The following is a 288,358-nucleotide window of genomic DNA, read 5'->3' as shown; positions in this document are numbered from 1 at the left end:
TTGGTTCCGTGGAAGCGAAGTTATTGCATCTAAAGTATCAGTATGTTTGGGCCATTGGTACAAAAATGAGTTTCGAACAAAGACCTAATATCAAATTTTGTTTTAAAATCGGTAAAACGCTTACCGAAACATTTGAATTGATGAAAAAAAGTGTATCACCTGCCAGAGTTCATGAGTGATTTACACGTTTCAGAGATGACTGTGAGGACATAAGTGACACCAAGCACACAAGCCAGCCCAAAATCAGTAGTTATTGAAAACTCCATCGAAATTGTTCGTAAATTTATCAAAAAAGAAACGAAATCATCGCTGAAATTCATGGAATCGGAGTTAAATATCTCCAAAACATCGATTTATTACATTGGAACTGATCATTTGGACTTACGAAAGGCCTGTGCACGTTTCTTTCCGCACAAATTGAGGACCAAAAATTGCTCAGAATTCAACATTCGAAAAACCTCATTAAAGAGGCGAGGAAAGACGAGACGTAGTAATTGGTGATGAACCGTGGGTTTTCCAACATGCAATAAGCGCCAGCATCTCGCATCTTCGTCCCTCTAAAAAAAATCTTTAATTGTACTTTGCTTGCTGCTTCTTTCATTGTAAATTTCTCGGCATGGAGCTAGACAGATTTGCAGCTCCCTTTTAATTTTTTTAGTGTTAAGTTATTAACTGCACAATCTTCATCAGTGCTAGTATCTTCAGAATCGATTGGATTTACAGCTTCGGATTCCATTTCCATCAGATCCGCTACGTCAACTTCTCCTTCCACCAATAAATCTTGAACGTCCTCAATAGCCATGTCCACAAAATCTTCGCCTCCGTTTGATAGTGCCACTTTTAACAGTATGGCAGCTCTGCTAGTAGACACGGCGTAGACCGGGTGCTAGTGAATTGGATTCGTTCGATGCTGGCCCGAAGAATCGTCTCGCGGCGAGCAGAGGAAGATCTGCTGGTGTCGGAGGTTGCCCCCAAGGCGGTGTGCTGTCTCCTCATGGTGATCGATCCTTTGCTCACCAGAAGGGAGTGGACTGATGACGGGTCACTTTCTCTGGGCGAAACGCATGGAAAAGGTAGGCATCTGAGACAGTGTACTCTGCCCAGCTTGTGAAGAGGAGGACGTGACGGCGGACCACTTTCTGTGTGTCTGCCCCGCCTTCGCTCGAATCAGGCTTGAGGTCTTTGGCACTGATGTGTTAAGAAGCGACCACCTTGGCTCCTTGGCACCAGAAGATCTACTCAGATTTCTTCGGAGGTCATGTAGATTTAAAGAATATTAAAAAGGTAATCCGGGTACAGTGCAATGGATTTAATTGTGTTGAATGCTGTACTTGCTAGTCTGTGCCGACAAAAAAAAAAACCTAAAAATCCGCTGTAAAGCTCTTCTTATGCAATACGTTTTAAAGTTATAAATAATACCTTGATTCCAATGGTTCGTCCAACGAAGTAGTGTTAGATGGTAGGAACAGTATTTTGACGTTGGCATAATTCAATACCTGTGGGTGACATTATGGAGCATTATCTAATAGTAATAGCACCTTAAAGCTCAAATTTTTCTGCCTTAAATAAGGTTCTACGTCTGGCACAAAACAATTTAAAAACCAATCTTTAAATAAATTTCCAGTTAGAGCGTTAGTCGATCTTTTGTGACCTTAAATCCGGGCGCTGTTTTTTTTCTTTTTTCGATATGAAGCTTCTACTGGTCATTTTTTTCACCAAGACCCAGTTTCGTCGGCATTGAAAACTTGAGCTCCTGTATATCCTTGCTCTTCTATAAGATCGGCCGGCCCATTCTTGGATTCCTATGTTATGAATACTTATTTATTTTTGGTTTTCCTTGTTCACTCCTCTCGGGCGCATAGGGCCGCGAGAAGACTAAGTCTTGCGTTAGTTTCGTTAATCTATTTTGCTTTCTGAGAGGGTAGGTGATTAGCCTGCCGCTACCAGACCTAAATAGTGGGAATGCCCACCTGTCGTTGCTTAGGAATAACGCTTTCTTGCTGCTTGGAGCGCCATCTGTGTTTCACATTTTTCTGCCAGAAGGATCACACATATGATTGAGAACTTCGCTAAATTTGGTTTGTCTGCGATATTATCGCGATTGGCCACTTCCTCTTGCTGGTGCCACTGATGCAATGTGTACTGTGTGCTGTGTGCTTTTCTTTGTTTTTGTTATGAATAGCAAAACGCTTTTTGAATTATTCGAACCAACCTTTACTTGCCACAAAATCTGGGTTGACAGAGGATTCTCTTTGTTCTTTAAGATGTTTCTAAAATTTTAGTGCTTTTTGTTTGATGATATTCTCATCTAATGGATATCTTTTTTTTTTTGACAGCAATCATCAATCCAAATGCAGTCAGCCTTTCCTATTTTATCAATTATTGACACCCAGGGGCGAGCTACACGTTTTGCGGATGTCAATGATCCTGCAGTAACTGCAGCAACTGCACTTCTTACTTCTTTTTCATTTTTCTTGAGAATCCGGACTGTTGTTGCATTCAAATTAAGGATTTTTCAAATGTGAGATAATTTTTCTTCTTTCAAAAGACGATCGAAGATTTGTATCTTTACTTCCAACGAAATGAATTTCCTCTTGAACGTTGTTTTCTTATCTTTCTCGGGCATGGCTTGGGTCTGAAACTTTGTGTTCAAAAGTTATTCTTTAACACACCGCGGCTCGACGCAGATAGCTGAGCAGTAGCGTGAGACACTTTAGTTTTCAGGGCACGGAGATGAAAAGAAATCATTTCCCCAACACTCACTGAGAAAAAACTGTATACCATACATCTCAGTGGCAACATTGCATCTTTAAGACGGCAAGCCTCGCGACGGCTGTAGATGTAAAGTGCTTTACAAAGGTTTTTGCAATTTTCTTAACGTGTTCAAGCGAAGTCGTGTTATAAGATGCCGTGTTGAAGGAGGGCTACCTGTATTACATATAAGTTCTAGTATAGTAATTAAGAAACTCTACCTAACTAAGGCAGTGCACCAACGCATAAATTTACTTACGCAGTGAATCCCATATCCAACCATCAATAAAAAAGGTTAGAAAAATTAGATTTAACAAGTTGGCAAGCTTCGTAAACTGAGCTGGCAGTAAAAGCAACAAGTACGCGCACTAATAAACAACAAAAAAATTAACCTTGCAAGGCAACACATACTCATGCATGCATACATACAAACATATTTAGGTACAAATAAATGCATATCAAATTTCTTTTCTTACCATAAGCCATAACCAATTTAAGTAACCGGAAACTAGATATGAGCAAAAAGCTACAGCAGCGTAGTCCCTTTTGGCTCGTACGACTAGACGTATGAGTAATTTTAATGAGTCTGGACAGCATCTGCTGGTGCAGCATACAGTAGCCGCAAGTGCCGCTTTTCCAGTCCGTACGAACATAGCTGACCAACGTTGACTTGTACAGGACTCAGCATTACAGTGTAAGCCATACAAATGTGTGCGTGTGCGCGTGTGTAAGCTCACAGGTGCTGCTTTCGAATTTCACCTTTATTATTTTTCCAATTTTTGACTTCGGCTTAAAGTCAGTGCATATAACGTATGCTTGTACGAGTAGTAGAAGAGTGCATGTAGCAAAATGCGAAACGGGACTCCTTTTATGACGTTTGAATGTCTGTAAAACTTGTGATGGGATTACTGGCCAGACGAGGAATCCAAATAAATTCAAGTATTTGGTATTTATATGCAGGATACCTTGGCAAATTATCAAGGCAAGCATTTACATATACACGAATGACATTAAGGGGTTACATATGTCTAGAATTTTCAAAAAATCGATTTTTTTTACAAATTATTATTCTTTAGTTTTAGACGTATTTGTATGAAAGTCAATTGTAAAAATTCCCTATAAAGGGTGGTTAAATTTCAAGGGCCGATATTGAATGTGAACCACACCTAAACGTGAAGTTTTTTTCCGCATTTCATTTGACATTTTTCAATTTCAGCGTCTAACATTTCAAGCGTCGTCAATGGTCAGAATGGGGGCGGCAGGTTTATGACAACAGTGAATGACCAATTTTCGAAGAAAATCATCTTCAGTGATGAGGCACATTTTCACCTCAGTGGATTCGTCAATAAGCAGAATTACCGCATTTCGGCGAATGATACTCCAAGAGTGATTGCCGAAAAACCAATGCACCAACAAAGAGTGGCTATTTGGTGCGGTTTATGAGCCAGCGGCATCATTGGCCCGTATTTTTTCCAAAATGAGGCCCGTCAGGCATTTACTGTGAATCGTGATCGCTATCGTGAGATGATAACGAACTTTTTATGGCCCGAATTGGAAGATGTGAATGTGGACGATATGTGGTTTCAACAGGACGGTACCACTTATCACACAGCTAACGAAACAATGGTTCTTATGCGCGAAAAATTTGATGGCCGAATAATCTCACGTCGCGGCGATGTCAATTCGCCGCCAAAATCATGTGATTTGACACCGTTGGACTTCTTTCTTTGCGATTATTTGAAAGAAAAGGTGTGCATCGTTAAGCCAGCAACAATTCAAGAGCTAAAGGATGAGATAATTCAGCACATTAACGGCATAAAACTTCAATTATGCCTCAGCGTCATCGAAAATTTGGACCATCGGCTGGAGGTGTGCCACCAAGGCCACGGCGACGATTTGGCTAATGTTTTGTTGCATACGTAATTGATAATACGTAGTATTATCATAATAAAGAGAAATGACAATAATTTCTTAAAGAGTTGTATTTTATTCAAAATCAACTACGGCCCTTGAAACTTAACCACCCTTTAGATACAAAATTATGGTCACTGCCCGGCGAGAGTTTGATGCGCAAGGTAGCTGGTCATTCGTTTGAGGCAGCTGGCCGTTAAAACTAGTTTTTCTCGAAACTATTTTTTTCGGCACGGTCTACGTGATAACTCATACAGTTTTTTTATATTTTTTAAGCGGTTTTTTTGTTAATATTAGAAAGTATTTTCTCTATAGTTTGTCGAGCCGGATTTTTGATATTTTTATTGAAAAATTTTATAAACATAATTAAAGTGTGACATTTATGACGTAAAACGCATAATTTTTTAAAATTCCATAAATTGCAAAATTTTTTTTGATTTATTATATACTAATTTTTGTAAAGAAAAATTAAAATAATTTTTTTTTATAAAGTTTAGATACCAATAAACAATGTATGAAATGTTTGTATATTAATTTCTATTGTTGTCCCTTCTAAAAACAGTTTTTCTTTTAGCTCATTTTTGGCCCTCCTGGGCGTATGTAACCCCTTAACAAATTTTTTTACAGATATTTCATTTATAAAATTAGTAGGGACCAAAATTGGTTCAAATGGTGTAATTGGGTTTATTTCTGCTTCTTCTTCTTCTTGATTGGCACGATAACTGCCATTCTTTCACCTTCTCCGCATGGTCTTGCCAACGAAGAGGAGGTCTTCCTCTTCCTCTGCTACCACTAGCTGGTACCGCATCGAATCTTTGCAGAGCCGGAGCGTTCGTATCCATTTGGATGGCATGACCCAGTCAATGCAGCCGCTGGATCGTTACTTGCTGCTCTATGTCTATGGCGTCGTAAAGCTCATACAGCTCATTCTTTCATCGCCTGCGATACTCAGAGTCACCAACGTGCAAAGGTCCAAAAATCGTCCGCAAAATCTTTCTCTCAGGCACTCCAAGGGCCGCCTGATCGGATTTTTTGTGTTCGTCCAAGCTTCTCCGCCATACGATAAGCATGATGAGAGCATTATAGAGTGTTAGTTTCGTGCGTCGAGAGAGGACTTTACTAGTCAGTTGCCTACTTAGTCCAAAGTAGCACTTTCTGGCAAGAGAGATTCTTCGTTGGATTTCAAGGCTGACAGGTTGGTCAAGCAGCAGTTGGTCAAGGCTGATCCAAGCAACTCACAACTTCCAGACTTCGTCGAAGTATCCTCTGTGTAGCTTCCGAACACTCGTTCAAGAGCGAACAAATGTGAGAAGACAAAGCAACCAATGATAGCTGAGTCCAAATCCCGTCCAATAAAAACGAAAGCGAAGCTTCGGATGAGAACTTCTAAAACCGGTTCCCCAAAAAATGGTAAAACATTGTATACAATCGAGGGAACATAGGGCCTCGACAAGACTTGTATTGCGTTGCTTTCGTTAATCTGATTGATTTCTGACAGGGTAATTAGCTAGCAATCTTTAGTAGAGCGAATGCGCACCTGTCGTTGCTCAGGAACAACGCCTTCTTACTGCTTGGAGCGCCATCTGTGTGTCAAATTTTTCTAGCAGAAAGATCGCACAGATGGTTGAGGGCTTCGCTAAATTTCGTGTATCTGCGCTATTACCACGGTTGCCCGCTTCCTCTTGCTGGTGCCACTGATGCATTGTGTAACTGTGTGCTTTTCTTTGTTTTTGCTTGTTTTTAGCAGCCACAATGCAAATAATACGCTGACTTTTTGTGCGGGAGTAAGGATGGAAAGGATAAGTTTTTGGGTTTGAGGAATGAGTATTTTTTTGTTTATGTTGTTTTTAGAAAGAAGAAGAGTAGGTACATTTGGAATAGAGCGAGAACCGTTCTCTACGTGCGATTCGAACCCACAACCTCTGGGATAGCAGGCTAGTGCGTTTACGCTAGACTACCGAGGCCCGCAATCGAGGTTACTAGCTACTAATCTACTAACTTAATGAATCAATTTCGTTTTCGGACAACTGTTTTACTAAATACAAAAACTTATTTTGAGCGATGGAAAACTTTATTCGGCTTGCCTGTTTATATGGTAATGTAATGCCTTTATGCCCTGTGACCAGAATGATCTGTTGTGTGCACCTAATTACTTAATTATAATTATTTAGTATACCGAGGAATCGAACCAGCTCCTTAGGAGGGAGCAATGGTAGGTCTTCCTCCTCTAGTAGGTACGAGCCCCGGATTCACAGTTGGTGATTAAGTGTTCCATGGACTCCTCTTCATCCCAGCAGAATCTACATAAACTAGAGCCAGATGGACCTATTGTGTTAAGGTGTTTATTACAGGCAAAGCAACCTGTAAGTGCTCCACAGTGTAATCTGAGACCCTTTTTACCTAGAGTTAGAGCAGATTTTGCGCTGTTGGCATTGAAGTTCCAAAATTTTTGGACGCTTGTGCCGTTCCAGTATTCACTGATCTTAGTTTGGATCCATTGTTTGGTTTCCTGTTTTACATTATTCTTGTTAAAGCAGAAAAATGGAGTTGGTCCAATAAATAGCCCTTCTATCCCTGTTTATATACTGCAGCTGTCTAGAGCACAAGATTCAAATATGATTGACGTACGACGCCATATGCAAAAATTAAAAAACTTCCGATATGGTTATTAATTTTGCGTCCCTTTGTATTTTCCCGCGTTGCGAATTTCCCACACTCATACTGATTTTTTGCCCAACTGAAAGGAAACATTTTGTAATTTAATTAATGTTAAATTTCCTTCAATAAAATTGTATTCCAAATCTTTCCACTGCTTCAATTTGAATAGACATTTAATTATCAATACTAAAAAACAAAAACAAAGTATCCCGGATTTTTTGTAAGTTAAACCATAAAATTGTGGTAGTTTAAACGCACTGATTTTTCGGGACTGCGGGCTTAGGATCCCTAGCTAACAAACTAAATTTTATGTTTATTGTACTGTTCAACTTACTTATGTATGTATGTATGTCTGCTCCTAGCTTCATTTATTGATTTTGTGCTGGGTTTTTGTAAGTTTCTAATAACAAGCACAAAAAAACACTAACAATTGGAAGGAAAAAGCAGCCAGAGAAAACTTTTAGCAACTGGTGTCGATTACATAGTGAGGAATTACAAGTTCACATATTTCTAATTACACTGCTGCATCTCCAATAGGTAGCAAGAGGATTTGCTCGAACAAATGAATTGAATTTTACATTAATTGCAGAAAATCCATCTTATGGCACATTATCATAAATAAAGGGTTTTCCAATAACAGCTGTTATGAATGAATGGATTGCGCTATCGAGAGATGATTAACGATTTTTTATGGCTGGAATTTGATGGTATTGATCTGGACAACATTTATTTTGAAAAAGTTGACGCTACGTGCCACACAAGCAACGAAACGATTGATCTTTTACGGGGAAAGTTTCCGGACCGTGTTATCTCTCGAAGAGATGATCACGATTGGCCACCGAGATCTTGTGATTTAACACCTTGTGACTTTTTTCTTTGGGGCTACGGGGAAGAGAAGGTCTACGCGTCGATTCAAGACCTCAAATATGGAATTCGTGAGGCTATCGAGGGCATAAATGATTGGCAACACTGAACAACTCAGCTAATATGATGTCACGCACTCTATTTTTATTATTCTTGACGTACACGGACCTAGCCAGTTTCAATATATCAAATTCAACACAAGCGCCGAATTATCGCAAAAGAGTTGCTGTACATACAGCTGTTGTCAGCTAATTAGAAACGCTCTCTTTTGATAAACGCTTGATGAGCATAATATTAAACTGTTTAAATTTACCGTTATTTTTTCTCTTAAAATCATTTGCATTGCTTTTGTTACTCTATTTACTACCCAACGCGCCTAGTTTTGTAGTTGTGTAATTGAAGTACCGTTAATATTATCCGACGCAGTGTATGGGTTACTTAGTTCAAGGTAAATAAACTGAAACAGTTGTTCAATGGAAGCATATTCGGCAAGTTGTGATATTTTAATAGTAATATAATCGACTTTTTGGTATGTATATATTTTAAATTGGTTGTTTAAAAGCAACTAGAATATTCGTCTTCAAGATGTGTAATGGGAAAAAGCAGCACCTGTACACCTGCCCTGCGCAGCTCCTTTTTTGACCTTCGTAAAGCTGGAAAGTCGTACAGTGAAATTTCTAAGCAAGTCAAATGCTCAAAAAAATGGTTTTTAACGCCTTAAAGCATATCCAACTTTTTAAGGCTGTTGACAACGTTCCACGTAAGAAAAGGCCACGGAAAACTTCAGCAGAAATTGACCGCAAGATAGCAATCATCTCCAAAAGAGACCCAAAAAAGACTTGCACTGACATCCAACGGGAAATTCAGGATCAATATAATTTCGAAATATCCAAGAGGACAATTGCTCGGCGTCTGGTCGAATCTGGACTGCATGGCAGAGCAGCAAGCAAAAAGCCCCTTCTAACCAAGATACAAAGGAGACAGCGAGTAGTCTTTGCGAGATCCCATTGGTCATGGACTCCAAATCAATGGAAATATATCGTTTGGAGCGATGAAACCAAGATAAATCGCATAGGCCCAGATGGTAAAAGGTATGTTCGACGGCCAATCAACCAAGAATTCAATCCTCGCTACGTTTCACGGGTAGTGAAGCATTGTGGAGGATCAATCATGGTGTGGCGATGTTTCTGGTGGAATGGTGTTGGCTCAATCCATAGGATTTATGAAATTTTAAATAAGGAGAAATACGTCGTTATACTAAAATATGTAATGTTGCCGTGGGCTGAGGAGAATTTGCCTGTTATATGGAAGTTTCAACAGGATAATGATCCAAAGCACACGGCAAAGTTGACGTAACAGTTTTTCGGCGAAAATTCCATCAATGTTTTGGAATGGCCATCATCCAGTCCGGACTTAAACCCAATAGAGCAGCTCTGGGGTGACGTTAAAAAAGCCGTGAGTGCCAAAAATATCCCAAATATGGATGTCCTTTTTGCCGAAGTAAAAACGGCATGGCAAGCAATACCTGTGGCGCGCTGTCAGAATCTCATTACATCAATGCGCAATCGATGTGAGCAGTGTTGAAGCAAAAGGGTTATGGAACCAAATACTAACATAATCTCTATGTTGATCTGATTACATTACTGTTTCTAATTAGTTGCCCTATCCAAATCGTGCATTTCACATGCTTTAAAAATATATACATATATATATTTAATAACGAATTGCGATTAAATTGTTTTCCACTAGTTTTTAAGTTTATCATATGTTTAAATAAAATTGGCAAAAAGTTATGAAAATACGTGTTTTAAAGGAAAATGGAAAATTTATTTTGAAATAAGTGTCGTTTCTAATTAGCTGTCAACAGCTGTATCAGCTCTTATTTGCGGGATTTAGAACTAGTCTCGAATTATGACTTAGATTTATCACTGTGAAAGTGAATGCTGCAGTATACGGACGTGTTTTGGTTCGCTCCTCAGTCTATGTTTATTTCCCAGTGAATTCGCCAATTATAATTAAATTTTGTTTCACGCTCTATAAGACAGTGACTCTGTTTTGGAAATTAATCCTAGCAAACTTATCACACTGAAAAAACAAAAACTGAGTACATAAAATCATATTCAGAATGACTTGTGCTTACGGTCAAAAAGTTGATCATAACTAAAGTTGACCACACCAAAGGTGTTGCCGGCAAAGTGCAATGGCCAGTTTCATTTGGAATGTGTTAATACGAGTCATCCGCCGTATAGTTCTGACTTGGCACCGAATGACTTCTTTTTATTCCCGTACGTAAAAAACAAACTGAGAGGTCAACGTTTTTCGACACCTGAAGAAGCGGTTGCGGCATTCAGAATGCATGTTTTGGAGGTACCTCATTCAGAGTGGCAAAAGTGCTTCAACAATTGGTTCAAACGCATGGAAAAGTGTATTGATCTTCATGGAGAATATTTTGAAAAACAATAAAGTGATTTTCGATGATTTGTTTTGGTTCTCTAATCTCGACATATAAAAGGTACCCCTCGTATGTCATCGGCTGGTCTTGATTTTCTGCTCACATCAAATAAACAATATTATTGTAAATCGTGTTCACTTGAGCATCGGGCATCTATTTGTTTTCCGCCCCCTATTACTGTCTCTATTCCTAATTCAAGTGAAAAATCCAATAGTTAACATATAACGCAGCTCGATATTGCTAAAACTTTGAATGCTCTGCGCTCCGAAAAAGCGCAAATATGTACTTTCTGTGGTAAATGCTCTGAGTAGTGTTAATTCTCAGTTCTCCCAAAAGTGTGATAGCTCGTTTGCTGAAGTTCGTGCTTCATACGCAATAAACAATGATCTCTTCGTTAACTTCGGAAATTACAAGTTTACGCAATGTTGTTGCTAACTATGCAAATACAACCAATCCCGGTGTAACGACCGAAATTTCCACGTTTTTTCATGAATCTTTTTTAAAAAGAAAATAAAATGCGATCATTTTAAAGTTCTTACATGTTTTTGTTGGTGTTTTGAAGTATATAAAAAAAATTTTTTTAAGTTAATTTTATATTAATTTGTTTAAAATTTTTGACGTCAAAGTGTAGTCCTTAAAAAAAAGATAAGTTGGTTCGGGGAAACACACAGCCTTCCAAAGTCATCTTAAATAAAAAATTCAAAGAGGACTAATGTTACAAAAACGTTGAAAACAGGAGAAAAAATTCTAGTGCAATGTCCAAGTCAAATAAAATGTTATAGGTAGATCATGGGAGGAGTCGACTTGGCTGATCAGATGTCTGGGCTTTATGAATACGATAGGAAATCGGATAAGTGGTGGAAGAAAATGTTTTACCATCTGATAATGATGACAGCAGTGAATGCTTTGGTTATTTATAACGACCTCAACCGAAAAAAGATACAATTCAAATCGTTTTTAGTTACTTTAGCTGAGGCATTGATCCAGGACGGCTTACAAACTACAGGCGTGGTACAATGGTTTACCCACAGAGACCCACCGCGCCACTCTGTTATTGCATCTCAGATTTTTAATATTTTTTAAATTATTCATCACCTAATTAACCAACTTGGATAAACAATTTTATACCTGGATTGCTGCGCGAATGTCGGGTCGAAAGGGTTAAGAGATAAGGCGTAATTTTTTTCATTGCTCGCCCGCATGAGACATGCACTGTAAAAGATACAACACGCAGAAGTATACACAGCAATACGGGGAGCAACCATTTACTCGCTGGGCGAATATACGAACGATGATCCCTAGTCCTTGTCAGTATGTGCGCGCCGCCACAATTATTATTATAATTAATTTTACTCACTATTTGATATGACTGATTGCGGTGGCTTCATAAATTCCACAAATAATTCACAATTCAATAATAAAGATTTAAAGATAATGTCCGGCTATGCATCCGTTGTTGGCCATGATTTATTGAAGCCTACATTTTTAATATGACACATTTTTTTCTTGTATATTTTCAAGCATTAAATTACCACTTTTTGGTTTAATTCCGCCACCTTTGGTTTTTTTATTTCTCTTGTTTTTTGTTATTTATTTTTGATTTTCTTTTTGCAGTTGCCGCATTATTATTACTTAACATTTATTAACAATTGGCATGGAAATGCAATCCCAGCCTTGAATGGTATTAATGAATATTTATGCGTTTATTTGTTATGCGGCTATTCGACGTGCGGTCATAAATAACTGCCGGTCCTTAACGCCCGAAGGCGGGTGAGACAAGGCGCCGTGACCGCATTCGTTGCGAGCATAAAGGAAGCTGTGAATTGTGTGTGTGAAAAGTGCTGAACAGCAGCGGATTGCGTAGAATGCAAATTTACATAAAAAATATTTACGCGGCGTACACAGCAATTAAACCAGCTGAAGGCGATTTATAGGTCGCATTGGTGTGAATCTTTAAAAAATTTAAATGCAATGCATTTTTAAAAATGCAGTCATCCTTGAATTTTGGTTTACTTTTTGTTTTTGCAATTCATTTCGCTTGCACTAATTTCGCAATTCGCCCAATTGTCGACTGTAGTAGGTAATTGGAGCAGAGTTGCAGCCGGCTGCTTTAAAAATAAAATAAAAAATTAGAATTTGTGACAAAAGCACACAAAAAGTTGTACTTCTAGCTGAATGTAGCAGAACCTGCAAAAAATCTGCAGCTTTTGTCAAGCATACAATTCAATGGCAGCGAGCGCACAACAATTTCCGAATATGCGCAAATATAAAGGGTGGTTAAATTTTTAGGGCCGACCGATGCTGAATGTGAATCACACCTAAACGTTAAAGTTTTTTCTGCATTTCATTTGACATTTTTCAATTTCAGACAAACTCAATTTCAACTATGGAAAGATACACAATCGAGCAACGCGTTAAAGTTATTCAGGCTTATTATGAAAACGGGCGTTCAAATCAAAACGGACCTTCGAAGAAAATCATCTTCAGTGATGAGGCACATTTTCACCTGATAATCCAAGAGTGATTGCCGAAAAACCAATGCACCTACAAAGAGTGACTGTTTGGTGCAGTTTATGGGCCGGCGGCATCATTGGGCCGTATTTTTTCCAAAATGAGACCGGTCAGGCAGTTACTGTAAATAGTGTTCGCTATCGTGAGATGATAACGAACTTAAATTGGAAGATATGGATGTGGACGATATGTGGTTTCAACAGGACGGTACCACTTGTCACACGGCTAACGAAACAATGGCTCTTTTGCGCGAAAAATTTCTTGCCCGAATAATCTCACGTCGCGGCGATGTCAATTAGCCGCCAAGATCATGTGATTTGACACCGTTGGACTTCTTTCTTTGGGGTTATTTGAAAGAAAAGGTGTACGTCAAAAAGCCAGCAGCAATTCAAGAGCTAAAGGATGAGATAATTCGGCACATTAACGGCATAGAACCTCAATTATACCTCAACGTCATCGAAAGTTTGGACCATCGGATGGAGGTGTGCCGCCGAGGCCGCGGCAGCCATTTGGCCGATATTTTATTCCATACGTAATTGAGCCATACCAATATTATCATAATAAAGAGAAATGATAATAATAATCTAAAAAAATTGTATTTTATTGAAAATCAATACCGGCCCTTGAAACTTAACCACCCTATAGTAAATGGAAAAAAATTGAATAGAGCTACATGAAAAAACAAAAACAAAAATCACTGAAAAAAGAACTTAAGTAGAATTTGACTATGCGCTACAAAAATACGCTTTCAATCGGCCATAGCAGCTTTTTTTTTTGTTGCTGCATTTACAGCCTAAATTGGGTCACCAATAGCAACAACTTGGCCAAGTTGCCAGCAAACGGCGACCATTGCCAAATCAAATGAAACCAATCGAAATGCAAAAATTGCAGAACAAGCGCCGCGCGTTCAACTTGCACATAAATATTTTTATAAGCTTTACCACATCACACATACATACACACACACACACTTATATACAGAAATCCTTTCACATTCATTCAGACTCAAGGCTCTTTACAATCCACTTCCACGAATTCGATTTAACGACTTGCCAGAGGGGGCGGTGGCTAGTCGCTTTGCCAGTTAGTTGCTGCGCTGATGCAATGAGTTGCATTTAAATTGTACTGAGCGCTGTGCTTCTACGTATGCTTCGCATCATGACCCCCGCAATCACACCCTTTACTCTTGTACACTTGCGGAAAGATTGCTGACCCGCTTTGAAATTGAATTTAAATAAAAATCGTTAGAAAATCGTATTATTTAGTGACTTTTGGACATTTACGGATTTTAGATTTTTGGCTTGTGGAGCGTTTTTCAACAGAGTATTCGAATAAAAGTGCACAATTGGGGCAGTGGATGTTCTCAAATTTTGAGGTTATAATATTATTCAGTGAAAAATTTAATTTCACTCGTGTGTCCTGACAAAGGGCAGCAAAGGGTTCGCATCATTCTTTTTCATTTTATATATTTTTTATTCATTTGTTTAATAATTCAATCCTAACACAACGAGGGGAAGTTCTCATCCGAGGCTTTGTACATCTTTTCAACCCACCGCACAACTAACTATCCTGGGATGCTTCGCCTTTTGACGTTGGATCGCTTGCGAACGGGTGTTCGGAAGCGACCCAGAGGATACTTGGGCTAATCCCGGAAGTTGTGAACTGCTTGAGCCAGTAGAAGAATCGTCCTGGCCACTCTCAAGTGAATAACGATCAGTAACTTTCCCCACTTGCGTGGGCTTCTACGTATGGAATTATCCTCCAAAGCTAAGTAGGCAAATGAGTAGTAAAGTCTCTCTCGACGAACAAAACTAACACTCTACAAGGCGCTCATCATGCCCGTCCTAACATATGGCGGAGAAGCGTGGACGATGACAACATCCGATGAAGCGACGCTTGAGCTTGCAGGCCAGCGGCGAATATCGCAGGCGATGGGGCAATGAGCTGTATGAGCTTTACGATGACATAGACATAGCGCAGGTAATAAAAATCCAGAGGCTACGTTGGCTGGGTCATGTCGTCCGAATGGATGCAAACGCTCCGGCTTTGGTAGTAGAGAAAGAGGAAGGTCTCCTCTACTTTGGAAAGGACAGACGGGGAAGGACTTGGCTTCACTAGGTGTGTCCACCTGGCGACGGTTAGCACGAGAAAGAAACGACTGGCGGGCTTTGTTAATCTCGGCCAAAATCGAGTAAGCGGTTATCGCGCCAATTAAGAAGAAGAACTAAATCTGTTGTTTCACGGGCTTTATGGTAAGTAGTGCCGTCCACCGTCTTGTTGGAACCAAATCTTGTGAAGTTCACGGGTTTCAATTTCCGGCATCGACATAACAAACTTGTTTATCATGGCGCGACAGCGTTCGCCATTCACTGCTACATAGGCGCCAGTCTTTTTTTTTTTGAAGAAATATGGGTCGATGATTCCCCCAGCCTATAGGCGTCCATTGAAAACGGATGTAATAGCTGTTCTTGAATAGCTTCGAGTTGGTCTTCAGCTCAAATGCGGCAATTTTCGGGTGCCAAAATACGGATCTTCGCCGAGTTTTTCAAAAGCCCATCGACGGAAATTTTGACGCTTTGGAAGATCAGCCAGCTTCAAATCTTGGACTAAGCTTCAAATTTGTCAAACGAAGATTTTTGCGTTAAGTCGCCCAAGTAGTGCCATAAGATAGAAAAAGTTGTTGAGATCGGCGCCGAATCGATTTGTCCGGATTTCTCTTCGGGCTGTACGTGGTCTAATCGGTCAAGTATCATTCAAAAATGTTAAATTAATCTCAATTTTTCCGATGGTTTGCCGAATAGTACGTAGTCACGTTTAATCTGTTAAAAACCCCCTCTTGGAAAAAGTACCTCTAATCTGATCACCCTTTAGTTCCGACGTGCTTAGATTAAGTACCTTCCATTTAGCATCCCAACACCCTAGCTAATTGAAAGAAATAGAGTCGGAGTCCGAAGTCGGAACAACATCAATACACGCGCTCCAAATGGGAGGAGGAGCTCGGCAAACACCTAACAGAAGTGCACGCGCTAATTATTTATTTTTCATTTATTTTTTTCAGATCGATAGCTCTGGGAGAGAGTAACCTATGCATTCCATGTACCATGCGGTAGCACAGTGCGAGTGCCTTCGGATCCAACTTTAAAATATCGATATCCAAGAGGAGATTATCGCTATCCGTGAGGAAATAGCCGCTAGTCCAGCCGAAATGTTAGCTAAAACTATGGAAAATGGGGCACAATACGCCGTACAGGCTCAAGGCGGCCATTTGAGAGATATCATATTCAAAAAGTGATGTCAACAAATCTACTTGAACCAAATAAAATGATTATTATCGTCAAAAATTGTGTTTTTCTTTAATTTAAAAAAAAAAACACATGGGTCCGTCGAATATGGGCAACCCAGTACTAAAATTTAATGAGCTATAATAGGCGGCCGTTGTAGCTGAATGGATTGATGCGCGACTACCAGTCGAAATTCAGAGAGAACGTGGGTGAAACACCAAAATGAAGAAAAAGTTTTTTCCTAATAGCGGTCGCCCCTCGGCAGGCAATGAGGGGAGTCGAAATGGTGGCACAAATCGGAGGTGGCACAAATTTTCGGCTCGAGTTAGAAGAACCTTGATTGAATTTTCTCAGAAATGCCTTTCCACACAAATAAGTATTAGATTATATTAAGTTACATACATAAATATTCACATATTGGGAAATTTAAATTACTTACGTCGCATGAACTCACTAATATACATACAATCTTAATACATATACACTATATATAATATGAGCATACATGTACCTATGTATGTATATATTTATGCGCGTGAATGTTTTCACACAAGCTCATTTAAAGTCACTTAAACGCCAACACAGACTAATACTCAAAGGACCTTCACAACTCCCCAGCAACAACAACATTACTGGGTATGTAGACAGCAGGCAGCAAACCAATAAAGTCAACATACAAGCACCAACCAACCTACCAGCCACACGCAATTTTACACCAATTAAAAACTCATTTAACTTTTCACTAAGAATACCGACAGCAGCAGCTACAGCAATACTCCAATAAAAAAGAAAATAAGTAAAACATCTCATCAACTAATACTACTTTAAATGCGCAATACAATTGCATTTGGTGCTAATGAGAGCGGAGGGGAAATGCAAGTGAACGAATGTGTGTTGTTGGAGTGAAAATGTGCACATGAATGGATGAAGCGTTAGGTGAGAGACACAAGCTAAACCGTGAGACACAAGTTAAACAAAAACTATACAAGATTAAAAGTGTGGTGTGGAGGCGATGTATGTATATGTATGTGGCACAACAAGCAAGTGGGGAATTCAGTGTGAGAGTGGTGTTGGTTTTCAGTCAGCTTAAATTGTATTAATGTCTCAATATTTACTTCCCTACTAAAGAATTTTACTCGCACTCATTAGAAAAAGTGTCGATGGAAAAAACAACAACTGAACATTGAAAGTAAGTGAGGAGTAAGAAAGAAAGAGAAAGGCAAAAAGCAAAGCGATGAAAAACAAATGTTAATGTAGGGGAAGGGACACTAAAATATCTTCCGGAAGCCATGCTTGAGGGAAACATGGAAAGGGGGAAGTAAAAATGCTAATGTTAATTGTAGTTAGTCACAGTTTGAAGAGTGTCAAAAAATTGCTGTAAAAAAGCGTAAATTACATTAAAGATACACACTTATATACATAAATACAGACTGCTGTTGATGTTGCAAAATTTTGTAATTAAAAAGATGTCACAGTATCCACAAAGAAGAGTTTTACAGTAAATTTAGCTTTGGTCATATCCTTGGTATAGAGTAGCAGGCGTACACCCTCGTTTTCCCAAGTTTAATATTTTTTTCAATGCTGAGAAACTAACCCTGTGCAGCTGGGTATTGTATGTGATATTAGATGGTATTAGAAATACGATATTATTATTTTTGTACGTAAAATATATTAAAGTGCGGCAAGAGGAGGCCGCCGTAGCCGAATGGAGTGGAACGTGACTACCATTCTGGAGTGCGTAGGTTCGAGTCTCGGTACATGAAAGAGCAAATCATAGAAAACGTTTTTTCTAATAGCGGTCTCACCTCGGCAGGCAAAGGCAAACCTCCAAGTGTATTTCTGCCATGAAAAAGCTCCTCATAAAAAATATCTGCCGTTCGGAGTCGGTTTAAAATTGTAGGTGCCTCCATTTGTAGACTAACATCAAGACGCACGCCACAAATAGGAGAAGGAGCTCGGCCAAACACCTAACAGAAGTGTACGCGCCAAGTATTTATTTTTATTTTTATATCCTCGAACCTACTAAAACAAAAACGAAACGCTTCAAATTGAAATTATTTTTATAATGCCACTAAGATGTGCTGAAAGTCATTACGCCAGCGCAATATACACACATAAGAAAACTCAGTTATTAGATCCAATCTAGACAAACAAATCAAAGATCATACATGCTCGTATTAGAAAAGTGGGGGGATATTCAACAAGATATGCGTTGCGAACAAGAATGATAGAAACAAGATTGCACCCATCAAGAGTGCATGACGTCACGTTTGCCGAGTTGTGCAGTGTTGCCACCAGTCGTGAATTGGTGAAAAAAATGAGCCGCGATTATAAAACGCATCTCAATCACCTTCACTGTGCCTCATAAGCTCAACGAAAAATACAAAGAAAGTCGCCTTCAAATTGCTTCTCAGCATCTCGACCGCCATCGAGCAATACGCGGTCATAAACAACCCTTTTTGTACCGAATCAGGAGAGATGAAAAATGGTGCCTATACATCAACAAGAAGCAAATAAGGGAGTCGGTGACTCCAGGAGATACGCCAAATCCGAGAGTCAAGCCGGATCTTCATCTCAAGGAGATCATTATATGTGTTTGTTGGGACTGGGAGGACATGTTGCACTGGGAAATGCTCCAAAAGAATGCCACGGTCAACAAGGAGCTCTACATTGCCCTGCTACACCGCGTGAATGAGGCTATTCGACTGAAAAAACCTGATCGAGATGATCAAACCATACTCCTTCACAACAATGCTCGGACTCATGTTGCACAAGTCGTCAAAGCCGCATTCCAAGAGGTCTTTCAGCATCCGCCGTATTCTCCGGACCTTACACCGACCGATTACCATCTTTTTCGCTTCCCGTCAAACCATATGAAGGGCGTTACCTTCGATAACAAAGAGGCCCTTAAAAAATGGCTCAATAACTTCTTTGACACCAGACCAGGCGATTTCTGACGGAACGGCATCAACACTTGGTCGAGAGGTGGGCGGAGGTTGTAAACAGCAACGGCGAACAAATAGTTTATTAACTTATCGATATAATAATTTTGTTTCAATAATAGTCTTCGGTAAAAACGCTACGAACTTAACCTAATAGACCGCCAGCCAAATATGGCAAAAATAAAAAGGAAATTTAATTACTTTGCAGTTTTACTTATTACTTAACTGAAACCAATAAGCATCCTCTTAGCGCCATTTCTTCTCTGAAGGCTGCAATTAATACCGTTATGGTCAATATGACTAACGGATATTTGTTGGCGGTATGCAATCGTTTCGTGACCCAGATCGAGGAGGCTAATCGAAATTCTATTGAATGATTTTATAGATATTAAAATAGGTTAATGTTGTGTAAAAAAATCATGAAGTTTCATTAAATTTTGTTCAAAATAAAAGCTAATCAGTTTTATTCTTAAGTTGTCCACAAATAACGCACGCGTGCGTAGTGTTAGTTAAAGATATTAAACCAGTCGAGGTTTTGAAAAATATGATTTATTGATGTCTCGAACTGTAATAATTACTTTTTTCGAGGTAACATAAAGAAATGGAGGGTGCACAGCCTTTCTTCGATGGTCGGGGAACACTTATACAATTGCACTTTCTGATATACGGTGCTCCCTGTTAATTTTTTTATATAAAGCGTATTTTAAAGATAAAAATAGTTCATGTTTGATAACAAAAATATGTAATATATAAACAACACCATCCGTGTTATTACAAAAAATAACAACATGTCATAATATAACACTGAAGGTTTTGGAGAAAACAGTTAAAGTTTTCGATACGGAAAACTCAGCCATAAAGCCCAATCCTGAAGGTCAAAAGATGTTGCAAAGTTCACAATATAATTTATAGACATTTTTCTCACCATTTAAGTAAATATTTTAACATAAATATTGGCAAATTTTTCTGTGTAGGAAGATCGTATTTTTCTCAGTACAACTGTGCAACCGCATCACAATTGTTTAAATATGGGTTTTTCTACTAACATCTTTTGTCATAAGGTAATTAGCGTTATTGTTGATAAATTGAATAGACTTTCGATATCCATTTGGTTTATATAGTGGCTTGAGCAGCTCCATTGGCATTCAGTTCTACATTAAATCTTCAAGCAAAAGGAAATAGCAACTTACTTTGTCGACAATGAAACTCCTGGGTTCTTTCCTGATTGTTGCAGCTATGTATGGATTTTTTATTTCTCAATCAAGCATCAGCAGAAGAGATAGAGTTCCTTTGAATTCTGATATCATGTTTAAGTAATAAATACGTGTCCGCGTGCACCGATAAAAATGAAATGAGCGATATAAAAGAGTAAAGCTTAGTTATAATGACAAGTGATAATTTCGCGCAGAGTTGCTCTATTTCGTAAATTTTTACGGGTTGCTTAAATGGGCAACAACGCCGCGGCCTCGGCGGCACACCTGCAACTGATGGTCCAAATTTTCGATGACGCTGAAGCTTAATTGAGGTTCGCGCAAAAGAGCCATTGTTTCGTTAGCTGTGTGACAAGTGGCACCGTCCTGTTGAAACCACATATCGTCCACGTCCATATCTTCCAATTTGGGCCATAAAAAGTTCGTTATCATCTCACGATACCGAACACTATTCACAGTAACTGCCTAACCGGCCTAATTTTGGAAAAAATACGGCCCAATGATGCCGCCGGCCCATAAACTGCACCAAACAGTCACTCTTTGTGGGTGCATTGGTTTTTCGGCAATCACTCTTGGATTATCATTCGCCCAAATGCGGCAAGTGGCAATTCTGCTTATTGACGAATCCAGTGAGGCGAAAATGTGCCTTATCACTGAAGATGATTTTCTTCACGAAGAGCGCGATATGCATTTTGATTTGAACGCCCGTTTTCATAATAAGCCTGAATAACTTTAACGCGTTGCTCGATTATATATTTTCCCATGGTTTAAATTGAGTTTGTCTGAAATTGAAAAATGTCAAATGAAATGCAGAAAAAAACTTGACGTTTAGGTGTGGTTCACACTCAACATCGGCCCTTGAAATTTAACCACCCTTTATATATATTTATATTCATTAACACAAGCCCGCTCAATATTGCATACCAAAGCTGATGAGCTCAAAGTTGCAAGCAAGCAAAGCAAAAAGCTATTGAAATTAACTGCCATAATAGCCTTCTGAACGTGAAAGAATAAAACTCCTACATGTGCACATATGTATATGCATAAACCTGCATACATATGCATACGCACAAGCCCCATTAAAGCGCTTATTTGGGTTTGTAGGTGCTTTTCGCCACCGGATATGTACCACTTTTCGCATCTCACAACGTTAAACTGAAACTCTCGTGCGCTTTGGGGCGGCAAGGTGCACAAAAATACAGATGCACTTATACATATATACATAATACCTTATATGTATGTACGCATGTGCACGCTACAACTTAGCTCAGCTTACACATGTATGTACATGCATCCTATATTTAAGTATAGCAACTGCTAGAGTAGCAAGCGTATTAATTATAAAATAACAACAAACGCAACTTTGCAACTCTATTAACTAGGAAAGGCAGGCACACATATCCGTTTTAACTTTTTAGCTTCGCATTCAGTAAGTTTGCCTCGTCTAACTTTTTGCTACCCAAATGCCCCCCGCATCTCTCATTCCTTCTCGTCTTCTCTTCCGGTTCGCTTACCTATCTGTTGACGTAACCAGCTTTGCCGTAGTTATCTTGTCATCAGAAAGCGCAACAACTAGCGCAATAGCAGCTAAAGCAACAACAACAAGAGCGCCTTTGTAAAGCTGTTGGGTAAAATAAAAATACATATACTTATGTACATACAAGCAGCAATAAAAATAAGTGAAAAAATATCTCTGCGAGGGTAATAATTGTGGAACTAACAACATTTAAAAGTTTCGATGTGGAAAAGCAGTAAAAAAAAAAAATAAAAATTTATGAAATTAAAAAATAAATGGAAAGCATTGAAAGGATAAAAGCAAAACGTAAAATTTAAAATTCAATTTCATATAAAAATTATAATTGAATAAACTAATAATTTTTCATTCCGGACTAACAGCAAAAAGGGGGCTGCTCAGTGGCTCAGTAGATTCCCAACTGCGCTTAGTGTTATCACTTTACATATACTTTGGCAGCCAAGCTGTGATGTGGGAATTTCTTTAACCACATGCAAACTTCGACTTAGATCAATTTTACCGATCTAGCTGATGGGCTAGGAAAGCTACATCTAGCCAAGGGTCAATGGAATAACATATGGATCCCTAATCTCACTCTCTGACTCTTTAGCCAGAATGGGCTCTGAGGACAACTTTCTTAGCCCGGAGCTCGTTCTGCCACTCCCTTCTGCTACCATCAAAGCCACGGTGAGCAAACGGGTTACTCTAACCCACAAGCGAGCTTGGCAGGCTGAGAGAGGCTGCAGATGGACAAAACTGATGTTACCTGTCGTGTCCGACCGACTGTCGCAGTTCCTCCTATCACTAAGCAGAGGGGACTGTAAAGGCTGGTTGGACTGATGACGGGTCACTTTCTATGAGCAAAGCACATGGAAAAGGTGGGAATCTCAGACAGTGCACTCTGCCCAGCAAGTGGAGAGGAGGATGGGACGGCGTACCCGCCTTCGCTCGAATCAGGCTTGAGGTCTTTGGCACTAATGTGTTAAGAAGCGACGACCTTGGCTCCTTGGCACCACAAGATCTACTTTCTCAGATTTCTTCGGAAGTCGAGTAGATTTAAAGAAAATTAAAAAGGTAATCCGAATGCAGTACAATGGATTTAATTTTGTTTGAGTGCTGTACTTGCTAGTATGTCCCGACAAAAAAAAAACAAAAACAAAAAAAAGAATCTCACTGGACCGCTCCTGATTAGTTCCGTGGTGGGTATCATTACAGACCACTGCCAAATAGCGACGAATGGTAAAAGAGTTGAGTTTCCTTCGAACGACCATCTAGAGATGAGCAGAAGCTAATACATACTTGGTGCCACCCTAAGGGAGGGGTAAGGTTAACAACAGTACTTGTGATGAGCTATAATTCGACACTTTTATCGAAAAGTTTGGTATTTTTTAGCATTTACATAATAAATAAATAAATAAATAATTTGCGCGTAAACTTCTGTTATGTGTTTGGCCTCCTCCTACTATTTGTGGCATGCGTCTTGAGGTTGTTCCACAAATGGAGCGATCTACAGTGTTTGCCTGCCGCTACTAGAACAAAAATTCTATCATTTTGCACTTTCATGTACGGAGATTCGAAATTGGAAAAATTCACCTCTGCCAAAAGATGGAATCAACTCCTGAAAATTTTGTTGAGATGATATACAGGGTGGGCCATATAGTGTTTGCTTTTTGAACCACCTATTTTTTTGAGAATGGTAACACAAATGACATGTCAAATGTGTTCATAATTTATTTAAAGGTTTGACTTTTACGAAATGGGACGCTATACGCTTGAACAAAATTGGGAAATATTGAAAACCTATTTCCAAAGTGGTAAGTCTTTTTCTTCTTTTCTGATTTTCACATCGGTGGCTACGTCAATAAGCAAAATTGTCGGATTTGGGGCTCAGAAAATCCACACGTTACTGTAGAGAAGCAAATGCATCCACAACGAGTCACTGTTTGGTGCAGATTTTGGTCTGCTGGCATCATCGGGCCATTTTTTTTCCGAAAATGAGCGAGGAGCCGCGGTTACAGCAAATGGCGAGCGTTACCGTGACATGCTGAACGAGTTTTTGTTTCCAAAAATTGAAGAGGATGACATGGACGACGTTTCGTTTCAAGAGGATGGTGCAACTTGTCACACTGCCAAAGTTACACTCGAACTTTTGGCTACCGTTTTTGAAAACCGATATCAATTGGCCGCCTCGGAGCTGTGATTTAAACCCGTTGGACTATTTTTTGTGGGGAGCCGTTAAGGACAAATGCTATGCGAACCATCCAGAGACGATTGATGCTTTAAAACACGAAATCGAAGTTGCCATTCATGAAATTGGAGCCCAAACAATCGAAAATGTGCTTAAAAATTGGGTTGATCGAATGGCCTACTGTAAAGCCAGTCGTGGCAGTCATTTGAACGATATTATTTTTCATTCATAAATGACAATGTTCAATCTTTAAAATAAAAAAAAAAAGTTTAAAAAAATATTGATTAATTTTTTTTTTTTTTATAGCCCATTCAAAAAGCAAATTTTACATGGGCCACCCTATATTATGATTTTCGACGTGGGTTATCGAGACAGGAGTGCATTGATCAACTTACTGGGACTTGTAGCTTTCAGTGCCCTTAGGCACTCTGAAACATTGGTACAACGAATTCCAACTTGCCCGTCGATCCTTACAGGATAAATTTCGTGAAGGCCGTCCAAAAACTGTTGCTATTCAGGCATCCTTAGACATTAATGAGATCAGCAAACATTCAATATTGTATGAACATTTGGTCGGCAAGAAGATTTTTTCGTGTTGGATATCGCACAATTTGGTAATTGACCGGTTGGTGTAAAGAAATGTAGAAGGAATTCAGGCACGGTAGCTCAAAGCACAACTTTGACATCAGAGGTGGTTTAACAGGTGGCGAATCTTGGATCTATGCATATGAGCCAGAAACAAATCAGCAATCGACAGTATGTGCATTCCAAAATAAATTTAATCTGACAAGAGTTGTTCGAGGAAGAAGTACCCCAAAGCAAATGGCCGCCTATTTCGTCAGGAAATCTGGTCAGGTCGCAACTGTACCGCTAAAGAAACTAAAACAGTCCATTCTGAGTGGTACACAACCAGAAATTTTCAAAGATTTACTCATTTATGCACGGAGATTCGGAAAACCAACCACCGGAGATGAACCATCTATCATCCAATGCGAGCTCTAACGTATCAGCTCACACAAGAGGGTTTTAAACACTCAAAAGATGAAATTAATGAGACATCCGCTTACGGCCCTACATAATTTGACACCGCAGATTTTTTTTTTTTTTATTGCCGAACATCAAAAATAAATTGAGAGGTCAACGTTTTTCAACGCCAGAGGAAGCTGTCGAAGCCTTTAAGCAGCTTCTTTTGGAGGTATCCCCTTCTGAGTGACAAAAATGCCTTGGAAATTGGAATACAGAAGTGTAGTATGTTTTGAAAAACAATGCCATTTTCATTATTATTTTACTGTGTTTTCATTATGGCGTGCAAAATATAAAAGGTAATCCCCGTATTCAGTCAAATCATATTATATAATCCAACATTTGAAAAACATTTTCCCAAATTTACATGGCAAAATATTGAAAATGGAGCGAAAGGCCTTGAATCTCCGGAGGTGCGTGGAAACAAACTTGTTTTGCGGTATACATCATAACTCGCAACAGAATCATCACAAAAGATTAAAGAATATTTTTTAAAAGAAATGCTTCTCGAAGAATCTGAGGTAAATTTCACGATGTTTAAAATTTTCTAGCACTTGGAAGCCAAAACACAGATTTTCACAGGTAAAATCAATTCTAAATTCTGCTTTTATGTTACTAGGTTCTAACTGCATTGCAATTTTGTTGTCAACGACCCGTAGCACAGTGCGGCCGATTCCCGAAAAGCTGGCCAAAACTCAAAAAGTTAAGTAATTGATTCAAAATTTCTTACTCGGGGGTTGTCGGGGTCGCTGATTACCAATTAGATCTTAAAATTTTGAAAATCCACCCCCTTCCACCCCTATTGGCCACCCCCTCACGTGAAATAGCGTAAATTCAAGAACATAATCAAGATGCACTTGTGCACAAAAAATAGCATAAAGTGGTAAGCAAGTGGTAGCAGCTGAATCTTGTTTTATTCAGTAACCATTACTTTTTTGAGTAACCTTTAATAGGTTTCAAAGCAGCATATGACGGCGTTGTATTACTATACAGTTTGAAAACTCAAATTTTATAAAAAAAATTGCAAAAAATGTATCTACGTATTGCTGCAGCTAAAAATTTTGTGTCGAGGTATTGATATGTACTAAAGATTTCTCGTATTTTACTAACCTTCCGAAGATGATTCCATTTGGTTTTGTTCAATTTACTCCATTACAAAATCTTTCAAATGTGTACAACTTTCACTATTCATCGACAGTAATACGATGCTCAAACGAAGGCCACGTTGCGACTGAAAATACAGAGGATACTTAGGGTACAGGACGTTGCTATGAACGGTTTTCACTACTCAAGGCATTACCAACCCAAAGACAAAAAAACTCTATCTAGAAACTTTTTTTTTCGACTTTTGGCCAGCTTTTTGGGAATCGGCCGCACTGTGCGTAGGTGAGCAATCGGTAATATTCATAAGCCAGTCGTCTGTTAGCCATAGCATCGTGTAACAATGCAATAAACTGTTCCATGTTTTGCGCAAAAGTGAGGTTTCCCATGGCCTAAGTGGAGCGGCAAGCTCCAAAATTATTTTTTTAATGAGTTGCTCGGTTGTAGCGCGGCTTCTTTTAGGAGTTGTCGAAAGCTATATATGCACAAAACGTATTAAGTGAACATTAATTTGAAATAAATTTCAAATAATTTCAAATGATTTTGATATTTAATTTGACAGAGATGCCTTGAAATTGAAATTGAAATTTGAAAAGATCGAGCCAAGGAGCACCAGGAGATTTGGTGGCTCCTAAAACACTCAGGGTAAAACGCCCATTGAATTTAAAGCTCTGGAAAGGGGGCAGATAGTCGAGGAAATGAGAAAAGTATCAGAGAAAGAGATAGGAAAGAATAGAGACAGAGACAGTGACAGAGGTAGTTGGTCCTGTGAGAATTTTCCTGGTTCTTTGGCAAATCTGAAAATACCCTGCAGCTTGAGAGGACAAATTTTACTCCGTCTCATGACATCGGAACCCAAAACTCGTAGTCTTGCCCTAGCAAAGGCAGGACACTCACAGAGAAAGTGTTCAGTGTTATCCGCCTCCTCCAAGCACGACAGGTACATCGAGTCCTCAATGATTCCAATGGTGGTCATATGCAGACCCCATGGGTTGTGTTCTGTAATAATACCGACCATCAACCGAACGTCTTTTCTTCCAAGTTTTAGTAGAAACTTTGACAGTTTTCTGTTCGGACTTGTCACAACACACTTTGCAGTTCTGCAGCGTTCTAGACCGGACTATCGCTCTTTATGTAAATTGCATACATAATCGCTGATCCAATTCATGATTCCTGCGGAACTGATTCCGATTATCGGCTCTGGCCCTTGTGGGGCAACCGCTGATCCACGGTTGGTCAATTCATCGGCAATTTCGTTTACTTGAACACCGGAGTGTCCCGGAACCCATATAAGTACAAGCCTGTTTTGTCTTGCGGCAGCATTAAGCTTCTCTTTACATTCTTGAATAATCTTTGAGGTTTAATTCGCTTTCTCCAGGGCCTTCACTGTAGCCTGACTGACACTGAAAACTCCAATCTGTTTCCTACTCCATCGCCTGTCGATTATCCATTCGGCTACTTTCAGGATGGCAAAAATTTCGGTTTGGAAAACAGTTGCCATTTCCCCCATAGCATAATGATACTTATTACTATCGTTTAAATACCCTCCGGCTCCAGGCCCTATTTCATTCTTGGACCCATTGGTAAAGAAAATATCCATCAAACCTCCCTGAATGCATTCTGGATTTCTCCAGGGAGGTTCTGGAAATCTGACAACAAATTTCCTTCCAAATGAAACTATGATAGCCAGGTCGTCTTTAGGTGCCAAAAACCGTGGATACTACTCAGATAGCAACTTAAAGATTTCTCTGTGTCCCGAAGTTCCGTCTTCGTATCAGAAACCATATTTATGGAGTCTACACATAGCTTTTATTACTTCCTGTTGTATCGTAAGATCCAAGGGGAGCAAATCAAGCATAGCATTTAGGGCATCACCAGAGGTTGTACTCATGGCACTCGTGATGCATAAACATACACTTCTTTACAGCCTGTATAGTTCCCGGAGTGTGGACTTAACCATGCTCCGTCGCCACCAGACCACAGAGGCGTTATTGATGATTGGTCTGATAAGTGCTGTGTATATCCATAGGACCACGGCAGGTTTCAGACCCGAGGTTTAACCAAAGATTCTGCGGCATTGCTGAAAAATCGTTAATGCGCAATTCACCTTCATTGAAACGTGTGTCTACCAAGTCAGCTTCTTATCCAAGATTACTCCTAGATATGCCATACTCAATCAATTTGAATAAATATAAGAAGGCAGCTTTTTAGTGTTGGCTCACATAAATGAATAGCACAATCGTTAATGCAGACGCCAAATCCTGTAGACAAAAAACAAAAAAAAACAATTTTCGAATGGTATAAAATAAAATAATTGCGCCACAGACAAAGAAACCAGACCCAGAGCAGCGGGCGTTGAAAAACTCATAACTTCGTTAATTTTAATCCTATCAATCTTAAACTTTGGCACAACATAGAATGAAAAAAAAATGTAAACATAGAATGAAAAAAAAAATGTAAACATAGGTAGAATGAAAAAAAATGTAAATACCTAAAAACATATTTTTAAGGAAGCGGGTGGGTGTCACTACATAGGGGAGTTAAATTTTCTCTTTCAAGTGGCAGCACAATGACCCATATAGAAATAAATGTCAAAAAAAAAAATAATTAACGAAAAAAAAAAATAATAAAGAATATCAGATTTTGTATTTTAATTCTGCTTCAAAAATAGAAATAAATGTCAAAAAAAACCTATCTAACGAATATCAGATATTTTCAAGACGCATTTATTAAAGGTAGTGGCACTAGACCAAAAACAATGTTTTGTACATTTGATGGTCACGGCAAAGTATTGGAAAAGTTGAAAACAAAAAATTCGCCTTGCTTTATTCTGTGCTGACAGCCACTTGGACACAGCGAAAGACAAAAACAAATCAGCTGATTTACCAACACCACCTTTAATAGATTCGCCATGTATTTTGTATTTTAATTTTTCTTCAAAAATAGAAATAAATTAAAAAAAAAAACAAAGAACATCAGATTTTGTATTTTAATTATTTTTCAAAAATAGAAATAAATGTCAAAAAAATTAACAAATATTTTAGGTTTCTGTATTTTAATTCATCTTCAAAAATATACTAATATAAAAAACGGCGCAAATTCAGTATTATACCTACGCGATAAGAAAGGGATCACTTTACTTTTCAACATATTGGCAGCTTTGTTTATTGAAAAGTAGTTCCGAACGAGTTACACTTTCATCTCTGAAAGAACTGTCAACAGAAAAAGTTATCACATCTGGGAATTCTCGAGAAGCCAATACATTCACCGATCACAACCTGTCGTCAACATTTTAAAGTAATGACTTCATTGGCAAATTTTTTTTTTTTTTGAAAATGCTACGGGAACTGCCATCTCAATTACAGATCCATAATTTTCGGCTTTTTTGGATTGAAATTGAAATATGAGAGTTCCATTCAACGAATAATTTATTTTGTTAGTACCTATAATAAACATACATATATCATTTTGAGAGAGATTAGCTTGCTCATTGCAATCGTTAATCCCGTTAATAATATTGTAGACGAAAATTAACGAGAAGTAAATTCTCTCATCATGCAATTACTGCAAGCCTAGCAATTTGCGCCGACTCATATAATGGAATGCACCGCTTAGCCATTTCAACGGATTTGCTAATGACTATTTTTATTCTGTCAGTTTTCTTGGAATAAGCCTTATAGTATGGGTTCCATATTAATAAACAGTATTCGAGGCGGCCGCCATAGCCGCATGGATTGCATAAGTTCGAATTTCCGTGCATGAGACACTAAAATGAAATAGCAGTCACCCCTCGGCAGGCAACGGCAACCCTCTGAGTGTATTTCTACCATGAAAAAGCTCCTCATAAAAAATATATGTATGACATTCTGAGTCGGCTTAACACTGTAGATCTCTCCGTTTGTGGAGCAATATCAGGACGAACCCCACAATTAGGAGGAGGAGCTCGCCCAAACACCCAAAAAAGGGAACAAGCGCCAATATACTCATATAATATATTCGAGGCGTCTTCTTAGCAAAGCAATATAAAGAGCCTTTAGAGTTTGATTATCTTTAATGCCACTACGAATGAAGTGAATATTTTTCGCATTATCGCTAAAATTGTGACTGAAGCCATCAGAAATAAGCAAACTTGAATTGATAAGATTAAGAGGTCTAGAGCTCGAAAATTTAGGGTATTTTCAGAATTTTTTTTTTACAATAAAAAAAATGAATAATGATATTTAAATTTTTTAGGCTTTTCATTTAAGGTAGTAGTCTGATAACTTACACGTTTTTTGAGGCCATATTTGGGATATTTTTTGTAAGGAAAATAAAATTCAATCGGTTTGATTTTCTGATATGTTATTAAAGGTATCAGAAGGTGTACAAAAAATTTTTTTTTTTTTTTTAATGTTTTGGTACTATTTTTGTACACTGCAGCAAGCGGCAAAAAAAAGAGGTACAGTGGCTGGCCGGCGTGATTTCGTCACTTGTGGTCATCTGAAACAGAAAAAACAAATTGCTTATTAATCAGTGTGCTTGTCGTTCTGGCGGGTAGTAAGATCAAATGGTTTTGACAAAAAATAACAAAATGGCGGACTTCGTAAGAAAATTGTCTTTTTTTAAAGTGGAAATCGGACTAAAAAATGGAAAGTTAGGGACGAAATAAATTAAATCTACTACCCGCCAGAACCATTGATGTGGAGAAAAACATATCTAAATTTCAGCTCAATCCGTTAGATAGAAAATTTGTTTTCACGACGGCTATCCGGAAAAACGTTGTTTTGAGAACAACGCGTTTAAAGTTTTAGCAATTGAGCCGCGCTAGTACGAGCCGCTCTCATGTATGTGCTATAATTTCGTCAATATTTCGAACTTTTAAAATATGTAAAAAACCGAAATTCGAAATATAGTTACCAGACTACTACCTTAAATGCCGCTGAATATGACCCTCTCGAAAAATTAGACCTGGTCGATGTTGTCCATTTTGACGTTTCTATTTATCTGAAACACAAAAACCAAAAAATTATTAATCAGTATGACTGCAGCTGGCCATGGACTGAAACCCGCAAGGGAGCAGAGGTCGCGGTCGACCAAAAAACACTTGGAGAAGGTCGATGCTGCGCGAATTAGCAGTTGCCGACATCTCATGAGACGGTGCAAAAACAACAGCACAGAATCGTGTACGCTGGAAGAGTCTTGATGAGGCCCTATGCTCCCGAGAGAAGTGAACATAGAAAAAAAAATGACTGCAGCTATGTCCCGCACTAGAATACAAAAAAAATTCACAAAATGGTGCGGTTTTGAATTTGGCACTCTAAAAATTGGGTTTTTTTTCTGTTTTTTAATCAAAAAAATACAAAATAATTGAAATAATAATATGATTCTAGTACGGGCGATAGCCAATGACGTTGTGAACAACATATTAAAATTTGAATAGTTTTTTTTTTTACAACACCAGGTCGAAAAAAGTCGTTTAGCGATAAATGAGTTTAAAGTTTGAGGTACAAGAGCGCGAATTATGTGTAAGCCTCTGTTAATAACAGAGCTAATGTTATGAACATGACAATAACACCATAGTGATGTTAAGTATATATATATATATATATATATATATGTTAAGCAATATAAACGATGTTAAAAGAAGTTACATGTTAAGAACTGTTTAGTTTAGGTTCCCCAGCATTGATTTTCCATTAACAGTTCTTAACATTTAACATCGTTTATATTGCTTCACATTTTTTTACCATCACTATGGTGGGTGTTATTGTCATGTTCATAACATTAGCTCTGTTATTAACAGAGGCTTATACATAACTCGCGAGGACCGCTCTCTACCTAGTTGATGGGCTGTAGAAGCTATAATATTGGGTATTTTCGCGTGCAAATTTCACAGTATATTCTTAAGATACTTAAGTTATACTTTCGAAATATCGAAAAAACAAAAAATCAATTTTTTTTTAATTTCTAGACCACCGGGTCCCCTTAAGTACTGCACGCACGACCACGAGACAATCGTTTGAATGAAATTATATTTCATAATTAATCGAAAGTTTTACTTTTTCTGTCAAAGCTAATATCATTAGAAAATGTTGAGCAGTAACCAGGCGATGCTCCACCCTGTAGAAGTGGATATACAGAGCGTCTTACAATGTAGTATTTCTCTCACAACGACAGATGAATATGGGATACGAATTACGAAAAACCAATTGAGAAAATACGAAAATGAAGAGGCCCTTACGAATAGAATGTAAAGCTTGAGGAAACAAAAACAAACCACGAAGTCGCACGTCTTGATATAGGAGTACTTAGCTGGCGAAAGCGTTTGCCAAACCGCTAACTCGACATGTATATGTGCATATACATACATACACACATACCCATCTTCGTATATATATATTCTTATGAAATGCATATTCATTCAAAATATCCACCTTAATATTTGTCTCAGAGGATATGCACACACATGCATACATATACGTGCATGCATATTTACACACCATATAAGTGTGTGTTTGCTGATGTGTTGTAAGCGTTAACTTTAAATTAACTCACTCGCGCACGCCACACTGGCTCAAGGATCAACTTTGTGGCGGTGACGTCGTCGCGGCATAGCCACTTATTTAACCAACAGCAGACGATGTCGCAGCTCAGCCAAGTTGCGGTAAAGTTAACTGCGACGGTCTGCATGCTGACTTCCCCATACACATAATGCATACGTATATCGAGACTGAGTTACTTAGACATATTTATGTATGTATGCAATCATAAATTAATGGCAGCTTAGAGTTTTGATAGGAGTAAAGTACCAAGCGCATGCTTTGCGAACTTTACGTACATTTGTATGTGCGTAAGTGACTATTTTTGCCACACCGCATGGCTAAGATGAAGAAGGAAACTTCTACCGTCGCAAAGCGTGAAAGGCTTGTTAGGCGCCTAACTGTATGCAATTGTATGCTACTTTTCTTGCATTTTGGGTAAGCTGAAAATGAAAAAAAAAAACACTAAAACGTTCGCGCGTATTAACAGCATAATAAATCACTTTAAATCAAGTGACAGCTTCAAAACCAACTACCCAGCCACATGCACACATTTACATACCATATGTATGTATATGTATACGTGTCGCGAATACACTTATAACTAAGCGCATCCGGCGGATATCAGTAGTCGATGGCACTGGGAAATTGCTGCAATTTCCGTTCACTGACGATTCAGTGGCATCGCATCGACGAAGATGGAAAAAAGTTAAAACAACAAACGTACACGAATTTGCTCGTTTGCAATTCAAATTGGCAGCTTTGCAATACCATTTACAACGACAGGTGCAGGCGCATCACACGCTTACTTCAAATTGAAATGAGCCAACCACGAATGGTAAATAAAAAAATTCTATTGGATTTAGTATTGAAACGTCGAAGCGCGAAATGAAATCGCATGCGCATGAAAATACATACTAAGACAATAAAAGGCAAAAATAAAAATGAGAGAAAAAGAAAAAAGAAAAAATGAGAGAAAAAAGAAAAAGCACAAAAATGTGTGCGAAATATATATGGCCAGTAGCATTCAATAGGGCTGGAGGGGTTAAAAAAATCGTGTGCTACAAAAAGCGCACAACACTTCGTTTTTCATAGATATGAACACAAATATACATAAAGGGTGGTCCGAATACAGATATCAGCTGTAGATATGAAAATTGAGTAATTAATTTTTGGCGGCCGCCTTAGCCGAATGTATTGGTGCGTGACTACCATTCGGGAGTGCATGGGTGCGAATCCCCGTACATGAAACAGTAAAATGAAAAAGTTTTTTCTAGTTGCGATCGCCCCTCGGCAGGCAATGGCAAATCTCCGAGTGTATTTCTGCCATGAAAAAGCTCCTCATAAAAATATCTGCCGTTCGGAGTCGGATTGAAACTGTAGGTCCCTCCATTTGTGAAACAACATCAAGACGCACGCCACAAAATAGGAGGAGAGACTCAGCCAAACACCTAACAGAATTGTACGCGCAAATTATTTATTTATTTCATAATATTTCGTTTGACTTCGATTGACGCAGCAAATATTCTCATTGTGGCGGTGTTATCGGTAAACCAGCTGATTTGTTTTTTTTTTCGCCGTGTCCATGTGGCAGATACATGTAAACTTCCATATTTTCCCTGATTTTCATTAAAATTATTTAAAATGAAGAAGTAAATATATTTTTTTGAAAATTGGCGTTCAGTTTATTTATGCATTAAAATGATATAAATATATTTTTTTTTTAATCATTTAAAATGGCGGATGTACACTCAATTCTTCCAGAAGGTCGCAGCGGGGCTTCTCAATCGGCGGGCATTGTAGCATCGGCGTCAGTGGCTTGAATACAAAAAACCAAAAATTTTTTTGTTTATTAATATCATAATTTCTATATGAATTAACAATAAATGAAAAAAATTCGCGGCATAAAATGCTTAAAACAAAATGAATTTTGGGGCGAATTTTCCTACTATTTTTGCTTGGAAAAAATTATTTTTTTGAAAAATTTTCGGTAACTTGTATTCACATAGAAAGAAATATCATAAAAAAGATATGTGCAAAAGGGAGATCGGTCAATAACTTTTCGAGTTATCGTGTACGCCAATTCGAAAAATATAGTTTTGAGAAAAACGCGTCTAAAGTTTGAATACAACGTAACTATACCTCTCCCAGCGCTAGAACGCAAAGAATAGAGTCGTCACGGTTGACGATCTATAATATCGTCCCTTAGTATAACAATAGCCTATGTGCTCATAGGGTATTATTTTTTATTGAATTTTTGGATTCTCCATCGTCGATTTTATATGTGGTCAAAATTTTGTCAAATTCTAGTTCCACAAAGTGGGTCAAAACGTCAGTCAAAAAATAATAAATATTTACAGACATAACGAGATTTGAGTGAGAGCTACTTTCGACAAAAAGTTTGAAATTCGTTTTCTCAAAACATCAAAAAATTTATAGGCTATTTTAATACTAAGGGGACGATATAAGAAATACTTAAATTTACGTTCTAAAAATTTTTAGACATATTCCTAAAGGATTATATTAACATTTTATAAAAAAACCTAATTTTTTTTTCGAAATTTTACAGGTATCTGTCCCCTTAATACATCCGAGTCTTGCTAACGGTGCTGATATCTAGGCATTGAAAGTTAATGATATAAACCAGCTATGACGATTTGAAAGAAGCATAACGAGAAAAATCTACGGTACTACTCGGCTTGAAGACGCCACGTATCGTATCCGTTAAAACAACGAAACTGAAAACCGAATTGGTGGTGCGAATGTAATACAGGTACCTTTTATTAAAGCGCAGCGGTTTAGATGGATTCGCCACATCATAAGAATGCCCAACGAAAGAAGGGTGTTTACTTTGCGTGCAATTGGAGGAAGAAAGAGAGGCCGACCAAGAAAGACATGGCTTGATGACGTCGAAGCAGACTTGAAAGTGATGAACGTTCGTAATTGGAAAAATGTAGCAAGACAGCGAGTAAATTGAAGAAAGATTGTTATGATGAAATTATGGTCCACCACAGACTGTGAAGTTAAAAAGAACTATACCGCTGCAGTATACAAGCAGACAAACAATGGAACGCGTAAGAGTCAAAATAAAGATTTCCATCACTGAAAACCATTTTTTTATTTAGTAAAAAGTACCTAAGTAATTCAAAGTCAAAATTGTATACATATGTATGTAGATAAAACAATTTTGTTTCTTAACCTAGTCACAGCGATAAAAGTGCGCCTCGTTTAAAAAAATTTTTAAAACCCGCACAGCTTGAGCTAGACTGTATTTTGGAAAAAAGGTGACAATACACAATTTACAATGTTTTTCAGATGTAAGGCAACTTATTTCATAGGCAGTCAAGAAAATAAGCAGGAGTAAATTATCAGCGTCAAAGTATCAGGTCAGTCCATAAGTTCGTGCGTTTTTTAAAGGTGGTTTTAAATTAATAAAAAAAAGATTTTTAAAGTATTTATTAATCAATAATATATTTTTCCTTCATTATTTACAATGTCTTCCCAACGTTTAGGCTAATTTTTAATTCCCTGCTCAAAAAAATGTTTGTCCTTGGAGCCAAAATACGCTTCGATATCCCGTTTTAAAGTTTCTTGCGAGGAGTAGTTCTTGTTACTCATATGGGATTGTAGTCCACGGAAAAGGTGATAATCACAAGGTGCAATATCGGGAGAGTATGGTGGATGCGGCATTAGCTCCCATCCGAGCTCGTTCAGCTTGACTAATGTTTGCCTTGCGGTATGAGCTCTTGCGTTGTCGTGGTGAAACAAAACTTTGCATCTATTCCTTAGAGAGGGTCGATTTTATTTAAGTGCCTCATTCAGGTTTGATAGCTGATAGGAATAATAATCAGCAGTTATCCTCTGGTTTGGTTCCAGAAGTTCATAATAAACAATAACGGCCATATCCCACCAAATAGACAGGAGAATCTTCTTGATGTGAAGGCCATTTCTAGGGGTCGGTTCTGGTGTTTCGTCTTTATCTAACCATTGGCGTTTGCGAACAGAATTATTGTACAGGACCCATTTTTTATCACCAGTAACGATACGGTTCAAAAAACTTTCATTTTCAAGCCGTTGTAGCAGCTGAGAACACACATTCACTCTCTGCTGAAGGTTGGCGACGGAAAGTCTATGCGGAACCCATTTTCCCAGCTTTGAAACCTTTCCCAACTGAACCAGGAGCCTCTGAACTATTCCATAAGATGAATTTAACCTCTGAGCTATCATATCGACTGTCAAATTTGGCTCAGCTTCCACGAATTCGAGCAAGGCGTCGGAGTTAAAGGCTTCAGGACGACCGGCGCGCGGGGCATTCTCCACGTCGCAGTTACCACTTCGGAATTTTGAGAACCACTTTTGCGCAGTCCTTCCACTCACGGTATCTTCTCCGTGAACAGTGATTATTTCTTCAGCAGCAGTTGTTGCATTTTTACCACTTTTATAAAAAAATACAAAATATGCCTCTTATAAGCGTTCGAAGATTCTATTTTATGTTTTAACAACACGTGGTTCTATCCGCGATTAAATTCACTTGCTGAATGCACAATATATCAAAGAAAATATAAATAGTTCCGTTATATTCCGCGCATAATTTTTTGTATGCAAAAATCGTACAAAAGTGAAATTATGGGTAAAATACGCACGAATTTATGTACTGACCTGATAATACAATATATGATTCGAGAAGATACCTGTATATTAACCACCCTGTGTTAACATTTACTAGGTGAAACAAAATTATCAACCAAAGTATAAAACACCATTTGCCACTAGTTCAATTTTAAAGAAGAGTGTTTTTGAAATGAATATTCATGAAATTATGAAAATGCACAGCAGATGTGTAGACAAGTGCCCCATACGTGCGTATGTATGCGTTTCATGTGCGTACGCGTGCTTTTCCGTTACCAAGTCAGTCTAATGTCTATACCCATGTAAATATGTGCATTTGGATATGTATATGGTCTCTCAAAAGCGAGCGAATAGAGATATGCTATATTTAAATTTTGGAAAGTTCTCTGAAAAACTTTGGCTCAGATGAAACACTGCGCAGAAAGGAGCACGCAAAAAAATGCTTTTGGAAGCACTTCATCTGTCAGAAACCTCGTTTACTATCAAACGGCTCGGGTGGTGTTTCCCAATTCTGACCGACTGGTGTTATCGAGCAACGTCATTTTACATAGCCGTATTAGTTTTGCGGAGATACCAAATTAGCATCTTAGGTTCCGAAAATTAATTCACTCTCTTTTGCTTCTTATGAAACTAAAATAGATCAGGACAGAACAAAATTACAGAAGGTTGTAGCACCAATAAATAGGTTAGATAGAACAAGTCCGAATAGTCATTTTGTAATTTCTCTGACTATTTTAGTCTACGATTATGGAAGCTCCTTTTAAGATCAATAATATATCTAACAAAACTCGTTTTACAAATTTATATACATAAGTTCTTTGAAATTATTTCGCAAATTTTCACGATTCAGTCACACGACAAACCAAAGCGGGGAGTTCCTTATAGCGGTTTCAAACAAATAACACAGGTCGACAATGTTTTGTCCTATAAAAGTGTAGGGTCATTTCCGAAGTAATTTTTTGCGTAGAATCCGAATCCGGGGCTTAAATTGCTCTATCAAGTGAGGATTTTGAGATATCCTAACCTAAAAGTGCAAAAAACGCTGTTTTTGCCCATTTTTGAGGTTATGTAGCTACGCAGATTTTTCACTGAGATATCGCATTTTGAAGTTTCCATGCTTGTAAATTTTTCGATATTCGAAAATCCATTGAGATAACACGAGACGTGATACGGTCAATTACATAGTCGCACAAAAAAAATAAAAAAAAACTTCAAAATGCGATATCTCAGTGAAAAATAAAGATATTTGAGCAAACTCAACGGCATTTAAAAGAGGAGGACTTATACTTTAAAATACTATGTTTACTTTTTGACGTGATAACGTCTTATAATTCGATTTAACAGGCTGCACGCACGAAAAAATGTGTTGTTACCTTGCTCATTAGTGTTACCTTGCTCATTGCCGTTACCTTGCTCATGTGTCGTTACCTTGCTCATTGCCGTTACCTTGAATGAACTGCAAGCGAAAGCGCGGAACGAACGACAAAGCAAATAAAGCAAACGAAAGGCAACGTTCGACATCTTGCTCTCTCCTACTTAAGTGAGCTATATGTATATGCGCATATGTACATATATAAATTCACGTATTTGTATTTGCATATGCCTTCTTATTGATTTTTATTAATTTGATTTACTTGAAGAATTTAAAATAAAACCAAGTTTGTTAATAATACCTGTTGTTTTAATGTTATTATTATTTTTTGACGTGATAACGTCTTATAATTCTATGTAGCCGGCTGCACGCACCAAAAAATGCGTCGTTATCTTGCTCATGCGTCGTTACCTTGCTTGAACAGCATGTTATGTTATGTTATATGTTATGTTATGTTATGTTATGTTATGTTATGTTATGTTATGTTATGTTATGTTATGTTATGTTATGTCATGTTATGTTATGTTATGTTATGTTATGTTATGTTATGTTATGTTATGTTATGTTATGTTATGTTATGTTATGTTATGTTATGTTATGTTATGTTATGTTATGTTATGTTATGTTATGTTATGTTATGTTATGTTATGTTATGTTATGTTATGTTATGTTATGTTATGTTATGTTATGTTATGTTATGTTATGTTATGTTATGTTATGTTATGTTATGTTATGTTATGTTATGTTATGTTTTGTTATGTTTTGTTATGTTATGTTATGTTATGTTATGTTATGTTATGTTATGTTATGTTATGTTATGTTATGTTATGTTATGTTATGTTATGTTATGTTATGTTAAGTTATGTTATGTTATGTTATGTTATGTTATGTTATGTTATGTTATGTTATGTTATGTTATGTTTTGTTATGTTTTGTTATGTTATGTTATGTTAAAGTATATTATGTTATGTTAATGTTAACTCATTCTCTATATCCATACAAAATATCTATCAAACAAATTAAATTAAAATTTTCTTTTGAAAAATGCAACCATTCAATCAGTATTTTCTTATGACGTTATCACGTTAAACTATCGTCAGTAAACCGACTTTACAGACAACCTCTTTTTATGAAGAGCAAAATCTGCGTAGCTACATAACCTCAAAAATGGGCAAAAACAGCGTTTTTTGCACTTTTAAGTTAGGATATCTCAAAATCCTGACGTGATAGAGCAATTTAAACCCCGGATTCGGATTTTACGCAAAAAATTACTTTGGAAATGACACTACACTTTTATAGGACATTCCGAACTCATTTTTTGCAGACCTGTGTAATCTAACAGAAAAAATTATTATAATACATATGTATGTATGTTGCAGCTGATTTGCTGCAAGAGTGGCATAATCCAAAAAAAAAATATTTGTTTCAGATAAGCATGCAGAAATGACCAAAAGCGCTTCTTTTATGCTGTGTCAAAAAACTTTATTTACTTGTGCAGATAAAGAGCTTTGTTGAATAAATTAAACCCTCTCAAATTCATTATTTCTTTTGCAATTTCATTTTTAAATAAAACTCGTATATCGTAATGTAGTTGATATTCAAAAATTAGTTGGCAACGCTGCGATAAGGCAAATCTTTGTGTTTTCCGTTATGTTTTTAAGCAAACATGTAAAAATTTGCATGAAATTGTGAAGTAAACGATATTTATTACTTTTTAATGTCACAAAATTTTATAGCAAAACTAAAAATAAATATGTTGTAAAGGTATTTGAAATATATTTGTGCAAAAGTTTACTGCCAAAAAATAGTAATACTTATGTACCATATATGTATAAATGACATACACTTAGTGACTTAAGTCTACGCCCCTTTGCGGTTAATTTAAACACTAACTCGAAAAAAAAGTAGTTAGGTTTTTCAATTTAATTAAAATAACTATATAACGACATTAAACTTTTAAATAAAATGGGTAATTCATTTTAGATCACACCATTCAAGAAATAAGTAATAAATTTTATTTGAAACGCAAAAAGTACAAACTCCAAAGTTTACGCTCGTTTATAAAAGGTTTAAAATTTTCAAAAAATTCTCAAAAATATGCACGTTTTAGAAGCTTGTTGGACGCCCACGACGTTTCAACACTTTCTTAAATTTATTGCGTATAGAGTTTACCAATTTGGTAATCGCTTCGACGTTACATAAAATCATTACAAAACCTTTTTGGTTTTAATAAATAATAAATAGAATATCGCAATTAGAATTTTATATCCTTTAAGGGACAGATATCTGTAAAGAGCCATATTTTACCTGATTTTCATTAAAATTATTTAAAATGAAGTAGTCAATGTATTTATTTGACAATTGGCATCCAGTTTATTTATACATAAAAATAATATACAAATTTTTTTTCATTATTTTAATCATTTAAAATGGCGGATGTACACGCAATTCTTCCAGGAAGGTCGCAATGAGGCTTCTCAATCGGCGGGCATTGTAGCATCGGCGTCAGTGACCTGAATACAAAAAACCAAATTTTTTTTTTGTTTATTAATGTCATAATTTCTATATCAATTAAAAAAAAATGGAAAAAAAATCGCGGAATAAAATGCTTCAAAAAATTTTCCTTCTACTTTTGCTTCGAAAAAATTATTTTTTCGAAAAATTTTCGAATTGTAGATTCACATGGAAAGTAATATCATAAAAATGATGTGTGCAAAATTTTAGGGAGATCGGTCAATAACTATTCGAGTTATCGTGTACGCCAACTCGAAAAATATCTCAAAACTATATTTTTCGCGCGTCTTAAGTTTGAATACAACGTAACTATACCTCTCTCAGCGCTCGAACGCAAAGAATAGAGTCGTCACGGTTGACGATCTATAATATATATACAATATATAACACTTAAATTTACGTTCTAAAAATTTTTTGACATATTCTTAAAGGATTATATTGACATTTTATGAAAAAAAAAAATGTTTTTTTTTTAGAAATTTTACAGGGGGCTATACACAGTTAGAACTTTCAAAAAATCAATATTTTTTATTTTTATATTTATAATGTACATATATTTAAGAATACACACAGAAAATTTAATGTCGTTCCGGTGAATATTTTCGAAGTTACACGCAAATTTGAAAAAGCGTTTCAGAGAGCTTGTAAAGTGCATTTCAAACTTTAACCGCGTGTGTGTGTTTTCAAAGTTGGTGCCCAACATTACTCGAAAACAATTACAGTCCAATCGTGATAGTCCGACACATACGGGACCGACTCGTTGTCGGATTATCAAATATTCCAGACTACCGAAGGTTCCATTTAATAACACGAAAAGACAGAAAAAATCACATCAACCCCCTCAGAAATCGCGAGAGAACTGGCGTCGTTCAAATTTAATGACAAATACGTTGTAACCGGGAAACAAAACACAATCCCCCTCTGCTGCTCTGCTACGACTGATCAAAATAAAATAATGCCAATTACATCCATAGACGTTATGAGGTTGTCGGATTACCGAACGTGTCGGATTAAGAAATGTCGGACTATCACGATTGTACTGTAGTCTCAAATTTAACCAAGAGCTTCTTAAATATATTTTTTAGTAATTAATTAATTATTGTCAAAAAATTATTTTGCATATTCCCTCGATGAATTACTAGATTCAACACTACTTTAACGAAATCTGTTTGGTTTTTTTAATTTCAGAGGGTCCAGTTCAGAGATATAGTGGTCGCCGCAAGACGTCTTTTTTGAGAGCAGCTCCCGGAGATCAGCTGTAGCTCCTTTCCTAATAAATAGTTTTACTAATACCAAGTCTTAAAATACAATTAAAATAGATCAATAAATTAAAAAGTTTTCTACAAAAAAATCGCTTTTTTTCAGCCTTCTAACTGTATATGACCCCTAAATTTACGCATAATGTATAATATCTGATTCCATTATTAAATCTAAGCATAAGGTATTGTACATTTAAGAATTAAGGTAGCACACTCCATATTCTGTAAATTGAACTCGACAAAATTGTATATTGTAACGTTTTTATTACATAATAAATGTATAAAAAACAAATGTTGGTATCTCCTTATATTTCTTTCTAAAGGCGCCCATCAAAGTCCAATAGCGTTTAAATCTGACCATAACTCGAAAGCCGTAACAGAATAATTTGCGACGTGACTCTCCTGCGGGAGTGCGTAAATTCGAGTATCCATGCGTGAACATCAAATAATAAAAGTTATTTCTAATAGCAGTCGCCCCTCGGCAGGCAATGGCAAAGCTCCGAGTGTATTTGTACCATAAAAAAAGTTCCCCATAAGAACAATTCGCCGTTCAAAGTCGTCCCTCTCCAAAACACACATAACAAATAGGAAAAGGAGCGCTCGCCCAAATACCTAACAGAAGTGTACCCGCCAATTATATTTTTTTTATTTTTTTACTACACATGCATTCGATAGCAACTCTTCTATTTGTCGAGAATTAATTTAGATTTAGTCTTTTTGGAGGTTTGTACTTCAAGCCTTAAGGTCTTTTGTACCCATTTTTTAATTTAAAATTAATTTATATATATTCCGTTTTTTAACTCAGACCATCCAAATCTCGTAATTTACTGAAATATCGTTTGTAAATCAAAAGTCAATTGGCAACGCTGAATTTGACAGCTTGTATTTTTCAATGAATTTTCAGTAGCATTCAGTTTCCAGCGGTGGCAGCAAATTCATAGCAAAGCAAAACTTGGATTTGTTGTGTCATAAAGTGCATAAATTAGTTAATTGGCATGTCTATACCGCAACAAAAGCAAATTTAAGTTATCTGGAATTGGAAAATCACTTATTTTATTGATTATTTACAAACAGTAATCAATATTCGCGGAGAACACGAAAACTAAGCAATGGGAAGTAAAACAACACCCACAACACTTTCGACGTCGCAGCAGTAATCAAAGTTTTGCGATCTGACGCAAAAGTCATAGCTTTTCAATGACGTTTCTGAACAAACAAAACGGAGTGTAAAAATTGCTAAAAATAGCAACAAGAGAAACCACACAACTTGGCTGAAATCGGTATAGTCGTAGTTAGAATTGGGTATTCGTAGTTTTAGGGAAGATGAACAGTGATCCGACGATGAGTTCAACGTCTACAACGCTTTCGTCGTTAAATAGTATCCCCACTATATCGGCGGCAGTGTCCAGCACAGGGTTAATACGAAGTGGAGTCTCAGAAAACGATGTGAGAGATGGAGAGAAGCCTGTGAATACAATTGAGGTGGTACAACGAAAATTCAAGGACAATGAAAAAGTACTATCGGTAAGTCACTAATTAGTTTATTCACACAAAAAAAAAAATGTTTGTTAATTTTGTTTAATTTTTGAAGATTTTCGAGGCCTACCAAATCATTGGGCAAGAGCATCGCAGTCGCTTGTTGGCATTAGTGGTGTCGGTGGCAGGCGGGACTTATGCAGTTTTTTCATTGTCAACTGCGCGTTTACCACCACGCAACGTCAACGACTTGACTATTGATAAGGTTTTTGCGTTAAATGAAACCTTTCAGATGGGAAGTGGTAAGTGTTTATTGATTATTACGTTATGCTTCCCTACTGTAACTTCATTAATCATGTATGAATCTAAAATTACCAGACAGAAAGGGTTCAATATCGCAATTGCAATTCGATATCAGTACAGCCGATGAGCCGGCCGTGAAATATTTCTACTACCCGATCATATCTGCGGAGGGCGCATCAGATTTCGAAACGTTCCATGCTCAAATCATATCAGCTAAATTCTCAATGAGTCACTCAAGCGTGGCCACAGATTCGGTATTAAGTTATAGCTGGCTCAATGATTATCGACAGATTGGTGAAGTGAAGCAAGAGTTGAAACGGCGCGAAAATGAGTACATCGTCTTTAAAGATTTTATGTATGTATTCACACAACAATATCATTTGACAATTAGCAATCAAAATTGGTTTCATTAGAGTTTATTGTGGAACGTGGAATGTGAATAACAAACCGTATAGCGACTGTCCATTACACTTATGGCTATCGAATGGCGATGTACCAGCAGATATATATGCAATTGGCTTGCAAGAGCTGGATACATCAGCAAAAGCCACGGCGTTTAGTGAAAATCGTCCCGATCCGCTATGGATGTAAGTGTTGGATGATAAGTTTACTTAATATTATATTCACTTTAAACTAAATTTTGATTGACTTACAGAAATAAAATGCTATCGAGTCTACATAAAGAAGGTGAGTATGAAGAGTTGACCAGTGTGCGCCTCGTCGGCATGATGCTAACCATCATCATACGGAAGCAATTGCGGCCATACATAGCGCGTTGTCGTGTCAAAACTGTTGCTCGCGGCGTTTTCAATACTCTGGGCAACAAAGGCGGCGTTGCCGTCAGTATTCAACTGAACGAGGGCAATATCTGTTTTGTAAACTCCCATCTAGCTGCACATATGGCTTTCGTTGAAGCACGCAATGAAGATTATGGCGGCATCGTGCGAGGATTAATATTTGATGATGATCAGAAGCGCACCATTAACGACCATGAGTGAGTAAAAGATTCATGCAATACAATTTAATTGTAATACAAGTGCGTTCGATCTTCTTCAGCCACATATTTTGGATTGGAGACTTAAATTATCGCATTGAAGAGCCACCTGGTTTGCAATTACCATGTAATCGTGCTTCTCCAAACGCTTATGATATACTTATGAGATACGATCAGTTGCGCATTGAGATGGGCAAAGGTAACTGCTTCGAAGGTTATTTTGAAGGTCCAATTAAATTTCGCCCCTCCTACAAATATGATATAGGCACAGACAACTTTGACAGCAGGTACATTAGTTTCCTCCTAGTAAGGTTATCTTATTGCTAACATATATTTATATGTCCACACAATAGCGAGAAACAACGCGCACCAGCTTTCTGTGATCGCGTACTCTGGAAAGGCGCACGCATTGAGCAATTGTCGTACAATAGCATAATGGAAATACGAAAGAGTGATCACAAGCCCGTCTATGCTATATTTCGTGTCAAGGTAAAAACCAAGGATGAGAAACGTTACAAGCGCGTACACGAGGAGGTGCTGAAGCTAGTCGATAAGCGTGAAAATGAAAATCAACCGCAAATAAATGTTGATAAAACCGTTATTGACTTTGGCACGGTTCGTTTCAATGAGTTGGCAGTGCGTGATTTTACTGTCTCGAATAACTGTCCAATGCCAGTGGAATTTATGTTCAAGGTTAAGGACCCTCCCTTAAATGACATTTGCGAAAAGTGGTTGCAGGTAGAGCCGCGTGCTGATATGCTAATGACGGACAGCACCAAGAGCATACGCGTAAAATTGTTTGCCGATGTCCGCTCCATCACTGGGTTATTGAAAAAAATACGCACAACCAACTGGAAATTCGATTTTGACATTTTGATTTTGCATGTAAAAAATGGTCCCGATATATTTCTTACGGTCACTGGTGAATACAAGCCGAGTTGTTTTGGACTTTCAGTAGAGACGCTTTGCCGAACCGAACGACCGCTAAGCGATTATACGCAAACCCAAATCAAAGAATTGGTGATTAGCCATAATAGGTGCCTAAAATTTTGCTTACTTCATTGGATTCTGTAATTTTAGATGAACGATGAATCACCAGAATTTCGTGTAACAATGCCGCGCGAATTTTTCTTTCTGATCGACTATTTACACAAGCAGGGCAACAAAGTGGAGGGAGCATTCGCAACGCTGGAGTATAAACATGCACGTAGCTCGCAATTTAATGCTATACGTGATTGGTTGGACGCGTGGTCAAATACTGAGTTTCGTAAGTAGCCGATTAAAAATTGCACAGTTTGCTTATATAGGGTGGGCCATGTAAAATTTGCTTTTTGAATCGGCTATAAAAAAAAAATAATCAATATTTTTTCAAATTTTTATTTTATTTTAAAGATTGAACATTGTCATTTATGAATGAAAAATAATATCGTTCAAATGACTGCCACGACTGGCTTTACAGTAGGCCATTCGATCAACCCAATTTTTCAGCACATTTTCGATTGTTTGGGCTCCAATTTCATGAATGGCAACTTCGATTTCGTGATTTAAAGCATCAATTGTCTCTGGATGGTTCGCATAGCATTTGTCCTTAACGGCTTCCCACAAAAAATAATCCAACGGGCTTAAATCACAGCTCCGAGGCGGCCAATTGATATCGGAATTTCGGCTGATTATTCGGTTTTCAAAAACGGTAGCCAAAAGTTCGAGTGTAACTTTGGCAGTGTGACAAGTTGCACCGTCCTGTTGAAACCAAATGTAGTCCATGTCATCCTCTTCAATTTTTGGAAACACCTCATTGAGCATGTCACGGTAACGCTCGCCATTTGCTGTAACCGCGGCTCCTCGCTCATTGTCGAAAAAAAATGGCCCGATGATGCCGCCAGACAAAAAATCGCACCAAACAGTGACTCGTTGTGGATGCATTTACTTCTCTACAGTAACGTGTGGATTTTCTGAGCCCCAAATCCGACAATTTTGCTTATTGACGTAGCCACCGATGTGAAAATCAGAAAAGAAGAAAAAGACTCACCACTTTGGAAATAGGTTTTCAATATTTCCCAATTTTGTTCAAGCGTATAGCGTCCCATTTCGTAAAAGTCAAACCTTTAAGTAAATTATGAACACATTTGACATGTCATTTGTGTTACCATTCTCAAAAAAATAGGTGGTTCAAAAAGCAAACGCTATATGGCCCACCCTGTAGATTAATTTCAAAAGACGTACTTTCATAAACCGAAATTTTTCGTAAATAACTGTCATAGCCGGTACGCCACAAGCCGCTGCTGAGGCTCTGCTCATGCTCTTGGACTTGCCAGAGAAGCCATTGCTGGATCCGTTCGTTGAAGATTTATTGCAAACAAATACGGCCGCTGAGGCAATGGAGTTGATATCATTGCTTAGCTCACCACGACGTAATGTATTCGTGCATTTGTGCATGTTTCTGCGTCAAGGTATAGAGCGGCAATACTATAATTTGCAACAAGTTGGTATGTACAAAAATTCCAAAAAACTAAAAACAAAAAAAAAAAAATTGTATTTTCCCACAGCTAATGTATTCGGGCGTGTATTGTTGCGCAGCACAGCACACGATGGACGCGATATTTATCGTGAAACGCGCTGCCGCGACTTCATGCATCGCTTTATCAGCAGCGATATGGGTGGCACCCTGTCAACTGGTGTTATCGGTAGCAGCGCGCTGAGTAGCGCTGGCAGAGCTGGCGGCACTGATGGTGGTGGCGGCGGCGGCGGCGATGGAAGTGATCATGTCAATGCAATCGATTCGACTTAAATACTTGTACTTGTATGTGCTTTTGCGTTTAGTTTTAGTTTTTTTTTTTGTTTGTTTTTGTGCATTTTTCCATTAGTTCACCGTGAGCAATAATTTGCCTTAGCGTTATAATACATTTTTTAGTTCTTATTTGCAATTTAGCATTTAATATTAAGCTTGTATTATGTGTTTGAATATGTGTTTGTGTTTACGAGCATGCAAATATACGTCAAGCCGCGTCATTTGTTTGCTATCTACTTGTGTACACATCAGCATTTCTCATGAAATTTTATTTGAGATTTTATATTTTCTTTGCTAACAACGATTAGCGTGCATTAACGACTTAATATACATACATATGCGTACTGATGTCGTGGAGTATACTTAATATTTTGCATTTTAAGCACTTAAAACGAACTAAAGCTCTGAACGAATTTCCACACAAGAAAAAAACTAGTATAATATCAGAAATGTAATGTCGTAGGCGCTTCATGCAAAGCATTTAAAATAATATGCCGGAATCCAGAAGCTATTGCGCTTATAAAATCAAAAATTCGTAGAATTAACCTTCTTTATATGTACTATAGTGCATAGAGTGGACCATATATTGTACATTGGTGTTAAATAGTTCGCCAGCAAATTACCAATTACATTTACAAACAAATTACGTGCATTAATCACATTTGATTACTTTTGGTCTGTTAGTATCTACTACAAATATAAATAAAATACACGAAAATGTTTCGCTTTTACTGCAGCCAATTGCAAAATTTTGCCTTGTGTACATGTTTTTGCTGTAACGAATGTTAATTAAATATAAATAAAATAAAATAGAGTAATCGAGAATCACATCGTAGCAATGCGTTTATAAATAAACTTATTTTATATTATAGTTTCCAATTTAGTCATAAGTCGATAATAGTTAATTGTCAGTTTGTTAATATTGTCGTAATGTTGTGTAAGTGAAATGATTACAAAGTGCAAAATCTCTGAATAAACGTTTATTACTGGAAGCAATTTTCGTTTTTTCCTGCAGAGTCATAACAAAATTGTAAGTCTGGGGCGTTTCTAGACTACACTCTCCTATTAGAGGGGGGCCTGCTTTAGACGCTTCAAAAAATCGATTTTTTCGTGTTTTTTTTTGGAAGGTAAGAAATATTCGATTGAAACAAAACTTTCAGGTTTTATTGTTATATTTTCAACAGTCTTCTCAATTTTTTTCATTAAAATATTTGTCATGTTATGCCTGGTACAAGCAATTTGCCGTGGCGCCTCGAGTATGCATGTGTCGTGGGGCGGGAAAGATGCAGGTCGCAATTTTCATTTCAAACCAAAAACCCAAAAAAAATTATTTTAGTATAGTATAGCTTCTAGTTAAACCAAGAAAATTAAACAAAAAGTGAGAAATTCTACAATTTTTCGCTAATTAAAAAAAAAAAATAATTTTTTTGGAAAAATAAATTCACTTTAGATTGTTTAAAAAGTGGGTTAATCATAACTTTCTTAAGATTTTTTAGGTTCAACTAGAAGAGAATTTAATTCCGAACACAATCAATGTAATCTCGTTTCGATAGGACGTTTAACTTTTTCCCTATCTTTCCCGCCAATTAGGAAAAATCGTAAAAATAAAAAAACCGAGAAATCGCACTTCGAGCGATCCAGCCGCTCGCATACCTTCTCGACGCTTGCTCACAATTTCTTCTGCAACTCCGAAAATATTTTGAATTTGCTTCTGAAATTTTGAGGACACATTTTTGGATAGTTTATGCCAAAAAAAACAATTTTTTGAAGTCTCTAAAGCAGGCTCCCCCCTTAAAAAATAAAATAAATACTTGGCGCGTGCACTTCTGCTACGGATTTGAACGAGCTCCCGCTCCTATGCCTGGTGTGCATGCCGATGGTGTTTCAGACCTCTATGCGTTACAGTTAGATTTTATGAGTAGCTTTTTCATGGCAGAAAAACTCGCGAAGATTTGCCTTTGCCTACCGAGGAGCGACTGCTATTATAAACAACTTTTGCACTGGGTTCATTGGGTTCATTCCCGACAAGTGGAAAGTGGGAGAGTGGTCCCACTACTGAAATCTGGGAAAACCCGCCAACCAAAGCGAATCTTATCGTCCGATAACTCTCCTTTCCCCAGTAGTGAAGACTCTTGAAGCTCTTCTATTCCAACTCTACCCGAAACACCTGCGCCCAGTCACACATCAGCATGGTTTCCAACGAGGACTCACCGTCATAAACGCTCAGATAAACCGTGGGCTCAACCAAAACCGTCCCTGCGAGAGGACTGTCCTAGTAGCGTTGGGCCAAAAAAAAGGTTTTTGACACTGTCAGTCACGCCACGCTACTAGACGATATTTTACAGTCGTCACTACCGCCAGGGCTGAAGAGGTGGACCGAAAACTACCTGAGTGGTCGTCATTCGTCCGCGCTATTTCGAGACCAAATCTCTAAACAGAGAAAAATAAAGCAAGGAGTTCCACAGGGTGATGTCCTTTCACCCTTGCCTTTCAATTTCTATATCTCGAAACTTCCCCAGCGACCAGAAGGAGTCTCCCCAGTCTCCTACGCCGGCACGATAATGGCGTTGTGCAAAGACATTGACGGCCTGTGCACCAATGTAAAAGCCTACTGCCTTTCTCGCTTCTTCACTGCGAGGAACCTACAACTTTCCCCCACGAAGCCCCACCTGAACAAAGGAGGTTGAACTGCAACTTAAGGTAAAAGTCTACGACACACCAATTCCGACGGTTAACAACCCCAAAATCTTGGGAATTCACTTCGACACTTTGCTCTCCTTCTCTGCGCACACAACCGCTTTTGCCACTAAAGTACAGCATCGCAACAAGGTCCTCAAGTCGCTTCCCGGCAGCACTTGGGGCAACGACAAAGAATTGTTGCTATCGACATTTAAGGCAATAGGTCGGCCGATTTTAAACTATGCTACGCCTGTATGGTCGCCTGGAACCAGTGATTCGCAGTGGACGGAGCTACAGACTTGTCAAAATACTGCCATTAGAACTGCGACAGGATGTCTTTTGATGTCCCCACTTCAACATCTACACGACGAGGCCCTTATGCTCCCTGTAAAGAAGCACAATAAACAGCACAGCAAGCAGTTCCTGTTAGGGTATTACCGCAGATCCCACCCATGCAGCCCACCCACCTACTTGAGCCTGAGCCGCCTCCTAGGCACATGAGGAGGCCCTCCTCAATTACGCGGACAAGATCCAAGACAAAACAGACCGACAATTACTGGATCGGACAGTATACAGACGGACTATAAGCAACATTTATCGGGAGACACTTACTGCCTTCTGAAGCTCCCGACCCCCGAATGCCGTTATCGGAGTCCAACCACCACCCAGAGAGCAGACGAAGAGCTCCAACTTCCTCGAGAGTCCCGTGTAACCTTGGCACAATTACGTTCTGGATACTGTGGCAGATTAAACTTTTACCTATCCAGAATGTCCGGCATGTGAAGGCACAACACTAACCACCTTTTCACATGCCGCATCAAATCCACCCATCTCCCTCTGGACCCAGCCCGTCGAAACAGCAAGTTTCCTGGATCTATTTCGCATTTACCTTGACGCCAGGCTCGACGAAAACAATTGGAGAGCGGCCATCTGCAGTTACAGCGGCCCAAGCCATTACCTGTGGCGGGTGCTGCCTCCTGGTGGCCAATCAATGACTCAAATTCTTGTATGAACGGTCAGAAAAATAAACCCTATCGTTTGACGAGTTTACGAATTGCTCAATTTGAAAAATTTTCTCGTCAGAAAATATAATATTCGGAAATTAACCACTTTCGGTCAAGCGAAGCAACTCCTGCGCTCTCTTAAGTTGTTGTTGTTGTAGCAGCATAAACATTCCCATAAATACAAGTATATATGGGGAATGCCGCTTAAGTGACAGTCCTTGACCGAATAGAAATCCGGGTCGTTCCGGTAACGTAGAACCGACTGTCTTGGAAACGCTCTCTTAAGCCTAACTTGTTGCTGCTTTGGTGTGAGATCATGCGCCTTTTTTCCTTCGCCAATTGATTGACACTTCGTCGGGGATTTCGCTCAAATCGCTTCTTCACTTTTAGAACCATTCACGTGGCGTTGCAGTCAATCTCTGTCCAGTGCCCAGGTAAAATGGTGGCACAAGTCGGTCAAGGAAGACCGGGAGGACGTCGAAGACGAACAGCGATCTAGAAGGCCTTCGACGACGCAAACAGACGAAGATGTGAACCTGGTTCGTGAATTTTTGAACATTGACCGTCGTGCTAGTCTGCGTGAGATCAGTAAAGAGTTAAATTTAACTTATTACAATGTGCGGGAAATCGTCGTGAAGTATTGGAAAGTGACGAACAGGATAATACTTTAGACAATTCTATCACAGGAGATGAAGCCTGGTGCTTTGAGTACGATCCTGAGGGCAAGAGAGAGAGTGCGGAGTGGTACACGACTCCATCGAGGCGATCCAAAAAACTGTGACAGCCGAATTGAACGCGATTCCGGCGGATGAGTTTAAAAAATGTTTCCTGCAGTGGAAGGACCGCTACCGGGGGGTAAGGGATAAACGCTAAAAAAACACTTTTTTCATGAATTTATTGTAGCGAAACGGTTCAAGTCAGTTTATTAAAAGTTGTTGCATATTATAAAGTAATATTTCAAGAATATTTGATACAATTTTCATGTAAAAATATTGCAAAATGAGCGAATGAGAGCACATTTACGTAGACGTCTTTTCAAAAATACATTTTGCAGTAGTCAGCATATCTCAGCGTAGAATCATCTGAAATCAAAAAAATCGAATAATTTAGTTAAAGTATGAGTTAAACTTCCCCCCAACGTTTATTTTGACGATTTATTTTCATTTTCAGCCATTTGGTAGTCGTTTGAAGTAAAAAGTGATTTTTGACGAAAAAATGCCGCCATTTTGTAGGTGTAAAACCACCTTAATATAAAAAAAAATGGCGAAAAAAAACGTTGGGAGGAGGTTTTTTATATGTAAAATATGTGTGCAAAATTTCAAAAGGATCGGTTGAGTAGTTTTCAAATGCCAATGACTACGCACTTTAAAAAAAAGGTTCGAGAAAACCGCGTTTAAAGTTTGTAACGGACTACGCGCGCAACTGCTGCGTCTCGGCAGATGTTTGAGGCGGCTCGGCTTTATGCTCTATAACTTAAAAAGTTTTGCTCGGATTGACTTAAAATTTTAACACGGTATTTTTGAAATGTTTTTATTACAATAACATGCAAAAAAAAAATCGATTTTTATCCCTTACCCCCCCCCTTAAAAAAAATAAGGCTCATTACTTTTCAATCACACCCTGTATATCATTGGCCGACTCCTGTTTAATAAATGGCTTCAAATAAACTTTATAAATTTTATCGTAATTATATTCACTTACATTCCCCACTTTAATCACCATTTTTATTTAAATTGGGAACTTTGGCCCTTATTATGAGCAACATTCGATCTTCGACTGTAGTCGAAAGTGCTGATCGAACGAATTTTCATTTGGTATTATGGTGCTCATTCGTTGAAGAATAGGACTATTGTGAATTTCGATCGCTCGACGCATTTACAATAGATAATTTTTTCTCAGCTGATACAGCAAATCAAAATAAAAGAAAAACCGATTGTGTTGAAATTCTTTGCTAACAACATTTTTAAAAGTTAAAAAAGTATTTTTTGTGAAAATGACTACAACGGAGTTGTGGTTCGACGATTTATTGGACGATGAAAGATTAGCGGAACTAGCTACAAGTAGAAAACAGTTGAGGGGCGCATCCAACCCCCTAGAAATGGCTTCCACTGAGTACGTTTAGAATTTTCAAAATGTGTTGACGTACTTAATATTATATTACAGAAATTTCCTTACAGATTTTTAAAGAACTTTAGATCATCTAAAGAGGCGTTTATGAACCTACTGTCCAGTACAGAAAACCAGTTGCAGCAGTGCACCCGAGCCAAGAGCTCGTCACTCTTCTCCAAAAAAAGCAACACAAATTATTAATGTGTGTGCAGCTTTGCACAACATTTGCTGGTTTTATAATGTTCAACTTCCGGATGAAGAGTTATCCGATGAGACCCTCAACGATGAGGCTGAAGATATTGAAGTGGAGCCAAATAATGGAGAAGCAGAAAACATAAGAAATGAAATTCTTAGAATATTATAGAAAAATCTAAAAAGTATTAAATAGAAACCTTTACGCCACAGTTTCTTTTTTATTTTTGTTATAAATTTTCTTTATTCAATTATTCGTCATTCGAAAAAAAAATGTATTTCAGTTCCTCTACGTATTTAAGCCCATACCTGCCAAGGGAAAATAAAAATGTATTTCTATAAACATCACAAAAAAAACCATTATTAACCTTAATCCATTTTGCTGCCGTTCTAACTGGTGGTCCCAAGCAATTCAGCTCCGTAGTAAACTCTTCCCATTTTTTTGCTGCTTGAACTTTGGTGCAAATCCCTTTTGCGAATTGTGGATTCTCTTCCATTAATGAAACTAGCCTTTCTAATTGCTGTTTGGTACTCACGACTTTCGACCTGCATAAAATTAACAAAATTAGTATATATTTATTATTTGGTTACTATAAAACCATAAATAATCGCAAACAACTTACATTTTAACAAGTTTACCCCATATACGCAACACAATCGAAAGCAAAATTGCATTCGACTCTAAATTCGGTATTCAACGAAAATTTCGACAGGGCTGCACCGCTCATAATACCAAATTGACATTCGATTTTCGATCTTCGACAACCAACGAATATCGAAGATCGAATCTAACTCATAATAGGGGCCTTTGACTCAATTCGCAAATTTTAATTCGTGTTGATTTTTATTTGCGATCAGCTGTTTTTCTCGCTTGCAAATTCTTACAAGTAACAATTTAACCAGTAAAAACTTCAACTTCCCCTCCAAATGAGATGTCATTTCGCGCTCTCACTTTCCTCTGCTTTGCAAATTTTTTGGCTACATGAACACCAAAACTTGATCATTTGTAAACAATTTTTATAAAAAAAATCAAAATCAAAATTATTATTTTTTGGATTTTTATGTTTTATTTTTCTTCGAAATACAATACATACATACAGGAGTGTGTGTATGTCTAACTGAATATGTTTTACGAATTAATTACCCACGGCGTTTTGTACGCATAACTCAATTCGTCCTGCTACAACTTACATAACTACATATACATATGTAAATACTTTTGAAGTTTCATCCTTAATCTATGCTTTCTTTGCTGCATTGATTATGTCCTATTTATTTAATTAGTTTTTATTTAAATTTAAATTTTCGATTAGATATTGAGTTGACATACACGACCAAGCAGGCATACGTACGAATATTTCTATGAATGAGTGCGTACGTGTGTGTGTACGTTGGAATATTATGCCAATTCGTGCAAGGTTGGTCACTTGATAGAACTGTTTGCTAGTTTCTATAGGGTGACCGTGGTTATTACTATTTAAATTTGTTATGATTTTTGTTTTTGGTGTATTATACAATACAATACCCTAACTTTAGTGAGTTGAAATTGTGTTGTCATAAAAATTAGCCAAAGTTATGTTTATTTTTTTCTACATATAATTACGCGCATATTCTATACTTACAGCTAAAGTAAAATCATAAGTTATATAAAATCAATATTGTTAATTTATTTAACTTTCTTAATTATTTATAATTTTTTAAGCTTTGCGGGGTAGTACAAAATTTGTTTACTTTTTTCACATACTGATATTTCGTCTTACTTTTCACTGCCACCTGCCTGCTAATTGCACATCGCGTAATCACAGAAAGTAATTACTTGAATATTTTATTTTGAACCGATTTGTTAGAACGACACTATGGCTGCTTCGACATATAGTTTTCATATAATTTATAGGCGGGGACTTTCCATACCTGCCCAAATTATATCATTTTTGCTGTTAATATTAAGGTGTTGTTATATCGCGCCTTAAGCCCCACAAAATGAACAGTTTCGCTCGATTGGGACAAAATTGTTTCCGTTAATAAATTAGAAAAATTGTGTCTATTCTGCAGCCATAGTTATTAGCCTACGACCCCATTCCATGAAAATTCTTGCTAAAATACGATTCATACATACGAATATGTATGTGTGTCCATTCATACATATTTTACTTTAAAATCCATAGAAATCCAATTCCAGGAAAACATGTCGCGCCACAGGCAAATTTTGCAAAATTTTTATTGAGTGGCGCCAGGCAAACCTGTGTCTTGCTACAGCGCGTGTTGTTGGAGAAAAGTGCCTAGATGCTGCCTAATACTTCTAAAAGCTGTTAGCAAGGACTCACCGTAAATATACTTGCCAACTGCCAGTCTCACAGTTCTCATCTTTATGTTGTTAATACGACGACCACACACAAAGTAAATGCTTTTTTCTATGATTTTACAGTAGAATATTGTTGATATATTTCTGTTTTGTAACTTAAATTATACAAAAACAATTGGATATACATATGTATGTACGTAGTGTTGTGGTATGTGATATTGGAAAGTGGGGTACAAAAGTTATTTAACTGTTGCTTGTTGAAAATATGTATTCATATATATAAATATATGTATATACATACATATGTATATGTATATAGTTTGTAGTAATTACATATAAACTTTTTCAAATTATCTTTAAAATACGAAATTATAAATCATAAACTAAATTGCATAAGTGTTCTTGATATTTGCTTTTTTCTCTAGAATTAAATGTCTATAGGCTTTCAATGCATACGCCGAATGTTTGCATATTTGCATCTAGATCGAATCTAAATTATTACACGTAAATGGGGGAATCTCTTAATTAATTACCCCGCTACAAAGACAATTTGTGTGTATGTATTTTATACCCAAATGTAGCGAAGCGTTTCCTCCCTGTTGCTGTTGGCGACTTATAAATTATTGTTATTATATAATGTGTTTTCTTACATATAGATAAGATAAAATTTTTATGAATTATGCTAAAAATTGTTTTAACTCAAATAATGTTTGTTTGCAAATCTGTGTGTATGTGCATGGATGTGTCCTTCCTTGAGGAAAAATCAAAAAAGTAAACACAATTGTATTTTTTCTTTATAAAATTTTCACTAAAACCTAGTTAATTTTCACCATTGTTGCAGTAAAACATGTTTTAGCGCTACATTTTTTTTTCTTTTTTCTGCGTTGCCCTTTTGTGGGTTTTAAGTATTTTCATCTATTATTTATAATTTTGTTCCGTTTCATAAATAGAACCAAATTTCAAAAATGTCTAACGTTAAACGCTCATGCGTTTAATTCAAAGTGTGTGCATATATGTGTGTGCATGATAATAAAGAGAACGTTCTAATGCCATCATTCACGCATTAAATGGCAACCCATTCCTATTTACTTACATATGTAGTATCAAGGTAAACATATGTAATTATGTATGCAAATGTATTGCAAGAATTGTTACGTGTGTATCATATGAAATAACACATGAAATAACTTCATTACTTCTTAAATGTTATACTATAAATAATATGTATATATAGTGGTTCGTACACATACTACGCGTTAGTTTGATGCATATCTAAGTGCCACGAACTACTTCTTCCGACTATACTATCTCATTATGCCGCCGATTTTGATATTATTTTCGCTTCAATTCTTCAATTCGTTCATGCGTTCATCTACGGTGTTAAGTGGTGGGTGGTGGTAGTAGTTCTGCAGCATACTAACTCGGAGCACGCTGCATTTAAACTTCAACTCTCCTCATAGGTTTAAGTCATTCTGGACTTTGAAATAAGTGCTCTTCGACGCTATTTACGTACAATGCATGGGTGTTCACTTAAAAGCGATAGTTTTCGTCAGCCATGTGTATAGCCCACATGAATTTATTCCTTTGAGTTTTATTGAATATCTTCTCGATTGGGACGCCATGCTTTTTGCACCTACAAATAAATAAATACATAAATACATTCAGTTAAAAGAATCCAATATGGATGTAAGCATTTTTTTCTTTGTATGGTATCGTAACGTTACGCTACACTCTACTCACCATGCGACAGTTATACGCGGATCTAGATAGTTAAGCTTTGAAGTGCCCAGTGCGATCGTTTTGTTCTCATCCCTATCAGTCTCTTGAAGCTCTAATTTCTTTAGCTGCTCCTTTAATCTTTCCAATTGCTTAGCTTTTTTGTCAGCCATAACCCGTTCTTTTACCGAACCGCGTTTAGCGGCTTTCTTAAGATCCTGTAAGGGTGGGGAAAAAAAGCCTTCATTTCTTTTCATTCACAATATTCAATTCAATTTAATATAATTGTCTCGTAATGAAATCTGTGGAAAATAACATATCCATACTTACATGAAATTCAGACTCAGCGTCTTCAATCAACTCACGCTTCTGGCGTATCTTCTCCTTCAAGTTTTCCATTGATTTTTCGTGTCCCTTCGGTACCGAACGTTGATGGTTACATAATATGGCGACTGCACGATTAGCGCGATTATAGGCAAGCAACTTCTCTGCAGGAGACATACTATCTTCAGTAAGTAAATCCAATTGTTTTTGTAACGTAATTGATGCGTTGTAGGTACGGAACACTTTGGCAGTGAGTCCTAAGCAAAACAAAAATAAAATATGTTTAAGAAAAAATTCTCAAAAATTATTTGTTATATTTCGACGAACCTTCCATAAGCTCCTTCAAATGTTCATTGAGAACTTGAGTGTTTAGACGATCGAAAAGGTCATCGCCATCCTTTTTGTTCTCCAAGAAAAGTTCTAGATTTTTGAATACGCGTTTCTCGACTTCAACTTCGTTGTAATAACGAATTGAATCTTTGCCAAGGAAGTCGAACACAACGACATTCTCTTTTCCATTCAAATGCTTTTCCAATTTAACGTGTTCAACGCGAAGTGAACAACAGCCGACGGTATCGGCTTGGTCTTCGTCCTTTTCATTACCCGCTCTTAGTGCCAATTTGTCAATGAAATACAATGCAACAGCACGCTGACGCACACGCATCTCCTTTGATTTCCATTCCTCGCGATATGTGGCACGTATTTTATCTATGGATTTTGCTAAACGGCGTGCAGTTTCATATTTTACGTGATCCTTTTCGCCTTTCAATTTGGATGATGGATTCAACATAATGTATTTCACCTGGCCTTGCACATTTTCAGTCCATGAAGCCAACCAAGTTACAGTGTTGTCGTGGCGTACCTCCCTCCACCGGTGGCCCTCTGGCGGTGGGGGAATTTTCGATTCCTTTCCACAGTTAATGGAGACATCTTCGGCCTGAATACGTCGTTTAATCATGCCCATTTTTGGATGCTCGCCACGACCACGAAACAGACCTGGTGGTTCCAATTTAAAATTGCCAATCTTTTCCTTGTGGCCATCAATAATACATGTGCCATACTCTTTCACTAATGCTTCATTTTCCAATTTTTTGGCCAGTTTCTCCTCTTTAGTTGCATTCTTACGTTTTTCAGATTCTGCCGTGAAGAATTTAAACATTTCTTCGAAATTACACTTGTTGAAGTCTTTTATAATTTCGCGTTCTTTCGATGTCATCGTCTTGCGGAAGTCCTTGAAGAAATTATCGTTGAAAATCTGTTTTGTGCAATAGTCATGGTTTAACATTTTGGCATAGAAAGTGGCTGCCTCTTCAGTTTCAGAAGACAGATCCAACGGTTTGCCATCATAGAAGAAACGAACATTCTTCGGCACACGTTCATATGGTGGTGCAAAAACTGGTCCCTTGTGCTCTAATGTATTCCACTTAACACCGTCTTCGCGCTTCTCTTCCTCCCACCTGAAAATTTTGTTTTGAATAGTAACTTTAGATTTTAAATTCTTCAATGAAAATTTTCGCACAGTTGTCAAATGGAATGGAGATCTAGTGAATAGGGTTGCTTTCATGCACAACTTCGCTGCACAAACATTCGAATGGTTAATTAATGAGAGGCGAATCCAGGTGCTTGGCATCTCATTGCTTATGGCGAAAACAACGCGTTGCCCTATCAAAATAAATGCACTCGTTGTCTTCACCATCTGAACGCAGCGATGCTTTCAGCCGCATTACGCAAACCCAACACTGAACAAGGAAAATTTATACTAAGGTAAATGACAGAAATACATAACCTCAAATATGAATTGACAATGTGGCACTCACTGAGGTTGCTAAACTAATGTACTTCAAAACATTGCATTGGCTCTAAAACTGTTAGCATTATAAAATTTAACAGCTGTTAGCCTTATTTATTATTGTAATTTGTAGTTGCATTCTCGCCTCGATAAAATGTCAAAAAAGCGATTTGCTTCATTTTTAATTTGCATCTTTGAAACATTAGCAGTGACATATGACTTTTAGTGCTTTAAATAAAATATACACTCCCTTCTTTTTAAAAACACTTACCATCTCCAGACTTCTTCCTCTTCTTCTTTCTTCTTGCGTTTGGTGGGCGAAGCAGCCTCTTGCTTAACTTGCGTTTGTTCGACCTGTATAAAATTACATTATTTATTAATATTAATTTGCTGTAAATATTTTTTGTTATACCTTTTTGGTCTTTTTCTTTTTGGGTTTGGTCTCCCCGTACTCTTCCTCCTCCTCTTCTTTGACGCGTTTCTTTTTATTTTTAGTCTTGCTAGCCGATTCTTTCTTGATCTTCTTCCGCGCCAATAATGGCACATCCTCATCGTCATCTTCCACTTCGGCCTTCATTTTACGCTTCGCCAATGGTATATCCTCTTCATCATCATCATCGTCCTGAACAACTGGTGCCGTTGTTTTAGTATTTGCTATACGCATAGCCAGCGGGACATCTTCGTCATCGTCTTCACAGTCTGCGTTTCCCTCCTGTTTGTACAAACTATCTTCATCACCACTTGCCTCCTCCTTAACGACAAACGCCGGCTCATCCTCTTTAAATTGCGACATTGAATAGTCACATGAGCTGGCCTGCGAAATATTTACATTTTGTTCTTCCATTTTTATATAGGGTTTCTCCTCATAACCATCTTTAGCGTGACTATTTTCAAATCCACTATTGGATTCATCCATATAATCATTTCCGACTGGTTCCGGTCGGAGTGCAACAAAATCAGTATTATAACCATTCGATTGCGAATCAGTTAATGGTTGTGAGATGGGTTCTGGTTTAATAAATTCCCCATCGACTAATTTTGGTTTGTCACCGGATGACGATTTCAAAGAACTAGAACTGGAATGTTTGCTTTTCGAAGAAGATGAACTGCGATGACGATCCTTGTCTTTGTCACGCGAGCTTGATGAGGATGATGATGATGATTTGTGGTTTCGGTCACGTTCCTTATCTTTATCTTTGCTCGATGAGGAGCTACTACTCTCTTTGCGCTCGCGATCTTTATCTTTTCTATCTTTATCCCTTGAAGAGCTCTTATGATGGCTAGAGCTCGAGGACGATGATGATGATTTGTGTTTATCCTTGTCTTTGTCACGTTCTTTATCTCGATGACTCGAACTTGAACTGGAACTGTGCTTGCCATCGCGTTCTTTATCGCGATGCTTATCCTTGCTGCTGGACGATGAACTGCTATGGTGTTTATCTTTGTCGCTAATGTTCAAAGTTGGAAAATATTAATAATAATAATAAGGAAATAGTAAGACTTGTCGAAACAAAATTTTAAAAGAGCTAGGAGTCAACTTACCGACTGCTACTCTTGTGATCCTTTGAACTTGAACTCGAACTTTTATGGTCACGCTCTTTGTCGCGATGTTTGTCCTTGCTCGAAGATTTATGTTTACTACTGCCACTACTACTGCTGTGATGGCCGTTACTAACTCCATTCACCTGCACCACCTCAGAGAGCCCATTCTGAGTCTTGATGTCCTAAAAATTAAATATTAGATGTTATGATTATTGGGAGCTATGACAGTATTGTTTATTCATATTAATTAGGATAGAGACGGGTATTATTTTCTTAATTAACTTTTCCTAAATTATCTCACAAGTGAAATAATTTACAGTGCCAGTGGGTATTTATTGTATATGGGCATTATTATATCTTCTCAAAAGCATACTTTAGAGTCCAAGTCTGAAGAAGATATTCTATACAGTCGGATTTGCGTAACCGGAACGATTCGAATTTATATCCGGCCAAGGACCGTCGCATTAGCCGCATACCCCGTATATGTATGGAGAATGTTTCTGCTGCTATAACAGCAACAACAAGATATTCTATATTTAACTAAACCATTTTGAAAACAAATTTTTTCTAACATTTGTTTTGATAAGAAACAACAAATTATTACACATGGAGACCGATTCCTATAAATCCTTGTTGTCGTAGGTAGGTAGAAGTGGCAGTCGGTCTCTAAACCAACGCACTTAGACCATTGCCGATCCATTGTGATACCACAAAGCAGTTTACCTGCTACTTCTCGTTAAATTATTTTGTTTTTAAGTGCCAACCCATTCAGCTGCCTGATGCCGACATAGCTAAGGTTATCAATATCATTTAATAACAAAGAGCCAAAGTATCTAAATCCTTGATGTTGCTGTTCGCCAAAACAAATTGTACCAGCAGTGAAGCTATTTATAAAAAAAAAACGAAAATGCTTCGACTATTTGAACGTATGCTCTTTAAGAAGAAACAGAATTAACTAATACATACATCAAAACAATCATGTACATAGCTATGCATACTTCTATATATATTACATATATTACAAATGAATTATTGGCACATCAGACAGCGCGCACGTTTTCCACACGTCCGTTCAATAGTTTATTCTCTCGCTGCACATTAATGTGACCATTTTTATACTCATTTCAATATCATGCATAAATCAAGCAATGGCAGACAAAAAAAAACAATTAAACAAAAATTCTGGACGACAATTTAACTATCTTTAATATTCAATTCTATAACAACTTTAATCTCATATTTGAGCCAACGGTTATAATTTGTCAAAACTTTGGTATACCTAACTTTGATATAACCTAACCTAACTATTGTATTTGTCAACAACAACTATAAGAAATACAAAAGCCTATGCGGCTTGTCGGCAGCTTATGGCGTATCAATGCAATATGGAATATACTCTTATCTATAAGCCGAAATACATATAGACATAAATACATTAGCTAAAAGATTTTTAACAGCTGGTAGTCCGTCCTTTGTTTTCTTCTATTGCTTATCGCTTGCTAACGAAAGTTGTAAGCTACCTACCTGATTGCCCTTTAGAAATATTCATTGCAATCTCTTTGTAGGCAACACAATCAACACCAGAGTTTTAGCGATTAGTCGATGCTATTTTATGGGAAATGCCGAGGTGTTGATCTATTGCTAACTTTAAGGAATGTAATCTGACGTAGAAATTTCGTACATATTTTTCACTGGACCGTTCGCTTTATTAAGTGTACGTCACATAGTTCTGAGGTAAATATACGTATGTAAGTGCATAGGTATTACGTATGTACATACATACATATATACATACACATATGATCATTAACCCGGCGTTCGTCGCTAATGGGTAAAAAATGCCACAGAAGTAATAAAACCACTTCTAACTTTTTTTCTACAAAATATCGTGACCTGCCGCTTCAAGTACCTTTCTGCATAGAATCAAAAGGCGCGCTCCCTACGTAAAATAAATATTTCATTAATTATACACCTATATATTATGTGGTAATTTTTACCCGGTTACGACCGTGTGTGTTTGTATTTGCCTAGCGACAAACCCCGGATTAAATAGGTAAACTGGCTTCATCTATCAATTTCCCTTGTGCAGCTCGGAAAAATTTTAAACTATTATTGAAATTTTGTTTTTTTTCTTATACAAATGTCATCACTGCTTCGTAGTGAACTTAAAAGACCCGGTATATTAATTTGCGTTATTGGTGGCACCGATTTGGTTATTTTCTTAAAGTATGATTTTACGTGGCCACCTAAAAAGGTACTTTGCGAATAACTCTTGCATTTTAACTAATTAAGTGAAAAATATTGAATGTAACGTAAGTAGCGAATTGATAGTTGATTTAAAAACTAATAAATAATACGCATTTCTTTCAAAGATGGGTCGTGCGCACCATTACGCAACTAAGGAGCTGAGACTTTTTCTAAATTTTTGAAAACAAAAAAATTTTACGAAATTAATCGCTGAGTCAATTGGACGTTCCAAAAATTTTGTTGTGAATGCCCTTAAACCCATATAATCCACAGAACGACGTGCTGTCAAAAATAAATCGGCTTGCACTGCTGATAATTTAATTGTGACTCTCGCGAAGTGGGATTATGCGAGATGGTTTTACGTCCTCAAAGGCCATTGCAGCTGAAATCAGCAACGTAGTATCAGCGAGAACTGTATCGCGTCGATTGTACAACATAAACCGAATAGCTCATAAAGTTCCTTTGTTGAAATAAACAAATTTAAGGAAGAGGAAACGTTTTGCTCAAGAGCACAAGTCATGGTGTGGACCAGAGGATATGAAAAATGGTATAACATACTTTGGAGCGGTGAAACAAAATTTTTTTGTTTTGGAAATGATGCTGGTCGAATTGTCACACGTAGTAAAGAAAAAAATAGTTCTCATTGTTTTGATGTGGAGTAGGTCCTCTTCACCTCATAGCCAATAAAATGGGCATACTTCAAGAAGTGATTCAACTATTTGCTGAGGTAATTCAACCACTTTGGTGACTTTTTATGCAAGATAATGCCTCAGAACACTCCTCAATGTTAGTACGTCAATTTGCAAAATTAGATTAGTTATGGCTTGGCAAATTTAGATTAGTTATAGCTTGGCCAAAGCAGACACCCGACCCAAACCCCAGGATTTATAGCAAAAAATCAAAGAACTATGGTATTTCATTCCCACAGAAAACTGCCGTAGGATTATCAATCCTATACCAAATCGAATACAAAAAGTCATTAACAACCATGGTGGGCACAGTGGTTATTGATTAAACTTCGATAATTGAAACAGCATTTTTAATAAAATCACTAAGCTATTTTTGTATCGTATCTATTTCTATTTCGGACCTATTTTAATGACCACTTGAATATTTACTGTTTGTTCATATTGTCACTAGTTTAAGTTTTAATAGATCCTTGAATTATTATTTATATTTGTTATATTAATCTATGAAACAAAAACCACACACAATTGAATATCTGTATTAATTTAAAAAACTTGCATTTTCCGTATGAACGTGGGTGGTACTTATTTTAATGACCATATATGTATGTACATATGTGGTATTTTGAATTAAAAATAGTCAAATACCTTTTTATTTAAAATGTTGAGGTTAGGTATATCTGGGTGATCTGAATAGACCTCACATAGATCACAAGGGTCCGCAGTGTTTAAATGTTGAGGTTAAACTACACTTTTTTCCTAAAATATCTTCTGTTTCCTTTCTGTTTCTATACCTTTAATAAAGCTAGATTAGATAAGATGCAATGCAGAAACTCCAACGAACTGTCTCCTGGAATGCAGCACTATAGCGCGGAGAAAGTTGAGACATCTTGGCCAACAGCAACTTAAAGAAAGGCACATACGCTCAATCCAGCCCACCTCCATCCTGAGGGTCTGGATGAGGTACTGTGATGAGTAGGGGGCACAAAGGACCATGAGGTCTCCCACGACAGTCGATTCTACGTTACCGGAACGGTAAAGGCCAAGGACCGTCACTTCAGCAGTATTCCCAATATATATGTATGGGGAATGTTTACCCTGCTACAACAACAACAACCATGAGGTCGAAGTTTCCACGACAGTCGGGTCTACGTTACCGAAACGACCCGGATTTATATCCGGCCAAGGACTGTCACTCCAGCAGCATTCCCCGTATGTAAGTATGGGGAAATGTTTATGCTACTACAACAACATGAGGTCGAAGTGCAAACCTCATAAAGAATCTAATCTTTAATAAAACTAAAAGTCTTATTGTTCGCGCGAAGCATTTTACTTGATTTTTTTTTTTTGCAGGAACACATATCGGAGCAACAATTTACGTTACAAATAAAATTTTATGAAATTTTGCACGAAAAAAAGCTTAATAAACAAAAAAAAACGATTTCCCGAATTGTAAAGAAAATTAATGCCATATTTTAAGAGTTATGAAAATAATTGGAAACAAATTTAAGCCGGATATGAATTTTCTCTAAACGTAAATCAATTTAGCGCGTTCTGTGTTCTGATTTTATACTTTTAAAACTAATTAATGCTTTAGCATGAAATGAAAAATATGCAGCGACTAACACTGAACAATGGTACAGCTACATATTTTATGAAAACTTATTTTTGATTTAAACCACATAACATTTTTTAAAAACCTTAAAAATTATAAAAGTTTTGCTTTCCATGGAAAAAGCTCTTCCATGTCAAACTTGCAGTTACAATAAAATAAAATGGATCAAAACTAAATACCCAACAATTTCAATCAAAAACAATCCAAAAAATATATGTAGGTACGATTTTCAGTGACAGTGTGTATGCTACATTTTGAAGAGTCATTGTCTAACCAAGTAGTTTTAGTTGCTTTAGTTTGCCACCAGTGTACTTTATTGGCGATTGACTGAACTCATAGTGAGAGAAGCTTAGAGTTATGAATCAACAATTTCGAAAGAAACATGCTTGAAGAGATGCCTTTTGAGTCACTGTTTCCTGCTCAAACATTGCATTAATGTTACTGGCCGATATTAAATCTGTTACAAATAAGTCCGACGATCAGTTCCGAAAAGTGTAATGACAGGTGGAACAGAACAACAGACCGTCAATAATAATACTTAGAAGCGATAGTAGCAATTCAGGTAGCAATGACAACAACAACACAGATAACCAGTCAACCTTAAAAACAACGATTGCTCACAAAAAAAGGAAGAATGGGGCGAATAACCTGCAAGTATTTTTGATTGAAATCCAAAAAACGATGTATGTACATATGTACATGTGTGTTTATACACTCAACTTTTCAGCGAAGCAATTTTTTAGCCACATTTGCTTGACCTTAAAATAAAACAGTCCAACACATACACATGTTTTCTTTATGTAAGTGTGTGCATGTCAACAAAAACCCGAGGGTATGCACTTTTAACAAAACCTGGAAGAAGATGAAATGAATCGAAAAGCAGTCGAAGAAGATGAAAGCAACTAAAGAACAAGCGTGAATGCAGACTTGAAGAATATAAGAAGCGTAAACATGTTTAGTGTTTATTGGCCATATACTTGTAGATACATATTGTACCTATACGCCAAATAAGTTCTTGAAAACAATTGTGAAGCTACTGTTCGGCAAAAGATTTATTTTGCTTATACGTATGCATGTTTGATATGTTAGATATGTAGATATGTTCTAAAGCATATACAACAAATGTTATAATGTAAACAAATCACCATTAACTACGAACACGACAATAAAGCAACGAATAAAGATGTGAGTGAAACGAAATAAACATGATGAAAATTAAGATGAAAATATGTACTGGCGATACTAAGAAAAAGAAATTGGGTACTCGGTACTCATTGAATAAGACGTATAATAAAGGGGTGGATTGATATCGAATGTCTACCTTGGTTAATTCTGCCCCAGTAATTGTGTGTTCTCGGTATACTGCCATTGATGCAAAACAGAAAATTTCCAAAGGATTTCCAACTCCTGTCCTTTTTAGCTACCTAGCCTATAACTGCAATGGGGCACAAAGCTTTAAAGTTGTATCCCAAAATTTATGGTAGTAAATAATAAGCCAGTGCGTCGTAGGAAGTTTATCGTATTATATACCAGCATTATTTTATTAAAAATTTAATTACAGTAGCACCCACCCTAAAGCACAAATAAATACAAGTCATACGTAGTATGAAGATACATGTATGATGGTAAATTTCTTAAGCAATTACCTTTCTGTTTCTATATATAATATTATACATATAAAGATTTCGCAAACATTACTAAATTTCCGAAAATCTCATCAACCACCAACAAATTACCATTACACCCTTTGAAAGTATTCGCTATCCAGTCACAGTCAGTCAGCCAGTCAGTCAGTTGATTGATCCGCTACTCACGGCCAATACATTGATGTTCCAGAAAAGACTTAGAAAATTTTTACGCCACCACCGAGCAACGACGACAACGTCTACGAAGACCGTACATGTACGTACGGCTCACTCGCTCGCTCTATCAGCCGACTTACATTCGCCATTACTTGTACTTACTGCCTGTGGTTGTTGCTCTGCCTCTGTCTTTGACTTTCCCTGCAATTACAGGCCAGAAAGCTACACCAGCGCAACATACTAGTAAAACGGTCAGCATAAGGCAACTTTTATAGTGGAACTTACTACGAGCTATCCCAATGCAAAAGCTGAAAATTTTGCATCAAGCAGATGAGCTCGAATCCTAGGGAGCATACACTGGAAAAATAGTCAATTAAAGTTAAAAAGGCTGCATAAGCGATTATGAGACTTTTTCATTGCGCTTTTGCCTTGTTGTTGCATTCGCATACAGCTAGACAAGCATGTACATATATTTTATTGGTGTTTTGCTGATTTTACCCGTTGAATTGCTTCTACCAAGTGTATGCTGTTGGAACTTGTCGCCATTTTCATGAAAAGCTTAACGTTTTCATTTCAAGGCGATCGCGTAGGGGCCGACAAGTCAATCAGGCAGGCAATTATTGCTTATGCCTGCAATTGAAGCACACAAAGGAAATATGCACGAAATTTATAGCCGACACATTTATTGCATTATAAAGTTCTAGATAACTCTTGTTCTGATCTTCACATAACTATTAAGTGTATTTCTTATAAAAAAAATGCTTATTTCGTGTAGCCAGTAAATTATTGAAATACCTGAAAATTACATAAAGTTTCACCGTTACCACAATTACTACTACTTACATTCTCGGGTGCCACATCCACGCTCATTTTTTCAGTCTCGACGATAAAAAATTCGGAAGATTCCACGCACACACTACTCTGCTTCGATTAGCAGCTAAAGATTTCTTCTTTCGGCCACTTAACACGAAACAAAAATGTAAAAGCAACGAGGTGCACGGCTAAGGCAAAAGTGCTATGAAAATTTTTCAAAGTCTCGCCTCGCCACATAAAATGGAACTTAGAAAAATTCTGTGTGTGTCGAATGAAGAGTATGTAGTAGAGTAGGTTGTGCGAGTGCATGTCGACTGCGACAGGGTTCCCAATGCAACTTATACCAAAGTGTACCTGCGTTGTAAGTACAGCTTCTTATTAAAAATATAAATCGAAGAACACAAAAAGATAGGGGAGGAAAATCTTTAATAAATATTTGGGTATTTTTGTTTCTGAAAAGTTACCGAATGTGATTTTTGAATAAACGTGCATATGTGCGTTTTAGCATTAACAGCGCATGCAACCTTGCGGGAAAAATTGTAAAAGATCTAAACACTTTTTCCATTTCATTCACTCAATTCAGTGTAAATGCTTTTATCTTTGTTTCACCCATCTTGCTGAGGTGCCGGCCAGAAAGTTAATTAAAATGAAATGAATAGGTGAAGTATAGACACAAGAGTACTGTTTACTCTCTTTCCCATTATTAACCAAATGAAGTAGGGTGGTCATGCAACAATAATTTAACTGCATTTACGAAATATCTATATAGACATAATTATTTTTAAAAATATGACACTTCAAGAAAATTATTCTCAATAGTTAAAAGAGTTAGGATATTATACTATCCCATGCCTATCTAAGCAATCGTTTCTATTTATACGCACTAGAATATGTTACCACACATTCCAATAACATCCTGATTATCACAACCCTATTAATTTTATGTTCTATTAAAATACATGTACATGTTGCTGTTGTTGATGTTGCTGAAGAGAAATCATATTCTATGAATTTGCCCTTATTGCCCTTAATGCGGGACCCCAAAGTTACTGCGAGTAGCTTATGTCGTAGCAGCCAAAGTTGCTCTCGCAATTTTGCTTTGTATGGCCTTATCTTGTAATTTACATGAACAGTGGCCGCATTGACTTTTTTCGTATATCACCGATACAATATCTGTATATGCCGGTCTCTTTTGTAGACAAACCGCTGTCGTATCTCTTGTTACGTCAGCAAATCAGCTGATTTCTTCAAATTCGCTCAGAAATGATTAACAGTTTTTATGTTAGCCACATTTTTGCATTCGGTACATTTTATAAGAAAAAAACTAAAAGGGAGTAAAAATTGGACCATATTAGATCGTAAGGATCTTCTTCTTATTGTCCCGAAACGGCCCACACTTTCTCCAGATAAAAATTTGTAAGGTGTCAAGCGGCATATTAACTGTTGTAGATTTACATACGAGACGAAACAGAATTTGATGAAAATTAAAAAAATGGAAAATAACGATACAATTTCTGAAAATATGAGTTTATTTTCATATTTAATATGCAAATATCGATTTGTTTTCTTAATTCACTCTACAAATTTAAACATATCCACTGCAGATGATGGTGCCGAAATTTTGTCTCAATTTTGCTTAGTTTTTATTATCAATTGCTAAATAAACACAACAAAAAAAGTGAATCAGGTGTTTCTTAAATTCCTGGTAAAAAATTTTTTTGAATTTCCTTACATCTGGGCATTTTGCTCCATACAAAATAAGTTGTTTCTCTTACTCTCTAATTACCAAGCCACGTCCGGGCTGATAGGGAGACAATCTATTGATACATAGCTTCACATGTAACTAGATTATCCACTTTTTCGAACTTAACTATTAATACGTAATTATATAAAAATTTTATACCGAAATCCGAGATTATAAAATACTTTAATTTTATACTTTTCTCCGTACACCGCTGTGTTTTCTGTATTATTAATGTATTTTGTTGTGATGTAAAGAGAGACGTTAAAGTAAAAACCGAATAAAATGGACGCCGGCAAAGAACAAAGGTTTGCAAACATAATTCTAATAAAATGTTTATTAATTACGCATTTATATTACATAAAAAGGCAAAGGATTTCCGGCTCATCTATTAAAGAGTAACAATATATCGTGTACATACGGATGCCAACACGAAATGAAATAACGAAAAGTCTTTCCATTCGCACCTTCGTCGCATGCTTCTAGCTTCAAATTAATGTTAGCTGCTCAACGCAATTAGTCATTTTGTTTTTCTTTTCTATTTTCTTCTGTCGTGACATTCCAATATATAACACATTGTTATTGGTCTAGTGCCATCAGCTTTAATGAATACACCTTGGGGTAGATTTATTGCTAACCACTGCATATGTGAACGTGCTTTATAACGCTATTGAATTTTATAAATTAATTGTCTCGTGAAAGCAACTCTAATCAAATGTCAAAATTTTGTTTACTTCGGGAAATGTTATCAGTGAATCGAGCAGCTGATTGCAATTTGTTTAGTAATCATTCACAGTTAAACAAATGAGTTTTATTTATTTTTCAAACAAAAAATGCGAATATGGTAATGAGAGAATTCTTGATGTTTTAAGTTAAACTTTAAAGCTATGTCTTTTGCAGTATGGTTACGGATTTCTTTTATCCAAGCATAGGCGGTGTAGAGGAACATGTTTTCAATTTATCTCAAATCCTATTAGGTCACGGACATAAAGTGAGTCATTATTAAGCATGCAATTAATATTCACATACACAACTCGACCTTCACCTTTCTACATCCATATCCAGGTCATTGTGCTGACACACTCCTATGGCAATTGCAAAGGTATTCGTTACTTAACCAATGGATTAAAAGTGTATTACCTGCCAATTAAGCCGTTCTACAATCAATGTATACTGCCCACTATATTATGCCAAATTCCTTTAATACGTTGCGTGTTGTTGCGGGAGTGCATCGAGGTGGTGCACGGCCATTCGGCATTTAGCACACTGGCACATGAAGCGATGATTATTGGAAATATGATGGGTTTGAGGGTGATTTGGAAAATCGACCAAAATCAAAAATATGCAATTAAATTTTTGGTATTGTTGGTTTCAGACTGTTTTTACAGATCATAGCCTTTTTGGTTTTGCCGATTTATCAGCCGTTTTCACCAATAAAATGTTGGAGATCAATTTGGCCAACGTAAATCACTGTATCTGTGTCTCTCATATTGGTGAGTGCTTTTATTATTAACTTTGAATTTATTGAAGAGTGCAATAATTTCTTTCGAATAGGGAAAGAAAACACTGTATTGCGAGCGCGTATACCAAAGGAAAACGTTTCTGTAATTCCAAATGCTGTCGACACTGCCTTATTTACACCCGAACCAAGTAAACGACCTATGGATGGCACAAGTAATAGTGTATTATATAATATTAAATAAACATAACTAAATTCGTATGGTTTTTTACTGCAGTTAATATTGTCGTCGCTTCACGCCTTGTTTATCGTAAAGGTATTGATTTGCTGGCTGGCGTTATTCCACGATTTAGGCATGCGCCTAATATAAATTTCATTATAGTTGGTGATGGACCAAAACGTGATCTACTTGAAGAAGTACGTGAGAGGACCAATATGCAAGATAGGGTTGAGTTAATAGGAGCGGTTGAACATTCACAAGTTCGCGACATTCTTGTACGTGGCCACATTTTCGTCAACACCTCACTCACGGAAGCTTACTGCATGGCTATAGTAGAAGCGGCTTCATGTGGCCTGCAAGTTGTATCTACTCGTGTGGGAGGTATACCTGAAGTATTACCATTGAGTTTAATAATACTAACGGAACCCGAAATTGATTCCGTTTACCAAGGCATTCTCAAAGCCCTTAACCGTTACACACACTTTTGTAATAAGCAACAACACAATTTAGTTGAGTCTAGTGCCTGTGGTAATGGCTATGCAATGGGAAATGGTGCTGTTTCAACAACTAGTTCACACAAACGTACGTCCCTGGCAAAAACACGACATACAAACTCAGTTGTGCATAAATTAAAGGATCCAAAAAATACCGAAAACTTGGAAAATAATGATGATAGTGAAGCTGTGCTTTGCCCATATAAATGCAATGAAATTGTTTCGTCACTCTACAATTGGGAGAACGTTACACAACGTACGGAGAAAGTATATGCGCGCATTTTGGCCGAGCCTGAAAAGTCACTTGGCGCTCTGCTTTATGGTTACATGCGCAGTAAAGTATGGCCATTCCTGCTGGTGATATCTATGGCACATGTACTGCTGTTATTTTTAGAGTATTTACGTCCACGTCGTTATATGGAGAAAGCCAAAGAACTGACGCGTTTGCGTAACAACTAAACGGTTTTGTAGTTTTGGGTTTTATACAAATGTTTTAATTTTTTAATATACTTTATAACCTAATTGAGTTCTAAATCATTGTACGTTGTATGTATGAATAAGTACATTTGTATGTAAAATTGTCAAGCGTCTGATTTGTGCATTTAAGATTTTTCAATTATGTCATTTTTGAAATTATATTTTTACTAGCGTACCCTCGCCCGCTTCGCTAGACGATAAATTCAATGATTTGCTGAAAGAGAATAAAATTAATACGAAACAAAGCCAATTCTTTGATACAATTTCATTCGAACTTTATTGTAACACTTTTTGGTAGACAACGTTTTTGGTTTTTTTATCTTTCGCGTGAATAATGACGATGGTTTGCCAACTCGTGAGCAAGCTACATACAATTGTCCATGAGAAAAAATTGGGTATTCTAAATAAATACCGCACATTTGTAGAGACTGTCCTTGCGCCTTATTAATTCTCATAGCGAAGGCAAGGCTAATAGGGAACTGCAAACGTTTGAAATCGAATGGTAAATCCGCCGGAATCAGTGGAATTCAGGGTATCAAAATGTCTTCTCCTTTGTACTTCCCTTTCAAAATTGTTGCTTCGATAACGTTACCCATTAGCTTCTTCACAGCGAGTCTGGTACCGTTGCAAAGTCGGGGCACATTACTATTGCGCAGCATAATAATCGGTGCTCCAATTTTTAATCGTAAATTATGAGGTGGTAAGCCTGGCAAATCGAGTGAGTTTAAGAATTCAGTTGGATAATTTACGACCTCATCTTGATCAGTAATAGTGTCCATTGACTTATATGCAACTATGTCACCAGGTATTTGATCTAAAATAGCTGAATTTATATCATTGACGTCCTTATTTTTCCCAGCTAAAATTGCTCTTTCGCTGAGTCAATCATGGTTTTTGTAATGTTGAACTATGTTTGGAAATACACTCTGTATCAATGCCTCTTTAGACTGTGCAAAAGTGCAGAAATTGTTAGGCAATGTTATCATTCCTGTTGTTTTTGAAAAAAGGTTTATTTTTTTTGGTTAAAAAGTGTTTTTTGAAGTTTTGAAAAACACTTCGCTCTAACAAATTTCTTCTCAGTTAATTGCTGAAAATTAAATATTTTGAAAAAACAATTTTTTTTTAATTTAACGTTTTTGAGAAAATTTTGTTCTTGAAAAAATTTCATACTTTTGTAAAAGTTTAAATTGATTTGTTAAAAAAGATTTTTTCCGCTTTGAAAAACACCCCCTCGAAAAAATGTATTCTCTATTAATAGTGGAATATGAAATGCTTTGAAAACACCATTTTTTTTTTAAATTTTGTTTGGTTTTCAGAAAATTTTGTTTTGAAAAAATTTCATACCCTTGAAAAAGTTTTATTTTATTTTATTTGTTTAAAATTTTTGAAATTTTTTTTTTTTGTAATTTTAGAAAAACACCTCTTCGAAGAAATTTCTTTTATCTTTTTGAGGAAAATTTGGTTTTGAAAAAATTTCATGCTTTCGAAATTTTTTTATTTTACTTTATTTCTTCAAAATTTTTGAAAACAATTTTTTTTATAATTTTCGAAAAACACCCCTTTGAAAAAATGTTTTCTATGTGTCATAGTGGTATTCCATTAACTTTTAGGATTATAGTCAAATACTTACAAATATCTACGCTTTCAAAAATAGCAACAATAAACAAATTTCCTCAAAACCAAAAAATTTACTTTTTTTTCTAAAAAAATTCTAAACAAACAACGTAATAAATTTAGAATTTTGTGTTCACGAAAAAACAGTATTGTTTTTATTGTATTAACTGAAAACCAAAATGTTGCAAAAAATCAAAACAAAACTAAATTATTTTTTTGTGTTCATTTGGTCCATATGTTCCACAAAAAGTTGATATGGTAAATAATATGCAGGGTCTGATACACGCAAATTTCCATTGACCATTATAGTGACAAAATTATCGATCACCAATTCCAACAGGATTTCAAAATCAGAGTTGGAATGAGTTGTTGTGTGGTGTACTTCTGAAAAAATGAGAAATAAACAAAATAAATCTAAAAATTCGAATTCTAACTTTATCTTGTGTATGTTCTTATTACCTTTGAATTTTTCCAATGAAGCACCATTCATTTTAAATTTTCCAAAAATTTTTTTTATCATTTCGCGTTTCTTTCCTTTTTCATTCGATTCCAACATTTGTTCATAGCCGAAAACATCGTTTGCAAACGCATTCATTTCCATATAGAATTGGTCAAAGAAAGCATTGCTCAATTGAATTGAAACATTATTTTCATAAATACTTAGGACCTTAACTAATGCACCTTGGTACATACCTAACGCAGATATTCATCGCGACCTTGACATCGATACTATTGATGAAACAATACAAAGCGCTAGCAGAAGACACATAAATAGACTATTAACGCATACAAATCCTATGATGAGAAGACTACCAAATAAAGAAAAATCTACCCAAAGTCGGCTTAACCGTCAAACACCAACAGATCTTGCAAAATCCTTGTAATCAATTGTCAACTAATCGTATATGTCATTGTTTGTTAACCACTTGTTTTTAAATAATATGTATATATTTCTTCTAAATGAGCTTGGGGGCATTGGCCCTTCAATATCACTCTCATTCCATCTTTTTGTAAATCAAATTACTTATTGTCTAACGACAGGTGTAATATTTTATGGAAGAAATAAAAAAAAAAAAAAAAATTTTCATTCGAATCATTTGAAATTTCTGTATACAATAACGAAAAATTCAAAAAAAGTTGTACACATAAAATGAATGTCGATTCGAAACTTACTTTAGTCTAAGAATCGAGCAAGTTTTGTTTTGTACAATATTTTGATTTTTTCTTTTTTTTATGTGAAGAAAATATTTAAAAGAAATTTTTTTTTGCTAAAAACCTTCCCCTAGTGGATTCCTATAATATGAAAAAAGAACGAATAAAATTGGCCTCGTATCGGCCCAAAAAAATGCGTACAAACGAACATCATTTCATTTTTATATATATAGATTAAAATAAATACCTTAGTGCATATAATTAAAATCTTAGAGATGGTTGTAACCAAGCGGAATACATACATAGTAAGTAGTATTTTATAGACATATTTCTGGCTCTGCCCGGAAAGTGCCATGAGCCAACCGGAGCTAACGAGTTTCGTGTCTACGTTTCCACGACAGTCGGTTCTACGTTACCGAAACGACCCGGATTTATATCCGGCCAAGGATTGTCACTCCAGCAGCATTCCCCGTTGTAAGTATGGGGAATGTTTATGCTGCTACAACAACAACAACAACAACAGTTTCGTGTCTAATTTAAATTTTCTTTATATCGGCAAACAACATGAATTTAATCCTTCTCTAGGTCTATGTGGTATTCGTCTGTGTCGTTATTACGGCAGCTTCTTGTTTTTTATGATTTCTATCGCCTTATTTTTTAAATTGTGTAGAATCATTTTTGTTTTGAATCGATTTATATTCCTTTTAGATTATTTCGTATTCTTTAGTTAATTAAAAATCGTTTGATTTTGCGTATGTTTTTATGTTGTCTTGGAATTTCAGGGGAATTTCTTTTTATTTTATTTTCTTAATTCGTCGCAGTTTCTTTAGATATGTAGATTGCCTTGTATGTAATTATATGTAGTTATTTATTTTCATTGCTGATAGGTCTACGCGACCTTGTATTACGTTCTGGATACTGTAGCAGGTTAAACTCCTACCTATCCAGAATTGACCCCGACATACTAAACATATGTCCAGCATGTGAAGGTACCCCGCACGACACTAACCACCTCTTCACATGCCCCATCAAAACCACTCATCTAACACCCCTCTGCCTCTGGTCCCAACCTGTCGAAACAGCGCGTTTCCTGGGCCTATCGTTAGATGAGCTAGACGGTGATCTACATAACACTGACAGGGTTAAGTACACCACCTCAACAGCAACAATGCAACCTTCTAATCAAGGAACCATTTTGTGACTGGTTAAATTATTTTCAAACACATTTTGTTAGATTATTAACATGAAGCTATATTAAAAGGTGATTACTTGAGAAATCGGCTGTCTTAGCAAAATCGATGTTGCTTCCTTGGAAATAAAGGTTTATGTCTCGTTAAAAACAAAAAGAAAAAATAATAGAAATTTAACTCTTCAATCAAATAATTTGGCTGATTCCTCTTCTTATTTTCTAATTGAGTGGATTTGTGCAAGTATTGTAATTAAATTGATTTATTTTGCAATTAAATTGTCTTTTTTAAAACTAATTGGTGTTTTATATCTGGTATTAAACTCAAAAATAACCATTTAAGCGGCATTTTACTGCGCGGTGCGACCTGTGCGAAGTGCTCGTATCAATTAAGGTTTTTCGAAATATCATACAAATAATTTTATGCGACTACCGTGACTAGCATGCGGAGGGGCGCAAGTTGGAATATCTCTGCATAAAGCACCAAATTATAATTTTTTTTCTAATAGCGGTCGCCCCTCGGCAGGCAATGGCAAACCTTCAAGTGTATTTTTACCATGTAAAAGGCCCTTATAAAGAAATCATCTGCCGTTCGGGGTCGGCTTAAAACTGTAGGTCCCTCCATTTGTAGAGCAACAACAAGACGCACTCCACAAATAGGAGCAGGAGCTCAGCCAAACACCCAAAAAGGGTGAGCATATATATATATACAGTAGAAGCCCGATAAGTACAATTGGAAAATTTCAGCAATGATTGCACTTAGCGAAAAATTGCACTTTTGCGAATTTCTCCTGTGGATCGAGGAATACCTAGGGAAAAATATTTTAACTCTATTCAATGCAATTAATAAGCTCAAAAGGTCGATATTCAAGAAAAAGGAACACATATTTATTGAAATTAATACAAAGAGATCAATGCGGAAGGACATATGAGTGTGTGCTCCAAAATTCAATTATTTTTTTTGGAAAAACTTTGTTATTTTCGATTGCGTTTTCTCGTAACACTTTTCAAGTGCTTTTGATCGGATATCATGCAAACAAGCGATCTGATTGAATGACAGTACATCGTTCTGTTCACCCCATTTCAAAATTGTATTGACACAGCCAAAAATCGATTCATGCTGGACTTTTTCGGTTGTTTCTTCTTGAGTAGTATCTTCGGGTTCATTGGCTTCACTATCACCTTCATCTATTCCTAATTCCAAAACCCAATTGCGGATTTCATCTGTGTCTGCTTCACCCACATAGTTTTCGACCATCTCATTTAACCGTTGTAATCCTCCAACAAGAAGGGGGTCGTCAATTTCGATATCCAATGGCATATCGTCTGGATTAGATTCAATAATCGCCTCAACTGTTGGGCTCGTACCCAATACGCTTTTCCAGCATTTAGCGATCGTTTCAGGGAGCAATTTCCCCCACGCTTAGCTCAACATGATCACGGCGGTTTTCAAATCAATTTTCTTCAATAGTTCATGTAATGAAGAATCTTTTTCACTAATTATGGTTTCCATTAGCAATGTTTTGTATTGAATTTTTGTCAAGTTAATAACATATTGATCCATTGGCTGTAAAATCGCTGTGCAATTGGCCGGAAAATACATCACTTCGATCTCACCACAAACTAATTCTTCTTCGGGCGGATGAGATGGGGCTTGCTCCAGCAAGAGTAATGCTTTGGGTGGAACATCATTTTCTTTGGCGAATTTTTTCACTTCTTCGACAAAATTATCAAAGAACCACTTTTTGAAAATATCCCGCGTCATCCAAGCAGTCTTGTTGCTAGCATAATTCACCGGTAGACGAAAATTTTTAAAACAACGCGGATTCATAGATTTGCCGATCGTTAATGGTTTTATTTTGTGGCTGCCATCACCATTTGCACACAAAAGAACACTGATTCGATCTTTTGAAACTTTGTTGCCTGGAGCACTCTTTTCATCTTTCGAAACGTAGGTTTTATTTGGCAAAAGTTTCCAAAAGAGCCCCGTTTCATCAGCAATATATATTTGTGATGTGACATATCCTTTTTCAGCGATTTTCGCCGTCAATTTTTCCTTAAATGGCTCAATGGCTTCTGGATCACAAGATAATCATTCACCAGTCACAGCCAAATAGCGAAGTCCGAAGCGTTTCTTGAATCGCGAAAACCATCCATTACTTGCATTGAATTGTTCTCCATCCTTTTTTATTTTATCAAATATTTTTAATGCTTTGGTTTTCAATATCAAGCTAGAAATAGGAGCATTTCGTCGCCGCTGATTCTTGAAAAACTGGTACAAACGCTTCTCGAGCTCTGGATGATTGCCAAACCGCAAAGTTTTCCGTTTATTTCCAAGTGAAAATGATTTGTATGCATTTTCTTTTAATGAACGGGATTGTTTTTTTATTCGGCAAATCGTTGCGCAATCAACTTTGTATTCGAATGCAAGATCTCGTTGTTTAACGCCTTTTTCAATTTTTTGGAGAATCTCATCTCTTTCTTTCAATGTAAGAAAATGTAGATTCTTTTTCACTTTTCCCATGATTATATTTGATGAAAGCAAAAAAAAAAAAAATGATTCAAACTCCGAACGATTGTTTTACTCTCAAGAACCAGCATGAAACTAACGCGTGTTGAATGTCACAAACGATTCGATGCCATATTTTATGATATCAGCGCTACAATTTTACAGTTATTTGTAAAAATCAAAAATCACAAAGCGTGAGAACAGTGCTTTTGGTCGCAATAATTCCGAGAACCATAACTGTGCATAGCTATAAAGCTGTGTCTTCGCGCGTGATGAACGCAAATACATTGCCGTATTAAGTAAAAAATTTCTTCGAACAAGAATTCTTTTGCGCCCGAAAATTGCAATTTTTTATTGCTCTTTTCGAGTTTTCTATGGACTCAAAATCAAATTTCTCCCGCCTACGAATTGGTCATACGACAGCAACGCATAACCATCTCCTTAAGGGTCTTCCACCTCCACAGTGTCCATTTTGCAACAGCGGTTCAATCTCGGTCATCCACTTGCTCGATAATTGTCAACATTTTTCAACAATAAGATTCAACGTCTTCGGTTACAACACCCCTTCCGATGCCCTGAAAAGCTATGACTCCGAATCCATCAAGAACATCAACAAGTACCTTACGTTAGCTGAGCTTAGGAAGTTAATTTAGAGTTAATTGTCTAATAGCGTATAATGTAAGATATTAATACTATTTATTGTTACTCTGGTAAATTCATTAACAAGCGAGCCGAAGGTGTTTACACTAGTGCTCCATTTAAATGTAAAGTAGTGGATCTCCTCTGCTTTTCTTATATATAATAATAATAATAATAATAATAATAATAATAATAATTTTTCCCTAGGTATTCCTCGATCCACAGGAGAAATTCGCAAAAGTGCAATTTTTCGCTAAGTGCAATCATTGCTGAAATTTTCCAATTGTACTTATCGGACTTCTACTGTATATTAAAATAACCGTTGAAGATGTTCTAGTGATGTAAAAGAAATAGATAAAAACAATTTGCATATAACTATTTTACAATCATTGTCACTCGTACCATCGCTATCGAACAGCTGTCAGAACGAAACAACGTGATAGAAAGAATAGGAAAAAAGCAATTCGAACAATTCGAAGCAGCAGCTGGACAATAGGAAAAACAAAATAGCATCTAATTCGGGGAAAAATTTATAAAGTTCATGCTGCTGCTTAAATTGCATTCAGCTGTGTGCAAAAAAGTTTAAATTGTTGATTACTAATAGACGTCGTAACCCGCCATGGATTTGCTGAATTCAATACTCAATTCAATGGATAAACCTCCCGCAGCCACAGAGCAACAGAAAAAACTGATCAAAAAACAAAAAGAACTTGCTGAACGAATAAAAAACAAACACAAAGAGGAACTAAATCGATTTCGTAAATATGTGGAGGATCGCATTGAACGTTTTGCAAAGGACGATCGCCCGCACATTGAGTTTCAACCGCTGGACAAGGTGCATCGTGCCATTATACATGAAGTAGCCGAATTCGGTGGTTTTATTGCAATGAGTTTTGGCCGCGAGGATATCGATCGCCATTCAGTAGTTTATAAAAAAGAAAACGCACCATCGGAGGATGAAATAGCTGCACGACGCAATGGTGACGGGTGGAATGAAGAAGTCGCCAAAGAGTATGCTGAAAAGCGAAAGCAGCAACGTGAACTGGAAAGTGAACAAAAAAGACTGGCACGTGCTTCCACCCAACCAACACCCACCACTGAGTCTGACATTAAACCAACGAGCAACTATAAAGACAAATATGCTCATCTCATTGGGCAAGAAGCAGCACTGGAAGCTGCGCGCAAAACAGAGACTAACCTGAGTTATGGTTTTGTTCCCAGCAAAAATAAAAAGGATATGCGATCAATCGAACAAACCTTAGCCGATATTCAGGCAAAGAAAAAACGCAAACTAGAACAGCAACAACAGATTGACAAACCTGATCTGCAACATCATCATCCACAAGACGTTGTCAATCAACAACAAAATTCCTCAAGCACGTATCAAAGACCAGAAGAACCTAAAATTGCAGGAAGCAGCGTTAATTTTGAGGTTCAGTGATAATCCAAGTGAAAAAATACAATGTAATTGAACTAATAAGATACGCTTGAAATAACGACTGCTTTGTGTCTTTGCATCAATTTGCAATAAATTGCAATATTTTTACTATTTACGTGATCACAACTGAATTGTTAACTATTTGAAATGATGTTGAGTAAAACCATATAAATACATTATATTGAAAACTTAATAACGAATTATAATTACATCTATGTAGGCATAAGTAAGAAAGTAGTGTATATGTTACATATGTATATGTATATGTAAGTGGCAACTATTGTTATTGTTGTTAAAACAGTATAAAATATTTCTCATTGTTGTCTGGTGCTGATGTTATAGTCCTTCGCAGTTTATAAATCTAAGTTGTTCCGATAGCGTAGAACACACTATAGGGCCCGGCGAAACGGATTCAGAGGAGTTGCACCAATGAAGAATTGTTGGAAAAGTCGATTTGAGTTGGTTTATGAAGAGGTGGTTGGATCGCGTCCGATTCCACGCTGTGGACTATGCGACAAAAACAAATTGGTTTTATAGAAATATTTTCTCAATTGTTCATGTTTTTTTTATAGCAGTTTTCATAGATTTCTTTATTTGTTCAGATGTATCCAAAAACTACTTTTTATTTCTTGCCCGTAAGAGATGATAATTAATGCTTAAAACGAGATTGATGCTTTACAATTAGAGCTGGATAAAGGCAATTACACTACAATCACACTTGCATTCCTCAGTTCACAACAAAGGAATTGATTACATTTTTAATTCCATAGAAATAATTTCAAAAGCATTTTTTTTTCAATAAGGAATGTAATAATTTCGACAGTCTTTTTTTTCAATTTCATTAAAAGGAATTAGTTATATATCTGCTAGTAATATATATTTTTTTTCAAGTAGATAATACTTTGAAAGAAATTGAAATAATAATATTTTTATTGGCATTCCAACGTCAGTCAAAAATTTATTTTATAATTATTTATAGAGTTAAATTATTATATAAAATTAATTGTTCATAATATATTAATAATTATTTATTTATTAATAATGTATTTATTATTTATTAGTTTTAACACTTTTCGATTACTTTTTAAATTACTTGAAGAAGCGTAAATGAAATTGGAAGCAAAAAATATATTTTTCAGTTCCATTCCAGCGGAGTTAAAAAAAATTATTACATTCTCGATTCCTTTCAAAGTACTTGGAATAAAAATACATTACCAGCACATAACTAATTCCTATTACAAAATGCAGTTCCTTGTAATGGAATTGATAAAAAACTTTTGAAATTACTCTAAGAAGTATCAGCAGGCAGAATATTTTAAAACAATGCTGCTTGAGTGGCAGTACTTTCTACACGACTGGCGAGCGAAACAGTCAAATTGTTGATATGTCATGTCAAGAGTATACATATGTATGTAGAATAATATTAAAAAATAAATAAAAACTAAAAGTAAGTAATATAACGTTATTGGTTTATATGTATTTGTATATACTTGTTCGGGCACAAAAGGCCATGAGGTCGAAGTGCGAACCTCATAAAAAATCTAATATACTTGTTCGGAAACTAGAACACAAACATTTATGTATATCTAATTAACATTTAATGTTACTTTTTAAAATCATTAAAATTGTTTACGTGACTATAAATATTAAATATGAAATCGATATAAATGACAAGAGTCATTTTAAAATATCATTTGAGACTATGTTTCAAAACATATTTGAATACATACATAAGTATTATATATATATATATATATATCTACATATGATAATACTAAAAATCATTTGGTAAATTCTGCTTACAAAATTCATTTGAAATATTTAGGTTTATGTTCTTTCTTGCTTTCACATTTGGATGGAAATACATATAGTAAATGCACATACAGCAAATGCCTACGATATAAAAGCCAATAGCTAGAGTACAAAGTGTGTAGAAAAGTGCGGTCGATTTGGAGAGACTCTCCGGTGCATAATATATAAACAGCACAACGCATATAATGTTCTCCACTAAACAAATTGCATAGTACAGGGCATATTTGTTCCTTGTTGGCGTATCCTTGACTGGAATGTAAATGAATAGATAAATGAGCCCCAATGCTAGGCAAAAGAGGAAATTATTAAAACCAATGATGCCGGAGAATTGAGGACGTTCTATGATGTATGTGACAAATCCCATTATGATGGCATGCAGAAGACAGGCAACTATCGTCCAGATTGGAAAGAGAATAGTGACGAATGTGATGCAAAGTATGCGCGAAACTACGAAGAAAAAGGGAAATCATTTAGGCTTATTTATGAAATTAAGAATCTTAATTGTAGTTTTTTTTCATTTTCTAACCTGATATACAAAAGTGCCAGCACAGATGAGGCACCATATACCAATACCTTAGTTTGTTTTTCATTGGTTGTACGGCACGTATGCAGCGATTGTAAGAGCCCAATGTCCAAGGCACATTCACTAGATAGACTAGCACACTCCATATTTGAGTATCTAATAAGGGAACATTTTGACTTTTTATAATAGAACACAGCTATGCATAGATTAATCATACAAAACGTTAGTGAACACAAGAAGTTCGAGTTTTCTAGATAAAATTATTTTCAAAAACGAAATATCAATCAAACGAACAAAAATAATTACAGACCTCTAAGTGATTTAAAGAATTTCTAGAGTCAACATCAAATATTGCTGTAATTGACCAATATCAGAGGGTTTGCTGTTGTTGTAGCAGTATACTTAACCCTGTCAGTGTAGTATAGATTAGCGATCGTCTTCTCGATCTAGCTCATCTAACGTTGGGCCCAGGACACTTGCTGTTTCGACAGGTTGGGTCCAGAGGAAGAGGCGTGTTAGATGAGTGGGTTTGATGGGGCATGTGGAAAGATGGTTAGTGTCGTGCGGGGTGCCTTCACATGCTGGATATACATATGTTTAGTATGTCGGGGTCAGTTCTGGATAGGTAAGAGTTTAACCTGCTTCAATATCCAGAACGTAATTGCGCTAAGGTTACGCGGGTCTCTCGTGGTAGCTGGACGTCTTCATCTGCTATGGGCGGTGGTCGGACCAAAATCAGGGTTGTTGTTGTGGTAGGTAAGTGTTGTTGTTGTTGTAGCAGCATAAACATTCCGCACACATATATGGGGAATGCTGCTGAAGTGACAGTCTTTGGCCGGATATAAATCCGGGTCATTTCGGTAACGTAGAACCGACTGTCGTGGGAACGTGGAATGTAGGTAAGGGTTTCTATGGACGCTTTGTCCTCTTTACCTAATAATTAATATTCGAAGTTCTGTTTTCTATCATATTTAGTTTAATGTTTGGGGAATTTTTCAAGAAACCAGTGATTACTTATTAATCAAGATTTGGACTATAAAATAAATTTAAGCTTTACGTCTCACCGCGCGTAGTGAATTTGGGAATATATTTCTGATATTAAAAGGTTTGTATAAAACTATTGGCGGCCGGGTACAATTTAAAATTTCACAGCGCCTCATTTATAGCTCAAAATTACAACAAAATGAAGAAGTTGTTTTACACCACTCGTACATAATATTAGCATGGGTAAAAAAATTTGCCCTCAAAGCAACAATGATTTAGTTCAGAAACATTTTTAGAAAAATGTGTGGCTATATGTATAGCATTACATATACACCTATTTTTGGAGACCCCACTTGAAATAATAAAATGAAATAATAGTTACTAACGTGAAATGGTATTATTTTACTTGATTTAAGAAAATAGGATCTAAACACTTTTTTTACGTCTAAAAGTGTTTCATACATATTTAACACTTCCTCCATTGGATATCTAACTTTAAATTGGATAAATCGGTAGTATTAGTCAATTAAGCAGCAACGTGATTTAAATATTTTATACGTGAATTTTTGAAGGGAATTATTTATTTACCAAACAGCAATATATATCTATGTATATCTTTGTGCCGATTAGTTCACAAAATTATTTGTTTTTTAATTGTTCGTTTTGTATATACAATAGTTTAGGGGTATATGTAGGAGTATTACTTGAGAACGCTACTAATATTCTGAAAGAACAATTTGTAACACAGCCTATTGCTAAGTTAAACCTGTGTACGCCTATATTATATGTATGTATGTATATACTATATTCGCCAGTATTGGCAAATGACCAAAAAGTCACAAAAATATTATAATTTTTAATATACAGATGTGTATATAAACGTATAAATACCTGTGATTTGATTTTCCTGTGTTAACATTATTGAGATTAAAAGTATCTTCAGCGGTGCCGTGTTCATGAAACATTCAAACAAACGAATTAACGCAACATCGCTCTCCTCTTTGACAGTTAATTTATAATACCTGTATGTAAGTATGTATGCATGTTGGTATATACGAATATAAATATGTTTACTTAGGGGGTTAGGGGTAGTCAAAATTTTCAAAAAATTGTTGTTTGTTTGCATTTTCTTAAAGTATAATATCTTAAAAATATTGTGTTTGAAGTTTGAAGGGAATCCGACAAATATTTTTCGAGTTATTCAACAATTAACAAAGGGCATTCGGGCCGTTATTTTGGGAGCTGCTATGACGGCTGAAGAACTAAAGGGTTTTTAATAAGAGGTGTTACTTTGTTATTTTTTAATATTAAATTTCGGATGTTTGTTTCATTTTAAAGTGGAAGGTATGCCAGTTAATAGTGGAAAATAACATCAGACAAATGACTACCACGACCACGCTTACAGGACAATATCCTTTTCATGAAATTTTCCATAACCGAATTGCAAAGTGGCTGCCCTAGGTCCTCGATAGCTTCACGAATTCCATCTTTGAAGTCTTGAATCGACCCTGGGCTGTTGGCGTAGACCTTCTCTTTCACGTGGCCCCAAAAAAAAAAAAATGCATAAGGTGTTAAATTACAAGATCTCGGTGGCAAATTGTGATCATCTCCTCGAGAGATAACACGATCCGGAAACTTTTCCCGTAAAAGATCAATGGTTTCGTTGCTTGTGAGGCGCGTAGCGCCGTCTTGTTGAAAATAAACCATCCAATTCCGGCTTTAAAAAATCGTCTCTTAATCATCTCTCGATATCGCAATCCATTCATTCATTCATAACACCTGTTATTGGAAAACCCTTTATTATATGGCCCAGGAATAGATGGCACATATGTGTGTATATGCGCAAATGTATATAAATTCACATATTTGAATTTGCATATGCCTTCTTCCTGTGTGCATGGTAATGAACCATTTCTCTGTTGAGTATAGGTCGATGATAGGAAAAGTAGGAAATGAAAGGGAGTGTTTCGAGTGTAATGTGTCTTGAAAAAGTCAAATCGATGATGGTGCCTCTTAGTGTTGTTGACTTATTAACGTCTGATACACAACCGAAATTTAACATATCTTTCATGAATTTGATAAATGTTTCGTAATTTTTCACCTTTGGGTAAATGTAACTTGACCTATTCTATTGCGATTTCATTTACCTCCTTCTCTATATCCATACAAAATATCTATCAAACAAATAAAATAAAAAATTTTCTTTTGAAAAATGCAACCATTCCATCAGTATTTTCTTATGACGTTGTCACGTTAACCTATCGTCAGTAAACCGACTTTACAGACAACCTCTTTTTTTCAAAATTTCGATTTTTTTTAACCATTAATTTTTTTCTCGAAAATCTGAAAAATATTTCCTGAAGCCACCATATTGTTAATTTCGAAAAAAAGCCTGTAATTTATCTATTAATAAAGATTATCTATTAATAAAACTAATGTCTCTTGCCCGATTGATTTTAGATGAATCTCCATGGGCTTGTGATGATCACAGCAAGGGACTACTATAGAAACGGGTTCCACATAAATAGCGATAACTTTTACAATTATTATTATATATATTTTTTTTTTAATTTTGCTAAAGTCAAGTCGAAACATGACGTATTAATGCTACATTTTTATTTTTGTAAAATAAAACAATTGAATAGCAAAAAAAAATTATTGAAAATCATCATTTTTCGGACCCCTGACTACCCCTCCCCTCAATTATGTAACCAACTCACTCTAATTGTTCGTCTCGATTTCCTTGCAATTCAGAACGTTTGCATTTTACTGAATAAATGAGCGAGTTCCAGTATCTAAAGATAAAATCATCATAAATTAAATTAATGAAATTATATAAATATTTGTTTTTGTGAATTTATATATAGAACCTTAGAAAAAATGAGGAAAATATAACCAGCAATATTGTTTGAGATATCTCCCAGAATCCGCCTTCAAATTTGTTATCCTGATGGCACCTAAAACAGAATTAGCAATAAAGCAAAAAATCATATTTTTAATTCTATATTTAAACTGAAACGATATGTTAAATTCATATGAGTGGACTTTTGGCAAAAGAAGCTGAAATAAAATTACTTCTTATTTTTTTACGTGACCAGCACTCATTGACCGAGTTTTATTGCATTTTTTTAAACTATGGTTCAGAATCCATCTGAATAAAAATGCATTTATAAAATGATTTTTTTTTTTTGCGAAAGATCGGCGTTTATTGGCTTAAAAGCAAAAACTATTAAAATTCAAATAACTTAAACAACAAACAATAACTAACAAAAGCCCACAGAAATGCACGATTTGAATTTCACCACCTCAATAAATGCATACATTTCTCCATAATATGCACATGTACGTTTGTAGATAAGAATATCACAAATTTTAGAACGCAACTTTAACTCAATCAGTGTAATTTGCTATATTCTCAATATTATAACTTATTTGATATCAGAGAGTATGTATTTTTATATACATATTGATTTGTTGAATTATTTAATATGCAACTTACATCTGCGCATATATGAACGCCGTCACAAGCGTCGGCACTACTATGCAAACCACTGTCCACACGAAATAATTGTGCTGCCCTTGTTGATAATAATCCACAGCTAATTTGATATTGAACAGCACTGTGATCACACGCATTAATATAGATATCACGGTTTGGGCTATATTTTTGTAGGATACAGTTTTTTCCTTCCACATATGTGTCCTGGCATCGACGTCATCTGCGTCTGCGTCTGCGCCATTTGCCTCAGTTTCAATGCAATCCGGTAAAGTACTTTTCTGTATGAACTGCATGCGCGCCAATCGCATCAAATCCAAAAGAGCAGAAATACTCTCCATCACTCCTTAGCCAATTTCACCAAGGGAATACACGAAAATTAATGGAGCTGACGGTTAAACCTTTTCATTTAAGAGTCTGCGCAGTAAGTTGAGCATTTAATTTTCTGTGCGTGAATAAGTCTCCTTCCATGCGAATAAATTATTAAGCTATATCTTGGTTTTTTCGCCCATGAAAGTGTAACAAGCATTTCATTGTTTGGGCGTATATATTTCACTAAGCTTTGTTTATTTGTTTATGGTAGTCAATACCATAAAAGCAATTTGAAAACAAAAAAAAAAACAAAACATTGCGCAAAAATCAACAGCAAAAATTAGTAAACGTCAGAATTAGAAGTGAATATATGAATTAAAACAAAAAACACGAAAGAACGTATGATCAGCTGATCGTATGATCGATCATCAAAAGTCGATTAATGAAAACAAACTAGCGAAAATGACTTTTGCCTTCTACGATAACAATTGCAATTTAAATATATCTGCCAAGGCGAGTACGTACGAGCAGAGAAATACGAGGTGATAACGGCAGAACAGCTGACTTGTTTTCTTTTAATTTGGTCGTTTGAATATCAAAGTGATCTGTTTTCTGATTTTGATTCATGATTCAATAATAAAAGGTTTACTCAGTAAGCAGCTTTGTCATTCCCTCTTGACAATTCGGCTCCCTTAGCAAGACACTGGGTTGCTAACTCTGGAAATTTTTAGCAAAAGTGGAAGAAAAGTAAAATTTGTAGGAAAAACATTTCGTTTTCAAAAAGGTGTATAATTGAATCATGATTCTGATTGAAGTTTTGACATTCGAACTACCAAATACATGTAAATTTTGTTTTTGTACTACTGCTTTTCAATTCGATTCGCACGGCCCGGAAAGGTATCCAAGGTAAGTCAATAAAAGTAAGTACAGTCAAAATTGCTTTTGAGCGGTAGATAGGGACATTACAAGACAAATTTCTTCAAAAACTTCAAAAGTAGCTGCAAACGATAATTTTTTACAAAATTCTGAAGAAACATTTTGTTATGTGATGGAGAGGAACCGCATAAAAAAGTCTCCTTTCGTAAATATGTCAATGCGTTATGGAAAAAAATTGAAACTTACCAAAAAAGTAAATTTTCTTATTTCTTTGATTTTCTGCCATAAATCCTTTTTAGTTTTGAATTACTTCTTCCCGATTCTCTTCTTTAAATTATTTCGAAGGTTTTCAGTGGGGTTTAGGTCGGGTGACTGCTTCGGCTAAGCCATAACTTTAACATTATTTTGTAAAAACCATTCACGACTATTACATTAGGTAGTGTTTCGGGTCATCATCTTGCATAAAACGCCACTAAAGTGGTTGAATTACCTCAGCAAATAGTTGAATCACTTCCTGAAGTATGTCCTTGTAAATAAATTTGTTCATTTTATTGGTTACTAGCATCACCCAGTGGGCTTCGCACCACCATACATAAAATGTTTGTTTTATATCGCAAGAAATTTTTCATATTAAGTTTTCTTTATAGAACTCGTAAAATGTTTAAACAGTTGAATTAGTTGATTTTTTTCATTCAACATACTTTCTAAAGATGTCACAATAGCCTTTTCTGTACTTTTTTAAAATTTGATTGTGGTGGTCACCTATATACAGGTAAGGTACTGGTTCAAACACATCCTAGGGTTACCCGGGTCCACGTTTTGGATTATATCTCGAGACCCTAGTCACGGAACGGTATGAAAAATACTCTATACTATAGAAATCATCAACAGCTTCCATTTGCTACCCATATTGTACAAACACATCCTAGGGTTACCCGGGTCCACATTTTGGGCGATATCTCGAGACCCTAGTCACGGAACGGTATGAAAAATACTCTATACTATAGAAATCATCAACAGCTCCCATTTGCTACCCATATTGTACGAACACATCCTTAAGTTATCGGGGTCCACATTTTGGGCGATATCTCGAGACCCTAGTTACGGAGCGGCATCAAAAATACTCTATACTATAGAAATCATCAACAGCTCCCATTTGCTACCCATATTGTACGAACACATCCTTAAGTTATCGGGGTCCACATTTTGGGCGATATCTCGAGACCCTAGCCACGGAGCGGCATCAAAAATACTCTATACTATAGAATCATCAGCAGCTCCCATTTGCTACCCATATTGTACAAACACATCCTAGGGTTACCCGGGTCCACATTTTGGGCGATATCTCGAGACCCTAGTCACGGAACGGTATGAAAAATACTCTATACTATAGAAATCATCAACAGCTCCCATTTGCTACCCATATTGTACGAACACATCCTTAAGTTATCGGGGTCCACATTTTGGGCGATATCTCGAGACCCTAGTTACGGAGCGGCATCAAAAATACTCTATACTATAGAATCATCAACAGCTTCCATTTGCTACCCATATTGTACAAACACATCCTAGGGTTACCCGGGTTCACGTTTTGGCCTATTTCTCGAGACCCTGGTATCCGATTCTTAAAATTTTAAAACACAAACCATCTACTGAATAGTCCAAACAAAGCCTAAAAATTTGGTTTGGATAGGTGAGCCCGTTCGCGAGTTTTAAGCGAATATAGGGACAGATTTTCACATTTATATATATATATATATATATATATATATATATAGATGAGGTGAATAGGACCTACTCCATATCAGGCGAAACATCGCTAAATCATTATGTTGCCGGCACTATGCTTGATTTTTTTTTTTTTTTTTTTGGTTTGGGAAAACTTGAAGAACTATTCTGCTGGTGGGTTTATGTTGCTCAATCGACGCCGCACAGTTCCCGCTCGCGTAATCCCTCTTCGCAAGAGTCACAATTAAATTATCAGTAATGCAAGTCGATTTATTTTTGTCACCACGTCGTTCTGTGGATTTTATGGGCTTAAGGCCATTTATAACAAAATTTTAAACTGTCAGTGGTCAGCGATAAATTTGTACAATTTTTTTGTTTTCAAAAATTGGCATATTCTAAAAGTACATCATCTTAAAAATGTTAATTCAAAAAATCATAAAGATCGGAGCACTAGAACGAAAGTTACAGACCGTGGGAGCGCGCGACCTTATCCATAAATGAAGTGCACGCAAAACTTTAGACGCGATTATCTCGAAGTCGTGTTTTTTTTAAATTACCGTAGCGGTGATCATTATTTATCAAAAACTATTTGACCGATTTGCATAAACTTTTTTGTAATTATTCGAAGTTACAACCTCGTGAATCTGAACGGTTCACTTTTTATAAATATTTGCATAGTTCGCTGGAATTAATTTTTCCACACCTAAAAATCGTTTTTTTTTTTGGTGCAAAGCGGTTATCAACAAATGGCGATATCAACAATAAATAATAACATTTTTTAAAATAAAAACACCAAAATGTATTCTTCGAGAGTTACCCTTCAGTATGATATATGCCTCATTTGAATAAAAATTCTAAAACATATCTAAAAAAAATTATGACAATCGTCCTTTTTTCGGGCTCACAAGGTATATTTATATATATATACATATAATTGGCGCGTACACCCTTTTTGGGTGTTTGGCCGAGGAGGAGCTCCTATTTGTGGTATGCGTCCTGATGTTGTCCACAAATGGAGGGACCTGCGGCAGATATTTTTTATGAGGAGCTTTTTCATGGCAGAAATACACTCGGAGGTTTGCCATTGCCTGCCGAGGGGCGACCGCTATTAGAAACAACTTTTTCTTAATTTTTGATCTTTCACCGAGATTCGAACCGACGTTCGCTCTCTGAATTCCGAATGGTAGTCGCACACCAACCCATTTGGCCACGGCGGCCGCCGTTCACAAGGTATATAACCCCTTAAATTGTTGGCAGGAAAAATCACAAAAATTAAAAAAAATTTTACTACCTCGTATTAAACAAAAAAAAAAAAAATAAAGCAAATAAAATGCAAATTAACGAGCTTCGGAATCACATATCATTTTGTCCACAATAATTTGTTCCATTTCATCATCGCTGTCAGCTGAAGAACATTCCGTTAGCATTGCAATTTCCAAATTTTAATTCGTGTTTATTTTTACTTTACTGCTTTTCTCACTTGCAAATTCTTACAAGTAAAAGTGTATGCAGTAAAAATTGGCAACTTCCCCTCCCAATGAAATGTCATTTTGCTCTCTCATCACCTTCTCCTACTTTGCAAGTTTTTTGGGTACATGAACACCAAAACGTGATAATTTGTAACAACTGTTACAAACTCTATTTGCTTCATGAACATGAATATAATATAACTATTATGAATACTTTATTTTACAAATGCTACTTTATAGAAATATCACATTTTAGAATGTGTGACGTGTGAAGCGCTGCAATAATTACAGTACTGAACTTGCTGCTTCTACTGCAAAAACAGTTTGGTTTGTGCATCCTGATGCATTTCCGAACAGACACTCCTCTCTACTTCCATGAAATAGAATTAAAAATGCACTTCTCTGTTGTTTTTTATGATTTTTATTTTATTATTTGTATTATTATCATTATTATTATTGTAATTTATAATTATTACGCAATTACTTTCATTATTACATTTTACGGTGTAAGAATTAAACTAATGTTTTACACATATGCCTAAATTGTGTGTTTTGTGTATGTGTGTGGGTGTGTGTATGTTGTATGGAGTTAGGTGTATACGTAAATTAGCTTACAAGGGGACAATAATCATTGCTGCCGTCGCTAACCTCGGACGCTTGCCAGGCTTTAAGCGCACTGTTTTTCTCTATATCCTTCTTTATAAGTAGTTTTAACTTAGTTTTACTATTAACTTGTAATATTTTTCACTTCATAAAATGTTACGTTATTTGTTTTGTAATTTTCTTTTCTATACGCTATTTTTCAAAGTAAATACTAGGGTGTATGCGTGTAAAAGCGTGTTTTACGCTATATTTATTGTTTTTTTTTTTATACTATTCATCTGGAAATTTAATGTATGTATATGCGTGTGTGTATGTCGGGTTAAATGAATTATCTGTATGCAGGGGAAGTTTAGATTAACTTCTTACAATATTATTGTATTTATTATGTATGTAATTATTAACTTTTACTTTAACTGCACTTAACTTAATCATTTAATTAATAATTTCTTTTTGTATATGCTTGCAGTATGTTTTTTTAATTTTCTTTTCTTTTTTTCGTAATTATTTAATTTTGAAGTTAAATAAATGGTATTCTCTAATGTTTCAAAAAAATAAAATAAAATAAAAACTGAGAGCCTTAACACAATAACTGATTTTCATTTGTTTATAACTCATACTCCTACGAATTACATGCCATAAAGTGTTAAGCAATTATAAATGTAAGTTGTAATTATTTATACTGGTAAATTACACATTATGAAAAATCAACGAACAATTTAATTTTAAATATGTATATACTTTTTTGTTTTGTTTGAAACTTATTTTCACTTACTTTTGAAGTAATTTCAAACGTTTTCATACGCCGCATTTATTTATTATATACGCAAACGATTAACCTATAAATAGTCATAAAGAGCAATTATAATAAAAATATAATCCTAAAAAAATATAAATACCAAAAGTTTGTATTTTTTTTACTTTTAATCTAGCACATATGCACACCTACGCATTTTGAATTAACAAGTTTTTTTCAGATTTTTTATTTTTCAATTTTTATTTAAAGTTCAACTCATGGTGGTAAAAGCATATTTTTATTTTTCCTTTTTGCTAAAAATCTACTCATTGTCTGGAAGTGAAAAAGCAAAAAATACACCATTTTCTTTTCCCTATGCTAAAGAATTTAAATTTTTTTGTCTTTGTGTACAAATGTGGTTGTCACTGCCTTTAAATTGTTTATTGTTTTGCTTTTAGATTAAATTAATTTCTTTGTTTTGGTGTTACTCAAATATGTATGTATGTATATATAGGCATTAGTGTCGGCTAAACTGCCGCAAACGACGTTCCCACTGCTCTTCTACTGCGCCATACGCCCGCGTCTCATTCAGTCTGTCTTTTTCCGTCCTTTTCCCCTATTGTTAGTTAGAGGTTCTGCGAATAAAAGGGACCCATAAAACTTTGCTATAGGCATTAATTATATTGCTTACTATTGTAGTAAATTTTGGTGTTCATTATTTGTAAAGATTTAGAGAGCGCAAAAAATTTAGAGGCATCAAAAATATTTGTATATCAATATTTTACTGCTTACATCTTTTTCTGGCAATTTATTAAAAATTAATAGAAAAAAAAAACAAATCTCATTTAGTAGTCTTTAGCGAAAGTTAGTTAAAGTTAAAGCAGCAATGTACTGACTTCTAAAAAAAAAAACAAATCAGTAGATTGCCTGCACTTAAAAATCCGAGTAATCAATAAATATAATGTACGACAAAAATTAAAAAAAAAAAAAAAAAAAATACTTCCAAATCGTACATAAATACTCTCCCAACTATGAGGTCACATAATCCCTAGTTGATCGATCAATCGATTAATCAACCGATTTCTGCTCTTGTTTCTCATTGTTTGTTTTTCCATTTATATATTTTTATGTTGATATAACCTAACATTACGTAGTAAATTTACGTTGAGTGTATATGTACGTATGTCTCTCCTACCGCAATTTTTTGACATTTTTGTTTTATCTATAATTGCTAAATTTAATAGGAATCTGTCGAGCCTGAAGTGGTTTGCATTTCATATTAACTTTTTTTTACATATTTTTATGTTTATGCTTTTTTTTTTTTAATATAAGTGTTGTATTCATCTGAGTGAAAAAAATATGCATACATACAGTATAATGCATTGTACAACTACATACATATATACAAAAAGTTCTGTATACGAGAAATATGCATATGCTCGTCCTCTCCCAAGCTCTATGCGGTGACATTGCGCTAAGAAAAACTGAAATTTCAGTGGTATCCAGGGTGAAGGGTGAAAAATAGAATGAACAAAATTAAGATACTATGAAAAGCAAACTAAAATACATATAATGTATGTATGTAGCTACAGCACTTTGCTGAAAAGCTAACTTAAAAACTATAACGCAGTCGAAAACAATTTAAATATTCTACTTTGCAAAATTTAATTTGAAATTCATATGACACAGTCATAAATCAATGCAAGGTTTTTTTGTGAATATTTAACAAATTAAAGACATGAAAATGCCTCAAAATTATATATTTCATCAATAACTCAAATTTTGTAAAGCATTGGCTAACGAATTAAATGATATATAGATAGAAAATATTTTTCTGATCTGTATCCAGTTTTATTTTGGTCAGCTAACCGGCCAAAATCGCGTAAGCGGTTATCGCGCCAATTAAGAAGAAGAAGAACCGAAGAAAAAGCAGTAATTATGCAAAATGAATTTTTTAATATATCCGTTTCAGTAATTCCTTAAAAAAAATTAAAGTTATTGGCAAGAACGTTCAATTTTCTTATAAATGAATTAATAAAAAAGATATTTTCAAATATATGAAAATCACTTTCGAAAGATTATAATTGGTTTTTTTCTTGTGAACATCCAAGTGAATTACGCACAAACACTAAAAACAAACGCGATACTTAAAAACATGTGAACGCCCAACGCACTCGATTTGAAGGTGCTGGTGCTCCTCAACTAATAGTAACGCTAATATATATCCCCATTACAAAAACTTCAGCGGTTTTATATATATTTTTAAGCATTGCGTGTTTTGTGAAATTCAAAAAAAATAAAGTTAAGAAAAAAATTATGGCTTAAAATTTCAAAAAAAAAAAAAAAAAAAAAAAAACGAATAATAATAAAGCTTCCATGTGCTTCGCTGTATTAAAACTTTCGCAATTTTGTAAGTTCTATCTCTCGTCTCCACATTTGCCACATAAACATTTGAAATTCCGCCATTCAGCACAAGTCACCACATTTACACTTGTCTTTCACTCAACATTCCATCATACTGCATACATATTTACACAGTAGCTTTTATGTTAATTTTAACGTGAGGTTTGTCTATTTACAATTAATTAATATCTATTGATGCTATAATATAAAATTTTGTTGAAGACTTTCAGATAAAAGCTTAATGAAAAATACGCGCAACAATTAGAAGATGTCATTAGCATTCACTCAAACAAGATTTCTGAATGAATAGATAGAATTTTTTGGGAAACAGTTTTCAAAATGAATGCTTTATGCGGCGAATTCTCGCTGAAGACTAACCAAGAGGAATGGTGGTATTGGAAGTAGTTTGAATATGTACCTACATCGCTTTGCTTTGAATATGTGATTAAAAAACTATCGACATGTGATAAAAAATCACCTAAAACAGCATTCAAGTCGATTTAAAGTGTTCCCACGACAGTTAGGTCTACGTTACGGAAACGTTATGAATATATAATCGGACAATGTTGTCACTGTAACATTTGCTAAAAGCTTAAGGATAATGTTTTAGGTTGATGCAACGAAAATAACTACAGAAGTAACCGGGCGGGCTACAACTTTATCGGCGCATAGTCATAGATAATTTTAAGTCACCTCACCTCTAAGTAAGTTAAAGTAGACTTTAATTAAAAATAAAGTACACTTTAATTAAAAGTAAAGTACACTTTAATTTAAAAAAAAGTGTACTTTAATTAAAAGTGTATTTTATCTTAGAACTGAGTCGAGTTAGATAGATCCGGCTTCAAATTTAAAGTTGCCAAAGTTGATATTAAACCAAACTTAAAATCCAACACCATTTTAAAATCAAATAAAACGTTTATTTCTATGCACTTTTTGAAACATTAAGTTGTAAAAAATCCTTCATTAAAATATATTCAGTAGTTTAATTCCGATACTCCTAATTACGATATTTTCTAATTAACAAAGTCGTACTTAACTAACTACAGCAATAATAGAAAATTGTCAGCTTTTTCTTTTTAGTATTTTGTTATAAAAGTCGGCTTTTGTGTTGAACTATGTATGACTATGCACCACTGTTATTTTCAAAAGCGATTTGAAACGAATGACCCACTTTTTATTAGCGACGTGGTGGTTTTGTCTGAATCAAAAAATTAAAAATCAAAAATAAAAAAAAAAATAAATAAAAAAATTCAAAGAAAAAAAAAATAAAAAAATCAAAGAAAAAAAATAAAAGAATCAAAGAAAAAATAAATAAATCAAATAAAACAAATAAAGAAATCAAATTACAAAAAAAAAAAAAATTAATAAAATCAAAGAAAAAAATAAAAAAATTAATAAAAAAAAATCAAAGAAAAAATAATAATAAAAAAGAAATTCAAGAAAATACTACAAACAAAAAACTAATAAAAAAAAATTAAAAAAATACAAAAAAATGCAAAAAAAAAATTTATTAAAAAATATACACTTTAAATAAATTATTTAAAAAATATACAATTTACATAAATTATTTAAAAAATATACAATTTAAACAAATTATTTAAAAAATATACAATTTAAATAAATTATTTAAAAAATATACAATTTAAATAAATTATTTAAAAAATATAAAATTTAAATAAATTACTTAAAAATATACAATTTAAATAAATTATTTAAAAAATTTAGAATTTAAATAAATTATTTAAAAAATATACAATTTAAATAAATTATTAAAAAAATAATAATTTAAATAAGTTATTTAAAAAATTTAGAATTTAAATAAATTATTTAAATTAAAAAAAATTTTAATAAATTATTTAAATAATTTTTTTAATAAATTACTTAAATAAAAATATCTTTTTATTTTTAAAATAATTTTTTAAATAAAAAAAACCTATAACAAAAATTTTTTGTAACCAAAAAAACAAAAATAAAAAAGCGTCATTACAGAGTTCCAGCAGAAATTCTGCTTAAGTCCAACCGATTGCCAAGATTTAAATCATGAAAAAAATTTCAACTTTTTTTTGGGGGGTTTTTCACCATACGTATATTCTAAATCTTATCGTACATCATATAAATTTATATTGTTTGCATATTTGTATTCTTGTTATTGTATTGTATTTTTGCTGCTTATGAATGTGGTATACAATTATGTTACTGTTCTTCATGCACATTGTGGCTAGCAGTTAATACAAGGTATGTAATAATTGCCTCAAAATATTCTTATTCGAGATTCACGTACATACATAGTTTTCATGCTGAAGTTCAACTGCAATGTTTGTAAAAAGATTTGAAAATATTGTTTTCGTTTTTTTTTCACTTTGTCCTTGCTTCTTTGTCTTAACATTTATTTTCTCCTTTTTTTGTGATTTTCGAATGGTAAAAATGGAAATTAAATATATTTTTTACAAAATATACGAAAAATTTAATATTACAATTTCTTTATTTCTTTTATTGATTGTTTTGTCTGTGTAAATATATTAACTGCTAATTGTTGAAAAATAAAATAATCTGCCAATAATCGCAACTCTATCAGCGAATCAAAAAATAATAATAATTTCTAATGCGTTCATGTTTTGAGTCAGACGTGCACTAACTTGTATCGCTCCAGAAGAAAAGGAATGAAAAATTGGCCTCATCATATTTTCTCTTCGCTTCTTATTTGCCCCTAAACTATGAGTGTCTCTCTTTAATCGTAACGTTTATTGCTAATGGTATAATAAAAATAAAAATACGTGAAACAAAATAATATAAAATAATCGTATCTGAGTTGTTTGCCGTTATTATTCAAAGATGCCTTTATTATTACTCTACTCTGCTGCAGAAATTATAATTTTACTCTTTTTCTATTTTCCTTTTTGCTGCTATGGTAACTGCGAGTGTGTGTGTGTGTGTGCATGTCGCCACTTAGAATGAGCATCACATGGAAGGTTAGTTCGTGGAGTAAATTTTAAGTTTTATTTAAGCAAACTCGGTTCGGTTGTTTGTTGATTTTATGAAAATTTAATAACATGCATATAAATATACGCACGCATAGGTTTTAAAAGCTGTGTTGTTTGTTTTTAAGTATTGTTGTTTGTAGTACTGCATCGTATATATTGATTTCCTTGATAGTTGTTGGTTGGAGCTACATCTACTTTTTAGCTTTGAGTTTGTATTTGCAGCATAGCATACATAGCATTCATATACATATACTGCGCGTTTTTTATTAAGTCGAGTTTTGCATGTACATTCTCCCTGTTAAATTTCATATTTTGCTTTTAATTTTCGTCGGTTCATTGTATTTATGATTTGTTTCTTTCTGGTTGCTTCTTATCTCCTTGAATATTTTTCTTGTTTTTCTCACTTAAAAATTACGTTATATAAGTTCCATTTCTTGTGTGGAAAATTGTTAATTCTTTCATTTTTTTTTTTTTTTGTTTCTTTTTTGTTTTTATCTTATGCTCCTTTTCTTTTTTCAATTTTTTGTTTGCTTAAATCTATTGATTTTCATCATCATCGCCATCGCCATCATCATCGCCATGCTCCTCATGCTGCTGCGAACTGGCGGCGAGTAACGCGGCTTTCTGCGCTGCAGCCGCTTGTGCTTGCATTGAGGGCGCGGACATCGGTATTTTCCCGCTGGTTTTGTACTCGGTCATTTCCTGCAATAAAGTAATGCAAAATATTTATTAAGAATTTGTTTTCACATACTAACGACTTTTATGTAAGCTTTCAATTCTGTGGTCCCATGCAATAAACGCATAAGTCGAAAATCGTGCATAGATACATCTGCATATTATACGATGATAGACCACAAAAATAACTTTAATTAAGAAAAAAAAGTTGTAATATTTCGCGCTTACACACTTTTTAAGTGCTTGGCCGAAATTCTCATTTTATTTGTGGCATGCGCTTCGATGTCTTCCACAAATGGAGGGACCACCTACAGTTTTCTGCCGCCACCGAACGGCAGCTGAATTTTTTATGCGGAGCATTTTCATGGCAGAAATACACTCGGAGGTTTACCGTCATTGCCTTCCGAGGAGTCACCGCCAATTAAAAAAATCGTTTTTATCAAGCGGTGTTTCGTGCACGGCGTTTCGAACCTGTGCACGCACTTCCGAATGGTAGTGACGCACCAACCCATTCGGCTACGGCGGCCACAAACATATGTACATATGTACATTTATATAACTCAATTCTTTGTTATAACTGAATTCCTAAGAGACTTCGACGGTGACTGCTTGTGACCACATAATATCCAAGAATTTTTACTTACCCGTTCATAGCGCGCCTTATCCTTCTCAGCCATTAGTTCGTACTTTTGTTTAACCTCTGGATCCACATCGGACCATTTGCGGCCAAGCTCCTTGGCAATATCACCTACACCATATTCAGGATTCGCAGCTTTAACTTTGTTGCGTTCATCATTGCAAAACCAGAAGAATGCAGATCTAAAATATGAAAAGAGAGCATTCCATTAGATTTTATATTCCATAGCGAAAGTTTGACTAATTGCAAAGTTTAATGAATGCATTGTTAGCTACGAACTCACAATGATCTTTTCGGCGCATTCGGGTCCTTAATCATTTTCCTCTTCTTGCCACGTCCGACCACGGTGCCTTTGGGTGGCACATAATTTTGCATTTCCATTTCATATCGCGCCTTATCTTTTTCGGCCATCTCGTGGAAGCGCTTCTTCTCCTTGTCCACCATTGTCTACAAAAAACAACAAACAAAAAAAATTATAAATATGGAAATATTTTTGGACTGGTAATTTTATGAAATATTAAATTTAAGACTTTTCATATACAGTGGCATGCGTCACTGCAATCTGTGACCAAAACCAAGACACATTCATTAAAGGAGGTGGCACTAGACCAACAACAATGTTTTGTACGTTTGATTGCCATAGCAAAATATTGGCAAAGTAGAAAGCAAAGAACGAATTCGCCTTGTTTCATTCTGGGCTGACAGCCACATTGACACGGCGAAAAAAAAACATATCAGCTGATTTACCGATACAACCTTTAATAAATTCGCCTTGTCCAAAACCATACATGTAAATCGATCTCTCAAACTTTACACAAAATTTAGAAAAATTCAACCGATTTTATTATTTTTATTATTATTTGTGGAAAATCGTCGGGGGCGCAGTAACATGGCTCAAGGCTAAAGGCTACCAAAATTTAGTGGTCTACAAAACTGCATACTCGAAATTTTTCAAAGTAAAAGTTCCAACTAGTTGAAAATGCGTTGAATTCTTCCAAACTTTGTATATAATTTTAAAGTGTGATTAATTTGGTTTTTTCGGTCGAAGTGCAAACCTCCGATCCCCCTTAATTAATTATTATCCCACGTCATACTGGCCATGGATATACCTGAGCGAGCTGTTGCTCATAAGCTCAGCATTTCGAAATCCAAATATTTTTCTATAAATTTTCCTCTTCCTCCACTTTAAGTAAATTTTTCTAGAGTTAGCATTACTAAGGGAGCCCAGTGCCTTGCCGATTTGTCATGAGGGTACGAAAGTTGGTTACTGAGCAAATATAATAAAAGGTTGTTTAAAATTTGACAACTGATTTCGGATGCTACTTAATCCATTGAGGCAATTTTGAAGTAAGAAAACAAGGGGCATAAGTTTACCCCTTTTCTGAGAAGGTAGTAAACAAATTAAAAAATAGGTCAATGTAAACTACAGAATAATTTTATGTTATTTTATGAAAGGTACTTAATTATTTATATTTTTAACTTAACCATTACCAAGTTGTCAATGCATGTGACTGACCTCTATTTTAAAAATTTGTGCAACTTTCGGTACGTTTCACAAAACCGTTGACAACCTAACCTATAAGTTTATGCAGTTTCAAAATTCGTTCCTTAAGATGGGCCATTATTTTTCCAGGTGAAACACACGGCACACATCAGTATATGATTTTAATCAAAATTCATTTAAATAAAATCACACCTTTTAGCTAAAAAAAAAAGTTTCACTTTGCTTGCGTAGAAGCAACAACCGAGGGATGTTCCGTCTCGGACTCATACGAGCAGTGCAAAACTTCGAGTAGCATCAGAAAGATCATCACTAGACAACTTCACCGCTCTTCTGATTTGACCCAATCTCAAAATCCGTTGCCGAAAAGTGATATGATGGACATGAATAAATATAACGCCCCTTTTCCCCTACTAAATTTGTTTAACAAATGTTTTAATTTATATAGGTTGAAATACCAGACTGGCACTCCCCAATTAACACTAAAGCGACGTGTTGATACCATTATGAGACCGACCTCCAACAGACTGATATCTACAGCCAACCAGAGCTGTTGATGTAATGGAGAAAATTGATGGGATTTAAGTTGGCACACTGTCACAGGCTGTCGAAGACAGAACCATCCAGTGACCTTAGTTGTCTGGATGCCAAACCAGGCTCAATAGTCGCCTGCTCTGAAATGCCTCCACAGGTTCTGCAAGGAGTTTAATGGTAAACCCGGCTTTTCTGGGTCTGAGTATGCAGCAAACCATCGAACCATCATTATTGCCAAACAAAAATATGAATTTCACCTGACTTTTCTTAAAGTGCAAAACAAAAAAAAAACAGGATTCTCATAATCAACGAATTGGGAATAAAAGTATAGTTTAAACCTGTTAAAATTTTGTGTGCACGCAATTAATTTGCGCTATTCATTTATCAAACGTAAATTTTAGATTTTGAAGCAACGCCTTTTCTATTAAAAGTATTTATAGTTGCTGTAAAAGTTGTTATTAGTGGCGTTTCGCATTAAGTTTTGCTTCATGGCACACACTTTTCCCCTCGATATTCCCTTTTACTAGCCAACAACTACTATGTATTCAACCAACAGTATTCCATCACTCAAGTTTTAATTTGCTTGGCAAACTCCATGGGTACCTACACCATCATTCCAACTTTTTACTATCGTATCCTTTTCTCTTATCGTCTGCGCCATCATCGAAAGGTCGGTTGGCAAACTTAAATCTTATAGCTTTAGCAATCAGCGCACGTCTTCCGTAACGTCCGTTCTCCCGCAGCCTTTTGAAGAGAAAATGTTTTCCGCAGTAAAATGAATAAATTGCCCCCTTTTTGTTCTCTTCCTTTTGTGCTACTTGGCCATGTGGCATAGGGAAGGTAATACTAATGGTCAGGCGGCGGCGTAGGTTGTTAAAATAAATTGTGCGGAGTCCTATGCAGCAGGGAGGTGACTGCTTTACAGCTGCTTCTAGCTATTTGCAGTAGACTTTTTTTAAATTTAAATTACATATGTATGTATGTATGTATGTATATTTGTATAAAACATACATACCCAGAGAAATGCAATAAATTCAGTTCATAATACTCTCTTATACCCATAATTTTATTTCGTGAGAATTATTGTTTAAAATGTGTTATTTTTCATTTCATGGAAGTCTCATCCATACAAATTTTTGCTGTAGAAAAATTGATTTATTAAAATTACTACATTCAATTAAAAAGTTACGCTTTAATTTGAAAATTTGCTGCAAAACTGAGTTTGCTTATTTTAAAGCTAAAAACCAGAGGTTTCGTATTACACTATTTGCCATTAAATGCCCTCTTTCGTCCCGACGCCAATAAAATAAATAACGAACGCACAAACGAACCAACAGACAGACCCAGCCAAAACCCAACCCTTAATTTTCACTACTACCACGCAGGCAAGTCCCAGCTGACACTACTCAACGGCGACCCCTGAAAATGTGTAAGCGCGTGTATGTATGTTTGTATGTATGTATGTATGTATGTATGTATGTATGTATGTATGTATGTATGTATGTATGTTTTATGTATGTATGTATGTTTTATGTATGTATGTATGTTTTATGTATGTATGTATGTATGTTTTATGTATGTATGTATGTATGTTTTATGTATGTATGTAAGTATGTATGTTTTATGTATGTATGTATGTACAAATGTAAGCACTTAAGCAATCTACCCAACAACCAACCAATCCACCCACTTTCTACCTTAGACGTTTTGAAGTTGAGCGAACTGTGAAGGAAAGTGTCGAAGTGAAATAAAAGTTAGCACACAAACAAACATATTTACATATACATATGTGTGTATGCATGCATATCCTTTGGTATACGATGTTTTCACAAAATTAACCTTCAAATGCATCAATCAATACTTTTTTGTTTTTGCTAAATTGGCTTTCAAAAGCACACAATGCGCATATTTCGCTCGTTACTGTTCCTCTTAAAATTTTGATAACTCATTGGATTTAATTGTAAAAGTAAAAATGTTGTCCTTGAACAGTCAGGTCTACGTTCTCGAATCAAATTAAATGGATTATAGCCATTTTTTAAAGTCACCCACTAAACAAACAGAATGAATTTACTACTACTAGGACGACAATTTTTGATTGTTAAAAATCCGAGCCATTCCTGAACACGTAGAACCGGCTGCCATGGGAATTCAAACTTACAAATCTTACATCTCTCTCTCTCTCTCTCTCTTTCGCAACCTCTCGAAACAGCCAATTTCCTAGATCTATCGTTAGATGACATTGACGACGACAACTGAAAGTTTCACCGCACTAAGCAGAGATCTGTGTAAGCTAAGCTGCTACAAGAATACCAACAACATGAACTAAAATGAGGGGACCATAATCTTTTGTGCCTTCTACTCAGTACACAGTACCTTATCGAAACCCAGTTTCCTTAATAAACCTAAGATAGAGCTGGGTTGGGCTGAGCGTATGTGCCCTTCTTCCGGCCGAGACGACTAAATCTTCTTCGCGCTATAGGTGTGCTAGAATGCCTGGGGACTGGTTCGCAGAAACGACAGGAATCGGTGCAATCGCAAGCTACAGTGACCTGTGAGAATGCCCGTGAGCATTAATAGTTTACCCTTGAGCAGGATTATAAGTCGAACCTCTTGTGATTAGTAATGTTTTCCTTGGATTAATCGGCGAGGTGCCATGCCGCATAAACCCACTTGGGTGGGGTGGCCGTCCTTCTCCTTGTATATTTGAACTGTATATGGCGGATCTGGTCTCTTTTTAAGGGGGGATTCTACTGTAAAAATCAAATTTTCATGGATTTTGTTTTCATACTTGTATTAATTTAATTAGTAAAAAAAAGTTTAGGGTTACATAAACACAGGTCTTGAGTGTACAAAAAAAATTTTTAAATTTATTTTCATTTCAAAATGGCAGCTGTACAGCCGCTCCCCCGAAACGCCTTTTGAAATCTGCCCACACTGTCGCGCATTTAAAAAAAATCTGAAATCAAAAAACCCAAATTTTTTTTATTATATATCATTATTTTTAGTTGTTAAGCCTATTACTTGCAAAAAAAAAATTTTTTTGTAAAATTTTTGAAGTTTTTTAAAAAATCGACTTTTTTTTGTTGTCATTTTGTTATTAAAAAAGGGGTTATAAATAATAAATTTTTCCCCACCATAGCTTTAAAAACTAGTAAATATTGTTAAAAATATACTATCAAAGTTTGAGCTTGATATGTTAATTTTTCACGGAGCTGTGATGTGGACAATTTTGAAAACGTGGTTTCGAGAAAAACACGCATATGACCGTAAACCTCTCGAGCGCTCAGTTTATACCTGCTTTGCTAAAACTTTTATAACTTGAAAACTATTCAAGATTTCTTTTTAAGATTTTCATGGAACATTCTGGAGTTGTTTCTGAGTATGTTTCAACAAAAAGTAAAAAATCGATTTTTTTTAAGTTTTACAGTAGAGTCCCCCCTTAAGCCGAACGATGTAACGTCGAATAATAAAAATTTCGAACCCAAACGGCGACTCAACGTAAAAGTGTATTATTTTGTAAAAAACGGATTGAACTCGCATATAAAGAAAGGAACTGTAAGGGTTAAAAGGTATGCAGCATTGAGAATTGAGTCAACGGACGTCGTGCCATCTAGAAACGACGCAATTCCTCCGCCATGTACTTTAAAGCAGCAAGTCGGGTTATACATATGCGGGGACAAGGACAAAACTTGGTAACTCCTTGGACGTTGAAGAAGTGTTGGACTTGAAAACTCCCTACCGATGGCAGGCAGGTTGTTGATGGGAGTGGTAGTGGTGGTGTGGTTGGTTAGAGCACGCCACTGCGCAGCATTTTAAAAATTATTTGAGCGCAGTTAGTCAGTAAAAAGAGAGAAGCGCAAAACTAAGAGAAATATAAAATGTGGTGGAATGGATGTAAAAGCTACTGCCATTGATTTTTGTGCAAGGCACATTACGATGACGACAGCGATATCTGGTGATAATGGATTCCCTGCAGGAAAATTCTTCTTCCATTCTTCCATCAAGTTGGTGGTGCGCTTCTAATGATTTTATAACCACCACGCATTTTCCCCCCTGTTCCGAATTTCCCGCCAAAAAGTATCAATTCTCACCCGCTGCATTCTGTCTTCGATAGCTGGGAACTAGCGATATGCGAGTATACGTCGGCGGGATCTGGTTTTCTGCATTTTGCTACCTTTTGTCAATAGATTCAAGGCCAGTGTGAAATTCAACGAATTGCATTGACGTTTTGAGCCGTCTTTTATCGGTTTTCCTTTTTTTGTTGATGATAATGCTTTTTATTTTAGTCTAACAAAAAATTTAAATCAAAATTTCGAGCTTAACAATTTTTTTAGCTTTTTGTTGAGAATTTTTAAAATACAATTTGGGTACGCACTTTTATAGGCCATTAAATTTTAGTATAAAAATTGGAAGCTTGAAGTGGCTTAAAATCCCCTTAATTACTTTTTGCTGACGGAATTGCGCATTTCCTCCATACGAGGGTTGCCTTTCCTATTTTGTGCCTTTGCAATACTACGTGTGATAAGGTATAATTCGAAAAGTTTGTTATTTTTTAGCTTAAATTTACATAAAACATTTTCACTTATCGAGCTTTATTTGTGCTTTAAAAAAAAAAATAATAATTGGCGCGTACACTTCTGTTAGGTGTTTGGCCGAGCTCCTCCTCCTATTTGTGGTGTGCGTATTGATGTTGTTCCACAAATGGAGGGACCTACAGTTTCAAGCCGACTCCGAACGGCAGATATTTTTATGAGGAGCTTTTTCATGGCAGAAATACACTCGGAGGTTTGCCATTGCCTGCCAAGGGGCGACCGCTATTAGAAAAATGTTTTTATTAATTTTGCTTTCACCGAGATTCGAACCAACGACCTCTCTGTGAATTCCGAATGGTAATCACGCACCAACCCATTCGGCTACGGCGTGCTTTTTTAGTGAGTGGAAAAATCTATTTCTCCAAAAGATGGTAATAACTCGTAAAAAATTTCCGTGCGATGATTTATTACGATTTTCGACGTGCATTATGGAGACAGGAGTGTATTGAGCAACTCACTTTGACTTTTGGCGTTGAAGCACCACACTTAGGCAGTGTGAAACGAGTTCCAACGTGGCCGTCGATCCTTGCAGGATGAATTTCGTGAAAACCCTCTAAAAGCGGCTGTTGTTGAGGCATCCTTAGCCATTAATCGAGCCAATATACATTCAATGTTAGAAGATTTGTTCTCGTTGGATACCGCATAATTTGGAAAATTACTAAAAAACGAACTCGTGTCGACTTTGAAATTTTCATATTATGAAGAAAGATTTCACTGCTCGTGACATAAATGAAGCTGTGGTTGGCAATTGGCGAAATCAAACTAGTTCTAAACCAGAAATTATATCCACTAATTCAGGTTTCCCCACTGGGGTTTTTAAGCCCACCCTTAAAGCATATACAAACTTATGTATATATCTACACACACAAATGCAAAACCATGTAGAAAGTCCGATTGGCAATGTGACACAAAAAATAATTTACATGGGTGGGGAATGGGCTTCAGAATACTGATTGGCGTTACAAGCACTCTCCGATTTCATATGTGTGTGTGTAGGTATGTACATACAAATATACATATATTCCCACCCAAATAGCGAGAACCGAACCTTGTTCTTTGCAGCCACTTTCCCTCCGACCATTGTGCGCGCTGTGGAAAATCTATAATCAACCGCATAGATATAATGTTTTTGGTATTTTATTTGAGTCACATCTGCTTTGTAAAACTCCAAGTGCTCCCTAATTCTATAAGATTGTTCTTTCAATACGCCTATTTATCTGTGTAGGGAACGTAGGTTGTACAACATTTACGAACTACTTTATGTACGCTTTCCAGCCAAACTAAATTTGCTGACTTAAACTTTAATTAAGAATTCACCACAGTTAAAGTAGTACTGTTATAAGATTGATTCCGAAAGTAGTAAGTACTGAAGCTCCATATGCAGGCAGGAATAAGCAATGGCTAAAAGTTTGACAGCCACTGTGAAACATCGATCGGTACGAATAATCGTCATTTGCGGGAAGCGTTGATTTTTCCTCTTTCATTTGGAAAAAATGGCGGCTGAAGCGCACCGACAGCTACAAAAAGTTTATGGAGATGCTGCTTTAAGTGAAACAACGTCCCGAGGTTGGTTCCGTCGCTTCAAAGACGGTGATTTTAATATTGACGACCGTCCGCATGAAGGAAGGCCAAAAACCTTCGAAGACGTTGAATTGGAGGCATTGCTCAATGAGGATCCGTGTCAAATGCAAGAAGAGCTTGCTTCAGTATTAGAAGTTAGCCGCCAATCCATATCCAAGCGATTGCGTGCTTTGGGAATGATTCAAAAACAGGGGACTTGAGTTCCTTATAAGTTAAAACCAAGGGATGTTGAATGCCGTTTTTTCGCCTGTGAACAACTGCTCCAGCGACAAAAAAGGAAGGGTTTTATTCATCGCATCGTGACGGGTGATGAAAAATGGATTCATTACAGCAATCCAAAGAAAAGAAAGTCATGGGGACTGCCCGGGCATGCTTCTACGTCGTCGCCTTGGCCGAATATTCACGCTGCGAAGGTTATGCTATGTATTTGGTGGGACCAAGTTGGTGTTATTTATTATGAACTGTTAAAACCAAGCGAAACCATCACTGGGGATCGGTATCGACTTCAATTGAAGCGATTGAGTCGAGCACTGCGCGAGAAGCGGCCGCAATACGCAGAGAGGCATGAAAAAGTGATTCTACAGCATGACAACGCTCGGCCTCACGTTGTCAAACCCGTTAAAACCTACCTGGAAACACTGAAATGGGAAATCCTACCCCACCCGCCATATTCTCCAGATATTGCGCCGCCCGATTATCACCTGTTCCGATCGATGGTACATGGTCTAGCTGACCAGCAGTTCCATTCATATGAAGGTATCAAAAAATGGCTTGATCCGTGGATAGCCTCAAAAAATGAACAGTTTTACTGCGGGGGTATACGAGATCTACCAAAAATATGAGAAAAGGTAGTAGCCAGCGATGGGCAATACTTGCAATGATTCACTGGTAACCATTTTTTCAGAATAAAGTTGTATTTTCATAAAAAACAGCGAGAATTTAGTTGCGCACCTAATAATTAGGCAGTATTTCGCAGCAGTAAAACTTCAGCAGTTGTAATATTGTGCTTGATTTCTTGGTTCACTTGAATTCCGGCACTAACTAAATAAGAAAATATAATAAATTTAGAATTTTTTTTCTTCACATATACAATATTATTTAAAGCTTAATATTTTGTGGTGTCACCTTGTTTATAAATTACTTGGTAAATACGTTGATGAATGGATTTGTACAAATTCACCAGATTTTTTTTCCTAGTTCACTCCACTCGGGAGCATAGGGCCTCGATAAGACTGAGTCTTGCGTTGGTTTTGCTAATCTATTTTGCTTTCTGAGAGGATAAGTGATTTGCCTGCCGCTACCAGTCTTAAATAGTGGGAATCCCCACCTGTCGTTGCTTAGGAACAACGCCTTCTTACTGCTTGACCAGATAGCCTTAATGAAATTTCAGACCAGGCCGTTTTAATGATTTCAATTAAAGCATTTTTGTCTGCAAATTGTTACCCATTCTCATAAACCTTCCAAGTAGGCCAGCCATCCCCAGAGATTTTCAATAATGTTCGGATTTGGGGAATACGGTGGTCATGCTAAAGTTTCAACGTTTCTGATTGTTGTTGTTGTTGTAGCAGCACAAACATTCCCCGTGCATATACGAGGAATGCTGCTGAAGTGACTGTCCTTGGCCGGATATAAATCCGGGTCGTTCCGGTTACGTAGAACCGACTGTCGTGGTTTCCCAAACGTTTCTTATGTTTTTCCTCGCTCAAAGTCTTCTCTACAGCTTTAAGTTGAAATTTCCTAGCGTAAATTAAATTTGTGTCGTTTGTGAGCTCTAAAATCTTCCAAAAATAATCTTTGCCCTGTCGAGATTAACTACCAACTGAACACGAAACGTCAAATCGTTTTTCGTATGCCTTACATGACGGCGGTGGTGGCAAGTTTAGGGGCGCTTAATTTTTCAAATAACTTCTAACATTACAGTTAATTTTTCTTGCTCATTAATAAAGGTTAGCTCTTTCAAAGCCATGTTAAGCTCAGTATTTAAAACTTAGTTGAAGTGTTTTAAATTTTTACTCAGGAGAGAAGCAAAGTGAAGTGGAATGATTTAAGACGATGTAAATATATAAAACACAGCTGATTTTGCACATCGCCAGTAATAGCCTTGAAAGCTATGAAGATCATAATAGTCAATATTTACTCTAGCCTCACCGTAGTTTCGGCACCAGCACGTTTATCAGGCAGTTTGAGAAACATAAAACAGTTAAAGTGCACTTAAACATACAAATTCTTAAACTGCTCGACTAGTAAGACTCTCTTTATCAACCCTCATTCTTTACAAAGACATCATTATTTTCCATTAAAGGAATACACACTTCAAGTATATATAAATATACTATATATATAATTGGCGCGTACACCCTTTTTTGGGTGTTTGGCCGAGCTCCTCCTACTATTTGTGTGCGTCTTGGTGTTGTTCCACAAATGGAGGGACCTACAGTTTTAAGCCGACTCCGAACGGCAGATATTTTTATGAGGAACTTTTTCAGGGCAGAAATACACTCGGAGGTTTGCCATTGCCTGCCGAGGGGCGACCGCTATTAGAAAAATATTCTTCTTAATTTTGGTGTTTCACCGAGATTCGAACTGACGTTCTCTCTGTGAATTGCGAGTGGTAGTCACGCACCAACCCATTCGGCTACGGCGGACGCCACTTCAAATGCATGCCTTCAAATCATAATGTTTTTAGCGTTTGTCCTGGTCGTGCGTATATGAGTCGAATTCATTGCACACTACTGCATGAACAGCGTAGAAAACAAACAGCTACAGACTTCCATTCCAACTAAATACGCGTAAATAATATGACGTTGATTACGACTTCCTTTTTGGCCGGTAATTGTAGCGCTATTGATGAATGTTTCTGTGCATGATAATTTTCCATTTCATTAACGAAAATTGAATTCAATGCAATTGTATATCAGGTATCAGGTTTTCATACATATGTGGTACGCATTTTTAAACGAAATCTTGAAAATTTGTCCGGGGAAATTCACTGCCTTGGCCGAAAGGGTTGGTAGTGCTCGGGTTGGAAAACCCGGTCACGAAACACGGAATGGTAGAAAAATATTTTTTCTAATAGCGGTCTCCCCTCGGCAGGCAATGACAAACCTCCGAGTGCATTTCTGCGATGAAAAACTCCTCATAAAAAAACATCTGCCCTTCGGAGGAGCCATAAAATTGTAGGTCTCGCATACCACAAAGAGGAGGCGAAGAAGCTCGGCCAACCACAAGTGTATAAACGCCAATTATTATTATTATTATTAACTCTTCCACATCTGTTATACGAGGAGCTTTACTAAATAACGAAGTTAAGAAAATAAAATAAGAGTTTTTCGCAGCGTCAATTGCATTATTCAATAGTCACACCTGGAAAATTAAGCACCATCAAGGAATACACTGGCCATACTCGCTGCTAAAGGTCATCAAGTTGTAGTATCACAGAAAACTTCTATGTTGAGAAAATACTTATAATTCAAGATCTTGTTTTGTAACTGATTTTGAGGTCAAGCAATCCTTAGGGATTAGTAGAAATGATATCAATTATGAGCATATTTCTCAAACAAAATTCAAAATTCAACAAAATTCTCAAAAAAAAAAGGATACCGCAGAAGTTGAATATCTTTTTAATAGTTGGAGTTGATTGGTCGAAGAAATAATGAAGAAGTAATATCTTAAAACTTAGCGAATCTCAAGTTAAATGTTTCCGCATCCGAACCCAATCAGTATTATCAATTGTTGTTGTTGTCGTAGCGCATAAACATTCGCCATACATATTCGGAGAATGCTGCTGAAGTGACAGTCTTTGGCCGGATATAAGTCCGGGTCATTCCGGTTACGCAGAACCAACTGTCGTGGGAACTTGGTATTATTAGTCTCCTCCAAAAGCCTACCCGATATGCGTGTTCGAGGTGTAAATGGCCACTTTTCTTTGCTTATTGTTAAAAATATTAAGCTGATGAGTTATAGCGAAACAAAATATTCACTTGGCAAACAATTGCTTATAGCCCGAGAATATATTTGGAAGTCTTTATGTGGCAAAAAATGCTCAAAATCGTACGCAAACAAAAAAAGAACAATTAGAAAATCAAAGTGTTTTTGAGCGACTTCAAAACTTAGATTTTATTGTAATATCTACAAGGTGGCGCAAAATTAATCACCCTACTGGAAGATTTATGATTTGTACAAATAACGTCTTACGGTAATCATATTTGACACAGCGCGTAAAGGTCAAAATAAAGATTTTTTAATTTAGTAAACATTTTTTTTTTTCTTTTTTATTTTTTATTTTTTTTTATTTTTTTTAATTTTTTTATATTTTTTTATTTTTATTTTTTTATATTTTTTTATTTTTATTTTTTTATTTTTATTTTTTTATTTATTTTCTTTATTTATTTTCTTTTTTTATTTTTTTTTTTTATTTATTTAATTATTTATTTTCTTTTTTTATTTTTTTTTATTTATTTTCTTTTTTTATTTATTTTTTATTTATTTATTTATTTTCTTTTTTTTTTTTATTTATTTATTTATTTTATTTTTTATTTTTTTTTATTTATTTATTTTTTTTTTTTTTTTTTTTTTTTTTTTTTTCAAAAACAAAATTAGATGATAAAATTTGCGCCACTTTGTACTAGAATTTGATGGGTTACAAACAGCGCGTAAAGGTCAAAATAAAGATTTCCATTACTGAAAATAATTTAATTTTTTTATGTAGTAATTTTTTTTTTTTTTTCAAAAACAAAACTAGATGATCAATTTTGCGCCACCTTGTACTAATATTGGATAGTTTGTAATACGGGGGGCTGTAAAGCTCCAGGCATAGCACATAGATGGCACTGGTTTTATTGCATTCACCCATTTTCCAGTTGGTGCTAACCTTAAAAAGACAGCTGTTAAGAATTCATGATATTCTAGTCATTAATATAGATCGTGAGTTTTTGTGCTAAGAGGATCAAAAATACATGGATCAAAAATACTTTCGTATTTTACTTTTACACTCCTTCTTGATGGGGGAAAAATACCATTCAAGCGAAGTAATGGCAACACTGGCTTGAAAAAAGTATTATGGGGACTCCGTTCCATCAGAAACAACAATAAAACGATGACTTCAAGCGTGATCTTAAAGACACCGATGATGCACAACGCAGTGGACGTCCAAAAGACGCGGTAACACCAGAAAACATAAAAAAAGGCACAAAATCGTTTTGAACGATCGAAAAGTGAAGTTGCGTGAGTTAGCTGACATCGTACAGATATTAAAAGAACGTGTTGGCTTGCTTCATATTGCATGAGCATTTGACTATGATACCATAAAGCTCTGTTCAAAGTGGATGGCGCGTTTGCTCACTGTTGACTTAAAACTAGACAATGCACCGTACCACAAGTCAATTAAAACAATGACAAAACTACATGAATTGAACTTCAAGTTGCTTCCACATCCACCGTATTTGCCAGATTTGGTACTCGGCGACTGCTGGGGCTGTTCGCAGACCTAAAATTGCTCGCGGGTAAGACATTTCGCTCGAATGAAGAGGTTATTGCTGAAACTGAGACCTATTTAGAGGCGAAAAAGATACATCGTTCTACAAAAGTGGTTTTGAAATGTTAGAGCGGCGGGGGAATGATTGCGTTGTTCTCGATGGAAATTACGTTTATTCATCATTTTGCACGAAAAAAAAGGTGTTAATTCGTTAGGCCTGGGACTTTTCAACCCATATGATGTTACGACAAAAATGTAGCCTGAAAAATATTGCGAATATTGTGAATAGATGAAGCGACTTAATTATGTGCAGATTGAATAACGGTATATAAAAATGTTCAAACTCTTTTGCGGCTTTTATTTAAGATTGTTTTTGAAATGTTCTCTGGCTTCTTTTCAAGCTTTACCATTGATAAAAGCTACTTCTCTCCTTTAGCCGGTAATTAAGTAGACCGCCAGCCAATACAAATAACGGAGGATGAATGGAGAATATGACGATTGCATACAAAATAATTTAGAACATAAAAAATATAACCAAATTTGTTTTGCTAATTGTGGGTAAACACTCTATAAATTGCATTACAATTTGGGGTCAGAAACAACTCAATATTCCGCAACATGAAATCTGTGAAATTTATTGCAACACATCAACACAAATTCGTACATATCCATGTATGTATGTAACTTAAAAAACAAAAATTCCAACCAGTTACTCAGACATGTGACCTCCAACCTTACCACACATTTAATTGCAATACTTGTACGTACCACTCCCACAAAAATATGTAAACGGACGGACAGTAGCAGTGTGCCAGCTAAAGTCGAACTCAACACCTATGGTTTCCCACTGCTACCACCAGCCGTATGTGTCCTCCCCACCCTCCATCCATACATCATCTTCTTCTTTCAGGCTACATAAAATCTTTTTATTGTTGTTCTTGTTGTTCTTATTGCATACCGACAGCAGTTGCAAATGCAGCATGACGTGGATGGCGAATGGCAAATGGCGAATGGTTCTTATAGCAGACGGTAAACAACGTAGTTAGCTCCGAGTGTTGGTGGGTAGAGATATGCTCTAACAGAGAGGGGGTCGGATTTACAGAATTGCATTTCCGTCATTAAATGAATTCATGTTTCCCAAGCGTATGGGAGTATACCCTCCGCACTTTCGCGCTTCACCCTGAACCCGAATGTATAATATTTGCTTGCATGTAGCTCGTCAACATTTACAAAAGTACGTCTACCTCGGCTCGTTGTCGTCATCATTACCCCTTACGGCACTTTCTACCCTCCCGCGCGGTCGTGCTTCTTTAAAGTTTTTAACTTTTGGTCCTGTCAGTATTTTTTTCATCGCCATTCATTCAGCCATTCCTCTTACGGTTCTTGTTTTTGTTATTTTATGTAGGCAACTGAAGTACCAATTCATTCTTTCTTTTAAGTTTTTTGTTTTATTGCCGTCACCAGCCACTTAAATGCATTTTTTGAAATCCTTTCATACTGCCTTCTTATCAACAGTCTGCGTGGTGAACGCACTTTAATCGTTTTTTGTTGGCAAAAAAAAAAACAAAAAATACAATTCTCTCTCCTTTCTTTTTTGTACACCTTTTGTATCCTTTTTTCTCTGACTTTTCATACGTTCGAAGAAATGCAAACAATTTAAATAAAGCATAAAATAGAGTGAGTGTATAATGAAGGGTAAAAATAACGCAAAACAAAAATAAAGAATATAAAAAAGAGCTCCAACAACACCGAAACGTCAAAAAGTGTTGGCAAGGACATCTTATAAAGCAAAGTGGGTGCCGCCGCTTTCGCTTTCAGGCATTGTTTGACTTTTTATACCACTTTTTTTTTGATTGATGAAAGCGTAAGTACTTAAATAATAGAGTTGAATGACGACAGGCGCCAGTATCTGGGATTGGCATAAGGAAATAAGAATGGACGCTGAGGGGATTCGTAATTGAATTAAGGAGTTAAGAGCAACGCACGCCGCTCAACATTTACAGTTGTTTCAGCTTCAATAAAAATAAAATGTGAAGATAAAGAACATAAATGACCATAAACACCTACAAATAACTATGAATTATCAAACAAATTCTGAGTTCGTTGTTGTTGTAGCAGTAATATAAGCCCTGTCAGTGTAGTGTACCGGACCGTCTTCGCCCAGCTCATCTAAAGGTAGGCCCAGGACAGGTTTGGTCCAGAGGGAGAGGGCATTCGGTGGTCGGGAGTTTAGGAAGGTGGTAACGATCTCCCGATGAATGTCGTTTATTGGATGTCTAAACACTGTCTGGTCCAGTAAATGTATCTTAATTTGTCCTGGATCTCGTCGGCGTAATTGAGCAGGTGTCTCCTGACGTGCCTGGGAGGCGGCTCAAGCAGGTGAAGCCTAACAAGAACGGCTTGCTGAGCACTTTATTGTGCTCCATTACAAGGAGCATATGTGCCTCGTTGTGAAGAGAGGTTATCAGGAGGCAACCCGTCGCTGTCCGAATAGCAGTGTTTTGGAAATCTGGAGCTTTATTCCCTGCGTGTTACTAGCTCCAGGCAACCAGACAGGTGCAGCATAGTTTAGAACCGGCCGTCGTACACAATTCTGCGAAGTTCGTAGTTTTCCTCACTCAGGACATACATTTATGTTTTTGCAAGTCTTGAGTATTGAGCTCGCACATAAATCCAATTCATTTCAACGAATCATTATTAAAATGACATGATTCCTGAGAGTTCGACCCTTGTCAGTAACAGCTTAGACAGACGGTGAAGTTTATCGGGATTAACGACTTAATTCGGAATTATCCCAGAAATTAAAAGCAAGTAATGCGACCTGACAACTTTAAATAAATTCTTAATTTAAGCCGATTCGGGGAATTTTCGATGGCAACATTGTCGAAAAATGACAGTTCATATCTGTTATGAATGAAAAATAATGAAACTTTTTAAGAGAAGAACGAGAAAGACTGGAGGATGCAATGCTAGTTTGCACCGGCACGTTCGGAATTACATTAACTATTATATTTTGATATGAACAGTTTAGCAATTTCAATTTAAGATTTTTTTTAATAAATAGTGTTCTTTAGTTTATCGTATTTGTTGCCTGTGGAACATGTTTTAATGGCAAAACTTTCCAATAAACAAATCAATTTTAATCACAATTAACTTCGCCGGTAATCCCAACTAACGCCGCCGCCTATTAGAACGCTTCTCACAGAAACTGTCTGAGAGCTGTGGTGCTTGCAACAAATTTTCTATGAAAGTAGCTCGGCATAGATAGGTAGGTAGGTGGGCTGCTGACTGTCGCAATGACACACTTAGACCTTCATAGGTCCATTGCGATACCACTGAAACTTATCCATACCCCATGGCTTCCTTTTCAACCCATCCGGTATCTTTAATAAAAGAGCAAAGCTTCATTAGTTTTAGATGCGCTATGTCCGCTACATCAATTAAAAATACCATGTCAAGAGTGCGGAGCCTCCTTGTCGCTAAGCTTACACGCTCACATAAAAGGTGTCCGAGCGTTTCCTCTTCTTCTGTATTTAGACAGCTTCTACAGAAATCGATGGACGGGAGTCCTAACCTTCTAGTGTGGCTACCTATCAGACAATGACCAGTTAATACCCCTATCATTTTTCTTAGAGTTTCTCTGCTAAATCCTAACAAGTTTTTTGATCGACCGCTGTTCCATTTCGGCAATGTCTGTTTGCTTAGTTCGCATGTTGAGAGGTTTTGCCAACTTGTATTAACCTTTTTGATGGTTATCAGTAATTTACAAGTGGCTATAGGCATGGGTATCAGCATCTTATCCGGTTGGAGGTCGGCCGGTTCGAGCAAGTTCATCTGCCTTGCGGTTCCCTGCTATATTCCTGTGGCCTGGCACCCAAATAAGGTGTACTTTGTAGTATTTTGATACGTCATTTAGAAGTTTATAACATTCTATGACTGTTTTTGACGAGTGTGTTCTAGATGCTAGCGCTTTTATTGCTGCTTGGCTGTCCGAGTATATGAAGACTTCATTTGTGGATAATACTCTCGTTTTTATTACCGTAAATCCCTCTTTTATAGCAGTGACATTCGCCTGAAATACACTGCAATGATCAGGTAGGCGAAAAGATTGGCTAACTACAAGTTTATTGGAGTAAAGCCCTCCTCCACCTACTCTGTTGTGTAGTTTTGAGCCATCTTTATAGATGTTTATATCATTTTCCTTAACAATAATCCCATTCTCCCATTCCTCTTTAGAAGGAAATACTGTGACGAAGGAGTTATCTAAGTTGATATCCTTGGTCTTACAGAAATTATTTGTAACAGGAATGCAGGGGATTTTTTTCTAAAATTGAAGAGTGTCCTCTCTGGTTTGTTCTGAGAAGACCGTTTTCTCTTAATCTGAGAACTGCCTTGGCAACTGTGTGCTTGCCGAAATGCTCTATTGGTAACAAGTTAAGCATAATGTTTAGTGCCTCTATGGGTTTGGTCTTCAGGGCCCCGCAGATGCAAAGATTGGCCATTCTTTGTATACATATGTACCCTGGTTTTTTTTTATTTATAACTTATCTAAAGCCGGCCACCATACTAGTATACCGACAGTCGGTTCTACGGTTGCATATCCGGCCAAGGACTGTCACTTCAGCATCATTCCCCGTATATACTTATATGGGGAATGTTTATGCTGCTACAACAACAACAACCGTATGTTAGGTTTGATCTTACAAATGCTATGTAAAGCCAATATACGATAGATGGGAAAGACCTCAACTTAGCGTCCTATTAGTTGTTTACAAGAGTAGAGTGCTATTGTTGCTCTTTTTACTCTATCTTCGACATTTGACCTCCATCTTAGTTTTTTGTCGAAATAAAACTTTCTAATTTGTAAGAGCCTCAATAGTTCATTCACTCGAATCAGACCAGAATCTGGCATATTTTACTTTTTAAAGTCAAATAAATAAACCTCCCCAAAAGAAAAATTTGCAAACTTCTTTGTCGTGCTAACCGGCGCCAATTGCACGCACCAAGTGATGCGTCTGAGTAAATTATAGATATGTGTTTTTGTTCTCCCCTGTTCTTCTCGCCCTCCCTCTAACTAAGACGAAAGACAAAGACTTCTTTAGTGCTCTAGAATTTAGGTGAATGAAAATCTAACATGTTCGAAACATTGGTTGAGAATTAAACTTTTCTGCACCTTTGGGTTTTCATATCAATCATTTTCGATTGATTATGTTTTTATGAATTTGAATTAATTTAAAAAGAATCACTTTTATATGGCAAAACTCACCTTCCATCGCTCAGCGCACTTTCGGGAGAATTCAGCAAAGATCACTGTCTCATCGGGGTGCTTCTTCTTGTGCTCCTCTCGGCATGTTTGTACAAAGAATGCGTACGCGGTCATACGGCCTCGGGGTTTCGCATCAGCTTTAGCGCCACGAATCATCGTGCTCTGTTTTAAGAAAAGAAAGAAAAAATAAAGAATTTATTAGTAAGGTTGTTTCCAAGCTACGGGACGCACTACTATAAGTAAAAATATGTAAATTCATACAAAATATTTGTCTAATTGGTTGACTTAATACATTTTTCAATATAATGGAGTTCGTATTTGAAAATCTGATATCGACTAAAAATTTAAGTAGGTATTAAATATAATTCATAGATAATTCCTCATAATTGTCGACATGGTTTATCCGTACAAGAGCGCTTGCATGATTCGTTGAGACTGAGACATCCATGCGATTTACTTGTGTTTGGGATTCCCCGTTTTCATTATGACATTTTTTAACGACATAATTTGACGGGAAAAGCTTTTGCCATGGCTTCGCATCGAAATCACCTAAAATGGCAGGAGTTTTCGCTGGAATGGCACTCCGTCATAATACAAACAAAGCATAAGAATATCGCTTTAAAAAATTTACTAGGAACCTAAACGATTTGCTTTCTTTGGGTACTGCAGAATTTGACATTCTTAAAGTCCCTGCTACAGACAAGGATAGCCGAAACCGCAACAGCGGACAAGGAGGAGTCTTATCACCCTTCCTGTGGAGCCTAGCAGTAAACGACCTGCTTCACTTGCTGACAGGATACGCGGATGATGTTGTAATTATAGCGAGAGGCAGGTTCGAAACACTCTTTGCGATATAATGCAGAGCTTTAAAGCTGACAAAAAGATGGTGCGCTGGGGTTGGTCTGAACATAAACCCGTCCAAAACAGCATCATCCTTTTCACCACGAAAAAGAGCCTTACCAGGAATGAAAGAGATCAGCATAAACGGGGTTGCTATTGGTTTGATCAGTGAAGTTAAGTATCTTGGACTTGTCCTGGATGCCAAGCTTAATTGGAAAAGGCTTGCTGACGCAACCCTGTGATGGATGTGCATCATGGTAATAAGACCAATGTTGACATATGGAGCAGTCGCTAGCTGGGGCATCGAGAGTCACTCTCTCGACAGTGCGGACTGCGCAAACTAAGCTTCAGCGCTTAGCATGCGTGTGCATCACGGAAGCGATGCGTACCTATCCTACAGCTGCGATGGAGATGATATGCTCGAGCTGACACCGCTCCATATAGTCATTCAGCAATTAGTCAAGTGTACCCTGCTAAATATTACCTGGGAAGGCTTTGGGAGAGGAAAAGTGATGTCATCTAAAAACATGGAAGTGCTAAACTTGCAGCTCCCACTCGCCCAGCTACCCAGAAATGATATCACTAAGGTGACCAAATTGGAAAAGAAGTTCAGAAGTGAACTAAACTATAAGTTGAGCTGCAGTAGACCTGTATTTGAAAAGAAACTCTAGAAGTGTACCCTGCACTGGTACACAGATGGCTCGAAGAAGACCCCAGAAGGCATTAGCGCTGGAATTTATGGCCCCAGATCCAAACAATCTGTGCCGATGAGTAGTTTTCCAAGCATCTTTCAAGTGGAGATGTATGCCAGCTGTCTATGTGCAGAGATAAGACCGAAATGTCCGAAATGAGCGAATTGCTATTCTGAGTGGCAGTCAGGCGGCACTCATGGCCCTATCGTCCTGTGAGATCAGATCATCACTGGTACTTGAGTGTATCGAGAAACTTGACCCACTAGGAATGCACAATTGAATCCAGCTAATTTGGGTCCCAGGATGCAGGAGTATAACTGGGACCGAAGTAGCCGACGCATTGACGAGGGAGGTTGCGCCCTCGCTTTTAATATGACCCGAGCCATTCCTTGCCATGGAACAACACACCGTCAAAGAGAAGCTCAGGACTGAAGAGCTAGGGCTAAGGGAGGTTTGCTGGCACCAAACTATTAGGTTACGCCAGGCGAAATCTTTACTGGGAGGGAACAACCAAAAGAGGTTTAAACAACTCATAACTCTCCCTAAGGGTAACCTGCGAATGCTCACGTGCATCATCCTCACAGGCCACTGCAAACTGCGAAGTCATCTGCACATGATCGGTATTTGATCTACGGACTCTTGCCGTTTCTGCGACCAATTCCAGGAGACTCCAAAGCACCTTCTCATGGAATGCAGCGCTATAGCCCGGAGAAGGTTGAGACATCTTGACCAACTGCAGCCAGAGGAAAGGCACATACGCTCAATACAACCCAGCTCTATCCTGAGCTTAATAAGGGAACTGGGCTTGGATGAGGTACTGTGATGAGTGGAGGGCACAAAAGACCATGAGGTCGAAGTGCAAACCTCATTCATATATCTATTTATCTATATTTTTCACTTTTATGCGCTCCATTGCTTTTATTTTTGTTGACGTGCGACGCCATTTCCAAAAATTATAAATCTTTCAATAGGGTGATTAATATTGCTCCACCTTGTATGGTTTTTAATGTGTAATGTAGTTCGTACCCTTTTTATAAAAAAATAGTGATTTATCTTTAATTTTTCAATGCGGTGTATATGAGAAGAAATCGTAGAAGTAGGTACAAATTATTAGTAGTTAGGGCAAGTATGTAATTAACCCTTTACCGCATATGAGCCCATATATGGTATTGCAATTTTGATTCAATTTTGTTTTTTTTTTTACAAATTAATTAATTATAAAATAATTCAAACTATTTTAATCTATCAAATGTATATTTAGCAATAACAAAATACAAAAAACATATTGTCAACGATTTTAAGGTATTTCGAATTAACCTCGGTTTTGTGCAAGTGGGTGAACGGCAGAATTGAAGAGCGAGTAATTCAGTTTTTTTTTTAACTACTCCCTATCCAGAATCGACTCCGACATACTAAACATATCGCACCCTAAATACAAAAGGGTCACAACTCAAAATGTTCATTCTGCTCAAATATGAACGAGACGTTATCAATAAAACGGTCCGCGGATGACATATGGCAAAAATAAATTTTTTGTTTTTTGGTAGGACTGTTATAAGCTTACATGGCAAATTTCAGCGTGATATGTCACATAGTTTGTTTTCTGTGCTACTGTAAACAAGTCAAGCTCGAGTGTGGAAAATTTTGAGTTGTGACCCTTTTGTATTTAGGGTGCGATATGCCCGGCATGTGAAGGCACCCCGCACGACACTAACCACCTTTTCATATGCCCATGAAACCCACTCATCTAACACCCCTCTCCCTCTGGCCCCAACCTGTCGAAACAGCTAGTTTCCTGAGCCTAACGTTCGATGAGCTAGACGAAGACGACCACTGACAGGGCAAAGTTACTGCTACAACAACAACAAGCAAATGATTCATTTTCAAAAAACGATAAACCGAGTAAAACCGTAAGTACTTTTTGCCAAAAAAAATTAATTAAATAAAATAAATAATAATAAAATAAAATAAATAATAATAAAATAAATAATAATAAAATAAAATAAATTAATTATTTAATAATAAATAAATAAAAATTATTAAATAAAGCTATTTCCACCGCGATCCTTTTTCTCAACGCTTTATTAATTCATGCAGTAAAGGGTTAAGATATTTTGAAAGGATACTTCTCAAGTTTTTTGCGATTTTCCCATGTAATATTTTCTTAAATTCCTGAAAACTTTGATTTGAGTCGCAAAGAAATGAATTTTCTGAATCAGAAACATTTAATTTACCATCTACACTTTGCGGAGAAACTCGGTATATATGGCAACGTCGCGAGGTTTGCGTACAGGCATGAAAATACAAGGCAAACCAACCGCATGCAAAGGGCACACAGATGAGCCAGTATAATGAAAAATGGCTTGGCAATAGCATCTAAACAGTAGCAATAACAAGATGTTGTTGTTGCTTATGCACACAAGCAAGAGCAAATTTATGCACAGTAAGTACAATAAAACAATAAATCTACATTTTACCTAAAGATATATGCAAGTACATGCATATGTATGTGTGGAGGTATGTGCACCTAAATCTATGTAGATGCGGATAACTATAAGTAAATATATAAAAGCAAAATTTAAATATATACAATTGTAAGCTGAGACACATGCACCAGTCCAGATTTGCATATACATACATACACATCTATAATTAAAGTATTGGTGTTGGTGTTGAAGCTGACAGTGATGAAGTGTCCAGCAGACGATAGGCAAACAACCAACCAAACAACAGGTTTTGTTTAAGCGGAGTGCAGTATTGCAGTAAAGTTCAGATGCACATATACACACATACATACATATATCTATGTAATGTGTGGGAGTTGTGCGAATAAAGTGCAGCGTGGAGAGGTGAAGCCACATAGAGAAGTTGAAAGATAGCAAAAATAGATATTTGTACATATGTACATTTACGTGTATGTAAATCTGTATATATTTGCATAATTATACACATACACTAGTGGCGGAAAATAAAGGAAACGGTTTATATTACAACTGATTTGCGTTAGTAAATTATTAAAATAACTAAATATATAAATTATCTCTTAAATTTCTCTTTTATATGCATTTTACCAAGAACCAAACTTCAATGGGTTTTTGTTTTTATTTTGTTATTTAAAAAAAAAAAACCTATTTTTTAACCTGCGACTGAATAGACCAAGTCTTTCTAACCAAATAGTAACAAAAGTAATTTGAGAACAAGTTTAATAGCACCACTACAGCATCGGGCATTGCTTATAAAATCGCAGCATATAAAATCATTTCAAGTTTCTTTATTGTTTGCAAGTATCAAACTGTTTTGTAAACTCATTGTTATAAAAAATAATTAGAAAACAAATTGCATATGCCGCTCAAAGTATAGACTCTATTTCCACCGCCAGGTTAACTGCAGTTAACTTACTTTCGCTCGCCGCACGCTATAAATTTGAAAAACAACTTGAAAGGCGGAGCAATTAAAATAAAAACAAAAAAAAAACATAATCAAATAAATATTGAAATAAAATTAAAACAAAACAAAATTTACAAAAAAAAAAACGTATTACAATAAACAAAATATTCCAAAAAAAAATTTCAAAAACAAAAACAAAAGAAATACAAAAAAAATAAACAATTACAAAAAAAAAACACAATTAGAAAAAAAAATACAAAAAAAATCATATTGCAAATAATAACAATTCTAGATTAAATTTTAAGAAATAATAAAACAAAGTTTTAAAAATCGTTGTAATAAAATTTAAATAAATATTGAAATAAAATTTAAAAATAATTTTAAATAAAATTTAAAAAAATTTTGAAATAAATTTAAAAAAAAATATTGAAATAAATTAAAAAAAAAATATTGAAATAAATTAAAAAAATAATATGTATTGAAATAAAATTAAAAAACAATATTGAAATAAACAAAATAAATACAAAAAAATATAAAAAATATACAACAAAAAATACAATAACAACACAAAAAAAATATTACAAAAAACAATTTTAGATTAAATTTTAAGAAATAATGAAATAAAATTTTAAACACCATTGTAATAAATATTGAAATAAAATTTAAAAAACAAAATATTGAAATAAAATTAAAAAAAAAAAAAAATATTGAAATAAAATTAAAAAAAAAAATATTGAAATAAATAAAAAACAAAAAATTATTGAAATAAATTATAAAAAAAAAATAAAAAAAAATAGTATATCTGTAACATACAAATTTTAGGAATCGCTTCGTTTCGTTAGAGTTAAATTTTGTAATAATTATAAATATATAATTTTTTTACTCAAAAAGGTCAGTATATAACTTAGCAAGAAGAAGGGGAGCGGAATATTGCAAAATGAGTTAATGCTTCTTCCGAAACTTTGGCCGAAAGCGTGCCATACATTTAAGAAAAGCCAGTGCCACAAAGCGTGCCAGTCGTTTCTTAAATGTTTACAGGTAGAAAAAAATGTGCAATCTATGAGCGTTCGCCAATAAGTCCTTGAAAATGAGAATAGGTGATGTGAAATGCAACACTTCTTCGTTTGTCTAGAAGCCTCGTTAATATAAAGGTATGTTCTCGGCCGCCATAGCCGAATAGGTGGTTGGTGCGTAACTACCATCCGGAATCCGAAAAGAAAAGAGAACGTAGGTGAAAGACTAAAAATTGAGAAAAATTTTTTTCTAATAGTGGACGCCCATCGGTAGGCAATGGCAAGCCTCCGAGTATATTTCTGCCATGAAAAAGCTCCTCATAAAAAATATCTGCCGTTTGGAGTCGGCTTGAAAATGTAAAACTGTAGGTCCCTCTACTTGTGGAACAACATCACGACGCACGCCACAAATTGGAGGAGAAGCTCGGCCAAGGGTGTACGCACCAATTATATATATATAAGTGGCTTACGCTTTCGTAAACCGGAGGTGAATCGTTCGTATTATTTTTTTTGTTTTTATAAAATTATTTTTTAAATATAAAAATAATTTTTTTATTTATAAAATTATAAATTTCTTTTTCTAATTTCTGAATAATATATATTATTACGTTGCGAATTATATGTACTATAATTTTGTATTTCTTTCGTTGAGCTGTTCAAAACCTATACAATAAATAAATTTAAAACATGAACTTTAGTTTCCTCCACTAGTGTAGTCACCTTTGTACATAATGAATAGCAGCTGCTTATATTATATGTACATACATACATCTATGTACATAAATAAATATATAAGTATGTATATATAGAAATTCATAAAAACAAATGCAGATGCAAAAAGCAGACTGCAGGATACAAAGAGTTGTCAGTTCATGGAATGTTCTTGTGTTGCTACGTAAAATCCTCGGCTGCACTACTTCAGAAGTGATGGAGAGGGGTGAGAGTGCAGCATGCAACTGCATTTTGCACAATATGAGTAATATGGTAGATTGAAGGTAGAGTCGGGTAATTATTTATAATATCGCATTTAATTCCCTCTGGTGAACAATGTGATTCTGATGAGGCTAACGCTGTTGATGATGATTATAAGGCTGACATGGCCGGTTGAAGATGACGAAAATTTTGATAGTAATCAAGCTGCAGTTACCGTTGAAAACACAAATTTTGTTGGCATGTATATATATACATATGTATGCGTGTATGTACATAAATACGTTGTCAAACCGATCGAAAAGCTTTTGGTGTAGGAAAATCGATTAATGTACAAAAGCACACAACGCAGCAGGAGCGCAAGGATTTTGGAAAGTTAAAGGTGCCAAAGAATGTAATAATAAAATATTTCTCTAGTGTAAGAAATTAACTGTTAAAGAATGTAATAATAAAATATTTCTAAACTAAGTACAACTCTATTTTTTATATACAGTGCACTCGCGGTAACTCGAATAGCCGCTAAGTCGAACGACGTGCTAACTCGAACACATTTTTTCCCCTATTGACTTCTTTGTAACTCGAACAATAAAAAAGCGCTATAACTCGAACAAAAAAAACAAATTTATTTGTACACACACTCTTTTCAAACATGTACATTTTGTACATAGATACATATGTAATAGTATATGTATATAAATTATATGTATACTAGTGTATTGTCCATATGAATATTTCGGCGTTAATATCCCGTTAGTTTTCTGGGAACAACATCTTGCATTGACCAAATTGCTTTAAATTTGTCATTTGTGGTGTATCAGTGCACGTGAGTAATGGATCGTAAAAGGTTGAAGTGTTTAACATTAAAAGAGAGGGCTGAAGTCCTTAACAAAATTAAACGTGGACGTAGTGTTACTTCTCTAGCGAAGGAATATGGGGTAGCCAAGTCCACCATAAGTCTTATAAAAAAGAAAGATAAGGCAATTTATGGCTTGCACTAACGCTACCGGCAACCATAAGCTTAAACTTCTCGTTATTGACAAAGCAAGAAATCCTCGTGTTTTCAAAAATTTTAACTGTCCGGTGGAGTACAAAAATTCCAAATCCGCCTGGAAGACTTCGGCGATTTTCAAAGACTGGTTTCATAATTCGTTCGTGCCGCAGGTAAAATCCAGATTCATTAAAACAATTTTTTTAACCAAGTTAAATGACTTTAATATTTAGGTAAGAAAATATTTGAAAGATGGGGGACTACCTGAGAAGGCTCTTCTTCTAATTGATAATGCCCAATCACATCCCAACGAAATCGAATTAAAGTCCGAGGATGGTTTAATTTTAACTATGTTTATGCCGCCGAATGCGACACCATTGATCCAGCCAATGGACCAAAATGTAATTCGTATAACGAAACTATACTACAGAAATTTTCTACTGGCTTCCATTTTCAACAATCGATCGAAAAATCGATATCGATGACTGTTTTTTTAACATAGCACACTCAATTGATAAGTCGAACAAATTCGATAAATCGAACAGCGCCTGTTTTAATTAGTTCGAGTTATCGCGAGTGCACTGTATTATCTTTTTTATATACTACATACATTTTCTTTATGAATTTTTTTTTGTTATATACATTTTTTTATATAGGTATATAAATTTGTTTATACAAGTATATTCATTTTTGTATATATCATTTTTTATATAAATATTTTTTTTAATACAATTGTTTTTATATAAAATCTTTTTCACATCTATTTTTTTTTGTACATACATATATATAATTTTTTTATAAATTTTTTTTTATAAATTGTTTTATAATTTTTTTTATAATTGTTTTACAATTATTTTTTTTTATAATTGTTTTACAATTATTATTTTTTTATTAATTGTTTTATAATTTTTTTTTTATAAATTGTTTTATAATTTTTTTTATAAATTATTTTATAATTTTTTTTTTATAAATTATTTTATAATTTTTTTTTATAAATTATTTTATAATTTTTTTTTTATAAATTATTTTATAATTTTTTTTATAAATTGTTTTATAATTTTTTTTTATAAACTGTTTAATAATTTTTTTTTTTTAGTTTTTTCTACACAAATTTTTGTATATATTATACATATATACATTTATATATATATACAATATAAATTTTTTTTGTATATATAAATGTTTTTATATATATTACATATATACTTTTTTTTGTATATATAATATTATTATATTTTTTATATATGACAATTTTTTTTATATATAATTTTATTTAAATATATACTTTTTTGTATATATTAATTTTTATATTTATGTATGTATACATATATAAATTTTTATATACTTTTTTTTACTTCTGGCCACTCCATTAGATGCTTTTTTGTGTTCTGTAGAAATGCAATGAAATTTTGCTTGCATCATGATTAATTTCCTTCAAACGCAACAACCTACATTGGCGTCGATGTGCACAACACCAACAACGAGAGTAATAAAAGTGATTTACACAACTAAAAGCACAAATGAATATAAATCTGAGTGTACATGTGTTTGTTTTATCAGACGGTTGTTAAACATAAATTCACTTGACACACCACTTACTCATCGGCAACTGATATATGATGCAACAATCGAGCGCAAATGTAAATAAAATGTTACCCTTAAGCGAAATGTTAATGCAAAAAGTTTTAAGTGAATTAAATAAACGAATTCCTCAAGGATTCAAAATTAGTATTATTAAATACAGACTTTAATTAAAATGCATCATAGGAATTTCCATTAATAGTAATTTTCTACCTTAAACATCCAGTTGGACGAGTAAGTCCCTAAAAATATAAATAAGGAACATTCTATTCGGCAAAAGAAAACCTATTTTTCAACAAATGTATAGTCAACGGTCAAGGGGGCACCGACGTCTAAGATGGAGGCAACAGAACCCGCTTCTGTCGAACCCCATTCCTAGCAAACTCATGCCTCCAGGGGCCAACCCCTCCTTCAATCTAATAGTGCTCTGAGCCCACCAAAATAGGCAGAACCACCAAGTTGTATATCCAGAGTACGACATGTAGCTTGAGACTCCATTTCTAGCCGAACATAGTTTTACAGGAGTAGAAAACTATTCTGGCTTTCTTAACTCGGCTTGCAGCTTCTAATGGTGCTTAGGGTCAGTTACAACACAAACAAAAATTGCAGAAATAATGAGTTGTTCATATAAAGTGGTAGCAATGCAATTTCTTTTTTTTTTTTTTTTTTTTTTTTTTTTTTTTTTTTTTTTGAGGAAAATAAATAATTTTGGTAATCCTGTAACGATCTCTTTCATTAGAATAAACAGTAAAAGTCTTGCCGACGCATAGATATTATGGACGCAAGGTATTTTGAGTACCTCGCGCAATTCGAGTGGTGATGCAAAAGGGTCAAAGAAAAAATTCCAGTTTTGGATTGGCCAGTACAAAACCCCGTTGAAATCCTGTGGAACGATATTAAGGTTAAGATTAGAGGAAAAAAATAGAAAATGCCAATGAATTATGGCAAGGCGTACAGGAAGCGTGGAACTCTATTCCTTTGAAGAGATGCCAAAAGTTAATAGAAAGTTTTTCTCGCAGGTGTGAAGCAGTTTTAAAAAATAATGGATACTCTAGAAAATCCCAATAAGTTTGGTAAGTAAGTAATTAAATAAAACAATTTAATCAATTTGAAATAATTATATTTTGTTTTTGTTGAAGATCGGCAAAAGTACGCTATTTCCAGTGTCCAGTTTAAAATGTGATAAATTCCAACTTTTCGAATTGCAGGGCTGAGAAAAGAGATTTAATAGTTAACCTAAGAGCAAAAGGCAAAACATACAAGGAAATTGAAAATATTGTTGGTTGCACACCTACAATGATATTTAAGGCGATTTATAAAAAAAAAACAGAAAATCAGGGTAGAAAACGCCAAACAATCGCTCTCGAAAATAGACGCATTGTGCGCTTTAACAAGATAAGGACGTCAGCATCACCTAAAGTTATTAAAAATGAATTGAATCTCTCGGTCAGTGACGTTTAAAGTCCGTCATCGTCTAATTGAGCAAAATCTAAATGCCAGAAATTCTAGAAAAGTACCCCTTTTGACTAGGAAGCATGTGGAAGGAAGACTCAGATTTGCAAATGCTCATCTGGTCTGGCCCGCAGAAAAGTGGCGAATCATATTGTGGACAGACGAAAACAAAATTGTTTTATTTGGTGGAACCGACTCTAGGCAGTATGTACGACATCCACCAAACACCAAATATTATATAATACTAGGTACACAAAGAAGACAGTTAAGCATGGTGACCTAAGTATTGGGAGGTTGAGTTAGTTTTAAAGGTGACACACAGATGGCGCTATTTATCACTTTATCGCCTTGGCAATACTGAATATATATTCATGACAAAGCCTCATCCCTAGGCTTTGTTTATCAGTATCTGTCATTTCGCTGAAGTATAAACAACGCAGTGTTTTCGTGCTCCGAGTATGTCAACTTTCGTGCCGTCGAAACGCAATTTGCGGGAAGCTTTGCTTTTCTGCTTCAATTTGAAAAAAAAAATACAGCCCAAGCCCGTGAATTGCTGCAGAAGGCCTACCCAGACCATACTCCGTCGATTTCAACATGTGAGTACTGGTTTCGACGATTCAAAAGTGGTGATTTTCACACCGAAGACAAGGAGAGTCTTGGCCAGCCCAAAAAGTTCGAGGACGCGGAATTGGGGGAATTGGTAAACGAGGACTCGTGCCAAACCCAAGAAGAGCTTGCTGAATCATTGGGCGTTGATAAATCAACCGTTTGCAAGCGTCTAAAAGCGATGGGAATGATCCAAAAGCAAGGACATTGGGTCCCGTACGAGTTGAAGCTGCGCGACGTCGAACGGCGATTTTTTACGTGCGAATTGCTGATCGAGCGACAAAATCGGAAGGGTTTTTTGCATCGGGTGGTGACTGGCGACGAAAAATGGATCCACTACGATAACCCAAAACGCAAAAAATCATGGGGTTTGCCCAGCCACGCATCAACGTCGAAGGCCAAGCAGAATATTCATGGCAAGAAAATTATGCTGTGCATTTGGTGGGATCAGGTCGGCGTCGTATATTTTGAGCTGCTCCAACCGGGCGAAACAATCACGGGGGATCGTTACCGATTGCAATTGATGCGTTTAAGCCGGGCATTGAAAGAAAAACGGCCGGAAACGGTAAAAAGGCACGACAAGGTTATTTTGCAACATGACAACGCTCGGCCGCATGTTGCTCAACCTGTCAAAAAATACCTTGGAACGCTTGGCTGGCAAGTGTTACCCCACCCGCCGTATAGTCCAGACATAGCTCCCTCCGATTATCATTTGTTCCGGCATATGAGTCTCGATTTGGCGGACCAGCGGTTCTCCTCGTACGAGGCTACCAAAATATGGGTTGAGTCATGGATAGCCAAGCAGCGGCCAGAATTTTGGAGAAACGGCATCCGGAAATTGCCCGAAATATGGGCGAAAGTTGTAGCTAGCGATGGCCCAGACTTCGAATAAAATATTTTGTACCGTTTTTTCACAATAAAGCCCCAAATCTTCGAAAAAAACCTTTAAAACTAATTCAACCTCCCAATATAATGATATGGGCTTGCAATGGCGTTGGCTCTATTCATATGATAAATGTCATTATGGATGGACATGTTTATGTAGACATATTACAAAATATGCCAGTTGTGAAATGCCTATAAAATGAACATTGAATGATACGAAACATACGAGCAACCTTGCGAAAGATTGGTTTGCATCGGAAAAGTTCGATCTTATGTTATGGCCACCTCAATCCCCAGGTTCTAATCCGATCGAAAACTTAAGGGGAGATGTTAAGCGGGTTGTGGCAACAAATGCTTCAAAAAAAAGCTGAGCTTTGGCAAGTGGTTCAGGAAGCATGGTCCTATTTTTATTTGACCGAAAAATTGAAAGTCCGAAAAATTGAAAGTCCGAAAAATTTATTGAAAAATACAGTTTTATTTGAAACACTTTTCCTATCAACTATCAACTAAAACCCCATTCCTTAGCATAAAATAACAAAGTTATGAGGGGAAAATTCAAAAACAGCGTTGACACAAGCCGACATACAATACAAAATTAACTTACTTAGGTGTCACTGGCACTAAACTAAAAAAACGGTAAATTTTTGTACAAAACAACATATCAATATAATCGTTCGCTGCAATACCAAGTCACATGTGTTGTAATGGACGAAGTACAAAAACTAATGGTATAGTCAAATCACCACAGAAAAATTCCAGCTATGCACAAAACTTGTAAAAAAAAAACAGTAATTGAAATTATTTACCGCCCCATTTTATAGAGTTGGAAAAAATAAAATTTGTTTACGTCCCTACTAATTGCAACATGATAATTTCCATGAAAAGCACTTGCCAAATGAGTCATATATTTGTACGTATGTACATATGTACATACATCCATATGTATGTAATAATTTCATGTTACTCATACGCCAAGTATGGCATTTAGTAGCTTGCTGAAAAACGCTCAATTGCGCCGTGCATGGGTACCGACTAGAGCGCCAGTCAGATTGTTATCACGCCTAATCGGCAAACAAAGCAGATCGCTGTTGCAAAGCAAATAAAAGATAAAAACAAAACCAATAATTGACGTAGGTCAGTTAGCCCGTAAATATGTACATGCATGATGCATATTCAAATAAACAGAAAAATCGACATACATACACAGGTACTAAATATATGTACATATAGTATATATGTATGTATGTGTGTATTTCATTCACTTATTAGTTGTCGAAAAAAAATGCCACTACAAACAGCTACAAATATGTAAGTGTGGACCGCTACTAGAAAACCATAACGTAAATACAAAAAAAAACAAATAAACAAAAACAAATCATACAAATGAGTTGCAGGTGTGACGTAGGGCGGGACATACATAGATATTACGTTCGTACATACATAGACATATACATATATATGTAGTTAGTAGTGCTCTGTTGAAATGACAACAACAAAACAAAAACATTTTAGCGGCGCCTGCGACTGTAACTTAAATGAAGTGACTAAAACGGTTGGCAATGACGGCACACAACAAACAACAAAAGCCGACAATGGCAACGCGAGCAATAAGGTGTATAAAAATAAAAACAACAAATGCAAACAAAGCAAATCAAACAACCTAACACTCGAAAAGTCAGGGAAAACAAAAAAATCAAACTTAACACAACCAACTGTTGCGCATGTGAACAAAGGAAAAAATTATACTTTTTTGGGTTCGTTTATTTTCATTTGAGAGATTCGTTTAATTTTTCCCCTCACAATCGTATAATACCTAAAAGCAACAAAAAATTACAAAAACGATGAGAATGAATGTCGATTCCAAATACAAGAGGAGCAAATACAAAAACAGTGACATCGAACACACAACAAGGCAAACTCATGTGCATATTCGTACACAATCATGTGCATATTTATACAAACGTACATACATACATATGAATGTAAGCACATATAAATTAAATACAGATAAAAAAGCGGCAAGTTAAAAGCTACTAAGCAGTTGCCACCTCGATGAACAGTTGTTGGGCAAACAGACAGACTGTGTGACGCCGGCGCTACATACATAAATACATACATATATGTACACAAGTATGTATGTATATATGCACATTCACGTGATAATAATAAAAGCTAGAGCAACTGCACAAAAAATTTCACAGCAATAAAATCTAGGACTGAGAAAAAGCCAGCTACAGCAGCAAAAACAATTACAAGAACAACATTCTAGGCGGCATAATACTATAGAAGCAATCACAAAGTAATAACAAATACACACCAAACAACCAAATCAAACGAAACCAAAACCAAAGTGGCTGAGTAACTGACTGGTTGCTTCGTTGGTTGTCTAGCTAAGTGGCTGGTTGTTTGGCTGCTTGGCTGCCCTGGACGACTCACTTACTTTATGGCTGATGCTATTATTATTGTTGCTTTCACTGTCTGGCGTTGCTGGTCGGCCGGTCGGCAGTGAATGAACAGCCTAGTCAACACCAATGAATGAATATATGAATGAATGTGAGGAAAACCAAAAAAAAATAAAACATCCAAGCACATCACATCCATAATAGAATTTAAATATGAGCATTTAATACGGTGACAAACATACGAACTAGTACAAATGCATACAAACGAGTGCGAGTGCGAGTGCGAGTACGAGCAAGAAAGAGTAATGCACGCATATATCGGTGGGGAAATAAAGAAATTTTAATGCATACAATAAGCACGCGTCAGCAAACAGGCTGACAGACCAAATGACTGGATGAAAGACAGACAGACAGACAGACTTACAAAAACAAGGGACTCGTACGAATATGCAAAAAGAGTATTTGTTGTAGTGCCTGTACGTACTACATACATTCGGTATTAAATGGAAATATTGGCGGGGATACTCGTTTACTGCATATATACATATAAACGGGCATATATACATACATGTATAAATATGTACATTCACCACACCACAGTGTGCCGATTATTACTGCTGGCTACTGTTGCGTTTATTTGTTTAGGTGTTATCGTAGTTGTTGAGATTTTTGCTCTACTCACATTCTTTTTTTTTTTCTTTTGTTTTGTTGTGGTTATTGTTATTGCTTAAACTGTGTGAATGCAAATATGTAGTATGTTTGCTGAAGGTTGCACTTCATCCACAAAAAACTTTTGTTTGACTTTCATTTGGTGGCGTACATGCACACACATACATTTGTACGCGTATGAACTCGTATACAACAACAATTATGGGAACGGTAACAGGAAAATAAAAATCAGTCGGAGTGAAAAAATGGAAATAGATGGTTGAACTTCTCATAACAAAAGCAAATTATACGTATACATTCATATATACATATGTACATACATTCAGACATAATTTAATTTAATTATGTATAATAAGAGAAATAAAGAATGAAAGAAACAGTTAACGAAATAAAATATCGAAGAATCTTTTAGCAATAACAAAAGTAAAAAGGCAGAGCACAAAAAAAGGAAGCGATTATCCTCTAATTTATTGTATGAGACTTGGAAGTGCATAGCATGCAGGCATAACTGGGTGGATTTGTAACTTTTTTCAATATTTACAATGTTTTCCCCCTAGTTCGAATTTCTTCACTTTTTTTAATATGGGTTATTCGTTAACCAACCCCATATAAATTAGACTTTCAAACATTATTGAAAAAAAAAATTTAATTAAACAGTTTCATATAAATGTTCAACTTTTTAATCAGAATCTTTAGAAAAATTTCGTAAAATAACTGCATTTTTTTTAAGCGGCTAAAAATTGCTTGCATTTTTTACTTTGCACTTTATTTCAGGTTTTTCCACTTTATTCCATACAAACATGATTATCTTGAATATATAAAGGTCGTTTGAACAGTCGATGCAAAAATAAAAACTACTTAACCCTTCGTTGGACACCCGGGTTTGGCCAGACATTTTCGACTTGGGACGTGAATTTAACATATTTCTATTATAGCTTGCGGATTTGAGCTTCCTTCCATTCCAGGTAACTTCTTAAAATTTCATTTTCTATCGATTTATGGATTAAAAAGGATCCCCAAACAGGACGAATAAAGGCCAGACCTGGGTACCTAATCGAAGGTTTTGAAAAAGGTGTCTAACGCCTCCGAATACAAATTCAATTTTATAACAGTTACAGTACAGTGGACTAGTCATAATTCGAAATTCATTACATCCACACCAGTTCGAAGCCTGTGGATTTCCCTGCAGGGTTTATATGTACATGCATACATCCGCATACGTACATACAACAGACATACCACCTCGCCAGCTCAACTTATTTTCATTCATAAACATTTGTTGCGCCTTCTTCATTTCTCTTTTATTTTAGTTTTTATTTTTTCACATTTTTTTTTTTGCTATAAAATCTACAAACGATTAGCACTTATTATTGCTTAATGGTAATGATGCTGCGGCCATGGCTGCTGCCGTTTGCCGATTGCCGTTGTTATGTTTGTCGTAAAAATTGTTATTATTGTATTGAACGGCTCCTTTTCTTATTGGGTTTTTGTGCTTGTTTGCTGCCACATCAGCTGTTAGACTACATTGGGTTATGCGAATCAATGAATGAATGAATGAAAAACGAATGCATGAAATAAATAAATGAGAATCCAAATATTAAATTTACTTAGATGAACACGGAAGGCGACGACACAAAGGAAACAACGAAGAGGTGCAGAGAGTATTTATGAGGGGCACGAGTGATTTGAAGTTGTCAGCTATAAAAATGTAAATACGGTTATGGTAAGAATAAAGGCCGACCGAGCTGACAAATGGAAACTGACTACTATTGTGGGTATGTGTCGACTGTGACTCATGGCAAATATTTAGACTAGATTATTAACAAGCTAAACAAGTTTGCAATTAAAGAGAAAGACAACGCAAACATTAATACGAGTTGAGATAAAAAGGAGAATCGGAGCTGTACAACAGAAATTAGTATACGTACGGAGGTGCTTTGACAAGTCGTATATAAAAAAACAGTTTCGAGCATTCGTTATATGACAGAAGATGCATAACAGCGTCAACTAAATAAAATTATCAAAAATCAATGCGAATTTTTAGGCTCTTCACACTTGCACTTTATATTATATCAGAATTCAATGGCCTATGAATAAAGTTACATCTCCAAAAATTTTATAAAAATTCTGATATAAAAGTTAGAATTTTTGAAGAAAGTTTTAAATTAAGTTTGAAACTTTGAGTCAAATGGATTTTGTTGTTAAAAGCAAAAAAAAAACCATTTAAAAAAATATCAAATATAAAAAAAATCACAAAATGTAAAAAACAAATTGTAAAAAATTAAAAAAAAAAATAATAGATAAAAAATAAAAAATAATAGTAATAATAAATAAAAAATAATAGTAAAAAATAGAAAAAAACACACAAATAAAAAAATAAAAATCAAAAAAATAAAATAAAATAAAAAAAGTAACTAACTGAGAAATGTAATACAAAATACAATAAAAATTAAATAACGAAAAATAAAATAAAAAACTAACTAATAAAACATACAAAAAATTAATTAATAAAATATACAATATAAAAATAAAATAAAAACATATAAAAAAACTATTTCATAAAATTTAAATAAATTCGTTAAAAAATTAAAATAAAATATTTAATAAAAAAACCAAATGAAAATAAAATATTTAATAAAAAAGCCAAATAATATTGTATTTTCATTTGGTTTTTTTATATTAAATATTTTATTTTCATTTTTTAACGAATTTATTTTAATTTTATGAAGTAGTTTTTTAATATAATAAAAAAAAAACCAAATGAAAATAAAATTAAAACAAATAAAAAATAAAAAAATAAAATAAAAATAAAAAAATAAAATAAAAATAAAAAATCTTAAAAATATAAAAATATAAAGGGAGCGTGTCATTATTCTGTATTACAAAATTCTGGGTGACAAAATTCTGTAAATTGCAAAAAAATTCTGCTTTTTAAAATTCTGCTTTTTTTAAATTCTGCTTTTTCAAAATTCTGCATGTTTAGCGAAAAATTCTGCTTTATTCAAGTTTTGTGATTTTCGTCATACAAGAAGTAACAAAATAAACATTTGTTCCATAAATATACATATGTATATGTTTAAGCGATAACAATATTTTAGTTTAGCCAATTACTTTTAGTGTGGTGGATTGCGTAGCCGAAGTTGAACTGAAACTTATTTTTTTTAAGCGCGGCCGAAGGCCGCCCACGCGAAAAAAAGTTCTACGCAAAAATACTGTGGATTCTATCGAAACTGAAGAAAAAATTATTATTATTATTATTTTTTATTTAATATCTCGAATAATAATAAAAAAAATTACCTCTTTAACATTGTTAACAATATATTTTAATACAGAATTTTGTAATACAGAATTTTGAAAGCAGAATTTTAAAAAAGCAGAATTTTAAAAAAGCAGAATTTTAAAAAGCAGGATTTTGTTTTTAGAATTTTGTACATACGGAATTTCGACACCAACCCAAATATAAAAACATTAATTAAAAAAATATATAAAAAAAAATTAAAAAAGTAATTAATAAAAGACAAATCTGGCCATCCTACAATCTGAAACAGACAAAAACCCTTATAAGTCTTTCGAAAGACGAACTAAGGCATATAACATCTCTTATCACCGGCCACTGCCTTTTGGGCACTCACGCACGTCGGCTCGGGGTTCCTCAACACGACCTGTGCAGATACTGCGAGGACGAAGATGAGGAAGTATCGAGCAGACATTTGCTGTGCAGTTGTCCGGGTCTAGCCAGAAGTCGACTCGCTCTTCTAGGCTCTCCAACAATTGACAATCTTTCAGTACTCTCGGACCTGAAAATCTCATCAAATTTTCGAAACGAATTAATATCTTTGACCAAAATCTACAATAAAAATCTCGGTTAGGTGGGGAAATCATTTAAAATAATGAGCTCTAGGGCAACACAACGGACCCAACTTGCGGTCTATGTGGCACTCCGATGCGGGGTCACCCTTAAATCAACCAACCAACCAATTAATAAAATTAAATAAAAACCAATTAATAAAAATAAATAAAAACTAATTAATAAAATTAAAAATAAAAATAAAAACTAGTTAATAAAATTAAAATAAGATAATTAAAATATAAAAAAATAAAATATTTTATAAAACAACAATTAAAATAAAAATAAAAAGTTTAATAAAACAACAAAATTAAAATAAAATTGAAATAAATAAAAAAAATGAAAAAAAAAACATAAAAGCATTAAATAATAATAAATATTTAAACAATAATGAAAAATATTAAAAAATATTTATAAAAAATAAAAATTAATTAATTAAAGAAATAATATTGTTAAATAAAAATTAAAAAAAAAATAATTAATTAATAAAACAATAAAATTAAATTAATTTTTGTAATATACATAAATATATTAAAAACTGAACGATTTCAAATATGTCGAAGCCAAACACAAAACAATTTTAAAAATTCAATAAAAAGCCATCACGGCAAACAACAGAAATCTTTTGAGAAATTCAATTTGGAAGTAGCAAAACAATGCCATTGTTATTCTAAATTCTATTAAAACAAAACAAAGAATTGCAATCTCGTACTGAGCAAAAACTACGCATGAAGCCAGCACGTAGAAAATGAATTCAGAATAATCTACTAGTAATGTGAGAATAGCTTAAGGGGGGACCCTCATTTATCGGGTCAAAAAAATCGATTTTTTGGAAATAATTTTAATCTATTCTACAACTATTTAAGAATATACTTTCAAAATTTCAAGTCGATATCTGTATTTTTGAATGAGTGACAAAATTTTTAACAGGACGCGACGGGTGGCCTGATCGCCTGTATCCAAAACTTTAAACGCGTTTTTCTCGAAACATCATTTTTCGATTTTGTGTACACAATTGAGAACGCTGTATTGAACCAATCAGGCTTTACAATAGCTCATTTTAAAGATAATTAAATTGTTTTCAATGTGACATTAAGTGTTTTTTTAAAAAAAAAGATTTTCATATTTTTTTGTAATTTTAAAGTCAATTTGTATGCATGAAAAATCACTTTTAACATAAAACTGGGTAAAAAATATCAATTTCGACATTTTTTTTTTAAATCAAAATGTCACATCGAAGGTATTATCCTAAAGTTTTAAAAAAAATTTGGTTTTTTTATTTCAGAAAAAAATTCAGAGCGCTAGAATGTACACAGATAGAATGAGGTGCCATGGACGAGGTGTATATTTCCATACTTAAAATGTTTTTTTTCTTCTCCGAAAATTTTTGTAGACAGTCAAGACATTTATTAAAGTACTTTATGAATTACAAAACGTTTGAAGTTATTTTACCTGAGAAAAAAATTCCCAAAAATGATGCATTTTTCGACCGTCTAAATGAGGGTCCCCCCTTAATAAAGCCACACCGAGCTAAGCGTAAAGAAGAAGTGCGCAAATGGAAAACTAGGCATACAAACATACACCTGTGATCACAATAATAGCAGCGCAGCATATTGCAAAGTTTTGAAGAATTATTAATTTTTTTTAATTTTTTCATTAAAAACAAAATCGTTCATACAACAACAAAATAAGTCAACCATATAAGTCACAGTTTCAAACTTTGTATAAAATTAAAACAAAAAAAAAAAAAACATCATATAAAAATTAAAAAAAAAGTTTTTTAAAATTAAAAAAAAATGTAAAAAAAACTTGAAAAAAAGTTACCAAAAAATTTTTTTTTTTTAATTAGAAAAAAAAATTCAAAAAAAAAATTTTAAATAAAAATTAAAAAATAATAATATAAATTAAAAATAAATTACAAAATAATAAAAAAAATTGCAAAAACAAATTTTTAATTAAAAAAAAAAACATAATATAAAAAATTTTTTTTTTTTTTTTAATTAGAAAACAAAAATTAAAAAAAAAAAATACATAACAAATTAAAAAAAAACACTTAAAAAAAATCAACAAAAATTTTGCAGTTTTGCAGCCCATATAATTTTGATGTAATATTTGTTGCTATGGATTCACCACTTCTTTGCTCGGTAGAGAATTCCGCTGAGCTGCAAGTAAAAAATGTCTATATGAAAGCAACAACAGTTTAGCGATAATTAAGCGACTTTCGTTAATAGCCGGTTAGGCCACAAACGACGTGCTTAGGCGAGTGCTTCCATATGTAAGTAGGTATAGTTTTTTATCATAGTTTGACATACTGAAAGACAACGGAATTACACTACAGTTTAGTGACTTGTGGTGAAGAGCAAGACGCTTGTTTTTTGACTGCCCTACGATAGGATTAAACTATGGTATCTTGCATACTTTCAGGCGGGATGCCTTGTGCTACCAAATCATATGCACTGTTGGGTTCAAGTGAAATATTTTTGTTTTATTCGCAACTCGCTAGGTGGTTATCGAATAGAAAGCAGCTAATGCTCCAGTTAAGAGTAGCTCAAAATTCGCGTTGATTTTTCATAATTTGTTTTATTGACGGTGTTATTCATTTTCTTCTATAAAATGCTCATTTTTTTAGCAAAAAAAACTGAAGGCGATTTTTAAGCCACTTCAAACTTGCACTTTATTATACCAAAATTCTAAGAGCTATAAAACTGCATACTCGAAATTTTTCCAAGAGCTCTTACTAAATTTAAAAAAATTGAAATTTTTACAAAGTTTGAAACTTCAATTTATGTGGTTTTTGTTGCAGTATGAACAATAGTTTTATAAAAAAAATATATAAAATTAATAATTAGTCAAGACTTTGCAAAATGTCGCACTGATATTATTGTGAGCGCCATGTGTCATAACACATCAATTTGCCAAAAAATTTGGACATCCTCGTGGTCTTGTGTTCCGAAAGTGTCCTGAATTTCTTATTTAAATCAAATGGGCTTGAGATATTGCCAAAAACTTTTTTTAGGTTAGTACAAATGTCACTGGTTTACGTGTTACGTTTGAACGCATAATGAGTTAGTGTGCGTAAATATCTTTGTGAACAAGTAATTTATTCGTATATTCTGCGAATTCCGGTATTTAGAATTTAGAGCATTTTGCGTTTGTATTAAACACCATCCATCCGCAGAATTGTCGAAAATGTTAACGGTAGCCTACGGAAACTCGAAAGCGTAACAAAAAGGGTGTTTCCATGCGATCCGATCTGTAAATATGAAACCGGAATAAACTAACAACTATCGACGCAAGGTCACTTTGTTGACCCTTTTCTTTAATTGGCGTGTCAAATTCTCTTCTTCATGATGCCAATGCAACATGGCTCACACAACTCCTCACCTTGTACGTGTGACTAATTCATTGTTTAGTAATGTTACCTAAAACTTTTTGCTCCCGAGACCGACCGAAAAGCATTTTGAACACGATTGAAGTGGCAAAGAACTGAAGGCGTTTCCAAAAACCGACTTGCGGAAAATATTTAAAATTTGAAAAAAGGGTTGGAGAATATGCAAATAGGTTGCCATGGAAATTAGCTTGAATGGAATAAAAAACATCCTTGAATGGAAATAAAAACGTCATCGTCCAAGCTTCTACGCCACCATACGTTAGGACGGGCATGATGACGTTCCCACGACAGTCGGTTCTACGTAACCGGAACGACCCGGTTGATTTTATATCCGGCCAAGGACTGTTACTTCAGCAGTTTTCTCCGTACATATCGCACTTGTTACGTTAAAGCGTAACAACTCAAAATCTGAACATTTTCAGTAGAGACGAAAAACTGTTGCCGTAAATATTAATAATATAGGTATTACAAGGGGAAAAATATGTAATTGCACGAAAATATCATTAAAAACAATATAACGGGTATTTCATTCTTATTTGTTTAGTAGTTGCGCTAAAATAACAAATTTTTGAGTGGTTACTCTTTTCCTTTTCTTTTTGAGTTGTTACGCTTTAACGTAACAAGTGCGATATGTATGGAGAATGCTTATGCTGCTGCTACAACAACAACAACGGGCATGATGAGAGCTTTACAAAGCGTTAGCTTTGTTCGTGAAGAGAGGAATTTACTACTACTTTACCTAAAAAGACATTAGGCTACTCATAAACATTTGGTTCAATTTCGACTTGCGGTTGCCCTTTTATTTTGCTTTTATTATTCCACAAAAGGTAAGGTCATTCGTACTTTTGCAGATAAATTTTTGGCATGAAAAATGAAATAATTTAGTCAGTGCAAAAAGATGGTGGCAAGAAAAAAGCAAAAAAAAACAATAAAACAACAAAAAATAACAGCACACTTTGTCACTTGTTCGCACAATATTCTAAATTATTAATGTGCATGTATGTACATTTAAATTCCTAAAAACAAACCAAAGGAAGATACCCAAAAAGATTTTCATGGGTTGATTTTGTTATTGCTTTATGTTGCTCGCTCACGCCTGTTGCATCTCAAAGGAGTTAATAACAAAGGCACCCAGAAAAAAAGGTCCACTGAGGATGTTGGTAATAATGTTGACATACATACGTACATACATAGAGACATAGCGTATCGAGTGCAGTTGTTTCTGAATTTGCGAGCAAAGTGAAGATTCCACAAAGGTGAAGTGTTTCGAATTCATTTAAGGCAACAATTGAAATCAACTTTGTGATGATTTCAATGAATTTGACATTTCATACAAAGTATTTATTTAGAAAGGTTAACTTATAGGTATATTTCAGCTTGTAAATAGGTCAAAGTGTTGTGCGTGATTTACAACTGAGAGTAGTAGGCTTAGGGTGCTTACACACTCACCAACGTATCGTAGTCCCTCCCTTTTCCGTTGCCGGTAAAATACACAAAATTGAGAAAATCTTTAGCCCATAGAAAACAACTGCGTTCTTTTAGTTACATATTTACACAATACATCGGTTTGTGTGTGTTTGTGGTTGGTTGTATCGACACAATGTTGCAATTGATATTTTTGCATAAACAGTTTTTATCAGTTACAATTTTTCATTGCATAATATGCCAAAGTCTAAACCACCAAGTACAAACAGTTCATTTTACTATGACTAACATTACTCAACATTGCTTTTAAGCTATTTTGATAAAAATTAAAATTTTTCTAAGTTTATTTTGTAAATGATTTCGAAATGTATTGTTTGGCAACACTGTATGGTGAGAGAGAAATCAGCTGACACGATTCTACAGAAGCAATCCAAAATCCCACGTCAACGATCTACGATAGTACGGTATGGAACGGTTGTGAGAAATTACATAGGGCTCTCATTAGTTTCATCGTGTCGGCTGCCACGGACGCGTTCGTTTACGTTGGTGGGAGTGGGCCCCATTAGGTGCTATTCGCAAACCGACTGTTTATAATGAAAAAGGTGACTAACAATAAAAACTTTGCTGGTTATCAACTGAGAAAAATTTATAGATTTTTTTTATCTCATTATCCCCATTAATTTCACACTTACGCTTGTGGTTTCGGAATGACTAAACGTAGCGAGATTTAGCGGTGCTCTTTTGAATTTTGTTTGCAAAATTAAATTTTTGCTGCGAAAAGGTTAACGAGGTTGTAGTAGACTTTTGATGGCAAAGCTTTGCCGAAAAACAAATTTAGCAAGTACATAAGACAAAAAATTCCATGAAGACAAGGAAAGTTTTGAAGAAATTAGTCTTTCAAACTGTAAAGAAACATTAGCTGACGATCAAAAGATATCAAAGAAATCAAACAATTGGTATAGAAAAATGATCACTTGATCACAGGAGATCTTTCAGTTTAAGAGACAATAAAATCACTTTGTTTACGGCTGCTTAGCTCACAAGCGACAAGTACAGGGTGGGCCAAATAAGACCTACTAATGTTAAGCACAAATAACTTTTTTATTTTATGACATATTTATTTTTCTCATTTTGTAGGTTATAATTGAATTGTTGCAAATTTATTATAGAACCCTACAGTACAACACAACGCGTTAAAATTATCAAGTTTTTCTATTCTTACACAATTAGCCACACAAATTGATTTTTTAAATGTTTTGATGTCGGATGAAGTGCATTTACATTTAAAGGGTTATGTCAACAAACAAAACAGTAGATTGTGGGGCTCTGAAAATCCAAGGGCAACACACCAACATCAGTTGCACCCAACTAAATGTACTGTTTGGTGCGGTGTTATGGCCACTAGAGTTATCGGTCCATATTTCTTCGAAAATGAGCATGAAACGCCGGAATCGATTTCAGGAGCTTCTTACAGAACATTGATTGAAAACTTTTTGCGGCCAATGGCGGAGCAGTATCGTAATTTGTGGTTTCAACAAGATGGAGCAACTGCGCATACGGCTAGGCAGTAGTCTTTAGTCATTAGTAGATCTTATTTGGCCTACCCTGTATAAATGGGAATTTTTTTTTTTAATATATTATGCTTTTGGTATGCTTTGAAAAGCAACAGTTTGATTGAGTCGTGGTAAAGAGGATGCAGGACGCTTTTCTTTCGACCGTCATACAATGGGATCAAACCATTTTGCACACTTTCAGGCGCGATGCTTTAAAAAGCAATTGAATTACAGAACAGCTTCTCAAAACGAAAAAAATACATCATATGCAACGTTGGATTCAATGGCCTTTTAAGTTTTATTCACTTTATTCGTAGCTGTGGCTGATGTATTGAAAGCAGCTACTACTTGAGCTCCGGATGCGACTTATCTGGTTTAATGGTTTTATGTCAAAAACACTCACTTTTATCGAAAGCAAGTGTCGCGTTAACAACTGCAAATAGATGAATTTTGATAAGCGGGCGGTCAAAGGGGCGGTCAAACGGGTATCAGAACTGTGATCACCCGAAGTATCGATCGAGTGTCCCGTCAATGATCAGGAAAGACCAAAAACAAGCGCTGAAAAATCAAAGTGATTCTACACTATACACTATATGTTGTTGTTGTTATAGCAGCATAAATATTCCCCGTGTATATACGAGGAATGCTGCTGAAGGGACAGTCCTTGGCCGGATATAAATCCGGGTCGTTCCGGTTACGTAGAACCGACTGTCGTGGGAACCTACACTATAGGTTCCTTCCACCTGCTCAAACTATTGTGCATATTATTCCCCGTTAGCGGGAACCTAGAGAATTGAAACACAATGTGGTATAGGTGTTTTTTGTCCTACAGGAATAACAAATTTCAAAATTTCAAATAAAGCCCGCATTCAATTATTATTATAATTGAGAGAGATAAACAAATACATAAATGAGCGGGAGCGACAAAAAAAAGAGTTCATAATGAATAAACGGAAGCCCAAGTGTGTATATAAAAAATATAAAAAAAATATAGAGGAATGCATGAATAGTTATATAGCAAGTGAATTAATGGCGATTCCGGTACTGGCGTTGGTCGTTGATAAAAAGGGGTGATTTGATTCAAAGTAATGGCGTTAGCAACGGTAAATGCCACATTAAATAGTAAAAAAAACAATACTACAACCAACCACATACCAATGCAACCAGAAAGTAAACAAAAATGTAAAGTGCCCACCATCACATCAACCATCATCAACGAATAGCAAGTGAACCACCATTCCAACTAACCACCAAGCGAGCCGCACAGCGATATTAGTTGGGGGCGCACAAACGATTATCGCATTGCCGTTGCTGGTGCTGCTGCAGCTGCCCATCTACAGATTCTCACACTTACGCTTAATTGTGAACGCAACAATTGCGTTCAATAAAAGTCAATGAGTAAATAAGTGAGTATATGTATTATATGATAATAACCCCATGCTTTGTATCGGGTGTTTCTTTTTTAGCTGCATGAAAACTATCTATATCGATAAGTAGGGTCGTTTGACAGCTGAGAATAACACAGTTTGTGTTGACATTTCTGTTTATTAAGGTTTGGCAGTCAACATGAATCATTGAACGCCAGAACAATGCTTCCAAAGTGTGGAAATTTACTCTGGAAAAAAAAACCTGTTCGCGAAGTTAATAGAGCACTGGTGGCAGCATTATCACCCGTTATTTCGTTCGAAATTAGGAAGGAGCCGTGGTTACGGTGACTGGCGAGCGCTTTCGAGCCATGCTGACTAAATTTTTGATTACAAAAATTAATCATCTAAACATACACGCCATTTGGTTCCAACATGACGGCGCAGCAACTTGTCGTAGAGCAGCGCTTAACAACCGATTTTTTGCAATATGCAAGCTGCTATTGACGCCATGTGGCCAGTAGTCAAGAATTGGACTGATCGGTTCGAATGGGCTGTGTAACTCGAAGCCGCAGCGGACATATTCCGAATATCAGATTCAAAAACTAAATGCCATGAATCTATCTACCAGATTATAATAAAACAAATGCATTCCAACAATATTTCTGTTTTATATAATCATTTTAAATTCTTAAGCTCCTAAAAAACCCCCCGATACATTCTTCGAAACAGGAAAAGCAACGGAAGGGATTAAATGTGTTGGAAGTGATGGCAGTAAAAATGCCAGGCGCGCAACGGGCGGTTAGGTTAGGAAATCAACACTTATAAAGTGTTGCAAATTTAATACCTGGTTTTGTCTAACACTATTCGAAAGTTGCAAAAATCCACCAGCAGTGTGAGCAATGGATTAACCTCTCTTTCATTAACCATACATATTTACACATACAGTTGCGCTTAGAATCTTAGTAGTGCTTATGGCTCATTATGTTTAAGTGGCCTCGTTTCTTTTATCAGAACAATTTTTCGCCATCCACTGTAAAATCCGTTAGATTAAGAAGTCGGCTTCAAGTTATGCAATCACTCGTTAAACTTAACCTGTTGGTTGCGTTAATTTTGCATGAAATTTTAGTTGCAACGGCTTTTTAGTCAGTCAAAATCTTAGTAGTGCGTGAAAAATTAATATTATCGCGACTATCTTTGCGAAAATTAAAAAAAAAAACGATGATGATAAGTTTATTTAATTGATATTCTGTAGCTAATGGCCAAATTTTTATTATTCCTCATTCAGTAATGTCCAGAAGGAAAAATTGCACTCCCGAGAAACGCGACCTCGTAAAACAATTGATTGCTGATGGAAAAATTTATGTGGAAGTGCAAAATATCATTGGTTGCTCACCAACAATGGTACGTAATGCCATCAAGTACAAACCAAGTGGCAAAAAGCGTGGAAGAAAGCTAGCAATATTGGCAAGAGTTAAGTCTAAAAGATGCCTTAAAAGTGTCTTCGACTGCGCGTTGAGACTGTTCGTCGGCGTTTACGTGATGACCTGGGTGCCCACAGTCTAAGAAAAGTACCGTTGTTGACAGAAACGCATGTAGAAAAGAGACTTCGATTCGCCAAAGAACATATAAATTGGCCTTCGACCAAATGGCGCAACATTTTACGGGTCGGACGAGTCGAAGATTGTCTTGTATGGTAGAAAGGGATCGCGCCAATATGTAAGACGACCACCTAACACCGAATACCAGCCAAAGTATACAACAAAAACAATAAAGCATGGTGGTTCTAGCGTTATGGTCTGGACATGCTTTTCTTGGCTAGGCGTGGGACCCATTCATTGGGTTAAGGAAATGATGACTGGCGCTTCATATGTTGATATAGTCAAGGACAATATGCTACCATATGCCAGAGAAATGCCGCTTGTTTAGACGTTTCAGCAAGACAACGACCCCAAACACACGTGCAAAGTTGCTAAGAGATGGTTTGAGGAGAGTAATGGAATGGCCGCCACAGTCACCAGACATAAGCCCCATTGAAAATTTGTGCGTTGATGTCAAAAGGAGGCAGTAGCCCAACGCAAGCCAACATCTATAATACGCAACTATGGGAAGCTGTAAAAAGCGCATGGGAGTCGATTTCGATTGAAAGATGCCAAAAACTTGTTGACTCAATGCAACGCCGTTGTGCTGCAATTCTATGTAAAGAATAAGGGTCATGCAACAAAATACTAATTTAAATACTAAACAAAACCCCATGTAAAAATACAAATAATAATAATAAAAATAAAATCACCATCATATAAAAGTTTTGTCGAAAATTTTCTCACAATTTGTTACACTACTAAGTTTTTGACCGTTTAATATTCGCTGCTGTTTTTCTAAATGTAATTTTACCTTACTGAAGTAAAATAAACGTTGGATTTTTTTGGGATCTGTTTTGTTTGACATTTGGGCTATAAGAGGGAAAAAATGCAATTTTTTATAAAAGCGTTTACACGCACTTTTTTAACCCATTCCATTTTACGTATGTGCACTACTAAGATTTTGAACGCAGCTGTACATACATATATGCATGCACAATTAATTACTTAATTGTTATAATCAAGCCACCTACAGTCAGATAAAATGCAACCTCGATAATGAGATGCTTAGATAGTTTTCAAGTCAATTGGTTTTTAGTTTGGTTAAATATTATTAATCATAAACAGAGAAATGCACTAATTAATTTTGTTGCATTATTAGCAGCCCGTAGTATCAAATACTTTGCTAGTAATATGTCAACCAACCTCATCTAATCACCGCCATTCATTTTTGCCAGTCTGTTCTATTTCCAAAAAGAAATCATCAATTAAAAAAGAGTTGTGAAAATTATCATTATAATCTAAGATAATTTGAGGTAGCAATTTCGCAAGAAAATTTTTAATAGAGAGTGTCATTTGTCCCCCGATGCAACCATTTTTCTATAGATACGGAGGACTAAATTCACCAATTTAAACGATAACCCTAACGCATAATATTCAAGATTTTTAGATGAGCTTGGAATAAGAGGAATATTACATATCCTTAACGCGCTCGCCCTGTGACGGGTGGCAAACTGAGTTGTTAGTCAAGAGACGCCTTCTAGACAACCTTTTTTGCATTTAGCTACCCAAAATAATTCTCATCAACAATTATTTTACAATATTTAGCAAAAAAAATTTAATAGTTTTTCATTTCTCTAAACTATTTTCGTGTCAAAAATGCAAATACTCAATCAAACATGAGTCTAACTAATAAACATAATGTGGCTTGCCAGTTTAATTTTTATGAGTTCGTTGTATTTCGTGATTAAGTTGGCAAGGCGATCATAGGCGATTGGTAATACTACTCAATATATTGCATTAACACCAAAAATAAAATGCTTATCACTACTGCTAGTATAATTATATTAGAAAATATTTAGATACAAACAAAAATGTATAATTTTACGCATAAAGCTTGTTTTGGTGCACCACAACCTTCTGGTTGCAATTGTAAGTCATGAGACCAGTGCATTTTCCGCGTTGCCAACACTATATAGATGATAAATAGACATCAGATTCTTATGCAAGTGCATATTTTGTTTAACATCACATGAAGTTCGCACCTAGGTAGAAACTCGTCATAATAAAATATTCAATTTGCCAAAAATCCGATCTCTAATGATAAATTTGCTATAAAACAGAAAAGCTGAGAGTTCTTTTCGAAAAGAAAAATTAATATTAGTACAGCTTCTGATAATAATTTTATATTTTTTATAATATAAATTGCTGCATTTTATAGCGATATTTAACTTATTGAGGGGGGAGCCTGCTTTAGAGGCTTGAAAAAATCGATTTTTTTGCATAAATCTCTTCCCAAACTATCCAAAAATGTGTCCTCAAAATTTCAGAAGCAAATTCAAAATATTTTCGGAGTTACAGAAGAAATTGTTAGCAAGCGTCGAGCAGGTATACGAGCGGCCGGATCGCTCGAAGTGCGATTTCTCGGTTTTTTATTTTTACGTATTTTCCTAATTGTGGGGAAAGATAGGGAAAAAGTTAAACGTCCTATCGAAACGAGATAACATTGATTGTATTCGGAATTAAATTCTCTTCTAGTTGAACCTAAAAACTGTAAGAAAGTTATGATTAACCCACTTTTTAAACAATTGTTTTTTGTTTTTCCAAAAAAGTTATTATTTTTTTAATTAGCGCAAAATTGTTGAATTTCTCACTTTTTGTTTACTTTTCTTGGTTTAACTAGAAGCTGTACTATACTAAAATAAAAAATTTTTTGGTTTCAGATGAAAATTGCGACCTGCATCTTTCCCGCCGCACGACACAGGCACACTCGAAGCGCCTCGGCAAAATGCTTGTACCAGGCATAATATGACATATATTTTAATGAAAAAATTTGAGAAGACTGTTGAACAATAAAACCTGAAAGTTTCGTTTCAATCGAAAAATTCTTTTCTTCCCAAAAAAATCCACTAAAAAATCGATTTTTTGAAACCTCTAAAGCACGCTCCCCCCTTAATCTCGACAATCTATCTCAACAAAAGGAAAAGATCAGAATTAAAAAATTATTTGAAAGAAAATTGTTTTTTTTTTTTATTGAAAGTTTATCAGAAGTATTTAACTAAAGATTAAAAACAAATTGAGTTTAAGCCAATATATCGGTAATATGTATGCTATTGATGTAAAATACTTTAATTCAAACTGATTAATGTGTACCTCTTACTCTTATTTCCACATAAGTTAAAGGCTAAAAAAAATTGATATTTTACTATAAATACTTTCCCTTCTCTCAATTATTAGCTGTAGTACATATTTAGGTGTTTTTTTTTTGTTTGTGTGTTTCTTCGGCATAAATTCATTTTCTGCCATTATCGCAAAGAACAAAAGAAATCGTAACCTACAATCAACGATTTAAGTAAGCCCCATAAACCAAAAGCTGCAAACGGACGAACGATTTATGACATTTATATCAAATTTATATCAGTACTTTAATTATAAAGCCATTATTTCCACGTACACGAAGAAACTTGCAACATTTTCTCAGCCATCCATGGTTAAAAAAATTAAACGGCAGCAGCAATCAAATCCACTAATCAAACCAGTCTTGAGGCAGCTGCACAGAATTTTATTTCATGCACGACTCTCTTCTTCAGCTGCCGCGGTCGCCGCCGCCACTCGATTCGTGTTGTAAAAAAAAAGATTAAGAAACAAACAACAAAAAAGAAAACAAAACAAAAAAAAAACGATTCATGGCTATTTATTTTTACCACAATTCTACTACTACAAGCAGCGAGTTGTTAGTATTTCTTCATCTGAGATTTCTTATTAAGACAAGCTGCGAGCCAGCCAGACCAGTTCTTAGTTCTCCTTGGCTGGTTATTGGCTCTTTTTTATTGTTTGTGTAATTCTTACATTTGGTTAGCTTTTACCATTTTTTCCTTTGTGTTTTGAAATTTATTTCTCTTGCGTTTGCCTGTACATTGGATTCGCTTCGTTTTGAAATTGTATTATGACGACGACGATGACTACGGCCAAGGCGCTTGCAACCAACCGACCAACCACCAGTTTGGTTACCCGTCAGCCTCCTCACGTTTCATCGTGTGTATGTACATACATACATGCATACATACATATGAGCTTGTTAATGTGTGTAGGTATGTGTATATATTTTTACATCAATTTTTCTTCTCCTAAAATTCTTTGAAACACCACTTTAACCAGAATTCGTGACGATTTACTTGTTCTGCCAGTTTCTAGCCGCAATCCTCACCGCGAACTATACTTTATCCATGCTTTACGCCAGCACATCATTCAGCGCGTTCTCCACTTTTATTACAATTTCCTTCAGTTTTATCAGAATTGGCGGCTTGTGTTGGCCAATTCTCTGGGGTCTTATGCGAGCAAAACCTTTGACTGTTGCCTGCCTGACAGCGCCTGACTTGGTTGACTTTTTCTTGATATTTTGCCTGCCCTTGCAGCCGCATTCCCCTGGCATACCCTTATTTTCTATCACCTGGCTGGCTGCATGTTGTTTGGCGGCTTTTTGAGGTTATGTGTGAATACCCGTTTTTATAGTGGTACATATTTGTTGCTTACTCTTAATGCGCTTATGTTATATATATATATTTCTTTTTTCTTTTTTTTTTGCTTTGTTTAAAAACGAGTTTCCTTTTCTTTCGTTTATCTATTCACCCAGCCATCCCGTGGTGTTCCTCCTCCTTCAAATGGTTACTTATCTTTTACTCAGGTAGCAACCAAAAACCTAAGCTGGTCGAGGAAATGTCAATTCATCAACATTTCGTTTGTTCGTTGCTCTTTTATTTCCATTTACACTCAGCATTTTTCTCACGTCTGTTAGTGCGAGTGTCCAGCATGGGTAATCGTGTTAGTTTCGTCCTTTACGCAAATTAAATTTAATTACTGGGTAAGCTTTAAAAACTCATTTCACTTCCGAAGGTCTATAACGTTGTACACCAGGCCAGTTTTCTGTTGTGATGCGTCTTAGTTGCAATGTCAGTGGAAAATAATTAAAGGGAAATATAGGAAATGAAAGCAACGTGAGACAAGTCGAGACATTAAAGAGCATTAAGGGATAATTTCAGAGAAACGAAAAGGCAATTAAAAACATTGAACTATTTTTAAAAACTATGCGCATAAAATGAAATTATATGAAAAAATTTGAATATTTCTGTGAGCGTGAAAATGAGAATTATTTTTCGTATGGCCTACAAATATACTGGATAATCTAATCTGAATGCTAAATCTAACATTTACGACCGAGCAGTAAAGGGGTACACCAGGACTTGAATGACAACCAAGAATCATAAACTTCTGAAAAAATAGATAAACGACTAAAAAAATAAATAAAACAAATAAAAAAAGTAAATTGAAAATAATTAAGAGCATAAATATATTAAAAAAATAAATAAATAAAAACAAAAATAAATAAAAAAATTAGAAATTTAAGACAAAATAAATAAAAAAATTAGAAATTTAAGACAAAATAAAAAAAATAATAAAAGAAATTATACAACAAACTTAAAAAAAAAATAATAAAAAAATAAAAAGAAATTTAAAAAAATAATAATAATAAAATAATAAAAAGACTAATAAAAAATAATAATAAAAACAAAATAATAAAAAAAAATAATAAAAAAAAATAAATAAAAAAAAAATAAATAAAAAAAAAAAATAAAAAAAAATAAAAATAATAATAAAAATAATAATAAATAACAATAAAAACAAAATAATAAAAAAATTAAAAAAAAAACAATTAAAAAAAAATTAAAAACAAATTAAAAAAAATAAAAAAATTATAATAAAAAAATTAGAAATTTAAGACAATAAAAAATAATAATAATATAATAAAACTAAATAAAAAAAGTAAAAAAAAAAATTTTTAATTTAAAACAAAATAAAAAAAATTTAAAACAAAAATTAAAAAAAAATTTAAAAAAACATTAAAAAAAATTAAAAAAACATTAAAAAAATTTATAATTTTAATTTAATTTAAAAATTAAAAAAGAAAGATTTATAATTTATAATTTAAATTTTTTTATTTAAAAAAATAAATACAAAATAAAAAAAACAATGTCAGATTTGTCGATTTTTCGAAATATTTTAACTACTAGTAAAAAACATCTACTATATAACATGCTCTTAAAAGTCGTCTGTCCTTTTTTCAACTTTTTTTTATTTTTATTTATTTATTTATTAATATTAAATAAAAAAGGCATTAGAAAAAGTGTTCCTCAAAAATTTTAAAAATTAATAAAAAAAAATTTCAAACAAAAATATAAATAAAAAAATTAACACATTAAAAAATTAAATAGAAATAAATAAAAATTAATAAATAAATAATAACACACTAAAAAGATATAAAAAAAGTTAAATAAAAAACAGAAATTATAAATAAATAAAATTAAGTTAAAAACCAAATGTTAAAAACAAAGATAACAATAACGTTCTCGCGGCAGTCGGTTCTACGTGACCGGAACGACCTGGATGTATGTATATTCGGCCAAGGACTGCCTACTGCAACAGCAAAAAATTGTAACTCATAGAAGTTGTTTAAATTAGAATATACGCTTAGTCCGCAACCTTCGCAATTGTTTTTAATTTTTCTCTGGCCCTATTCGTCCCAGCTAATGCCCGACGAACAGCCACAGCTTTAAATTAGACTTTTACTGTAGGGTAAAAGACTTTTAAGAGAATGTTATAGCTTTTTTTACTAGTCATTCGAAAATTCGACAAATCTGGCATCGGGAAATTTTGCAACCTTATCTTTTAAATCAACTGAACACCTTGATAAGGACAAAAACGATCCACTGAACTTAAGAAACGAGAAAATACCTGTACTCTTGCTAGATGATTTACTGATGCCAAAAAAATGTTTTTCTTCCGATCATAGAGGAATTTGTTACTCGTGACTCTAATAGACATAAAGAAAACAAAACCCTGAATCAAACATTTTTGTTCACAAGTTGATGAATTTTTGCCCACTTTACTTCCACCATTGATTATCTGATCACTTTCGTTTACAAATCTAGGACTTAACATATGACTTGCAATAAATTTTAAACTAAAAATTCAAATTTAATTTAATGACGAAGCAGCAATAAGGAACACCTGTTCCTTCAAAAGCAATAGAATTTGTTTATTCATTTATTAATATATTTGTGCCACAGTAACGAGTTACTTATATTTGTATACCTTTTGATACGCAGTTGGCAATGCGGTAAAGCCAGGCTCATAATACTGAGGCAGCTGATCTTGCTCAGCGAGTGTTTAGTTTGTCATAGATTAGCAACGCATCGGGAACAAGAGCTTTGAAACATATACCGGACGGGCGACAGATAAAAAAAAGAACATTTACATGCAATCATAACAGCAAAAAAGACACACAAAAGCAAATTGAAGACTTTTTTATGGCTTAGCTGTTAGGCTCAACAAACACGGTTAGCAGGTGAAACTGCGAATGCATTCACAATTCTTTGGCGATTTTTTTTCCTTTTTTTTATTAGTTGCCGCCAATGGTAAGCAGAAAACAACTGCTGTCGTTAGGATCGCAAATGCTTTGGAGAAGAGGAAGCAAGAGTTGCAGAAAGGTAGGAACAGGTGAAAGCTTAGAATCTGGTAAAAACATTAATAACTTCACAGCGAATACGATGCTGCATAACACTGAGTCATAGAAAGAGGATGCATGTATAATATATAAATATCTAAGTATGTAGCATATGTGTGCAGATTCGTTTGCCACTGAACAGTTTTTATTACCACTTCAGTTAAGGCTCAGTAGTTCAGCGCTTTACCACAGCCAGCGAGCTAATGGCCACACTTGCCGCCTATCGATTTTTTCGTTGTTTTGTCTTTTACTCATTGTGGTGGTTATTTTTGTTGTTGTTGTTGTTGTGTAAAATAGTTAACTTGGTCTCTAAGTCAGTTGGACAAATAGCCAGCAAGTGGTTAACTGTTTGACTGACCAACAAACAAAAACTCAGCCGGTCAGCCAGCTAGCAGTGGCTCAACGCAAAGCGCAACAAAAGCAGCAATTCGCTAAACATATGGGTGCGCGCGCATGCGCTTTACTTAGAATACAAGACACCACTATATTCGCAGCTGCTGCTGGTTGTAAATTTTTTATTTATGCTGCCATTGCAACGCAATGTTACTACTATTGCTGTTAAGGCAAAAACAAAAAGTGAATGTGATTTTTTAGCGCCTTTTAGTTTCAGTTTCAATTTCTATGCTCAGTTTCGCTTTTATTTTCAGTTACACATTCGTTTAGGCACTTAGCCATTCAGCCAGCCACCAGTTAGTCATTCACTTCATACGCCACAAGTTTTTCTTTACTTGCAGCACTTATCCACCTAACCGGACACTCACTCAATAAGTAATCAGCGAAACAAGTTGTCTCACACCAACAACACAACAAATAGTTAGCTGAATTTGACTAGAGTTTGGGTGGCCATTATTGAGAAATTGTTTTGTATGCACTCACAGTAAGTATATGACCGTTTTATTCGATTTTATGTTTTTCTTTTCTATTTTATTATGGATTTCGAAACATTTGTTTTGTATTTGGCTTTGATATGCTTGTATGAGGGTTGGCTTTACAATTTGACCTTCATAACATTTAAAACTTAATTGAAGTTATGAGGTTAGAGACCAGTATTGCAGTAATACGAACTCTCTCACAACCTCTGAGCGGACACAATGCGCTGCCGAGTTGCCAATAGATGAGAAGAAAATAAAAATCATATAAATAGCAAAGTAGGAGAATGTAAAACAAAATTAATGACATTGGAAGTAGTTGGCCTTTATTAAAAAAAAAATTAATTAAAAGTGAAAGGAAAATGCAATAGAAATATCAGTTGGCTCTGACTGAATGCAAGAATAATGATAGATGCAAGCAACTAAATAAGTATGAAATCCTGAAATGCTTCCAAAGCAATTTATAGAAATTTTAATGAAAAAACGAATAGTCAGTAAAAAATATGATATCATTACTTATGAAATTTAACATTCTTGCAATACGGTACTTACAATATGTATGAACAAATAATGGAAAGTCATACACTCGTGGCCACGCAAACCTTACCAGTAATTTTTTTCCTATAAATATGCGATTCAACTGTAGTTATAGCGGTTCTAGTCGAAATGATTTAAATTTTTATTTTGATCTACGCAAATGCTTTATTTGAAATCGAAATGCAAAATATTGACAGATGCATTTTATGAGTTTATGAGAAATCGGGCGTTGAACATAACGACTAAAAAATGTACGCCAAATGCAAGCAATTCACTCGTGATCAAAAATTGATTATTTTTACTTTAGAAAAAAGGACGAGTGCCTATTCGAAAGCTAGCGAGAAAAGTTGCACGTAGCCATTCAACAGTAATAAATTCACCCAAACCAGGATGATCTTTTGGAGCGTCAGAGTAGTTGAAACTAGGAGAAAGACATTTCCCCGAACAGATGGTGTTAATCGTAGGATTTGTTTAAATGATCGCTTTAAAAACTTCATAGAAATTAGAAAGGACCTGAAGGAACAACATGATGTAGCCATAAGTTCAAGAACTGTACGCAGGAGGCTGTAGGAGTACGGCTTGAGTACAAGAAAACCCGCGTAAAAACTGTCTAAAGAAAAAAAAATTAGTCTTGCTCGGTAGGAAAGGGCAAAATTGCGCCGTAACTGGGCCTTGAAGCAGTGGAAAACGGTAATATGGTCAGATGAGAGCAGTAGAACAACAATGGGCATACCCCTGAAGCCATATTTCAGGACGACTCCGCACCACATCATCGGGCGAAATCGGTAAGGTTTTATACGGTATTTACGATATATTCCCATGTTTATGGTTAAGAAAAATGTCATCAGTCGCCATTTTGTTTCTTACAGGTGCAGAAAATGTTTGCAGATTTCAGAATATTGCGTCCAGGAAATTATGTCGACTTCAACCCGAATGAGCACCTATAGCACAGGATGGAAAATAAAGTGGCTCAACAACACAGACCAAATTCTAAGGCAGAACTGAAAAAAGAAACAAGGTGTGGGAACAGGAATTTCTAAAAGACTTTCGTGAAAATCTCAATGCTTCAATGCCTGCCCGTGTCCAAGCAGTTATTGCCGCCAAAAATTTGTAAAACAAAATTAAAAAAAAGTATTTTAATAAAAAAAATTTTATAAAAAATAAAAAAATATTTTAATAAAGCAATTTTAATAAAAAAAATTTAAGAAAAAAGAATTAAAGGAAAAAGAATTAAAGAAAAATTTTTTTATAAAAAAAAATTAATAAAAAAAAATTAATAAAAAAAAATTAATAAAAAAAAAATTTAAGAAAAAATGAATTAAAGAAAAAAAATTTATTAAAAAAACCATATTAAAAAAAATAAGAATTCAAAGAAAAAAAATTTAATTAATATAAAAGGAACAATTTATTACTAAATAAAAAAGAAATTTAATTAAAAACAAAAATTTCATGTAAAAAAGATTAATTTAAAATATCTAATAAAAAATTTTAAATGAAAAAAGTACGTTAAGTTAAAAAAATTAAATAAACTAAAAACCAAAAAAATAAACTAAAAAATTAAATTAACCAACAAAACAAATAATATAGCAATATAAAATAAATTAAAATAAAACAAAATTAAATTAAAAAAAATTATATATTATTTAATTAAATGAAGTGAAATAAATGAAATAAAATAAAATAAATTAAATTAAATTAAATTAAACTATTATATTTTTATCTTTATTTCAATAATTAATTAATATGTGCAGTATGTATATATTATATGACGGAATAAAAAGATGTAATTATAAGAATAACCCCGATTTTCACTTTTAAGTCCAACAACGAATAAAAGTAATAGCACTTTGGGTTCTTTGTTTTCTCATAGCAGAAATAACATCGGAGATTAGCCATTTTCATTAACAGATAAGTCCAAAACAACGCCTAGAATTTTTCAGCCCAAAAGAAGTTTAATGAAGTGCTGCTGAAAAAAAAATATAATCACCATGAACACGTGTAAAAAGAACGAAAATATTCATGTTGATGTTCCATAAATGGAGGACCATATAATTTTATGCCCCATCCGAACGGAAAGATAAGTTTTTGTGAGCAACTTTTCGATGGCTAAAATACACCCGGAGACAAGGCGAATTCGTAAGGTGGTACCAGCAGTACAAAAACATAATTGACATGCATGTATTTTGATTTTGCAATTTGATGGTTGATAACTGATAATTTGCCCCGGATTACATGGATTCGACGTATTTTCCATGAATTTTAATCAGAATGTAAACAAAAAGCTAACTGTGACATTCAAACCGCCAAAACAAAAGAAAGAAAAAAAAAACAAATCAGCTGCTCTAATAACATAACCTCATGTGTCTTGCTCAGAAGTTTTCTATTGCATGTCGTGGACTGATCGCTATTAGAAAAACAGGATCTGCTACCTACCTGTACGTACAAACACACACGCAATTAATAAAGAAGTATATAAAGAATTTCGGTTATAAAATAAAAAGGGAGTGGAGCGCGCGCAAAGCAAGCAAATGTTACAAAAGTCATTAAGAAAAAATGTAAAGTCTAAATTCAAAAATGCGTTAACTGATTAAGAATCCATTAAAAATTCAGCACGCATAGTTTTAAGGCAAAAAGCCACCTACGCAAGTGTACACTAACACGAAAATGTATAAGTAAAAAATTAAAAAAATTTATAAAAAATCGTCACGCATAAATGTCGATATAAATTCCAGAAGTGATTTCTATTTTATTTTATTTTATTTTTATTTTATTTTTTTTTTTTTTGTTGGTTACTGCCAGCGAGCAATCAACCTACAAATGTATGTAATACCATTTCCTCACGTTTTAAACAGAAATATGTATGTATTACCTCAAGTTGAAGAGGCTGATTTGATTGTTTGTTGTGAAATGTACATACGAGTACTTTAGGGGGCTTATATAGTAGCTGGGTGGTTGGGTTGAGTTGCCGCCGCCACTGGTCAACGAACTGCTCGCAAACGCTTCGTGTGGCACAAAAACAAAAAATATTACCCATGGCAAAAAAAAGAGAGTGCCTCTACTTCGGCACCATCATAATCAACAAAAAATGTTTGCGTAGATTTGCTGATATATACCACATATATACATCTTTTTTTTATTGTTTAATCTATAGCGGTAATGAAGGTGTTGGTTGCCGTTGTTGATCGAAGCAGCGCATGTGAAGAGCCCAGACGAACAGCGAGGATAAGGTTGACGGCTTGCTTTACGCTCGACTGGGTTCGGCGTATTCAGTCAGCCAAGCACCTATCCAACCAACTACTGAAACAGGGAAAAGAGTTAGTCAAGCACCCAAACAGCCAACCATAGCCAACCAGCCATCAGCCAAGCAAATGAGACCCAAGCGCGGCTTAATTTAAGCGTTTCATGCGGCATTACCATTTATTGTATCCCTTATTATTTTTCGTTTTTGTATCCACATACTTTCGGTGGTGTTCTTCTTTTCGTTAATGGTCTTCTGTAGTCAAGCGTTTGGGAAATCAACAACGTGAAACAACAAATGAGCCGAAGCGCCATAGAAAGTGGGTAGCTGTGGGTGCCAATGAAAGGATCAGCATTGTGCAGTTTCTTAGTCACTGTATACATGTATGTATGTATGTATATATACACTTACGGAAAAAATAATAGAACCGCAAATGAACGATATTTTCTTTCTCAACACTGTCACGGAAAAATGATCAAAAATCAAGAAAAAACTTTAACTTTATTTACTAAAATGTAATGGACTATAAAACTAAGTACCCATTTTTTTTAAACTGATTAAAAAGTTTGATGTGATGAAATTTTAATGCCAATTTTATGAACTTTTATAAATCTTGTACAAATCTTATAAAATATATTTGTAGAATGAATTTTATTTTTACAAAAAAAAATTAAAAATGTAAATAAAAAAAAAAAAAAAAAAAAAAACGTAGCAGAAAAACATTTCCCCATGCATATACGGGGAGTACTACAGGAGTGGCAGTGCTTGGCCGAATATATAGTAACGTCGTTCCGGTAACGTAGAACCAACTGTCGGGACATCAAAATAAAAGTAGTAAAAGCTGTTTAAAAAAAATATCGTGATTCTATTATTTTGCCCATAAGTGTATGTAGTATTAATAATTTTGCTTTTGATAAACTTTTTTACTTAATGAAAAAAATTAGTTTAAGTCGTGAAAATCTTTATATTGGTCTTCACGCGCTCCATTGCTTGGCTCCTTTTAGACTGCAGCCGTCTAGTTCCCAAGTGTCAAATATGATTGACGTACGACGCCATTTGCAAAAATTATAGAACTTTCGATATGGTGATTAATTTTGTGCCTTTTGTATGTACATAAATTCTGATATAAAATTAAAAAAAAAAAAACAAGAAACTTAACTATTTTACAAATTTTAATTAAATATTCAGGGGCATGTGTGAGTTTTTAAATTTGACAGATCTGTCATAGATCAAAGTTGGGATTATCATTTGAACCCAATAAAACAGACAAATTATGAAATACTTTGAAGTAATCGAACGGATTTATTAAAGAAATAAATCTACTTTTCTTACTAATTCATTGGTTGTTTACCTAAAAAGGCTAGATAACGGTAAACATTTATTTCCACGTAGTCATAGTTTTTCTCATGAATTTAGCAATATTTTTTAGAGCGATTCAGTCAGTCAAAAGGAATTCAATTGAAGAAAATTAAAATAAATAAAAAACGCATTTCAAATTTAAAAATAAGAAAAGTAATATTAGCAACATTCTTTAACCACTTTCTCTTTGAAATGATCGAATTTCGCATGATATGTAGACATACTATTAGCAACAGCTTGACTTTTTTATTTTCATCATATTTGCCCTTTTTATTGTCATTCACTAATTTGGCCTCCTTTTTATGGCTACTAATACATTCAACAATATGTATGTACGCATGTTTGCGGTTAATGCCCGTTTCGCAAATGGCTTTACCGAAGCCAGTAAATACGACGCTACTATATACGGCACATTAACACATTAGGGCGGGTTAATATTTCTCTGCTCAATTGCATTATTCCGCTAAGTAAAAATGTTCGAGTGCGAGCAACACAAGCCAGAATTCAAAGAGAATACAGTATCAATACTAATGACATTGTGATGAATCCAGTGAAACGTTGGTACCGCAATCGCTCAAAAAAAAACGAGCATTAAAAAGCCTTCATATGCTTCAGCCTTCGATGAGCCCAAAACCACTTTTGACTACAAAAAAGCCTGAAATCGATTGAGGTAGACAAAGTAACGCCAAGTCAAACCAGTCAAATTAAAAAATTTTCTGTAGCAGTTCAGCGCTTCAGCGCTTCGAAAACCCGAGAAGAGAGAAAAATTCTAACAAAATATGGATAATATAACATATTTTTTTAAAAAATTAAAACTATGCCAATTGATATTTTATGAAAAAATTTGAGAAACAGAAATAGTTCAATCGTTAGAACTCATAACTGATATTTCGGAGATCAGGTGTCCTCCTCAGACACTTTATATATGGACTGCGCCACACTGTGCTGCTGTAACTGAGTTGACTGACTGAGTGATAGATTACAAAATATGACACCTACAATTCAGCAGATTCTGTCATATTCATGAGAGCGCCGTGATTCGATTGGCCCTGGGTTCGACGACGCCCACAAAATGATGACACATTAAATAACACAAAAACAAACCAATCGACACTCGGCAGACAATTGCAAAACTCCATCCAGGTGCATTTCTGGCTTCAAATCATTTGGCTAATAAAAAACATCTGTCTTTCGGAGGCGTCATAAAACTGAAGATCACAACGTTGGAAAATATTGTAAAATGGTGAATCACCTTCCGAAACTGCGAACAAATTACGTTATTAGCCGTTTTCGTGATGTGCATTGACCATCATCACGCAGCTGAGATTTGACTCCGTTGAATAATCAAGATAAATGTCATGCTAATCATTCGTCAGCAATGATTGACGTTCTGAAGAACGAAATCGCCAGACATCGATCAAATACAGAGCTCCATTACAAGGTTCATATTGTTGTTGTTGTAGTAGCATAAACATTCCCGATACTTACATACGGGGAATGCTGTTGGAGCGACAGTCCTTGGCCGGATATAAATCCGCGTCGTTTCGGTAACGTATGTTAGAACCAACTGTCGTGGAAACGTGGGTTTATCGTATCGGCTACTGTAAGGCGGGGAAGATGAAATTTCGGAATGCAATGAAATAGTGTTCCATAATTGGCCGCAAGGATTGTACTTTCAAATAAAAACAACTCAAATTCAAAAAGTCATTCGCTTCTTACTTTACCAAGTTTCGAACGTTAGATGGCCCGCTCCGTACATTTATTCAAGAGTCTTCTAATATTTTTCCTTAGCGCTGAATTAAAAATATTTTTTTTTAATAAATAAATAAATAAAATAAATTTTTTTTAATAAATAAAAATATTTTTTTTTAATAATAAAAATATTTTTTTTTTAATAATAAATAAAAATATTTTTTTTTAATAATAAATAAAAATATTTTTTTTTAATAATAAATAAAAATAATTTTTTAACACGAAATAAAAATAATTTTTTTTAATAAATAAATATAATTTTTTTTTTTTTAATAAATAACAATAATTTTTTTTTTATAAATAAAAATAATTTTTTTTTATAAATAAAAATAATTTTTTTTTAATAAATAAAAATATTTTTTTAATAAATAAAAATAATTTTTTTTAATAAATAAAAATAATTTTTTTTTTAATAAATAAAAATATTTTTTTTTTAATTCCTTATGTTCAATATTGAAATCAATTTTATTATTTTGTGGTGAAAAGCAGCAAAACCTTTTTGCGTGATCATATACATATGTATGTATGTATATATGTTCTTCATACTCTCACCTCTTCAATAACGCTACGAGTAAAATACGTATGTTAACATGATTGTTATATACGGCTCTCATTTCTCCCATAACATTTGAGACCCTTCCTAATCTACAATACATATTCAAATTTATGTACATCGTATTTACACGTGCACGATATCCAGGGGTAGGGCAACAGCCAGTAAATCTGGTATTTAATTAGCACACCGAAACCGGAACGCTATTAAATGCAAACAATAAATAACAAAAGTAGGAATTTTATATAAATGAGCGCCGAGTAGCAGAAACGCATGGAGAGCGGCGGCGTAAATAAATATTTATATTAAAGCGTAAATAAAATGCAGTAGAAAGGAAGTTAGTAAAATATGAGTTGATAAAAAAGAAACAGTGAGAATTTATTTATATGCGGTTGATTAAAATTTAGAAGTGCTACAAGAACAATGAATGTGACCTACATTTAAGAGGATATTACATTTTAAATAATAGAGGGGCGAAGAAATCGACCTTTCTTATAATTTTTCATTAGACGCAACCACGAAAATTTGATATCGGACTTATAAAAATCGCTGAAGTGGGGCGTGACAAAGTTTTCTTTCATACAAAGTTTTTAAAACAGCTATTACTCTTTGCAGCATTACAGCAAAATGCAATCAAAAGATGTTGTGGATGCTGGTAAATGAAATCAAAATAAGTTTTAATTATTATAGAATTGCCCTGCTTTGTTTTTTCTCTGTTTGATGTGTTTCTTTTTTTTTTGACATTTCATTTTCTTAATTTGACAGACGCTTCACTCATTAAACAGACTTCATAGGGTTGCATTAAGAAACTGTTTCAAATTTAATGAGAATTAAGTATTAATTAATTAATATTGAAGTGTTAATTGGAAATAAATAATTTTTGTACCGTAAATTGGTTTACAATATAGGCTTCATGTCAATTAATTGCCTGTTTGAACCGTTTCAAATGCATAAGAATATATTTCGGGTCATCTCTCGCCAACAGCACGTGGTTTTTTATCGTGATAGTATTGGAATTCATAGCTTTAAATCCACTGCAAAACACCTACCATCCCTCTCTGAACGCACATACGAGAATATATTACTGTTACTGATTAGGAAAATACTCATGAGAGCGTACTATATCCGTATGCAGTAATGTAATTAACAGAACCGTCATAATACAATAATAAATACCACAATAAATGTAGCAATAATATAAATACACTCACACTGGAACATATAAAGCAGAAAAGTCGGAACCTCACTAAATACAGATAATGATTTAACAGCGATAAGAGTCTATAGTATACTCTGGACAATGTGAATTTGAGTCATGCATAGAGTTAGCAATAGTCGAAAAAAATGTTAAACTAACAATGTAATACGATGCGATTGATTGATCATGTGGTGGTGGGTAAAACGAATAATGTGCCACATGGTATATAATCGTCAACAGGTATAGTAATGAAGCGTAAGCGAATATTAGACGTACGGGAAAAAGGTTAAATTTAAGTTGAGAAAAAAAAAAGTTAAATAAAATAATATAAAACACAATGGAACTAAAATGAAATATGTATGTATGTACATACTACATATGTACATATGTAACAACAAAATATAAAAACGCTTTTCTCAACAACATCCTATTTACAGGCAAATGAACCTAAAAAATAAGAAAAACATATATTCCACACAAAGCAACAAAAAAAAATGCTAAAAAGATATCAAAAGTAAATAACTCTTAAGAAAACAAAAACGTAGTACTGTAAAAATGTAGTATTGTATGGGTATGTGCATACTTGCACTTACACAACAGAGTAAAAAAAATTCGGTCAAGTGCTCTTTATTTTTACATTTATTTAGCGAGTTTTGAAACTGTGGGCTGTGTGCTTTTATTATTGTTGGCCTGACTGAAATTATTTCCTTTTTTCAATGCTTACTTTTGTTTGTATTATCGTCTACGAAATGTCTGGCCCAAACGACAAAACTGTTTAACTTTGTTGGTACGTAGACTTGCAGAGTAAAATGGCTGTTTTTAGTAACCAACAAGGAAATGTTATGGCGTAACAAGAGGCGACAGAAAATCTTCACACAATAGCAGGCACAAGCTTTATTAAAGCCTTTCCACATACAGTGAATATCTTTACCAAGCTCAAAAACCTCAAGAAAAATATGTAAGTGTAAGTGTTGGAAAATTAAAGATGAGAAATTAAATAAGTAAATGTAGGAAAATTAAAGATGAGAAATTAAATAAGTAAATGTATGGAAATTAAAGATGAGAAATTAAATCAAAACATATTGTAAATTGGTCATAAAAAGTGCAAAAATAATTCATTTATAGATATAATATCTATATATACCTTAAATATTAATGAAGTTATGTTGCACGTGGCTACAGTCGCCCAATGTCACGAACTCAATCTAGCTGGATCTCGCCGCTTTCATCTTTCTGTTTCATTAATATTTCTGAATATGATTTTTTTTCTACTTTTTAATGTTAAAATATTGCAACTCCCCGATTTGTGTTGAGGATATTATGTCATAAATAACTCACATTATGTACATACAAATGTGTGTTTGCCAACATTTCGGTACATTCGGTTGAACACGCGCATGTCTTTTGCCAGCTTTTTTATTTGCGCGGGTATTACATATGTACGTACATATGAACATAGCTATATTTTTTTTGTTTGCACAAAAATTTGCATGTGACTTTTTGGTCCCTGTTTAGTACGAATGTGGTGACAAAAACCGATGTAACTGCACGCGCGAAAAAACAAAAGCGCCGAACGGTAGAAAAAATCAACACACAAAAAAGAACTGGCACAAAAATGCAAACTAGGTCGTTCATTGCCTTTGCGTTACTAGGCAGTTACTGGGAAAGTTACATGGGCACAGTAACTTTATCAATTTAAATGTTTTAATTTTAATTAGATATCTAGTTTTGAAAAGCAAATTGCCGTCAATTACCTTTGAAATATTTCGACAGAAATTACTTTTTAACTACATATGTATGATATGTACAGACAGTGGTGTTCACGAGTTTGGCACTTTATGCTAAGGCAGCATTAATTTTTCGTCTTAGCATACTAAATAATTACTAACATTTTTCTTGGATAGCTGCTTAGTAAGCAGGAAACAAGCACCGCTGTAATCAGTGTTTGATATTTTCCTTCCTTCCTCATAAAACTCATTCACGTGCAAGTTGTATCAGTTAGAGCTGGACTCGAATTTAGCAGAGATAAGAAAACTTTATTTTCACGTTACTCATTTTAGCTGATTCACATTCTTTGGTACGTTTCTACGTTAGATTACCTCTATAAACTAAGATAAAAAAAAAAAAACTTTGGTTATAAATCAAAGTGAAAGGACCCTGGTGCCGCTGTTCAGCTTACTTAGAACTTGAAATCACCTGGCGGCACAATTATGAAAATATCGAAGCATTTGCGATGTTCTAAAGAGATGATTTATAATCCGCTTAAACATATTCAGAAATATGGTAGCGCAAAAATGAGGCAAGACCCAGAGCCCGAAAAATTTCCACGACACTCGGTTCTACGTTACCGAAACGATCCGGCCAAGGACTGTCACTCCAGCAGCATTCCACGTATGTAAGTATGGGGAATGTTTATGTTGCTACAACAACTACAATAACAGCCCGAAAAATCACTTGTAGAGAAAATAAGTTGATATGCATAGCCTCATTGGTAGACGATTGAATGAAAAATGTACGTGGGTGCATAGTGCAATGTAATCCGCTTGTTACAGAAAAGAACTAGAAATCCAGAATTCACTCCGCCAAAGAGCACATACATATCAACAAAACCGTTAGGTTTTGAGAAAGCATTTTGTGGGATGATACATCGCAGTGCTGACGTTTCGGATCCGTTGGGAAAATGAATATTTGGCGTCCACCGAACAAGTGGAGAGATTCCCTTTACATACAAAACTCTATTAAGCATGGCGGTTGTACATGGCTCGCCGTAGATGCGATTCATAAAACAAACCCAACACCTTTATAAATGCGTCATAACAGACGTAGTGGTATCAAGCAGAAGAAAATTTGGATTTGCATAGTAAATTGAAAACTTTGAAGACGTTTTTTGCGACATTTAGATTTTTTGAGTTCAGATACTATTTAAGTAAAGGAGCGAAATGTACATACATATGCCTATAAAATTATTAAGTGTAATATATGTAGTAAAATATGTGTAAAAATAGTTTTTTTTTCACTCACCGCTGTGGCATTCTGTTGCTGTTGCTGCAATTGTTGTTGCTGTTGCTGCTGGTGCTGTTGTTGCTGCTGCTGTGCCTGTTGAGCCTGCTGCTGTTGCTGTTGTGCCGCTTGCTGTTGTTGCTGCTGCTGCTGTTGCTGTTGCTGCTGTTGCTGTGCCTGTTGTTGCTGCTGTTGTTGTTGCTGTTGCAACTGTGCGGCGGTATTAGCATCTATCTGTCCAGAATTCGCAGCCGAATACCACCACTGTGAACCGGGTACCGCTGCCGCTGCAGCTGCTTGTGCCATATTAAGACGATAGTCGTAGCCGGTAGAACCGGCCGCATTTGAGGTAGCGACCACCTGTGCCATGGTCGTGGCTGGATTTGGGAAGCTACTGGCCATTTTATAGGTAAATAACTGTTGAGTGCCTACACCAGAAGTGGTGTTGGCATTATTTTGATGTGCTTGCTGTTGATTTTGTTGCACGACCACTTGATGGGCCTGCTGTTGCTGTAATTGTTGCTGTTGCACTGCCTGCTGCTGTTGCTGCGCAGCCAACTGCTGCTGATAGTGTTGAAGAGTTTGCTGATCAATGGTTTGTTGTTGTTGTTGCTGTTGTTGTTGTGACGCGGCCGCCGCGAGCGCACCAGGCCACCAAAGGGCGGCCTCGGCTGCGGTCGCTTGGCGGTTGCCCCACGCGCCATGCTCTGACATTCTGGTGGGCGATTGTGTGCTTGCGTATATTCACGATTACAAAAGCGCGCGATATAAGGATATGGAAAGGGTCACACTATTTTTGACTAATATGCTAAATTTTTTATTCAAATAGCACGACAAATTTACAGCGCATTCGCGTACTCGTTTTCAAGGAAGACAATTATTTGTTTTCAATTTTTCGCAAACCGGCTATATTGGAGAATATATGGATGCTCAGTCGGAGTTTTAGGTATTATGCACACTCGTAGCATTTATTTAATTTATAATTTTTATATAACGACTTCAATTTTGACTAATTTTTTTTTTATATAAAATTAATTCTTTTTCACGCTATTTCATTGCACAAAATTTAAGGCATATACATGGTGTGCGGAAGGTTTACTTTGTAATATTTTTGGCTTTATTGCATTACTTTGGGTGTACAACATCGACGCCTTTGCTTTGGTTTGATTGATACACCACCATCGGTGGCTGCAATTATGCACTTTACACCCAGCACTAAGCGCTGCTATACAAAAGAACGCTGTTAAATGAAGTATTGCTTCTATAAACCATGTGCCGCTTGAGAAAGCGATAAATTCACTTAATGTTGATACAATCTTTGGATGCGTCTTTGACGAAGCAGTTAGAGCTTTTTGCAGATATACGCGAAACTCGCTCGTGGACGTTGTGAATTCTTTAAATGCCAACACTAGTGTTGTGCACAGCATTTGCGCCAATTTTGTGTTTTTATTTCACACGACCTCGCAAAATTGAAAAAAAAAAAAATCACAATTGTCGAATTGTTCACGTGTAATTTCTTTGATTTTTAGGTATTAATTGCCCCGTGTTATTTTTGATTGCTTTGCAACGTTTGGATTTAGCCACGAAATTAATTTATATGCATTCCTATGGCAAATTTCTTTTCTTCACTTTAGTATTTCTTGCCGACCGACGATTGCTTTAAACTATACCGTTACACCTTTAAATCACTTCACAATCGATTATAATGCAGCTGTCCTTTTTACCATTTACATATTTATTTTGTACTAGTTACTGTAGTTTCCTGTGGAAAATTCAGTAGATATTTTTCTCAAAATTTTACACGCGGCGCGCTTAGACGTATAATGTGTGGTGAACGAACCACGAACGAGCTAGTAAAGTGTGTGTGCAGTAGAAACAGGCAAGAAAAAATACATCAAAGATACAAAGAGGAGGAGGGGCAATACCAACAACAAGAAGAAGCTTCAACGACGATCCGCCATTTAACAAAAAGCGGTGTTCGCATTCACGGTCGTGTGGTTGGTCGGCGTCGTTTCTCGCGCATTCATTGCGACCGCCGTTGTTATTATTGCCTTTTGACTTGTCTTCGCAACGGCTGCAAACGAATGTGGCTATAATACAGCGGTGTTAGTGTTGTTGTGCTAACGTGCATACATGAATGTATGTACATATATATGTATTTATGAACGCGTATATGAGCTGTGATGTGTTGATGCGCTCGGAAACGTGTTTTGCGCGCATTTTTTGATTACCGTGTTCTTTGCGTATTTCAGTTCAACTATTCGCGTGAACTTGTGCTTTCAATTTCCTTGGCTAAATCTCTTTGGCTATCTTTATTTTTAAATAATGCTTTTAATTCTCAAATAAAGATTATTGCTCCTAATGTTAAACGTTCAAATGGTACCCTGCCGTAGCCAAACACAATCATCATTGATAACAAATGGCAAAATTGCATGCCATTTATTAATTGTTATGCATATACGGTTCACATGAATTTCATTCACAATGGATGGCTACACAGCGACGTACATATGTATGTACACATGTTTAGAGAATAGCAAACAAAATTGAGTGAAAGTCAAAACGCTGAAGCACGTTTTACTCATTGAATTTTAGAAAATCGATTGCAACAACAAAAAAAAAGCTGGAAATTACAACGGCTTACAGATACTTAAATAAAGCCAGATCTAAATACATATGCATGTATGTATGTTCTTCAATTATAAAAGCAGCATCATGCCGTATGCACATTTTATTACACGAAACTCGTAAAGTAAACATTAACATCTCTATTTCTCCGTACATACATTCATATGCATGTATTTTCCCACAGAAAAAGGACTTCGCACACATTTTCCATTTACATACTAGCTTCCTACAATCAGTCGAAAATTTATGAAAACAACAACAAAGTACCTTTTTACATGTATTGCCGTACCGGCACTTTCTTGATTTTGTTTTTATTTGCAGAATTCAATGATGAAAAAATTGGGGTTTTTTTTTCCAAAACGTATTTGAATGAGGAGCATAAGCAAAAACTGCACGAATGACGGCGACAAACACTTTCGACAACGCTAGGCTAGCATTGACGATGAAAACCGAACGACAGTCAGACTAAACGACAGATAACAAAATCGACTCGATGCACGTTGACTTGCACCAAAAGAGACAAGAACGTTTACAAACGAATATTTTGCTAGCAGACGGAAGAAAAATTGTGAAGAAACCTGCCGATTCTACTTACACAAGGCTTCTTTTTTTTTGTGACTGTTTTGACGACGATGACACCCACCGCGCCCCACCTCATCACTAACCAAACAAAACGTTTGCGTTTTCAATTTTTCCGCATATGTATGTATGTATATATACACAAAAAAGTTTTCGGATTAATTCACAATTGCCACTGCCGTTGCTAATGCTTACTCTTCTCGTCCTTGTAGTATAAACTGCATATTTTTATGTTTGGTAGGTTATTGTCTTTACTTGGCAAACGCGATGTTGCTGCCGCTGTCGCCTGCCTACTTACGTTCCAAGACTTTCTTTATGCTATACATTTGTTCTCTACTACACTAGCCCTTGGCCACTAATACGTTTGCCTGCGCCGCTTACTACAATTGAATGGCAAAGGCAAAGCAAGTAATCCGGTGCTGTTGCTGCTGCCTGCTGCCTTTGCTCTACCTATATCTGCAGCGGCCCGTCGCCCTTTGCCAACGACACCAATAGTGCCGGAAAGTACATAAAACACATACATATGCACAACCACATACACACACATATAATGCCAGAGTCACTCTACCCAGCGAAAAAGCAACGACGAGCAGACGGCAGCATTCATTCGTTCATTTCAGCACCGAAGCAACTACGGCGGCGCTTATCATATGTATATAATAAATACATACATACATATCTATCTACACAAACGAGTAGAACGTTATGGCACAGCGAGCAAAAGAACGAACGATGAACCAACTAACCATCCGACCCTATCTTTGTACATACATACATATATTCGCGTACACATATTAAGGCATGTCTCATATTTTCAGCAAAATTTAAAATTTACAAAGAAATTGGCCTCAATAATATAGTAAAAGAGATAATTATATTTTTAAGAGGATTACAAGGCAGTCACCATTTTCGGTGCGAATTTCAATTTCAAAATATATTTCATTTATGTTGGAATCCAGACAGCAGTATGTAGTCACTATTAAACTATCAACATTTGTAAAAACCCATTCTCAATAGTTTTTTTATTTACAAAGTTAAAAAATTATATTTTAACGGGTTCATTAGTGGCTAATACTGACTTGTGACTGCTGTTTAAATATCGACAATTGAACTGAAAACAGGCGGGTAAAATTTTAATATTTACATATTTATAATAGGTGATCACATTTATTGTTTTTTTAAGAAATTTTCTTATTAAAGATGGTATGGCCTAGTTTGCATTTAGTGACGGACTAGTCAAATCAAAAGTCTTTTGGTGCAAATGGTGATGGTATCATTTAAATACAAAAAAAATAACTTTGACAAAAGAAAAATGTTATAAATAATTTTTTTTAGGTTCCTATAGATTTTTTACACATAAATTTTGTTTTGAAGATTTGTGATTGTGAATTTTTAATAACTATAAAAATGTTTATCTGATTTAAATCGAAAAACTTGCAAGATAAAAAGAGTTTAGAAAATATTATTATTTTCAAATGAAATACAATATAATTTTTGATTGTAGTAGCGACAAAATCGGGGCCTCCCTAATATATTATATGTATATGCATATATTTAGGTACTGACAGGCGAATCAATTTTATGTGGGTATTGGAGTGCAAACACATGCGTATATATGTATGTTTGTACATACGCCAACAATATACGTACGAACAGACTGCGCACGGTTAGGCGAGACGCGCGGCGAATCAAATATGTATGGCAAAAATACGTATGTGTATTATATGGTGTACACTTTTGCACATACTAAGTATAGAGGTACCAACCTGGTGAAGTAATAGTTCATCGCTATTTCACTTACATTCATATTCATGTGGTTAAGGGTATATATTTTCTTTGATTTAATATTAGTTCAAAACATACAAAATGTACTAAAAACAGCTGAAAAGAATCTATCTTGCATGAAAGAAAGAACAAAACAAATTAGGTTACGTTCCAAATCAAATTGAGTCTCAACAGTTAGGAAACAACAGGCAAGTTCCCTGCAGGGTATTTAGGTGTTTTTGGTCTACGAATTGGGTATACACATGTGCATATGTATTTAAAAGATAAAGTGTAGAGTAGTATCAGCATCAAACTACTCGCCTAACAGAAGAAGAAGAAGAAGACACAAAATGCAGAGAACGACGAACAAAAATCGACCGTCTATACGGACCAGCAGCCTAAACGAATTCACACGAAGAATCGTTGTTGTCTGGATGTGACATGCCTTGCGGAATGCAGTCGCGTGCCACAGTGTGGTCAAATGAATAAGGGAAAGGCGAAATAGCGAAATACATTAAAATAAGGAAAGTTCAAAGAATTAATTCACAAATAAAAAAGAACAAATTATCCGATAAAATCCAGTAAAAGCAAGACAAAAAATAATTATAAATACTCTTCGTCAAATATATAATAAAAAAATATAAATATTAAATAATTATTGGGCATCTCCACACTAATTTTGTGATTGCTTTCTATGTGAATGTATTATAAAAAAATCTTGAAGATATTGCTATTGTATTTGCAAAATCAAGACGAATCTATTAAAGATGATAGCACTAGATCAACAACATGGCTCATTCATTCACAATAATTTTGTGCTAACGTCCTAACGTAAAAAATAAAGTTGGCAATGCAAGTCATGAAATATTTTAAGCCATATATTGCCAACCTCTGTGAAGTAATCAGCTGTCATTTTGCATGTTTTGAGACGCTATTTTTTTTTTGTTTTTTTGAGACACTCACATTGGTAATTTTAGTTTTCCAGACTATTTGAGTGTTACAAACCTTTCCCTTCTTTGCAAAAAGGATTCGCCCTGACTCACGGCGTCCTTTCCGCTTCATCGTATAAATCCAGCAATAACGTATGTGCCTACTACTGCAGGAATTGAATCCCAAGTAATACAAAACTTAAAAGTTAGAAGTAGTTCATCGGTTATGGCGAAATTACTAATTATGTTCAAAGAAATTTTGCAACAAGACTTAGTAGAAAATTACTCACGATAATTTGCCACTTGCTTGGGGAAATATTCAGTCCTCTCACAAAAATATGACAATTTTTCATACTCGTTTACAGTGTGTGTATTTCGTGATCTATTTTTAACGCCTTTTGTGACTAGTAAATTTACATACTTCATTTAGTGTTGCCAATAGGACTAAATTTCAGTTTACCAGGATGAAACGCCGCAACAAACTCGTCTAATGACCTCACACCAAATAGAGCCGCCACATTTTGCGTCCGCCGACCAAAAATATCCGCCAACAGCATAACCACGACCGTACTCGTATGGCGAAGCATCAGAAAATGTTAAGTGAGGAGTAGAAATGGAAGAGTAGCTATCGTTTGAATATAGCAAATATTACTATATAAAATAGTATTTGAGGCTAATTTGGGTGTTAGCTAAAATCGAAGCAGCGACTACTACGGTAAAGGACAGATAATAAATAATGAATACAAAAGTGTCGTTCGAAGAAACCAAGAAATGGTATCGATGCATTCTTACAAAATTAAAACATAGTAAGCTCAAAAACAAGTTTCCGGAAATATAAACACGGCTTTTAAATTGCCTTCCTTTAAATTTTTTACTGCTTTTATATTTATATATATATATAATTGTCGCGTACACTCTTTGTGGGTGTTTGGCCGAGCTCCTCCTCGTATTTGTGGTGTGCGCCTTGATGTTGTTCCACAAATGGAGGGACCTACAGTTTTAAGCCGACTCCGAACGGCAGATATTTTTGTGAGGAGCTTTTTCATGGCAGAAATACACTCTTGCCTGCCAAGGGGCGACCGCTATTAGAAAAATATTTTTCTTAATTTTGGTGTTTTCACCGAGATTCGAACCGACGTTATCTCTGTGAATTCCGAATGGTAGTCGCGCACCAACGCATTCGGCTACGGCGGCCGCTTTTATATTTAGCTATATGAAAATTGTGATTTGTTTCCATGCCATCCCCCTTTATTTATTAATAAAATAATATCTTTAAAAATTGCTATCTTTCACTGGTCTTATCATATTGTCAATACTATATATCAAAGTTTTTTTTTGAAAGAACTATCATTGAAAAGAACCAACGCACGTAGTATATATTTACATATACATACACACATACATACAAAAATATGTAGATACATATGCTTAAAGGCAGTTATTGTCGGCCAGTATTTCCACAAAAATGTGCAGTTGAAACTGATCACATTTATTCATTTACTAAAATAATTGTAAGTAATTTACTATTATAATTGTAAGTAAGTGAATGTAGTAGTGGCAAAATGAGGTTGCCAACGTAAGCGCCAAGAATAAAAGTCATAGAAGATAGAGTTTGTTTTGACATATTTTCAAATCGGAAACATCGGAGGGAAGCGTATATAAAAGTTGGCGGATTATATTTTACTGAAACAGTGCAAAAATAAGTTGTCATTGTGATAAAAAAGGGGTTTCATTAAAAAACGTTTGTGCAGATCGACGCAGGTTTATAAATCGGCAAATTTCGATTTATTTAATTTAGATGAATTTACGAATAAAAAAATGCAACCTTGGCACTCACGATTTAATTAAAGGGTGTTTTTTTTAGAGGTTAGGTTTTCAAGATGAAATAAAACGTATATAATTTAATGTTTTGGCCAAGAATTTAGCTTTATTATAAAGATAAGGGTTTGCCATTATGTTTTAAAAATGATTTCGGGCAAGTGGCCGCCGCGACTGGCTCGAATAAATTCAGCCGAGAGGCCAAATTTTCGACCACTTTTTGCAGCAATTGGGGCCGTATGTCAGCAATAACGCGCCGAATATTCTCTTCCAAGACGAAAATTGTCTCGGGCTTATCTGCGTAGACAAGCGACTTCACATAGCCCCACAAGAAATAGTCCAGCGGTTTTATATCGCACGATCTTTGAGGCCACGCCACAGGTCCGCGGCGCGAGATAATGCGCTCACCAATAGTTTCCTTCAATAAATCGATTGTTGCGTTGGCTGTATGGCATGTAGCGCCGTCTTGTTGGAACCAAAGGTCGTCCACATCAACATCGTCCAATTCAGGCACGAAAAAGTCATTAATCATGGCTCTATAGCGCTCTCCATTGACTGTAACATTATGGCCGGCTTCATTTTTAAAGAAATATGGACCAATGATTCCCTCTGCCCATAGAGCACACCAAACAGTGACTTTTTGAGGATGTAACGGCGTCTCAGCAATGGCTTGTGGATTATGTTCACTCCAAATGCGACAATTTTGCTTATTGACATACCCATTCAAGCAAAAGTGAGCTTCCTCGCTGAACAAAATTTTCTTCGATGCGTCGCGCGAACCGAACCATTATTTTCGTAATAAATTTGCACGATTTGCAAACGTTGTTCAGGTGTAAGTCTATTCATTATGAAATGGCAAACCAAACTGAGCATAAATCAAGTGACAGCTGTCAAAAAAACCATCTACGAAAAAGGAGTGCCAACTTGAAAACCTAACCTCTAAAAAAAAACACCCTTTATAACATTTTTTTCTACATTAAATACTAACAAGGATGCCGAAATTTGATTGGCTGCAATTAATTAACATCAAAATGGTCATTCCAAAGGATATATTGCAAATATTTCCGGTACGTTCGATGTGGAAAGTAATCTGATCTTAAAAAAAAAAAAAAAAAAAAAAAACGCGTCTTGCGAAAAACCAGTGCGGTCCGTCCCAATTGTTCGGCCATCCCGTCCCATTAGTGGACAGACTCATGTTAGAAATTTTCAGCGATGAACCGCAAATTCGATATCAGCTCATTAATGTGGGAAAAAATCGTCCCTGCAACCTCTGCAGTAAAGCAGTACATTACGAAGACAATTGCATGAGAGCCAAAAACACGGTGGAGCAGCCCACAAAAAGAAACGTAAATTTTATTTATGATGAAACTCCGGGCATGAAATATCAAATGCCAAAAAAATACTTTTTTTCTAACAGCGGCCGCCGCTCGGCAGGCAATGGCAAACCTCCGAGTGTATTTCTGCGATGAAAAAGCTCCTGATGTTTGAATGGTAGTATCGAGCTACCGAAAAACTCTCCTATAAGTGTACTCTACCCACTTTTAAATCGACAAAGATGCGTTTAATGATCTGGCGTTTAAGAAATAATACCATATTAATGTGATGAAGTGTGGTAGCCTACCTATCGAGAACGCTTGAGGAAGTTTAAAATTTAATATTGGCGCATTCAGCATTGGTGAAGTTTTACTTGGAATGAAGGTTTGACGCTAATGAATTTTATTCCACACACAGACTTAGCAATATGAATGTTCGTGACTATGGTGCTTGTGGAGATTAAGTACATACATATATGACAACTTCATTTTCTGAGTTGAAATTATATTTCTCTCTTGTTTGTTAATATTAAATTTTATAAAACTTTTCTATGAAACAAATTTTAATATATGTAAAACTGTGAAAAACATTTGTTTGTTTATTGAAAGATTTAATTAAATAAAATCCTTTCTCTGAATTCTACAAATGTAATTGTTTGCACTTGCTTTATGACAACTTCATATTGCCACCTGCTCTGCATGTACTTATTTAACACTTTAGCAGTGCTAATATTTTGTATCTTAGATAAATACGATAGAATAGATAAATAAGTTTTTTTTTTTAGCAGGAGATGGGGAAAAAGTTTATTCTATTTGAAGAAAAAAAAAAAAACAAATTTTGCCAAGTTATCGCCCGTCAAAGATGTATGTATTTGTTATACTTCTGCTCATAACAGCATTTTTGACTATAAGCATTGATGCATTTGCATTTAAGATTTGAGATTTTATTAATCTACTTAATTACAATGGCTGAATTAATGATCCACAAATGACTAAAAGTGTTCATAAAGTTATCAGAACGCGCTGAAGAATACAACTTATGATACGAGTCGAATGGAGAAAGATTATTGTGGCTCTTTGCTCCCTCGCGACACCATAGGAAAGTATATACATATATTGCACATAAAGTTATTATGAAATCTTTAAATATTGCTTTCTGGTGGATAAATTGTGACAAAATTTTCAAACAAATTTTCGTAATTACAGGAATTTACTATCGTTTGTTTAATTAAATTTTGCTATATTTTATTCAGTATTAACATTGACAACTCACTCTCTCTTAGAAATCCTAACTGCGCAACATTAACTCATCCAGAGTGCGTTCTCTTATAAGTTTATATCGCAAGAAGCAACCGGTTCCGTATAAAAGGTATTTATTTTTATTGAGAGACAAGTCCATACACACATATGTACATGTATTTATAAAATTATATATCTATATAGTAAAATAAATAATTGTCATCTGTTTTATAATTTTGTTTTAATTATTTAAAATTTGTATAATATTAAATTCTTCATATCCAGCGAGTAATGCGTACTATAGGGTGGGCCATGTAAAATTTGCTTTTTGAATCGGCTATAAAAAAAAAAAATAATCGATATTTTTTGAAACTTTTTTTTTTTTTTTAAAGATTCAACATTGTCATTTATGAATAAAAAATAATATCGTTCAAATGACTGCCACGACTGGCTTTACAGTAGGCCATTCGATCAACCCAATTATTAAGCACATTTTCGATTGTTTGGGCTCCAATTTCATGAATGGCAACTTCGATTTCGTGTTTTAAAGCATTAATCATCTCTGGATGGTTCGCATAGCATTTGTCCTTAACGGCTCCCCACAAAAAATAGTCCAACGGGCTTAAATCACAGCTCCGAGGCGGCCAATTGATATCGGAATTTCGGCTGATTATTCGGTTTTCAAAAACGGTAGCCAAAAGTTTGAGTGTAACTTTGGCAGTGTGACAAGTTGCACCGTCCTGTTGAAACCAAATGTCGTCCATATCATCCTCATCAATTTTTGGAAACAAAAACTCGTTGAGCATGTCACGATAAGGCTCACCATTTACTGTAACCGCGTAAGAAGAAGGCTCACCACTTTGAAAATAGGTTTTCAATATTTCCCAATTTTGTTCAAGCGTATGGCATTCCATTTCGTAAATGTCAAACATTTAAGTAAATTATGAACACATTTGACATGTCATTTGTGTTACCATTCTCAAAAACATAGGTGGTTCAAAAAGCAAACGCTATATGGCCCACACTGTATAAGGCCTTAAACTGAAAAATCTAAATTACGCTTTAAGGCGGAGGTTTATAAATTTTGCCCAAAAAAATTTTAAATTTTTATATTTTTAAATCTCTGAACTTCAAAAAAAAATATTTTTTTTTGAACATTTTGAAAAATTTGTTTTTTCAGTTGACGCCATTTTGTAATTTTTGTTTTTTTTTTTTTCTTTGATTTGGCGTAATCCAATAGCGGCATACTAACTAAAGAAGATTTTTTTTAATTTGTTTTTTTTATTAATTTTTTTTATACTTTTCCAATATTAATGAAAACCATAAAAAATGGATAGTAAAAATGTTTTTAATTTTTTTTTATCTTAGTTTTAAAAATACCTAAAATTCAGGCGTCTCTAGACCAGAATACCCCTTAATTACGGATTGGGAGTTAAGCACGAAAAAGTAGATAATCTACTTATATGTGTACGTATAATAAGGCGTATTAAATTCGGTACGGACCGAACTTTTTATGGCCAAACTAAATTTGACTAAAATGTCCACGGATATACAGGGTGGCTGATGAAGCCGCTACCAAAAAAAAATTGAATAACTTTTTTTCTTTTTAAGTTATCTTTCCATTTTTGTTTTAATTTGCAAATTGATCTTTAAAATTTATTAAAATGGATAACTGGGACACGCAAACAAGAATTTAGATAGTCCGCCGCTATCACGCACTGGAGTCCGTAGTTTTGGTACAGAGAGAGTACAGGCGGATGTTTGGCGGCGATCCCCCGAGCAGATGGACCATAATGAGACTGGTGAATAATTTTGCTGAGCAAGGAACAGTCGCAAGAAGGCCTTATCATCGAAACCCACCAGTTCGGACGGAGGAAACGATCGCTGCTGTAGCTGCAGCTATACAAAGCAATCCAAGGGTTTAAACAAGAAGCTTATCTGCTCAACTTGGTGTCAGCCGACAGTCTTTGCAAACAATAATGCACAAAGATTTAGACTTATTTCCCTACAAAATTCAAATGGTTAACAAACTGAATGCAGCAGACTTGCCGATTCGCTTGGAATTTTGCCAGAAGATCCTGCAAATGGTGGAAGAAGACCTAAACATGTTAAACTGCCTTTTCATGTCTGATGAGGCCCATTTCGATTTAAACGGCAATGTGAACAAACAAAATTGTCGAATATGGAGTACTTCTAACCCACAGATACTCCACGAGACGGAATTGCATCCTCTTCGCGTGATAGTGTGGTGTGCGGTTTCTTCACGCTGTATTGTCGGACCTTATTTTTTTGAAGAAAATGGTCACACCGTTACGGTTACTGGAGACCGTTATTTGAAAATGCTGAAAGAATTTTTCTATCCAGAACTACGCCGAAAGAGAATTCCTTTCAACTCTGTGTGGTTTCAACAAGATGGGGCAACGTCTCACATAGCCCAGACTGTTATGACAGAGTTGCGACGAAAATTTCCCAATAAACTGATTTCAAGAAACTCCGAATTTCGTTGGGCCCCCAGGTCGCCTGACCTTACTGCACCTGACTTTTTCCTGTGGGGTTTATGTAAACAAGAAGTTTATAAAACAAAGCCAACAAATTTGGATGAACTAAAACAATCCATTCGGGCAACAATTGCGGCTATTCCTGCCGCAACTCTCAAAGCAGCAATGAACAACTTTTTACTAAGATGCCGCACTTGTGTCAACGAGCATGGGGGCATTTAAATTCAATTATTTTTAAAACTAGTTAAGCTACATTTAATAAAATTTAATGACCTTCAACTTGAAAAAAAAAATAAATGAATTCCATACACTAAAAAAAAGTTATTTGAGTTTCTTAATGTAGCAAAATTCATCAGCCACCCTGTCTATACTAATATTATAAAGAGGAAAACTTTGTTTGTTTGTTTGTTTGTTGATTTTAAAAATTCTTTCACCATTCGAAAACTACATTATCCACGAGTAACATGGATTACATTTTATTTTGGAAAAAAATAGGGTTCCGTAAGATATTTGTATTTTTAGGACACAAACTGAAAAAAATCTTATATATAAAATAAAGTCAACTTTTTGTGTGTGTTCGCTAACCGGCCGTGTCTGCACCGAATTAAACCAAACTTACACACATTGTTAAGAAGGTATTGAAGATGGTTTCCGTATAGTATTATATAAAGTTCGGAACCGCCCAAACTTTATGTAATTTTTACTGCTTAAAAATGTATCAATTTCATGAAGAAAAGTTGCCGGTTCATTTAAAAGTAGTCTACGTTCATATTTTGTATTTTCAAAATAATAAAATATTGTATTAGCATTTTCCACAATTAAAAAATACAAATCTTGCTTGTTCCTTTTTAAACGAAATCAAATATCAATTATTAGTTATACCAAACAAATGAATTCAATGTGAATTGAAGAAGTATTCTCTCACGCTTGTAGAAGTTAACCCAAACCAAGTTAACAAAATCTTTGCTTCTTATATTTTTCATTTATTCTTTTTAATTAAATTGCTTATTCAAATTTCATACTGATTTCTGCAATAAGCTTATAATGCAAGTATTATAAAATTGCTTATTTAAATTCCTAGAATTAAGTCACGCCACTATTTTTATTAATATAAATTAAGTAGTTTGCTTGTTTAAGCGGGCTTTTTGGTTTAAGAACTGTGAGTGAATAAAGTGCGGTCAGTTGGACCGATAACAAAAATTTTTTAGAACTTGTATTTTTCAAGTTCTTAACTTAGATAAGAGGTTTTACATTCCTTTCATGAGTACTAAATTGAGTGAAATCAACCGGCCGCCGAATGGGTTGGTGCCTGACTACGACCATTCAGAAGTGCACAGGTGCATGAAACACCAAATGATACAAAACGATTTTTCTAATAGCGGTCCGAGTGCATTTCTGCCATTAAAAACCTTCTCATAAAAGAACCAAAAATTGTTTTTATTCTCTATTTCCTTTATAATTTTTGTTTTTGATTTTTTTATATGCATCATTTAACGATAAGTTATTCATTATTTAGAAGTTACATTTAAATAGAATTTTAACTACCAACTGTGACTATAACAAAAAACTGTGACAAACAAAAACAAGATCACTCCGTGGGGAGTTAATTTGATACAACATCAAAAAATACAAATTCAAGGCACATTCATTAATGGTGGTGGCACTAGGCCAACAACACTGTAAGTTCAATTGTCAAAGCAAAGTATTGGCAAAGTAGAAAACAAATAATGAAATCGCCTTGTTCCATTCCAGGCTAACAACCACATGGATACGGCGAAAAAAAAACAAAAAATTAAATCAGCTGATTTTCCAATACCGCCTTCAATAGATTCGCCTTGTGTAAGTTGGAAGTCTGTATATTTATAAAAAGCAAATCAAATTGAAAAATAAATACAAAATAAAAAAGAAATCCACTGTGCTTCATATTTTTCACTTAAAATGAAGAAACGTAGAACATTTTTTTTCTCCGCATTTATCACATTCAACAGAATCAAGATTAGTATTCCTTTATTGTGGGCAGATTTGGAATCTTGCTCGCTTCTTTGACGGCTGATGGTGCGTCGTGAAGCATTTGTTTGTTGGTCCAGCAGCTGCCGCCCGCCCATCATGGTTGCTCATCACGAACGTCAAGTAATTCAATCAAGAACAATCGGCAAGACACTTTTTTACTTGGTGTTCATTCCCGTTGTATTATATGCGGCGTGACAAGTGAACTCCCCCCAAGTTCAATAAAATATAAACAAACACTTTCAGAAATTTGTTTAGTTTTGTGCATTGCACTAATCAAAGTTAAGGGGTTATACGCAGTTATGACTTTCAAAAAAATCGAATTTTTTTATTGCATTTTTGTAATGTACATATATTCAAAAGTATACGCACGAAATTTGAAGTAGATCTAAGCAATACTTTCGGAGTTATACCTAAATATGAGAGATGCCTCGGCACGTTTTAAGGTAGGTATTGAAACTTTAAACGTGTTTTTTTCAAAACGGCATTTTTCAAGTCGGTGTACACGATATCTCGAAAACGGCTTGTTTGATCGGTCAACCGTTTTAACTCAATCTTTAAAGATACATTTTCTAGTAATTAATCGTTCCTTTTGTAAATCTGATACTTATTTTCCATTTTATAATCAATTTACGGCCAAATTTTAACGTAAAAATCGAAATCATTTCTTTTAAAAGCTGCCATTTTGTGAAAATTCACTATTTTGATTAGCCGAACGATTAATTACTAGATAATCTAATATATTAACAAAATTTGTTTGGTTTTTTGATTTCAGATAATCCAATCCTGAGTTACGATGTACACCGTAAATCGTCTTTTTTTAAAGGAGGTTCCAGAAATCGCCTGCAGCGCGCTCTATAATCAACATTTTCATAAATAAAAAATTTTGTTACGTTCTTGAAGGATGCTTTTATAACCGCCAAAAATTTTCAAATTAAAATATTCTGAAGTTTCTTCAGGATAAATCCTTGACAACCCGTCTTTTATTTGCTTCATAACTGCGTATAACCCCTTAAAAAGCGACGTCTCTTTATGGTGTATGACACAAAAGTGGTACCAGGATCATTATTCAATGCGAATTTTAAATGAAATAGAGGGAAGGAGGTTCGGTTTTCATAACAAACAATTGTCACTTGGCGTTGCTTAAATTTCCATGCTAAACATTCTTCAAATTTTTGTATTTACGTCCACCGTTTGCTCATATCAACAACAGTTTGTTCAAACGGCTCGATGCACAAAGAAAATCAAATAAAGGGTCTATAAAACGCGATGATGCAAATATGTATAGTTGAACCTAAAAATCACGGAAAACGAAATGGAGAGAGAGAAATGGTCTGGATGCCTCACGAAACGAAGAGACTGTTTTCTTGAGGATGTATGATGCTTGAAATGTTTTGTTCTTGTACAAAAATTCTGTATTATTTGGTTCAACTGCAATGTTTTTCCTCGTCACTCGGCATTTAAAATGTCAAAAGTTTTATCACAAGTTATTTCAAAAATTTATCATTTTCAACTTGTGACTATAAAATTGAATTTTTATCAAATTTATTTCGAATTTTGATAACCTGTTTACTATTAATATGACAATTTACATCTAATATACCAGATTGTCACAAGAATTTCCCCCTTTTTAATCCGTTTTTGATGTGGAGCAATACATTTACCGTAAGATGGGAATAAACGGTTACGAATTATACTTCTGAAAATATTCATTCCGCTAAAAATTCTGCATTTGAATATGGCAATGACAAAAGCTGAATTGCCAAAAATCTTTCTAAAGTAGCGCAGGTGTCAGTAATGAATAGTTCCTAGAGGTACCTTACCTATGACAACTTTAGCGCGTCTTTTGACAGACACTTTAAAAACATTGATAGCCCAGCTATATGACTGTACGCTGCGCACTCTTCGCGCTCTACCTCAAAAACGGTTTATCGTATAAAAAAAAGTTTAGACAAAAGTTGTAGAGAATTTTATACTCTACAACTTTCGTAATAGATGAAAATATCATTTAAGCAATAGGAACCGAGATATTCGCGAAAAATCGTTTTTAGTGACCTTTGACCTTCAATATCTTAAGACGCGGACACAATAGCATTTGTGACTTTTGAGACAATATTTAGGGCGACAAAACAAAGGTTTTTACCAATTTCCAGCTTATTATCTTTCATTCCGAGGTGAAACCCCTAATATGTCTGAGCTATGATATATTTTTTACTCCAAAAGCTTTACGCTATTACTCTTATATAAATTGAAAGCAACAGAAAAATAATTACGAAAAGAATCTGACTTTCAGAGATTTCTCGAAGGTATTTTTTATTGATGTGAATATAAAAATTTGTCATATACTTCTGATCAAATATGAACGAGACGTTATCAATAAAACGGTCCGCGGATGACATATGGCAAAAATACATTTTTTTGTTTTTTGGTAGGACTGTTATAAGCTTGCATGGCAAATTTCAGCGTGATATGTCACATAGTTTGTTTTCTGTGCTACTGTAACCAAGTCAAGTGAGCACAATAAACGATTAATTATCGAAGAAGAACGATTATTCTTAGTTGAATTATTATCAATTGTGAAGCGATAATTAAGTTACAAGGAAATCCTTTTAAATGTATGGTAAAAATGTTAATTGTTTCCCCCCATTTTACAATTCTTGTTGCTAAATATCCCTCACATAGGAAAATTTCTTACAGTCTGGCATCACTACATCAGTATATGATTGATTTTTTTCTTCCTCTCTTTTAGCACTCTGTCCCTTGCTTTCCGACAATTGCTATTATTGAGCTACTTTTTACTTTTCCCCATAGCCACTCTCTTTTCATCTCTTCAAAACTCAACAAAATTATTAAACTTTGCTTGCTCTTTCTCAGTGTTGTTAAGTACCTAACCAAATAAGTAAACGCCAACAGTAACAAATGTAGTGCTACCACAGTGTTGCTTTCTGTCGTATCAACTTATTGTTTGGCTGCTATTTGTAAGGTATAGCACCAGTCGATTGATGTCTCAGAGAGAGACGCGCAGAATTTTTTATTAGTGCTTGAGTACGTGTTTTTATGATGTTAACGTTAACTGCAACATTTGCGAGCACCTAAGCAATACAATTGCTTCGAGTGAGGGACGATTAACGGGGCACAATTGTAATTTGCTATCTCCACCAAACCAAATAGCGTCATTTGTGCCGGTGTCTGCCCAGCTGACTGAGTGCTTGCTGCTTGGGTTATCTCTGTATTAATGTGTTGAAAAAATTCCCGCCAATTTTTTAACAAAATAAATGACAACATAGCATCGGCGTTGCGACGTTAAAGACGATGGCAGCGGCGTTCGAAGCGACGGAACCGATATGAGAAGTCGTCACGAAGTCCGCCAACCAATGTCGCTTGACGACATGTGTACACAAATCATCGAAACACGCGTTCATATAAAGGGGGGCGGGGGGAAAACATCGAAATAAAAAAAAAAAGAAAAAACAAATTTCTATTTGCGCGCGCTTTGGTGATGATATTCATTCACACTCTACTAATCAGTATTGCATTCGCAATCATTTTTGTTATTGCTGGTGTGGTTAATAACCGGCAAGCAGTACACGTTGCTAAACATGTTGGTAGCTAAGAAAATGGGAACGCTAGTATTTTGGACGTCGTAAGAAATTTTACTACTTCTCTGTTTTGTCGTTTATATTGTTTCACTGGGGTACTTTTTTTGGTGTCGAATGAAAACTGTTGCACCGAAAAGCGTATGTAAAGAACACCAAACCGGTGTATTTAATAAAAGAATAAGTTCACTTCTGAAATAAATGACAGAACATGGCATACCTAATTTTTTTTATTTTCATATGCACCTTGTGCTATTTATTCTCAATTGGACTTGCCACCGCAATGAGTTTGAATCACCATTAGATATCAGAGCATTAAAATTAGTATCTCTTAACTTAATTCGGCTTTCCGTTCACTAAGGCATTGAAAAATTGTTCCCGGCCATAAACCAAAGGTCAATTTACAATGATTTAAAATGATTTGGAAATGTATAGTTGTGTATAGACACACTAAAAGGGTGTCCACCGGGTGTCCGGTGGGGGAATTGGGAATCAAAAGCTCAAGTAAAACGCATTACTAACGATAAAAGTTTGTTTCAATAACTATTACAAAATAGAAGACAAGAGCGGATTTAATTTTATTTTCTTAATTATTTCCTCTAAATAGGGACCATTACGTCGGATACACGTCAGGAATCTGGTTTTCATACTCCGTGCAATTCGAAAGAGAAGTGATGTCGGGATGCCATTAACGCCGCGAAGGACGTTTTCTTTTAGTGCTGAGATGGTCGTTGCGCTTCTTTCATAGACTTTACTTTTGAGGTAACACTACAAAAAAAAATCCAAAGGAGTGTGGTCAGATGGCCTGGGTGGCCAGGATATGTCACCGCTATTCAGTTTGTTTAGGAAGAAATCTCGCAGTATCGGTATGGTTTTACGGCCGCGCACGGCGACCTAGAAAAACTTGCAGATGTTATGAGACTATTATTGTTAAGCAACAAAATATTAAAAACGTTTCGGTAAACAAAAATGCCAATGCTGCCGGTTTAAATTTTTTTCTAAGCCTTCTGACTTCATAAAAAATGCCATGTGTAAATAACGACACAAACACAACAAATGGTGTTTATCTTAAAAAAAAAAAAAAAAAAAAAAAGCGCGCCAATTCTACGCCATCAACAGCTACAATATTAACCCACCGTGGGACACCCGGGTGTGGCCAGACCCCTATGTATTTGCATGCATTGTACGGGAATATGTGGCACATGTCCCACAAATTTATAATTCACTTTTAAGTATCGCAGATATATATTTTTAATTTCTCACCTCTTTTCATTGGTTTCGACATGCATTGAGCTACCAAGAAAGGCAAAAATAATCGCTGAAAATATTTTGGTTGCTGCAAAAAAGGATTTTTTCGCTTTCTTTATTTTGACTCATTTTGAAAAGGGTTGAAGAAAGAAAGTTTTTTCCAATGAAATTTGTGGTAAAATATGAAATGATATTTATTTATGAATTGGGTGGAAGGCAAGCAAAACATGCGTAAGAAATTTTTGAGTGCTGTCGACATATTGGATTATTGCAAACAATCCATAGAAATGAGTTTCCTTGTATACAAAGACGGCCATCCCTCTTTGCTGTGAGTGTATCGGCTCCGGTCGGTTCGCTGACAACAATATTCCTAGGAAACTAATTCGTGTGTTGAAAAATTATTCCATAGCCCAAAAAGCAGTGAATTGAGAAATAACGGCTGGATTATTCATACGATTTTCGTTGCTTGCAACGACTACTTTCTTCGATAAATTTCGTCTCGCATCACTTTTCTGAGCCCATCAATTTGCTTGCATATACAAAATGCTGATTTTAGTAAAAAAGGTGTCCCACGGAGGGTTAAGAGCGCCAATTCTATGCCATCAACAACTACAATATTAACATACTAAAAACTGGCAGCTGTGTAAGCTCGCGCGTAAATTCTTTCAATTATAACGTAAACCACAATAGCTCTCTGTTTTCATTTTGTAAAGCCAATACAACCTAATGGCAACATCTGAAGATAGGCGTAAGCAAAAGCCAGAACGGCAACACTATTTCTGATGAGTTGAGTGCATAAAATTAATTACTTCCTCCACCACGATCCGCTTCAAGTCAAACTATCTCTTATCGGTGTCGCTCTTAGTTGATGAGCGCAAGCGAGCGTTATACATAGACTCAAAATGGTATGGAGGAGAATACGAGAGCGCATGAGAACTAGTTATTCGCGAGAGCAACGAAATTAGCACATTGAAATAAAATGGTGGCATAATGCTAATCGAATAGAGTGAGATAGCATATACCGAGGAGAGCACAAAGTATGGCGATTAACGAAATAAACGAGGCTAAAAAAAAAAGGAAAAAGTGAAACGAAACGAGTCGCACGCAGGCAGGTTACATACATACAATCTCATGTACGAGTCATTTTAGCTTTTGCATTTTACTGTACTTTGTTGTATGGATGGAAAAATTCGTACGAACTAAATTGCAGCGAAAGGTGGGGGACGGCGGGAAGCGGAAGGTTTTTTAATAAATTTACTTATTGCAATATTGTTGTTGTTGCAGCTTGATTTACTCAATTTTCATATAATATGAAGCATATTAGAATGTACGGCTAGACTTAGGCGATGTACCAAAAAGGATGAGGGGGAATGTGCACTAGACCAGTCCCACATTTTAGCTTCATGTAGAAATTAATATTGTCGAAAGTGCATTTACACATATGCACACAGATAAAAAAAAATGCAATGCAATGCATACTCAGTCGCTTCCGACGAAACGCGACAATTGAGCAGATGTGCGAACAGACGGATGATGAAGCAAAACGTTATGCAATTTAAATAAGTTTACTATAATTTTGAGCGTCTATCACCATTTGCTATTTGTTTTCCGCTCCAATCAAGATGACTCACGTAAAATAGAACGCTCGTGCAAGCGATAGCAAAAACAAAACAAAAACGCTCATTAATAACTATTAATTTGCACTATTTTAATTAATTAAAAAGCACTAAATATAAACTTTTTCCGATTCGATTATTTATTTCACCTTTTTCGCCTCAAAAGTTACACATTTTCAGAACTTGATAGGGCGTATTTGCGTACCAATAGCAAAGGCTTTAACTGCTTGTTTTTACACGAAAACTTTGGACAATTATCCACTTTGCAATACCAGTCCATGTCCAGGTCCATATTCAAAATATGCTGAATCCGAAACTTCATTCTAGTAAGAAAGTATTTAAGTCCTGCATCACAACTTTACTTTCTGAGCTCGAAATGATTTAAACATTGCGTGGATTTAATTAAAAAAATAATAAATAGTTTTCACTTGTTTATGTTTATTACAAATTCTCCATTTCCAGCGTCGAGGTTACATGTTTTTTGTTATTACAATTACATTTCACGTTTTTGATTTTTTTTATAGCGCAACATTTTTCAATTTTTCATTTTTGAATTATCGCGACGTCACATTTCTTGATACCCATATTTTCTCCAATTAGCATAAATATTAAAATATTTGTCGTTGAATTAGTTACAAATTAATTTTAATGTATTTCTTGCGCACCGAAATGTCAGAGCACTGCTACGTGGGGAAGTTTTGTATATTTACAATTTGTACTACACACACATACACACATACACAAACATTCTTAAATAAAAAAATAACTACAAAAAAACTAAAAATTGTATAAATAATAAGAATAAAAAACAAAACCAAAAAGCGAAGAAATCGTTGCCGCCAAAAAACGCGCGAATTCATTTATTATAACCACACCTTTCTCATCAGCTGATCGTTTAAAAGCTATTCCTCGTAATTAAATTGAGATCGTATAAGGGAAGATTTAAAATTGATAAACTGCGTGTTGATTCTTTATATTGTTTCAAGTCCATTGATAATTGAGAAACAACATGCCAAAAATTTCAGAGATATAGTGACGCGTAACACTTTACGTTACTTTCATTCACACGGGGAATTGCGCGATTCAAGCCTACCACTACCACCAGCTGCGAGTGTCAGCCAAACCGAAACCGAAAACCTGTCAATTCAATCAGCAAGCCTCCAGTTTCTAATAAGTGCAAAACTCAGCATATAATAATAATAAAAAAAAAAACTCTGACCATAAAGTCAAATAATGCCAGCGAAAACCGCAAACACCGTAAACACACATGTATCCATGTATATGTATGTATATATTTTCGCATGCGAATTTAGCGATTTACACGACGATATGCGTACATCGCGGTTGCTGCGCTGCCGCGAAAGGTAGACTTCGCGCCAGGCTGATCGGCGTTGTTGCAGCCGCAGTCATAAATGCAGTCGTCATAGAAGGCAGACGATATGACGACATACAAATTGTAGTCACTTTGCCGTCGCGACGACGCGTCAACATTGTTTCTCCTTAGTCCACTATTGTTGCTGCATAATATTAATAATTGCAATATGCTTCGAGCTCCTATTTTGTTTACAACAAAATTAAAAAAAAATACAACTAGTTAGTCAGGAGGAAGAGGCTATAATTGTGAATTTACTATTTACTTGTAATTTGAAGACAACATAATAACATAATGTCGCAAAGGTTTGATGGTTTCTATCATGCGAGCGATTCTATTGTTTCTTTTGTGTTTACATAATATGTTGATTGCAATCTTTAAACTGTGGACAACTAGAACCAAACAATTAATTTAAGATGAATAATACTTTTTCGGTTATATTTATGATGTTTGTAGCATCGATATTTTGCAATAAAAAGAGTAAAATTAAAATCTTTACTTCACTTTATATAATGTTGTGTTTTTAATGGCGACATTTTTTAAATGCAGTTGTTAAACTATCAACAATCTAACCTACCTGATATCAGAAGTAAACTTGAGTCTAATTTTATATAAAAACTGTTTTATACGCGCCATTTGTTTTTAAGGGATTTCGACTATATGTATATTAATTATTCAGTATTTAATAGTCATATACTTGTTGAAATATTGAAATTTGTTAACAAACCTTTTTAAGAACCCGATATACATATGTATGTGTGCATACAACTTTCGACTACCGTTATGGCATGAGACTGTTATGAAAACAAAGATTTTCAATTAGCCAAAAATCTGAAATTAATATGCCTTTTCTTGCTTGCAGACGTTATTCTCATTCCCATACGCATATCTACCTGAATAATCGGGTTGGCTTAGGAATGGAGACCTCGATTTTGGTCCCGTTGGGTTGGAAAGCTGCAGTCTCCTCTCCTTTTCAAATGTACCACTTTTAGTTGTCGAAAGTTTATAGTTTTCAAGTTATTTGCGGCTAGTTTTGAAATTTTTTACCACACAACGGCATTTCTTTTTTAAGATATGTATATTTGATTACTTCTCGAAATCAGCGAGTTTCCGTCAATTAAAAAATGTCGCATTTGTGCCTATGCTCAACTTCTTTTCTAATGTTATTTCAAATAGGGAACCACGCAAAAAAAAAAAAAAAAAAAAAAAAAAAAAAAAAAAAAAGTGTGAATGCAACGCATAGGGAGGGCTGGCGGAAAAATGCTAGCCGGCAACAGAGCCTACTTATTTGAAAACTTGGTGTATGCAGCGTACACCGGTACTGAATTGTATCAAAACATGTGAATACACTTTGCTCACTCACGCGCTTTCGATTTCTCTGATTTGCATTTTCGATTTCGATTGATGTCGCGAGACGCGTATTCTGATGACTGTCAACGTCCGCGTATAATAATGATGTTATTGCATACGCTAATGATGCTGCCGCTGTTAGCGTCAATATGGTAGACGCTAATGTGATAACGTTGGGCGGGGGACATCAATAGGTTAGATATGAGGCGGCAATAATTTATCATATGTAGCTTTGCGTATATAATCATTAGGTCATAAAAAAAATATATATGAAAGCCGTAACAAACGCAACACGACGCGATGTGCAACATAACAAACCGACAGCAACTTCACCGACGACGACAACAAAATCATCGCACCAAATCAAATAAAAATCAAAACAAAACGAACAAAAAAAAAAAGACCCACACACTAAAAACTCATACAAAATAAATAAAAACTTACCTGAATCTGATGAAAATGCTCCATACTGCAACTATGTGTTGTGTTGCTGCTACTTTACTGCTGTTGTTGTAGTCTCTGCTCCCTATCTTGCTGCTAGCTGCTATAAGGCGCTGGCTCTATACACAAATGCTATGCTATACTTTGTTTAGGCGTTTACGTTGCGTTGTCCAACAATGCGCCGCCGTTCGCCACTCCACGTATTATAAAATTATACAATACCAACAATGTACTCGTATGCTGCTGATGCCGCTTGCTAGCACAGCACGAAAAATAAAATGTCTCTCCTCTCACTCCTTTGTTCGCTCTCTCACACTGCTTTTGCTGTGTGTCGGTTTGTCACACAGTAATGACCAACAATCGTTAATAGGGGGGATAGGAGAGGTTTTCGCGCGCGACAACCCTCTTCTGCTCCTCCGTCGTCTTCTGTAAACACTTCACCAATTCGTTTTTATGCAATTACACACATACACTACTTGTATCTACGCATATAAAATGCGTCTCTGCTTTTAGTCTTCTCTACAAATTGTACGACAGCCAAAAGAAAAAACTACAGCCACTGTTCACTTGCTTTGCTTTGCACACCCGCCTGTCCCGTAGTACAAAACCGATATATCAATGCTGCCTCCGCTGCTTCACTTTACCTCTCTTCTTCTATGCTGATCGGTACACTCTTTACTTCTCTTCAAATGCCTTCTACAGCGCTTGTTGGCACGACTGACGAATTGCGACGAGATCCCAGTTGGTATTCAGTTTCCTTTTTTTTTTTACAACTGCCTAGCGTTTTCGCTACACGCTTGTTTCACTTCGCCTATACTTTGTCGCTCGAGACGTAGAGCTCTATACACAGCTTTTGTACACTAGCAATGCTCGTTACTTTGGCTCTATGCTGTGGGTACAACTTTGCCCCTAGTCTATAGCGTGTATTGTGTATATTGTCGTTTCGTATAACCAGCCTTTACTTCTCTATAGCTGCTGCCAATTGTGCACACTCCACTTCTATCCGTATGCATTCACCAACGCTGTCGTCACTGTATTCGTATTCCGCTGCGTCGTCGTATTTCTCACACGAGTAGCGCCCTCGTAGCCCCGTGGTCCGTAGTCGCTATATATTGTATATTTTTATATTGTATATCCGCCGCCTATAGCTAACTGCTTCGGCGTTGCTGCTTCTGCCGCTTGCTATGCTATTCAGGCAATCGCCTATATTTTTACTTTGCGCTGAATTGTATAATCTCCAACAAATGCGCCGCCGTTTGCTTTGCTTTTACTGTGCCGTAGTCTTGTATACTGTGTATGGGCTGAGCTGATATTCCAACCGTTTACCGTGTGCTTGCTTGCTTGCTATAGCTCTATAGTAGCTTCAATGCCCGTCGCTTCAGCTATATTGGAAATATAACACAATACACACAGAGCGTCGTACACCAACAACGAACGAACGTTTGAATGCTATGGCAATTGCCTTTGTACAGGCTATTGAATTCAATTCGAAATAGTGGCTATGCCCGGCCCGATGCCCGTTCGTCGTTTCTTCTACTCTTCTATCTACATTGTTTACAAAAACAAAAATAACGCTCTCCCTCTCTCTGCGACTCTCTTATGCTCATTACGTACTCTTTCCATAATCTTACTCTCACTATTTCAAGTAAATGGACATATTCTCATAGGGTAAAATATAAAGCGTTAGTGTGTATGTTATATCCCGTAATTACTTATATGCTTTGTACTAGGCATAGTTGGGGACGGTAGATGCTCATATATTATGTTGCTTAACGTTTTTTGTTGTTCTTGGTGATGTGTTGTGCCTTACAACGAGGTAAAGACCGCGCCAAAACTTACTTTTCTCCTATACCAAAACCATCGCCGTCACGTACCCAGCAACTCCGTGCCCGCACAAAAATTTACAAACTCTGCCTATATGTTTTCTATGTGCTAATTTCGTCCCTTTGCATTCGCACACATGTCTGGTATTCAGTGCTTGCTTTCTTGCTTACACTGCTATGTGCTAAATTGCTGAGTTCAATAAAAGATGAGGCGTACAATAAAGGGGTCATTGAAGATTGTGAATCTATACCACATTAAGCACAAAAACAACAAGATCAAGGTATTTTGATTTTGCTTTTGGTCCCTGGAATGCCTATCTATAAACAAAGATTGACAGTTCAGAGTAGATTAACAAAATTTGACAACTAAGAGATCAATAAATAGAAAAAAAATTTAATTGCATTTTTCTGCTGGTATTTGTTTAATGTGCCTTGATTCTACCGATGTACAAAAATACATAGATTTGAATTTATGACAGGCTTTGAACCAAAAAACACATTTTTTAGTGAAATTTTCAACATACATTGGCTAAAAAAAAATTGTTGTAATTAACAAAAAAAAAAAATCCTTCGTTCAAAAACTAGATAATGTTATTTCAAAGATTTGTACAAAATTTGAACTAAATCGCTTCATAACTTTTCGAGATATCGTGTCCACCGACTTAAAAAATGGAGTTTTGAGATAAACACGTATACGAGCGAAGCGCTCAACCGACGTGGCCTAATGGGCGGAACTTCTGAAGGGTCTATCTCTTTTACTCGGATTGACTTAAAATTTTAGGAGAGTATTTTAAACATACTGTACTATTTAATGAGACAAAAAAACAAAATTCGATTTTTTGAAATTTTCAAACCCACCTAACCCCTTAATACATCTTGGATGCTGCTTTGGGCTGCAACTGCGAACAACAGAACACCGCAATCAAAAATTTCTTTTGTCGCTTCCCGCTCCTCTTGGGTCATAGGAAATAGCACCTTTGTGCAAAACATGGAAATATTGATTGCATCTGTTACACGATGTATGCTTCGATCTCATCGATATTTCTTATTGCTCACCTACGGGTCGCTGATAACATCCAGTTGCAAAGAATCGCAATGCAGCTAGAACTTAATAACACACCAAAAAGCAGAATTTATAGTACATAGAATAGGCTTGAAGATTACAACGTTTACCTGTTTTTCAGATGAAATTGCTGAAACCTGTAAGTCAACTCAAATCTGGAGTTAACCGGAATAGTTTTTGGAGCCCCTCTGTAGCCAAATGGACAGCATTGTTCACATCTCGGAGCGGATGTCGATGCACTGTTCGAGGACTCCGCCTCTTCCAGCGATATAAACTATACGCCATTTTTTTCTGCTCTACTGCCGCAACCGATTAAAAAAATCGTTTAAATAATAATAATTTAATATAAATACTTATTTATAATTCTACAACAAGGCGAATTTGTACAAGATTTCGTTTCCGTTCTCACGACAGTCGGTTCTACGTTAGCGGAACGTCTCGGATTTATATCCAGCCACAGACTGTCACTCCAGCATATATGAGGAATGTTTACTTTCTGCTCTGACATCACTTCTGTATAATTCGCCAAGAACAAATAAGCGGTACTGTGAATTCCTTACGTTGTGTGTAATTGAAAACTTCCACAAAGTCCAATGAGTTGGGATCCCTTTGTGTGACGTCCATGTTTTCGCTCATATAACACAAAGTTGAGGCTAATAGTGTATTTGTTGTTTTTTTTGTTTATATTATATAGTATACGCGTGAGAATGCGTCATTCCACTCCCCTCTTTATATTTTTTTCATAGGCAATTCCCCTCCTAATTCCTCTGATGACTTTTTCATTATACACAAAAACCAGATATTTTTCATTTCGCTCACTCTTATTTATTCCGAAGCCCTCATACCCTCTCGCTTACTCTTTATATATTATATGAATTGATATCAAGCTGTGCTCTCTCCCTGGCATTCGAAACTCTGTAGTAGCTCTTTCTGCGAACCCCTCTTTTATGTGTGTTTCTTTGTTGTCAGGTATCAGAGTTAAGAGAGCCAACACTCTCATGACTGATTGAGAGTGAGCTGATGGGAACCGAGTGATATGCGCCGTAGACAATTCGAATAATGGCCGCTGATTGTCGTCGTTTAAATGGCGTTGGCGCTGCGTTAGCCATTGCCAGCCACCACCGCATTCGTTACTATAAGTTTTGCCGTAAAATTCTCACCCAGCTGGGGCCTTAGGAATGTTTATTCTTGTTGTTGGTATTTCTTGCATGAGTTTGGTTGTTGAGCACATTGGTTATTTGTAAAATAGTAGAAATACAAAATAAAGCATCTGTTTTGCCTGATTATTTCAGATTTCCGTACTTAATTTAAAATATACTGTGCTGCGGTCAGGTTCGTCAGCGACATCGACATCAGTCGTCTTTGTGAATGCGACAAATTAGCAAGGAAATTCGCATGAACACGTGGTCGCATTTCTACACGGCAGCATGGAAAGCAAAAAGCGAATATTAAGAAGTCTTTTGTGTACGTCTTTTAGGAAAACGGTGTTTTCAGATCGGTTAAACGAAATGATGAAAACTGATTGACAAAAAATAAGGAATTTTTGTGTCATAAAGACCAATACGATTTTTCCGGTGTTGGAGACTGTACTTGGTTGGAGACATTCTTTGGCTTCGCCGTCATGTTTTTTCGATCTCATTTTTAGTTCGCCACGCCGTGCTGAAGCATAAATATACAACGAGCAGCATGGTCGCACCATACATACATATGTACGTATGTATACATATGTGTGTGTACGGATGTCTTTCATGTGGCCAAGAAAGCAATATTTAATTAGAGATAAACATATGTAACCAAGGTGACTTCGAAAGGGCAACAACAACGTTTACATGTACTTCGTTTTTGCAATTTGGTAGTTCGAATATCGAAATTTCAATGAAGATGTGAACAAACAAGGCAACAAAGAGGCAGGGTGCTTTGACATTCAAACCGCCATGTCTAGAAAAAAAGTGCTGTTATGCCGAGGTCACTTTGTGTGGGTGTGCTTTGCATGAAACTATGCGTTAGGGATATATTCAGGCCGATCTTGGTAAAGTTTTTATAAAATCAGAACGCAACTAATACCGAAAGCCAATTTAAACTAGTTAGTACCAGTTTAGATTTTAATTGGTTTTTTGGTAGTGAATTTTCTAGTCGGGTTTTGTTTGCGGAACCCACCAAAAACTGCACCATTCTGTCATATTTATAGTTAATGTGACTGTTCGTTCTATTTTTTGCAGGACAATTTTTATTTTCGTCTGGTTTGCGTAATTTTTTAGAAAAAATTTGTTAAAAATTGAGCTTTCCTTTGGTTTTCAACTAAAAATTCTTTATTTAATTTCAATTGTCCAGTCCGGCATTTTAGTCGATATTTTGAAATGATGCTGGTAGCCTTTTATTGATGAAAGCAGTTATCGATAATAACTACCATTCCTTTTGAATATATATAGGGTTTTCCAATAACAGGTGATACAGGTGAATGGATTGCGCTATCGAGAGCTGATTAACGACTTTTTATGGCCGGAATTCAATTTCAACAAGACGGCGCTACGTGCCACACAAGCAACGAAACCATTGATCTTTTACGGGAAAAGTTTCCGGACCGTGTTATCTCTCGAAGAGGTGATCCCAATTGACCACCAAGAGCTTGTGATTTAACACCTTGTGACTTTTTTCATTGGGGCCACGTGAAAGAGAAGTTCTACGCTAACAGCCCAGAGTCGATTCAGTACCTCAAAGATGGAATTCGTGAGGCTATCGAGGACATAGGGCAGCCACTTTGCAATTTGGTTATGGAAATTTTCATGAAAAGGATATCGTCCTGTAAGCGTGGTCGTGGTGATCATTTGGCTGATGTTATTTTCCACTATTAACGGCATATCTTCCTTTTTATAATGAAATAAACATCCGATCATTTATATTAAAAATAGCATTTTTCTTTGAATATCAAAATAACAGCTCTAATTGGAAAACCCTTTAATATTATATGATGCAATTTTCGTTAGTGTTGTGCAGCGGCTGATGAACGAACAAAAACTTTGCAGCTACTAAAAACTCCTGCTGATTTTTGATAAAGTTTTTGCTGACGGTAGTGACCACTCTCTTCCAAGTAATATACATACATATATACAGGGTTACCGGAAAAATCGTCCTAGGTACTTCAGCACATTATTATTCCTGGTTGACATTCCTGGTTAATTTTGTAGTTTCGGCTGTTTTTTTGAGAGCTAGCGAACTTAAAATGATAATACAAAACAAAAATATTGTTGGAATGATTTTTTTATTATAATTTAGTAGATAAATTCATAGCATTTATTTTTTGAATCTGATATACGCCAGAAGTCCGCCGCGGCTACGAGTCGCATGGTCTTCGGTCAGTCTAAGTTTGACTACTTTTTCCAATAAATTCGACCATATGACGTCAATGGTGGCTTGAATATAGCAATAAATCGATTGTTAAGCATTTAGGCAGCAAGTTGCTGGGAGCATAGAAGCCTCGTTGTGAAGGTGTTGCAGAAGGGACATCAGGAGGCATCCCGTGGCTGCCCTTTGATAGATCTCGAGCTTTGTCTACTGCGAATCACTAGTGCCAGGCGATCAGACGGGCGCAGTATAATTTAGTACCTGCCAGCCGATTGCTTACATGCCTTTGTCCCAAGTGCTGCCGGTTAGCGATTTGAAGACCTTGTTGCGGATTTGGACTTTAGCGGCAATTGCGGTTGTGAAGAGAGAGCAAACTGTCGAAGGGGCACCCAAAATTTTGGGATTGCGAACGCTTGGTATTGGTGCGTCATCGACTTTCACCTTTAGCTGTAATTTGACCTCCTCCGCCTAGGTGTAAAGAGGGTCACCGTGGATTTAGTGGGGAAAGATGGAGATTCCTAGCAGTGAAAAAGCGAGAAAGGCTGGCGAGATTAACGTTCACTTTCGAACACAAGACGCCACATAGGAGACCAGTGAAACTCCCTCTGGTGGTTTGGGGAGCTTTGAGATACAGTAGTTGATAAGCAAGTGTGATAGAGCACAACCCTGCGGCACACTTTCTCTGTTTTGAGCTTTGGTCTCGACATTGTTAGACATTCGTGCATCTTTTTCAATAAAATTTATACTGCTTTTGAAAAACTTAAAAATCTCGTACCTGATCGAAGGATTTTTTTTTTCAAAAATTTCGTTTTTTTAACAATTATTAGTTTTTTTTCGAGAATCTGAAAAATATGTCCTGAGGCCGCCAATAATAATATTAATAAAACTAATTTCTCTTGTCCGATTGATTTTAGATGAATCTCCAAGGACTTGTGATGACCGCAAGGGACTGGAGAAACGGGCTCCACACAAACAGCGATAACTTTTAAAATTATAATTTTTTTTTGAAATTTTGCTAAAGTCAAGTCAAAACATGATGTATTAATGCTACGTTTTTATTTTTGTAAAATAAAGCAATTGGTTAGCAAATAAAAAAGTGCCTGTAGCGTAGTACACATAACAGAAGTGAAACCTTCAAGGCAAACAAAGAAAGAGGGAGGACCCGAGAGAGAGAGAGAGAGAGAGAGAGAGAGAGAGAGAGAAAGAATATATGTATATCTAAATAAATTCATAACATTTGCAGAGAATACAAATAGACAAAATTTACAAAAAACGGAGAAGGGTCGACCGGTGTAAGTAAACGCCGGAGACAAACCGGCACTACTCCGTGCGTTTATCACCCGCACAACCGCAGCGATTCTAGGACCGCAGCAACGGCACAAACTGCCGCAAGGCAATACCAATAAATTCGACGTCGAAGTGGATAGCACTTTATAGTACGCACAACCACTAGCCAGGAAACGGAAATTAGCGCCAAAAAGTAGGCACCAAAAAAACGCTAAAAAAATTGGGACCAAAAAACGCCCCAAACAGTAGGCACCAAGGAAATATAACGCCAAAAAGTAGGCACCAAAAATATATTTCCTACAACAAACCACCAACAAACAAGCAACAAAAAGTAGGCAGGTTTATTTCTCAATAGAAATTAGCAACCACAAGAAAAAACTCAGGAAATATAGCCTAAAGTGTATCTAAGATATGTATAAGGTATAGCTCTCTCTCTCTTTTTCCTCTACGTTATATCTTTTTTCTCTCTCGTGGAACGAAAATGCCCAAAACGTTGCATGGCCTTTGTATATTACTCTCCATTCTCGCTCGTCCATCGACGCCTAAGAAGTTTCACTTCAAAAACGGATTAAAAAGAAAAAAATCTTGTGACAATCTGGTATATATATATACATATAATTAGCGCTTATAACCATTTTGGATGTTTGGCCGAGCTCCTTCTATTTGTGGCGTGTGTCTTAATGTTGTTGCATAAATGGAGGGATTTTTAAGTCGGCTACGAACGGCAGATATTTTTTATGAGGAGCTTTTTCATAGCAGAAATACACTCGGTGGTTTGCCATTGCCTGCCGAGGGGTGACCGCTATTAGAAAAAACTTTTTTCTTCAAGTCATTCGGTTACGGCGGTCGCTTTTAATATTATATATGATGTAACGTGTACAATTTTAGTTGTAGGACCTAGTGTTTTTACAGAATCTCTATGAAGGAATACTTTTTTGTTTTATTGGATATGAATAGAATAATATTGAATGATACATTATATGTGGCAATACTGCTGTTTCCGTGGCGCCGCAATCTGACGACGGATTCTTATAGAACTCGACAAAAGAAAACGAAATGAATAAGTAAAATTTTTTGATATCTCGCTTAGTTTTCAAGTAATTTAATGTTAAAGTTCTCTAATTTAACGCAAAGTTGGTGTTGCCATACACCTGAAATAAAAACGAAGTTCGTATGCAGGATGTTCAGTAGAAGGTTCATTGTAAAACTGCAGTATTTTTTGCTCTAATTTTAAGTTGAGAAATAATTTTGAAAATAAAAACATACAACTCATTCAAACTTAAAAACAATGATATTAAGCGTATCTCAAAAAATAATAAAGTAATTAAAATTAAATTAATTAACACAGTATTTTTGCGTAGAACTCCTTTTCGCGTGGCCGGCCTTCGGCCGCGCTTCAAAAAAATAACCCTCATAAGTCCAATTCCGGCTACGCAATCCACAGTATTTTTGCGTAGAACTTCTTTCCGTGTTAAAACCATTGAACCCAAAATTAAAACATCATATGCATGTATGTAGTAAAGAGGCACAATAACCACCATCCCCAACATTAACACTAAACTTAAATACTTAATTTTTGTTCATATTTCGGTTCATATTTTTGTTTTATTTGCAGGCATCCGGCAACACCATACTGTGGTTATTCCAATCTTCTTCTTATTCGCGTTTAAAATTGGAAAGTGACTACATGGACAAATGCATTTGCATTTTATTTTAATAAAAATAATTCGAATATAAGGATAAAAATAAGTAAAAACACGCGTGTGAGTGTATATTTCGTGAATTTTAGTGAAGTGTTAAAAAATATATAGTGTAATAGGTAAATTATAGTGAAGTTCCAAAGGGCATTTTGAGACCTTTTTTATTCAATATCTTGAAAACTAAGCGAAATATCAAAAAAATTTTACTTATTCATTTCGTTTTCTTTTGTCGAGTTCTACAAGAATCCGTCATCAGATTGCGGCGCCACGGAAACAGCAGAATTCCCTTATATGTTTGTTTTTTACTTGTGTTAAACGCAAATTGTTATGAAAAAACAAGAATTTTATGTTATTTTAAAAATGTTTAGTGCTTTTAGTGTGGAACAACGTTTTTGTTTTCATTTTGGTGACGTTTAAAGTTGGCAACACTGAAGAAGTCTTATAAAATACACCAACTGCAAAGTGGTGGGTTGAGGTGAATCGACGCAACTTTTCTGCATTGATTTTCTGGATACCATCTTTTCTCGTTGTGTTGTTTGAGCGGTTGTTCATTGTGAAATTAAACTTAAATTTTGGGATTAAATTGTGAAAATATGAATCGTTCACGGAGGCCACCTGTAAATAAGCAGTTCGTTTCAGGGGGAGTATATGTAAGTAAATTGTTACTATTTGCTAAATAAATGTGTATTTGGAAAATTCTAAGGTTTATATATGTATTGTGTGTATCCAGTGAACAAATCGATTTAATTAAAAGAAGTATTAGGAATATATGACTCAACTGTTACGCCAGCGAAATAAAACTGCGGCCATACTTTAATTTCTATTTAGTAGTATTAATAAATACCGCAGGAGTTATAAATAAAAAATGGATGTGAAATGTAGTGCTGCACTCACGACGCAAAGTTCCTGGTGTGGCTTCTCTGGTATACATACTACATGGCTTGAGGGTTGGAATCCCTGCACTACAAAATGTTTTACCGCTTATCAAAAGAGATTTCAATCCTACATTGACCGTAATCAGCTCTCCATTTTTACATCAAGTCTTAGATAAATATTACTAATATAATATTAGACAACAACTGTGAAAGAAGGCGGCCTAATAGCGCAATTTCTCTCCAACCTAATAGGGCTATCACAATGGGTCCGTTGTGGCAACGTACAATATTTTGACTGACGTAACGTATAAAACGTACTGTGGTGCCACAATGAAAAAAAAGAGAACATGGTCTTGTCGGAAAAGCCAATATTATATTTCGTGTGTATAAACAGGTTTTTGTGGATTTCAAATATATTATAAAATTAATGCTTATTGAAGCGAAAGAGGTTTTTAATAGAATTTATGGTAGTCGTGGACGGTGGGCGCGGGTGTAACTTCGAGATCGGGACGCACATTCATTTTTCAGGATACTTTGCTTAAGTCTAAGCTTTTTTCCACTTTTTCAAGCTTTTATCGGAAATATAAGGGCGCATTTGAATTGACTAAATTAATCTAAATTCCATTTATTTTTTGCATTTAATTATGAAAGTATTAAAAAAAATTATTTTTTAATTTCATTCGAAATGGTTGTTGTTGCAGCAGCATAAACATTCCCCACACATATACGTGGAATGCTGCGAAGTGACAGTGCTTGGCCGAATATGTTCTGGTTACGAAGAACCACTACACTGGTTCGAAACACACGGGGACAACTCTCACTTGCTCTTTTACCCCACTTTTGCAATGTAATCTGTAATGCTAATATATTTTCCTTAGTTCCCCACACCGTTGGCAACAAGCGAAGTTTTTTCTGCGAATTTGTTCTCGCCGTATGCATTGTAAAATTTGTCACAGAATTTATGGCAAGACTAAGTATTTATATATTAATTCACCAAGAGCTAGTTTATTAATTGTGGGATGCGCATGTGTAGACAACTGCAGTATACAAACCGACAAGCATTGGAGCGTGTAAATGTCAAAATAAAGACTTCAATTAACCAAAATCATATTTTTATTTAGTAAAAAGGTTGTTCAAAAGGTTGGTGGCGAAACAATACCAGAAGGGGCACGCGCACCTTCTATCCCAGATACCCTAAAAGGAAAGTCAAGGGAAGTGGAGACAAATCTAATGAACTGCAAACAACGCCACATGGGAGTTACTCCAAATATACCTTGCCTTATGACAGGAGCGTGTGTATGTACATACATACATACATTAGTTACCAACAATAGTAGTATGGCCTTACAATAAACATTAAGATAGGGGCACAGTACATTCACATACTATATTCGCTTCAGCAGCATTCCCTGCAATGTTGCTACAACAACATCAGTACACATTTTACAGAAATTTGTAACTGTCGTTTTAAGTGCTATTAGTTTTTGCACCAATAATGTGGTAGAACCACAACTGCTGAGTATTATTTTTCGGGTTGCCATTGATCTATAGACACGAAATAAGTGGTTATTGGCACTTTTATTAGAGGGGATACCGGTTACAAATATATTCCATCAAAATAAATGAGGTTAACGTATTATCTTGCAGAAATATTAGCTCTGTTCATGAAGTAAATAATTTGTAACAATTTGTCAAATTTTGGTGTTCATGTATTCAAAAAATTTGCAATGTAGGGGAAAGTGAGAGAGCAAAATGACACTTAATTTTGAGGGGAAGTTGCAAGTTTTTACTGGTTACATTTTTACTTGTAAGAATTTGTAAGTGAGAAAAACAGCTGATCGTAAAGTAAAAATAAACACAAATTAAAATTTGCGAATTGAGTCAAAATTCTAAATTTAAGTAAAAATGATTATACATATATAAAATAGAAATCGGCGGATGATATAGAGGTATGTACTTCTGAATCACAGCCTCCAGCCACCCTTGCTTTAGTTTCCGAAATATAAGTTAAAAGCACTGAAGGTATCTTTTGTGTTTTATGGCTGTACTTCTTGGTTATTAACTAATTTGGAAACATACCAATAATTCTGGAAAAAATTTAATTTGCTTTATTCTTTTTTAAATTTACGGCCGAGCGTCGCTGACGACGAGAGGTATTGGCGTTTCCACGACAGTCGGTTCTACGTTACCGAAACGACCCGGATTTATATCCGGCCAAGGACTGTCACTCCAGCAGCTTTCACCGTATGTAAGTATGGGGAATGTTTATGCTGTTACAACAACAACAACAACAACAACGAGAGTTTTTGGAGTGCGCAATAAAGAAAATAAATACGTTGAACGTTATAAAGACTAAGGCTTTATTTAACACAAGAAAAATTTTTCATAAAATCAAAAAATAATTATAAACAAACTAAACTATCACTGCTAATGTTGAAATGCCTGAGTGGATTCCTCATTGCAGGGATTTCACTTCCATTTGTTAAAGCAATTCCATCATTTTCCGCCTTTTCAGATTCAAAGTAATATTCGTCAGAACTGTCACTATCTGACGTATTATCTTTAGATCGCTTAGCCATCGTGCGTAGGATAAAATATATAAAAAGTAGGGGTGTGCGAATATCCGAATATCGAACTATTCGAAGCGAATCGAACCGAATTATTCGATCCGAGATTCGACTCAAATATTCGAATGGTTCGAACTATTCGAATGGTTTGAACTATTCGAATAGTTCGAACTATTCGAATTATTCGAATGGTTAAAATAGTTCGAACTATTCGAATAATTCAATGCTTAGGAAAGGAAAAAATAATACTAAAGTTCATGAATAAAATACCATTAATTTCATATCAAAAAAATGCCGAATGCAATTGGCTTTTCCAAACATATAGTATTATTTTACATGACAAGTGTATCTACAGCCACTATCAACGAACTATTTGGTGGTTGATGGCAACTATTCCATCTACGTCTGTTGAGAGTGAGAGGCTGTTTTCTACTGCTGGAGACATTGTGACTGAAAAGCGCAATTCATTATCACCTGATAATGTTGCTCGGTTGTTATTTTTAAATAAAAATATAACTCGTTATGTTTGATTGAATATTATATCGAAATTTTAAATAAAATAACGCTATTCTATTTAGACACGCGAGCAAGCGTATTCTTAGAAAGAAATTTTTAATTAGAAAAGTTTATTAGCTTATAATTATTTATATTGTTCAAAATGTTATTGATAAATGTTATATTCAACGATAATTAAATGATAGAAAATTTATTTTATTTTTATTATGTAGAATTACTATAATAGAATAACCTGTTTAGGATTTTATTTCTTCGGATAATTCAAATCGCTCGAATTATTCGAATATTTCAAACTATTCGGAAATTCCGAACTATTCGAATATTTCGAATTATTCGAGTATTTCGAACTATTCGAATATTTCGAATTATTCGAATATTTCGAACTATTCGATATTCGACTCGAATATCGAATCGAATCCTAGGATTCGATTCGATTCGAATCGAATGGGATTCGCACACCCCTAATAAAAAGCCTACTGGTTCCTCTGGCAGTGACACTGAGAGACTGAATCGAAGAACTGAAATTCGTAGGGCGGCTATATGCCGACACGCGTCCGGACCGGTAAAATGGCTTGGGTGGCTATACGCCGACACTCGCCCGGAACGGTAAAACGGCTTGGGTGGCTATACGCCGACACTCGTCTCCAAAGGATTAATATGAAGTAGTTGAACTGAAGAAATTTTAAATTTTTGTGATTTTTCCGGCTAACAATTCAATCAGCTGTTCGTAAAACTTGCAAATTCTTACTGGTTTTGCGTTCATATACTTTTTTCTTTGATATTTTCCTCTTTGAGAGCGAATCCTCAGAAATCAAGTTCTTGGCAAGTTACTGAATAATTTTTATATGAACAGTAGGTCTGTTAATTGCTATTAAACGTTGCACTATGCCATATTTAAGTATGAAGTACTATATTTTGAGGATACGAACATTTAAAATACAATATCCTTTCATGGATTAAACTTATTTAATTTGTATTTCTTTATAATTTGCAGTGGCAAAGGTTGGTCGTGTGTATTTTCTGGCCACAAATATAGTGCCCTGTTTAGTAGGCTTATTTGCAATAGTTTTTAAAACTGGTTTAATCCGAATGCAGACTTGTCATAACCGCAATCGTAGACATAACTTTTGCGCCTGCTTTGGCTCCTAAAGCGCATTAACTGTGTATACGGTGCGTATGAAAAAGCTATGGCAAGCAAACATAAACAAATGGAAGGCATTTGGGGATTTATCCGTTTTAAAAGTTATTGGAAATTTGTCTATTTACTTTCTTAAATATTAGTTTTGTGTATCATAGTTATGTACATTTACTTCGGTGTAAACTCAAACGAATGTATGGTGCGAGCTGAAGAAGTGCAACAATTGAGAAGCGTTTTTTCACATTCGCTAGCTAAGGAGGCAGTGGCTCAACATTTCCTCCATACACGTAAATACGAATTATGAAAATTCGGTTTTAAATTGCACGTGCGCTATTTAATCGAACTCGTCACAGTTCCTATAATCTGGATACATTTTGACGAAAATTAATTATATTTCTTTGTAAAAGAGCTTATCAAATGAGCAATAAAAATGGCAAATGGTTTATATAAATTTCACTATTTAAAGATAAATATTTAAAAAACAATATATTGCGATACTCAATTATATTGTGACTATAATTATTAGCTGAAAAATATTAATACATTCATTCGAGCAGGTTCTGTAGTTCACTTCCATGCAATTGAAATGAAATTCCGTCGGAAGTGAACCCGCTCGATTGAAATTTTAAAATGAAAATTTCTTAAGTCCCTTTCATCCAAATATTAATTATTGTTAAACATTCTGTACGTTGTATTATACAAGGTGAAGTCCAAAATAAACAAGACTATAGTGCGTTGGAAGTTACATCTCTAGCTGAACTCCAGTGAAAGTTTGGTGACATTCAGTTCAGTGGAAGCGAAGTTATTGTGTCTAACGTGTCAGTATGTTGTGTCATCAGTACAAAAATGCGTTTCAAACAAAAAACTAATATCAAATTTTGTTTTAAAATCGGTAAAACGTTTACCGAAACATTTGAATTGATGAACAAATTTTATGGCGATGATAGTCTATCTCGTGCCAGAGTTCATGAGTGGTTTACACGTTTCAGAGATGGTTGTGAGGACATAAATGTCAATGAACATACGGGCCGCCCAAAATCAGTAATCACCAAAAACTCCATAGAAATTGTTCGTAAATTTATCAAATATGTGCCGAAATCATCGTTGAAATTCATGGAATCGGAGTTGAATTACTCCAAAACACCAATTTATCGCATTTTAACTGATCATTTGGGCTTACGAAAGGTCTGTGCACGTTTCATTCCGCACAAGTTAACTGAGGACCAAAAAGTGCGCAGAATTGAACATTCGAAAGACCTCATTAAAAAGGCGAGAAAATACGAGACCTTCCTTCACAACATAGTAATTGGTGATGAAACGTGGTGTTTCCAACATTAACCTGAAACTAAGCGTCAAAGTGCCGAATGGAAGACCCCAAACGAGGCATCACCCAAAAAATCGCGTTTGCAGAAGTCAAAAATCAATTCGATGCTCATTTGTTTTTACGATTCCAAGGGAATTGCTCACAAGCAGTTCGTGCCAACGGGCCAAACCGTCAATATAATTTTCCATTTTGGCGTTTAGAAGAGTGTGATGCATTGCATTCGTCGAATTCGCCCTGAATACTGCGAAGGAGGAAGCTGGCACTTATTGCATGATAATGCGACATCTCATCGACTCACTCTTGTGACTGATTTTTTGGACTAGAAATCGCATTTTAACCATCAATCATTCACCATATACGCCTGATATGGCTCCCTGTGACTTCTATATATTCGGAAAATTGTATTTGGCCATGAAAGGAAAACCTTTTACGTCCGTAGAGGCCATCCGAAAGACTTGTACCGACTTCCTGAAGGACATTCCGGTCAATGATCTGAAACACTTTTTCGAAAAGCTTGTAGAACACGCAAAACAGTGTATCGGGGCCAGAGCGGACTATTTTGAGTAAATAAACTCGAAGTTATTAGAACAAAGCTCCTCCTGTCGTTTCTATTTTAGCTCAGTCTTGTTTATTTTGGATTTCATATCGTACAATTGTTACTGAATTTTTATTTTTTTAAACCATTATATCGTTAAGCTGTATACAGATCATAGGGATGTGAAGAGTTTTGATACATAAATAATATATGGAAGCTTAAATATGTAGCGCACACAATTTTTGAATGCATTAGTACCTATTTTCGTGTTTCACTCGGTATTGTGCATCCATTTGTTCTGTGCACTACAGTTAGCAGACTATAACGCATTGTTTAACGTGTGCTTAAGCTGTTGGCCAAGGTGATCAGTGCGTGTTAGCTGCTGAAGTGAATAGGTGAATATTGCAATCGGCAATTTCGTTTGAGCACTGGCTGCAGGAATGTTCATAGCTATTCCTTAACTAAAGTTTTTGAGTTTGGAATTTCCATCGAATGCGGAGTCATCGTAATCTCATCATCAACGATCTGAGGTCGTGATCTAACTAACTCTAACATGTATCACCTACTACTGCAATGGATTGCTTTGGTCAGCGAAAATACTCAAATCAGAGCGATTGCGCAGAGTTGGAGTGTGGTACTTAGTGTTGCTTTGTAAAAGCAGCATTTGGTAATTGCAATAAGCGTGTAAGACTGTGGTGTTAAGTTTATCATGCAATGTTTTGTCTTTTATAATTAAAAAATAAAATGAAATATAAAAATAATAAAATAATAATAATAATAAATTTGAATTTGAATTTGAATTTGCCCATTTAACTATTTAATGTAATTAACCCCATTGTTCAGAATGCGAGGCAATCATTTGATGGCCAACAGGGATTTCAAGGCGGGCAAAATCAGAATCAGTCGAATTACGGTAATAAACAAAATCAACAACAGAAGTTGGAACAGGAACCAAAGAATAGGAACGTTCAGAACACTGTGAAACCGGAGCGTAATGCAAAGCCGGCACCGCCACCACTAGAGCCACCGCCGCAACCACCACAAATGGAAGAGGATGAAGCGCCTATAGAGAACAATAAAGTGGATGAGACGTCCTTATACGATGAGAGTGGCAAGTTGCAGTATAAGTATATTTTCCGTACGCGCAAGAAGTCTTCCGGTATGTTTACATATTCTATTAATTACGTTTCGACATGCTTCTCATATAAATACTTTACTTTACTTATGCCAATAGTTCGTGCCAAGGAGAAGAAAGTACGCCAGAATCGTCAATTGCGTAAAACACTGATTCCCAAAAATGCATTAATGGCACTGAATGAAGTAGTTGGGATTACAATTAGTGAGTTTACCATTGACAGTGCCCCAAGTGGTGGTTTTGTCGCTATGGTTACCGTTAATGACAAACAATACGAAGGCAAAGGTAACTCCAAGATAGCAGCCAAAAATGCAGCCAGTGAAAAAGCATTGCGCGACTATGTGTTAGAGAAAATGCGCGAGAAGCCACGCTTGCGAAAGATTTCAACTAATGCCGATGAAGCAATGGACACGAGTGAAACAAATAATGGTAACTTTGTGATAAATTGTTAATGTTTAAAAATGACTAATTAGGCTATCGAAACTTTTAGATGTAGTTAGCGAGAATGGTGAGGATGGACAGCAAGAGAATGGCGGAACGCCGACAATAATCGACGATGTACCAATGGTCAATTTGGCTTCATTCGCTATTTTTAAACTTTTCACTGAATGGGAGAATGAAGGTTATGTTGTACCTGAGTTGCGGACTACTCATCCAATACAGCCAAGCTCTGGTACCGAGGGTGGCAATGCAGACGCCATCCCCCAACCTAAGCCGCCAAAGGCTCCACCAGTACGGTCCGAATTGCCAAATAATTGGGAATCAATACATCCATCGACTTTACTTTGTATGGTAAGTGAAAAGATGTTCGATATAATGCAATTTTTATATTTTTACATTTCTGATCATCTTGTCAGTAAAAAACCATATGTGGCATTCATGACACATCTCTGCGACACATACATATCTACATATTTTTAGCATTTGACCACATAATACATAAATGCTCTTTTATTTTATTTTATTAAAACAAACGCCGATCGGCAATATACATACAAACATAAAAGAGAGTACAGAATCAGAATTTATAGAGGGCTGGTAAGAAATATAATGATAGAGATTATGCGACAGAAGGTTCTTGAGAAAAATCAGGGTATTACTATAGGATGATATTTTTGGCATTTCGCAGAAAAGTATCGTAGGTTACACCATAGAAATAGAGAACACCATGAAGCGAGTTGACGCTGATGGCTATTCTATTGCACGGGCCGTAATAGACGTAGCTTTTGTAGGTAGCGACTGTTTTCAGTAGACGACTATTCCTAAGAGTGAGACCAGCCGGGGGGGGCAAGCTCGGAGGAGCTGCGTACTTCCGGGGCATCAATAATACCATTTACCACTTTATAGAAGAACGCCAGATCAGTTATGCGACGGAGAGCCCGCAGACTGTTGATGTTGTACCGAATGTAGATAACTTCTGTAGCTGAAACGGTTGATGATGAATGCCGGAAGGTTAAGGTCTTGCAGAGCTTACGCTGCACTCTTTCAATTCTAGTAATGCCTGCTTCAGTCTATGGAGACCAGTATTCGAAGAACTAGAGTTTTGAAAAGACAAATCAGGGAGTAGGGGTTTTTGTAGTCCTTACTATTCCTAGTTATAAATCCGAGTATCTTAAGGGGGTAGTATGGTTAATTCGGTGTAAAACAAGCATATTTTTCGAAATTTTTTTTGTCGACACAGTTGATTTATTCAAAATTTTAAAATTACTTCATTATAAAGTCATATATAAAGAATATTTTGTGAAATTTTCATTGATTTTTATGAAGAAATGAGTTGGTGGCAGCGAATCTTCGCGGACGTCTCATAAAAAAGTTTTATTGCGGTGTCCCTCAGAACTCATTACTGGATCAACTAAAATCAAAAAACCAAATTGATTTCATCAGCTAATAAAGTTTCGCAGGTAACAACGTCGAATTTTTTTTTTTTTTTTTTTTTTAATTTTTTAAAGCGCTTTGAAGTCAAAACACCGATTTTTCATAAAAAAAACTTGAAAACTTTGTTGTTTTAAAATATGACAAAATTAAAAAAAAAAAAAAAAACCACGTCATTACCTCGTGAATAAAGTAAAGAAACAAAAAAACCAAATTTGAAAAGAATAGGTGCAGTAGATATGAATCTACAGTGGACACCGACCGTAAAAAAGGCAAGTGTGAGAAAAACGCGTTTAAAGATTTCGGCAGCGTGAAATCCGGTTGGAGAGGTAGATACTTAATCCTTTGTGTCTTTGTCAATTTTACTCCAATGCACTTCAAACTTTCACACAATAATCTTAAGATGTTATAGAATAATTAAAAAAAAAAAAAAAAAAAAAAAAAAAATACCTTACTACCCCCTTAAAAGCTCTCTGAGTTATTCCGTCTATGTGCTTGTGGAAAGGTCTTCGATGTCATCCACCTCCCTTATTTTATCCCCATTGAGTGTGTACACTGCAGGTAAGGGAGTGCGCGACCTCGAGAAGGACAAGAGTAGGTATTCTGAGTTGAAGTCATTACCAATATCATCCACTTCGATCTGCAGGTGTCTACCAGTTAGATATGATCTAAGCCAGTCTAATGCTTTGTCGCAGACGCCATATTTCCTGAGCTTGCAAAGCAAGATGTCATGGTCAACTCGATCGAATGCTTTACTGAAGTCAGTATAGATGCTATGAACACAGGTGTTGGTATTCAGTGAGTTCAGTAGATAGTTGGTGAAGGCGAAAAGGTTAGTTGACGTTGAACGGCCACCAATAAAACCATGCTGTCTTGTGGTGATGATTGGACCAAAAGCAGCAGAGAGTTGCGGTAAGATCAGCTTTTCAAAAAGTTGAGCCAAGGCCGACTGAATGCAGATTGGCCGATAATTCGTGACTGTATTCTTTGGGCCTTCTTTATGAATGGGGCTGACGTACGAGAATTTCCAGTGTGTAGGAAAAACACCACACTGCAGAGACGATTGGAAAATGCGTGTCAGCGGTTCACAGAGCCCATTGGCGTAGTTCTTAAGAAAGGCATTCGGTAGGCCATCAGGTCCCGCACCTTTACAAGGATCTAAGGAGTTCAGTTGCTTGAAGACATTATCAAAGGTAACCTCAAAGTCATTTAAGTTTACCGATTGCGTGTAAGGGTGTGAGTGTGCCAGGGTTACGCTATCGTAGGCTTGAGTTATAGTAGTTCTTCGCTTTAAGGTAGTAGTCTCATTTTTTATAGATATTTTTTAGGAACTTTTTTTAAGAAAATAAAATAGTTTACAAAAACATTTTTTTTTTATTTTGACATATTTTTTTGTAGTTGTGTGGCCACACTAAAAATGAGTATTTGACCAGATACTACCTTAATATTGAAGCTTCTGAACTTTTCTTTTATAAAAAGATGTTTAAGAATTCAGTATTTGAGTAATAAAGTCGTAGCTTTTTTAATTGCTAGGAATCATCATACGCTTACAAGCGCTGTAGTTTTTACTAATATATACGATATTATTTTAATAACAATATTTTAATGGTTTGCTTTTGTTTTTCAGATGCGACCAGGACTTCAGTACCGCGAATTAGGTATAGTGGGTGATGCCCCAAATGTGCTTCAGCGTATGGCTGTTACCGTAGATGATGTGAAATATGAGAGTTCTGGGCGTTCTAAAAAAATTGCGCGTCGCAATGTTGCTGTATGTGCGCTCAACGAGTTGTTTGGCACAAACTTCACAAAGGAGCAACCATGTGAAGAATAAATTTTTAAATTCAACTATGTTGAGGATTGTAAAACTTTTAATGAAATCTTATCGCATAGAAAAATTTTGAAATAAACAACAAATATAAAACATGAAACTATTTTATCATCTTTTGTGTCCAATATGTTATTGCGGAATAATTTCAAGTCTAATGGAAATATTGGTTTCGTTTTTTCGGAGAAGCGAGTCTTAAGCTTTGTATAATACCATCACATTCCCATGGCAGCCGGTTTTACGTTGCCGGAATGACTCCGGTTTTGGCCGACCAGTGTACCGTTACTCACACCCAACCTATCGTCACGGGAGCAATCCCTAGCATTCCCAGCAAGTTTACTCCAAATACTTCTCTTCAGGGCTGTTATCGAAGCCAACCCTGGACCACAAATATTCTACTGCTACATCTGCCACAAGCGGTTCCTCCTCGGTTAGGTGTAATAAGTGCAACGGGTGGTGCCATCTTAAGACCTGCTGAGGCCTTAAGAAACACAGGGAGTGGTCTACACGGTATATGGCCATGTGTTGCTCCCGCCATCAGGAGGCCTTGCCTAAACAGCTTCCACGTCAAATGTGCCGGCACTGTAAACTGCCACCACAACTCCCTTTGACTCACAACCCTTTTACTTCAATCCTAGTGCGGGGACAAACCAGCAACTCTTGGTCCCTCGCACAGTCTGTTCCGTGTGTCAGACCAGAGTTCCTCGGGACATGATATCAGTCAAGTGCAATTCTTGCAATGGCTGGTGCTACTTTCGGAGGTGCTTTGGTCTGCGCATCACCCGTGAGTGGACACGCGACTACGTTGTCCCTGCTGCAGAGCTCTGCACCCGCAACCGCTTTGGCATTAGGAAACTTCAATGCGCATCACGCTCTTTGGCATTCAAACCTACCAAACGATCGTAGGGGACAGAACTTGGCAGAGCAAACTCGACATTCAGCACAGTAAACGACTACGTTCCCACAAGGGTAGTGGGCAATTGTAGCAGCTCGCCTGGCATAACAATTGCTAACGCTATCCTATTCTATCGCTTGCATCAGACTACTTGCCAATTATCATCTCGATTGAGAGACCTGCCGACTTCCGCGGATCACCAGTCATATATTAACTTTAACTAAGCTAATTGGGCCGGCTTCGCGGAATTTACCGCGGACACCTTCGCCGCTCTCCGCATTCTCACCGATGTGCGCGTAGGCGAACGCGCATTCTGCAAGGTGCTCACAGCTGCTTCGCCTCGCTTCATCCCCGCTAGAAGGATCCGGGATGTACGTCCTAATTTCTCAGCTGTAACTGGGTCCATTGGGAGTAGAGTACCTCACAAGGGTTTCCAATATGTCCATGACCACTCTCGTAGTTCCTGACAAGAGGAAATCACGGAGAGTGGTTCCACTACTGAAACGCCACCCGCCATCCAAGGGGGTTCTTACCGACCGATAACTCTCCTTTCCTTAGTAGTGAAGACTCTTCTACTCCCACTCTACACGAAACATCTGACCCCAGCCGCATATGAGCATGGCTTCCGAATAGTGCACAGTACCACCACAGCACTCACCGTCAGTAACACTCAGCTACTAGATGATTTTTTACAGACGACACTACCGCCAGGGCTGAACAGGTCGTCCGCGAACTATCTGAGCGGTCATGAGCGAACTAAGGTCAAGCCCTTATTTAAATACATTAGATTGGATTAAGTTTGAACTTCGACCTCATGGTCTTTCGTGCCCTCTACTCATAACAGGTGAGGTACTAGGACCAGACCCCGTTCCTTTATTAAACTCACTCGAACTGTAACCGACTTCAAATCGCTCAGACGAGTAAACGCGAAAAAAGAAAATCAGTAATGGATTTCAAACGTAAGTGTGATTGCATTATCTGATATTTGGCTGGGAAATCACAACCAACAATTGTTTGTGAGCTCGAGCACCTAAAAGTAAATAAAGTTTTTGTTTATCGCACCATTACTCGTTACAATGTTACTGGTAGCATCGCGAAACGTCATGAGGTGGTCATCAAAATACTGCAACGTCACGTGGAATTGGTCAAAGAATGAAGAAGCGCCTTGCGCGAAATCCCTGACGAAGTGCCAGTCAAATGGAGCAAGAACTGAAAATATCTGAACGTAGTATCCGCCGTATACTGAAAAATGATCTCAAAGTGAAGCCTTTCAAAATCCAAGACGCATGATCTCACTCCAAAGCAGCAACAAGTCAGACTTGAGAGAGTGAAGGAGTTGCTTCGCTTGGCCGAAAGCGTTCAATTTCCGAACATTGTGTTTTCTGACGAGAAAATTTTTCAAATTGAACAATTCGTAAACTCCCAAACCGATAGGGGTTTATTTGACCGACCATTCATACTAGAATTTAAGTCAGGTATTCTGGAGGTTGAAGTTTGAAGCCGTGGGCAAACATTTCGGTGGCAGACCATGGACGTTTCAACAGGACACGGCACCGTCTCACAAAGCTCGAGTGAACCAAGAATGTCTAAAAAAACAACGTTCCGAACTTCATAACGTCCACAAAATGACGCTCAAATTCATCAGACGCGAATCCGATGGATTATTCTCTTTGGGTAATTTTGGAGTGCAAGGTCGTACACCAGTCTCAAGGAGCTGAAAAGAGGCATTGTTCGCGAGTGTGCCAAAATACTTGCAAGTCACATTTGGGCAGTTTGCGATTCGTTTCTGGACCGTCTCAAAGCCATAGTCAAGGAAAAAAGTGGTCATATCGAGCAAAAGCAAATGGGTTCTTAATTTTGTATTATTTTCACACATTTTTTACATTGAATTGAATAAAAGTAATTTTCCAAAGCCAAATTTATGGTACTTTTAATTCGTTACACTTCGAGTGCCGAACCCTGTAGAATATCATGAAATTTTAACAGCTGCCGTTTTAAGATTAGCACTAACTGCGGTCGCCGTAGTCGAATAGTTGGTGCGTGACTATCATTCGGAATTCACAGAGAGAACGTAGGTCCGAATCTCGGTGAAACACCAAAATTAAGAAAAACATTTTTCTAATAGCGGTCGCCCCTCGGCAGGCAATGGCAAACCTCCGAGTGTATTTCTGCCATAAAAAAGCTCCTCATAAAAAAATCTCCCGTTCGGAGTCGGCTTAAAATTGTAGGTCGCTCCATTTGTGGAACAACATCAAGACGCACACCACAAATAGGAGGAGGAGCTCGGCCAAACACCCAAAAAGGGTGTACGCGCCAATTATATATATATATACAGGGTGGGCCATATAGCGTTTGCTTTTTGAACCACCTATTTTTTTGAGAATGATAACACAAATGGCATGTCAAACAAAATTGGGAAATATTGAAAAACCTATTTCCAAAGTGGTGAGTCTTCTTCTTCTTCCGCGGTTACAGTAATGGAGAGCGTTACCGCGACATGCTCAACGAGTTTTTGTTTCCAAAAACGACATTTGGTTTCAACAGGACGGTGCAACTTGTCACACTGCCAAAGTTACACTCGAACTTTTGGCTACCGTTTTTGAATTCCGATATAAATTGGCCGCCTCGGAGCAGTGATTTAAGCCCGTTGGACTATTTTTTGTGGGAAGCCGTTAAGGACAAATGCTATGCGAACCATCCAGAGACGATTGATGCTTTAACACGTTGAGTGCCATGTGAGTCCAGGTTGGTCTCACAGTGCGAAGAGACTTTCAGGCCTCGTGGTGACACTTGGTCTCACGGTGTAATGTGTGAGATTTCGGTTTGTGCTGATGCAGCTGCTTCATAGAGGCTATTAGTAGTAGTGTATTCACGCCATACTAGAGCCATTGCATTGTTTATGCTGCTTGGACTATGGGTATGAGACCAATGTGGCATCATATGGTCTACATTTTGTTGAACAATATTCTATTGTACTATGTAAAAAAAAAAATCGTGGCCGGACGAACCCCATTTTTTTTGTTGTATGGTGGCACTCAACGTGTTAAAACACGAAATCGAAGTTGCCATTCATGAAATTGGAGCCCAAACAATCGAAAATGTGCTTAAAAATTGGGTTGATCGAATGGCCTACTGTAAAGCCAGTCGTGGCAGTCTTTTGAACGATATTAGTTTTTATTCATAAATGACAATGTTCAATCTTCAAAATAAAAAAAAAAGTTTGAAAAAATATTGATTAGTTTTTTTTTATAGCCGATTCAAAAAGCAAATTTTACATGGCCCACCATATATTAAGCCAGAGTTCGATACCATTTTTTTACTTCTTTCAGTTTCAGTAACAAATTTTAATCAGAAGCTATAGGTTGTTAGCCTAGGGTTCATATCGGCACGATGGAGCTGCCAACTTAGATTTAGCTGATGAGACCAACATACTAACTGAAAAAAGAGGTGAATGCAATAAAACGAGTGCCATCTATGCGTTAGGCCCGAGAATTTTCTGCCTATGCGTTAAGATAAAGAAATGTATATATTTTTGTAATTTTAATAGAAATAAAAATGACCATTTTACAAGAACAAATCAAAATAAACAATATACAAATTTGAAGAACTTTACAATAATTCATGTTCAATTTTTACTCACTGCCTCTTCGAAGTAATAACAAAAATAAAATACAATGTGATTTATATGCCTGCTTTATTATTATTTTTTATTTGAATGACAATAAAATATTAGTTGCATATTTTGGCTTTACAGAAATTTTATTTTCCAGTTTAATGGATATTTTGAATTGCGTCTAGTCTAATGCTTGCATATTGGGCTTCTTAATTCCTGTATGCGTATGCTTCGACATATCGAGTTTATTATGTCAATTCAATTCATTTCATTTACTTTCATTTCGTTTGTTTGGTAATTTGATTGCAGCACTAAAAAGAAATGGTCGAGCAAAAACTGTAACAATTTAATACGCTTTTCATTTGAAATACCAACTCGTGCCATACCGTCGGGTGATCAAACACCGATTATTGAATGATCTTAAATATATATCAAATCAAATCAATTCATAATCCATTTTTCGCTCTCACATACATACATATCATGCAAACTTTTTCAATGTGTATATATAGTATATGTGTGTATGTATTAATTGCATGTTATATGTGTGTGTGCGCGTAATTGTTTCCATTGCAATATTTGGAATGAATTAAAAAAAAAGAAGAAAATATGAAAAATTCTGAATTCAGTGCGTAACATTATTGTTTCATGTTTAAATATTTTCATATACTCAAATATACCGCAAATTCTTTGCATTTAAGTTTTCGTGTTTTACTATATTATATAATAAAAAAATGTAATAAAGGGTACGATGGGGAATCAGATAAAACGAATCATTAATAAAGCATGTTAAAAAAAATTTACATGTGATTGGAAAAAATTAAAAAAAAAAAAAAAAAAATTTTTTTGTGTTATATTTCGTAAATTTTCAAACGTTTCTCATAAGCGCGGATTACATATGCTCAACAATACCTACTTGTACTAGAAAATGTTTTACAAATAATTTGAAACAAAGGAAATATATTTATATATGTATATAAGTAAAAATTATATTGTAAAAATGGAATTTGTGCAGCAGAGCTCACTCACATTCGAATTTAAATTCATCACAATTTGTAAAATGATTTTGACTTATTTAGAAAAATATACAATGGCTCACAACGAGTCTACCAATTATTTTTTATACTGATATATAGACAATTTCGGACATAAAATATATCCAGCATTTTGTTTTTTCTTGTTCGTGTCTATATGTTTGCCTCTTTTTGTGTTGGTATACTCTAATATCGTATGTAATGTAAATGACTACTCCATGAATGCATACATACATACATATGGTATGTGCATATGCATATAGGTATGACAAAAAATACATACATATAATAAATATTTGTGGTACCATAAACAACTTTCTCATTTATTTTCTATGTGATCACACAACATTCGCGTCAGTGTCACACACCGTTTTTTATGTTACTTGAACTTTTTGTTATTCAAGTAAATAAAAAAATATATATTTTGATTTATAAGAAAATTGAATTTTTCAGACTTTTGAAGCTGCATACTTGTATGCAAATATTTTAGTTTTAATGCTACGCTCAAAATATGTTTATGTTTTACACAGAAAAATATCTCTTCGCTGCTGCTTGTGGTTATTTTGTGTGTGGTGTTTTACATACGATATTTTTGTACTTATAAACTTAAAATATTTTAATTTGATTTTATTCTTAGGTGGGCACATTGAAAATTTCTTTTTGAAATTTCCAATTATTTTTAGGTTTTAATAAGAAATTCAAATTTAAAAAATCCTGACGTTTATTTGCTAAAATTTCGTTATGTAGCAATTCAAAAATAAAAATAGAGGAAAAATTACGCTTGTCAAAACTGAGAAAAAAGAAAAAGCGTCTACGCAAACTTTTCCTGATTTGGATATGAAAAAAAAAAAAAAAAAATTCGTAAGACACGATCTTGCGCGCTAATTCTCAATGCATTGGTTGTTGTTGTTGTAGTGTATCGTTGTTTTGTTTTATATAGTTTTTACAATTGGTTGCTTTCACCAAAAATATTCTTCAAAGATATGTGATCCATTCGGTGCGATTGCATGGACTTGTTGAAACCACATGTTAACCAAGCCACGCTCATCTAATTGCGACAGTAAGAAGTCGTTTACCAAGGCCCTTCAGCGTTTGCGTCGCTAACAGTGACTGTATTGCCGATGACGTCCTCAAAAACATCAGTCCTCTCGCGTGAACGCCGCGCACCACACAGTAGCTTTAAGTGAATGTAATGACTCTTCGTGATTACACGCGAATTTCCAGTGACTTCACTCATGACGATTTTCATCGTTGTTGAAATTGAGGATAGCTTAACAGTAATTCACACGCGACTGACGGTCAGCAGGCATTAAGCCATTCACTTAGCACGGGGACATACATATGTAAGTCTTTCACTACAATTCGTCGCAAGATCTGTCTGGTGATGTCCGGTGGCGGTCACGCCCTGCAACATCTCGTGTGGTGCCCGTCTGTTGCAGTCGAGTAGTTAAGCGCCGGAATGTTTGCCCAGTTGGCGCGACACAATTAGGAAATCGACGTCGATATTCAGGCTGCGCCAACATCATCAACCGATTATTGGTAAAAATAAAAATCTGCACAATTATTCCACTCGCCTGCGATAGGATGATTAAATTTGCACCACCTTGTACATGGCGAATGTTTTACGCTGTTGTGGCAAGAAATTGATTTTCCTATGTGTGTTCATCCAGCAACGTCTGCGTCAAGATACAAATCAGGAACTGCCATTGAATCGTTTGCAACGACAACTGTTTTATTGCACAAAATCAACTAAACATCATTTGCGTTGAAAGCTTTTTCTTTCACTCAGTGCGTTCAACATTTCGTTATTAATTTTCTCATTAATTCGCTCAGCGAAAGTTCACAAATTTCCATTTTTTACATTAATAATTTATAAGTATATTTTCAAAAATAATAAACTGCTAACCATTGGTGACTTGTTCTCTTTTCTTTTGTTTTGCTCTAATACTAATGTTTTTCAAAAAATTTTGGAAAAGAGAGAACCCTACAGCTCAATTAAGAAATATTATATATGTATGTATTTCATCAATAGAAAAAACAAAAAAAAAAAGAAAAAAATAAATAAAATAGTTTATGAATTTAATGAGAAACATTTTTATTTGTAATTTTAGCAAATCGTTTCGATCTTTCATTCAGTTCAGCTGTGCTTGCTAAATACCAAAAATTCTTTAAAATACGCAACGTTTTGTACATTTAAACGTTAGATTTGTATGTTTATGAGTTCATGTACTTTTTTATTTCACACGTACATAGTATGTATACAATAAAAATGGAAAAAAGAAAAAAAAAACGAGGTATAGAATGTGCCTCATATCATCCATATAAATATAGTTTTGTTATCATATGTTTTATTAAGTCTATCACATCACATTTTGTTGTTAGTTTTTTGTATGCTAATTTTAGCTGTCGCTTTGCAGTTGTTGCATTATTCAAATTTAATTTTTATTTGACATATTTGTATTAATTATACATACAGCTTGTCTTTTCTAGAACAAATGCCTTTAAATACTGTTTTTGAAACAATATTCGTGGACCCGAGAAGTTTCGTTTTCGTACGACGGGAATATCCTAGATACCCTGCTAAAAAAAGTATTCTCACTGCAAACCCACATCAAAAAATATCTTCGTTTTTTGTTTTTTTTTTTTCTTTGGATAAATTAGTTTCCTTTCTCCAATTATTCGAATTATAAGCTACATATAAAAAAGTGAACGAAAAAAGTTTAATTCAAAAAATTCTTATCTGTTTTTAACTAAGAGATCTTTATTAGGTTGAGTGCAACCGACACACATAGTTGAAGATTGAATACTGCCGATATCCAAATTAATGCAAGTTTATGACAAACTGATTAATTTCGCCTTGTCGCAAATGAAAAATTAATTAAGCGTTCGTACACATCCTTTAAGGAGCTGACTACTCGTTTCTTAGGCAGTTATAATCTCCTACCAAGGAAGTCATTTATAGTTGTTTGTCATCAATAAGTTGTTTTTGCTTGCGTAATTTTTCATTTATAATTAACGAAACTATTAATCACATACGTAATTATACACGTACATATGTATGTGTTTACTTAGCTTTATTGTACTATGTAAGCATTCCTTCTAATAAACCATGTTTTGTGTCTGCGGTCAGTACATACATAGTTATATTTGATACAACTTTTGTATAAAAATTTTAATAGCGAAAATATGCCATTTTTCAGTACACTTTATTTCGCAACTTCGCTTTTTTATACAAAGCAAAATTAGTCGAAAAAAAGTTTGAATTTCATTTTAACCCAAGTCCCATCCCAGACTCGGTGTTTTGTTCGTTTTTTTTTTGTTTGTTTTGTAAATCACCAAGTGATATACATATGCACATTACATTGTTGTATGTGTGCCACACACCAGTAATTTCTCTACAAATCACTTAATGATCGCAAAAATTGCATAGATGCGTATGTATGTGTATGTATACACTTGCATACAAATGTATGGCTGTGTATATGTTTGGGACTTTTTGGTTAGGAATATTTGAATATGTATTTTTTTAAATTGAAATATTAAACTATTTCTTATAAATTATCGTTCACGTTTTATGTTTTCGCTTATTTCCTCACATTTACATAGTATATAAGTATGTATGTATGTACGTATGGTAATTAAAAAAATATTTATATTTTAACTTCTTCCTGTTTTGCATACTTTTAGTTTCTTTTGCTTGTATAATTTGACTTTGGCTTCGATACTAACAATTTTAGCAGTTTCTTCTTTTTTAAGGTCTATTAAAAGTAATTTTATTATATATTTTATTTCCCCCCAACACTAAAATTCGAATACTAAGTCCCTGCCGACTTTTGTGTTCCATAGTTGAGAATACTAGCAGCAGAATAGCGCAAAGTGAAGTAATTCGCGGTAAAACCCGTATATTTTTTTTGTTTATAATATTCGTATTCGTAGTTTCATAGACGAATATTTCATTCGAAATGACTTTTATCATGCAAATGTAGAGCAACAGAGTTTTTTGGGAATACATTGTATTCAAATATACATATAACTCAGTACCTAAATTATTGCATTTTCTTGTTTCCTTAAATATATTTACACGAAGTAAACATATTTTTTGCTTTTGGAAAATCAAAAGGCGGTTCAATTATTACACGTATTATACCAAATTTGCGATATTTTTTAACGTATTACGTTAAGTATGACTTAGGAAAAAAGTGTACGAGTATGTGTGTAGCGAATTTTTTGAAACACTTGCTCTATATATATGTTATAAAAAAAAGAATATCTGTACATAGCGGTACATTTCATCAAATGTGTATGTGTATGTATGTGCAGTTTTCCAATTGTTTTAAGGGTTTATTTAGGTTTGGCAGTGAAAGTGGTAGACATTGATTCTAAAACAAAAGTAAACGTTGAATTATAATTATTATTAATTTAGCAAAATCTCAATTTTCTCGTAGAAAAGCCAAACGAGTTTATTTGTTCAAACTAAGGAAAGCTCTATTAATCACAGAATTCTCTATTTATACACTGTTAAAATTTTTTTTTTTCAATATACTCAAGAAACCTTCCAAGCTTATACCACGCAATGTTTGGCGCCCGAATGAAGAGATGAAGACAACATCGGATGGAGCGTCTTTTGAAGTGTTCGAGAGATGCTGCGGACTTTTGTACGTATCAAGCCGAACGATTATTTTCATAAAAAATTTGCACGATTTGCAATCGTTGCTCAAGTGTGTAGCGTTCCATGATGAAATGTATACTAATGAAGTTTACAAATGACAAGCGAAAAATAAAAAACATTGCGTCGTTCGCCCTCCCTATCGGAAAAAAGTTGAAGCGCACCTATTGAAAAACGCTTTACGTTATCAAGCCGTACGAGCTTGAAGGCGATATAGATATAGCGCAGCGAATAAAGATTCAGCTGCTTCGCTTGCTAGGCCGAGTCGCCCGATGTGATAGAAACACTTTCAAAATATTCGATGCGGTAGGTGATAGTGAAAGATCAGGTGGTGCCTCATCTTCGATGTCCATTACCAGAACGGAATTAGTTAGCTTCAACATTTTGTTGTTGCATTCGATACTAAATTGGGTCCATAGTTGCAAAACTTGGATTAACCTGCTCCGACTTTTCTGCGTGGTCTTAGTGGTACTGAAGTAGACATCGATTTTTTTCTTTTTAACTTCCTTTTGGAATTGTTAAGGAACTTAAGCATAATATTAACTTTAAATCAGAGAGTTTTACTTCACCCAGTATTACAAACTTTGCTTAGAATCTTCACAACTTTTGAGTTTGCAGTTTTATTTAAATTTACGCCGAAAAAAGTGTTTACTCGTACTAAGATTCTAAAATGGAAATCATATAATTAAACGTTTACTTCTTCACTGCATATGAACCAAATCGTTAGTCAATTACTGCACTTAACTAAGCCCTGAGCGTTCTAGGCGACAAATGTTAGAGCGAATTTAATGATAATCGAATGTTTTGGAGCTGTTTTGCATATTGTTAAAGGAGTTGTCGTTTTTTGTTTCTAGAAAAAAAAAATAAAATAAAAATTAGTTATCTGATTTTCACGAGTTACTCTAACATTTGAAGTCTCCTCTCTTTTTATTCTCATATGACCGTTTATATAAGTTTGCCTATTAATTTTAATCGTAAACTTTTCATTTTATGTTTGTATGGATGAATGCGGCGCATTTTATGTTTCTTCTTGTATACGGCCAAATTCTTAAACTGGCGAGATTTGGCTGTTGCAATTAAATTTATTTTTTGGAAAATAAAACTAAAATTAAGTAATCTATTACATACAAATTTTTTCTATTTGAAATATTAATAAGTTAAAATTGTTTCTCATTAGTAATTGATGTGTTTTATTCGAAAAACTATTAAGTAAATTAAATTATTGAATGGTAGCAAGGACCGAAGAAGAGCTGTGCCTGAGAAATCTATTCTAAAGTTAATATAATATATTCCAATTTAGATAATTCGATTAAAAGCATATTGCAAAATATAACAAAGAAATGAAGGCATTTAATCGTTGAAACACGATATTTTTTGTTTTTCATTACAATTCTAATAGCTTAAAAGGTATTGCGATGCAAAGTGGGTATTTTGCGGAATATCATTAAAGTAATGTTTATGAACAATTCAAAATTTTTTGTTAAATAGGATTTTTTCTTGTTGGGTTACATATAGTACATATTGTATTTGTGTACTAAATCATTTAATTTTGAATTTCGTTTCATTTGATGCCGTTTTCAAAAATTCAGCGTTTAAATTGTTCTTTCATAGTTACTGACTGCATTCTTTTAGTTGCTCGCTTAATTTTATGTTCTTCTAGAAACCGGAAATAGGAATTTCTTAGTTATAAAATAATTTATAAAATTTAGGAAATGCACTTTTGAAGGGCTTTTTTGTAATATATATTTTTGTAAATGCTAAAAGATATTATATATACATATATATAATACCGCTCCGGTAATATAAAATCCAAAAAAAAATGTTTACTGGGTTTAAATTTTAAACTAAGAAATTCTATCGAAGTATTACCGATTTTATACCAAAACAAAAACATTTCAATGTGCATTTAAAAGAACAAAAAAAAAATATATATATGTAGTTCATATTAAAGACTTAAATGAAATTAAACTTTTGTTTCTATAAAAGATAATAACACAGGCCTCCAAAATTTGACTGAATCAAAAACCAAACAAAATTTGCCCGGATTATTTTACATACCGGGCATCACAAATTTATTTCTTTCACAAAAATAAAATCTTCAAAAAGTCGCTACCAAATACATATTTTTAAGTTTTAAAATGTATTTCGAAGGGCAAACTTTGAGGTACTGTGACGACATTTTTACGCACATAATTTTAAAAATAGGTTAGAAAATTTCGACAACCTTACGTACCGGGGTTATATTTAGCTCAGATTCAGCATGTAAAAACCGTTAGGGCAATTGTTGTCTGGTACTTGAGTCAAAATCTTGTCGGCTTGCGTAATTATTTACTACTGTATTCAAGAATAGCCGTCGACTTTGGCCCTGTCGCTTATACCTCAAGACTGACGAAATGAAGTACAGCACAGTATTATCCATATGCAAGCGCTGCGGCGCTTCTTGTAATACAATTAATTATGGTAGGTCTCTTACAATAGGTTAAATAAATGTGTTTCTTAAAGTCGATTTAATATTATTTCAAAGACAGTTCACCGGATATATAAATATATATATATCTATATTATTTGTTTCACATTTGTTACCATTTCCATTTTCGCAATGTTTTTTCCTCGTTTTAATGCCATTCAGCATATTCCGGCTTTATATTTAATGCATACCTTGAACAGTTACCGTTTATCGATTATTTTTAATGAATGTTTTTGTTTTTGTAGTATCAATAAGTAATTAATATTTGTAAGTAAGTCGATAAAATTGAAGAAATGTATATGTTATATTTTCGCTATGAGCACTGCAATAATTCATGTCGTCTGATGCACTTACGCTCTTTGCTGCTGTTGCTGTTGTTGCAATACATCAGCAGCCGTGGCCGGAGCTACGCCAGCGGCAAACTGGTGTGGATGTGGATAAAAAGCAGCGGTGGCGTGTGGTGGTAAACCACCATATGGATTAGCAGCAGCGGCTGCAGCTGCGGCTGCCAATACACCACTAGCATCATACATGTAAGCAGTAGCGGTATTAGCAGCTGCGGTCGGCGGCGATTGAGCAGGTGCTGCGTATAAAGCCGCAGCCGGTGGTGTCGAAACGTTGCTGGGGTACTCACCACCCAATTGACCACCGGCGGCAGCGACTGCAGCTGCTATGTTTGCAGCAACATTCACTTGTTGCTGGTGTTGCTGTTGTTGTTGTTGCTGAATAGTGGCAACTGCAGCACCATTCATAACCCCATTATGCTGTTGATGTTCAACACTACCCCCACCGCTATTGGTAACAACATTTTGTTGTTGCTGCTGTTGTTTGTCATAATGCTGTGGATTATATTCACGTTTTTGATATTGTTGGAAACGGGGTACGTTGCCATTTTGCTGTGGAATGAATTGCTGACCACGTGGTCGATATTGCTGTTGTGGCATGAACCCGCTGTTTTGTTGCATATGTGGTGGCATATAGCCCATCATTGGACGAGGACCACCGGCATTGAAGGGCGCACGTGGGCGATAAGTGCGACCACCATTAGCATCTTGGCCATTGTATTGACCACCCGTACCGCTGCTAACCACACCAGAACGGTTGTTCCAGCTGCCACCGCCACTAGCACTTCCAACACTGTTATGTTGCTGATAAATGCCGCTGTTCTGTTGCTGATATTGAGTCTGCTTCGGGGCATACGTACCGTTGGGATTGTTGCCAGCCTGGTAGTTCAAAGGATTGCTACGTTGCTGATGAGGAATCTGCTGCTGCCAGCGACGATTATTGTTACCACGGCCATTACCATTTCCACCCGATGAACGGGCCAAATCTAATAATGCTGGTGGTGGTACTTGACCAGCCTCCTCCAGCACAGAAATTAAATCACGTGCCTGTTTTCCATTGTCAGGGGTAAATAATGTATAAGCAGTGCCTAATTGTTGGCAACGACCGGTGCGTCCAATACGATGTACATAGTTTTCAGATGAGTTTGGGTAATCGTAGTTGATTACATACTGCAAATCCTCCACATCTAGACCCCGAGAGGCCACATCAGTGGCAATTAAAATGTTTGATTTCCCATTACGGAAGTCTTTCAACACTGAGTCGCGTTCGGGTTGGGACTTATCACCATGAATGGAAGTGGCGGTGTAACCTTCGTTGCGAATTATTTGTAAAATTTCCTCGACCTGAAAAATATTGTAGTAGTATATTTATATGAAATGGACAAAAAAAAAGTGTTAAATATTAAAAAAGCGGCATGTTTTGTTTGATTAGTAAAAAAAGAAAATTTCGAGTGTTTACGCTGTGTGAGTCTCACATCCGCTATTTTCCCCACTATAAAATAAAAAACGGCTTAAACCAAACCCGTGGTGAAATTGGAAAAGCGATATTTTGACTAATTTTCTCTTTTTGGTTTTACGTTCCATACCTTTTTGTAATATAATCCATTCTATAAGAAATATCATATAAATCAAAGTTTCAAACCTTTGAGAAGTTTTATAAAAATTCTACAAATTTTTATATCAGGATGATGAGTACACCTCTCAAAAAACAGACATGGCCAAAGGGACGGTTTCACAGTATATCGGATATGAAGAATCGCAGTGCTTCACTATTCTTCTTAATTACTATACGCATTCATAAATTTTTTTTTTTACAATTTTACATCCAAGTGAAAATTATCAGGTTCTTAACCTATTTTGTCTTCTATAACTTTTATATGGTTGACAAAATTTCTTTAGCGAAGCTGTTCATAATGTCTCAGACCTTAACTTTTGTGAAAAAATAAGTCTTGGATAATTTTAGGTGGAAAATACGAGCAGTGTTATTTTAATTATAAAAGGATATTACTTTTCGTCGTTTTCGACAATTAAATTCCAACATAAGGCCTCTTCTTTTCGTCAAGCGTTGGCAAGTGGCGAATAGGTGAAGCAACTGGTATAAATAAAGACATATTGGCACCGCGGGAATAGAGCTGCCTTAAATTACATGTGTTTGTACGACAGGGAGTTATTTCAGTCTAATGAGCTACAACCATAGCTAGCGGCAAATCTTGCTCGTTGTTGTTGTTGTTGCTGTAGCAGCATAAACATTCCCTATACTTACATACGGGAATGCTGCTGAATCGACAATCCTTGGCCGAATATAAATCCGGATCGATTCGGTAACGTAGAACCGATTGTCGTGGAAACGTTCTGTTGTTGTTATAGCAGCATAAACATTCCCCGTGCATATACAAGGATGCTGCTGAAGTGACAGTCCTTGGCCGGATATAAATTCGGGTCGTTCCGGTTACGTAGAACCGACTGTCGTGGGAACGTTCTCTTTGTTGTTGCTGTCGCATATGCAAATTTTTCGTTAAGTTAATCGAGCGGGTAAATGGCGAATAGAAGAGGCTTATAATCAGCGAGCGATGAATGAAAAGTTTGTTTCAAGAATATCGAAATAGGGTAAAACCGTTTCCCCCCGTTATGTTTTTGAAATATTAAAAAAGGAAACTTTCACAGCGTAATTTAGTTTCTGGGTCACAAATGACGATTAGTACTGTCTAAATCTCCAAATGATATGCTATATATACATATATATATATACGTAGATTATCTACGGTAGATACTATATATAAATTTTCTCTTACCTTTATTTTTGTTTCGACGAAAATAATAATCTTGTTATTATTATTAGCAGCATTATTGGTTGTTGGTGCTATTTCTTTAAGCAATTTGACAATGCGTTGTGGTTTCTCCGATTCTTGGCAAATTTCAACCATTTGACGAATGTTGTGATTAGCTGACAAATTCATCGATCCAATATTTATGGAAATGTAATCTTTTAAGAAATCTCCAGCCAGTGCTTGCACTTCCTTAGGCCAAGTTGCGGACCACATAACTACTTGACGATCAGGACGAATTTGTTCAATTATCTTACGTATCTGTGGTTCAAAACCCATGTCAAGCATGCGATCTGCTTCGTCCAGTACCAGGTACGTACAACGTTGTAGATTTGTGTTCCTATTCTCCAAAAAATCGATTAGCCGTCCTGGTGTAGCTATAATCACTTCAACACCTCTTTCTAAATCACGTGCTTGCGGAATTTTCGATGAACCGCCAAAAATGCAAGTATGTCGTATCTCAGGCTTAGACAAGTGACCATAATCACGAACAACGGATTGTATTTGCTGTGCCAATTCACGTGTTGGTGCCAACACCAAGGCTATTGGACCTTCCCCACGTTGCAATGGTGGCTGATTTGCGATATGCACCATAGCAGGTAACATATATGCTAATGTCTTACCAGAACCCGTCTGAGCAATACCAACTAGGTCCCGACCAGAGAGTGCAATTGGCCAGCCTTGCGCCTGAATAGCAGTGGGCTTGGTGAAGCCCTGACGTTTCATCTCTTCAATGGTGTATTCTGGAAGAGAACATTCTTCGAATGAAGATACTGGATGTGGTATGCCATTGCCGGATACTGTTATTTCTAAATCATTGCGAAGTTCAGCAACAGCTTGTTCACTCATATTCAAAGTGTTTTGGTGTGGTACATAGAAATTCTTCTTGAAAGGTTGTAAATTTTCCCAACGTGGGATTTGTAGATTACGTCCAGGATTTTTTGCCTTTTCCCGCTGAAGTTCAGCTCGCTCTTCTTTGCTCAATAATCCTAAATTAACACCACCATGGTAGCCGCCATTGTTTGGTAGGTAGCCGCCGTTCGGTTTTTGATGACGTGGTACGAAATTTGGATTTTTCCCACGCGCTTGATAACCTCCAGGTGTGGCAACACCGTTACCGTAAAAGCTCGGACCACCACTTGTCATCATGGAATTGGAGTTGTTGCCACCACGGTAAGAGCTTTGAGCACCACCATACAATCCAGACCCACCGCCATATGGCAAACCGGTATTGTTGCCATTATTGATAGCACTTCGCTGATAGTGAGGTCGCTCAGGTCGTGGACCAGCACCGACCCCGCCGCCGCCATAAAATCCATTAGAATTGGCCTGTGGACTTCCGGCATTTACTGCATAACCACCTGCGTACATTTTATTTACTTTTCTGGTAAAGTTTCGTCGAAAAGTGGGTTCTTCTTTGCTGACCTATTGGACTTTTATTCCTTTATAACAAAAGTCGTGTTTTCCAAATTGGCCCTATTGTTTTAAAGAAATAAACAAAAGGAAACATAGAAATAAGAACAATTTTAACAAAATGTTTTGTGATATTTGACATTTGAACAAAAGTAGACATGGCTACCTAAGTCGGTTTATACTTTATTTATGAATTGTCGTGGAGTGCTGAGAGAAATTTAACTTCATTGCTATACCCTGAATAAATGTAGCAGCGACGTAAAGGCGTGTTATAATCAAATATATCATTTCACACTCCTGAGACTTATTAGTTTTTTGTAGTCGGTAATTTTCTTCAATAGTCCCATAATCAACAAAAATACAATTTCTTTTAGACAAGCATGCAGAAATAGCTACAAGCTGTTATTCTTGTAGGAGTTCACTAGGCCCTGCCAGTGTGGCGTAGTCACCGATCGTCATCATCTAACTTATCTATCGGTAGGCCCAGGAAACGTGATGCTTCACGTGGGTTTGAGGGGGCATGTGAATAGGTGTATGTACGATGTACTTTCACATGCCGGGCATATATTGAGAATGTCTGAGACGACCGTAATTGAGCCAAAGTTGCGCGGGTCTCACGCGGCAGCTGAGGCCCTTAGTCGACAATAGACGGTAGTTGGACTCCGATAACAGGATTCGATGATAGGTAGTTGAGAAAAGTGGTTAAAGTATGCCTATATATTGTCCGGTCCAGTAGTTCCATTCGAAATAGAGAAAGGCTGGCGAGATAAACGTTCACTTTGGAACACAAGTCATCGATATCATTACCGGACGCCACTATCGAACATTCGTTATCATAGGAGACCAGTGAAACTTTCTCTGTAGTGGGAGTTTCGAGATACAGAAGTTGAAAAACAAGGGTGATAGTACACAACCCAGCGGCACATCTTGCTATATCCTCCTCTGTTTTGAGCTTCGATCTCGAATAATGCCAGACCAATGCCGATAACACAGGTAGTTCGCGGACCACCTCTCCGGGCGGGACGCTCCAACTGTTAGATATCATTAAGTATCGTGGAGTGGCCGACAGTATCGAAAGCCTCCCTTCGCAGGGGCGGTTTTGGCTACAAGCTCTTCTTTTATGCTGTGTAAAAAAAAATCGCGTCTATATCTATCAGTAGCATTCGATAAAAATGTGTCTTCGCTTTAGCTTGGAGAGGCCTAGTAATTTGGTTTACTGGATTATGACACTCTTGCAGCAAACACATTAATTACAAAATGTTCTGTCTGCATACCAGGGGCTTACAATACCAATTAGGGGATAGAGCTGCCTTAAATTACATGCGTTTGTACGACAGTGAGTTATACCAGTCTAATGACCTATAACCATACTCGCTAGCAGCGAATCTTGCTCGATAACTTTGTTGTTGCTTTCGCATACAAATTTTTTGTTAAGTTAATCGAGCATGGAGATAGCGAGCGGGGAAATAGCGAATAGAAAAGGCCAATAGATAATTAAGATACATAAGATCCACCATTTGAAGATAAACCAAATTTTACGTAAAAATAATGCATTTATTTTTCCCAAACTAATATATAGAGAAGGAAGTACTATTAAGCACAATAAATTAGTTTCTACCACGACAGTCGGTTCTACGTTACCGAAACGACCCGGATTTATATCCGGTCAAGGACTGTCACTCCAGCAGCATTCCCCATATGTAAGTATGGGGAATGTTTATGCTGTTACAACAACAATAACAACAGTTTCTACCAACTCTGTGTTTTTTAATATTCATATACATATTTACTTTAAATCACTAAGAGAGCAGTAACTCCGAAAAACTAAATTTACTACGAATAGCTGGTACTCCCATCAGAGAAATTAGCCAATCACAAAGTGTTAAAACTTATTTTAAGACGAGTATGTACAATTAATGAGAACATATGTAAATGAAAGTTAAGTAAAACACAAATTGTTTCAAAATGTACATATGCCAAAGGCACCCACGTGGTTTCTGGTTTAAGCAAAAATTAATAATAGGTGGATTGCAGTATCCGCTTTGGCAAAGATTTCCACAATTTCCACGAAAGTACAGACAGACAACTGAAATCTAAATTTTTATTGTTATGGTTTCCCTCGCCGAAGATTCAATCCGATAATACAACAAAAATAAAGTCTTGGAAATTTTGAAAACACAGGCTAGCGAAAAACTGGTACCTGCAATCTACAGTATACTGACATACCTAATTTGTCGGTTATGTTTTCAGTATATCTCCGCAAAAACGTATCCAAAATGCATCTAACAAGACGAAAATGAACACTGTTCTAGTAGTAGCTATGGGAGAAACAGTAGCGCAACAGAAGCGAGAGTAGTTGTTGCTTTAGCAGCACAAGCATATTCCATACATATACGGGGAATACTGCTGAGGTGACAGTCCTTGGCCGGATATAAGTCCGGACCGTTCCGGTTACGAAGAAAAGACTTTCGTGGGAACGACAGTAGTAGCGCTAGCTGGAGTACACATGAATAATCTAGCAAGTAGTGCTCAGACCAATTCTAAGTTTTCCGCGACTACTCTAACTACAGGGTGTACTGAAAATTTTTGTTGACTAGTACTCTGAGCTACTATTAGTAACAATACGAAGCTTGACGTAGCGTTTTGCGCTACTTGCTCCACTATTCATCTGTTCAAGTTAATGGTAGCGAGAGTAAAACAAAAAGAAAACTAGGAAGTAGCGGAGCAATTTCAACCCCTGCGTATATGTATATTACAATTTGGGTCCCCGTCTATGGGCAAGTTAGGGACGTCGGGTCTAATTTCTCTACTCGCCAAATTTTAACAAATTCTCTTTTCCTTTTTTCTAGGCTTATTTTATCAAGCTTTACTAGGGCGTGTAGGAGAAAAACTGAGGTCAATAAAGTGGTATATGTTACAATTTTGACAAGCCCGGAATTTTTATTTCCGGGTAAGTTTAAATTGACTTTTCAAAACTCATTGTGGAACATTCTAAATACAATGAAAAAATACAAATGAAAAAAAAAAAAATAAAAATCGGAAACTTAACCTCATTTTTATATTACGTTCTTCAGTGTTAGGATTTATATCACGACTTATTTGTGTTACAAATACTTGCGACTAGTTTTATTAAAGTGCAGTGGATATATTATTAGATAACCAAAAGCAATTATTTGAGCCGCTTTTAATTAATAAACAAATTAAAAAAGGTGCCGTTGTCAGACGCTAGAAACAAAATAGTTCCTAAACGGTAGATGCTTTTTAATAATGATGTTTTCAGATGGCAGAAATACACTCGGAGTTTGCCATTGCTGGCCCAAAAGAATTTGTTAAAATTCAAAACCATTTTTCCCCCCTATAATTTGGTGTTCTTTGCGAAGAGTTTCGGCCACTATTTAGTAAAAATAACCCCCATGTATCTAATCCGGTTACGCCGCACTTTGCATTTTTTTACCATACGTATGTATATAGAAATTTATATACACATCATAGCATAACTGAAATAAAATATCAGCAGCTGGGTGGTCAGAGTGACATAAATTTTTTTCCGAGCTTTCCAAACAAATCTCCTCACGTGTTTAAGAAATATGCTTATGTTTTTAGTATGCTAAATAAAGTCTATTCATTATATATACATAAAAGATGCAGTTGGGTCTCCACACTAATATTGAACTAATGGAGTACAAAAAAAACCGCATGGTTACCGTTCGCAGAGAATCAAAGAGGAGTCTCGCTTATACATACACATCCAACTATACTATGAATTAATTTTTATATGTATTGAAATCGTTCAACGTATGCTTGTCGTTGAGAAAATCGATAGTGGCTCGTTTTTCGTGGCAAAGGGTGAAAGCGCTTATTTAACGTTAAAAGAAAAAAAAAAACGATAGAAGGATACGTTGACGTTGGAAATCCTACTTATAAATAATTTTAAAAGTGCAGTTACCTGATTTTGTAATTGCCCACTATTTCACTGAAATAGATCCCGCTTCGATGCGAAGTGTTTTATTCGTCCTATGCAACGAAATTGCTCAACTTTTTCGCAATCAATTTAAACGGATTTAAATTAGGCTGCTCTATTTCGGTCTCGTCGAAGTTTCGCCTTGATTCCTGCAGCAGTCAATGAGTATGAATATGTTTCCCTTAGATGCGTGAGAAGCTCGAAAGAAAATTTACGAATTTTTCACTAATTTCCCCTTCACTTTGCTGCTCTGTTTATCTACTGCGTATTTCACTTATTGTTACGAAAAAAGTAAATACTTTACGTTTTTCGAAGCATTAGTTAATTTTTCTGTTATACAATAAAAGTAAAATACTATTATTTTATTGTATTTAATTTTAACTAATTTAAATGTGCAGGAAAAAGCGAAAACGACGTGACGGCAATTGAACGAGCAATTACCAAACTGTGACAAACGAATGAACAAAGCCCGAACGGAGGTGCGAATGTGATGGCGGTTGTACGGGAAATTTTTGCTGTAGTTTGCAAATGGCGTCTGCAAACTGGGTGACCCAAGTGAACTAAGAAAGTTTATTCACAATAGCACTACGTTTTTTGAACAACTCAAATATCTGTCAATAAACTAAAATTCAAGTTTGTAATTTTACAAAATGTCTTAAAGCTTTACTTAGGCCCTTCGCACACGACTCGGAAATAAAAGAAAAAGGAGGCACTGGGTGCATCCGTACATTAGGAATAGCTCAAACAAAATATTATTCATTGCTACGAGGAATTTACAAGGGAGTTACTACAGGATGTCTAAAAATGCTTTAAGGAGCTTATAGAAATTGTGAAGCGGGCTATTCAAAAACAACATACCAGCACTGAAAATCAAAAACAAACTACAAGCGTACCATGATATTTGACGACACATACACGGCATGTGCGAAGGGCTTAATGGTAGGAGGAATTGTTTTTGTAGAAAGCTTAAAAAATATTTCTAGCAAGCGTAAAGTGATATAAGAAGTAAGATATAAAATTAATTTGATGGGCATAGACATGTGAAATCATGGTAAAAAGGGCATACAAATAATAACTGGTTTAAGTATGTATGAACATAATATTTTTACGTTATTATGAAAACAAGAACGACGATCCATCAATAGCGAACCCTACGCTATATTTGCAGCACAATACTGACTTATTATCATTTTATATAGTTTATATATTATTAATAACAATCATAAACGACGCTAATTTTAAAATAGACGCACACATAGCAGAGAAACAAACCCCGAGTTGCCGGAAAAAAAATTTGAATAACTCAAAGTTGGCTTATCCAATTATTATTAAATTTATTTTTGAATCATGGTTGGTGACCAGCCAAGGCGCATTCATTAAAGGTGGTGGCATTAGACCAACAACAATGTTCTTTACGTTTGATTGTCAACGTAAAGTATTGTGAAACTAGCAAGGCGAATTTATTACAGGTGACAGCAAACACATATAAGTAAAACCCTACATGTATTTGTTGTTGCGTTTGGTGCAAGCATCACGTCAAAATCAGCAAGCAAATGTAAACATACGAATGCAAACATACCAATACATACAAACAAAGCATATCATTTTGACGTAAGCCATACCTACGGCGAAAAATTCAGCTGGGTGAATGCTGTCACCTTATTAAATCCACCTTGGAAACTAGCAAACAAATAATGAATTCGCCTTGTTTCTTCTGAGGTGACACCCACATGGACACCGCGAAAGAAAAAACAAAAACCAAATCCGATGCGCTAGCTATTTTAGCCGACAAATCATTCTGCATCCTCCGGCCGACAGATCCAAGCGTAGTTCCACCAAACGGCTGCACAAACTGACGAACAACAGTGCGCCCCTTGATTTCTCTAGCGATGAAGTTCAGAGGGTCATCAACCATGTGAATTCTTCTAACACCATTGGTCCTGACGGACTAAACATGCTGATGTTGAAAAAGCTGGGTTCATTTGGAATAAAGTACCTAACAAGGGTCTTCAATATGTCTATGGCCACTCTCATTATTCCTGACAAGTGGAAATCAGAGATAGTGGTCCTACTTCTGAAACCTGGAAAATCCGCCAGCCGAGGGGATTCTCATCGTACGATAACTCTCTATTCCCCAGTAGTGAAGACTCTTGACACCAGCATGACTTCGGAAAAGTGCACAGCACCACCACAGTACTCATCGTTATTAACACTTAGATAAACCGCGGGCTCAACCAAAACCGCCGCTGCGAGAGGACTGTCCTAGTAGCGTTGGATCTAAAAAAGGTTTTCGATGCAGTTAGCCATGCCACGCTACTAGATGTTATCTTACAGTCGACACTCCCACCAGGGCTGAAGAGGTGGACCGCAAATTACCTGAGTGGTCGTCATTCGTCGGCGCTATTTCGAGACCAAATCTCAAAACAGATGAAAATAAAGCAACGAGTTCCGCAGTGTGGTGTCCTTTCCCCCTTGTTTTTTAACTTCTATATCTTGAAATTCCTCCAGCCACGAGAGGGAGTCTCCCTGGTCTCATACGCCGTCGACTGCACGATAATTGCGTCGGGTAATGGCATTGATGGCCTGTGCGCCAAGGTAAACGACTACCTCGCCTGCTTTTTTCGCTTCTTCACTGCGAGAAACCTACAAATTTCACCCACTAAGTCCACGGCTACCCTATTCACCACCTGGGGAAAGGAGGTCAAACTGCAACTTAAGGTAAAAGTTGATGGCACACCAGTTCCGACTGTTAAAAACCCCAAAATCTTGGGAGTCACCTTTGAGAGTTTGCTCTCCTTCTCAGCGCATACAACCGCTTTTGCCACTAAAGTCCAGAATCGGGGCAAAGACAAAGAAATGTTGCTATCGACATTTAAGGCAATAAGCAGGCCGGTTCTAAACTATGTTGGCACAATTACGTTCTGGACACTGTGGCAGGTTAAACTCCTACCTAACCAGAAATGACATACTAAACATATGTCCGGCATGTGTAGGAACCTTGCACGACACTAACCACCTTTTCACATGCCCCATCAAACCCACTCATCTAACACCCCTCTCCCTCTGCACCCAACCTCTCGAAACAGCAAGTTTCCTGTGCCTATTGTTAGATGACCTAGACGAAGACGACCGCAGATTATACTACACTGGCAGGACAAAGTTACTGCTACAACAATAACAACAACAACCGCAAAACCATTATATTTAATATCTTTATATACATGAATTTATTCGCATTTTACACTGCATATTTCAAATAATAAGTAATGTTTATCTAATATTTTAAGCTTTTATTTTGTTTATGGATAAGATGATCGAAGCCCTCCTGCCGTATGGCATGTCGATAATCGTAATAAGCCATCACACGAAAATTTTCCATCATTCGGGCGAGATCCATTTTTCAACTCTCTGAAAAAAGAACAAATAAAGCTCGTAAGTGAAAGTTATATGAAAATTTATGCTAAAAATATAAAACTTTTCGATAAAAATATCGAATTACATCACATGTAGTGTTGCAAAAGCGCGACAGCAGCCCTCGTATCTATAAACATTTTTGATTTTTTAGAATTGTTTTATTAAAAAAGGGTCCTTCTATTGTAAATGCCCTGAAGCCCAAAACCCATAGAATGACGTGGTGAAAAAAAGGAAACGACTTGCAGTACTGATGATTTAATTGTGACTCTTGCCAAGAGGGATCCTTACAAGTCATCACAGGCCATTGCAGCTGAAATCAAAACGTAGTATCATCAAGAACTGTATGGTGCTGATTGCACAAAATGAACCGGCCAGGCCTAATAGCTCATAAATTTGCTTTGTTGAGTCGTTTGGGGTTATAAGACACATTCCGGGTGAGTATTCCCGAGGAGCAGATTATGGAAGGTTAAGCTCGGCTAGTAAGGGGATGTCTGTGCAACGCCTCACAAAAGGAGAAAACAAAGAAAGTATAAATAAAATTCCGACATTGTCAGTCAAGATTGGGTTCTTGAGAGATGTCGTTCCAAAGGTAGTGGTGGATCATACTATACTGGAGGTGGATATTTTTTCGCCTGTGGTGCTTTAGTTGCGGAAGGGCCACACACAAAAATGGTGTAAATCTGTTAAAAGATGTTTGAAATATGGGGAAAGATAGATGTGTGGGATTCTGCAGGGCTGCTAAATGCATTCTTTGCATCGGTGAGTCTCACATTGCTTAAAAAAAAAAAGAAGATAGGTTTATTACAATTATTACTGTTCTTAAGCGAAGATGACTTTCCTGAGTCCTCAACAAATCAGCATAAGGAATAGTGACAACTATTGGTAATGGTTCAATATGACATGTCATTATGGAATTACTTATGAGATGATTCGGTCGCTTTCCGAGGATTCTAAAGAAATTCGTGTAAAAACTTTGTGTGATGAAAAAGTTTCATTGGATTAGTTCCTTTTTACAGGAAAGAGTAATACAAATGGGAGAAAGTGCGGTTATTATGGGAAATGGATTGTCACAGGGCAGTTGCCTGCTAAAATTTCTTTTTAAGGATGGCTAGACTGATATGCAGTTACGCCAAAAGAAAGTGTACACCATATATTAACAAGCTTTGACTATTCATTTACATATTTACTTTATAATTTAAATTATTGTTTACTACAGGAAAAACAATATGAAGCAAAGTTTCAAACTTTGTACAAAATTTGTAAGAAATCGGAAAATTTTCCTCAAAATTTAAAACTTTTTACTCAAAATCTCTGCAGACAATTTCAAGTAGGCAATTTTATACTAAAGCTCATTGAATATTCGTGCAAGTTTCAAGTAGTCCAAAAATCAATGCGAGATGACAACTAAGTTCGAACAAAAAATAAATGAGCTTGACAAGCTCATATACAGTATATGGATGCTAGAAGTTGAACCTAACAATAAATTGTGGTTGACTCGAAGAGGTGTGGGGTCTATAATGTAAGGCAGAGAAAAATTTGTTTAGAATTAAGTTCAGGACGTCGTCATGGTGGTTAAAGACAAGCTCAAAAAAATAGCAATTTTCTCGGGCAGTTTGTCTGCTTGTGGGCAGTAGGAGTAGATACCCCTTTAAATACGCCGGAAGAGGTATTCAAACAAATTGGTTACATTCTTTGGTATTAAAAGTCCTCGTTGATGTGAGGGATATTAAACTAATATAGTAAATCGCCTTCTTACTTACACATACCTATGTCAGAGAATACCTCCACAAAACAAGAATAATTAGTTCAATTTTTTGTGAGGAATGCCGTACAGTTTATAACACTGGTTTAGAGCCAAAATGCACCAGAGACGCCGTTATGAAATTCCTATGTAAAATCACCGTCTGATTCCGAAAATCAAAGTTATTTTTTATTTTATGGTAACGTTTTTGAGATATTTACGAATTACCGTTATTTCAAAAAAAAAAAAAAAAAAAAAAAAATTGGGCCCACTTAATCATATATATCTCGAAACGAATTGAGCGATTCCAAAACCGTTTAAAGCTTTTAAAAGGTAATAAAATTTGCTATAAATTGTGCGTAAAACACTTTTTGTTAGGCCCTGCAGATTCAAAGATAACGAACTATCATAACGGATTTTTAAAATTTTTTTTGTAAATATATAAAAAAATGTGTACTTTGAGAGAAAGGATCTTTAAAACTTTTTATTTTTTCATATATTTTTTGTTTTCACTCTAAGCTCTGTTTTATTACAAAAAAAAATAAACTTTGATTAAACAAAATCGATGAATTAATACAAAAGTTACAAGCATTCAAGTAAATATATCCATATAGTAAAGCTTAAGTACCCTACAAATAATAGCATATGTACATATGATTCTGTCTTAACTCTATGATCTTATTTTATAATTGAAAAAGTTATGTGTCTTGTTTTGACGCTTATTTACATATATAAGGATCGGTTTCTCTTATGAGAAACCAACAGTAGTCACCCATCATAGCGACATCCCAGAATCCTTGATACCGACTTTCAATCATTTTCATTTGCTGGTGAAACCTTTCGCCATGCTCGTCACTTTCGTCGCCAAGATTTTGCGGGAAAAAATTTAAATGGGAGTGCAGAAAATGAATTTTTAAAGACATATTTACTCCTGAAAGAAAATTAAAAAGGGAATTAGATAAATACATAAGTGACACATTAGCATATAATTTTCTTAGGCTGGATTAATCTTCCAATTCAGGGCAATTCGGAGCAGGGCAATAAATTCAGATTAAGGGCTATACGTTCTCATGTAAATTTAATTTATGTTAATTTAATTATAATTAAAGGGTGATCAGATTGGAGGTACTTTTTCCAATATAGTTTATTTGACAGATCACGCGAGACTACTGTCAAACTAAATACATAATTTTTTTCAGTATTCATTGACATTTCCTATGAAAAGAAACGTTTACAAATCGCGCAATTACGAAAATCGAAGCTCTGTGAAGTGTTCATCTCGCACTCAGGTCAACTTATGGTGTACAGTGCTAGGGTCCCTTTTTGGGTAATGGCTACGATACCTCTAGATCGTACAAAATATTTATATAATATATTATATATATTAGGGTGGCCGCAAAAAATCGATGTCAAAATTAGCTCGTTTGGATCGCACAAAATATTCCCCTTTTCAGAGAGATTCCTTTGAGATAGCCGAATTTTGAGCTCGATTAAACGACGTTAATCCGTACCGCTCGTCGCTCAAAATTTGAAAAAATCCAAATTTTTGGTCAAACAGCTGACATATGGAGCCATAACTCCAGAACGGTAAATAATAAAAACATAATAGGGGGTCCCGGTGGTTTAGAGCTCGAAAATTTAGGGTATTTTTAAGAATTTTTTTTTATAAAAAAAATTAAAAACGATATTAAAATTTTTTAGGCTTTTTATTAAAATCTTTTGCATACAACAATTAAAAAACAAAATTTTTTTTTTTAATTTTAATAATTTTAAAAATGGTGCTGGAGGAGTTGGCCCTCCCGAAAAATTGGATATGGACGGTGTTGTCCATTTTGGCTCTTCTATTCATCTGAAACACAAAAACAAAAAAAAAATATTAATTAATATGACTGTAGCTATGTCCCGTACTAAAGGATGATTAAGTTTCAAGGGCCGGTGTTGATTTTAAATAAAATACAATTTTTTTAGGAAACTATTGTCATTTCTCTTTATTATGATAATATTGGTATGGCTCAATTACGTATGGTACAAAATATCGGCCAAATGGCCGCCGCGGCTTCGGTGGCACATCTCCATCCGATGGTCCAAATTTTCGATGAAGAAGTCCAACTGTGTCAAATCAGATGATCTTGGCGGCCAATTGACATCGCCGCAACGTGAGATTATTCGGCCCTCAAATTTTTCGCGCAAAAGAGCCATTGTTTCGTTAACTGTGTGACAAGTGGCACCGTCCTGTTGAAACCACATATGGTCCACATCCACATCTTTCAATTCGGGCCATAAAAAGTTCGTTATCATCTCACTATAGCAAACAATATTCACAGTAACTGCCTGACCGACCTCATTTTGGAAAAAATACGGCCAAATGATGCCGCCGGCCCATAAACCGCACCAAACAGTCAGTCTTTGTGGGTGCATTGGTTTTTCGGCAATCACTCTTGGATTATCATTCGCCCAAATGCGGCAATTCTTCTTATTGACGAATCCACTGTGGTGAAAGTGTGCCTCACCACTGAAGATGATTTTCTTCGAAAATTGGTCATTCACTGTTGCCATTTTCTGCCACCATTCTGACCATTGACGACGCTTGAAATGGTCAAGAGGCTTTAGTTCGTGAGTCAATTGCACCTTGCAAGCGTGTAAATGCAAGTCTTTAAGCATAATGTTCATCAACGACGAGCGTGAGAGGTGCAATTGTTGGGCACGACGACGAGTTAAGGTGGACGGCTCTTCAACGACACTATCGCGAACAGCAGCAATATTTTCTGCAGTACGAGCTGTACAAGCATGCACTGGTGTTTTCACATCTCCTACAGACCCGGTTTGCTCAAACTTTTGCACAATTTTTCTGATTGTACGCGCACGAAGTGCGCGATATGCATTTTGATTTGAATGCCCGTTTTCATAATAAGCCTGAATAATTTTAACGCGTTGCTCGAATTTGTTTCTTTCTATGGTTCAAATTGAGTTAGTCTAAAATTGAAAAATGGTCATATGAAATGCAGAAAAAAACTTGACGTTTAGGTGTGGTTCATATTCAACATCGGCCCTTGAAATTTAACCACCCTTTACAATAGAAAAAAAATTACAAAATGGAGCGGTTTTGCACTTGGCACTCTAAAAATCGGGTTTTTTCAGTTTTTTAATAAAAAATAAAAAAAAAACCAAATAATTGAAATAATAATGATTCTCTTTGGCCACCGCGCATGGTAACATGCGCAGCTCCCTGGGCGGGGCAAGTCACCGTACGAACCAGATGATGAATACAAGCAAAAAAGAAAACTCGAATATCGGTGAAAAGCAACGGACAAAGTGACGGGAAGGGAGACGAACGCATTTACAGCACAGGACAGACAATCGGACACACATACTAAGCGACAGGACAACCAATCCTTCAACCATGACAGCTGGGGATGGGGTCTTCCTTGTAGGATGACCTCCTGGCCTCTAGCCAGGAAACAGTTGATGGTAAAGCTGTGGGCCACAGCACGCCCACAACTATAAATGAACCGACAACATCCGCTAAAGCCATGGGCAAAAGCGCGTAAATAAAGGCCCATCGAGGTATAAGCTCTGCCAGAGGTCTATCGCTATCCTCGGCAGGATTCGTAAGAACAAGACCGAAGATAAAGTTCATCCCAAATATGAGGCTGACACGACAAGCTGTCAAAGGTGGTGGACGAATACCTGGTATTACAAACCGCCCGAAAGACAGAAGCCAAAAAACGAAACCGTTCGCAAGAAAACAAGAGGATAACAAAGAAGCACAAGATCTTAGATCAGGATGCGGTTGTCTCTAAACCTATGTTGTTGTTGTAGCAGCATAAACATTCCCCATTCTTACATACTGTGAATGTTGCTGGAGTGACAGTCCTTGGCCGGATATAAATACGGGTCGTTTCGGTAACGTAGAACCGACTCCAAACCTATCACGCAATTCAGTGAGGTGGCACGGGACCATCTTCAAATGGCCTCTTGTAGACGAAACTTCTAACCGCGGCAAACCTGTGCTCGACAAATGGTCGGCGATTGAGGCACGGCTGTCTCGCATAATCGTCGACCATGTTATGGCGAAATCACCGCTGTTCCAGAGTCTCGAGTAACTGTCTGGCTTAGACATCAACAACCTAATAAGGTGCTTACACCGCACAGACTGGATATAGTCTTGCTGTAAGTAAATGTTACCCAAGTTGGTAACAAGGATGTGGCAACAAAATGGTGTGGAAGCGCTAGTTGGATTCTTGATGAATTACCACTCTAACCAAACAACCAACCAGCGGGTTATAGCCACTGATGTGAACAATATATTAAAATTTCAGACGATTCGGTTGAATAGTTTCTTTTTTTTTTGACAACACCAGGCCGAAGAAAGTCGTTTCGCGATAAATGAGTTTAAAGTTTGAGGTGCAGGAACGCGCAGACGGCTCTCTACCTAGTTAATGGCGTGTTTTTATTATTTACCGTTCTGGAGTTATGGCTGCATATGTCGGTTGTTTGACCTAAAATTCGGATTTTTTCAAACTTTGAGCGACGAGCGGTACGGGTTAACGTCGTTTAATCAAGCTCAAATTTCGGCTATCTCAATATTTTGCGGTCACCAAAGCTGGGTGTCCAGAGTCTTCCAAGCATTTCAAATACATCTCATGAAATTCCCGGCGCATTTAAGAAATATGCTTATGGTCTTAGTGTGCTAAAATCAGCTCATTATATATACTATGACTTATTATATATATATAATTATATAATTGGCGCTACACCCTTTTTTGGTGTTTGACCGAGCTCCTCCTATTTGTGACGTGAGTCTTGATGTTGTTGCACAGATGGAGGAACCTACAGTTTCAAGGCGACTGTGAACGGCAAATATTTTGTATGAAGAGCTCTTTCATGGCAGAAATACACTCGGAGGTTTGCCATTGCCTGCCGAGACGAGACCGATATTAGAAAATAAACTTCTTCTTTATTTTGGCCTTTCACCGAGATTCGAACCTACGTTCACTCTGCATTTCGAATGGTAGTCACGCACCAGCTCACTCGGTTAAGGCTGCCGCCAAATAAACTAATAGAGTACAAAAAAAAAACAGCATGGTTAAGATTTGCAAAGAATCAAAGCGGGGTTTACATACATACAAATCCAACTATACCTACTATGAATTAATTTTTAAATGTATAGGGTGGAAGCGCTAACCTTATATTAAAAACTTAAAATAAGAAAACAACAATAGGAAGGAAACGTTCGAAAACTTACTTATGAGTAATTTTAAAAGTGCAGATAACTCTCTTTGTGACTTCCCCACTATTTCATTGAAATAGATATTGCTTCGACAGAATAGTCCACACGGTATACAGAATACTTTATTCTATCATTCTTGATCGTCCTATGTAGTGAAAGTGTTCAACTTGTTCGCCATCAATTTAGCGGATATAAATTTCGGGTTGTAGAAGTACCGCCACCGCTCAGTCAATGAGCATGAATGTTTTCCTTAGATGCGTGAGAAGCCCGAAAGAAGTTTGACGAATTTTTTACTATTTTGTCCCTTCACTTTGCTGCTCTGTTTATCTGCTGAGTATTTCATTTATTGTTACGAAAAAAGTAGATGTTTTACGTTTTTCAAAGCATTAGTTAATTTTCCGGTTATAAAACAAGCTCACGAACGGGGATGGAATAGGATGGCGGCTGTACGGGAAATTTTCGCTCTAATGTGTAAATGGCGTCTGCAAACCGGGTGACCCAAATGATACAATTATATTTGTTCACAATAGACCAAGGCGCATTCATTAAATGTGGTAACCAGTAGCAATGTTTTGTACGTTTGATAGTCAAAGCAAAGTATTGACGAAATACGAAATAAATAATGAGTTCCCCTTGTAATTTGAAAATAAATGTAATAAAATATAGTTCTTTACAGGGTTTGAATGCAGGTTCTTATAGTGTTGACACTCATCAACGTAAACGCAAGCCCCTGTCAGCTGTTACGATGAAACTAATAAGAGCCCTATGTAAAAAAAATTACCACCCTTCGCTTCCATAGAATAGTAGATTTTATCTTAGGACTTTGGAAATTCCCGTAGAAACGTGTCGGCTGATTGTCTTCCCACCACACAGTATTGCCGAACAGTACATTTCGAAATAACTTAGAAAATAAACTTAGAAAAATTTTAATTTTTATTAAAATAACTTAAAAACAATGTTGAAAAATGTTAATTATAGATAAATGAACTATTTGCATTTGTTTGATTTTGGCTTATTAATAATATATTAACGTTAATAATATTAATTGTACTTGGGAACGCGTATGTGTGAAAAAGTGTGTATGCAAAAATATCAATGGCAACATTGTGTCGATACAACCCAACACAAACACACACACACACACCGATGTATTATGTAAATATGTAACTAAAAGAACGCAGTTGTTTTCTACGGGATAAGTTTTGCTCAATTTTGTGTATCCTGCGGGCAACAGAAAAGCACTACGATACGTTGGTGAGTGTGAGAATCAAAAATCTACGATATTATGCAACGGAGGGGACGTGAGAATTCATTTACATATGGCTCTCAATAGTTTCATCGCGTCAGCTGAGACGGGCCTGCGTTTACGTTGGTGACTGTGAGCACCATAACTCACACAACAATTATACATTGCAGAAGAAATTTAAAAAAATGTTAATATTCCTGAATACCCAACACGCGGAGGACTTTTTAGATATCGCACTGTAATATATAAATTTAAAAATATTAATTTTATTCGTATTTATTTAAATATTGTGACTATGTTAAACACACTTTGTTAAAAGCTTAAATACTTATTATTCTAAGCAAGAGCTCATGATAAAATGGTTTATACGATACAATCGCTAGTTTTTGGAAATTAATTTCCAGCGCAAGAGGTTAAATCAACACTACCAATTGTTATTTACATAAATTTATTCGTATATTTCTAAGCATATTTAACAATAACAGATAATTTTAATTTAATAATTTAACCTTTTGTTTCGTTTATTGGTGACGCTTCCTTCAATTTGATCTTGGCTTCAAATTTTTCAAATTCCTTTTCTGCCAATTTGTCCACTTTATCAGAAACTTGCTCCACCGATACCACTTCAGGTATGTAGAATTGCAACATGTTTTGTACGCCATTTTTAAGGGTGACAATTGAGCTTGGACAGGAAGAGCAAGATCCTTGCATTTTTAGCTTAACTACTCCATCTTCAAAGCCCATGTATATAATATCACCGCCATCCTCTTGTACAGTTGGTCGTATGCGGCTGTCGAGAAGCTCCTTAATCATCATAACCACGTCGTCATCATCGTCTTCGATTTGAGTATCTGAATTTGGTTTCGCTTCGTTAAGAATTGGTAAACCGCTGGCGAAAAAATCCATTATAACAGCAAACACTTCCGGCTTAACAACAGACCAATCTATTTCTTCCTCTTTAGATATTGTTATGAAATCAGCACCGAAGAAAACGGCACGTACACCATCGATACGAAAAAGTAGTTTTGCTTGAAGTGAATAGGTTTAATTAGTTTGAAATGGTATGTACGGGCATTAACTTACCCAAAGGACTACAATAAGCAGCAGACACGCTGGGGAAATCATAGGTATTACCCTTGCCGAGTACGTCTATGCCAGGCAGAAATTTGAGACTGTCTGGATTGGGTGTGTCTTGTGTTTGTATAAACATGTTGCGGTGATTTTGACATTGATAGAGCGGAGAAGTGAACTTTTTGTTTAAGAGACGGTTATTTGCAGGCATCACACCGGTATGGATAGAAGTTATATTTTTCGCCGACACTCTGAAACTAAAATGTTGAATTTTAAAACATTGCTTATGGATTAAAGCTTCGTTTTAAATTTATACCCACATATTAAATAATCGCATATCACTTTGGAACATGCTCCGTGGACTATGACTTGTACGTAAAATCAAACGAAGCATATTTATTAAAGAATTTAGTGCGGAACAAATATGTTTTTAGTACCGGTCGCAGGAAAATTACAGAACACGAATCAGCTGTGGCTGTTTATTCGTATTCATTGTGAATGGTTAATAATAAGACAGTAGAGCTACCGGATTTTCTTCTAATGAAGGCGTATTACCTAATCTAAATAGCAAATAAAGAAAACAGTTGAAGTTTACAATGTAAACAAGATCGTTTGCCAAACAGCCAGAATGTTAACAAACACAGGGTTGCACAAAACTAAGTTGAGTGGCTGAAGGGTTTGAATGTCAGGCAAACGAGGCAACATTAAAAATACAAGGATTTTGAAGCTCAAACAACCAAATCCAATACAAAAAAAAAAGACAAAAAAAAAAAAATTGCTGCTAAACCGAGCTCTCTTGTGTGAATTAACTTTGGTCTCTAAATTGGCCGGCCACCAAATTTGTTGAAAGTAATTTTTTGAAAGACCGTTTACACAATTCAACTTTTGAACTCAAATGTAAACACCTGATCTTTCCAACGAAGAGGAGGCCTTTCTCTGTCTCTGATATCACCAGCTTGTACCGCATACCACAGATTGAAGGATCATCCTTCTTATGAATTGGGCCAGAGCACACTTAAATTCCAAACGGCAGGCATGCTTTCATCCGACCATATTTTGCATAGAAGCTGATGCATGCAAGTTACCAGCTCCTCGCCGCCATATTTGAATAGCTCGGCCGGCAGACCGCCGGCGCCAACGGCTTTTGGCCTCTCCTGTTTTCTGTCTGATAATATGGCTTTCTTCCTTTTTTAGCTTCCGGTAGCGATCCCACATGGCTTGCGTTGCGCCCGACCGCAGCGTGGCTCCACTTGTAACCACAGTTCTTAAAAGACGATAGGCAACATTTTGGTCAAGTTTAACACAAAGACACTTATATAATTTTTTTTTTCAAGCTAAAGAGCAATTTTAAGTGTATATGTTTTATATTGAAAGTATTTTCAATTTCCTATAATAGGTTATTTAAGAAAATCTTAGCACTTTATGAATTTATGAATAGACTTCATTTAAAGAATGTGGCAGCACCCCGAGGGTAGTTAGATTCTGATACGAAGGATGACGACATAAAATAATAGAAAAAAATTGCGAGTGGCACGAAACATCAAAATTTAATAGAGTAAAAAAAATATCGAAAGTTGTAATCTCGCGGTGTAAAATTTTTTATTGAATTGTTGAGAAATTACAGCAAAAGTTACAAGAGGTTATTGGAACGGCCAGTTGAACCATAAACAACTAATTAGTATTTAGGCTGAGGTAATCTGGCGAGTTTCCTTGCATTGTGATAAACAAAAAGTGAGCATAATTCGTGTTATAGTTACCAAATCCATTGAAGGTCGCCTTTTAAAATTTTGATACGTTCGTTATAATTAAGATCAGCTGGTGAAGAATACTGATAACACCCAAAGATGGTGAAACTTTTTGCTCTGAGTATCTTTTACAAGGGTTCAGCGGAGGCGCGCCTATTGAAATCTGCTTACGACTTGCAGTCGTTTTCTTTCTTTCAACGCGGCACAGTTCAAGAATTTATGACGTATGTTATGATCATTTACACAATTTGTTTTTAATACATACATACATACATATCATTTGTTTTTAGTTTTGCGTCAAAAACTATTGTCGAGCGTACACAACCCGCCATGCGACAGTCAGTCAAGCAGGAGGCTTATATGTGTCATGTGTACGTGCGTGCTGATAATTTAGCTGGGGTGCTGATTGCTGATCATGAGTACCCGCAGCGGGTTGCACATACACTCATCACAAAGATATTAGACGAATTTAGTGCGAAAATCGGTCCGGAACGTTGGGAATCAGGAGCTGAGACAACCATAGATTTTAGCGTACTACCCGCCTATTTAGCTAAATATCAGGATCCTAAAGAGGCAGATGCGTTAACTAAAATGCAAAATGATTTGGACGAAACAAAGATTATACTAAAGAATACAATCGAAGCGGTGCTCGAGCGTGGTGAAAAATTGGATGATATGGTAATCAAGTCGGAAAATCTTTCAATACAAAGTAAAGCTTTTTATAAGACAGCCAAAAAGACAAATTCATGTTGCAATTTTAGTTAAGTGCGTTAGGTTAAACGAAATACAAATGACCAAGAATTTGACGGGGAAAAAACTAAATAATTTTATATATTGTTTTAAAATGTGTGCTTTGCTATGGCTTTTAAATAAATTTTTAGTTTAATGCTAAATGATTAACTACTACTGTGTCCAAAAAATAAGGTGACATTTGATTTTAAACTGCGCGCTTTGAAGGATTAGGAGAATTCTTTTTTTTTTTAGGTTGGTAGTACTGTGAGTGACATCTATGTCAAATTTCATGTGAAATATTCATTTACTGTTTGAGATACGCGTCGTTTTGTGAGCTGCTAAAAGTGAGTTTCTCGTTTTTTGCAATGTCGAAATTTGTTGAGCAAAGAATTTGCATTAAATTTTGTTTGCGGAATCAATTTTCGGATACGTTGAGGATGGTGCAGAAAGCCTTTGGTGATGAGGCTATGTCTAAAAAAAATGTTTACAAGTGGTATAGTGAGTTCCAAGCCGGTCGTGAACGTGTCGAAGACGAAGAGCGTCCTGGGCGACCATCAACCTCAACTGACGAAGCTCACGTCCAACAAATCAAAGATTTGGTGTTGAAAAACCGTCGATTAACGATTAGAGACCTTGCTGATGATGTTGGCATATCGAAAGGCTCAGTCAATACCATTTTGAAGGATGTTTTGGGCCTCAAGCGCGTCAAATCTCGACTGGTACCGAAAACATTGAATTTTTTGGACTCGTAATTCGTGATCATTTCATCAAAAACTCAACCCATATCGTTCCGCAACCACTGTATTCACCTGATCTGGCACCGTGCGACTTCTGGCTGTTCAGCAGGCTCAAAAGACCGCTCCGGGGACACCGTTTTGACACGATAGAGGAGATTCAAGCCGCAACGAAGACGGAACTGAAGGCCATCCCGGAAAGTGACTACAACCAGTGTTTCGAAAATTGGAAAAAACGTTGGCATAAGTGCATTGTGTCGGGAGGGGATTACTTTGAAGGGGATGAAATTGATTTGGAAGAATAAATAAAGAATTTTCAAAATAAATACAATGTCACCTTATTTTTTGGACACAGTAGTATTATCATTCATAGAAGATTATTAACGAGACAGAGTGTCGTCTAAAGACGTCAACGCTGTTAAGAGAGCTGAATTAAGAAACTGAAACAAAACAATTAAAAGTATACAATTAACTAAAGGTAAAACAATTCATATAAATACTTCATTCCAAATACTTAAATTTTAATTTTTATTTAAATTTTTGTAAAATTTGGAGAGGATAAAAAAATAAACACTCATACAATTAACTGTGGAACATTTCTTATTATTTCCATCGAGCTGAAGATGAACTGATGCTCTGCAATTTTACTATTGTATTAGCATGATTTTGCTTTTTAGGTAAATATGCAAATATATTTATATGTATATATTGAATGTTTTATATACATACTTTTGCAACAAAGTTGTTGAATATAATTATATATGTATGTGTATAAGTATATATAGATACAAATATTATTAAAAAGCTTTTCATTGCCCCAATGGACTTAAGGGGTTACATGGGTTTCGTCGGGTAAAAAAGGCCTATTTTCAATATTTTGTAAAAAATTTATGTAAAAAATTATTTATTTAATTCAAACTTTTTTTTGTCTTATAGATACATATTTAACGAATAATTTCTGAAATTTTCAAAAAAAAAAAAAAAAAATTAAAACTCCTCCATTGTGACGTCGTTTCCGGTGACCCCTCGAAAAAAAGGAGCGTCCGCATTGCCAGCATAACTACTGACAGACTCATCAAAAATGAAAAAAACAAAAATAAGTGCTTTAGTTAAGACCATAAACTCGTGCTTGAATGAAGGAAAGAAAAAAAAAGTAAAAATTGGAATTTTGGCAGACATTTTTCCAAAAAAATGAAAATTTCGATCAAATTTGCTTGACATTTTGTTTTTTTTTTTAAATAGTTGTAATTGAAAAAAAAAAAACAAAATCCTTCGTTCAAGCACGAGTAAATTGTATTTCGAACACCTGTGTAAAATTTCATCAAGATCGGTTGAGTAGTTTTCGAGAACATTTGACAACCGACTTTGAGAAGACAGTTCCGAGAAAAACGCGTTTAAAGTTTTGAGTAACAATAAAAATGGCTTGGAGCCCACACCTTCCAAAGACTGTATCTCCGAATTTATTATTCGGATCGACTTGAAAATTTAGGATAATACGAGTATTCCTGAGATGTTGTAGAAATTAATAAGCCAAAAAAAAAAATCGATTTTTTGAACCAACGAAACCCATGTAACCCCTTAAATTATGCATTTTGAAACACATGCATGAAAACATACAAAAGATATAATATAATATACATATATGTGTAAAAGGAGTTTCCATTCAAAGTGGGTTTGATTAAGATATAATATATTTATATAAATATAATATATATCGCAGACACAAAAAAAAAAGAAAAACAATAATGACTTTTACTTGTAAACAAGTATTAATATGTTGAATAAGGTAAATTCTATTGCAAATTGACAACTTATCGTGCAAAAATCTGCCGATATTAACAGTCTCATTCCTGCTATCGTCAGAATAATGGAATACCTCACTTGCTTATCAAAAGAATCAGTTAGAATGAACTGCCTATAATAGCATTAAAATTTTATATTTTAATTTCACGTACACTTAAATCTTATACTTATGTAGTTCTTGATGAGTTTCGAAAGAAAAGTTTAACAAATATACTTATATTTATTGTTCCTAGAGTTTACTTGGAGGAAAGTATGATTATACATAATACTGCTTCACAACCAAGCTGAAGTATGAAAGTAAGATAGTTCAGAAAATATATACATATACTTATATTATAAATATCCATCTGTAATGAAAAACTAATCTTAAAAAATATTGAAATGGGTTCCACCGAATAAATAATGTTCAAACAATCTGTTAATCATTTTCAGAGCGAAGTTTTTAGTTATCGAATGAGGTGGCCGTGCTACTGATCTTTCATATTTACATTGTTTCAAGCAGAAATTTCTATAAAACATACGAATTAACCACATAAAGCGAAAGAGTCAAAATTTCAATATTGCTGTTACAACAACAAAGAGTCAAAGTACAACTTTTTTGATTTGGAAAACTGATATGGTTTTTGTACTTTTTAAGGGGGGAGCCTGCTTTAGAGGCTTCAAAAAATCGATGTTTTTTTTTGCATAAATGTCTTCCCAAACTATCCAAGAATGTGCCCTCAAAAGAAGTAAATTCAAAATATTTTCGGAGTTACAGAAGAAATTGCGAGCAAGCGTCGAGTAGGTATACGAGCGGCCGGATCGCTCGAAGTGCGATTTCTCGGTTTTTTATTTTTACGATTTTTCCTAATTGGCGGGAAAGATAGGGAAAAAGTTAAACGTGCTATCGAAACGAGATTACATTGATTGTATTTGGAATTAAATTCTCTTCTAGTTGAACCTAAAAAACCTTAAGAAAGTTATGATTAGCCCACTTTTTAAACAATCTAAAGTGAATTGGTTTTTCCAAAAAAATGAATTTTTTTTAATTAGCGAAAAATTGTTGAATTTCTTACTTTTCTTTTCATTTTCTTGGTTTAACTAGAAGCTATACTATACAAAAATACATTTTTTTTTGGGTTTTTGGTTTCAGATGAAAATTGCGACCTGCATCTTTGCCGCCGCACGACACATGCACACACGAGGCGCCTCGGCAAAATGCTTGTACCAGACATAACATGACGTATATTTTAATGAAAAAATTTGAGAAGACTGTTGAAATATATAACAATAAAACCTAAAAGTTTCGTTTCAATAGAATATTTTTTTCCTTCCCAAAAAAAAAAAACAAAAAACACGAAAAAATCGATTTTTTGAAGCCTCTAAAGCAGTCTCCCCCCCCTTAACATATTTTTCTTTTCATTTCATTCATTTTTAAACTTTGCACTGTGAATACAGTAATCAAATGTAGCAGGAGTACTAATCTTTAAAAACTAATTTCAGTTAAGGAATACAGCAATTCAATAAATACATACATTTTTGTAGCTATCACAAATATTATAAGTCATGTAATTATTATATTATATTTTGCTATCATGCCCATGTAATGTAGTTAATCGTGCAAATTATATATATGTATATTTAAAATTAAAAAAATTAATTACATGAAATGTACGTACATAAATCACGACAACCCAAACGAGCTGCAAAATGTAATAATTAATCCAAATTCTCGGCATTAACGTTTATTGCCAGTTGCATAAAATATGAGAAATGGGCAAAAGAATCGCGTTTTTCTCGATGTAATAAAAAATTGAAAAATCACAAAAAAAACAAAAAAAAAACAAAATAAAAATATATATATATATACATATGTATGTGCATATATATAAATAATTGATGAAAAGTTCTTACTGTCTGGTATTATACTCGTATACATAATATATAAACAAATATTAACGTATTAATAAACCACAAAAAGCATATATGTATGTATGTAGATGATTAAAGTGATTAATCTTGAGGATTTTCCATATGTACGTGTTTGCGCATATACATATGTACATTAAATATATGCATATGTACTTATACATACAAGTGCATGTACATGGCTAAAGTGAAATTGCCGTTTCCGCTATTAACACGTTGCATTTATTGCTTAAGCTAGGTAAGTTACTATTATAGACATACATACACTTTTCATTAATTTGTTTGTTATTTTGTAGTTGTTGCTTACAATCAGCTGAGTGCTTATTGCTGCTCTCTACATCGTGACTTCTGCCCATATGTGCCAAAACAAAAACGAGAAATGTTTCAATTCCATTGCCTACCCCTAAAGCAGAGAACGTTAATGTATATTTAACGTTCTCTGCCTAAAGTCTACAAAAGTCTAAGTAATTTACACACATACATATGTATGTATGTGTATGCCGTATGCGCTCTCTACAATACATTCAACTGTTTATAAATGCCAATGGATACCGCTCCAACTCATTAATGTACATATGTATGTATGTACGTTCTCTTTTTTGTGCGCGGCTCCAAACAATATTTGACAGTTCGTTTGGTTACTTTGTGTTTTTAGTGTTCGCCTTTCTTTGCACGGGTGTTTTTATTTTGCGCAAAATTTAGAGCATATAAAAGTGTGATAAAAGGTTATTTGTAAATTAGTAAAAGGCAATTATTTAAAAAATACTCAAAGTGCAATTTATGTAATATTAGCGTTACAAGGTGGTTGTACAGCAAGTGCGCGGTTTTTGCAAAGTGGACTTAACAACGTAAATTGATGATTATACGGTAATATTGTTAACTTTGTTAACTTATTGAATTCCAAATCAGTAACTTGTTTTTATTGACCTCAATAATGGGACGCGCATTTATATGTAGATACATGTATACTACCTCTCATAGGCACTACATAATTATACACATATGTGTGTATGCATTTGACTACGCAATCACCTACCCAGCCAAAAAATGTAAACAAATAAGTGCGTATGTATGTACATATGCATTATGCATAATTGTGCTCTTTGTGGCAAATATAGTTTCGGCAAACGAGAACTGCACTATAGGCAAAAGAAGCTTCAATACTTTGAATATTTTACTCAACGGAGTACCAATATCAAGAGGTGGCAAGTGTAAGTCATTAGAATTTGTTTCCGCCCTCACAATAAATAGGTGTGTTGTTCTTGTAATATCATAAAGCATTCCAATACCATTTGGGGAATGCTGCTGAAGTGACAGTTTTTTGAGTGGATATAAATCCGAGTGGTTCCCGCAACGTAAATTTGACTCTGTGAAAACAAACTGCAAGTGTTTGAGCCACCTTGTGAATTGCTCAATACCTCGCATGAGCATAAACACAGCTGCAGCGTAATATGCCGTTAAATTTGGTAGAATTAAATTAGCATGAGATGTGGTACTTTAAGAGAGTAAGAAAAAAGCATGGACATTTTGACCTTTAATAGCTGAGGTAGCTGATAGGTTGCGATCATGTTTTAAAATTTTCCTTGAAGTTGCAAATCTATCATCTTTGCCCAGTACTTTGTCCCAAATAACCGATTTCTTTTTTAAATCAAACCCATTTTTAAGACCCCTGCAACAACTGACTTTAGCACCAATCGCACTTAATTTTTATCTAACAAGAAAATAAATAAACTACACGTATACATATTGATTATGGAGGATGGATCCATATGTATTGGTTGGGGAATAAGTCCATAGCGTTTTTATATCTTCTTTTATTTTACAAGGATTTGTTTGCTGTTCGGCAAAGTGTAAATAAGTATTCATTCGATAGAACTCTTTCTGCTCTACAAAATTATGTTAATTGTACCTATTTTTGAGTTATTTAATTTTTTATTAGTTTATGAGGCTTACCATAAACATGGAATACCCAGGAGGGTATTCTTCCTTGACAAATCATCGAGGTTAAAAAGCTGCCGAAGCAGCCTGCGACATTTGCGACGTGTATGGAGGAGGTGTCCTAGAAGAGTTTAGGGCACGGAATGGTTTGCAAAGTGTAAAATTGGCGACTTTGACATCGATGTTTGTCGATGCCACCTCCCGTAGCAAGATGTCTTCAAATTACTTGTCATGATCTCACCCACCTCGAGCAATACGCGGTCATAAACAGCGCTTTTTGTACCGAATCGTCATGAGAGATGAGAAATATTGCCCAGACAACAATATGAAGCAAAGAAAGGAATGGCTGGCTCCAGGAGATACGCCAAAGCCGAGAGTCAAGCCAGATTTTCATCCAAAAAAGATCATGATATGTGTTTGGTGGTACTAGGAAGGCATGGTGCACTGGAAAATGTTCAAAAATAATGCCACGGCCAACAAGGAGCCCAACTACACCGCGTGAATGAGACAATTCGACTGAAAACACTTGATCGACATGGTCAAACCATATTCCTTCACGACAACGCTTTCAGCATCCGCCATATTCGCCGGATCTTGCACCGACCGATTACCATCTTTTCCGCTCCCTGCAAAACTATACATATGAAGGGCATTACCTTCGATAACAAAGAGATCCTTAAAATCTGGCCTAACAACTTCTAACAACCAGGCCAGGCGATTTTTGCCAAAACGGCATCAACAAATTGGCCGAAAGATGGGAGGAGGTTGTAAACTACAACAGCGAATATATAATTGATTAACTTATTGATATGATTATAATTTTTTGTTTAAATAAAAATCTTCGGTAAAAACTGCAAGAACTTCTTCCCCAACCTAATAGAAGTCCATGTAAGTTGGGAAAGTCGCTGATCTCCATTTCCTTGGGAGTTGCTAAGACGATTATTCTGTATATGGTCCAAATAGCTCACAACTTACGGGCTTCACCAAGTATCCTCTGGGTAGCTTTCGAGCATCCGTGCGCGAGTCCAAATAAAACTAAAACTCTGTAAGGCTCTCACCATGCTCGTCTTAACGTCCTCTTCGTTGAAAAGATCAGGTGGAGAAGGACTTGGCTTCACTTGGTGTGCCCAACTAGCGCCGGTTAGCACGTGAAAGAAACGACTGCCGCGCTTTATTAAAGTCGGCCAAAATCGCGTACGCTAAAGGGTCCCGGTGGTCTAGAGCTCGAAAATTTAGGGTATTTTCAAGAATTTTTTTACAATAAAAATATGAAAAACGATATTTAAATTTTTAGGCTTTTTATTTAACTTCTTTTACATACAAAAATAAAAAATAAAAAATTTTAATAATCTTAAAAATGGCGCTGAAGTTGACCCTCCCTTTGAACAACATATTAAAATTTGTGAATGACAGAAAATTTCATTTCGGTTGAATAGTTTTTTTTTTTTGACAACACCAGACCGAAAAAAGTAGTTTTGAGGTAATTGAGTTTAAAGTTTTGAGGGGAGATATTTTCCATTGATGCCGCCGCGTGACGAATCTGACTCTACCTGCTAAAACGGCTGTAGAATCGAAAATACTGGGAATATCCTTCTAAAAATTTTACAGTATATTCTTAAAAGCCTATACTTTCGAAATATAAAAAAAAATTTTTTGAAAATTCTAGACCACCGGGACCCCTTAAGCAAAGCTCTCAAGAGAAAATACGAGTTATTCGTAAATTTCAGGCTGATATTAAGACCAATCCGAAGACTTTCTGACGTTATGTTAGTCCAAAAAGTCGTGCTCTATATAATCCCTCTGAAATATTTTAGAATAGGAGCTGTGCTTCCTACACTCGGGTGCTTCCTATACAACATTTTATTGATAGAACGTGTGATATTGCCAAGGTTGGCGGAATTATGTATAAGGTAAAAGTAAGTGGCCACAATTATTCAAGCTCAAACATACCCACACCCATGCCCTGTAGGAAATGGGGTCATATAGGAATTGTACTTGCCAGAGGCTCAATTGTGGTCAAACTCTGAAAACAATGCTTGTTTTCGACAAAAGTACGCATCTGTATTTCAAGCGAAGGTGTATGCTAATCAAGAAGCGATGAACTTTGTTGGGGAAAACAAATGGGGAGCAGATCTGTAGGTGTCTGCAGTGACAGCAAAGCTGTGCTCATGGCCTTAGACATTCCTCCACCCACTTCAAGGGTAGTTGAGTCCTGTAAATCCTGATGATAACATGGGTCCCGCGACACGTGGGTATTGCGGGTAACGATATCTCTGACTCTTTACCTAGGATGAGCTCTGAGGACAACTTCTTTGGCCCGGAGCCTGTACTGCCACTCCCTTCTGCAGCCATCAAAGCCACGGTTAGCAAACGGGTTACTTCATCCCATAAGCGAGCTTGCCAGGCTAAGAGAGGCTGCATATAGACAAAACTGATATGACCTGTCATGTCTGACCCACGGTCGCAGTTCCTCCTGTCATTAGGCTGTCAGCTGGTTGGACTGATGACGGACCACTTTTTATAGGCGAAGCATATGGAGAAGGTAGGCATCTCAGACAGTACACTTTGCCCAGCATGTGGAGCGGAGGATGAGACGGCGGACCTACTCAGATTTCTTTGGAGGTCGGGTAGATTTAAAGAAAATTAAAAAGGGAACCCGAGTGTACCATGGACTTAATGTTGTCTGAGTGCTGTACTTGCTATTTTTTTCCCACAAAAAAAAAAAACTTTTTGTCAAAAATTTCTATGTACAACCAACCAAAATTGAACGGCGTGATCTCTTTTAGATCTTCAGCTGACAGTTTTATATACAGCCATGGACAGATAAATAGCACAAATGTGAACCTTATATGTTAAGTTAAGTTAAGTTAAGTTAAGTTAAGTTAAGTTAAGTTAAGTTAAGTTAAGTTAAGTTAAGTTAAGTTAAGTTAAGTTAAGTTAAGTTAAGTTAAGTTAAGTTAAGTTAAGTTAAGTTAAGTTAAGTTAAGTTAAGTTAAGTTAAGTTAAGTTAAGTTAAGTTAAGTTAAGTTAAGTTAAGTTAAGTTAAGTTAAGTTAAGTTAAGTTAAGTTAAGTTAAGTTAAGTTAAGTTAAGTTAAGTTAAGTTAAGTTAAGTTAAGTTAAGTTAAGTTAAGTTAAGTTAAGTTAAGTTAAGTTAAGTTAAGTTAAGTTAAGTTAAGTTAAGTTAAGTTAAGTTTAGTTTAGTTTAGTACGAACTCTGCTTTGATCAAATAAATTTGTTGTTTACATTTATTACCGTTATTAAGCTTACATTTATGCGAGGAATTTACCGTTTCTTTTCGATGAAATTTTTTGCGTTCTATTTTATTAATGCTTATTGCTGTTTTGAAGTGGACACAAAAATAGCATATTTTAACTTGATTAGCGGAGAGTAAAACTTTAATATTGTTCCAGCGATTTTTAGTATAATTTTTTGTTTCTTAAATAAAATTTTAAAGTAATTACTAAAAATGGGACGTGGAAAACATTGCACGCCGGAGAAAAGAGCTCTTATATACCGTATGAGGCAAAACGTAAAAAGCGTATGAGTCAAAAGAAATAGCTGAAATTATGATGTACTCTCGGAAAATGGTTTATAATGCTCTTAAGTTAGTTAAGAAAGATTTATTCTATCTAAGCAAAAAAACGAAAAGAAAACCAAAGCCGCGAAAAACTGATGTTAATGTGGATAGAGTTATAATACGCAAGAGCAAGGCAGACACTTTTAAGTCAGCACGGCAAATAATGCTTGAAATAAACGAAGAATCTGGTTACAGGTGTCTAGAAAGCTTGTAGTAAGCCGACCTAACGATGCCCAGCTGTTTGGCCGTATAAGCAGAAAAAAACCACTTCTCTCAAAAAGACATATCAAACACTGACTTGCCTTTGCAAAAGCCCACAGAGACAAATTTATTCAGTTTTGGAAAAACGTACTTTGGACCGAAGAAATCAAAATAATTAGGATGGGACCAGATGGGAAAACTATTGTACGTCGCCCAAAAAATCAAGCGCTAAATCCTAGGTTCACAAAAAAGACGATTAAACACGGCAGCGGAAGCATCATGGTTTGAGGAGCTTTTTCCTGGCATGGTGTTGGATCGATTGTTCGCGTGGTTGGTAAAATGGATAGATTTCAGTATCTGGATATACTCCAGAATAAAATCGATCCATTTGTGTTTGAGTTTATGCCATTAAATTGGACATTTATGCAGGACAATGATCCAAAGCAAACACTGCAAAGGCAGTGAAGCAATGGCTCAGAAGAGAAAAAATTAATGTACTGGATTGGCCGGCGCAGAGCCCTGATCTCAATCCAATAGAAAATTTGTGGAATGACGTTAAGGTCAAAATCGCTAACAAAAATTTAAAAAATTTTGGTTATTTTTGGACTGCAGTTGAGGAGGCTTGGTACTAGATATCAAAGGAAGGATGCCACAAGGTTTTAGAAAGCATGGAGCGACGGCTTCAAGAAGTAATCGAAAACGGTGCATATATGTAGGTATGTAGTACAAAAAACTAATCTGGTAAAACAATATTATTACTTAACTATCTGATTTGTTTACTATTTTTGCTTTTATTTGGAATTTTTTAGAATGTGCTATTTATGTGTCCAGGAGGTTTCGTGAGTTATCAACGTTCTCGTAAATTAAATCAGAACTGAAATTCTTTTTGACCACTTTTTTGTTTTAAAGTCGTCGGCGTGTGCTCTCAGAAGTCAGTCACTAGCTAAAGAAGAGGCGAAAGTACACCACTCTGCGGCTACCACCGCATTAACTTCCCTAAACCTTGGCAAGGACGAGATGCAGAGGCAGATAGATCTTTTCCGCTCTAGTCTAGTCTCTATTAAAAGCAACCTCTATATCTATGAAGGCCACCAAAGTGAATTGTTTGTCCTCCAGATACTTTTCCACAGTTCGTACCACCTCATGTAAGGCTGTTTCCGTGGATTCCCGCTTCAGATATGTGTGATACGCTGGAAAAAATTTGGATTCAAGGCCCAGTAAAAAACCATTATTTTCTTGCAGACAGCCTGAAGAAGTTCAAAACATCAACGCAATAATTTGCTGACTTTCATTTTATTTATTTATTTAAGTCTATGATGGCAGAAATCTTGCAGACTAGATACATATATTTAGTTAAAGTAGTTCCTATACATATATACTACTGTGGGCAAAAAGTAAGGTGAATTTATTTGTCAAATTTCGCTGGATTCAAATTTCGCTCTAGTTATTTTTTTCATGAGTTGGCAGCACTGTTAATAACATCTGGGCCAACTTTCATGTGAATGTCATTATCAGTAATATATTTACGCTTGTGTTTACCAAACGACCAAGAGTGCATTTTTCGATTTTTTCAATGTCTGATTAGATTGAGGAGAGAAGTGCCATCAAATTTTGTTTGCGGAATGAAATTTCGGCTGCGGAAACGTTTAAAATGTTGCAGAAAGCATTTGGTGATTCGACCATGTCGCAGAAAAACGTTTATAAGTGGTACAAAGACTTCAAAGAGGGTCGAGAACGTGTTGATGACTTGGAGCGCTCCGGACGACCATCGACGTCAACAGATGACCAACAAGTCAATAAAGTGAAGGAGTTAGTGCTCAAAAATCGTCGGTTGACTGTTAAAGACCTTACCGATATGATCGGAATATCAGAAGGATCTGTGAAAACCATTTTGAAAGACCATTTGGGCCTACGAAAAGTCAAATCTCGTTTGGTACCGAAAACTCTCAATTTCTTAGAAAAAAGTCGTCGCGTTGATGTGTGTGAAACAATGCTTTCAGACTATCAGGACAAGCTCAAATATATCATTACGGGAGATGAGACTTGGATTTATGCTTACGACCCCGAAACAACCGACCAATCAAGCGAATATCGTGCTAAAGGCGAGGCCAGACCGAAAAGAGCACGTCAAAGTCGTTCAAAACTAAAGGTCATGATGACAGTTTTTTCGATTTTCGTGGTGTGGTGCCCTATGAATTCCTTCTCCCTGGCCAAACTGTTAATAAGGAATATTATTTGAGCATTATGCGTCGTTTACGTGAAGCAATTCGTCTAAAAAGACCAGAATTATGGGCCAACCACTCTTGGGTTTTGCATCACGATAATGCACCGTCTCATACTGCAGTCGTTCTTCGTGACCATTTCGCCAAAAATTCCACGCATATCGTTCCGCAACCACCATATTCGCCTGATTTGGTTCCGTGTGACTTCTGGCTATTCCCAAAACTCAAGAGACCACTCCGGGGAACGCGTTTCGAGTCGATTGAGGAGATAAAAGCTGAATCGAAGAAGGTGCTGATGGCTATATCGGAAATGGACTATTTGGCATGTTTCGGGGATTGGAAAAATAGTTGGCTTAAGTGTATTTCATCGAGAGGGGATTATTTTGAAGGGGATGAAATTGATTTGCAAAAATAAATATAGATTTTTCAGTAGTATATATAATTGGCGCGTACACCCTTTTTGGGTGTTTGGCCGAGCTCCTCCTCCTATTTGTGGTGTGCGTCTTGATGTTGTTCCACAAATGGAGGGACCTACAGTTTTAAGCCGACTCCGACCGGCAGATTTTTTTATGAGGAGCTTTTTCATGGCAGAAATACACTCGGAGGTTTGCCATTGCTTGCCGAGGGGCGACCGCTATTAGAAAAATGTTTTTCTTAATTTTGGTGTTTTCACCGAGATTCGAACCGACGTTCTCTCTGTGAATTGCGAATGGTAGTCACGCACCAAACCATTCGGCTACGGCTAGAAAAACGGAGAGCTATTAGGAACAGTGGGACGCAATTCTCGAATGCAAAACAAATTTTGGCATAGCAAAATTTAGGTCGAGTACTCTGTAGATACTATTTAACTCAGTAAGAGCCGCCGTAATAGGAGCAAAGTTATAGTAAGTTGGCTTGACTGTTTTGATGTTAAATGGATAGTAAAATCGTGAAGTTTTGCGAGGAGCATTGAAGCCAATCTGTTCAACAACTTCGAGACAATCAAAGGAACCACAACTAGCAACATAAACAAACTTTAAGGACTAAGAGGTACATCTATTGGCAAGGACACCAGAGTTATTAGCTTACACCGAGCCCTGTAGGATGGTAGTGGATCAGAGAATTGAAGAAATTGTAAATAAGTTTTTTAATTTTTTAGGTTGCTTCCTTCCCAATAAAAAATAATTATTTAAAAACATATTCAACTCTTCTGGCCATGGCTGTACCTCAATGTGTTGAACAAATTTTTTTCTATTTCTCACTTTTTTTCCGCACATTGGAGTGCATGGCTTTGCCCCAAGACAGATTGAATATATGTATGTAGTATCGAATGTGAAACATCGAGTGCATTTCTAATATGATAAAATTTTATTAAATTACTTTCTTATCAGGGCTGTGATAACTGATTCGTTTTTTCTTTTTAGAACATCAGTAGACAGCTTCAAATATTTAAATTCTATAATTTCTTATCTATAATTTATAGAGTTTTTAAATAAATAACAAATCATGGCCCGATTTGTGGAATATACTGAGCCGGTATGGCGTGGCTTGAATATGCGAGAGTTGAAAGTTGATGAAGCTTTTGTGGTGGTCAAGTCCCATTACGCGCAGCCAGCTTACCTTTACAGCCGCTCGGACGAATGTTATACGGTGAGTAGAACACACTTGTGATGACACACTCACACGTAACGAGTATGTAAGTGCGTTCACATATATGCACATGTGTATGTCGGTATGCACAATGAAACTCCAAACAATTTAATTTACGCTTTATTTTATATTCCAAACTTTTTTCTTTGCTTTTTAGTGCCCCTACAGTTATGTAAAATCAATGCAAAATTTTACATTTAAGTTAAATGTCGCACGTGGTTGGGCATTTAAAGTGTATACCAAAGGTGTGGATGTCCTCTCCAACGATGAAACGTAAGTAGTGGTTAGATTTATTTTTTGCCTAAAAATAAACAAACAAAAAATGTATGCACATTAATAACGTCTTCCTGCAGGCAATGCAATGACACCGTCTGCAACAGTGTTTGCGAATTGTATGCTCCCACGACTATGATGCAAGAATTTGGCGTTTACAATTTTACGTTGCAGCAAAATGGTAGCTGTGAGGTGATAACTGATAAATCGGGCGTTGACGTGAATTTGTGTAATAAAACTAATATTTTTTATTTAATTTTTTACTCTATGACTAAGGCCCAGTTTTTTGTTGTGGGTTTAACCATAATTTCCAGTTAAACTACGTTTAAATGCCTATCTTTACAGGTTTCAATTCAGTTTAGAAATGCACTACAGCTAAACCAGCACTGAAAAACTGCATCTGAACGTTTTACGTTTGTTGCATTTTTACATGAAAGAGGCAAATAAGAAACGGTGGCCAAGTTGTTGTGAGGTAAAAGGTTTTCCAATAACAGGTGTTATTTTGATATTCAAAGAAAAATGCCCTATGTCCTCGATAGCCTTACGAATTCCATTTTTGAGGTCTTGAATCCATCCTGGGCTGTTGGCGTAGACCTTTTCTTTCATGTGACCCCAAAAAAAAAAGTCACTAGGTGTTAAATCACAAGATCTCGGTGGTCAATTGTGATCACCCCTTCGAGAGATAACACGGTGCGGAAACTTTTCCCGTAAAAGATCAATGGTTTCGTTGCTTGTGTGGCACGGAGCGCCGTCTTGTTGAAAATAAACGTTGTCCAGATCAATACCATCAAATTCTGGCCACAAAAAATCGTGAATTATCTCTCGATAGCCTTTTATATATTTAAATAACACCTCTTATTGGAAAACCCTTGACATTAACTTTGATATCGTAAGTAAAGGGTGATCAATTTAGAGGTATCGGATTCTAAATTGCACTAAAACTAACTAAAAAAGCGAAAATTCAAATTGCTTTGGAAATCTTTATTATTTTTGTGGATCACCATTCGTGACATTTATTTTCTGAAGATAATCCCTCTCAAATGTTGGTCGCAACTGCATTCTAATTCAGCCATCCGTAAACACCAATTTTGGATGACTCGCTGGAGGACCTCGGCCCGTATCTCGTGAATAACTTTAATTATGTTGGCTTCCAATGCCTCAACCGAAGCAGATTTTTCCACCAAGCATTTAGACTTTACATACCCCCCAAAATAAAAGTCCAAAGGTGTGATATCACACGATTTTGGTGGCCGGTGGCCAATCCACTGATCCGAGCCGAGCGATAAATGGCTCACTGAATCGTCGACGCAATAAATATTTGCTCACGGGCTGTATGACAAGTAGCGCCGTCTCGTTGGAATCAAATGTTGTGGAGATTATGGGCTTTTCCAGCCTATAGGGCGCACCAAACGGTTGTTTTCAATGGATTTAATGACTGCTATTGATTGACTTCAGGTTGCTCTTCAGCCGAAATACGTCAATTCGGCTTATTGACGTAGCCATTAAGCCAAAAATGAGCCTCATTGCTGAACAAAATTCGGGTTCCAAAATGCGGATCTTCGGCAAGTTTTTCAAGAGCCCAACGACTAAAACTATGACACTTTGGAAGACCGGTTGGCTTCAAATATTGGACTAGCTCTATTTTAAAAGCTTTCAAACCAAGATCTTTGTGTAATTACCCGAGTAGAGCCATAAGATAGGTCAAGTTGTTGAGATCGGCACCGAATAGATTTTTCTGCGTCTTCGGCAAAACTTTTATTTACAGCCGCAATATGCTCTTCACTAGACCAAGTGATTGAGATCGGCGCTGAAGGGATTTTTCTCTTCACTTCGGTCTGTATGTGGTCTAATCGGTCGAGCTTCATCCAATAATGTAAAATTATTTTCAATTTTTCGGATGGTTTGCCGTATGTACACCATAAGTTGGACACTTTTCACAGAGCGTCGATATTCGTAATACAATTGTGCGTTTTGGAAACGTTGTTGAGGCGTGTAAGTCTTTCCATGATGAAGTGTCCATGAATATTGTAAAAAATTATGCGTTTAGTTTGTGGGTAGTCTCGCGTGATCTTTGAAAAACACCTCCAATCTGATCACCCTTTACATATCATTCGTTGCTGTAAGAGAACGATTCCATATTAGGTGATCCAAGTATATCATGGATGGTCTTACTTTTTTCGAGAAATTGTTTTGCATGATTTTATATACACAACAAGAAGTAAACTGAGAAAATTTGGGGAAATAATACTTTCAGATTTATTCAATGTTGAAAATTTTGATACGGAGTCTTTTAAAGTTAAATGCTTTTCATTCTTTTTAACGTTTAACAATTTTTATTCTCCTTTTTGGGACAAAATATGCTTGAAAAATTGAATTTTTCAGTTCAAAACTTTTCGGAATTTTGGTTTTTGTCAACCCCCAGACCTTTTTCTTATTCTTTTCATTCATATCTGAGAAAATATAGTACGATGTATCTGCTGATTACTGTCTTCGGTCGCTCTGTGAACTGACCTAATAAACCATATTTTGCTGTGCGTATTTGAATACAACTCGAAAAGTATGTAGAGGCCCATTAAGGAATTATTATGAAGCCGTTTAATTAATTATTGAGCCTGGACTTAGCTATTAACGAAAAAAAATTCGAAGATAGGTTTTTGACAAATGACAGACAATTTTTTTTTACCAATAACGTTGAACAAAGAAATTCGATTTTTTTCCAAAAGTTTTTGTTTTTTGAGTATATTTGATTCTAAAAATTTAAAAAAAAAATTATAAAAATATTTAAAGGAAGCGAAGTTGTTTGACTTTAAAAACCTCTATAAAACTCAAAATTTTCAACATTGAATAAATCCTATTAAGGAATTATTGAGCCTAGACTTAGCTATTAATGAACAAATTTCTAAGGTAGTTTTTACAAATGATATACATTTTGCTTTCTTTTACCAAAACGGTTGAACTTCTATTTTTTTTCAAACAAAAAGTTTTTTTAAGTATATTTGATTCTAGAAAATAAAAATATAATTATAAAAAAATATTTAAAGGAAACGAAGATATTTGACTTTAAAAACCTCCATAAAACTCAAAATTTTCAACATTCAATTAATTTTAAAATTATTAAATGTTTAAATTTAATAAAATTTTTCAATTTACTTCTTATTATACTCGAAAACACTACGAACAAAACAGTTTTTAGAAAAATTGAGGGCCATGTTCAAAATATCAGGTCAGTCCATAAGTTCGTGCGTTTTCTAAAGGTGGTTTTAAAATTAATAAAAAAGATGTTTAAAGTATTTATTAATCAATAATATATTTTCCTTCATCATTTACAATGTCTTCCCAACGTTTAGTCAAATTTTTAATTCCCTGCTCAAAAAATTGTTTGTCCTTGGAGCCAAAATACGCTTCGCTATCCCTTTTTATAGCTTCTTTTGAGGAGTAGTTCTTGGTACTCATATGGGATTGAAGTCCACGGAAAGGGTGATAATCACAAGATGTAATATCCGGAGAGTATGGTGGATGCGGCATTAGCTCCCATCCGAGCTTGTTCAGCTTGCCTAATGCTTGCCTTGCGGTATGAGGTGTTGCGTTGTCGTGGTGAAATAAAACTTTGCGTCTATTCACTAAAAACGGTCGATTTTTGCCTCATTTTCAAGCCGTTAGAGCAGCTGAGAACACACATTCGCTCTCTGCTGAAGGTTGGCGACGGAAAGTCTATGCGGAACCCATTTTCCCAGCTTTGAAACTTTTCCCAACTGAACCAGGTGCCTGTGAACTGTTTCACGCGATGAATTTAACCTCTAAGCTATCATATCCACTGTCAAATTTGGCTCAGCTTTCATGAGTTCGAGCAAGGCGTCGGACTTAAAGGCTTCAGGACGACCAGCGCGCGGGGCATTCTCCACGTCGCAGTTACCACTTCGGAATTTTGAAAACCACTTTTACGCAGTCCTTACACTCACGGTATCCTCTCCGTGAACAGTGTTTATTTTTGGAGCAGCCGTTGTTGCATTTTTACCACTTTTATAAAAAAATACAAAATATGCCTCTTATACGCGTTCGAAGATTCCATTTTATTTTTTAACAACGCGTACTTCTACGAGTATCTGCGATTAAAATAACTTGTGAATGCACAGTATATAAAAGAAAATATAAATACATAGTTCCGTTATATTCCGCGAATAGTTTTTTGTATGCAAAAATCGTACAAAAGTTAAATTATGGGTAAAATATGCACGAACTTATGAACTGACCTGATACTTTGACCACTTGGCCAGGAAGTGGTTAAGAGAAAAAACACAGAAATTACCACAAGTTCTTTCTGCATGCTTTTTAAAAAAATTATGCGATATCAACCAACAGTATCTTGTTCAATGAAAATCGTTCAAAACTGTTCTGCTGTGAAAAGTTACCGTTTGGCATTGCAGAAAACGAAAATTTTCTTCTATTATAATATTTTTTTAATTTTCTTCTATTCTATCTATGAAAATGTTTCTCGCCATAGAACTTCGTTAGTCGCTACATTTTTTTTAATTATCGTTTACTTTTAGCGCTCGCATCGGTGTTTCTGCTAGTCACTATGTTGTTAACGGTGATACGCACGTCGATGTGCGTCTGGCGTTCGTACACTTACTCCCCGGATGCAGAAATTGAAGACACTGGTGTCACGTCTGCGCAGCAAAGTAAACGAATGCGAAGTTTAGATGCTTTCCGAGGGTAAACTAAAACTGATCTGTTTGTGTTGTTTATTTGTTGTTGTTGTTATTGTTGTTTAACTTTTCACATATTCTCATTTAGAATGGCAATCGTTTTGATGATATTTGTAAATAGCGGCGGCGGCGGCTATTGGTGGATCGAGCATGCACCTTGGAATGGTCTGCATTTGGCAGACGTAGTTTTTCCTTCATTTCTTTGGATTATGGGCGTTTGCATACCGATTTCGGTGAAATCACAAGTGGCGCGAGGTACGCCGAAAGCGCGAATATGTCGGCGCATTGTTTGGGTAGGTTTGTAGACAATTAGAATATACGAGTCCAATATGGTTATTTTATTTTTATTTATTTACTGTCCATTAATCCACGTGAATTTGAAAAAATGTTGCCAAACTCAAATGCAAATTTAGATATTTTGACACCTAATGACACGAAGCAAAAAAAAAACAAATTTTAGCTTAGAAAATATGCCTTTAGAGTTATTTTCAAGGCGAATCTGTTAAAGGTGGTATTGGAAAATTACGACAATCAAACGTACAAAATATTGTTGTTGGTCTAGTGCTACCATCTTTAATGAATGCGCCGTATTTATTTCCCTTCTCTTGCGAATAAAATGAATTCTATCGGAAGTGCGGTAATAATATTTTTGTACAAAGAAAGGCAAAAAATTTAAAAATGCTTCAAATGCAGCGGAAATGCCGGTCTTAAGGTGTTAAGGGGGGGGTAGGGTCACAAAATCGAAATTTTTTTTCTTCACTCATCTTATAGTAAATCATTTCAAGAATGTTGTGTCAAAATTTTAAGTGGATCGGAGCAGAACTCTCAAAGTTATAGCCTTTGTAGGCACTCTACCTCGACAGCGGAGCATCGATAATTTCTCAGAGTCATTTTTTCAAACGCGTTTTTCCCGAAACGACTTCTTAAAAGTCGGTGCCAATCACAACTCCGAAACTATTCAACCGATTCTTTTCAAATTTGGCACACGTTTTCTAAATCAAAAATACCTCCCCCCTACACTGTTTTTTTTTTTATTTTTTTTTTTAAGGTTGTTTTTCACTTACAAATATGGCGAAATTTTTCGCCAAAAATGCTCGTTTTACGTTTTTTGCCACCAAAACTACAAAAATGAAAAAAAAAAAAATTTATTAATGTAGGGGGGAGCATTACGTCATACTTTAACTGAAAAATTCGACTTTTTTAGTTTCAGATGATTCTACGACGAATGCCGATTGGCACCGCAGAGCACCTCTCGAAAAACATATCTCCAAAAAAACTCTATCATGGGCTTATTTGTCAATATTTTATTATTAATATTTTTTAAAAACTTATTGAAAAGATGTAATATACAATAACATGCAACTGATTTTATTAAAGTATCTTAAGCCATATTTCTGTAAAAAATTAAAAAAAAAGTGTTTTTTTTTAGCGCTAAGCCCTGCCCCCCCCTTAAGCTCTTCAGCAAAATTTTTCCAAAACCTGTTCACCTTCTCGTTTTGGTGCAGTAATTTAAGAAGGAGAAATTACGCAAATTGTTCACGAATATATTTCAATCACACACACACAAATATATACCTGATTTTGTCAAACTCACTGAGAGCGGAGTAGCGATACAAAATAGGCGCCACGTTTATATTTTGTATATCGTAGGGAATATAAGCAACAACAAAATACATGCCATCGTTGGTTCTGCTCTACTACTGCTACCTTGTAGATAATTTGTGTTGTGTTATGTATTTTTATATAGATTTTTTTTAGATTTTATTTTTCTATTTATATATTTTTTATAGATTTTATTAAGTAATTTACACTTACTGTCATGCACAATCTTATAAGTATTCATATTCATATTCGTTTTGTATACCGAGTCGTAGTAGTAATCATATTCGATTTCTTATTTGTATTTTGTATTTGTAATCATATTCGTATTCCTATTAGCACACATGCTCATTTACATACGAGTATTTATGAAGGGAGTTCGATATATTGTCGGTATAACTATGAAAAAATATTCCTATTTGTTATACCGAAGTCTAAGACGTTTTACTATTAAGACATGAGTAACTAAATAGATGCGTGAATGTCGCGTTTTCCTAACTGAATCGAAGTGTTCATATATTTCATGAAATCAAACAATGAAGCTCTTATATTGCATGAATTATTAATCATATACCTATATGCATAGTAAGTCATATACTCTCTGAGGCACAAATTGGAGTGCCACTTTGAGTTCGAAATTAACTTTTGGACAGCTTTTGAAATATTCTTTGCAAGTTCCTACGAATATGCCGTAGTTATAAAGGCTCCTTCAAAAGACGTGACCTGACATTTTTTTGTTTATTAATGTCATAATTTCTATACGAATTACAAAAAATGCGGGAAAAAAATTGCGGAATACAATGTTTCAAAAAAAAAAAAAATTGTTTTGGGCGAATTTTCCTACTATTTTTGCTTCGAAAAAATAATATTTTCGAAAAATTATAAATTCACATGGAAAGTAATATCATAGAAAAGATGTGTGCAAAATTTCAGGGAGATCGGTCAATAACTTTTCGAGTTATCGTTTACGCCAAATCGAAAAATATAGTTTTGAGCGTCTAAAGTCGGCAACGTAACTATACCTCTCCCAGCGCTCGAACGGAAAGAATAGAGTCGTCACGGTTGACGATCTATAATATAAGAAATACTCAAATTTACGTTCTAAAAATTTTTAAGCATATTCTTAAAGGATTATATTAAAATTTTATGAAAAAAAAAATTTTTTTTTCGAAATTTTACAGGTACAAATAGTTTCATGAAATTTTTCACCAACCTTTGAATTGTCGACTCATTCAAACGATTATATCCACCAAAAAAATCAAGAATTTTATTATTTTTCCCAGCTAAAATTGCTCTTTCGCTGAGTCAATCATGGTTTTTGTAATGTTGAACTATGTTTGGAAATACACTCTGTATCAATGCCTCTTTAGACTGTGCAAAAGTGCAGAAATTGTTAGGCAATGTTATCATTCCTGTTGTTTTTGAAAAAAGGTTTATTTTTTTTGGTTAAAAAGTGTTTTTTGAAGTTTTGAAAAACACTTCGCTCTAACAAATTTCTTCTCAGTTAATTGCTGAAAATTAAATATTTTGAAAAAACTATTTTTTTTTAATTTAACATTTTTGAGAAAATTTTGTTCTTGAAAAAATTTCATACTTTTGTAAAAGTTTAAATTGATTTGTTAAAAAAGATTTTTTTCCGCTTTGAAAAACACCCCCTCGAAAAAATGTATTCTCTATTTATAGTGGAATATGAAATGCTTTGAAAACACCATTTTTTTTTAATTTTGTTTGGTTTTCAGAAAATTTTGTTTTGAAAAAATTGCATACCCTTGAAAAAGTTTTATTTTATTTTATTTGTTTAAAATTTTTGAATTTTTTTTTTGTAATTTTAGAAAAACACCTCTTCGAAGAAATTTCTTTTATCTTTTTGAGGCAAATTTGGTTTTGAAAAAATTTCATGCTTTCGAAATTTTTTTATTTTACTTTATTTCTTCAAAATTTTTGAAAAAATTTTTTTTTATAATTTTCGAAAAACACCCCTTTGAAAAAATGTTTTCTATGTGTCATAGTGGTATTCCATTAACTTTTAGGATTATAGTCAAATACTTACAAATATCTACGCTTTCACAAATAGCAACAATAAACAAATTTCCTCAAAACCAAAAAATTTACTTTTTTTCTAAAAAAATTCTAAACAAACAACGTAATAAATTTAGAATTTTGTGTTCACGAAAAAACAGTATTGTTTTTATTGTATTAACTGAAAACCAAAATGTTGCAAAAAATCAAAACAAAACTAAATTATTTTTTTGTGTTCATTTGGTCCATATGTTCCATAAAAAGTTGATATGGTAAATAATATGCAGGGTCTGATACACGCAAATTTCCATTGACCATTAAGTGACAAAATTATCGATCACCAATTCCAACAGGATTTCAAAATCAGAGTTGGAATGAGTTGTTGTGTGGTGTACTTCTGAAAAAATGAGAAATAAACAAAATAAATCTAAAAATTCGAATTCTAACTTTAACTTGTGTATGTTCTTATTACCTTTGAATTTTTCCAATGAAGCACCATTCATTTTAAATTTCATTCGATTCCAACATTTGTTCATAGCCGAAAACATCGTTTGCAAACGCATTCATTTCCATATAGAATTGGTCAAAGAAAGCATTGCTCAATTGAATTGAAACATTATTTTCATAAATACTTAGGACCTTAACTAATGCACCTTGGTACATACCTAACGCAGATATTCATCGCGACCTTGACATCGATACTATTGATGAAACAATACAAAGCGCTAGCAGAAGACACATAAATAGACTATTAACGCATACAAATCCTATGATGAGAAGACTACCAAATAAAGAAAAATCTACCCAAAGTCGGCTTAACCGTCAAACACCAACAGATCTTGCAAAATCCTTGTAATCAATTGTCAACTAATCGTATATGTCATTGTTTGTTAACCACTTGGTTTTAAATAATATGTATATATTTCTTCTAAATGAGCTTGGGGGCATTGGCCCTTCAGTATCACTCTCATTCCATCTTTTTGTAAATCAAATTACTTATTGTCTAACGACAGGTGTAATATTTTATGGAAGAAATAAAAAAAAAAAAAAAATTTCATTCGAATCATTTGAAATTTCTGTATACAATAACGAAAGTTCAAAAAAAGTTGTACACATAAAATGAATGTCGATTCGAAACTTACTTTAATCTAAGAATCGAGCAAGTTTTGTTTTGTACAATATTTTGATTTTTTCTTTTTTTTATATGAAGAAAATATTTAAAAGAAATTTTTTTTTGCTAAAAACCTTCCCCTAGTGGATCCCTATAATATGAAAAAAGAACGAATAAAATTGGCCTCGTATCGGCCCAAAAAAATGCGTACAAACGAACATCATTTCATTTTTATATATATAGAAGATAGATAATATTATATTTTATTATTATGTATGATAAATTAAAAAAAAAAACATCTCTTAATAATTAACTTAAAATTTTCCAGCGTTCATTAAAATTATTCGCCATTGGCGTATGCCTTAACTCGTTAAATGGCCCACAAATTGCCGATTTGCGCATAATGGGTGTGTTGCAGCGTTTTGCTGTGGCATATCTAGTTTGTGGCTTGGTTTACACGCTATTTACACAGAGCGAATTCGTGATGCCACAGGTAAGAACATCAACTTTTATATATAAATATGATAATAAAGTAAATAGTGCAAAATGTTAATTGGCCATTATGCCAATTTTTCATATCCTACTTCTTCTTCTTCTTAGCTTCACAGTCCATGGTGGATCATAGCTTCGTCAACAATTTTTCTCCACTTTACTCTATCCTCTCATTCTGCTTCATCGCTCCAGTTGTGTACGCTCATTTCCTTAAGATCTCATTCGACGCCATCTAACCATCTCTTTCGCCGGCGCGCTCTGTTTCTTCCTCCAATGTGTGTTAAAATAAGGGCATTCCACGCATTTCTCTCTCTCGCGGCAAGCACAGGCATTTATCAATAAGTTTGAAGACGCGCGTGAGTGTTTCTGCTTTTAGTCATAATAAGAATATCATCAGCGTAGGCATATATCTGAAAATCCTTATTAAATAATGCTCCATTCGGACTTATTTCTTGAACGGTTGTGTGTAGCATCCTTGTTTTACACCATATATGACTTGGAATTGGTTCGATAGGCTTCCTTACTTGTTGTGTTCGGCAATCCACAGAGAATCAAATTAATTAACTTCAAAGGTATTCAAATTTTCTGAAAGCAGTATCAATTTTGTTTTCTATCTATACAGTCAAATGACTGTTCCTTTACTGATTCCTTCGGGAGGGGCGGGGTTCTACGCTCTACAGTGTCGGATTACCCTAGGCATCCCTCCTAGAAATTTGCAGGTTTTATTTAGGATTAATTTCTAAAATATTTTTGGAGAGGGTTGAATGTATGAAAATGAGGGTCGCACTTCGACTTAACGGTCTTTTGTGGCCTCTATTCATCACAGTATTTCATCCAAGCCGAGTTCTCTTAATACACCTCAGATAGAGCTGGTCGCGATCCTCTGAGGCCAACTTCTTTGACCCAGAGCCCGTTCCGCCACTCCCTTCTGCAGCCATCAAAGCCACGGTTAGAAAACGGGTTACTTCAATCCACAAGTGAGCTTGGCAGGCTGAGAGAGGCTGCAGATGGACAAAACTAATGTGACCTTTCATGTCTGACCGACTATCGCAGATCGTCGTGTCATTAAGCAGAAGGGACTGTAGACAGTTGGTTGGACTGATGACGGACCACTTTCTGCCCAGCATATTAAGCGGATGATAAGACGGCGGAGCACTTTCTGTGCATTTACACGTCCTTCCCTCGAATCAGGTTTGAATTCTCTGGCACTGATGTGTTAAAAAGCGACCTTCTTGGCTCCTTGGAGATCTACTCAGATTTCTTCGGTGGTCAGGTAGATTTAAAGAAAATTAAAAAGGGAATCCGAGTGCAGTACAATGTACTTAATTGTGTCTGAGTGCTGTATTTGCTAATTGTCCCGACAAAAAAAAAGACACATGTTTTAGTTTCCATTGATTTCGTCCTAAGTGGATTACAGTGAGCTTCAAAATTAATATATGCAATAGATTTAAGTAAAAGATCTCTATAAATAAGAGCTAAGCGTAATCACTGACGGTTGATATATCTGGCGGCACTTCATGTTTTCGCACGGACAACTCTACGTTGACTTCCGCGGACCATAAATTTTGATATTTACGCAACAATCAAAAAGTCCCGAAACGTTACTACTAAAAAGATACGACTAGCTAAGGTAAACGAAGATTCTTTCTCTGTCTTAAGTTTCAGAACATCGCTGAAGAGAAGTGCGACCCAGGAGATGCGAACTTCGGCTTTCTTAGGTGTATAGAAATATAAGGGAAGCTATTAAAGGAGAGGTTCCGGTCATATAATTGAAAGGGAGATCAATCGTTGCAATACCTAGGGTTTTGTAAAAGTTTGTCAGAATGTGTGACAGTAATATTCAGTTCTCTAAATGTTCGCACCCGTTTGCATGGTTCCCAGCCAATTTGCGAAAGTTATGCGTTTGACCGGGCATCTCTTCCAATTTGTGTTGGACAGCTTAATGTTATCGACTCTGTGTAGGTTTTTTATTGAAAGAATTTTCATTGTATTCGCTGCAGCCACTGGTTATGATCAACAGTAGTAATAACTCCCATCCCCTCAAATTCTTTATACTGGGTATGGGAATAAGTTTCCGTCCTTTCTTAGCCAAAGTTACGAATTATTGAAACAATTAAATAATACCTGACATTATGTAAAGCATACGGACTCCTCTGATAAAAAATTCGAGTTCTTTTGTCTTGATCCATTCATTGAGCCAGTTTGAAGTGAACCGCTCTCCAGATGGTAACCCGAAGGTGCAATGTCTGGGAAATACGGCGGGTGGGGCAAGATTTCTCAATTAAGTCCCTCTAAATATTTCTGGATCGATTTAGCAATGTGTGGCCTGGCGTTGCCATGCAGCAGAATCAGTTTGTCATGTCTATCGTCCCATTCCGGCCGCTTTTCTTGGAGAGCTCGATTCAAACGTATTCGCTGCAGTCGGTAACGATCGCCAATGTCGGTTTCAGATGGTTTAAGGAGTTCATAATAGATAATACCCTTTTCATCCCACCAGATGCCCAACATAACCTTTGAAGCATGAACGTTTTTTTCGCTGTCGATGGACCTGATTCACCTGGCAGGCTCTTACTTTTTCGATGCTTATGGTTATCATAAAAAATCAATTTTTCATCGGAAGTGACGATGCGATGCAGGAAACCTTTTCTTTTTTGCCGTTCAAGAATCATCTCACATGCCACCAAACATCTCTCGATATCACTCTCCTTTGATTAATGAGGCACCCTGCGGAGTTGATTTCTGGACCATTTCCATCGCGTGAAAACGTTTACCGACGGTTGATCTCTCAACATTCAACTCTTTAGACAGATCGTCAAGGGTTCGATATGCGTCTTCGTCCAATAATTGTTGTAGTTGAGTATCTTCGAATTTTTTCGGTGCCCCTTCGCGATCTTCGATCTTTATCACTCACGTCGAAATTGCCACTTTGGAAGCGTCGAAACCACTCTTTACGAGTTGTATTTGATGGCGCGTGATTACTGTAAATATTGATCAATATACGACATGTTTCGGTTGTAATTTTCTTTGAAAGGTAATAATGAAGCATGACTTTCCGCAAATGCTGTGTTTTCGGGACGAACGTAGAGATTTTTGATCCCAGATAAAAAAGGATCTTTACGCTTCAAACGAATGTCAACTACTGCGATTGAGACCTTACATTTTGTTTTGTTTTTCTTGTTCACTCCTCTCGGGAGCATAAGGCCTCGACAAGACTTGTCTTGCTTTGGTTTCTTTAATCTATTTGATTTCTGACAGGGTAGGTGATTAGTCTGCCGCGAGACCTCACATCTACACCTTCAAATCATCAGTATATTAATAGGGCGAACACAAAAACAGTTTTAGCAGCGACACCTATTTTACGAGGGCGGAAACTTATTCCCATACCCAATATTTATTTTACAAAATTTTTTTAATATTGCATTTCTTTACAGATCGCTTGGAAGCGTGCTTTGTGCGATATTTTATTACTGAGAGCAGAATTTTTTGCAATGCTCTCGCTAATTGCCATTTATTTGGGTCTGATATTTGGACTACCCGTGCCCAATTGCCCCACGTAAGTTTATTCATATTAAAAAAAAAGAAAAAAATATTTTCATAGATTAATTTAATGTTTACGCAGCGGCTACTTGGGTCCTGGCGGCAAACACGCTTTCGCGCAGTATCCCAATTGTACGGGCGGTGCCACTGGCTATATTGATCGTTTGATTTTGGGAAATGCACACATCTATCAGCATCCTACAGCGAAATATGTGTACGGTGCGCAAGCGTTTGATCCGGAAGGAGTTTTCGGTAGTAAACCCATTTCACTTTAACTCATGCTTTCTCTTTTTACACATAGCTGAAACCGATTATCCTTATAGGCTGTCTTTTGACTGTGGTGCAGACATTTTTTGGCGTGCTCGCTGGCGTTATAATATTGGTCCACATCGAGTGGAGTGCTCGTATTAAACGTTTGTTGTACTGGTCCGTTAGTCTGGCTCTGCTGGGTGGCGCGCTTTGCTTTTTCGCTATTGAAGATGGCCTCATACCGATTAATAAGAATCTGTGGTGAATATTAAGAAAATAATTAAATTGCTAGTATCCATTTACATACACACACACACTAATACTTATGTGTATTTTGGTTTTAGGTCTCTTTCGTTTGTGTTGGTCACATCTGCGTTGGCTTTCTTTGTGCTCAGCATTTTGTATTACGTCATTGATGTCCGGCATTGGTGGACTGGGTATCCGTTTGTACAGTGCGGCATGAATGCCATCGTCCTGTATGTGGGCCACACAGTGATGCACAAAATGCTGCCATGGCATTGGCGCATTGGCCCGATGAATACACATTTTGTTCTTTTGCTCGAGTCCACATGGAATACTTTACTTTGGGTGGCGATTGCCTTATATTTGGATTCAATTAAATTTTATTATAGTTTATAAAAATACAAATTTGAGTGTGAAACAAATGTAAAAAAGTGTAAAAATTGGAGAAATTTTCAAAATTACGAATTTCTGCGAAAATTGTTAATTAATTCGTGTACGTATCTAATAAATTTTACCATTTTATATCCTTAAACTTGTAATAATATTTTAATTAATGAAATATGTGAATACTAAGTAAGTAAATCTCACGAAGAGATAGTCTAACACTATTATTATTCCTTTACCCTGGATAAGATCCTTCTCCGTAATGAGAGCTATAATTTCGGATAGGATTCGAGTCAACCTAATGAGTGAAGTGAAGTATCCAGAAAGAAAAACCTTTGTGTTGCGGGAGCAATACGTACTTCCCCGCCAGCAACGATAGAAGTAATTCTCGACCCAATGTCGCTATATGCTATGCAATGTTAGCTATTATCTTTTTAAACAGTTGGTTTAAACAGCTGACGCACTTTTCGTGTTTTGTTTCACTGTCAAACATCTTCAGTTTGGTCTATAATTTAACCATGAATCGTCTTATAAACGAACAACGCTTGCAAATCACTGAACTTTATAATAAAAATGCGTATTCTGTTAAGGGGGGGGGGGGGGGGGTAAGGGATAAAAATCGATTTTTTTTTGCATGCTATTGTAGTAAAACATTTCAAAAATACCGTGTTAAAATTTTAATCAATCCGAGCAAAACTTTTTAAGTTATATAAAGCCGAGCCGCCTCAAACATCTGCCGAAACGCAGCAGTTGCGCGCGTGGTCCGTTAACTTAAAACTTTAAACGCGGTTTTCTCGAACCTTTTTTTTTTAAGTGCGTAGTCATTGGCATTTGAAAACTACTCAACCGATCCTTTTGAAATTTTGCACACATATTTTACATATAAAAAACCTACCCCCAACGTTTTTTTTCGCCATTTTTTTTTATATTAAGGTGGTTTTACACCTACAAAATGGCGGCATTTTTTCGTCAAAAATCACTTTTTACTTCAAACGACTACCAAATGGCTGAAAATGAAAATAAATCGTCAAAATAAACGTTGGGGGGAAGTTTAACTCATACTTTAAATTATTCGATTTTTTTGATTTCAGATGATTCTACGCTGAGATATGCTGACTACTGCAAAATGTATTTTTGAAAAGACGTCTACGTAAATGTGCTCTCATTCGCTCATTTTGCAATATTTTTACATGAAAATTTTATCAAATATTCTTGAAATGTTACTTTATAATATGCAACAACTTTTAATAAACTGACTTGAACCGTTTCGCTACAATAAATTCATGAAAAAAGTGTTTTTTTTAGCGTTTATCCCTTACATCGCTGCGGACATGAAAATATGGATAGATAGGAGGTGGAATAAACTAAAATGCTTAGAAGCTTTACATTATGAGAAGTTAGAATACCTCTCAGGGATAGAGTTCCAAAGTTTACTTAGATTCGCAAAACGCAGACGTATTACAAGATGTCTACTACAAAGAAACCTAAGGGTCTTGCTCCATCTGGTAACACTAAGGATCAATAGGTCTATGTGATGGCTTTCAGCCAGCCGGGTCAACCTAATCAAACCTAAAATGTACTTATCTACTTGCTTGAAAGCACGAATTGTAGCTTAAAAGTTGCCACGGAGCAACTAGTCTGCTGCCTGAAAGGTTATTAAAGGCGGCGATTATCTCCTAAGTTCCCATCTCAGAAGAGTTTTAAATCCTACTAGGTGACTTCTCCGTGAGTTCTAGAGAATAGAAATGGGAGGGGCGAATAGTTTATCGATCAAACAGCTCTAGCTGCCGGAAAGCTATTGGTTGCCATTGGTAAGAGCTGGTTGGTTTAAGGGTGACCCCGCATCGGAGTTCCACATAGACCGCAAGTTGGGTCCGTTGTGTTGCCCTAGAGCTCATTATTTTAAATGATTTCCCCACCTAACCGAGATTTTTATTGTAGATTTGGATCAAAGATATTAATTCGTTTCGAAAATTTGATGAGAGATTCGATTTTCAGGTCCGAGAGTACTGAAAGATTGTCAATTGTTGGAGAGCCTAGAAGAGCGAGTCGACTTCTGGCTAGACCCGGACAACTGCACAGCAAATGTCTGCTCGATACTTCCTCATCTTTGTCCTCGCAGTATCTGCACAGGTCGTTTTGAGAAACCCCGAGCCGACGTGCGTGAGTGCCCAAAAGGCAGTGGCCGGTGATAAGAGATATTATATGCCTTAGTTCGTGTTTCGAAAGACTTATAAGGGTTTTTGTCTGTTTCAGATTGTAGGATGGCCAGATTTGTCTGGTCGTAACGCAAGTAGTTTCCACTCGCCACCTCCGATCAGCAATGCTGTGAAATTCTCGATCGATGAGCATTTTACATGTTGAGAGCGGAATGTGGATTGTGGGTAAGTCACTAACATTTGATTGCGCAGCTCCAGCTCTTGCGAGCTCATCAGCTTTGCAGTTACCTTCGAATCCACTGTGACCCGGTATCCAGATAACTTGGAGCTGGTTACTTGTGATTTTTTAAAAGGAAACTCGTGTATAGACCACCCGTTATATTTAAAACTGATATCACTTGTCTTCAAGTTCACTTATCTTCCTCTAGAATCATTTAATATTATACTGTGGACTGTTTCTGACGTGAAAATATTAGGGTGCCTTCTTGGAGAAATGCTGCTGAGCATGCAATATGTTGAATTTAAGGTGGCGACGCGTGGCGAGTGGAAACTACTTGCGTTACGATCAGACAAATCTGGCCATCCTTCAATCTGAAACAGACAAAAACCCTTATAAGTCTTTCGAAACACGAACTAAGGCATATAATATCTCTTATCACCGGCCACTGCCTTTTGGGCACTCACGCACATCGGCTCGGAGTTCCTCAAAACGACCTGTGCAGATACTGCGAGGACGAAGATGAGGAAGTATCGAGCAGACATTTGCTGTGCAGTTGTCCCGGTCTAGCCAGACGTCGACTCGCTCTTCTAGGCTCTCTAACAATTGACAATCTTTCAGTACTCTCGGACCTGAAAATCGAATCTCTCATCAAATTCTCGAAACGAATTAATATCTTTGACCAAAATCTATAATAAAAATCTCGGTTAGGTGGGGGAATCATATAAAATAATGAGCTCTAGGACAACTTGCGGTCTATATGGCACTCCGAAGGGGGGTCATCCTTAAACCAACCAACCAACCAAGGTGGCAACGCCATCACATCTCTTTTTCATGGATTCTTTCATGGACTATCTTTGAAAATAAAAACTGATATTATTGTAATTTCTTAGTAATTAAATTAAATTTAAATAAATTCATGCAAATCGAGCGAAGCACGAAGAAAACCACATACAAATCCAACCAAGAGAAAAAAAATTCCCACAGATTATAATTCAATAATTTATTCCCTTAGCGCATTTTCAATTACGAAAATATTTTATGATTTCACTATCGTCTGCAACAGGCGAAATAATAATGCTGTGGCATGCAACTGGTCCGCAGGGAGTTGGAATCGCAGGAACAAATGCGCCAAGAAGAGAAACCAAATCGAAAATGTGTGTTGGCAGTGCAAAGGCATGAAGGAGTTTCACAATGTGAAGCTATGAAACTATCATATTTGAAATAAAATTTAAGATGCTGCCAAAGGTACGCAGCACAGATTTTGTAAGATATCACAAGCATTTCAAAGTACTGTTTGTTGGAATGCATTTCTCTTTAAGGGTATTTAAATTTATTTTTGTATTTTTTCCTGAACTCAAAAAAAAAAAAACACACACTCTCTCATATTATTGCTCATGCAATTGTACATACAATCATATTCGATATTGCCAACTGCAAAGATTATTGATTTCGTGACGAATAAAAATATTCAAGCGTGGCAAGCCGCTAGTACGGCAGCTGCATGTACATATTGGCTAAGACGCCTTTCGGTGGCAAGAAGGAAAATTGGTTGAATGATGGCAATGAATTTAAATCAACCTTCATTTGCACGCAGGATGTATCGTACAACAGTTAATACAAGTATAATTATATACCCTAGGTTGGGTTATACTGGCTGGCGGAAGCCACGCGAAGATCTGATCTGGTGTCAATGTGGAGGAAATGGTATAGATTTGGTGCACATACACATATACCAGATCAGAGTCCTATTTTAGCGGAAATTCGCATCGCTCAAGATGCGCATATTATTCGCGATTTTAGGAGTCGCTCAAGCTCCAGTTCAGGGATACATTCTAGTCTTTCAAAAATGAGCCAGACAGCAGCATTGTAGATGCTCCAGCGTCTCTTTTAAACCCGGCTCATTACATTTCTTGCAAGTACACCAACTATAGTGTACAGTTACTTCTATCAAACGATATATTTTAATATACCTCTCATCATAAGCGCGTTTACACATGAGCTCTAGTCCTTTTTCAATTGTTCGCAGGGGCTTAACCCTTTCCATCCGAAAAGTAGCTGAGGTAAAGGGAACTTGTTTTACATGTTCAATCGTTGCAATAGGGAAAATAAAAGTATTCCATCACTTCAGGATTTGAATCGGGTAAAAAGTGGTGGTGGGAGGGGCTGGGACATATATGTTCCGTCAGTGTTTTTGAATGGGATTTACATGTATGTCCCGATTAGTATTTTATGATCCGGTACCTCATATAAAGGGCGGGTAGATGTTGAGAATGTCAATCGTGACGTTTGCTGTGTGGCACGTAGCGCCGTCCTGCTGGAACCACATGTCGTCTAGGTCCACATGGTTCAATATGAGCCATAAGAAATTGGTTATCATCGTTGTGTAGCGCTCGCTGTTGACGGTGACCGCCTCACCAACGTCGTTTTCAAAAAAGTACGGACCAATGACGCCGCCGGCCCAAAATCCACACCAAACGGTAACTTTTTGAGGATGCATTATCACCTGGTGAACCTCGTGTGGATTTGTGTCGTCCCATATATGGCAATTTTGTTTGTTAACACAGCCATTCATCCAAAAATGCGCCTCGTCACTAAAGATGGTTTTTTCGCCCAAAACTGGGGTTCTCTTCCAAACGATCCGAAGCCCAGTCAGCGAACAAACGGCGTTGTCTATGGCCATCAACTTTGAGCTCCTGGGTCAGTTGGATCTTGTACGGGTGTAGGCCCAAGTCCCGACGCAAAATTCGCCAAGTTTAAGTCTGCGAAAGGCCAAGTTCTTGTGCACGGCGAGGAATAGACTGCCTCGTGTTCTGCTCTACACTTTCACGAACCGCGGCAATGTTTTCGGCTGATCTTGCGTTCCTTGAACGTACGGGTGTTGGCTGATTGTTTACTGACCCGGTCGTCTCAAATTTGGCCACCAAACGTTGAAGAGTCGACTTTGAAGGGCCAACACGTCTACCGAAAAATGGGCGCAATGCGCGCAACGCTTGCTTTAATGAACACTCATTTTGATAATAAAGTTTTATCATTTGAAATTGCTGTTCAATCGTGTAACTTGCCATGATGATTTGGCATAAACAACTGAATAATAAACAAAAGATTTGACAGATGTCACCAAAACAAAATGGCTGCCACAGGGCGCCAAAATCGACCCGCGCCAATTGAAAAATCCTTTATAATTGCACTTTGGTTTTATATGAAACTAATTTTATTTGGAATTCAATTAATTGTTTCGGTAAAGAATATAATAAAAAATAATACAAAAGCAATATATTTAGATGCTTTCCATTTCAATTCAACCGGGCTACTCGGGTCATGTTCTTCGATTTCGATGTAACTTAAATATGTTGCTCTCTGGTCAAAATAATGAGACACGTATTTTTTTGTTCGCCCGAAAAAAATTTTTTTCAAGAGTTATCGGCAATTTTGTTTTTTGCCTCAAACTCGATTTTTTTTAATTATATAAGAAAAAAATTTTTTGAAATGCCCATAACTTAGTCAAAAATGAACCGATTTTAATAATTCTGGATTCAAAATGATCGTAATTACTTACACAAGCGACTTCATGTAGAAACAATTGCAAAAAAGTAGTTGAAAATTTTTTATTTAGTAAAAAAGAAAAAAAATTTAAATTTTTTCAAAATTCAATATTTCAAAAAGTGCATTTTTTTTTTTTTTAACTTTTTCCAAATCAAAAAAACATCTCAAACTTTAATTGAGCTGCATGCCTAGTAGCTAAAATGCGTTGTTTTTGAGTAATGAATTTTTGAGTAAACACCCTGTTTCGCACTTTTTGTTTTTTGCAAAATAAAAAATTTTCAAATACTTTTTTGCAACTATTTCTAAATGAAATCGCTCGTGTAAGTAATAACGATCATTTTGAACCCAAAATTATTAAAATCGGTTCATTTTTGACTAAGTTATGGGCATTTCAAAAAATTTTTTTCTTATATAATTAAAAAAAATCGATTTTGAGCCGAAAAACAAAATTGCCGATAACTCTTGAAAAAAATTTTTTCGGGCGAACAAAAAAGTACGTGTCTCATTATTTTGACCAGAGAGCAACATATTTGAGTTACATCGAAATCGAAGAACATGTCCCGAATAGCCCTTTTGAATTGAAATGGAAACAATCTATATAAGAAAATTTTTTTTAATTGCTCATAACTTAGTCAAAAATGAACCGATTTTAATAGTTTTGGGTTCAAAATGATCGTAATTACTTACACAAGCGACTTCATGTAGAAATAGTTGCAAAAAAGTAGTTGAAATTTTTTTATTTTGCAAAAAACAAAAAGTGCGAAACAGGGTGTTTACTTAAAAATTCATTACTCAAAAACAACGCATTTTAGCTACTAGGCATGCAGCTCAATTAAAGTTTGAGATGTTTTTTTGATTTGGAAAAAGTTATAAAAAAAAAAAAAATGCACTTTTTGAAATATTGAATTTTGAAAAAATTTAAATTTTTTTTCTTTTTTACTAAATAAAAAATTTTCAACTACTTTTTTGCAATTGTTTCTACATGAAGTCGCTTGTGTAAGTAATTACGATCATTTTGAACCCAGAATTATTAAAATCGGTTCATTTTTGACTAAGTTATGGGCATTTCAAAAAATTTTTTTCTTATATAATTAAAAAAAATCGAGTTTGAGGCAAAAAACAAAATTGCCGATAACTCTTGAAAAAAATTTTTTTCGGGCGAACAAAAAAATACGTGTCTCATTATTTTGACCAGAGAGCAACATATTTAAGTTACATCGAAATCGAAGAACATGACCCGAGTAGCCCGGTTGAATTGAAATGGAAAGCATCTTTAACATAAAAAAGTTTGGTCTTTATTTATGGTACGGAGCGAAGCAATCTTTGCAGAGCGGAATCTGACATTCTTCGCAAATCGTTTTCGTTCTCCTGTCTTTTTTTTGATCTGCACAGCCTGTGCAATGTATTCGATTGGGAATTGGAATGGGTAGGTGACCTACGGCTAGCTTCCTTTTTCTTCCTGGCGTGCCACTGCGTTGAACAGCTGCTCTTTCCTTCCCTTCAGCAATTATGGAGATTTTAGAGGAGTGACAATTGCTTACAACTACTACTTCCTTGGCATCTTACCATTTAGCATACATTACACCAGTGTTGCTTTCTCCGAAAACGCATTGACCTATGTTTAGCTTTGTGCTGATGACTGGAAATTTTTTGCGATTCGACATAATAGTTCCTAACGCTGCGTAATTTATAGTCTCTAGAAGATTGATACTTGTGAAGAACCGATCGAAACACGTCACATCCGTTTCTCGAATTGTTGATGGAAAATAATATCAGAACCTACATTTTAAAAAAAATTTCCAAGAATGTTCAATACTGACTTGGACACCATAAATACTGGTGGGACAAATACGTCTCAGTAAAATGAAAATGCTAATGATTTTTAAAATAAACAAAAGAACGAATACTTACTTACCTCAGTATATAACGAAACCACTAACACAATAAATTACTATTCTTTTGGTTGGTTTTAAAACTCAAAAACCACGAATAATTGCAAAAAAACAGTGTCACGGAATTCACGTCCAAACTTGCAATCTTTTTTAACTTATGAGCACGTGTTTACCATTAAATCTCAAATAACGGAAGGAAATACCGCTAAGAATACCATAAACTACGAAATGGGATAAGCTAATATATGTATATAAACATGCATATACATATACAATTTCGCGCAATTTTCAAAAAGAACAAATCTATATGTAAAGATGCATACAAATCATATGGACATATCAAATATACGAATCATTCCGTACGCAAGCAAATGTAAGCTAATGTGCTTGAACTGCAAGCGAGAGCGCGGAACGAACGACAAAGAGCACAATCGGCCCCCGCGTCGGCAACGTGCGACATCTGGCTCTGTCCTACTCGAGTGAGCATATATATGTATGTATATGCGCATTTGTATATAAATTCACATACTTGTATTAGCATATGCCTTCTTCGTGTGTGCATGGTAATGAACCATTTCTCTCTTGAGAATAGGACGATGATAGAAAAAGTAGGAAATGAAAGGGAGTGTTTCGAGTGTAATGTGTCTTGAAAAAGGCAAATCGATGATGGTGCCTCTTAGTGTTGTTGACTTATTAACGTCTGATGCACAATCGAAATTGAAGATATCTTTCATAAATTTGATAAATGTTTCGTCATTTTTCACGTTTGTGTAAATGTAACTTGACCTATTCCATTGCAATTCTATTTACCTCCTCCTCTATATCCATACAAAATATCTATCAAACAAATAAAATTAAAATTTTGTTTTGAAAATTGCAACCATTCCATCAATATTTTCTTATGGCGTTGTCACCTTAAACTATCGTCAGTAAACCGACTTTACAGACAACCTCTTTTTTCTATTTCCTTTCCGGCAATGAGCTTCCGCCAAAGTTGTACTTCGTTCACCCAGATTTCACGAGAATCGTCGTGCAAAATTGAACAGTATGGTTGGAATAGTTGAGCGCAGGACTCTTCCTCGAAAATTTGCATTTTGTTGGGAAAAAGGCAAGCGAAATTTGATAAAATATTGCGGTGATTTAAGAAACGAGATTGTAATTGTACCAGAAACGAATCAATATACGGTATGTAGATTGTTATGCGGAAATAATCTTCAGCTGAATCAGTTTGTACGTTGGAACGTTGGGTCTGTTTCGACGC

General features: G+C 35.6%; 11 protein-coding genes and 2 long non-coding RNA genes across 24 annotated transcripts; 6 read left to right on the top strand and 7 right to left on the bottom strand.

Moving 5' to 3' along the window:
- Positions 1-43,597: 43,597 nt before the first annotated feature.
- On the top strand, positions 43,598-49,255 carry LOC129237592 (type II inositol 1,4,5-trisphosphate 5-phosphatase). The gene is made up of 10 exons (XM_054872421.1): positions 43,598-44,222; positions 44,290-44,476; positions 44,553-44,832; positions 44,891-45,064; positions 45,133-45,471; positions 45,534-45,758; positions 45,825-46,491; positions 46,552-46,738; positions 47,733-47,957; positions 48,018-49,255. Exons 1-10 carry the CDS (start codon positions 44,022-44,024, stop codon positions 48,257-48,259), a joined length of 2,727 nt encoding a protein of 908 aa, XP_054728396.1. The 5' UTR covers positions 43,598-44,021; the 3' UTR covers positions 48,260-49,255.
- An 8,017-nt stretch (positions 49,256-57,272) lies between these two features.
- On the bottom strand, positions 57,273-69,363 carry LOC129239029 (DNA topoisomerase 1). The gene is made up of 8 exons (XM_054874297.1): positions 69,110-69,363; positions 61,917-62,098; positions 60,787-61,822; positions 60,646-60,728; positions 58,913-60,042; positions 58,592-58,842; positions 58,286-58,479; positions 57,273-58,178 (listed from the first exon to the last, which is right to left on the bottom strand). Exons 1-8 carry the CDS (start codon positions 69,134-69,136, stop codon positions 58,076-58,078), a joined length of 3,006 nt encoding a protein of 1,001 aa, XP_054730272.1. The 5' UTR covers positions 69,137-69,363; the 3' UTR covers positions 57,273-58,075.
- Positions 69,364-71,561: 2,198 nt separating this feature from the next.
- On the top strand, positions 71,562-73,601 carry LOC129239028 (phosphatidylinositol N-acetylglucosaminyltransferase subunit A). Of its 3 annotated transcripts, none has more exons than XM_054874295.1 (7): positions 71,562-71,664; positions 71,721-71,811; positions 71,886-72,131; positions 72,196-72,313; positions 72,375-72,494; positions 72,557-72,595; positions 72,662-73,601. In XM_054874295.1, exons 1-7 carry the CDS (start codon positions 71,654-71,656, stop codon positions 73,450-73,452), a joined length of 1,416 nt encoding a protein of 471 aa, XP_054730270.1. In that variant the 5' UTR covers positions 71,562-71,653; the 3' UTR covers positions 73,453-73,601. The 3 variants fall into 3 exon arrangements, with proteins under 3 accessions (XP_054730270.1, XP_054730271.1, XP_054730268.1); XM_054874296.1 differs by having other exon boundaries at positions 72,557-72,880; positions 72,950-73,601; XM_054874293.1 differs by having other exon boundaries at positions 72,557-73,601.
- Positions 73,602-80,963: 7,362 nt separating this feature from the next.
- LOC129239027 (sperm-associated antigen 7 homolog) lies at positions 80,964-82,204 on the top strand. The gene has a single exon (XM_054874292.1). The coding sequence runs from the start codon at positions 81,190-81,192 to the stop codon at positions 82,009-82,011; it is 822 nt and encodes a 273-aa protein (XP_054730267.1). The 5' UTR covers positions 80,964-81,189; the 3' UTR covers positions 82,012-82,204.
- A 1,557-nt stretch (positions 82,205-83,761) lies between these two features.
- On the bottom strand, positions 83,762-89,475 carry LOC129239025 (XK-related protein 4). Of its 2 annotated transcripts, XM_054874291.1 has the most exons (7): positions 88,827-89,475; positions 88,198-88,284; positions 88,048-88,122; positions 86,219-86,349; positions 84,347-84,499; positions 84,133-84,267; positions 83,762-84,069 (listed from the first exon to the last, which is right to left on the bottom strand). In XM_054874291.1, exons 1-7 carry the CDS (start codon positions 89,162-89,164, stop codon positions 83,783-83,785), a joined length of 1,206 nt encoding a protein of 401 aa, XP_054730266.1. In that variant the 5' UTR covers positions 89,165-89,475; the 3' UTR covers positions 83,762-83,782. The 2 variants fall into 2 exon arrangements, with proteins under 2 accessions (XP_054730266.1, XP_054730265.1); XM_054874290.1 differs by having other exon boundaries at positions 83,765-84,267; positions 88,827-89,474.
- A 9,935-nt stretch (positions 89,476-99,410) lies between these two features.
- On the bottom strand, positions 99,411-194,726 carry LOC129239670 (high mobility group protein DSP1). 7 transcript variants are annotated; one of them, XM_054875355.1, is made up of 6 exons: positions 193,261-194,726; positions 168,881-169,444; positions 120,188-120,349; positions 101,524-101,687; positions 101,248-101,422; positions 99,411-100,630 (listed from the first exon to the last, which is right to left on the bottom strand). In XM_054875355.1, exons 1-6 carry the CDS (start codon positions 193,282-193,284, stop codon positions 100,466-100,468), a joined length of 1,254 nt encoding a protein of 417 aa, XP_054731330.1. In that variant the 5' UTR covers positions 193,285-194,726; the 3' UTR covers positions 99,411-100,465. The 7 variants fall into 7 exon arrangements, with proteins under 7 accessions (XP_054731330.1, XP_054731333.1, XP_054731334.1 ...); XM_054875358.1 differs by having other exon boundaries at positions 168,881-169,423; XM_054875359.1 differs by having other exon boundaries at positions 168,881-169,420.
- Positions 194,727-196,807: 2,081 nt separating this feature from the next.
- LOC129239425 (uncharacterized) lies at positions 196,808-197,650 on the bottom strand. Its single transcript, XR_008581843.1, has 2 exons — positions 197,446-197,650; positions 196,808-197,346 (listed from the first exon to the last, which is right to left on the bottom strand). It is a non-coding gene; the product is annotated as an uncharacterized LOC129239425 (long non-coding RNA).
- Positions 197,651-202,958: 5,308 nt separating this feature from the next.
- On the top strand, positions 202,959-214,362 carry LOC129239424 (uncharacterized). The gene is made up of 5 exons (XM_054874895.1): positions 202,959-203,122; positions 210,271-210,586; positions 210,662-210,991; positions 211,053-211,354; positions 214,062-214,362. Exons 1-5 carry the CDS (start codon positions 203,066-203,068, stop codon positions 214,263-214,265), a joined length of 1,209 nt encoding a protein of 402 aa, XP_054730870.1. The 5' UTR covers positions 202,959-203,065; the 3' UTR covers positions 214,266-214,362.
- Positions 214,363-223,100: 8,738 nt separating this feature from the next.
- Positions 223,101-236,010, bottom strand: LOC129239423 (uncharacterized). Its single transcript, XM_054874894.1, has 3 exons — positions 235,463-236,010; positions 230,071-231,579; positions 223,101-228,622 (listed from the first exon to the last, which is right to left on the bottom strand). The coding sequence occupies exons 2-3, from the start codon at positions 231,472-231,474 to the stop codon at positions 227,285-227,287; spliced, it is 2,742 nt and encodes a 913-aa protein (XP_054730869.1). The 5' UTR covers positions 231,475-231,579; positions 235,463-236,010; the 3' UTR covers positions 223,101-227,284.
- Positions 236,011-242,319: 6,309 nt separating this feature from the next.
- LOC129239422 (uncharacterized) lies at positions 242,320-246,349 on the bottom strand. The gene is made up of 2 exons (XR_008581842.1): positions 245,878-246,349; positions 242,320-242,481 (listed from the first exon to the last, which is right to left on the bottom strand). It is a non-coding gene; the product is annotated as an uncharacterized LOC129239422 (long non-coding RNA).
- A 1,190-nt stretch (positions 246,350-247,539) lies between these two features.
- On the bottom strand, positions 247,540-248,653 carry LOC129239421 (NFU1 iron-sulfur cluster scaffold homolog, mitochondrial-like). Its single transcript, XM_054874893.1, has 3 exons — positions 248,500-248,653; positions 248,192-248,436; positions 247,540-248,136 (listed from the first exon to the last, which is right to left on the bottom strand). Exons 1-3 carry the CDS (start codon positions 248,571-248,573, stop codon positions 247,613-247,615), a joined length of 843 nt encoding a protein of 280 aa, XP_054730868.1. The 5' UTR covers positions 248,574-248,653; the 3' UTR covers positions 247,540-247,612.
- Positions 248,654-249,654: 1,001 nt separating this feature from the next.
- LOC129239079 (synaptobrevin homolog YKT6) lies at positions 249,655-250,818 on the top strand. Of its 3 annotated transcripts, none has more exons than XM_054874367.1 (3): positions 249,655-249,910; positions 249,995-250,148; positions 250,215-250,818. In XM_054874367.1, the coding sequence occupies exons 2-3, from the start codon at positions 250,024-250,026 to the stop codon at positions 250,687-250,689; spliced, it is 600 nt and encodes a 199-aa protein (XP_054730342.1). In that variant the 5' UTR covers positions 249,655-249,910; positions 249,995-250,023; the 3' UTR covers positions 250,690-250,818. The 3 variants fall into 3 exon arrangements, with proteins under 3 accessions (XP_054730342.1, XP_054730341.1, XP_054730340.1); XM_054874366.1 differs by having other exon boundaries at positions 249,990-250,148; XM_054874365.1 differs by having other exon boundaries at positions 249,656-249,907; positions 249,982-250,148.
- Positions 250,819-255,735: 4,917 nt separating this feature from the next.
- Positions 255,736-279,431, top strand: LOC129239032 (heparan-alpha-glucosaminide N-acetyltransferase). Its single transcript, XM_054874300.1, has 11 exons — positions 255,736-255,968; positions 264,504-264,670; positions 264,828-264,943; positions 265,024-265,172; positions 269,491-269,656; positions 269,738-269,942; positions 274,707-274,871; positions 278,302-278,423; positions 278,490-278,659; positions 278,731-278,917; positions 279,001-279,431. The coding sequence occupies exons 2-11, from the start codon at positions 264,527-264,529 to the stop codon at positions 279,293-279,295; spliced, it is 1,719 nt and encodes a 572-aa protein (XP_054730275.1). The 5' UTR covers positions 255,736-255,968; positions 264,504-264,526; the 3' UTR covers positions 279,296-279,431.
- Positions 279,432-288,358: the final 8,927 nt, after the last annotated feature.

This window comes from Anastrepha obliqua, chromosome 2 (assembly GCF_027943255.1).
Source record: "Anastrepha obliqua isolate idAnaObli1 chromosome 2, idAnaObli1_1.0, whole genome shotgun sequence".
NCBI lineage: Eukaryota > Metazoa > Arthropoda > Insecta > Diptera > Tephritidae > Anastrepha > Anastrepha obliqua.
This window is presented reverse-complemented; position numbering and strand designations above follow the sequence as displayed.

What these genes read in the sequence shown, in the direction of transcription:
- LOC129239423 (XM_054874894.1), bottom strand. Translation starts at nt 231,474, where the DNA reads ATGTACGCAGGTGGTTATGCAGTAAATGCCGGAAGTCCACAGGCCAAT. An exon ending in TCGTCGAAACAAAAATAAAG is followed by an intron (nt 228,623 to 230,070) that starts GTAAGAGAAAAT and finishes AATATTTTTCAG; the next exon opens with GTCGAGGAAATTTTACAAAT.
- LOC129239421 (XM_054874893.1), bottom strand. Translation starts at nt 248,573, where the DNA reads ATGCTTCGTTTGATTTTACGTACAAGTCATAGTCCACGGAGCATGTTC. An exon ending in GATATGCGATTATTTAATAT is followed by an intron (nt 248,437 to 248,499) that starts GTGGGTATAAAT and finishes TCAACATTTTAG; the next exon opens with TTTCAGAGTGTCGGCGAAAA. An exon ending in TGCTTATTGTAGTCCTTTGG is followed by an intron (nt 248,137 to 248,191) that starts GTAAGTTAATGC and finishes ATTCACTTCAAG; the next exon opens with CAAAACTACTTTTTCGTATC.
- LOC129239032 (XM_054874300.1), top strand. Translation starts at nt 264,527, where the DNA reads ATGGCCCGATTTGTGGAATATACTGAGCCGGTATGGCGTGGCTTGAAT. An exon ending in TATGTCGGCGCATTGTTTGG is followed by an intron (nt 269,943 to 274,706) that starts GTAGGTTTGTAG and finishes AAAATTTTCCAG; the next exon opens with CGTTCATTAAAATTATTCGC. An exon ending in CCCGTGCCCAATTGCCCCAC is followed by an intron (nt 278,424 to 278,489) that starts GTAAGTTTATTC and finishes ATGTTTACGCAG; the next exon opens with CGGCTACTTGGGTCCTGGCG.
- LOC129239025 (XM_054874290.1), bottom strand. Translation starts at nt 89,164, where the DNA reads ATGGAGAGTATTTCTGCTCTTTTGGATTTGATGCGATTGGCGCGCATG. An exon ending in GCGTTCATATATGCGCAGAT is followed by an intron (nt 88,285 to 88,826) that starts GTAAGTTGCATA and finishes ATTCTGTTTTAG; the next exon opens with GTGCCATCAGGATAACAAAT. An exon ending in AATCGAGACGAACAATTAGA is followed by an intron (nt 86,350 to 88,047) that starts GTGAGTTGGTTA and finishes ACTTACATACAG; the next exon opens with GTATTATAAATTAACTGTCA.
- LOC129237592 (XM_054872421.1), top strand. Translation starts at nt 44,022, where the DNA reads ATGAACAGTGATCCGACGATGAGTTCAACGTCTACAACGCTTTCGTCG. An exon ending in CGTCCCGATCCGCTATGGAT is followed by an intron (nt 45,065 to 45,132) that starts GTAAGTGTTGGA and finishes ATTGACTTACAG; the next exon opens with AAATAAAATGCTATCGAGTC. An exon ending in AAACCCAAATCAAAGAATTG is followed by an intron (nt 46,492 to 46,551) that starts GTGATTAGCCAT and finishes CTGTAATTTTAG; the next exon opens with ATGAACGATGAATCACCAGA.
- LOC129239424 (XM_054874895.1), top strand. Translation starts at nt 203,066, where the DNA reads ATGAATCGTTCACGGAGGCCACCTGTAAATAAGCAGTTCGTTTCAGGG. An exon ending in CACGAGTGAAACAAATAATG is followed by an intron (nt 210,992 to 211,052) that starts GTAACTTTGTGA and finishes CGAAACTTTTAG; the next exon opens with ATGTAGTTAGCGAGAATGGT. An exon ending in CATCGACTTTACTTTGTATG is followed by an intron (nt 211,355 to 214,061) that starts GTAAGTGAAAAG and finishes TTTGTTTTTCAG; the next exon opens with ATGCGACCAGGACTTCAGTA.
- LOC129239670 (XM_054875354.1), bottom strand. Translation starts at nt 169,573, where the DNA reads ATGTCAGAGCATGGCGCGTGGGGCAACCGCCAAGCGACCGCAGCCGAG. An exon ending in AATGCGCCGAAAAGATCATT is followed by an intron (nt 101,423 to 101,523) that starts GTGAGTTCGTAG and finishes TTCATATTTTAG; the next exon opens with ATCTGCATTCTTCTGGTTTT. An exon ending in ATAAGGCGCGCTATGAACGG is followed by an intron (nt 100,631 to 101,247) that starts GTAAGTAAAAAT and finishes ACTTTATTGCAG; the next exon opens with GAAATGACCGAGTACAAAAC.
- LOC129239028 (XM_054874293.1), top strand. An exon ending in GAAATATGATGGGTTTGAGG is followed by an intron (nt 72,132 to 72,195) that starts GTGATTTGGAAA and finishes TGTTGGTTTCAG; the next exon opens with ACTGTTTTTACAGATCATAG. An exon ending in TATCTGTGTCTCTCATATTG is followed by an intron (nt 72,314 to 72,374) that starts GTGAGTGCTTTT and finishes TCTTTCGAATAG; the next exon opens with GGAAAGAAAACACTGTATTG.
- LOC129239027 (XM_054874292.1), top strand. Translation starts at nt 81,190, where the DNA reads ATGGATTTGCTGAATTCAATACTCAATTCAATGGATAAACCTCCCGCA.
- LOC129239029 (XM_054874297.1), bottom strand. Translation starts at nt 69,136, where the DNA reads ATGAGCGTGGATGTGGCACCCGAGAAT. An exon ending in AAAAGAAAAAGACCAAAAAG is followed by an intron (nt 60,729 to 60,786) that starts GTATAACAAAAA and finishes AATTTTATACAG; the next exon opens with GTCGAACAAACGCAAGTTAA. An exon ending in GAGGAAGAAGTCTGGAGATG is followed by an intron (nt 60,043 to 60,645) that starts GTAAGTGTTTTT and finishes CAAAATTTTCAG; the next exon opens with GTGGGAGGAAGAGAAGCGCG.
- LOC129239079 (XM_054874367.1), top strand. Translation starts at nt 250,024, where the DNA reads ATGGTGAAACTTTTTGCTCTGAGTATCTTTTACAAGGGTTCAGCGGAG. An exon ending in ACAGTTCAAGAATTTATGAC is followed by an intron (nt 250,149 to 250,214) that starts GTATGTTATGAT and finishes ATTTGTTTTTAG; the next exon opens with TTTTGCGTCAAAAACTATTG.